The sequence below is a fragment of the Balaenoptera ricei genome, chromosome 1 (assembly GCF_028023285.1).
Source record: "Balaenoptera ricei isolate mBalRic1 chromosome 1, mBalRic1.hap2, whole genome shotgun sequence".
Lineage (NCBI taxonomy): Eukaryota > Metazoa > Chordata > Mammalia > Artiodactyla > Balaenopteridae > Balaenoptera > Balaenoptera ricei.
This window is the reverse complement of record NC_082639.1, coordinates 68,794,601-69,082,958: the sequence shown is the minus strand read 5'-3', so window position 1 is coordinate 69,082,958 and position 288,358 is coordinate 68,794,601. Positions and strand designations below refer to the sequence as shown.

The following is a 288,358-nucleotide window of genomic DNA, read 5'->3' as shown; positions in this document are numbered from 1 at the left end:
CAAATCTTTATATACCAAACAGACCTTTTCTGGGAACCCTTATATAGAGAACAAAGTTGGAATCTGTGTTCTTGATTGTTTCCATGATTGTTTTAAGGGATGGGGGTTTGGTTAGGATATGTTTCACATTTTAAGCGACTTCCAGGAAATTATTATTTTGTTGAATCATAGATGTTAGTGTTGCAAGAGTCCGGAAGAAAGCATCTGCTGCGCTTGATTATTCTCACCCAGATAATAAGTGATAATAGCACTTTATAGAAGAAGAAGTTGAGTCTCTGAGGTCTCAAGTGCTTTGAAAGAAATTACACAGTTCTTTAAACTGGAAACAAGCACTTCTGTTACAGCACTTAGTACACTGTCATAACTGCCTGCTTAGTTCTTATTTATTGGTCCCATTCAAAACATTCTAAGCACGAAAAAAGTACACATAAAGAGATCACATGTATGGCTTTTGACTCACCAGCTCTTAGTACCCTGCTTGGCAAATAATAGAAGTTCAACAAATGTTATTGGAAAAAAAAGTAATAAAGAGTAGAATGACAGTCCCAGGACTTGCCATGAAATAATACCCATTTGTGAGCAGAAAAAGACATTTATTTTAGTTAGAAATTGTGAATGACACATCCTATCTGCATTTAGTAGCATCATAAAATCAGATAATTTTTAGAACAGAAGGGGACCATACCATGCCATACCCCCCAAAAAAGAAATAAAAAACTAAATTTGATTTAAAAAAATTTTCAAACTATAAAATGCAGTATACGAATTGAAACAGAAAATAGGTATCAGTACTTATTCCGTAGCATTTAGTGGAGCCCAGATGAGGCTTTATTTCTTGGGCTTGTTGATACCATTTATGAATACAATCTAAAAAAAAAAAAAAATTTATAACCTCTTCAGGAAATGTTATATTTCCCTTTCTCTCACCAGAGGAGTTTCTTTCTGAGCCAGAGTACTCAATATAATTCACAATGAAAATTAACTTCAAAAGTATCGTGCTTTCCCACCATCATCATTATTAAAGGCCTCCAGGTGCTCAGTCCTCAACCTCTTTTAGGCAGGATATTGTTCAGGTCTTTCTTTTTGACAGATTTAGAAACAGAGAACCAATAAATCCTTCTATAACCTCAAAGACCTATCTGTCAGTTATAGACTGACAGGTCTGTTTTGTTTTGTTTTGTTTTGTTTTGCTCTCCTTTATCCTGAGGGCTGATAATGGCTGCTAATAATTGGGACATAAAGATAATCAAAGAAGAGACACAAACAGCATCATATATTAGATAATACCATCAGATTGCCCTGAGCATCATTTTTCTCATCTCCCATGAACATGCATGGGTTTACATAATATGTTTCTTTCAAATACAACTGTCAGAAAACATCAGACAAAATTGATATTATTTTGCATTCAGGTGGTCACTAATTCTGCCAGAGAAAAATGGAAGCAACGTTTTGAAAGAGTAACTTTCTGATAGAAATTATCTCTTCTTTCAACATACACTTACTTACCAGAGCTCTATTATTATATAAAATATGTCTTGGATTTTGAATAATCATTTATTAGATCAACTTTGTAGTGATTTTATCTTTCAGTCAACTGGAAATTCATTCGTATTCACAAACTCATTGTTCTGTCAGGTATATTCATTCTAAAAAAAAAAAAAAAAAAACCCAGGAAAAGAAGGGGTGGAAAAAAGAAAGAGAGAGATGGCACTTTCTGACATATTCCATTCTGATGCACAGGTGATCCGGTTATTCGTAGGTCTCTTTCTCTGTTGTATAATCCATAAAATGAGCTTCCTCAATTATTCTACTCTTACAATTCAAAAAGTCCCATCTACAGTTAGAGCTAATGTCCTGAAACTTCCAGAGAAAAAACTTGAGTACATTTTAGTTTTGAAGACCATATATAAAGTTTGCATAAATATCTGTACAATTGGTGAAAATTGCTCAGCAATTTAGCTGTCTTCTTGAAAAATCTGAGGAAAAATATTGAAAAATAATAATAGAGGCCTGATTTTTTTTTTAACATCTTTATTGGAGTATAATTGCTTTACAATGGTGTGTTAGTTTCTGCTTTATAACAAAGTGAATCAGTTATACATATACATATGTTCCCATATCTCTTCCCTCTTGCATCTCCCTGATATTTGATTTTACTTTGGTTGGCAGTTTTTACTCTTTTAATTTAAATAAACATGCAAGCCTTGTGGGTCATCTCATCTCTATGGTTCTACTCTGCTACTACAGATTTTAACACAATAGCTGATCTGAGGGTGCATTCCTATGATCAAAGGCAAAATAGACTTTAAAGAAATTTCTCTTTTTCATTCAAGACTATTTTAATAGTCTGAAAGGAATAAGACCATTTTTGATTTGTCTTTTTTTGGGATTTTTCATTTGAGGCTAACCTAGAGCAAATCGACTAAATGAGAAGTAAATCTTAGGATTTCTTGGGTTCTCCTATGAAACATCTTTTCTGGAAAGCCCATAATATCTCAAACAGTCTGTCAGTCCCCATGCCTACCTCCATGAAATACAGCTGCATGCTCGTCCTTTATAGAAGTTATCATGAATAGTAATAAGAATATGTATATCTGGCTATATCTGACAATCCAGGACTCAAATTCTGATGTCAAAGTGGATAAAGAGGCAGTGGCTTATGATGAATCCCATCAAGTACAAAAATTCTGCCTATTAGAGGTACTCTATACCACATAGTGACTAATAACTAAATCATATCTTCTCTCTCAGGGCATTTGATGATGAGACATACAAAGAGAAAAAGTAAGTGGCTTAGAGGACAAAAGACTTTTGGAGTGAGTATTATCAGTTTAGATGCTTTCTGAGAGTAGCTAATAACATACTCTGTCCTAAACTGCATTGAATAATAAGGAAATTAAATTTTCTCACATAAGTAATTCAGAAGCAGGTGTGGTCTAGGCGAGACATGTTAAGAATCCAACTCCACTTCCCAATAAGCCATATTCTATACATGCCTTTGTTCTCAAGCTGGAAGCAAAATACTTGCAACAGCTTAACAAGTAGAATCCAGGGCCAACAATACCTGGAAAAAGAAGATAAACCATTTCTTCTTTAGCTATCCTGGCTTCAATGCAAGAAAACCTTTCCAGAATCTCTCCAGAAGACCTACCCTCCATCTCATTCATCAGTGTTTGGTTAAATACCCCTCATATCCCAGTTATTAGCAAAGGGAATATGATGATTATCATGATTTATCCCATTTAGAAGATCCATTTGGAGACAATAGCCTTAAGAAGAATCAACCTCAAGGAAGAAGGAAATATTCAAAGCAGAGATACTAAGAAAGTAGAAGAAAGGGAAAAAGCTGAGTCAGAATAGCAGCAAATAGTTTTTTTAAATCTTGAAAGCCATCAGATCGTTCTAAAACTTGGCTGAGGGTATATAAATTATTCTATTTTCTGAGCCTACTTCCCTGTACATCTTTGCAACAAAACGTGGTAAGTTGAATTAAATTTTGCATGTTTCTATCAATTTCTAAAGACTAGCATAGCATCGTACTTACTAGTAACACTTCAAACTCCACACCTTTTTTGATTTCTCACTATGTTACAAATTACTTTTCAAACTCTCATTCCTTTAAGCCTTACTCTTTAATATTTAGAGTAAAAATATCATTAATTAATATAGCTCCTTCCCAGAATCAAACTGGCCTTGGTTTAATCAGAACTTTAAAAAAAAGTAGTAAAGGTATTTGCTTTAGGCTTCCCCACTGTATTGCCAAAGATATTCCCTATTCCCCACTCTTCTTCTATTTTCCCACTCCTCAGTTACTGTCTTAATTTGCTATTGCCTTCCTTAACTCAGTCATGGCTGCAAGGAAACCAATCATTATTCTTCTTATGATTCTATTTTTATTGGTTTTTCACCAATAGTTTGCCTGTAACATTGCCATGACCAACAAAGGAGAATGTGTAAAAGGAGAGTCTTCTCCTGTGACTACAATTTTTTTGGCCAACTCAATAAACTACAGCTCTTTTAGCACTGTAACCTTCAAAAAAGGGTATTCTCTACAGCTGTGTAATAAATTGTCACAAACTTAACACATTAAAACAACACAAATGATCTCAGAGTTTCTATGGATCGGAATACAGATACAGTCGGCTAGGTCTTCTGCTCAAGGTCTCACAAACCTTTCATTAAAATGCTTGTCTTGGGCCAAGTTCTCATCAGAAGCTCAGTGTACTCTTCCAAGCTCATGTGATTATTAATAGAATTAATTTCCTTGCAGCTGTAGAACTCATGGAGCTTCTTTCTTCAATGACAGAAAGAGAATTTCTCTGACTTCAGGAAAGCCCAGTTCCTCTTAAGGGTTCACATGATTAAGTAAGTCTCATTCAGGATAATCTCCTTTTTGATTAATTAAAACACAACTGATTTGGGGCCAAATAATAAGAGTAATAATCCATCATATTCATGATTCCATCCAGACTCAATGGGAGAGGCTTATAAATGGTGTATACGGTGGAGGGTGAGAAAACTGGGGGACAAATTAAAATCCTGCCTACCACAAAAGGCATCCTTCATTTTCACTTAATAGTCTTTATGTTTGAAATAAAAAGATGAATTGGGGTTCATTTGGGATAAAAAGATGAATGAGAGTTTATCTCTACTCAGAGAATTTAATCTAGACGACATATGTAAAGATATTAAATAAGGGCAATGGGATAAGTGTTATGATAAAAATAATCATACTGTATGACAATTCAACAGAATTGGAATAGGAATGATAAGGTAGTTTGGGGGAGGAGAAAGAAATATGGGGCATTCCTTAAAGAGATGGAAATCTCTTTAAAATTTGAAGCTCTGAGAGATAAACAAAAGTTGGCCCGGTTAAAAGATAAGGAAAGGATGATACAAGCAGAAGTAAGAAAGAAAAAAGTAAAAGAAAATGGTCATAATCTTTGAAGTATATGTTATTAAATCAATTAAACAAGGAAGCCATTAGGATGAGGTAGTTATAGTACCTTTATAGCCTACTGAGCAGACCAAAACCTAAGCCAATAAAGGCCTCAAGGTTAAGAAATCAAAATCTAAGGACAACGAATCATCAACAGTCAACTAGGCTTTCCCAAACAATGCAAAATCTTAAGCTACAGCCAATCAAATCATTTCCTTGCTTTGCTTCTGCCTCTTCTCTCTAAAAGCCTTTTCCCTGGTTCCTGTTGGTGGAGTGCTTCTAACCACTTCTGGTTTGGTGTTGCTTGATTTGAACCTATTTTTGCTCAAACTCTTTAAACTGTTAACATGCCTCAGTTTATCTTATAATAATATCAACACATAACAGCTCATGAAATACTAGCAGTTTCTCATTTTGCTAGAGATGAAGGTTGGGAATGGAAACAGTTAAAACATACAGTGACATTATATTGAGAATAGTGCATGACATTGTGTAGTATAATAAATTATTATACTAGGAATTAATTAATTCAATAGGGAAATAAAATTAAAATTACAGTGAGGTTCCAAACTTGCTAAAATAGCTAAAATTGAAGAGGTTTGACATTTAGCATAAAGACTGACAACACCAAGAATGGGCAAGATTGTGAAAGTACTGGAATTCTGTTAACTTCCTGTGGAAAGAAAAATGGCACAACCACCTTAGATAACTTTCTGAGATTTTCCAAATCCAGCATGCTGCTACGATACTACTCAGAAATTCTATTCATTGGTATTCATAACAACTTTATTCCCAGTCCCAAACATTTAAAAACCCCAAGTGCCCATCAGGTGAATTGATAAATAAAATGTGATATATCCATCCATATGGAAAAGTATTTAGCAACCAAAAGGAAAGTGCTACTAAATTACTCAACATTATGAATGAATTTAAAAATCATTTTGCTAACAAAGAAACCAGACAGGAGTAATTCCAGTAATATAAAATTCAAGACCATTAAAACTAATTAATATGTAGAGATAGGAATTGATGTTCGCCTGGGGAAAGGGTTGGAAGAAACTATAGTCTGCAAAGGTAAACGAAGAATGTACCAGGAATGATGAAAATGCTCTGTATCTTAATTTTACACTTTTAACGGGTGCAGTTTATTTTGTATAAGTTAGATAAAACAATATTTTCACTAAAAAATTTGAAAGAAAAGGAAATAAAGGTATAAGTATACAACTTAAGTCAACCAATAAAAATATTTTAAAATAATAATAAAGCTTTCAAAAGTGGACTTAAGAAAAGAGGAAATAGGGTATGGAGTGAGTGAGCAAATTTTCATCTTTCATTAAAAAAATGAAAATTAACAGATAAAAAATAAGTAACTTTTTTTAAAGTTATGGAAGAAAATACTCAGGGATTTAAAGACAGAAATATATGTTACTCTGAAGAGCAAGATTGGAGTGAATTTTTAATGGGTCAGTTAATAATACTTATATTATTGCTTGTTTGTTTTTAAGACTCTTCATTACCATTTAACTTTTTTCTCCACGCTAGTCTATTGTATGATTTTTAAAAGGCATTTCTGATTAGTGCTTCCAGACCTAGTGCAAATCTTTTCTTGCTTTCTTTCTTAAGAGTAAGCTCTGGACATTTGCCCACACCCCTTGTGTCTTGTTTTTATTAAGGAATTATTAATTCTGGCTGTTCATAGAACTGAACAACAACCCCCAAATAACCTTCACCATTTTTCCCAAGAGGGCTTATAGGCTATTTTTATGCAAATACAATTCCACGTAACCTTCTTTATGTAACCTTGTGTTTACTCGTAAGAACCTTATCCCTTTCCTCTCCCAACTTATAAAATTAGAGTCACATTCAATATAGTAAACCATGGAAATTCCCAGGTGCCAGACCAAAAAAATAAAACAAGACAGGTTGTTACAGGTCTAAGGCAAAAACAAAGTTTTCGTCTATACAGGTAAAATTACAGTTAGATCATAAGAATTTGATTTAACTCATCGTATGATCATAGGATGTTAGAATGGGAAACATGTTGGGCCCAACCTGATGAAACTGTGTTTCCAAAGTCCTAAATATACTTTGTTTTTTAGTTATTAAACAGATATTAGAAATCTGCTTTTAGGCCTCAATGTATATTATTTTCTGAATTTCACAGTAAGACTCAAGTTTCAAATGTTCAGAAAAGGATAGGTTTAAGTCTTCTTTTGAGCTTCAGAAATAATTATTTTTATATACGTTTTTGACACGTGTGAACCCTTGAGATTGTTCCAAAATCTTTAATAATATTGTCACACATGCCAAAATGCAAATAGTCATTCAGTCTGGAACTAAAAGTATGGGGAAGAAAAATCTAAGAATGTTAGGCTATAGAAAAAAATTTTAAACTCAAAAAACATTGTTTTTAACACAAAATTTTAAATAATTTATCCATTGAAAAAAAACTATTTCTGGACTCATTCTTATATTCTATAGAAACAAAATAGATAAATTGGTCAGACTGTAAATCCACATTAGAAAGAATAACTCCTATGTATAGGTGGTAATGTATATGTATAAATTCCACTGAATGATTAGTTATGTCTAAGAATTAACAAAGGGACATTTAGTGTTCAAATCTGGTTATTGATATACTTTAAAATGATGCTAATAAAACCTCAGAGGAAGATCCCTATATCTTTGTTCTGAATACATAGTTGTTACTGAGAGGAGTATCATCAACTAATATCTAGATTTACTTCTCAGAAGCATGCCAGGTTTTGGTAATTTCATCTCTCTTTAATTAAAAATTGTATTTAATTATTCTTGTTTTAAATCTTTGACCCCAAATATTAGCCAAGTGCCCGACACAAATGTCTAATGTCACAATAAGAGCCTAATGAATTATTGAATGAATAAAGGGAATTAAACACCTTTAATGTTTTAATTGGAAGTTCCTCATGTCTAAATTATTCTCTAAAATAATTTAAGCACCATCAGTAGTTATATTAGCTTTCACAGAACTTAGAACAACATAAAATAAAAAGAACTTAAAAAAAATCCTACTTGCTTGAAAATATCAATGGAGCATAAGTTTCCATTTTCAAAATCCAAGGATGCTGAGTCAACATATTAATCTACACAAATTACATTTTCACCCTCCCTGTGAGATAAATACAGTAATTTTATTGATAATGTTGGGGAGAGGCAAAAGTCCCCTCTACCTTCTTAAGTTCTTTTGGTTAGTGTAATGATTAAATTGACACAATATAGACTAACAGGAGAAAAATCAAATTTAATTTCATATGTACGGAGGTCTCATGGACATGGGACATAAAGAAATGACTAAAGTAGGCAGCTTTTATACTTTTTAAACAAAGAAACAATAAATTTGTGAGAAATAGAGAAAACAAAGAAACTTAAGTTTGGGTGCTTTATTAATTAAGCATCTAAACAGAATTTGGGCTTGGAGTAGTAAATTAGTAAAGAAGTAGCAAGATTTGCTTATACAGCCTTATGGACCCTGAATTCCCTGTCTCTTGTGATAAGAATGTCTCTCTGCTCCCTGATGCTGGGAAGTTACCTTTCACATGGGAGATTTATTTTCTGCTTTCAGAGGGTCAGAGTGTTCTTGCACCGACTGTTTCTTAAGTAACTTGAACTCAAAATAATCAATATACCATTGTGACATATTTTGGAGTGACCCTCACTGAGCCCCAACAATAAAAAAAATGCTGTTAGGCAGTTATACTCTATAATTTGTTTACGTTCCCTAATATTCAGATAATTTGAATGCAAGTAGATGACCATTTTACTTTGCATTTGGAATGATAGGCTTTTTCTAAATACCCACTGAAAGAGATTTAATTTAGTGGGGGTTAAGAAAGGGGAAATTGTTAAATCTTTAGTTTATGAATTGCTAATCCCTTCTATGGAAGAATCAGCACAATTTTTATCAGAAGTTTTTAAAGAATTAAATCATAAGGGGCAAGGTTTTCATTATCTCCTTTTCAATATTCAAAATGAAGAAATGATTTATAAATTTTATTGCAGAAACTTTAACTACATTAAAAAAAATCTTTCTGAAAGGTGAATCAGTTGACTGATAAGAACTTGAGCTTTTTCATAAGGAATATACTTTAAATTAGGGCTTAGATTTATCTACAGTATAGCTTTTATATAGAAATGCAAATTTGTAGATTACTTAAATCTTGTTGAATGAATATGGGTGTAAGATTATTTTTCTCTCTGGGTATATTTAAGTATGTCAATTTCATGTAAATGTCCATCTTGTTTTATTTTCAATAGTAGAATGGAGAAATATAGCATTTTACAAATTAACAAATCTCCAAAATAATCACTATTGGAAAGAAATCTGGCATAATATTAATAAAGTAAGATATCTACATACTAGGTAAAATGACATTGGCTGTGGTTAAATGTCACCTTTATTTTTGTAGGCAACAGAGTCTAAAAAAAGGAGGTAGAGATGTCACATATTCATCTGCTGAATATACAAATATAATTGAGAAAAACGTATTCAGGTACATTCTACAAAAACCTTCTGAGTTTTAGTCATACTTGGATAATGTAAAATTTGCCACAGAGTTTAATAATGTAAGATTGTGATTTAAATTGAAAACATGTAATGAGAGACTTGAATAGGATGGTCATTGATTTATGTCTAAAGATTCATAACCAAACACATACCTCTGCAAGTCTGCCAGGTGTATGCTGAATGCTAAATTAATTCTGTCCCTGGGTGTCTTGCCTAAAGGCATGTACAGTTTTTTCAGTTCCTCTTTCAGCTCCATGAGATACACAATTTTTTTCTAATAAATTACTCCTTTTGTTTAAGTTACCTTAAATTTTAAGTTTGTTTACGATTGCTACCAAATAACCATTTATGGATATCAAATCAGTAGCAAGAGTAGATTATGAGCAACATAACTTTGGAAAGGTGGAGTATCTGGAATTGGTTATTGGGTTGAGATGAACCAAAAGACTGAAATTTTGGTTCATATCCTATTCCTTCCTTTGTTCACCTGAAGCCATATACTAAATATTAAGGTCCTGATGTCAGTTTTTGTATTAGAATCCTTAATTTGCCATTATTAGAGATAAGTTATCTTATTTTAAATCATAGCTAATTGGAAGGAAACGGTAAAATTCATAGAATTAAGGAGGCTGGGGGTAGACCAACTAGACTGGAGAAGGGTCAGGAACCACTATGCTGTCTTCACCAAGTAAACATTCTTTTTGATATGCACCTGTTGGCTTGATATTAGGAATTTTGGGAGACTGAATGTTTGAAAATAAGATGTAGGAGAGGACAAAGTTTTCCTTGACCTTCTTGGGGTCCCTGGTTGGGTCTGAAAGTTAAACTGACAAAGACAGATTAACAGGAGAAAAGCATACAAATTTTATTGAATTTTTATATGTACATAGGAGCCTTCACAAGAGAATGAAGACCAGAACAAGTGACCAGAAGAGGACTCTTTACCTTTTAGACAAAGAAACAATAAATTTGTGAAGAATTGACAGGACAATAGGTTTGTGCTAGAAGTAGTAAATGGTGAAGTAACTAAGAAGATAAGGGTTAGTGTAACAAAATTTGTTTGTACAAATTTCTTGGCCCTCAATTCCCTGTCTCTGGTGAGTCTTCCTGCCTCTTGGTACAGGGAGCGTACTTTATATGACCTGTAGCAGAGAAGAATAGTTGAGGTAGGGATTGGGTATCAGAGAAACCTTCTTACTTCTACTGCTTTTTAAAATTCCTTCAGCTAATGATGGCATATTTAATATGCCATATTTTGGGACTGTGTTCCCTGAACCCCATCAAGGACACCAGAAAATGCCCATCATAAACTGTGTGTACTGTCAGATGAACTCTACACAACAATAAATGGGTTATACCCAAATAACCCTAAAAGCAGAAATGTGAATAAGAAAGCTGCTCACTCTAAATATGAGCTATTATATTCATATTGCCACCCATCTCACAGCCCAAAACTATGGTCTCATAAAGCGTTTCCTATGACTGCATGATTGAGTGATATTCTTCCAGTGGAATTAAATATGTGTTTATTCGTTTTCTACTTTTCCTTAAAGGTTAGATGACCATGCTCAATTAGATGTTAAGAATCTTGGAAGGATCAAGATTAGAGGATTAGTGACAAAGAGATTTGGGAATGGGAAACTGGACCTCTTAGAAAAGGTCTGGAGCTTGAAAATGTCTGTGTTTTTTGTGATTACTCAACAAATTATTTTCACTTCTCCCCCATTCTCATTAAAAAAGGAAGCTCCTAGTAATCAGGTGCCCAGGCAAACCCTCTCTACATATGGTCATCCTCTTCACTCAAGCAGATGACCAACTAATTGTTTAATGGTCATTTCACAAAGCAACAATGCAAAGAAGACAATGTATAGACTAAAAACCATACCAACCTGGTTACTCTAATTGCCAAGCCTTTGATTTTCTAGGAGTAGAGATCAATTTTATGTCCCTTATATATCAAAAATGTTCAGAAAATCTGGTTTTGGGTTGATTAATTGAAGGAGGCAGAAATTTGCCATCACTGGAACAGTCCCTTTGAGTCTCTTAGATTACTCTGAATTTGAATTTGTTTGTGTACTGAGGTGAATATTGTACTCCCCCAAAAACATATCTACCCAGGACTTCAGAATGTGACCTTATTTAAGAGGTCCTATATAAAAGCCATAGAGGCATCTTTTGTTATAATGCTTAGTTTAGTTCCCAGTTCCTGAAATAACTCCAGAGCAATAGAGGTGAAAGGAGTGTCTTTTGTTATTCACATAACAAGTCCCTTTCCACAAACCCCAAGTTTATGTTAATGTCTAACCCTAACTCTAACCCTAACCTAACCCTAACCCTAACCCTTTTTTGGATGGCGGTAATGGATGGGGGCTGGAGGCCAGGGGAACCAAGCTGGTGATTAGAGGGTTGGAACTTTCAGCCCAACCCCTGGAGTTGGGGAGAGGGTCTGGAGGTTGACTTAATCACTAAGGAACATTGATTTAATCAACCATACTTAAGGTAATGAATGAAGCCTCCCTAAAAATCCATTAAGGGCAGGGTTCAAGTAGATTCTGGGTTGGTAAACAAGTGCAGATGCTGGAGAGTGGGGCACCCAGTGAGGGCATGAAAGCTCTGCACCCCTTCCCACATACTTTGCCCTATCCATCTCTTCTGTCTGGCAATTTCTGAGTTATGTCCTTCTATAATAAATCAGTAATCAAGTAAGTAAACTGTTTTCCTGAATTCTGTGAGCTACTCTAGCAAATTAATCAAACCCGAGGAGGGGGTTGTAGGAACCTCTGGATTTATAGCCAATCAGTCAGAAGCACAGGTGACAACCTGGACTTGCACTTGGCATCTGAAATATGTGGGAGAAGGCAGTCTGTGGAACTGAGCCCTTAACTGGGGGATGTGATCTCCAGATAGTATCAGAATTCAGTTCATTGTAAGACATCCAGCTGGTGTTTGGAGAATCTGAGAATTGCTTGGTTTGGGACCCTCTCCCCACAAACCCATACACATTAGGTGGCCAGTAGTGCTGTGAGTGTAGTGTAAGTGTAGAGGACAGATGCAGAGGAGTGTTTTTCCTTTACAGAAACACAGACACAGAGAGAGAACACCATGTGAAGAGGAAGGCAGAGACTGAGTTATTCATCTACAGCCAAGGAATGCCAAGGACTGCTGGCAACAACCAGAGCTAAGAAAAAGGCATGAAACAGATTCTTCCCTAGAAACTAGACAGAGAGGATGGCCCTGCCCAGTACCTTGATTTCAGACTCCTACCCTCAAGAACTGGGAGAGAACAAATTTCTGTTTTAAGTGACCTAGTCTGTGGGACTTTGTTATGGCAGCCCAAAGAAACGTATGCAGATTCCTTCACATGCAAATCTCTGCTACCATTCCCATGTATGGATCAACCAAATCATAACAAAAGTTTCTCTGAGTGAAACATTCATTTCATAGAGAAAGAAGAACAAAAATCATTTGGTTCTCAGAGGATGTATTGTAGTGGCTGGGGTGTCTCTTTCTGGGGAAGGACTGAATGCATTTTCAGTTGTGGTCGGTGAGTATGATAAAGTTCAAGAAACTTGGGGGATGTTCTCTTTTATGAAAATTGTAGAAATAAGCATTAAAGATGGGTGTTCAATGTTTATTGCAGAATACTGTGTATAAAATGGGAAGAGAATTGGTTTAGTTGCTTTCCAGAGATCATTTGATGATTTAGGATTTTAAATTATATTCCCTTTTCTGACAAGAGTTAGATCCCCATGTTCTCAACAGTATTCCATTAGAATTGCAATGTTTTGATGTAGGATGAAGACTTAGCAGAACAAATGAGTCATAAAACAGATGACAAAGAAACACGTAAAACTACAAGAAAGTAAGTTTTAGAAAAATAAAAACTAACCTCAGGGAAGTTGCTGCAACAAATAGTAGTCAAAGCAGAATAGAGGCTGTATTTTACACAACACAATATAGACGTGTGATAAATATGAATATGTTTTCATTATTACTTTTCTCTTGCTATCGTGAATGTTATTAATTTATGAATCACTGCAGTCTTAGAAAATAGATGGTAATTGCAATGCTTAATTAAACTAGGCAAAGTGCTACCAGATGAAATGAATAAGTAAAACTTCCAAGTTCATTTGATAAAAACCTCAGCAGTGTTATGCTGTTAAAATCCATAGTGGTGGGTTCTTTTATTAATAGATAAATTTTCTGATGTTTTCTACATTAACTATGGTACTAGTCTCATATTACATATAACCATAACCTAAATAGCCATAAAAACGTATTTGGCACATTGTTATATATTTGTCCTAGATTCTACAGAAATTAAAGCACATCAAAGACTGTTTGATGAAAATATTTTAAAAGGAAAAAAAAATTGTACTTTAAACTGTATTCAAAGTTTTCTCCATTTTATTAGTAAACTATGTTTTTTAGAAAACACATCTCAAAGAAAACTAGATTACAGGTTTATTTATAATTTAAGATCGCATCCCCCAAAGATACAATTATATTGTAGCAAATTACTTATTATAAAAATACTTCATATCTAATGAGTACTTCCTATGTTCAGGGCACCATTTAAAACTCTGTTCATATATATGTGCACTCACTTATGCTCACAGTTCAATGAAAGAATGATTGATATTATCCTCATTTTGCCAGAGGAGACTGTGGCAGAGAGAGGTTAAAATAACCTCTCCAAAGTCATAGGAAATTGAAATAACATTCCTTAATTGTAACTGGTAAAAACCGTGCAGAAATAAGATTTTCCCCAAAACTTATGATCTGATATGGCATTTTTCCAAGTATATTCTATTTTTCCATTAGAAAATACTAGTAAATGTAAGAGAAAGGACTCCATGAGCACAAAACATCAAGTGATGTTGGTTTAAACAAAGATAGTCATGTTTGTGTGTGTGTGTGTGTTGTATCTGTGTAGGAGTGTGCATATACATATCTATACTTCTATATTTTTCCTTCTAGTTTTGTTAAAATATTGACACACAGCACTGTACAAGTTTAAGGCGTACAGCATAATAATTTGACTTACATACATCATGAAATTATTATCACAATAATTTTAGTGAACATCCATCATCTCATATAGAGACAAAATAAAAGAAAAAGAAAAAAATAATTTTTCCTTGTGATGAGAACCCGTAGGATTTACTCTCTTAACAACTTTCATATAGAACATCCAGCAACATTAATTATATTAATCATGTTGTACATTACATGCCTAGTGCTGATTTAACTTATAACTGGAAGTTTGTACCTTTTGACTACCTTTGTCACTATACAAAGGTATTAGGTTATTTTTGACTACCTTCCACATGCTTTACATGCTTTATATTTCATCCCCATGACTCATTTATTCTGTAACTGGAAGTTTGTAGCTCTTAATTTCCCTCATATATTTCTTTCCTCCCCCCACCCGCCTCCGGTCTGACAACCACCAGTTTGTTTTCTGTATCTATGGCTCTGTTTCTGTTTTTTTATATTTGTTCATTTATTTTGCTTTTTAAATTCCATATATAAGTGAAATCATACAGTATTTGTCTTTCTCTGTCTGACATTTCACGTAGCATAATACGCTCTGGGTCCATCCATGTTTTTGCAAATGGCAAGATTTCATTTTTTTATTGGCTGAGTAATATTCCATTGTGCATGTGTATGTGTATGAGTAATATTCCATGTGTAAACATACACAATGGGATTATATATATATATATCCCATTTTTAAATCCATTTATCTATGGATGGGCACTTAGGTTGCCTCCATGTCTTGACTATTGTAAATAATGCAGCAATGAACATAGGGATGCTTAAATCTTTTCAAATTAGTGTTTTTGTTTTCCTTGGAAAAATATCCAGAGTGGAATTGCTAAATTGAATGTTAGTTCTATTTTTAATTTTGTGAGGAAACTCCATACTGTTTTCCATAGTGGCTGCGTGAATTTACATTCCCACCAACAGTGCTAAAGTGTTCCCTTTTCTCCACATCCTTGCCAACACTTGTTATTTGCTGTCTTTTTAATTATAGCCATTTTGACAGGTGTGAGTTAATATCTCACTGTGGTTTTTTTTTTTTTTTTAACATCTTTATTGAAGTATAATTGCCTTACAATGGTGTGTTAGCTTCTGCTTTATAACAAAGTGAATCAGTTATACATATACAATATGTTCCCATTTCTCTTCCCTCTTGCATCTCCCTCCCTCCCACCCTCCCCATCCCACCCCTCTAGGTGGTCACAAAGCACCGAGCTGATCTCCCTGTGCTATGCGGCTGCTTCCCACTAGTTATCTATTTTACATTTGGTAGTGTATATATGTCCATGACACTCTCTTACCCTGTCACATCTCACCCCACCCCCTCCCCATATCCTCAAGTCCATTCTCTAGTAGGTCTGTGTCTTTATTCCCGTCTTGCCACTAGGTTCTTCATGGCCTTTTTTTTTTTTTTTTTTTTTCCTTAGATTCCGTATATATGTGTTAGCATACTGTATTTGTTTTTCTCTTTCTGACTTACTTCACTCTGTATGACAGACTCTAACTCCATCCACCTCATTACAAATACCTCCATTTCATTTCTTTTTATGGCTGAGTAATATTCCATTGTATATATGTGCCACATCTTCTTTATCCATTCATCTGTCAATGGACATTTAGGTTGCTTCCATGTCCTGGCTATTGTAAATAGAGCTGCAATGAACATTTTGGTACATGACTCTTTTTGACCTATGGTTTTCTCAGGGTATATGCCCAGTAGTGGGATTGCTGGGTCGTATGGTAGTTCTATTTGTAGTTTTTTAAGGAACCTCCATACTGTTCTCCATAGTGGCTGTATCAATTTACATTCCCACCAACAGTGCAAGAGTGTTCCCTTTCCTCCACACCCTCTCCAGCATTTATTGTTTCTAAATTTTTTGATGATGGCCATTCTGACCGGTGTGAGATGATATCTCATTGTAGTTTTGATTTGCATTTCTCTAATGATTAATGATGTTGAGCATTCTTTCATGTGTCTGTAGGCCATCTGTATATCTTCTTTGGAGAAATGTCTGTTTAGGTCTTCTGCCCATTTTTGGATTGGGTTGTTCGTTTTTTTGTTATTGAGCTGCATGAGCTGCTTGTAAATCTTGGAGATTAATCCTTTGTCAGTTGCTTCATTTGCAAATATTTTCTCCCATTCTGATGGTTGTCTTTTGGTCTTGTTTATGGTTTCCTTTGCTGTGCAAAAGCTTTTAAGTTTCATTAGGTCCCATTTGTTTATTTGTGTTCTTATTTCCATTTCTCTGGGAGCTGGGTCAAAAAGGATCTTGCTGTGATGTATGTCACAGAGTGTTCTGCCTATGTTTTCCTCTAAGAGTTTGATAGTGTCTGGCCTTACACTTAGGTCTTTAATCCATTTTGAGTTTATTTTTGTGTATGGTGGCAGGGAGTGTTCTAATTTCATACTTTTACATGTACCTGTCCAATTTTCCCAGCACCATTTATTGAAGAGGCTGTCTTTTCTCCACTGTATATGCTTGCCTCCTTTATCAAAGATAAGGTGACCATATGTGTGTGGGTTTATCTCTGGGCTTTCTATCCTGTTCCATTGATCTATATTTCTGTTTTTGTGCCAGTACCAAACTGTCTTGATTACTGAAGCTTTGCAATATAGTCTGAAGTCAGGGAGCCTGATTCCCCCAGCTCCATTTTTCGTTCTCAAGATTGCTTTGGCTATTCGGGGTCTTTTGTGTTTCCATACAAATTGTGAAATTTTTTGTTCTAGTTCTGTGAAAAATGCCAGTGGTAGTTTGATAGGGATTGCATTGAATCTGTAGATTGCTTTGGGTAGTAGAGTCATTTTCACAATGTTGATTCTTCCAATCCAGGGACATGGTATATCTCTCCATCTATTTGTATCATCTTTAATTTCTTTCATCAGTGTCTTATAATTTTCTGCATACAGGTCTTTTGTCTCCTTAGGTAGGTTTATTCCTAGATATTTTATTCTTTTTGTTGCAATGGTAAATGGGAGTGTTTTCTTAATTTCACTTTCAGATTTTTCATCATTAGTGTATAGAAATGCAAGAGATTTCTGTGCATTAATTTTGTATCCTGCTACTTTACCAAATTCATTGATTAGCTCTAGGAGTTTTCTGGTAGCATCTTTAGGATTCTCTATGTATAGTATCATGTCATCTGCAAATAGTGACAGCTTTACTTCTTCTTTTCCGATTTGGATTCCTTTTATTTCTTTGTCTTCTCTGATTGCTGTGGCTAACACTTCCAAAACTATGTTGAATAATAGTGGTGAGAGTGGGCAACCTTGTCTTGTTCCTGATCTTAGTGGAAATGGTTTCAGTTTTTCACCATTGAGGACAATGTTGGCTGTGGGTTTGTCATATATGGCCTTTATTATGTTGAGGAAAGTTCCCTCTATGCCTACTTTCTGCAGGGCTTTTATCATAAATGGGTGTTGAATTTTGTCGAAAGCTTTCTCTGCATCTATTGAGATGATCATATGGTTTTTCTCCTTCAATTTGTTAATATGGTGTATCACATTGATTGATTTGCGTATGTTGAAGAATCCTTGCATTCCTGGGATAAACCCCACTTGATCATGGTGTATGATACTTTTAATGTGCTGTTGGATTCTGTTTGCTAGTATTTTGTTGAGGATTTTTTCATCTATGTTCATCAGTGATATTGGCCTGTAGTTTTCTTTCTTTGTGACATCTTTGTCTGGTTTTGGTATCAGGGTGATGGTGGCCTCGTAGAATGAGTTTGGGAGTGTTCCTCCCTCTGCAATATTTTGGAAGAGTTTGAGAAGGATAGGTGTTAGCTCTTCTCTAAATGTTTGATAGAATTCACCTGTGAAGCCATCTGGTCCTGGGCTTTTGTTTGTTGGAAGGTTTTTAATCACAGTTTCAATTTCAGTGCTTGTGATTGGTCTGTTCATATTTTCTATTTCTTCCTGGTTCAGTCTCGGCAGTTTGTGCATTTCTAAGAATCTGTCCATTTCTTCCAGGTTGTCCATTTTATTGGCATAGAGTTGCTTGTAGTAATCTCTCATGATCTTCTGTATTTCTGCAGTGTCAGTGGTTACTTCTCCTTTTTCATTTCTAATTCTATTGATCTGAGTCTTCTCCCTTTTTCTCTTGATGAGTCTGGCTAATGGTTTATCAATTTTGTTTATCTTCTCAAAGAACCAGCTTTTAGTTTCATTGATTTTTGCTATTGTTTCCTTCATTTCTTTTTCATTTATTTCTGACCTGATCTTTATAATTTCTTTCCTTCTGCTAGCTTTGGGGTTTTTTTGTTCTTCTTTCTCTAATTGCTTTAGGTGCAAGGTTAGGTTGTTTATTCGAGATGTTTCCTGTTTCTTGAGGTAGGCTTGTATTGCTATAAACTTCCCTCTTAGCACTGCTTTTGCTGCGTCCCATAGGTTTTGGGACGTCGTATCTCTATTGTCATTTGTTTCTAGGTATTTTTTGATTTCCCCTTTGATTTCTTCAGTAATCACTTCGTTATTAAGTAATGTATTGTGTAGCCTCCATGTGTTTGTATTTTTTACAGATCTTTTCCTGTAATTGATATCTAGTCTCATAGCGTTGTGGTCGGAAAAGATACTTGATACGATTTCAATTTTCTTAAATTTACCAAGGCTTGATTTGTGACCCAAGATATGATCTATCCTGGAGAATGTTCCATGAGCACTTGAGAAAAATGTGTATTCTGTTGTTTTTGGATGGAATGTCCTATAAATATCAATTAAGTCCATCTTGTTTAATGTATCATTTAAAGCTTGTGTTTCCTTATTTATTTTCATTTTGGATGATCTGTCTATTGGTGAAAGTGGGGTGTTAAAGTCCCCTACTATGATTGTGTTGCTGTCGATTTCCCCTTTTATGGCTGTTAGTATTTGCCTTATGTATTGAGGTGCTCCTATGTTGGGTGCATAAATATTTACAATTGTTATACCTTCCTCTTGGATCGATCCCTTGATCATTATATAGTGTCCTTCTTTGTCTCTTGTAATAGTCTTTATTTTAAAGTCTACTTTGTCTGATATGAGAATTGCTACTCCAGCTTTCTTTTGATTTCCATTTGTATGGAATATCTTTTTCCATCCCCTCACTTTCAGTCCGTATGTGTCTCTAGGTCTGAAGTGGGTCTCTTGTAGACAGCATATATATGGGTCTTGTTTTTGTATCCATTCAGCCAGCCTGTGTCTTTTGGTGGGAGCATTTAATCCATTTACATTCAAGGTAATTATCGATATGTATGTTCCTATTCCCATTTTCTTAAATGTTTTGGGTTTGTTATTGTAGGTGTTTTCCTTCTCTTGTGTTTCTTGCCTAGAGAAGTTCCTGTAGCATTTGTTGTAAAGCTGGTTTGGTGGTGCTGAACTCTCTCAGCTTTTGCTTGTCTGTAAAGGTTTTAATTTCTCCATCACATATGAATGAGATCCTTGCTGGGTAGAGTAATCTGGGTTGTAGGTTTTTCTCCTTCATCACTTTAAGTATATCCTGCCACTCCCTTCTGGCTTGCAGAGTTTCTGCTGAAAGATCAGATGTTAACCTTATGGGGATTCCCTTGTGTGTTATTTGTTGTTTTTCCCTTGCTGCCTTTAATATGTTTTCCTTATATTTAATTTTTGACAGTTTGATTAAAATGTGTCTTGGCGTGTTTCTCCTTGGGTTTATCCTGTATGGGACTCTCTGTGCTTCCAGGACTTGATTAACTATTTCCTTTCCCATATTAGGGAAGTTTTCAACTATAATCTCTTCAAATATTTTCTCAGTCCCTTTCTTTTTCTCTTCTTCTTCTGGGACCCCTATAATTCGAATGTTGGTGCGTTTAATGTTATCCCAGAAGTCTCTGAGACTGTCCTCAGTTCTTTTCATTCTTTTTTCTTTATCCTGCTCTGTAGTAGTTATTTCCACCATTTTATCTTCCAGGTCACTTATCCTTTCTTCTGCCTCAGTTATTCTGCTATTGAACCCATCTAGAGTATTTTTAATTTCATTTATTGTGTTTTTCATCATTGCTTGGTTCCTCTTTAGTTCTTCTCCGTCCTTGTTAAATGTTTCTTGCATTTTGTCTATTCTATTTCCAAGATTTTGGATCATCCTTACTATCATTATTCTGAATTCTTTTTCAGGTAGACTACCTATTTCCTCTTCATTTGTTAAGTCTGGTGTGTTTTGACCCTGCTCCTTCATCTGCTATGTGTTTTTCTGTCGTCTCATTTTGCTTATCTTACTGTGTTTGGGGTCTCCTTTTCACAGGCTGCAGGTTCGTAGTTCCCGTTGTTTTTGGTATCTGTCCCCAGTGGCTAAGGTTGGTTCAGTGGGTTGTGTAGGCTTCCTGGTGGAGGGAACTAGTGCCTGAGCTCTGGTGGATGAGGCTGGATCTTGTCTTTCTGGTGGGCATGTCCACGTCTGGTGGTGTATTTTGGGGTGTCTGTGGCCTTATTATGATTTTAGGCAGCCTCTCTGCTAATGGATGGGGCTGTGTTCCTGTCTTGCTAGTTGTTTGGCATAGGGTGTCCAGCACTGTAGCTTGCTGGTCGTTGAGTGAAGCTGGGTCTTGATGTTGAGATGGAGATCTGAGAGATTTTTGCCGTTTGGTATTACGTGGAGCTGGGAGGTCTCTTGTGGACCAGTGTCCTGAAGTTGGCTCTCCCACCTCAGAGGCACGGCCCTGATGCCTGGCTGGAGCACCGAGAGCCTTTCGTCCACACGGCTCAGAGTAAAAGGGAGAAAAAATAGAAAGAAAGAAAGAAAAAGGCTATAATATAGTGAAGTAAAATAAAGCTATTGTAAAGCAAAGCTATACAGACAAAATCTCACCCAGAAGCATATACATATACACTCACAAAACAAAAGGAAAAGGGGAAAAATTAATATTTCCTGCTCCCAAAGTCCACCTCCTGAATTTGGGATGATTCGTTGTCTATTCAGGTATTCAACAGATGCAGGCACATCAAGTTGTTTGTGGAGTTTTAATCCGCTGCTTCTGAGGCTGCTGGGACAGATTTCCCCTCCTCTTCTCTGTTCGCACAGCTCCTGGGGATCAGCTTTGGATTTGGCCCCGCCTCTGCGTGTAGGTCGCCTGAGGGTGTCTATTCCCCACCCAGACAGGACGGGGTTAAAGGAGCAGCTGCTTCGGGGGCTCTGGCTCACCCAGGCCGCGGGGAGGGAGGGGTACAGAGGAGGCGGGGCGAGCCTGCGGCGTCAGAGGCCGGCGTGACGTTGCACCAGCCTGAGGTGCGCAGTGCGTTCTCCCGGGGAAGTTGTCCCTGGATCACGGGACCCTGGCCGTGGCGGGCTGCACAGGCTCCCGGGAGGGGCGGTGTGGAGAATGACCTGTGCTCGCACACAGGCTTTTTGGAGGCGGCAGCAGCAGCCCCAGCGTCTCACACCCCTCTCTGGGGTCCGCGCTGATAGCCGCGGCTCGCGCCCTTCTCTGGAGTTCGTTTAGGCGGCGCTCTGAATCCCCTCTCCTTGCGCGCCGCGAAACAAAGAGGGAAGAAAAAGTCTCTTGCCTCTTCGGCAGCTGCAGACTTTTTCCCGGGCTCCCTCCCAACTAGCTGTGGTGCGCTAACCCCTTCAGGCTGTGTTCATGCCGCCAACCCCAGTCCTCTCCCTGCGATCCGACTGAAGCCCGAGCCTCAGCTCCCAGCCCCGCCCGCCCCGGTGGGGGAGCAGACAAGCCTCTCGGGCTGGTGAGTGCTGGTCGGCACTGATCCTCCGTGCGGGAACCTCTCCGCTTTGCCCTCCGCACCCCTGTGGCTGCGCTCTCCTCCGTGGCTCCGAAGCTTCCCCCCTCTGCCACCCGCAGTCTCTGCCCGCGAAGGGGCTTCCTAGTGCGTGGAAATCTTTCCTCCTTCACAGCTCCCTCCCACTGGTGCAGGTGCCGTCCCTATTCTTTTGTCTCTGTTATTTCTTTTTTTTTTTTTTTTCTTTTGCCCTACCCAAGTACGGGGGGAGTTTCTTGCCTTTTTGGAGGTCGGACGTTTTCTGCCAGCGTTCAGTGGGTGTTCTGTAGGAGCAGTTCCACGTGTAGATGTATTTCTACTGTATCTGTGGGAAGGAAGGTGATCTCCGCGTCTTACTCTTCCGCCATCTTCTCTCCTCTCACCTCACTGTGGTTTTGATTTGTATTTCCCTGATGATCAGTGGTGTTGAGCATCTTTTCATGTTTGTTGGCCATCTGTATGTCTTCTTCGAAAAATGTCTATTCGGGTCCTCTGCCCATTTTTTAATCAGGTTGTTTGGTTTTTGTGATGTTGAATTGTATAAGTTCCTTGTGTATTTTGGATATTAGCCCCTTGTCAGGTATATTGTTTGCAAATGCCTTCTCCCACATAATTTTTTTTTTAAAAGAGGCAGGGGCCTCTTTGTTGATAATTTTTTTTAAAAGAGGCAGGGGCCTTATTTGTTGATAATTTCCTGTGCTGTGTAAAAGATTTTAGTTTGATGTAGTCCCAACTGTTTATTTTTGTTCTTGTTTCCATTACCTGAGGAGACATATCCAAAACAATGTTAAGACCAACGTTGATGAGTACACATTTATATTTATATATAGATTATAATATATATGTGTTATATATATATAATCTATAGCCATATATATATATTATATGTATATATATAGTGTGTGTGTATTTATGAAGACTTTAGTCTTTAATATGCAATGTATATTTGGATTGTTCAAAATGAGGATATAGACAGTTATTTAGTCAAAATATTGAATTCACACTACATTCTAGGTATTGGGCTAAGAATCAAAGATGCAGAAAATGGCAGAGACATACACAGCATTGACTGGTGGAGAAGTCATGTGTAATGAGAACCATAATGAAATGCAAGGTTTAATTTAAACCTATAAAAAGCACTCTTAGGGAAGTCTTGGGGGAAATGACATTTAAGGTTTCTAGAGTAAAATTAGGAGATGAATGAGCTACTTAGCTTAAGAGAAGGGAAGATATTTCAGGCAGAAATATATCATGTGCAAAAATGCTGAGGCAATAGAGAGAATGGTAGGGTCAGCCAGATTAGGAAGAGTGAAAAGATGCTACTAGAAGGTGAGCCCAGCAAACTTGACAGGTTCAGAGACAGTGAGATCTGATAAGAATTTTGGATTTTATCCTAAGTGTAATCAACCGATACAGAGTTTTTACAAAATATGTGCCAATATTAATTATCCATTGTAAAAAGATAAAGAGTAGTTGCCACTTAATTCATGGTCTGCTTTAATAATACAGGTCATATTCAGTCTATCTTCAAAGTATAATTTGAATCTATATGCTTTTCTCTGTCTATTGCTACCACCCTGGTCTCCCTTTCTCAACTTGATTATATCAATTACCTGCTAACTGCTCTGCCATCAGTTCCCCCACCCTCAATTCCTAGTCTTAATTATGAACCCAAGGATCATTTCAACACATAAATCAGATTACATCCCTCCCTGCCTAAATACCCACTGCTAATAAAGTACCAATGCCTCACAATGGCCTTCAAGACCCTTAGTGCTTTTGTCTCTATCTAATGTTCTGATCTTGTTTACTCTTATTCTAGAGACTTTGTACTTCCTACTCCCTCTGTTTTCTCTTTAGGTACTCTGTTGTATAGACATTACAAGGGCATCCAGGCAAAGGGAAAAGCAGATCAGAATTTATTTTCCAACAAATAATATAAGATTTGTAAAATTGTTGCTTTGTCTAGTTATATCATCTCTTAGATTTCTACAACTCTGCCAAGAAATACCTAGATAACCTATAATTCCAAATATTTCAGACAATATGAATTGAAAACACAAAGGCTAACACCTGATTTTCTCAGAGGATAAAACAAAGTTTGGAGTTGGAGAATACATAAAATTTATAATTATCTCAAATTTCTATTTTTCTTTTTTATATGTAGATGTATATATGGGAGAAACCTGGCTGTTTCTTTCTAAGTGAGAATTAAGAACCTTAATTCCCTAGTGCATGAGATATTAATACTGAGACATACTTTCCACTGCCCTTGTTAATTATGATGCTTTACTCTTAGGACTTTAAAAAATGCTTCTGTAAAACAATAGATGGATTGCTAATGTCCTTGAATGTGTCTCTCTACAGTGGATGCTGTGATCCAGATGGGGTTCCTGAGTTGATTACTCAGTCTAAGTAAGTAACATATTCTGTAAATAGCAAGCTAACACCATCTGCACAGGCTGTTTTTTGACTGTTCATAAGCTACAGGAAATCAACTCTGCCCTAATTTCCTACATGATTCAGTAGGGTGGAATCCATGGGAATACAAGCTAATGTGACCTTTAACTACATTCCTATGACATTAAGCTTCAGATGAAAAATTTTGGGAAGAGGTAGACTGCCCTTTAATGTTTGGAATATGCGTCTTTGCTGGTATTTGTAAATAAAGCTTAGCAATTTTGGAATTGTTAGTCTTCGCAACAGGAATCACCTCAAATTCACAGCATATATTTATGTAAATCTTGTAAAGCGTAAATCTTATAAAGCTTATAATTGTAAAGACTATTCAAAAGTAATTACAACCTAGTCATCTAGATTGGTGTTCAAATTTAATATGCTTATAGTCTGACTCTTTACAAGATTATTTCTAATTACTCTTTATCTTTTCTTATTTGCCATATTCTTCTTAATAATATTCTTAGGAGCTCTCACATTATAAGATCTCACCATTACATTCTAAATCTGTAAATTTGATACATACATACATTCGTTTGCAAGGACGACTTAATAGGCATGTAAAAATGTCTAAACTGGAGGATGGCTTTTCTAAGGAAATATTGGTAATATTATTACCAATATTGAGGAGAAGCTGAAGGACATTTTGCAGTCTAAGTTGTCTTTGTGACAGCACTCAAATGGGAAATGGTAGCTGCAGACCTCTCAGAGACAGATGGAACTTGAAAGTAGGAAACACCAGAATGTCACTTATATTTCCAGGTAAACATATATGAATAACAGAATACAAAAGAGGCTGCAGGTCTAAGAGGAAAAACTGGGCCATTCTTCTACCTAGATAGACAGATAATAACACATTTGTACCAATTCTAAAGTGAATACATGACAACAACCACATATTTTCCCCTTATTGAAAAATATATATATTACTTTGACTCCAGCAAGTCATTTAATCCAGCAAAAAATTTTAAACAATTTCGCCAAAATGCCATCATTGCACTTGAAAGCCAATTGCCCTTTCTAGCGATCGCAAAAAATACAAACCTGAGAAAGTCTAATTAAGGAATATAAATATTAGTGAATGTTGTACAAGGGAGTTGAATTTCTCTTAATTCGTTTATACAAAAACATTTTGAAAAGTCTATGTCAAGATGGTGCCAGATGGGGAGGTCAGAGATGAAAGATTGTCTCTAGACTATAATAAAACATTCTGCCCAAGCTTTATTCATAAGAGTGGTTACTTAGCAGCCATATTTAAATTTTGACTCTTCTCCCTGACTTCTGCTGTTCGGAGCAGTGATGGGTTCTCAATCCAAGCTGGAATCACCAAATTCTCTCCCCAGCAAATTTGGGAAGGGAGTTCAGAGGCATTCTCTATGTAGCTGGAACTATAATGTGTAAAATTCTTGAGCTACAGGGTGGCCATTTTGTATTTTGCCAAGAGGATAGAATCATGGACAGCTGGTCTACTAAGAGGGAGAATACTGAAGTAGACTGAGACAAAGAAACAAAGATAATGGAGAGAAATTTTCTGTTAGCCTCTGTTAAGAGTTTCAAGTTACCCCTTTTTCCTGGTAACTTGTTATTCTCCAGCCCCTGGGTTTCACTGAACATTTTAAGTCCTTATATTAGAATCCCCCTTTACCCTTGATCCAGCTTGTATTGTTTTCTGTTAATTGCAATTTAAGGACTCTTAACTGCTACAAGGACTTTTAGTCTAGTGTAAATCTAGAAAACTAAGCCCATAATTATAATACAGATGCTAAGTGGTAAAGAAAGCACCTAAAAAGCATTATACTCCAAACTAAGCTAGAAGGGACGAGACATGTTATGTTATGATGAGAGGACAGGATAGAAGGTGGAGGTAAAGATAGAAAAAATGTTCCTGGAGTCAAGGTTGTCATGGATTTGACACTTGACCCATATGCTAAGAAATACAGCACCAAAACAAGCTGGGCACTAGAAAATATAGGCAGGGCCTGAGCGTGCATATTGTTGATATATTCTCTCTAAGTCTTTATAATATATGTCTAGATAAAGCCTTCCAGGTAACAATTACCCTGAATCAGAGGGGCATGTTTTGGCAAGGGTAAAATGAAGGGCAGCATAGAGAAACACACACACACACACACACACACACACACACACACACACACACATACACTCATTCTTGTTTGCCAGGTCAAACCAATTTCCAGAATGGTGGCTGTATCCCTATTCAGTATCCCTATTTCTCTGAGATGCTACAGATATATAAAACAGTTAGGTCAGCATAGGTGTTATCAAGGGAAAATAAAATGCCTACCAATTTCATTAAGATAAACTGTGTCATCGATACAAAAGAAGTAAAATATCTTGTTAATAATATTATCAGCTAATCTCTGTAAGCAATGTGATTTCTGTAACAATTCTATACTTAGGAATTTACCTACTTCTGTTGGCTGTGGATTTCCTTTGCCTTTGGGCTTTCTGATTAGTTGGCCATTGTGATCAAATGTCTCACTGCAATTTCCCTCCAGAACCTTTAAGAAGGATTCAAGATAGCTGCCATCAGGGTTGTTATTATTCAAAGGTATCTATTTTAAATGCCTGGATATAACATGATCAAAATCTACTACTACTTCTCATTTTCATTCATAAAAATGTAATGCCTCAAGAACATCAAAAGCTAAGTGAGTTGGTTTTTATCATTTTATCAAATTTCACCAGGTTTATGTCCTTTCTGATATGAATATATGGTTTGAAGTCCAGAAGTTTCATTCTCAAAAGAAATGTGGATAGTAAAACAAGCAAACCAACAAACAAATAGAAAAACACCACAAAGAAAAAGAAAAAGAAAACAAGGAAAGAATAAGCCTACTAAAATGAATTGAGGGAGTCTACGTCTTCCCCATGATCAATGGAGCAACCAAGTTCTTTGACCTCGGAGTCTCAAAATACTGAAAGCATCCCAGCACTCCTATGCCCTCTCAACCTTCATGTAAAATTAGGCTGATGTGGAGAAATATATGTAGATTCTTTATTTTCAATATTACCAGATCATATATCATAACATTTTAAATCTAAAAATTTCTTCAAAATTATTTTTTAGTCTCCTGATTTTACCAAAAATATAATGGAAGGCTAGAGAGGTTAAGAGACTCTGGCAATAATCTATATGTTTTCTGGTCAGCCAGAAGTCACAACTATGTCATCTCTGGACTTCTATAATAACCTCCCTTAAAATCTGCATTCTTCAATGATCTCTATCTCCACTAAAAACTATGGCTATAGAGTTATTAGAAAAAATTAAAGTTAATGTTTTACTCTCTGTAGAACTTTTCACAGTATATATCCTTTATCACATGCTACCCAGAAGTACCATTACCCTATCTTACATTTGCTTTGATATTGCTTCTTCAGGGGTCTGCAGTATTCACCATCACTTCCAAAATAAAAGTGAACCACTTTTTAAAGGCTGGAGTTACATTGCTCTGTAGATAACCACTCATCTCACTCATCTGCATCTGCCTTCAGTAGTGTCTCTAATCATTGACCACCCCTCCAAAACGTACTTCACCTCCAAACATAACAACATTCTTCTAAACCAATTAACCGAATATTTCCTTCAAATCTCTTCCTCTGAGGCCCTGCTGAAATGTCTCTCTTCTGTTCTTCCCAATTTACATTTGATTTATTTATTCTGGAAAGCCAGCTCATAAAAATCCTTTCTGGGCACTGTTGTTTCTTTAGCCCTTTTCTCTGGTCAGCACGTTATACTTTTTAACAGTGCTGCTCACATCGTTGAATCATCGACAGCCCTTGACTTAGATTTTTTTTCCCCAGCGATGGCAGTGGATTATACTTCTCTATCCATATATGATTGAAACTACTGGTAAAACTGCATCCCTTTGAAACATATTTTTTTCCATGCCAAGAAAAGGGCCAGTAGAATAATATACATCATGATTTTAATATTATTAGCACCAATAACCAAACTCTAGCCAACTAAAGAGTATGTTGATGCATTGCAGTTTTCTTCTGTTTATATTTGTTGTTTTTGTTGCTGTTTGGTTATGTTTGTTTGCTCATGTACAGTGTATGTGTGTCTGTGTTTGTGTGTGTGTATTTGTGTGTTTCAGTTGTAGATATGTGGCACACCTAAGAAGAAATGTGTACTTTTCCATCACCTAGATTCTAGATTATCAGGTAACCATGACAGACATTGCTTCCTTAACTGCCTCTAGCTCCTTTGACAATATCAGACCTGGCAGTTGTTCTTGCCATGTAATGAGTTAAGAAGCAATGAAGAACACCAATCCCACTGCCACCCACACCATCACAAATGTGTGTTTGTGTGCATGAGCCTATGTATATTTGTAACCATCTTATCAGCCTACAACTAGATCTAAATATTCTGCCAGTAGGATTAAAGCCTCCAAAAAAGCAGACTTCATAGTCTTGCCTTGGGATAACACATAGATGTGGATATAATCCTCCTAGGGATCAGTAATGCTGCAGGTCTACTTTGGTTTTTTAATTCTCTCCTTTAATAACTTAGTTTTTTCAAAGTTACTTCCTGCTGTCACAAAGAGAACTTAGACTGCAAAATGTCCTTCAGCTTCTCCTCAACATGGATCATCTTGAAACTTTTGTATTAATAAATGATCTCCTGCAATCTTCTCTTGGAAAAATTTTGAGATTTGATATATTTCAGTCTCACTTTCCTTCAGTCCCATTTTCCTTCAGCATTTAGATTTTATTAGTTGTTAAAAACATTAAATTAACATGCTGAATAATAAAAGAGTCAATAAGATTTTTTTTACAAGCTTTGCATATAAATTTAAGGAAAAGACTATTGAAGAGCTGACAGATTGGAGACAGTAATAGTTAATGGACATACATTGCAGGATAAATTACATTCTTTATGGAAATTTGTAGCAAGTAATCTTTGAAGATCATTTCCTTTTATCAGGGTAAACCATGAGAAAAAAACAAAAGAAATTTCAGTGTTATAATTATATGAAGGGTCCAAATAGGACTTTTAAAAGTAAATCTAGGGGCTTCCCTGGTGGTGCAGTGGTTGAGAATCCGCCTGCCAATGCAGGGGACACGGGTTCGAGCCCTGGTCTGGGAAGATCCCACATGCCGCGGAGCAACTGTGCCCGTGAGCCACAACTACTGAGCCTGCGCGTCTGGAGCCTGTGCTCCTCAACAAGAGGGGCCGCGATAGTGAGAGGCCTGCGCACCGCGATGAAGAGTGGCCCCCGCTCGCCGCAACTAGAGAAAGCCCTTGCACAGAAACGAACATCCAACACAGCCAAAAATAAATAAATAAATAAATAAATTTATTAAAAAAAAAAAAAAAAGTAAATCTATAGTCAAAGTGTGATGCATAAAAACACACTTTGTTAATCTGTGGTTTGAAAAAACCACATGTACTTCACTTGCCCTTGAATTTCTGCACCTCATTTTTAACTGTACTTATTTTACATTTTACTTACAGAGATTAATCTTCTCTTTTGCTAAGTGCATTGGAAATCATGAGCACTAACTATGTAAATGATGCTAGGAAATGTATCCTCCAAGTATGAAATAAATCTCTAACTAGATAATGTTAATAAATATTAATATGTGAAGATAGCAAAGGAATATTGAATGATTAAGCTGCCCAAAATAAGCATAATAAGACACCTAAAGTTCTTTAGGCAGCTATTCAGTATTTCAGGGCTCGACAAATATTAACAAAGCAGAGCCTGCCAAGAGAATTGTACGTCCTAAAGCTTTATGACTTGAATCGCCCTAAGGAGAAGAATGACCAGTAACTACAACTAAACAGGTGAAGAATTGATTCAATAGGTTAGACATGGTAGTTAATTCTGATAGATTCAGTCTACTTTTTCATCTTTCAATTATACAGTTTTTTTTCCTAAAAAAAAAAAAAAAAAACTCCAGTTATTTTCTAAAAAAGAAAAACATATATTTTGTAGGGTTTCAGAGTCTCTGGAGAATTTGCTTCCACCCTGGCCACATTACCCAGTTGAGGGGTCTTCAGATAATTGGATAAAGAATATTGGAGTAAAGGGAATGTACTGGTGTTAAGGAGAATGTAGAAGCCTTTGTCTCCCAAGGCAGAAGTGAAATCCACCAAGAAACATTCCATGGGTGCCTTACATCTTTGCAGGTTCACAGAGCAAAAGATGAAACACGTAGCAAGTTCCCTAATTCCCTAGTGCAAGACAGCATCATAGAACTATCCTTTTATTTATTTTTTATTGGTTCCAGTATTTGAAGTCTGTCATGCCCAAGCCATAACACATAGCTTTAATTCAAGAGGACATTCTATCCACTGCTCTGCATCGGGGTTCTTTCCAATACACTCTCATATTGCTACAAAGTAACCTGACTGACGACTAGATCAGAGGAGTTTTCTAAGGAAGAATTGTCCCAGGCCATAAATGTTTTGTTTCCATACTAAAGAAAGTGAAGAGAGTAGATGATTGTAACCTTGCTTGGATGCCAGATGGATGCTCAGGTGCCTCCTGACACTAACCCCTCCCAAACACTATCTCAGTTACATTGAGGAAAAAAATACACAATGATACTACTGTATATAGTAGGAGTATAATAACAAGCTCTGAGCATTGTTCTAAGATTATTTCTCGCCCCTGCAAGATTTGAGAGGGATGCCTGTGCACCCACCACATTAACAGTTACCCTGCGGTTTTTACTGTAAATAAGAAAACTGAGTTGGAGATATTAGAAGTCAGTGCTCTTAATCACAAAACTCCTGGTGCAGCTTAAATTGCATCCATTGCTTATGGGGATTATGTAAAACCAATAATAGGAAAACGACCTGGAAACAATTGAGTAGTCACGGCACGATTGTTACCCTGCTTGCAAAAATCAAGAGGAACACAAAAAAGGGAAACAGGAATTATTAGAAGAAGCAGTACAAAGCAAACAGCACAAAGCAAAGAGCCTATAGATGTGATTTCAAGTAATTCAGTGAATTTCTATACAGTGCATAGCTTTCAGCCTCTATAAAAAGCCAATTATTAATCCTGCAATTACCCAGGCTTATCACCACTGCCCACACATGCTGACTATGGCTAGAGTTCTAGATGATATTCTTTTTATTAATGTGGCCAAAGGGAAATTTAATTAGAGATACATCCCTTGAAGGGACTAGGGAAATATATAAGGATTAACAAATTAATCCTAACACTTAATTACATTAAAATGTTTACCATTCCATATAGAAAATATTGACACTCTAGCTAACCTCCTTTTTATCTGTTCTCTCTCATATAATAGTGAAAACATTATTTTTAAAGAGGAAAAAAAGGTAGGATTTCTTTCCTGCTAGCTTGTATACTGAACAGGAAGAAATAATCAAGTTCGTTTATTCTGGACCCTATCAGTTCCTGACCACATTCCATAAATGCTGGCATTTGGAAGGAAACAAATTGATACACAGGTAACAGAAACCAAACTCTGTACTGATGGAGAGATAAGAAACTGTAGCTAAATGCATCCAGATAAGTCTAAATAGAGTAATGAAAAGAAACTCTGGTAGAATATTGAAAGAGAGATTCATAATTGCATCACAAACCTCAATTATCCAAGCCAACAACTAAATTCCTATTCCATAAATTGTAACCCCTGCCTATCTGACTCTTCTCAATTTCTTTTTTCCTACCTTCTCCCTGAACTGCATATGTGCACAGGTCAGATAATGTGTGTGCTTTTTGTTGGATTTCTCAGCTGTCTAAAAATAAGTCCCAACTATATGACTTTAGAACACCCACACAAAACTTTACATATGCGTGCTATAACTTTACTATTATTGTTTTGACATTTAAGCAACAGATGCATGTTTTCCACTTTGGAAGGCAGACATCTGTTTTTACGAATTCTCTCCAGAAGCTGGAGTTTTCTTGCAGGAGCTTATTAAATCAAAGAGGCTCTATCATCTCGCCCCCTACTTGTGTCCCTCAATCCAAAATAATTTAAGAAACAGAAAAGAGAAACTTATGAATAAGTTTACAAGCATGAAGACTACCCTAACGTTGATTAAGTAAGTCTATACAACATTCAGTCCAAAGTAATCTATGCTAATGCAATTTACTAGTACGAAGGAAGAAGGAAGTTGAGCTCTGAGCTGTGATGTATGGAGAGTTGCCTAAGGAGACAGGTAGCCCAGAACTTCAGAAAAATTGCATAATTTCCATGAAAAATAAATTCTCTCTGTTTTTATTAAGAAAAATGTAACCTAAAATGCATATAATCGTTTGTGTCTGGTTCTGGAGTATTGAATGCCATGGTTTAAAGGGGGAACATTTTTCATGAAATGTGCATAGGAGGAATTCTTTTTTTGTGAGTTGATTTGTTTCAGTTTTATTTTAGGAGGGGGTTCTGTTTTGGTTTTACTCTGAAAAGTAGACGCTGCCAGCTCCATCAAAGTGTAGTTTGCAAAACATGAGATTGCAAAGCCCTCAGAACATATCTAGTTCATCTGGAATATGTAAATATATTAACTCAGTATTCTCCAAGGGAAAAATGGTATGTTTTAGATGAATTTTGGGTGTAAATTCTGAACAGGTGGACAGAACAGCAGGAGGGCAATATCAGGCTTTCCGCAGGGGGCTCCCACCATATAGTTGTAGAAAATGAATCACAGGGATTGGTGGTAAAGGAAATCAGATTTGCCAAGCCGAATATTTATGTATGAAAAAATCATGAATGCTCAGTAAATTACAGCTCAAGGATTCAAAGCTTTGCATCTGCAGCCATAATCATGCAAGAGTAACCACTAACTGTCCTTCACAAGAACCATGCACATATTTTAATTTACTTTTTCAAATCTTATGCTATAAGCCTAAGTGTTCCAATGGTAAAAAACATTTCTTCCTACATCCATACTACATATATGCCTGGGAGAGAAGTTGGTTTTTAATTACAAACATTTGTGAGCTTCCTGCTGATGACACCACTTGTGACATTGGCAGGAACAGAGATCAAATGAAAAGGTGATGAACTTTATCCCCTTCCCAGTTAAATAATAAAGAAGAGAGCAAAGGAATCCCTGTGTCATATTCTAGCAAGGGACAAATTGTCCTGAGAATAAAAACGGATGTTACTTTTGGTGGCATACTCCCAATGGGGATATAGATATTTTTTGTGGAATTTCCATTTATTGCTGGCATTCTAAAAAATGGCAGGTTTTGTTTTGTTTATCCTAGTTGGCAATTTTCTGGAAGCTTGACAGTTTTCATTTAAAAATGCATTTAAAAATGTTCAAAACCATTGGAAGTTCAATGGTTAAATGGTCTTGGCTTACAAGGCTTCTTTAAGTGTGATTAATTCATCTGTGTCTCTCGGACATAAATGAAGACAGTGTCCTCTGTGACATTTGCCTGGTCTTCTCACAGCTGTACTGATTGTCATGGGTGTTTTCTTTTTTTTTTTTTTTTTAATTAATTAATTTATTTATTTATTTTTGGTTGTGTTGGGTCTTCGTTTCTGTGCGAGGGCTTTCTCTAGTTGCGGCAAGCGGGGGCCACTCTTCATCGCGGTGCGCGGGCCTCTCACTATCGCGGCCTCTCTTGTTGCGGAGCACAGGCTCCAGACGCGCAGGCTCAGTAGTTGTGGCTCACGGGCCCAGTTGCTCCGCGGCATGTGGGATCTTCCCAGACCAGGGCTCGAACCCGTGTCCCCTGCATTAGCAGGCAGATTCTCAACCACTGCGCCACCAGGGAAGCCCGTCATCGGTGTTTTGCTCTGCATTACAGGGAATATAATGATAACAATGTAATTAAGATTTACTGCACATTTACTACTTACAACACCCTGGATTAAATGTTTTACATTCATTGTCTCACTTAATCCTCACTCTAACTCTGGAAGCTAGGTAGCATTATTATCCCCTTTACAAAACGGATGATGAAGCTGTAGTTTGAAGAAGTTAATTAAGTTGTCCGAGATTACTCATTCTAATCTTGGTACAACCAGATTCAAAGTTAGCTTATTGATAAAGCTGACAATAAAGCTATATAAGACCTCTCAATGCAAAGTTTACCAAGTGTTCTCCAAATCAATCATTTTTATTTTCACTAATTGCAGTTGCAGAGTATTAGCCTTCTAAAGTTATCTCAGAAAAAATATTAAGCCCATGTTGCTTGATTTCATGTGAACTTTCTGTCAGGGAACCCAAGAAAGATATTGCTGACTCTTCCTTCTATAAGTTCCCTTGTCCCAGGAAAATTACCAGGGTGATCACTCGGTACTCAGTCTTCAGCCCCTAGGTGTTTAACTTCCTTTTTCTTCTTACTAGAGGCTCTCGTCTGGGCAGCTCAATGAGACAAGACCTGAGAAGATCATGCACATGGTCTAATCCCAATGGCCCTCATCGAGTTGACAGCCTCTAGGGCATCCTGGCTTCACTAAAGTTCAGACTTGTAAGCCCTTCTCAACAGAACAGCACTTGATCAGATCAGCTACCAAGGCAGTGAGTGAGTCAGGCCACATATCCTATATGCTCATAGGTAGGTGGGATTTAGACCATAGTTTGTCCTGCCTTCTAATTGAGGAGGGTCATGTATAACCTCTCTGTGGACCTCCTTAGAAGACCTCCATCAATAGATTTGATGAAAGAGGGCAAAAAATGATCTCACCACTGGGATAAAAGAGACGTTTGGACTCAAAACACAGCCTTTACAAATACTGTGTCCTCATAAGAATTATTCCTCATTCACATGAAGTCTCAAAGTGGCTGAGAAAACTCAAAATTCTTAGAACAGGTTCTATGGAATTTGCATTAAAAACCTGCATATGGTGATTTGGCAAACACATTTAGCATGTTTTACATTAGTGACTGGTAGACATTTCAATCTGTATATCCTGTTATATCTAAATCTATATCATTATCTATTTTTACATAGCTGTGTTTTTTGTTTAGCTTTGTGCCAGTTTCCTCAGCTTATTAATAATCTTTCAAGGATTGCTCTTTTAATTTATTTAATATTACATTTGCTTATGCACTGTAATTAAATTTCCCCTTATTGTTGTTAACATGTTGTTTACACATTTAAAAAATAATATATAAACAATATTAATTTTTAAATAGTTAACCACATCTCTAATTAGAAACTAAGAATAGGCCCTTGGAAGTGTAATGACTGAGTCAACGTGCATGAATTTTAGAATTTTGAGTACATATTGACAAATTTGCCTTCTAGTGAGTGGTATAATAGTGCCTAGTTTTTCTGTACCAATAGGAACATTGGGTTTCATTATTTTTAAATATATTTGATATTTTACTAGATTAAATAAAAATGGGAGGGACTACCATGTTTATATTTAGGATTTTGCCTTCCTTTTTTATAATTTAAGTTTTACAGTACTCAAATTTAATACATAACTTCAAAATAACATGTTTAATGGCATTAAAATATTACTTATTTGTTTGAATATCATTCTCATATTGGATTATTTTGAATGAATATGGTAAAATGATAACAAATACTTATTGTTAAGATAAAATAATCTACAATTACTTATTTCTTACTAAAACAAGTACAGAAAGTAAAAATCTTTGTGCAAAATATAAAATATCTCCTATCCTTTTTAAGAAATTTTCTTTTCCTTAGACTGTCATTGTCCGTTTCATTTCTTTTCTGTATTTTTTTCTTGAAGTATGCAGAGCTCATTCTGCTAGAGTTATTAATGTGTCAGCATTTCTATCCTTTTTGAGAGGTTTATAAATCAGCCATAAAAAAAATGTGATGCTGGTGTAAACTTGGCATATATTCTTAGCCCAGAAACATTATTCTTTTCACAGTTTTTAAATGAAATGGTTTGGCTGCTATGAACCTACAAAGGGGCAAAATCTAAATGTTTTCTGACTCTATATGTGTTATGCCCTTTTCCTAAAAAGATCTGTTCAACAAAAAGGAATGGAAAATTCAGAGACAGTTCAAGATAAGAGCTTCAGGGAAGTCATTACAAGTTCGCCCTGTCAAAGATTCCTGTGTTAATAGCTTCACGTATACATCAATGCATACATAATAATAACTTTAGAACTTGTTCGATTTCTACTTAGGCAGCAATCTAAAGAAAGTATGGACAAACATATTCAAGAGAGAACAGGCAGCAACCAAGCTGAGGTATTTATTTCAACATTATAACTATTGAAATTCTTTCTCATCTACATTTTTGTAACCAAAGCTCTCTCAATATAGCTAATAGAAGACAACATAGCAGAAGTGGCAGCATATTACTGAAAAAGAACAATACACGTAGCTCATTCATACGTCAGCTCAACACCTACAGAGAAGTCTCTGCACCATGCCCTGGTTCCTGGGGCCAGGGTAAGAGGATATGGAGACAAAGGAAAAGAAGGGTTTTCTTATTGTCGTTGTTGAACACCTTTTAAACTTCAGAAAAAGACTGAGGCATGTTTTATTTTATCATCCTAAAATGCAAAAGCATTACTCAAATAAATATTGAGAAAAAATTTCTTATATTCAATTTTTCCATAATAGGCTCATTTATAAAGCTTTCATTGAAGTATTAACCACATAATCATTGAAAGCAATTACAAAGCATTAAAATATGTATTTGTCATTCCCCCTTTTTCCCTACTTGTAAGACAAACATTGCCCAAATAGGAATAACTGAAGAGAAATTTTATAGTCTTATCACATAGCTGATTATCAAAAGTTGGTGATAATAAAGTAAATCTGCAGTATTTGTTTGAAGAAATTCAAATTTGTATCCTCTAAACCTTACAGTTCAAAGGGGAAACTGGGGTGAATGTAATTAATAATCGTGAATGTAATTAATAATCATTCCCTAAGGGAACACTTTCTCAATGAAATATTTAGTGTTATATAAGAGAATCACCAAAGGGTTTCTTGAAACAGTTCATTGACCTCACAGATATTATATTTCACTTCCAAAGAATACCAGTTTAGTTTACCAAGAGTATGCTCCAAGAAATATCTAATTTTATATTCCTGTTCCAGAAAATGTTCTCCCTGTTAAAATATAGGAATGAAAAGGAAATCTTTGATGGAGGGTAATATCATCTAAATGCAGAAGGAAAAAAGTTTCCTAGTATAATAAAATACTGCCCAGTTCTTTGTACCTCAGAGGACAGATAAGATATTTCACATCTTTATACAGATGATTTTTGACTTGTTCTCATTTCATAACGCGTCAATCATTTCCAAATCACAGGATTCTATTCCCTGACCAAAAATTATTCATCATCAAAATCCCATAGTTGATTCTATAATATATAATACACTGCACATAAATCATTTTAGAGGGCTATATGAAAATAATTCTGATATAATATTTAATTCATTGCTGTTATGATCTATAAAATTTCTGACAAATAAAAGAACTTCAACAGCATACTCATCTTATCAGATTTTTTTCCTCTCTCTACTTATTTCTTCATAACAGAAACACTCAGGTCTACACTAAAAGAAATTAACTCATGTTTTATCTATCTTTAGATCTGATATCAAGACTCTTTTGTCTACATACTACTTCAACTTTCTGGGCTTCAAATGAGAAAATTACATTCAATGTCTTCCAACGTCAGTTCATCAGCTATACTTACTTCATGTCACTGGAACTAATTATCTCTATAAGTTTATGAAAGATAAGAGAACTAATATTTATGCCGATAATATACAAAGCTTTATACATAGGATATCTAATTTAAAGGAGAGAGAAGACAAGGTAGCAGGAGTGGTGACGATGGACATTTGGCCTATTTCTTCATGTAACTTGTGCCTTGACCACTTCCATTCAATGGTGGAGTGGTGCTGTGCACGCCCAGCTTTATGGCTTCGTGGGTCAGACAACACTCACTTCATGGGGAATAACTCAGGCTGCACGGTTACTTGGTGCTCCAAGTTTCAATGTTCAGTTTCTAATAAAACCCAATAGCAGGCCGAGGGCTATTTCTCAAAAGGGGAATAGTTTATACAGAGGAGAACAGGCCTTTGTTCGAAAATTCTGAGGGTCTGCACGGTGATTCACCTACAGAGACTTGCCAAAGGCTCCAGACAGCATCCTTATCTGACTCTGACACTCTAAGCACTATTGAATCTGCTGGATCATGTGACCCAAGTGTTAGAGCAGCTGGCTTAGCAGTCTGGACCTGTTGTAGAGCCTTCTCTTGTCCTAGTCCTCACTCAAAGCTAGCAGCTTTTTGGGTCTCTTGGCAAATGAGCTGGAATAATACATGCAAATGAGGAATATATTTCTTCCCAAATCCAAAAGACCCACTAGGGTTTGTGCCTTTTTTTTTTTTTTGTACCTACAATGACACTGCTAAAAAATAGAATCATTCCTTTCTTTAAGAAGAGGAAACTGGTAAATGCCCATCAACAGATGAATGAATAAAGAAGATGTAATATATATATATATATATATATATATATATATAATGGAATATTACTCAGCTTTCAAAAAATGAAATAATGCCATTTGCAGCAACATGGATGGACCTAGAGATTATCATACTATTCAAAGTAAGTCAGAAAGAGAAAGACAAATACCATATGATATCACTTATATGTGGAATCTAAAATATGATACAAATCAACATATCTACAAAACAAAAACAGACTCACAGTTATAGAGAACAGCCATGTGGTTGCCAAGGGGGAAGGAAGGAATGGGAGTTTGGGATTAGCAGAGACAAGCTATTATATATAGGATGGAAAAACAACAAGGTCATACTGTATAGCACAGGGACCTATATTCAACATTCTGTGACAAACCATAATGGAAAAGAATACGAAAAAGAATACATATATGTATATGTTTATGTATAACTGAGTCACTTTGCTGTACAGAAGAAATTAACACAATATTGTAAATCAACTATACTTCAATAAAATTTTAAAAATAATAAAAAAAATTTTTAAAGGAGAGGAAACTGGATTTTAGAGGGTTTAAGTAACATTTCCTGGGTCACATAGATAGGAAAGAACAGAACTAAAGTTTGAACAAACGGTACATTTTCTTTGTTTGAAAGATTGTGTTCTTTAAATTATATCATACTCTTCAAATCAAGAGGCGGGATCTATGTATCCTTTTTAAATCTGAGAAGAGAAGAGATAAAATTGGTAGGCTTATGCAATCATCCAGTCAAGATTATGTGTGAGCCTTATCTAGGACAGTAACCTTAGAAATGGAAAGGAGGTGTTATATCTGAGAAATGTTTATGATATAAAACTCTCAAGAAGCATAGTGTTTGGTGGTGAGCGGCTTGAAGATAGGAATCTACAGTGAAATCAGAGTGTGATAGAGTTATAATACAGTACAAACATTATGCTTTGGAACATATAGCAGAACTTTGGGTGCATTACCTAAATCCCCTTTCCAAACTGCAAATGGTGCCCACGCTGCCTGAGGACTTTCTCATAGCATTCTGCAAAGCAGGCTTGAAATAGCCAAAAGTTAATGCTGCTAAGAGCAGCCCTCGGCCAATAATACATGAGAGTTCCAGGATAAACACTGAAGCATCCTCATGACTTGTGTGTGATAATGCTAAGAAGTCCTCTTTATCAATCTCCCAAAACTCCTAGAGGAGCTGAGCACCAGTTGCCCACAGTGGTGACCGATTCCTTAACATAATCCTTTTCTCCCTTCCCCAGCCCCTGTGAGTGATTTCTGGATCCCCTTCCTATAAATTACTTTCACTCCTTGCCTCAGAATCATCTTTTGAAAATTTGAATAAATGCATAAGAGGAAAAGATTGAATTAGTAATTTTAAGACTTCCCCAAAAAAAAAGTTCAAACACAGATGACTTCCCTGGTAAATTCTACCAGATATTTAAAGAAGAATTGATACCTAATTATATGAACGCTTCCAAAAAATAGAAGGGGAAGGAACCCTTCTCAATTCATTCTATGAGGTCAGTATTACCATGATACCAAAACCAAAGACATCACCAGGAAAAGAAACTATAACGTCCCCTATGACTATTACACAAAAATTCTCAACAAAACACTGCAAACCAAATCCAGCAACATATAAAAAGGAATATAGACCAGAAAAAAGTGAGATTTATCCCAGGAATGCAAGGTTGGCTTAACTTTCAAAAATCAATCAATGTAATACACCGTGTTAAAAGAATGAAGGACAGAAAACCACATGGTCATTTCAATAGATGCGGAAAAAGCATTTGACAAAATCTACTCCGTTCAAGAGAAAATCCTTAACAAACTTGCGATAGAAATGACCTGTGGCAGTCTGTTAAAAGACATCTACCAAAAGACCCACACTACCTTTATATGAAACAGTGAAGACTGGATGCTTTCACCTTGAAATCAGAACAAGATAATGATATCCAGTCTCTTTAACTTACGTTGTACTGGGAGTCCTAGCTGTGGCAAAAAACAAGCCTAGGGAGTGACTTCTAGTGGATGTGGAATTTCTATTGGGGGTGATAAAGTGTTCTAAAATTAGATAGTGATGATGACTGCATAGCACTGTGAACATATTAAACACCACAGAATTGTACTCTTTAAGAGGGTAAGGTTTAGTATATGTAGAATATATCTCCACAAAGCTGTTATTAAAAAGAAAGAAATGCATTTGACAAAATTCAGCATCTCATTTTTTATTTTGAAAATCTCTCAGCAAATTATAAACTTCCTCTACCTGATAAAAGCATTCTTGAAGGAATTTCAGCTAACACCATAATTACATATCTAATATTAAAATATTGAGTATTTTTCCTGTAAGTTTAGGGACAAGCAAGGATGATCTCTGCCACACTTCTATTCAACAATGCACTGGAAGTAAATTCTCCTTATTCATGTAGAATATGATACTATTACATATAAAATTGTAAGAAATCTACAATAAAGCTACCAGAAATAAAAAAGGAATCTGGCAAGGCATTCCAAAAACAATTGTATTTCCATATACATGCAGCATAAATTTTAAAAATGAAATCTGAGAAATACCATTTACAATAGCATCAAAATCATAAAATATTTAGGAACAAATTTAACAAGATATGGAGAAGATGTCTGTACTTAAAACTACAGAATGCTATTTATAGAAATTAAAGATCAAAATAAATGGAAAGATATGCCATACTCACAATTTGGAAAATGCAATATGATTAAAGATGTCAATTCTTCCCAATTTAGTTTATACTTTTAATGCAATTCCAATCAATATCCATGTCTTTGTAGAAATTGACGCACTGATTCTATAATTCATGTGGACATGCCAATGACCAAGAATAGTCAGAATATATTTAAAAAGAAAGACATAGTTGGAGAACTAACCCTGTCTATATTCAAGACTCACTATAATGCTACAATAATATGCCAGTGTGGCATGGACATAAGGACAAGCAAATAGGTCAAAGGAATGATATACAGTCTGTAAAGAGAACTACAAAATTTGTTTTTGGTAAACATGCCAAAATAACTTATTAGAAAAAGAAAAATCTTTTCAACAAATTTTGCTTGAATGAGTAGATAAATATACAGGGGAACTATACACCAAGATACTGTCCATAAACAAAAATCAATTTGAAATCGCTCATAAACTTTAAATTCTAAAACTATAAAATTTCTCTAGAAGAAAATATAGGAGAATAGCTTTGCAACCGGCCAGTCAGTAAATTTTTTTTTTAAAGGACACCAAAAGTAAGAAAGAAAACAGTGATAAAATATTTTCATAAAAATTTTTAAAAATCTTAGCCAAAAATACCAGTAGGGAAAAAGAATAAGCAAGCTACACACTGGGAGACAATATTCACAGTACATATATCTGTAAAGGACTTTTATACAAAATATTTGAGTGAATACTAGAATACAATCAATAGTAAAGACAAGCAACCCAAAAGAATATACAGATAAAATTTTGAGCAGATATTTCACAGAAGAATATAAACAAATGATTAATAATCACATGAGGAAGCTATAAATATTAGGAAAGGGCAACCAAAATCACAAAATACCACTTTACTCCTACTAGAATAGCTAAAATTTAGATTTGCAACAGCAAATGTTGAGAAGAATATACTGAAACTTGGACTTTCCCATATTACTGGTGAGAATGTAAAATAATACAGCTACTTTAGAGAACTGGCAATTCCTTATGAAGTTAACTATATACCTCTTCTGTGGCTTGGCCATTCTACTTCTGAAATAATGAAAATATAAGTCCATAAAACAAGATATTTACTAGAATGTTTAGGGCAGCTTTATTCACAATAGCCAAAACCCACAAACAGCTGCAAGTTCCAAAAGAATGGATAAAGAAATTGTGATGTATTCTTGCAGTGGAACACTGGTCATCAATAAAATCAAATGAACTGTTAATACATCCATTATTACAGGTTAGGTCTGTTAGGAAGCAAATACCGAGCAGGTAGGACTACAGAAAAGTATTAGAATATAATATCGGAAGAAAGAGAGGAGAGAAAGCTTGATTGGTCAGGACCCCTTAGGCCTTTGTAGTCCTGATGTTTCTGCCAGCTCAAGGGAGAGCTTGCAAACAAAGACTTCCCATAAGAGGGGCTCGGCATTGGTATAAATGACATATACCAAGACTTTGCCCTTTGGAGACCGCCTAAATTACAGCATGACTTCACTGACGTCTGCCTTGATTTGCCACTGGATGAGAGCTGCTTTTAAGGAAAATGTAACTTATACTGAGAGTTGAAGTGGCCCTTGACGAAGCCAATAGATAGAGTGTATCAGCCAACCACAAGTCTTGCAGCTGGGCAACGAGCTCTTCCTTGAAGGGGAATCAGAGCAGAACGTTCTACTACACTCAACAATATGGGTGAATCTGAACCTCATAATTTGAATAAACAAAATTAGACCCAAAACAGCATATACTATATAACTCTTTTCATGTGAAATTCAAAATCAGGCTTAGAGAGATCAGAATAGTGCTTGTCTTTGGGAGTGTGAGAATTGACTGGAACAGGGCATGAAAGAACATTCTGAGGTGATGAAAAATTTTTATATCATAATCAAGGTCCTGGATATATCAGTATATTTGTCAAAAGTCATCCAGTTTTATGCTTAGAGCTGTGAATTCCTCATTAATTTTAAAAATCACTGTAGTTAACCACTGTTCCTCCTTCTTTCTATAAATACAAAAGATATAGACACTTAAAACTTTAAAAAAACACCAAAATTTCCTATAATTCTCTACTCATTTATAGTAGCCAACTGCTAATTAGCCATTAGGATGACTATGTTTGAGCACAGACAGTTGAACCTTGTCTGGCGTTTAACTGAGCGTGTGTGTGAGAGTGTGTGTGTGTGTGTGTGTGTGTGTGTGTGTGCACGTGCATGCACGTGTGTGTATTTTCTAGGTGACTACTCTTGTATAGTTGTATGTATATAGACATACCTAAGGTCTACATTACTAATCAGTTACACGTTCAAAATAAGTTCAAGTATGTCTACAGAGAAAATATGAAAAAAAAGCTTATTTTGAGGTCTACATCAGCACACAGTGGGGTGGTCACACACATGTGCATGTACATTCAAATTAACTCCATACTCAAGTCATTTTTATTGAAATAACACAAGCTTAGGGTTCAGTACAAAAAAGCAGCTCTGCTGCATTCTTCCTCACCTTCCTGTTTTTTCCATGAAAGGAAAATATTTCCATCCATTTGTTCTTATTTGTCTTAACATTTGTGAATAATGTGCATATATTACCGTTGATTGATTCTGTATTTTAAATATTACCTAATGACTTGCTATTATGGTAGATACAGATTTAATCCTCTTACACCAGTATTCCCATCCTTTTTTTTCCCCACCTGCCACTCTAATGCAATCTTTATATTAAATAATTATTAATGTTCATACTATCTTGAATATATAAAAATAATACACTGTCAAGTAACTTATATTTATTTTTCTCCTCTATATGATTAGCAGTTTCTCCTGCTATTAAAAATTGCCTTGTTTTTTGGTTTGCATACTTATTTCTGTAGTAATCAATTCATCTATAATTTTCAGCAGCCATTAAATGCAATTTTTCATGTCTTCAGATATTTTATAGAATTTATCACTTTAATTTACTTGAAGACCTCTCATTCCTGAATTCTTACATCTTCCTGCTCCAATATGAATTGATAGTTGTTTTGGTCTACTGCATAGCTCTTGTCCTGGAATTTATCTTCTCAGTCATCATTTGCCTATCTTTTGTGCTGGATCCCAAGATTCTTTGATCTCATGTCTTGTCCTTTCTTATTTAACTTTCTCAATTTGCTAAATTCTTGATTGAGTGTGCAAAAATGGCATTTTTTGGAGAAATGTCTTTTTGTATCGTCACACTGGATTGATAATTTTCCCCAGTATTGAATTCTACGATGAAACTAGGTTTCCCTAGGAATTTGAAATCATTACTCATTTTGTCTTCTAACTGCCAATATTTCGAGTCTCCTGACTTTGTTTGAGAACTTTCTTATTTTTCTTCTCTCTACAAGTTTTGAGCTCTTCCTTTAATCCCTTTGAGTATGAAATTTTAATGATGATTGCTCATTTTAATCATCATTGTTTTAACAAATTTATTGTAATACTAATTTGATAATTTTCTTCAATCTCTTTTCCCTATTTTCTCTTTCTGAAATTTATCAGTCAGACGTTTGACCTCCTAAATCAAATCCCTAATCATTTAAAAAATATTGTTTTCTCCTGTTGTCTGTCTCTTGATCTTTTTGCATTACTCCCTGCAATATTTCCTTAACTTTTATCTCTCATTTTCCCCCCTCGAATTAAATTTTGTATATTTTATTTCAACAATATGATAGAAATTGTCTGATAGGAACATCCATGTGTTTTGATTAAGAGCCCTACTAACTTACATCTACCCCTACATATTTCCTTCTCTTCTGTTATAATGAAAGAATAGTCTGTGCTCGCATCTAAGGCAATATTGTTCCTTCATTTATTTATTCATGTTTTTATTCATTATTCGTGCATATGTTTGTTTAACAAACAGTTATTGTATATCTATTATATGCCTGTTACCCAGATCTATTTTAGGTGGGACAACAAATACGAAAAATGTATTGCCTTCATAGAGTCTTATTTGAAGGGCTAAGACAATAAACAAAAAATTACACTAGATAGCACATTAGAACACTATAACTCCAGTCTTTTTCATCCTTTGAAGGGTTTTGCTCTTGCAACCAATCCCCTCATCTCTCGTATCATCAACCTCAGTAGCTACTGAAAATTTTCTATCAGCAAATAAACACTCTATTATATATCCCATCTTAAAAAATGTTCTTATGCTTCCATGTCCCCTTGACACATTTCTCTGCTCTCCTTTAGAACAACACTCCTAGAATTTGTTGCCTCTACTCACTACCATCACTTTGCCACTTCCTCACTTCTTGTTCACTTCCTCACACTATCAAACTCTATTATCAAGGCTACCCTGTTGCCAAGACTAATGGACAATTCCGAATCCTGCCATCACCTCAACTTGGCATTAGAAACAGTTGATCACTTTTTCCTTTTTTAATACTTTTTTCACTGGACTTTCAGAATACTGTCTTTATTTCCTCCAATCTCATCAGCAGGCCCTTCTTAGTTTCACTTTCTGGCTAAACCTCTAAACACTGGTATGACCATTTATATACAGCCTTAGCTTACTTCTCCTAGCCCACTTCTCCAAACTAGGTGAACCCATCCAGTTGCATATCTAAATGCCATTCGTATAACGATGAACTCCAAACCCACGTAACCAGGTGCCTATTTTTAATACTTTCACTAGGATAACAGTGAATGATAATAGCTAACAATAATTGAGCACTTTTTATGAGCTGGAAACTGCTCTAAGAAAAGTTAGGATATGAGTTAATACATTTGATTTCCCAACAACTAATTTTACAAATGATGAAGTTAAAGCTCAGACTGCTTAATTCAGTTCTTAATATTATATAGATAATAAATGATTTAACCAAATTTAAACCTAAAGAGTTTGACTCCACCTGCCTATGTTCTTACTGACTACACTATATTTCTTCTGGCTAATTAACAGCTGGCATTTCAGACTAAATACAGGAAGTCATTTAGTTTAAATCAGATTTGTTTCTAGCAGGAGCCAGTGCAATATGTATGTGTGTTTATATGTAAATACACAAACCATATGTAAAGATTATACAGATATACACTCAGGACAAAAATGAGGTAGCAGTTGATTTTCAAGAGAGTCAACAAATATATACTTTCCTATATAATATATATATTTTACCTGTTTTCTGCTTTCATTCAGCTATAAATGTGGTCACAATAAGCATTAATGTTAAGGAACTGGGAGGGAAGAAAATCTAGAGCCTGTGGTAGAGGTGGAAGAAATATTTATAAATATGAAGGTAAAAACTTGTTATATGTGTAAATGAATTGATAATCAAACATAGATTAACTATTTCTACCAGCTTATTGCTAAATGGAATTGAAGTCGACAAAAATAGGCTGCAAGTATTTCTACAGGATAAATGAACATGCTTCATTACTTCGTGTGACATTTACTATTGATTTCATAAAATGTGGAATGATATCATAACCGAAATAGTAATAGACTGTATCAATACCTGGAAGCAGCACAAATTGAGTACAAACAACATGAAAAGAGAAAGCCACCAGTTCACTTAGTCAATAAAGATCACAGCTTTCCAGATCATGCTTGAATTGCTGTTATTAATCACACTCCCCACTTACAGCAGACAATATTGTGCAGCTGATGATTGATAATCATCTTGGACATAACGTTAGGTCTTCCATGAACTAGGAAGAGTTGGGCCCTGCAGCTGAGATCTCACAGATTGTCAGAATCCACAATTCAATACCTGCTCAAATAAGTTACTTTTTATTGTTATTATTGAATGTATTGAAAGACAACAACTGAAGAACAATTCTTTAGATTTTTTAGGTAAGGTGAATTTGTGACACATTGATCATGAACATAAATGTTATTAGAAGCAATTGTTCTATAATAAAAATTGAGTGCATATAATGTGGTTATAGCACAAACATCTGCCACTCACACAGACATCATTCTGTAAACCCATCTAACTAACTCTATTTTCCTTTCTGATTGTATCAGAGTAGCTTGCGGTCTCACAGTGATTTGAGTGACAGGCGTCCACCCTGGTGCAGGGTGATACATACTTTCGTTTTGTTTATGGGAATCATGCTTCCTTGAAAAATGTAAATTTTCAAATTGGTTTTTATTGAAAAACTGTATACAAGGAAGCAATGTTTTTATCTTCACTGCTTAAAAAGTCAAAGTTATTATAGTCTCCAGCTTTCATAAAAATTTTACTAACTTTTTAAATTGATTTTTTGGTTTTGTAATGAAAAGGAGCATGAATTATTTAATAGCTCCAGACAGGTTTTCTTTTAAAATATATATATAAAAACCATACAGTACAATGAAAAAGACAATGTACAAGAAAAAGCATAGCACTCACTACATTTATAAGAGGTTAACATCATCACCTCTACCTCCACAAAAACAGCCAAAATCATTTTTAAATTTTAAAGTTATGTTGGTATCAGGTTTATTACATGTCATATACACCTGTAGTAAATATCTGTTATGCAATCCTTATTTGAATGTTAACATGTTAGATTTGGAAGGGACTTTTGAGGATACCTCGTTTGATCCTGGAAGCAACATAGAAATTTCCTCAATGGTACTCCTCGAAGAAGGTCTTCTAGCATTTGTTCAAACACTGACCTTGAGAGGAAACATATCACTTCATAAAGCAGTATTCTGTGTTAGAACTTTTCATTTTGTAGGAAGATTTGCTCATATTAAGCCAACATCTATCTTGCCTTCATTCACAGAAAGGCCCTCCAAAGCTACAGAGCACAACAAAATATCTTACGACAGAGACCCCTAAAATGTGTGTAATTATGTAAAATTTTATTTTGATGCTGAAGTGTAATCAATTGTTTGAATTCTTCATATAAATATCAAATTGAAAACTGTTAACAAACAGGAATTTTAATATCATTTTTTAAAAATAATGGCAGTGTCCTTATATACTGAAATTGTTTTTATCAGAACAAATCAGTTCCCAATTTTGACAAGACAAAAAGAATAAAACACCAATGGGAAGAAAATGCATGAGGATTTGGATTTCTGCACTTTTCTTGGGTCTCATTTGACCATATCTTCATTCCCTAACAATGTAGCAAATGTAATGGGTCACATATCAAACACTAGAAACAGCTTTCCACCACCAGAGCTGCGATGTAGGCAAAATGCTGTCCCTTGCCAATAAACTCATGCTTTCTCTTCAGTTATATCAATTTGTAAGTTGGTTTTAAACATTAAGTGTTTATTTGCCAAGCAGTAAATTAACTTGTGAGTAGGAGAGAGAATTTAAAAAAAGAAAACAATGCATACAGATTCCAATAGGCTTGCATCCCTGCTTCACTGTGCTATGCTAAAAAAAAACAAAGGTCTCTTGCTTTTTTTAAAATTTTTTAATTCAGTGGCCTCAAGGACATCTTGGCCTTCATGACTATATTTTTGTCTTTGAATACCTGGCATTCTCTGAATGTAGTTATTAATCAGGAAAATATTCCAATGGATCACTTGAAAGAGAAGGTAGGAATTTAGAATTTAGCCCAATGGTGTCATTTTAATGTTGATTAAGCTGAGAAGTCCTAGGTAAACTACAGTCCTCCTGATTCAGAATTCTGACTGTTTGAACAATGTAGGCAAAACAACCAGGAGGGTCACTAAAAATTTTGCTGAGTCATGTATTTTGTAACTTTTTGTAACCATGTTACAAATCCATGTTATCTTAAGGAAAAAGGGCAAATATTGACACATTTCTCATATAAAATGTTCTCTCCATTTTATGTTAGGAGGAAGGGGATACTAAGTAGGGAAAAGGTTAAGCCCTACCTATTCCTCTGTCAGGCTTGGATAATGAAAAAATGGTATATTATATATGTTTAAGAGTACTTACATTTTTCTGGCTTTATTGGGTAGCAGAAAGAAGCTAATCCTCTCCAACCCTGTCATTTCTACTCAAAATCTTAAAATATGTATACTTGTTTAATTAAGTGAATTTTGAAGGAAGAGCATAAGTGAAGGAAAAATAGCTCAGTAGAGGTAACAATGAAGGTTTTGCTTTCTTATAGGAAAATGATGCAGTAAAACATGGAGACGATTTATTTTGTTATAGTTGTAGAAATGGATAAAGTATACAGGGCGCCAAGAACATGAGATATGGACGCAAAAGCTGTGGTCTAGAGCCCTGAACAGAAAACGAGTAAATTTGCCATTGACATAGTAGGCAAGAAGGATGAGGCATTTTTTTTGTTTTGGTTTTTGTTTTAATTTCTTATCATGTTGGTGTTTTTCTTATAAAACTCCAAGACTATAAGCTATATAACATTGAGCTCAATTTTGTTTTCCTTTTTGTTATACATCTCAAATTCTATAAAATGTTGAGATATATAAATCACACATCCTAGGCCAGAAAAAGAATGCATTAGATTCATCTTGATAAAAATAAAAACATGATGAAAAGATGCCGTTCATTTTTTGCTTAAAAAAGTAGTTTTGTTTGTTTTTTTCCTGAGAACCCTTTCCTCATAAATGGAAGACATACCAGCTCCATGCCTAATTGTTACTTCGAAGTCATTCTAGTTACCTAAAGGCAAGTTCTACTTCTCTGCATTAGATCTGGGTGCTTTTAAATGATTCAGAAAAGTCTGACATATGGTAGGGTGACTAACAGTTCTGGTTTGTCAGGGACCAAAGGGTTTCATGGGACATAGAATTTACCATGTTAAAATTGAGAGTGTTCTGGACAAACTGGGACAGCTGGTCACTTTGGTGTATCCACAATTACCAGGAAATCTCTAAGTATAACCCATACATATCAGTGGCAGAAAAGAATTAAAGATACTATTCCATTACCTGAAAGTCACCAAACTGATGATTTTCTATCTTATTTCATAGATGAAATAGAATGAGGATTAATTATTAGAAAAACGGGAGCTACCTTAGTGAAAGTGTTTGTTTTATATCGCTTTTAATGGGTGGTGTTCCTGTTAGTACTCCATTTAAAAAATTATTATCCTTTCATAATGATGGTTTTTTTTGAAGGAAAATAAATACTGCTTCCCTCTATGTGGAGAATTAATTAAGGGAATTCTAGAGCCAACCTACCCATTATGATGCAGTTTGTTAGTTCAGAAAACAATAGCTTAAAGGGATAAAGCATAAAAATAGAAGGAATAATAAAAAGTACAAAGGTTGAATTCAGTGAGAGTAGGTAGCTGCAGAAACACTGTGAATTATGCAGAGCACTTAGAATATTTGTCGACTGAGAGAAGAAAGTTTTAACGGTAACAAAGAGAAGGAAAGTGAAATATATATAAGGATGAATGTGAAGGAATATAGTAACTCCCATAAAATTTGAGAGCTAAGGTAAGCGAGAGTGCAGGAAGAAAGGCTGTTTATAATAGTTTATGGGGGAAAAAAGCAAAGAATTAGTAAAAATAGAAATAATTTGGCACTTAGTCACTGTAAATAGAGGTCTGTAGTTCTGAAGTCCCTGAAATATATGAAGTATAGTACAGAAGAGATTTTCTTTTAATGGCAGTGGACCAAGAAAACAGACGTGTTTGTTAGGAAAGTGCAGGTTTTAGGGAATAGACACATGCTCTCTTCATATGTGATCTTATCCAGTCTCTTGGCTTTGAATATCATCTATATGCTGATAATGACCACATTTTCATCTACAGAACAGACCTCTACCTTCAGCTCCATACCTGGCTCAAAATGAATATTTGACCCTAACAACATTGCCCAGTGTCCATTCCCACAAGCCTAGCCTCCTCCCACTGTTTTCCATCTTCTTTAAACCTTCAGGTACTAAGGACTAGAGCAGCACAGAGAATGCCAAAGAATCTCAAACAGTTATCAAAAATTTTATAATCTAGCCATCCTTTTGTTCAAAATTAAGTATCCCTTCCCTGCCATCATGGAAGCTGATTCATTTTTTATGTCTTAACTGTTTAATAATCTCAGCTGATTGATTTATTGATATACAATTAAAATGTTCTTTTATTATTACTGACTATATCAATCTAAGGGAAGGGATTATTTCATACTATAGGTTGTTTGTCAGACAGTTACAGGTATTATTGGGTTTTATTTTCACATTGGTAAAAATAATTATCCCCATTTTGCAAATAACTAATCTTGAAACTTAGAGAAGTAACTGGCCCAAACCCACAGAGCCTGCATGTGATAAAGCTAATACCACCTCAATGAATTTTTTAACGATCTATTGTAAAATATACCTTATTACCTAAAAAGAGTAAAAAAGCATAATATATTAAAAAAAAATCCAGCAAACAAAAATTAATTAAGAAAACACTTGTGTATGTGGACCCATCGCTCAGGCTGATAATTCTCTTGTTATTTACAGTTTATAACAATTATGTATCCATAAAGAATGCATTGTTTAATTTTGAATGTTTTTGAAATATACTTTTATAGAATCATGCTGTGTATATTCCTCTATGACTTGTTTCTCTGCCTCAATATCACATTTTTGGAGAGTCATTAATGTTTATTACTATGGTTGTTAAATTATTAATTTTCACTGTTGTATAATATTCTGTTTTATGATAGTTTACAGTATATCCATTTTGCCATTGATGTGAATTTGGATCTTTTCAACTTTGGGGTTATTAAAAGCAGTTTTGCTGTAAACATTCTGCACATGTCTCCCTGTGAACATGTGAAGTGAAAGAGTTTCTCAGGGTATATACCTAGGAATGAAATGGTTAGGTCTTAGAGTATGTGCATGTTGAACTCCTCTAGGTAATGCCAAATTGTTTTTTCATAATTGTTCTAATTAGCATTCTCCTCAGTGGTAGATGAGTACGGTTTTTAATAATGGCCTCCCAAAGATGTCTATGTCCTAATCACTGGAACCTGTAATAAGTTACCTTACATGACAAAAAGAACTTGCAAATGTAGGTAAGTTAAGAACCTTGAGATAGGGAGATTATTCTGTGTTATCCAAGTGAATCCAGTAAAAAAGGGCCCTTAAAAGTAAAAGAGGGGGCTTCCCTGGTGGTGCAGTGGTTAAGAATCCGTCTGCCAGTGCAGGGGACACGGTTTTGAGCCCTTGTCCGGGAAGATCCCACAAGCCATGGAGCAACTAAGAACATGCGCCACAACTACTGAGCCTGCGCTCTAGAGCCCGTGAACCACAACTACTGAAGCCCACACACCTAGACCCCGTGCTCAGCAACAAAGAGAAGCCACCACAATGAGAAGCCCGCGCACTGTAACAAAGAGTAGCCCCCGCTCGCCGCAACTAGAGAAAGCCCGCGCATAGCAAGGAAGAACCAACGCAGCCAAAAATAAATAAATAAATCTATTTTTTTTTTTTTAAAGTAGAAGAGGGAGACAGAGGAGTCAGAGTGATTCAACATGATAAGGATTCAACCTACTTTTGCTGGTTTTGAAGATGGAGGAGGAGCCATGAGCCAAGGAATTCAGCCTCTAGAAGCTGGGAAAGGAAACAGATTCTGCCCTAGAGCCTCCAGAAAAGAAGGCAGCCCTACCAACACCTAGATTTTAGGCCAGTAAGAGCCAGTTTGGAGTTCTATCCCACAGAACCGTAAGATAATAAAATTATGTCATTTTAAGTGTGTGATAGTTTGCTACAGCTGCAATAGGCGACTAATGCAATGAACAAACCTTTCTGTTTTACTTTATCATCACCAATGCTTTCATTTGTCAGTCTTGACCAGTTTGCTGGGTGTGAAATGGCATCCCATTGTGGTTTGATTGTGCATTTATATGGAGAGAGAGAGAGAGAGAGAGGCTTGGTTGAATTCCTTGGCTCATGGTCCTACCTTTCATCTTCAAAACCAGTGATATACATTCTCCTTATCACTTACTACCATCTAACGTATTTTATATTTTAATTATTTTGTTGTTTATGTTTTTCCTCTTTTCCACTTGAATGTAAGCTCCATAAAGGTAAGGATTTTCTACTGTTTTGTTCACTGCTGAATGCTTGATACATAGCAGGTGCTCAATAACTATTTACTGAATAAATCAGTGAACAAATTTGGACCTTGCTCCATGTGTACATCTTGAGTTCTGACTGAAAGTTGCATATTTTCTGTGAGGCATAGGGTAAACATGAGTTCCTCTAGAGAGGATTTACATTTTCTCCTGCCAGGTGACTCCAGGCACTACCATTCTGAGATCACTTTAGCATCATTGAACAGTTTCTTCAAATATGTTCTTGATATTTCAGATACTGTAAATATAGGTTGTACAAATCTATAAGGTCCTGCTTGTTTTTTATAATTTTTCAGATACTTTCGACGCTCAATACCAAGATTCACGTTGTTCATAGTCCAGCTGAGATGGGGGTGAGGGATGCATATTTCTTATTCACCAGAATATTCAAGAATTGGCATAGTTCTACAGTATCAAGTCTGAGCTTTAGAGTCAAAGATCTTTGGTGGGCAAATAACTTAAATTTTCTAAACACTGGTCTCCTCGTCTGGTAAATGGGTTAGGTAGTATTGTTGTCAAGATTTGAGGTGAGAATTAAGCAGGAAAATATGCAGCAACATGCATATAATTGTCCCCAAAATATTAATTCTTCTCCATTTTTCCTCTTGATTCTGAAGCCATCTTGAAAAAAGATTGAAACTTTGGAATGAAATGTACATCTTTACTTATGGATTTTTTTTTTACATTAAGAATGATATTAAATTTTAAGGATTCTCACAAACATTTTCTTCAGTAAAATACAATATCTTGTTTTCACTAAATGAAAGCTTTAAAAGGTCCCTTTAGTCTTCTTGAATATCCAACTTAACAGTTTTTAAGAATTTAGTATAAATGAATCAGAAGTGAGCATATTAAATTTTCTTTGAAATACACCAAATGTTTAGAGCTAACATTAAATATCAAAGACAAAGGAGTTTTCCAAAATACATGCTAAAACTCCAACGTGATACCAAAAAAAAAAAAAAAAAAAGATGAAGAAAGTTAGCAAATAGCCACCCTTTTAAAAATTATGCCAAGGAATCAGTATATTCATCCTTCAAAGGGAAGACTAACCCAAGACCTATACTGATTTCTAGCCCTTAGTATTACGAAGGATTACCACATTAACTTCCAATTCCAATAATGGAAAAGATGTAGTTGTTTCTTTCTTGCAGTGAAAGGAACAAGTCCATACTTTTCTCACTGGATGACTTCTGAGTCAGAAAGAAAGAGAGAGAGAGAAAGAAAAAAAATAAATAAAGCATCAGCCATATCACACACTCTAGGGGATTTTAATATTACTGGGAGTCTTAGATTTCTCCTGAAGGAAAGCACCCAAAGAACATGACACATTATTTCTTCAAAGAAGCTTTCTTTTTGCCTTCAATTGACATAACAGAGAAATCATCTTTAATTCCTCATAAGTGGATATGTATCCTGACCTGAACTCATATAAAAATGAATATTTTCTGAAAACATATATCTTTTCTGTAATTTGTTTGGAATATTACATTTTTCATTGCAAAAGCCCCTTGACAAGCACTGCATCAGTTGTCAAGTCAAATGTATAAGTAATCAATAATACAATTCTAAGTTTTTCAACCCATATTTGAATTTTTGTAACTAAGGAAAAATACTGATAGGAGAAAAGGGCTCTTCTTTGTTCTCAGAGAAGCTAGGAGTCATTTGCTCTCATGTATTTATAAAGTCTCAATTATTCCTGCAAATAGAAGAGGTAAATTCATACATAATTCAAAAGCATGAATAACAACAAATTGTATTATATTTGGCTTTGCGCTACATAACTTGGGGGGCAGAGACTCTACCTTCTGACATGTAAGCTGCAACCAGAATGATGAGTATGACCTGGACAGGTTAAAGTGGTGGCACATGGAAATGTGCCAGCTGGAAATGAAGTAGTTCAATAAATCTTGTGTAAAGTATAATAGCATAGCTTTCTGTTATGTTGATAGCTAAATGAAATACATTTTATTCCTTCTTCCATGAAAAATTAGAATTATAAACTAGCTGAATTTTCCAGTGGGATATAAATAACCCTGAATTAAGATTAAGAAAATTTCCATTTTGGTACTGGCTCTCTTATTAACTCATAAGCTTTATGTTCTCATGCAACTAGTGTTACCTTTCTAGACCTCCTGTATTTCATGTGTAAAATGATGAAATTTCATTAAGCCATCTCTAAGGTGCTTTCAGATTTTAAAATCAGTATATCTATAATTCTAACACTGAAGCTGACTCTCTCAGGGAGGGAAAATGGGCCAGAGCACTATTTCTTCAACTTGTTTCCACTAGACACACAATAAACAATATGTCTCTATGGTTGTTGCCCATCCCCTTTCTCTCGCTCTATTCTTTCTTGCACCTACCCCACCACTCTACTAAATCTGTCCATTCAAAGTCATGAGTGACTTCCATGTTGACAATGCAACGACCAGTTCTTTTTCCTTATCTTACTATACCTTTCAGCAGCATTGGACACAATGAATTATCTGCTTTTTCTTGAAACACTTTCTTCATCTGGTTCCTGGAAGATCATTCTGTCTAAAATGTCTTCTTATATCAATATGCTACTCCTCATACACTTTTGCTTGATCCTCTTTTTCTTGACCTCAACTGGTTGAAGTACTTCAAGCAACCATTCTCAGATCTTATCACTTCTTCACCTACACTCACTGGATAAGGTAGATGATCTTATCCAGTTCTATGGCTTTAAATATAGAGTAGCAACTATAAGAGCATCGCTGGTCAAGAACTATCCCTTTAACTACAATCTCAAAATCCAACTGCCTACTTGATGTCTTTATTTGGGTATTGATAGGCATTTCAGACTTAACCTGTCCCAAACCAATATCTTGATGCCCACTATCTACCTGCTTTCATATTTTCTTTCCTTTTAATCTCCCCACCTAAGTAAAGTTAAACCACATTTTTCCGGTGGTTTAACCAAAATTTAAGACCTTCCCTAAGTCATCTCTTGAACAGAAACTCTATCCTATAATTAGAAAATCTTATTTCTCTAATATTACTTTATAGGTGAACATAATTTTATTAATCCTACTTATCAATTCATTACACACTCATTTGTTCACAGACTTATTTATTCATATTTTATCCATTTGTGTGTTTCTAAGAAAGTAATAAGCATTCATGAACCCACCATTTAATATAAAAACTGTTATACTCAATGGATAACTTATATATATGTTCCCCACTCTCCACTCCATCCCCTACCACTCCTAACCCAAAGTAACAGCCATTAAGATGCATTGTTCATCATTTCCTTTCTATACTTTTATACATTTTTAAACTCAACTATATGTATCCCTATATATTTTAATTGTTTATTAACTTCATAAAATGACTTCCATGGTGTATGCAAACTTGTTTTTTACTTAATATTATATTGTTGGGATTCATCTTGATTGTTGCATGTAGCTGAGGTTAATTCATTCTGACTGCTGCATAATATTCCATTATGTGACTATCCTGCAGTTGATATATTCACTCCCATGTCAATAAACCCAAAGATTGCTTCTAGGTTTTGGCCACTGTGAACAGTGCATCTATGAACAATCTTGCACATGTGAAAAGTTTCTCTCAGGTTGTAAAAGATGTTGTTAGCTTCTTACCCAGATTCTTGGGGATTCCTTTTACAGGTTACTACTGGTGCTGCTGCTAAAAGCTTAGACCTGTAACATTCTTTGGAGGATTGCTCTTGGGAAATAGGTGCAGTCTCACTTGAGTTGCCTGCACTGTTCCCCTTCCTCCCCACCATTCCCACAGCTGGGAGGCAGCTGGGAGTCAATGAAAGCAGTCAGAAGCCCTGCTCCCTTGCCTCAGGGCAAGGACAATTCTGCAGAGGGATCACCTGAAATCACATCCTTGCTTAGTTCCACTGCTTTCTCTAACCTGCTTCCTACCTCCCTTGTAACCTTCTGCTGCCTGCACTGCCTTTACAAATCATTGCTCAAGAATCCCTGTATCCCTTCTAGGGAATTTGACCCAAAGCAAACCTACAGTTGTAAGGTATAAGAAAATACAATTTTACCGTACAGTGTCTGTTTTTCAAAGAACTGTATTAATTTACATTCCCACCAGTAATACATAAGTGAGTCTGTGGACCTACATCTCCATCACTTAGTATTGTCTTATTTTTAGAAATTTTTCCAATAGAATAAACTAGCGTCTCATTGTAATCTTGATATTGTTTTTATAATCACTAATAGAGTTGAATATTTCTTCATGCTTATTGACCATATGTGTTTTTTATAATATGCTGGTTCATGTCTTTTTCACTCATTTTTAATTAGTTTTTGAGCTTTTTAAATCAAATCATAACAGGTTTTTTTATACATTACTAAAATTAATAATCCTTTGTTATTTGTAGGCATTGTATTTCTCAGTTTTAACTTGTCAGTTTTACTCTCTTTAGTATTTTTAAACAAAAAAAGATAAAAAATAATTTTAAAATAGTAAAATGTAGCATTTCTTTCACAGCTAGATATTTTTGTTCCGATTATTAAAAGCTTTGTCTACCTCAAGATCTAAATTTTATATGTAGTGTGTTATTTACTTCTGGGTAGTTTTGAATTCCAGTTAGAAAATCTTCTTCAATTATGATTTAGTTATGAGAGTATGATTATTTAATTTCTAATTATTTAGGACATTTTCATATATCTCTTGCTATGTTCTTCTAACCTAATCATTTTGCAATTAGGGAATATGATCTGCTTATACCTATTCCATACCTATCCTACTTCAAAGGTTTTTGAAGCTTGTTTTGGGGCCTTTCTACATGATCAATATTTGTAAATATTCCATGTAAGTCTGAGAAACATTTTCTCCTTGTTGGATACAGAATTTTTTTTAATATCTATCAGATAAATTTTGTTGTACTGATATTGTTGGCCTTTTTTTGTGTTTGAAACTATTTTGTGTTGAAATGCCCTCTGATTATGGTAATTTTTCTAATTTCTCCTTGCAGTTTTGCTTCATATACTCCAAGGCCGTTTTATTAATTGCATATATGTTTAGAATTTCTATATCTTCTTGGTGAAGTGAACATTGCATTCTCAAGTAGTGACCCTCCCTGATGCTTATAATGCTCTATCCTTAATAATATCCCCTCAGGTCCATTTACTGCCTAGCAGCCAGAGTGACCCTTTAAAACATAAGTGAGTGTATGTTACTCATCCACTGAAAATTATAAGGTTTGCCCTTTGACTCAGAATGAAGTTCACAATGTTACTCCCCACTTATCCTGACAATAGCTGCCCCATTTATCTCATCTCTTACCAGCATCCCCCCTTCTCACTCCTCCCCAGTTGTGGTAGCTTCTTTGCATTTTTCTGACCAGGCCAAACACGTGCTTAGTCCAAGGCTTTGATTTCCTATTGCCTGTGCTTGGATGACTCCTCCCACACACAACTGCATGGCTTACTCATTTGCTTCACTCATATCCCTTATTGGAAAACTTATATCAAATTAACACTCCCTAACACACACCATGTCTCTGGCCTTTACCCTGCTTTTTGTGTGTATGTGTTTTTTTTTTAATTGAAGTATAGTTGATTTACAATTTTGTGTTAGTTTCTGGTGTACAACAAAGTGATTTAGTCATACATATACATGTATACTATTTTCCATATTCTTTTCCATTATGGTTTGTTATAAGATATTGGATATAGTTCCCTGTGGTATACAGTAGGACCTTGTTATCTATTTTATATGTAGTAGCTTGTATCTGCTGATCCCAAACTCCTAATTTATTTCTGCCCCCCGCCTTTAACCATAAGTTTATTTTCTATGTCTGTGAATCTGTTTCTGTTCTGTAAATAAGTTCATTTGTGTCATATTTTAGATTCCACATATATGCAATACCATATGATATCTGTCTTTCTCTGTCTGACTTACTTCACTTTGTATGATAATCTCTAGGTCCATCCATGTTGCTGCAAATGACAATATTTCATTCTTTTTTATGGCTGAGTAATATTCCATTGTGTGTGTGTGTGTGTGTGTGTGTGTGTGTGTGTGTGTGTATAAATGGATATATAGTGATATATATAAATATATATTATATATATTACATACATTATAACATATATTATATATATATATATATATATATATATATATATATACCCTATCTTCTTTATCCATTCATCTGTCATGTTTTTAAAGAACTTTCATCATCGTTTGTTTTCCTATTAGTTCCATAAAAGTAAAGCTTGCTATTTTGACCTCTGACTCCTAAGCATTACTTCCTCCCCTTCTATCCTTTATTTTTGCTGAGAGGTCTCACTTTTTAACCACTTGTTAAACTGGTATATTCTAAGAGTTTTGGAATTAAGAGTGTGTGATTGAATGTTGAGTTTGCCCTCTGGGAGAAAAGGGAATGAATAGAGAGTATAATAGATACATACAATCTTCAAGACATTGGAGAACAAAATGGATATAAATTGAGGAAATTCAAGGGATCAGGAACCCTCTACTGAGTAATTAAATATTTTGGAGGACACAAATGGTGGCAGTCATGGAGGTGTGTCACTCAGTCTCCCTTCAAGGGGAAAGCAGTTATGAGGAATATAGTCAGCCAACAGCCTCCACCTGCCACATTTTTGGGATCTACCACCATGTCCAGCTTGACATACCTTCTCTCTTAGCTGCCCCCATAAATTGACTGACCACAGTGTGGTACTAGAGCTGAGGTATTCCTGCCAAATGCAGCTAAACTCTAATGAAAGAGTTCAGCTCCTTGCTTGGGCCTCCCCAATAGGTTGGTCAAGATTTTCTCAGAGCTCATTGTAGTTTGGGTCTCCTTATACCCAATCTTGCTTTCTTCCCTCACTCCTTCACAGGTATCAGGCCCACAGTCTGAAGACTCTCTCTGCCTACTCCTGTTTCATCTCCCTTATATCCTTCACAGCCATCCTCTCCCATCCCCCAAATCTCTTTCACTTTCAATTCCATCTTGGCATCTGCTTCTAACCCAAATTTGCAACAAACAACAGCTCTTATTTGAGGCTATTAAAATATAAAGCACCAGGAATTTAATTGGGATAAGTTTGAAATCTGCGGGTTATTCAATTATTTAATAAATATTTGAGAATTACTGTGCACCCATATGGTTGTCTTAAGAACAACCAGGATGTATAATTTCAAGATTAAATTAAAGCATTTGTACTTCCTGTTCACATTCTAGTCTTTGAAATTCAGAGAAAACTTCTCCTGTTCTCCTATTGTCTGGGCCATGATTATAAATTACCAGAATGTTACCTTATCTCTTGTGAAATGAAATAACTTATGTTCTTTATTACTGGACTTCATAGACTAGTCAGGTTTGCCAGATAGTAATAGGTCATAAAAAATAAATAAATAGAATCAAGTATCTAACTGCCCAATTAAAGAGCAAAGCAGTAACAAAATCAAAGCAGATTATATTTCTGAAATACTTAGATTCTCTATAATTGGAATCTGAATAAAAACACAAATCATATCAAACTATTATCAAGGATTGGGAATAGATTCATTAATAAAATAAAGTTTACCTTCCTTTTATGCAATAGATGTGTCCTGGAAGTTATATGCAAATTGAATTTGTCTAATTAAATCATGTACTAATGCTTTTTATTAAGGGAAATTATGAATCTCTTACCAAAAATTGTCCAGAGGTTTATCCTGGCTTTGCTTAAATCAAGGCGAATTCTCAAGATGGCATATTTCAATATACTAAACATGACAAATAATTGGAGAGAAAATATCATAATTAAATTCAACTGCTATAGCTTGGAGTCTGGACTCCTACAAATTAAAGGAGAAATGTCCCTAGTTCAATTTGATTTCAGTAAATTTGTAAAATAATCAGTTATTTTAAACGAATACTTCATTCTTTAACGTATCTTGGCCCTTTTTCAAGTTATCTTTCCTTCCAAGTACCCCGGAAGCCAAGTAAGAACAAATTTTCTTTCTACAATTCATATTAATAGCCTCCTCTTTCCCAAGAATATTTTTATTGCAAATATATACTCATGCAGACAAAAATCAAGATACTTTGTTACCTTAGGTACTATTAATATGATGTTTAACTTATAAAAATTCAAAATTAGAGTTCATCTAAAAGAAATCTAAAATAAAAGATGATTGGGATTTCCCTGGCTGTCCAGTGGTTAATACTCCATGCTGCCAATGCAGGGGGCACAGGTTTTATCCCTGGTCAGGAAATTAAGATCCCACATGCCACACGGCATGGCCAAAGGAAATAAAAAAATAAATAAAATAAAATTAGGAACAACAACAACAAAAAAGAATAAAAGATGGTAGAGTTATCTAGTTTCTATAGAAGAAACCTAATCTGCTAATTAATAACTACAACTTCTAAATGTCAAAATCTATTGTTAAGCAAAATCACCTCAAATGCTTCCATCACCAGAAGAAACTAGCATGTTAAACTACCAAATTCCAAATGTGTTCTCTATGGAATTCATTCTTATTTTCATAACAGAAACTGAACATATTACTATGACAATGAAATATATTCAGTCAATAAAAACGTTTCTATGCTGATTTGATGAAAAGTTTTTTACATGGATGAAGATAAAGATGAGGACAAATTTGTCTCTGATCAGAACTTAGGAACACCAAATGGCAGCCAACAATGTCCAGAGGGTGGTTTTCGAAATTTCAGTTTCTCAGAGGGTTTCCCAAATGGCTCTTTTTGATTTTGCAAGCAGATTTCTTCAAAGGGCCAGCCATTTCTCCGCAGTTCACTTAAATATCTGTGAGCACGATCTTGATGGGTCGGTCACATACTAGATGTATACTGATTATTCAGTTAGGTTCCCCAGGACACTGTAGTTAAGGGGTTATACTGGCTTTCCATTCAAAGGCAGAGGTAATATAGAATGCAGAGCAGAACTAACTTTGAATTCACAGTCACTGTTAGCCTTTTTAGCACGTAATGTCATGTGCTGCGGACTTTGAAGATATAGTGCCTAAATCCACATGCTTTCAGCTTTCAAACCAAAAAAAAAAAAAAAAATGTGGAATTGTACAATATCACATTGCTCTTATCTAGGACTGAAGTTCAGAAGGTATTAAAAAGAAATAATAATTAACACAAACTATTTAACTAAACTCAGCAGTATTTCAGCTGCACAGCAGCAATCTAATGGCAGAGACCTGAGTTTAACTTCATATATATTGCAGAAGTTGTTCCTCATAATCCAGTCTCGACTACTGAAATTATATTAGGAATTGTCTCGATTCCTCTTTGAATATTTAATGTCTCAAATTTGTTATGTATTTATTTTTGCACATTCTATTAGAGGAAAGCATCATCCCAAAGCAACATTAGGAGTTTCAACAATAATATCACAGAGTAGTTATCTAGTTGATATATCCACATTCTGACTAACAGAAGGACAGCCCCTCGTTGCTTCTGTTCAGGATAGAATATTGAAGTTGTTTTACCTTTAGTTTGTTTAACAATAGAATGAAGTTTCCTTTAAAAAAGGGGTTTTTGGTCATGGTAGTCTTAAAACAAGTCCGTCTACTTAAAATAGTGATTCGGAAAACATACATTTGTCTACTGTGACTTTGCTTAGTTAATTAAGATAGAAGATAAAAGCCTATAGGACTTACTTGCAAACAAAACTTATTATGATCCCTGAAGTGCTCTCAGGTAGCCAGCAACCAGTTTATACAGGAACTCAAAAGGATCATCCTGTTGTCTCCTCTATACCCTCTTATTCCCCTTCCCTCCATCTCAGGTAACTCAGGAAACTCAAAATCTTTGCTTATTATTTTTCTCATTTTTCTCTCTTTCTTCAAAATGCCTATGAAGAAATTCCTGCTTTAAGTTATTTTTCTAGCTTTCTATGTGCCCAAATCCTAGCATTCTGGGCTATATACATATGAATAAGATGCTCTCCTAATTTTAACAAAAATATTTAATATTGGGAAGAGAAAAATATGTTCACAGATTAATTTATATAATGATCTCCCCTTTTATTGCAAGCATTGGTACATGTACTCCAAAAACATATATTTTAGGAAGGGCACAAAAACCAATAACTGTGATACCATGTATCAATAATAAGTGCTATAATGGCAGAGATTTGAAATGTTGGTTTTTCCAGGGGAGCACAGAGATGGGAGCAAGTTACTCCTCCTGAGGAATTTGCAAGTGATACCATCCTGAAAGCAGGTATATTTCCTAATCTGAATGGGATTTTGTAACCTGTAAAATACAGGAGTTAGAAGGTGAAAAGTCCAAAGAGTTCAAATGATTTAAAGGGTGATTTTAATTTCGGAGAGGTATGAACAGTTTAATTCCGAAGGACTTTTAATAGGGCATTCTTGCTCGTGGTTATACTGCACATGAAGATTTAATATAATGGAATGTGAATTAGAGTTCTAAATGTGCTAATTTTTATAATCCAGGGATCCTGTGGAGAGTATATACCTAAGGAATTAAGTTTAGCTGAGTTACATTGAAGAAACTTGTAGAATTGAGAGTTTCAGGCCAAAATGGATGTGAAATATAATGCAGTATCTTTTTTTCTTTTTCAAAATGGAAGACACTTTACTCTCTAGGATATGATTCTGTGTTCCTTTATTCTTTCCAAAACATAGAGCTATCCACAAGGATCTGTTGAAGAATTTTATAATTTCCTGGAGTTGGTTTTCTTTTCTTATTTCATCTTTAAACATATATACGGGTTCAAATTGACCCACGCTTTTGCATAATTTGTATTCTGTACCAGTCATTTATTACTTACTTAAAAATCAGCCCCAAATTTAGAAGCTTACAAAAATAACCAATTTTATTATATTTTTGATGGTTCAGCAGTTTGGTCAAGACTCAACTGCATGACTCTTCTACCCCATGATGTGTTGAATGAGGTTACCTGAGGTTATTCAGTTGACAGATGGACTGATCTTGAATTTCCAAGATAGTTTCACTCACATGTCTGGAGCCTTTGCAGGGATGATGGGAAGGTTGAGTTTAGCTAAGACTTTCCACCAAAGAAATTACACATGGCCCCATCTACATATTCTCAGAGTAGTCAAATTTCCCATATGGCGCTTGGCCCCAAAGAAACTGTTCTATGAGAAATGAGTGGAAAATAGTCTTTACAACATAGCCCTGGAAATCACAGATTGTCACTTCTGCCACATTCTATTAGGGAGTTATTCACCTCCTCTCGATGGAAGGAGTAGCAAAAAATTGCAACCATCTTTAGTCTATCACAGTCTGATGTGTGGTCATCAATTATTTACATTTCTCCCATTTGAAAAATATACTCAATGCCTTTTTAAAGCCTCCCAAAGCATCATCTCATTACAACCCTTGGCTCAAATTCAAATTCCAGAGTTTTGACATCTAAATCGGCTCCAGCTTAGAAAATACAACTACATATATTTCTGCACAAAACTATCCCAAAACATAATGGCTTAAAATATATTTATCATTAGTTCTTATGATTCTGTGGATTTACTGAACCCATGTATGTTCTCATTTAGTATCTCTCATGCTGTTACCTTCAGGCAGGATCTGCGACTAGAATTACCTAAAGACTTTTTTACTCCATCTGATGCCTGGGCTGGGAAGCTTTGATAAAAACTGGGATATGGTCACCCATATTCCCCCATGTAACCTCTTCAAATGGCTTAGTTGGGTTTTCTCACAGCAGGATAGCTGGACCTCTGACATCACCTAGAACGAGTGTTCCAAGATACAGGGAGAAGAAGATTCTAGTCGTTAAAGACTCAGAACTGAAGACTGGTACAATGCCACACCCACCATAATTTATTGCCCAGAAACTGCCCAGATTCAATGAAGAGACATATACCCCACATTCATGAGACAAATGCCAAACAACTTGTAGCCACATCTAATCTGCCACAGTTGTAGCCAACCACAAATTATTTACAGTTCTCCAAAAACCAAAACATACTCATGCCCTCCAAAGACCTCCCAAAGTCTTATCCAATTATACTATCAGGCTCAGGCTCACTTTTAGGATCTTGTCACCCAGTGGAGCTTCAAGTGTAGATGAGGCTCCTGGTGGTGGTTCCCCTAGTACATCCCCTGGTAGAATTTCATTAGGTCTGAAGACTTGAGAACTATGAGACAAGTTATCTGACCCTCCCCCCCCACACACACATCCAGCAAACATTGATGAGATGGTCTTAGGGTAACCACAATAGACACTCCTTTTCATGAAGGTCGGGGGAAAACAAGACCCACATAGCAGTCATTACGGTCCATAGAAATTCTTAAACACAGCTGGGCACATGTTGACAACGTATCCATTAGGGACCTCCTCTGATCCTCAGAAATGACTCCTTGGCTCTGCTCTCTGGGGTTTTTTGTTATGCCCTTGAATTCACCTTTCCTTTTTCATAAAAAACTACCAGTATTTGACACTATATAACCTTTTCATTCTGCTTCCTGTTTGTAGAAGTGTGGAGTCCTAAAGCCACTTTTCTTGTGTGTACTCTCTTTATCCCTTTTAGGCTAAGCTGGTGGTACAATTCTCTTAAAAACTTTGTGAGTTTTCTGTAAGCCTTGTAGGAATTCACTCAAATAGAAAACACACTCACAAATTGCCTTGAGACAAGCCCCTCTCCATCGCTGGCCACCTAGAAAACTGTTGTGAAATAACATCTTTAAGTTTATTAGAAATCCTTTTATCTAGAAAAGAGGGTCTACAAGTCATGACCTTAAATCTTCTGAGGACTTAAAAAGAGGCTTTCAGCCATACTCTTGGTTTTTTCTTTACCCAAAATCCACATTTTACTGCCTTAGAGTTGGTCTTTTCCTTGAGACCATGTTTTACCTTGAGAATATTTTACTAGGAGAGATGGAAGATGAGAGACAGTTTTAATTTCAGGTCTAGTATGTCTTGGCTCCTTTATGTTTTCTGTAAGTTATACTGGAAGACTGAAATGTTTTATCTTTAGGTTACCTCTCTTTTCATATTTTATCTTAAGGACCTATAAGAAGTCAGTTGGCACTTTCCATATTCTTCCTGGAAATCTCCCCAGTGAGATCGATGAGTTCATTTGGTAACCTTTTTATTTTCCCTATTACTGCAGATAACTGAGCTGCCAAAATTTTGCCACTATATAAAAAGGGTCCTTTTCTGTAACCTCTAAATATTTTACATCTGGTCTTTTGATCCCTCACCTATAGTCTTTTCAAGGCCCTTACAACTTACAAAAAAATTTCCTCAAATTTTTGTCCAGTTTGTACCTGTCATCTGTGCTCAAAGCCAGTGCCACATGTTTAAAGTTTGGGCAAAGGCAAGTTCCCACTTCCTGCTGTCAATTTCTGTTCTGGTTATCTACTACTGCAAAACAAATGACTCCAATTTAGCATATTAAAACAATAATCATTTTATTATATCTCAGGGCTTTCTGGGTCAAAAATTAGATCAGGACTTAGGGAACTCTTCTGTTACATTGCCTGAGGTTATTCGGTGGTATTCAGCTGGCAGAGGCTCGTAAAAATGGTCAAATATGGCGACTTACGTGTCTGGAGTCTTCCTCAGGGATATCTGGAAGCCTGGTCTCTTCTGGGGCTGTCCACTAGAGTGCCTACAAGTGACCTATTTAGCTTAACAGTCTTAGGATAAAAGGACATCTTATGTAGTATCACAGAGCTCCAAAGAGAGTGTTATATAAGATCTGGGTGGACATTGAAGGATCTAATGACTTGGTCTTGGAAATCCCAGATTGTCACTTCAACTTCATTCAATTGGTCCAGCAAGTCAACACAACCCAGATTTAAGGTGAGGAAAATTATACTCTATCTCTTAATGACAGGAGTAGCAAATAACTTGCAGCCATTTTCAAATGTACTGAATATTTCAACTATATAGAATAATTTTTATAAAAAACATATTTTGATATGGGCTTTTGGGTATCTTCTATGTGAAGGTTGTTTGGAAACTGGTAGTTTATTCTCAGGTAAATAATTTTGTTGTGTTTAAGATTCATATCATTAGTTTTCATGAGGAAATTCTTTGATTAGTGAGGTAACTAGTCTGCAAATGTATGTTTAAAATCCTAACTATTTAAGTGTTACAAGTGTATGCAGTTATGATTCTTTTCTAAAGTACAGATATTTCGTTGGGAAGATAAAATGTTATGTAGGGGTGATGTAATGGTTTTGTTTAAAATTAAATTTGGGAAAGTTTTCCCCATTGCAGAAGCAATTCACATAAGCAATGTATTAGGCCTTGCAAAGGTAAACCTATAAATTAGTTTTGATGAAAATACTGTTATTTGTTGTAGAATAGATAGTAAAACCAGCCCAAATTTTACCTTTCCCAAATCCCTGCCCTTGCCAAGTAACTTCATAGTTACTTTATAATTACTTTATAATTTCCCCTACTCTGATGCTGGGTCTTGGCCAATGCACTTAGAAATGAGTGTGTCAGTTGTGAATCTGGGTTTCGTGAGTCTTTGTATGCTTGTACTTCTGTAACTGCCATTAACAATGCTCTCAGACCAGCTTGTTGTAGAAGAAGTGATAAGGGGATCATAGCTGAGTTGCCCAAGTCACTCCACCGAGAGCCAGCCTAGATTAGCCAATAGTCAGTACCCTCTCAGACACGTGAATGACTCTAAAATCTAAAGAAGCCCAAGCAAAGCCAAGCCTAAATCACCAGCACACACTCATCGGCTGAATAGTGTTAATTGTTTTAAGTCACTTTTGGAATGGTTGCTCATTGGGCGTTATCGTAGCAAGAAGTAACTGATACAGAAATTGATACTAAGAGTAGGGTGTTGTAACAAAAATCTAAGCTATGTGGCACGATTTGGGGACAAGGTTGCAGCAGAAGGCTGGAAGTACGGTGAAGAGGTATTAAAAGGAGGTTGGAAAAATGGCAGGGGAGCTGCCAAAGGAAGCTAAAATATAATGACCTTATTATGTAGTTGCAAAACATTTGGTAAAACTATTACTTGCTTTAACTTTTAAGATAAATATAACTAACAAATATTTTATCTTGAGCACAGAGATTTCCAGGCAAAAAGTTGAAAACAGCAGTTGTTTCTTATTCACTATATATGAAAATGTAATACACTCAAGAGATGAGCTCAGAATAGTGGTTAGGTGCAAATAGAAGGAAAACAGAGGGTCCAGTACCTGCTAAATTGGAAGTTAAAACTCTTTCTCATCTCCAGCTTCTCAAGCTGCTAAGACATGACATAAGGGATAAGGACAAATCAAGGGTGTGGCTATGGGTCACTTTATTATGATCTCAGAAAGAATTAAGCAGTTAATAGTACCCTTCACCTGAACAAAAGGACTTCTGGGAACTGAATGTCATGGCTCTATAGCATTCTGAACAATCTAAGCACCATCACCAAGTCTAGAGAGAGATGAAATTCTCAAAAAGAATAGCGAGTGTGGCTTTGAAACTTGAAGACTGCTAAATCAAATATTTAAAAAACACTTAACGTTTTTAAAAGAGATGCACTGGCAAAAGAACAAACAAGCTGATCAAAAATGGACTGAGACTTTTCAAAATGTAAATAGACCATTAGGACCCCAAATTTATATGATTGGGAAACAAGCTTTGAATGATCTTTATGGAACAAAATTTCCAGTGCTGTTTCTGGATGGGGCAAAAGGCACTCTGGAAAGGGAAAGATATCCTAGAGATATGAGCTAAAAGCTGTAGAGAATAACAAAATGAGAAACCCTTCTTTGGTATCAGAGTTGGACCTAAGAACGTTCTCCATCACCAGAATAGAGGACCTGGCTATAATTGCCAAGTGCAATTTCAGAATTTCTAGATGAATGACTTCTAAAGAGCCTTGGGTTCTTTGTCTTAACAAACAGTAGCACTGATTGTTATTATACTGCTGCAGTTTTGCCACTGTGTGTTGGGTTTGAGTGGGACAGAAAACTTGTCTTCTTTGGTTCATAGGACTTTAGAAGTAGCTACATTCAAATTCATGTATATCACAGGATCCTGGAGTTGGAACTTATGTTTGATTGGATGAGAAATGAGTATATTTCTCATAAGGGAGGAAATGAAAAATTGTGCCCTTACGAGCAGACAGCGGTCTTGCAAAATTGCTCAAATTCTTCATCTCTCTAGATTCACACTTTTTGACATATATTTGTAGTGTTCTTTATCTCTAACTCTTGGCTCATCCATGTGACCTATTTGACTAATAGAATTGTGAACTCAGAACTCAAGAAGATTTACAGGTTTCTATTTTCTTTCTCTTGAACGTCTGCCATCACCCTGATGATATGCCCAGTAGAATCAGAGCCACATGGAGGATAGCTGAATCAGGCCCCCTCAATCTTCCAAACTGAGACCATGCCAAGCTCATCCCCAGACAGCTGAATCAGCCCAGGCAAGATCTGAAAATTACCTACAGGAGTCTAATGAAAATGACCTCCTGCACTTGTCCACTTAGTAAATGCTTACTGTTTGAAGACATTGCAATTTAGGGTTTTTATTTAGTATTTTATGGCAGTGATATTTGATATGTTAACCGTAAAACTTTCTGATTCTAAATTTGCATTGTCTTCCTTTTCTGAAATATTTCCGGTAAACATAAAAGTATTGGTAATCCTAAAATTAAGAACTGTATATCTAGCCAGGATAAGAAATAAACTTTCTAAATATATTTGAAGCTTCTCTGTGCAACTTACCATCAAATTCTCTTTCTTTCCTATATGCCAGAGATAACAACAATTTAAATTTTTTTTTATTATCCTCAAGCATTTTCATAATTCTACTATGTAGGTATTTTTTCTGCAAACAAAATATAGCATTGCTTTTCATTTAAAAAAAATGTTAGTAACATTCTTTATCATCTGCAATGGCTTTTAATACTCAGTACCATATATTTTTAGTTTTTACCATTTTAAAACGTGTTATTCCAGTTCAATCATTTTCACTATTGTGTTGCATTACTTTATATGGCCATGCCACTAATGCTTTTATTAAAGCATTTCCTCTATATGGACATTATGTCACCATGTTATGCCATCAGACACCATTTTGTATATTGGCTGCATATAAGAATTCGGTTTTAAATTTTATATCTTACTGTTCTGAGTTACTAAAAGCAATGAAAAGTCCTTAAACAAGCATATATTTTATTCATGCTTCAGGATTTGTCTCATGTATTCAGCTAAGAAACACCAAATGTAATACTATTCATGTTGACATATTCCATACTTCACAACTCCACAAAACTAGCAAAGTTCACATAAACATAGATTGGCTTAACCGCCAGGAACATTAAGAATTTTTAAAAATAATACATATTTAACTATTTTGTATAGACTTATTCAATATACTATCAATCCTAGAAAACAATTTGCATTACTTGCTCACATTTTAGAAGAGTCAAAACAGACTCCTTAGCAATTCGCTTTTTGGTCTTGACCTGGGGATCACTGCTCTAAGTGTGAATTAGAATACAGAAAAGTATTTTATGTGTGATTGATTAACATTCTGTAGTGAGAAGGCAGTACTGAGAGTTTTAAGTGTACAGCAAACGCCTCTTAAAAGGATAGTAATGAAGAACTGTAAATAAAATTAAATTAAACATTTATTTTATTATTCAGAATATCTCTTAGTGATTTTACATGGGGCTTGCTTCTCCTAAGTAGACACAAAATATTATTTTTCAAAGCAATGCATGGGTACTGAAGAAGCCATTATTTAGATAAGCTCAGAAACATTAAAGGCAATATATTCAAATGAAATTTTGTGACCTCTGCTCCCGCTGATGTCGGTGCTGCAAAATGTTGACCTTATTTCAGTACCGAAATACTTATGTTGAAAATCTCTATGCTCCACTACATTCACTATTAAGAGGAGCTTGATTTTCAAACATGAGGAAATCTAAATGTCTAGACAGATACATATTAAAGAATCATATAGATTGCTTCTTATGTCTCAAATAATACTATTAGAAAAAATTGAGACTCGTAATTATTTTTTAACAAGTGAAAGACTGACCTAATTTAACAGTATTTAAAATAGTAAGAACATTTCCTATTTCTTATCATGGTAATATGATTTATAACACTTCAGGGTCCACAGGACAGAGTAAAGAGTTTACATTAAGTAATTATCAAAAAATTTTCTTAGAAAACACTTCAAAAATAACAATGATCTATTCACTTTTTGCCAAAAAACCTTTATAAACATTTAGATTTTACACTGCTTGAGTAATGTTTAATTGTGCCAACATGCTACACTTTGTCTTTTCAAATTATCACACTTTTAGAGCAATCCATTTCCTTTCACTCATCTAGGTATTAAATATTTTTATAAAGATTTTCCTAGTTTTATCTTGAATTCCTATTTCTATAAACTTTATGTTAAAAATTCTAAATAAGCAACATTAGGAAATAAGGTGTCATCTACAAATTTCAATATAATAATGTGTCTGAATTGTATTAAGTCAGCCATAAATCCTCAAGCTAAAGTCTTTACATATTTTTAAGCAATCTTCTCCATTTAAAAACTAAACTTAAATCACTTTCATAATCAATGAGTTAATAGTCATTAGCAAAACAAAATCTAAGGGTTTAACGCAGTGAACAATAGTCTTCATATTTTAATTCAAATCTATTCTTCTAGAGATATTTCTACTGTATTTGAGGCTCTTTCAGTTATATATTTCTATGCGACAAATCACAGCAAAACATATTGGCTTAACACAAGCTCAATTTTTTATTTCTCACAATCCCATGGGTAGCCTGAGCAATTTTTCTGTTGGCCTCACCTGGACTCACTCATACAGTTGCATTCAACTCTGGGTCAACCACTGGCTAAGCTCAGCCAAGATGGCTGAGACAGTTGGATCTTTTTCCCCAGGTAGTTTTTCATTTCTAAGGAGGCTCCATTGATTTCTTTAGATCCTGGTCATCTCAGGGTATTAAAAAGGGCTAGGCCAGCTCCATAATTTGTGATGTTAACAACAGAGTATTTAACCAACGTAGGTCCGTCGAAGTCTGGGGCTCTGTGAGACTGCACAGGCTGCAAGCCCAGACGCCAGCCCTAAAAAAGGGTACGTGTGGAAGCTACAGAATCTCCTGAAGCCCTGGATCTTCAGTCACACAACTTCACACCTGCCAGATTCTATGGGTTAACACAAGTCTAAGGCCAGTGCATATTCAAAGGGGTGGACCTGGATGGGAAGATTTGTGATCATATTTTTCAATCTATTACAAGAGATGTTTTAATTCTGTCCCTTCTTAAATCATCTAACCACCCTCGGCGTTTTCTCCCTTTCAAAACATAATCTTTGAAAACTTAAATTATTTAACAAAATCACACGGGGAAGGAGAAGGGGAAGCTGGGATGAAGTGAGAGAGTGGCATTGACATATATACACTACCAAATGTAAAATAGATAGCTAATGGGAAGCAGCTGCATAGCACAGGGAGATCAGCTCGGTGATTTGTGTCCACCTAGAGGGGTGGGATAAGGAGGGTGGGAGGGAGACACAAGAGGGAGGGGATATGGGGATATATGTATACGTATAGCTGATTCACTTTGTTATCCAGCAGAAACTAACACAACAATGTAAAGCAATTATACTGCAATAAAGATGTTAAAAAAATAAAATAAAATCAGAGAAAAAAATACATAAAATCAAATACACTTTGCTATATCCAATCTTGTTTACTTAATTTCAGAATTTGATTTTTATAATTTGTGTCTTTTGACCACCTTCATCTAATTTCCCCTCCCCCTACCTGCTCACCTCCGGTAACCACAAATCTGATCTCTTTTTCTATGAGTTTGTTTATTTGGTTGGCTGGTTTTTGAAGTATAATTGACCTCCAATACTATGTCAGTTCCTAGTGTACAATATAGTAATTCAATATTTCTACACATTAGAAAATGATCACCATGATAATTCTAGTTACCATCTGTCATCATAGATGTCACCAGAATTTAAACAGGAGAAAAGATTGAAAATGAATAAATGAAAAGCATTAGTAAAATTCTATAGATTTTTCAATCTAACATATATATTTGGAAAAGTATATTTGGAAAGAAAAGGGATATTACGGGATCTCCAGGTTGTTTATCACATTATATAGAGATCTCTGCCAGGTAATTTACTATGAACAAATGCATCTGGATGGGTGTGTATGGAGCTGTTCCATTTCAAAAAAACAGAACTGTGTATTAATCTCCAGATGCAGTGTAAGCCTTTGTAAAGCACCAAAGTTCTGTATAGCTCAAATGAGAATTAGCCTCCAAGTGTGCAAAATAGATCAGGCTGTGAACACACATTTCTGACCTGTAGTTAAAAGGGACTAGTTTGCTTTAAAGAGGACAAAGAAAGATTTTGTAAACCAAAATCTTTAAATCAAAGAAAGAAAGGGAAAAAATCTGGGGTGCTGTCATTTTCACCGTGGGCCACCCATGTTCTTAGAGCAGCAGTGCTAAGGTCACTGGGCTATGATTAGCAATGAAAGGCTCTTTTATCATGTTGAGAGATTCAGTTCATGTTCCCACCAACACTTGGATGTTTTCGGCATTATTTTAATACTGTCTTCTGATTTTAACTTCTATTTAAATGCAACCTTTCCTTTAAAGGCAATGGGTCCTAATTCTTTCCATCAATTCTGATCTTTCACTGACATTCTGTTACAGCTTCTCTACATTCTGATTCTAAATTTGCATTGTCTTCCTTTTCTGATGTCTAAAATCGTGTAGGAGTGTAGGTGGGTTTGGCCCTTATAATTGCTGCCTTCATCTTATCTGTACAAGATCCAGCCATGTGTTTAGCGGAAAGGAAATTGACATAATATATGTTGTTGTAAACTGTGATAATTGTAGAAACTTTGCTGGACCTATCCATAGGAGGGAGTAAAAAAGTTTAGTAACTGAGAACCGCAGGAGCTTTCCCGGTGTCTTCCAACAAGAGCTGGAGGTCTTTGTTGTTATTGCAGTTTTTCCACTTGAGAAAGACACAGTGAAAGAGGAAAGAAGAGTCGTGATGTCTGTTTCCAACTTCAGGGTAATTGAGGGATTGGATCATTCTGCTGAGAGTGCACCAAAGAGAAGAAAACCCATTACTGGAAAGGGGCGAAGAAACCCGGGAGAGGCCAGATTGCCAGAAGTGTGGATCTCACAGCACTGAACGCAGGCGTGAGACAGGGTCCCCCGCAGCTTCAGACAGAAGGACTCCTTCCTGCCCCTACACTGATCGTGAGTGAGTCTGAGGACATGGAACAAGCTGGGCTTAGTGGGAATTTTCAGCTTTCCATATGCTATTCACTACTGCCAGGCTGCGTTATGTTAATTAAACCTCTTCTTCCAAAGTGGTGATTACAAAAGAGGTCTGCCAACGTCCAGCATAGTGTAGAAGCCCAGGAAGAAAGGATGGAGATTCTGCCATGAGATGAGGAGAAACCCAAACACCCAGACCCAGGCATTTTGGGGAAAGTATAGTCAAAACAAGATTAACTGGTTTTTGGATGTACAAATAAAGCAGTGAGCTCAGACCCCAAAAAGAGCACAGTGAGTGATAGATAACTTGGAGCCAAATTTACTAATTAGAATCATCTCAAATGACCCGGCATCTCCTGCCAAGGACATCAGTAAAAAAGAGTAGATGAGCACTTTCCTCTGCAGAGCCACTGTGCCTTTATACCCACCTGCTCCCCCTTACATGGTGTGGTTTGAAATGGGAGGTTTCACACAGCACTGAGAGAATACGATACTGAAACATTTGTGTAAGGAGACCCCATTTTTGTAAAGTAATGGCAAAATAGCCTTATATGACTGCTGATAAATGACTAATAGATGATAGATAGATAGGTAGAGATTCAGAAGTGATACAGAAAAGGACAGAGGAGAGAAGAAGATATGAAATTTAAAAAAATACAAAAAAGAAACTTCTTTTTAAAAGTCACACGCATGTGTATTATTCAATTTGAATGCTGTATTTTTATAAGATTTTGTGTGTGTACATGTAATGACAAAAATTTGAAGAACCTCAGGTAGTCTGAAATACTGATTCTTGAAAAAAGTAAAAGTTACTTCTATACTCTTTTCATGTTAATTCCCGAACAAATAAATATCTGAACAGCCATTAATTGTTATGATACCTTTATTGGAACCAACAAAATGTCAGGCATTATTCTAATTTGGGGGCCCAACAGTCTCCTTCCTTCTCATTATTCCTCTTTACACTTCGTCAGGACAATAAGGTAGTGTGATGTGCCATGGGCTATGAACAAGAGGCTTTATGGTGGAACCAACTCTACCAAATAATGGCCAAGAGTAGAGGGAGTGGGGGACACTTTCCCAATAGGGATGAAGAATGGAGATGTTCATACATCCATAGTACAAATGTGAAAGATAAAAGTTTCTAACCATGTCCTGGACACACACACACACACCTTTACTCTAGAGATAAAATTGTCTCCAAAAACTTAGTGATTTTTTAAATATAAAATGTTTAAAGTATTACTTGATTCTCCCTTAGCTTTTCATTTTCTTAAGACATTTACTTTTGGGTAATATAAAGGAGGATCGATTCTTTACAGCAATTGAATAATCACATAGAAAATCACCCATCTCAAATAGGTACCCAACTTGGGGTTTTTTTGTTGTTTTTTTTTTTGTTTTTATACCCACCTTGTTTTTATTCTCTCCCTAGTCTACAGTATGTGGCTGAAGATGTAATTTGATTCTTGGCTATCCTGTAAAAAATTAGTTTCATGTCAGGAGCCCAACACTATTGTCCTTTCACTGGCAAAACTCCCACTGTGGTCAATCAGAGCTTTCCTTCTGACCTAAGGAGAGTGCAGTTGGGTCCCAGTGCAGGAGAAAATGTGAGCAAATACAAGGGCTGTTTGGTCACTGTAGATTGCTCAAACACAGGAGCATTTGAGTTCCTCTAACTCCCCCTGGGCTGCTGACCTTAAATTTGAGCAGCAGAGCATCAGGAGGAGAGGCCTGCTTTGGAAAAATCCTGTGTCCCTTTTCTTTAGGTATTTCTGCAGCCATTTAAAAATTTCTTATAAATTCTATCATGGGGATTAAATTCAGATACTTGGCTAGCTGAGTTTGTGAGGGTAGAAGTAGGGATGATGAAGTTGGTAAGAGGAAGAGAAGGGAGGAGAAGGAAGAGGATTGGACCAGATGAGAAATTACATGGGGGGATGAAAAATAACTTTCCATGACTATTTTTTCAGAGGATCCATAATTACAACAATCAATACAACAGAGAAACTACAACAACATAACCTAGTAAATTATGTTTTTAATCCCTAAAGCATTTTTAATATTTTCAAAGTCAGTAAAGTAAGCCTATATGATTTTTCCTTACCTTATGCTATTACAAAACAAAAATATTTACTAGAACACAGAATATAATATCTGAATTATCGCTTGAGTCATTTCACTTTAGTCATGTATAGTCAGGAGCAACTTGACTATGAAGTATTCTAAGACTGAAATCTTTCTTTCTCATTATTATATATTCTTTCTTTTTTTTTTGATTCATTGATTGAAGATACTTTATTCACTATGCATTACAGAAATTATTATTTATTGACAGGATTTTCGGTTGATATTTTCCTCTGAGGTGTCATCTTTCACTAAAAGAGCATGCTTGAATTTACATTTGTAATGAGTTTCTAGTGAAATGTAAATGGTTCATGGAATTTTATTTCTTATTGTGGAAACAACACTTAACATGAGATCTACCCTCTTAACAGACTTTTAAGTGTACAATACAGTATTTTTAACTACAGGTACAATGTTGAAAAACAAATCTCTAAAATTTATTCACCCTGCATAACTGAAATTTTATTCCTGTTGATTAGTAGCTCCATGTCTTGCACTTATCTCAGCCTCTGGCAGCCATTTTTCAATGCTTTGCTTCTATGAGTTTGGCTACTGCAGACATCTCATATAAGTGGACTTGTATGTACTTAAAAGTATTTGTCCTTTTATAAATGGCTCATTTCACTTAACATAATGTCCTCAAGATTCATTCATGTTGTCACATATTGCAGGATTTTCTTCTTTCTTTAAGGCTGAATTCTTTATTTTTTTCAATTCAGCTTTATTGTATTTGACAATAACAATGACATCTTTTTTTTTCTATAAGTATTTACTGAAATATAGTTGATTTACAATGTTTCAGGTGTACAGCAGTGATTCAGTTTTATACATATATTATATATATATATTATTTTTCAGATTCTTTTCCATTATAGGTTATTACAAGATATTAATATAGTTCCCTGTGCTATACAGTAGGTCCTTGCTGTTTATCTATTTTATATGTAGTAGTGTGTATCTGTTAATCCCCAATTCCTAGATTATTCCCCTTGCCCCCTTTCCCCTTTGGTAATCATAAATTTGTTTTCTATGTCTGTGGGTCTATTTCTGTTTTGTAAATAAGTTCATTTGTAACATTTAGCAACCTAAATGTCCATCAATAGATGAATGGATAAAGAAGATGTGGTACGTATATACAATGGAATACTCAAGCAGAAAAAGGAATGAAATAATGCCATTTGCAACAGCATGGATGGACCTGGGGATTATCATACTAAGTGAAGTAAGAGAAACACAGATATCATACGATATCACTTTTATGTGGAATCTAAGGCTGAAATCTTGACAGAGGTTTGAATAAGGATAGAGAAACACTAAAGAAAACAACTGTTGATTAAAACAAGTAAAATACTGTGAGGGCCAAGATTGAAGAGGTCAGAAAATATGGGCACTCTCTCTTAACTTCAGGACTGGTTCAATCAATTTGAATTTTGCTAGATTTTGTGGTTTGCCAGCCCCAAGTCTATGATTCTGAAGCCTGTTGTTTTTGAGACTTGATGCACCTTATGGTAAAAATAAACCAAAATGAGATTCAGTGACTGAAAATCTAATTATAGAATTATTCTTTTCCCTGCATTTTCATATGACTTTCAGTTCCAGTGGACACTCACTATGGAGGCAATTAAGGTACAAAAACCCATACTGAATTTGGAATCAGAAGGCATCAACTTGAAACCTAGTTTGTTCATTTACTAGCTATAGGATTTGGGGAATTCAGGGTTGGAGTGGAGGTTGTTAAAACCATTCTTCTCTTGATACACAGTTAACTATTGATACACAACAAACATGGATAAATGTCAAAAGCATCTATTAAGCAAAACAAGCCAGATGCAAAAAAATGTATACTCCATGACATAATTTTTAGGAACAGACAAAACTAATCAGTAGTGAATCAAAAGGATGGTTGCTGCAGGGTGGGTGGGGAGGGTGAAGACAGAGGTGAAGTCTGACTGGGAAAGAAAATGAGGAAACTTGGTGATGGGTATGTTTAGTATCTGGATCTTGGGGTGTTCACCAGGTTATATATATTCAAAATCACTATGCAATACTTAAGCTTTGTGCTTTTTATTCTAAATAAATTATATCTCAATAAAATACTATAAAAATCCATGGAGAAGGGAGAAAGAAAATGAAAATATAGAAAAGCTTAGAATAACTTGAAGTAAGGCCCAAATATCCAAGAAGGGAAGAGAGGACAGGACACCAAAAACCAATTTGGTTTTTTCCATTTCCTCAGCCTGTGAAAAATGAAGAACTACAACTAGACCCAAGAAATCCAAGAGACAGAATATCCACTTTAAATAGGATTCCTTTCTTGACAACCATGGGTCTGTCCTTCCCCATTGTCTTCATGATTCCCTCAAAACGCAAATTGCTTTCCAATGCATGCTAGGAGTTCATGAAACAAATATAACCTGTTTTGTTTTTTTTTTTTTAATCTCTACCTGAATCTATAAAAGTATCACTTACAAAAAGTTCAAAGTAGAGTTGTTTCAAATTCTATCCCAAGTTCTTGAAATAAGCTGATGTGTGCTGTCCATATATACAATACCATGTACTACCTGGAGTTCTACATTATTTTGCATTGTAATTCCAGAAGACTGCAGCCCCCTCCCCCCATACTCCATAACACACACCACAACCCCCCACCCCAACACACACACACACACACACACACACACACACACACAGTGCAGCGTCGCTGGGAAATACCTTACTGGAGAAAATACCTTATTGGAGATCACACGTGAGTATTTGGGAAGATATGGTCTGAAATGAAATAGAATTATTCATTAATAATCACAGAAAATGAATCTGAGGCATCCAGTTCATCTCCTTGCCATTTCAAGATTTTTCTCTCCATTAAGATACTCATATAGTAATATAAACAAGTGACATTGCATTTTATTAATTCACGTTCTAATATGACTTTTGTATTCCATTTTCTATTTCACTTGTTGTCATGTACATTCTTATTGTTTTCATATTCCTCCTTTTGCCAATAGTGTTTTTTTAATAAGATTTTCCTTATAAAGTCAAATCTAAAATGTTTTGGTGTTCTATATAATCAATTTTCCATAGTTCTATAATGATTGCTTCATAACATTCTATGGCTGGTATTATTTCCTTTGTTTTCATTTATAAAACTAATATAGGAATTGAAAATATAAATACATGTGTGCAGTTTTCCATACCACTGCAAAGATTTAAATTTAGAATTTTTGCAGGGCAGTTTGTAAAAACATAACAATATAATCAGAGAGTTAAAGGATAGTGATTTTCTGAAGCAGTATTGTTTTTGTAAAGCAAACTTATAACTGGATACTGAATGACCTGAGTGATTATATTTCTGGTTAATAAGCAGGTTTCTGACTCTCCCAGTATCATCATTGCCTACTGAGACTAGTCAACAAACCTGAGCATCTAATGGTATTCTTAAATTATCTAAAAAATTAAGGAGATATCAGTCAACAAATTACTCTAGTACTTGGCATTTTTATTAGTTTATTTTTTTCTAAAAGACAAAAAAAACAAAATAAACAGTGTATGCAATAAATTAAATTGCTGAAATCTTTAAGTAATTGCCTCACTGATTTTCCATCATTGGAAACACATACACAAACACACACACAAACAAATGAGATGAGAATTAGTGATAAGAAAAGTCTGGAACATATTATCCTGCAGGAAAAAAAAAAAAATGTTGCAAGCAGAACTATTCCTAGAAACTTTTAGTATCCGGAACTATCCTTTTGGGTACAAGACTCCAGGCCATTGGTTCTCAATCCCATCAGACTCAACACCTCCTTTATGCAACAAATATTTTTATAATGTCACTTTTATTCTCCCAATGCAAAATTCACAGGTAATATCATGTATCAATGAACAATTTTAAAAAGTAATCATTAGGGCTTCCCTGGTGGCACAGTGGTTGAGAATCTGCCTGCCAATGCAGGGGACACGGGTTCGAGCCCTGGTCTGGGAAGATCCCACATGCCGCGGAGCGGCTGGGCCCGTGAGCCACAATTACTGAGCCTGCGTGTCTGGAGCCTGTGCTCCGCAACAAGAGAGGCCGCGATAATGAGAGGCCCGCGCACCGCGATGAAGAGTGGCCCCCACTTGCCGCAACTAGAGAAAGCCCTTGCACAGAAACGAAGACTCAACACAGCCTAAATAAATAAATATTAAAAAAAAAAAAAAAAGTAATCATTAACTGTTCTATGAAGGAGAAAATAAAGAAAGTGATTTATAACAAAATACTCTACATTAATATTTACATTTTAGACATGACTATGCTAGTAACCATAATGAATTGGATAGATGCTCACTCCTATAAATATCATCACTGTGAATGTACAGACAGAAATGCAAATTCGCTGTATTGTTGCCTCAAAAATCAAAGAAATCACAGTGTGATGGTGAGAAATGATGAGTAACTCTTGGTAAAGTTCTTAACAAAAACAAAATACTATCTTTCCTAAATTTGCACAGTAGTTGCATTACCGGAAAAAATCTTCATATACTAAAACTATTCACAAAAATACTTGATTTTACTAGGCTCGGTTATTGATAAACAGGTCATGCAGAGCCATAGAATCAGTCATTGTACAAGACTTTCTACACAGTCAGGGCACCCAGCATCCCTAGCGATTGCCCATTAAATGACAGCAGTGTCTCTCCACTGGTCATGACAGCAAGTGCCCCAACGTATTTCCATTTCCCAAAGAACCTCTAGGGGATTGTACATCCAGTTAAGAACCACTGTTCTAAATAAACTACACTATGTCTGTTTGCTACTACAGGCAAAACATTGGTCTAAACAACTATAACAACAAAGTTAAGTCACTGTAAAAAAGAATCCCTGTACCTTCTTACTTTTCTCTTGCTTTTAGCCTAAGAGCCTTGAATAGAGTGGAGAGAAGCAGCTCCTGCACTCATATTCCACTGTCTCTGACATCGGAGAGGGGAGTGCCTGCTATTACTGGGCCCAAATGTCTTGCCCAGGACAATCATGTTTTTTTAATTCAGTTTTTCCGAGGGCAACTAGCCCTGTTTGAGGTTTATGTGTAATCATAAAGCATGAGCCTAAACTTACCCCATTAAATAGTGCGACTTCAGTAACAAAGGCTAAAACTTCCAGGGGCTGCTGACTCCTGTGCCAGGTCCTGCACTAAGTCGTGTGGTACGTATTAACGCATTTCATTCTCATGACCCTATGAGGAAGGTGTTATCATTCCCATTTATAGATGAGGAAAATGAGAAAACTGAGGCACAGCCTAAAGCCACACAGCCAGAAAGTGGTAGACCAAGGTTGGAAACCTGTCATCTGGTAATCTGGCCAACTGGTGCCAGAGTCCTTGTGCTTAGCTACATATGGTATACTCTTTCTGGTGCACGTGGGTAAAAGAAGGGAAAGGGATAGTTATAAACTAGTCTGTCTAAAAACTTTAGAGCTTGTTGTTGTTATTATTTATTTTTAATGTCAGATGATGTAGTTACTCCCTTCTTCTCTATCAGCTGCTTCCTCAAATTACCACTGTTTTTCTAAGATAATATCTGAAGCCCCTAATGCATAAGTCCTGTGGAAGTTACTCTCAGCTTGCTGGTCTTGGAGATGGCTCTGATTTTAGACTTATGGAGTCTTCCAGAATATGCACTGGCACATTGTGTTTCTACTTATAAATCTTGGTCCTCTGCTTTTGCAGTTTTAATTAAATTGTCCAATGAACATTTTTATTCCTCTGATACACTCTGGCACAGTGAATTTATAGATACTTAGGAAGTCCGGAAATCTCATGGATCAGAAATTATAGTGGTGCAGGTTATAAGTTCTCTGAGGGCAGATAATGTGTTTGTTCTAGTTAGCACTTTATCTCCTAGCACAGTGCCTAAAACCTAGCAGTTGCATGATAATGGTTGTTAAAGAAATAAATTAATAAATGAATTATATATAAGATTTGAGAAAACAGCTTGGCTTGAATTCACTCATCTTGATACTATTGCTATGGCTACTCTCTCTTCTTGATCAAGTTCTTTCACCTTTTATCATAATTGTCCAAACCTGTCAACTTTCTGTGGTTCTCTGTCAGACATGATACAACTCATGATCCATGAGTTATCATGGCCCATAACTCCTGAAATTAAAAACAGCATCAAATTTGTATGGAAATTATCCCTTTAAAACAATCTCCAAAATCTTTTTTTTTATAACATTGAATCGCCATTTACTATATATTTATCATAGAAATCAAACTACATAATAATCTTGTTGTGTTTTAAGCATATTTTTTCTATGACAATGCAAGTTTTTCATTTGGAGAAGTTCCTTTCTAAACATTGAAAGGGAAGAAAAGGAAAGTAATATTTATATACATAAAGGTCAAAAATTGTTAGAAGAGTATTCAAAAATGAGTTCCTTCATTATATAATTTTCCTATGAAATCAGAACAGAAAACATTTAAGAGTCTATAAAACATTCATGGCATCATTAAATTGGCTTGTCTGTAAAGGTTTGCCTTCATTGCAGTGATATGTCGATGTGGGTCGATGTGGCATACAGCTGCAACAGCGACAGTACTCCATGGCATGCATTTTGTTGGAAAGCACAAAGATTCAAAATGACAAAACAATTTGAATATAAAATATGTACATATGGCAGTAAAATGAAGTGAATTAACCTTATATTCATTGTAAAGAACAATTCCTCAAAAAATATAAACCAAGCTTACAAATGCAATATTTAAATACTATCCTGAATTGTATGGACAAATCAGAGTACACCTCTCAATGACACCCCAAAACAATTTTCCCCAGTTCTGATTGCTACTAGGTTTTGTCTTTTTAAAGGGAAATCCAACTTTTACAAGAAAAAGAAATAACTCAAACCAACTTCAAAGATTAATTGAAAGTCCCAACTAGGAACAGACCCTTAATTAATTCTCTAAAAATAGTTAATGGGAGTGGAAATGAGCTACAGTTTCCAATGTAAAAATACATAAAAATATTCCCATCAGAGGAAATAAAGTAGAACCAAAAATTGGCTCTGGTATAGGGAGTCTCAGAATGGCATATGGAACAGGAGATCAGTTGCTTAAAATCTTAGGGGGAAATAAGTATTTATAAATGAAAAAAAAGTAAATGATATGTATGATTTTTAGATATTTGCAAGAATATTTTTTAAAAGTAACAAGAGAAGGAAAATAATCAAAGACTTGTCACTTTAGCATCGCAGACCATGGTTCAATCATAGCTCTCACTGTTGTCAAACTCAAAATTACAACATACAACGTGTAGGAAGACTTGGAGAGAATGTTAACCTTTTGGTAACACTGTCTGGAATTCTCCCATCCCTGCTTTGTCATATTTTAAGTCATTTTCCCTTTATTAGTGTTCTCTGAAAGTATTTGCATCTGCTCTCCTTCCAATTTATTTTCCCTCCTTGCATTCTGAAGTGTACCCTAAGCCAAAACCCCTGTTCATAACCCCCTCTGCCATCAGAATAGAGTAGATAGGTCCTGCTATGTCCACAGAAGTGCTTCCGGTCTGTCATCACACCCTTCAAGGACTGCAGATATATTTTCTATTAATCACCAGTGTATTTTCTTAAAACACTTCTAGGTTAACCAATTCGTACCCATTTGATAAATTTGTTCATGTATATACAGAAAATAAACTGAATCACTATGTGCTGAATACACAGATGCTTCAGTGTCCTAATATTTAATATAAGTGTTTCTTTAACTATTTTAAAGTAATTTAAGGAGGATTTAAAACTTTTGGTAGCCAATCTGCAAACTGCATCTAACCAAAAAGGTGATAATTATAGACTTTGTTTAATGCTCCCCAAATAACAGCAATCTGGTCTTTCAACACTTCCAAAATCAGTTGAATGTATACAGAAGAGACTTCCTGGGTACCACATTCTGACTGTTAAATTAGAGGAGTCCTTCACTTAGCGTTTTTTGGTTTCAATTTTGGAATCAAGTAACTTTTAGAGAAGATGGTTTGAAACAGGAGAGTAATTAAAGACTCAAACCAGCTCAATGACCTTAAAACAGCTACTTCTCTGTGTCTCTGTTGACTCTTCATTCAAAAAATGATGTAACTGATAATATCAATTTCATAGGGTTAGAGAAAGAATTAAATGAATTAATATGTATAAAGTGTATTGTATATTCAGGGTATGGCAGATAGTAAAGGCTATAAAAGCATTTAGTGTCATGAAGATGCTGGTAATGATGCTCCAATCCAGAAACAAATGATGCAATTTCAGAAACTATTCTAACATGACAAATACAATTATATATTTATATTTATATATCTAGTAAAGGCTTTTTAAAAGATTTCTTGTCAAGATTACATGACATGAGGCACATATGTGTACTTTTCCCCAATATAACAAATATCTACTATTATTTTCTTCTTTTGCTCTCTAGACTGTATAATCTGAAGACATATCTCTTCAGCTTTTCAAATAGGGATCATCATTGGGAAAGCCTTGATGGATTATATCTGTAAAGATGGTCCCATACAACTGAGGGCAGAATTCCAATGTCCAGAACTGATTTCCCCAGGGAGGTCTTACTGGATATGAAGTTTCACTGAAATTCACACCCAATAGCAAAGTGCAAGGAGGGTCACCATTAACCACAATGTGTTCAGTTCTTCAGGTGAGCTCTTTATAGAGACAGCTTTATTTAACCTGGATGCTCCTTCTGTAATCCACCAGGGATGTATATTAGTTGAAAATATAAACCAGAAAGCTCTTGGATATGACCTAATAACTAAAAGAATTTTGTAATTCTTTGTGTTATTTGCTTATATAAAAACAGCAACCTTTATTGCTCATGGGAGTGAAGACACAATTCCTGATCACCAAGATACATTTAAAGGTGTGCTTATTCCAGTGAAGAAAAGGAGAGAATAAATGCTATGTTGCTGCTCAAAAGTCCAATCTTGAACAGTTAGAAATGAATAAGAAAGACTGTTTTTCCTTATTTAGTTACTTGGTGGAGTTTTTAAAAGCTATCTCTCCAGAAATAACAATTTTATTTCTCTCAATAGAAAAAAATATTATATTTGGTAAAGATATTTTCTTTTAGTTTGTATATATACTTTTTTCATTTATTGGGGGGTGAGGACTACATTTATTGATCAAGTGCATTTGGTGCTGTGGTAAGTATACTATAGACCTTATTTAGGGCTTATTACAAAGAAGTATATTATATTTTCTAACTTTATAGTTGAGGAAATTGAAAGTCCTTAAGCAACATCCAACATAAGTAGAGCCAGCAGCAAAACAAAATTTAAACCTGATTATGTTCCACTCCAAATTTTATGTTCTTTATACTACACTGTGCAGTTGTTCTACCTTACATGCCTACTACTTTGGGTAAATTATGTGGTTTTTTTTCAACTGGTTGTTTAAAAAGTGTGGAAAATAAGGCTGGGTGTTTTTCTCAGCTTCCCTTTAAGTAGCTCAGCTATTATGTTTTTGATTTTTCTGCTTCTTCCATTTGGTTGAAGTATCCTTTCTGTTTCATCTTCTGGATTAGGGGATGCTATTGCTTAAGCAAAGATACTGATTGAATCATGAGTACAACAGATTTGTATGACCAGATCTGTGGCTACGAAGTGCCAATTACAACATCAAGGTAGCTTCCATGGTGCAGGAAATCTACTATGGAACATTTCTTTCCACATGAAAGCTAACTTATTATAACCTTTGGGAACTTTTAGCAAAATAACCAGCATGCTATTAAGAGCCACTTCAGGAATAATCAGTCCCTGTACCCGAACAGCTGCCTCTTGTCAAGGGAGGAGCACCTCCACAAAGCTGAGGCTGAATATGCTACTTCAAAACCTGCCAACGCCGGCACCAAGACCTCATTCCCATGGGTAGACCCTGAGACACTTATTACCCAAATTAAAGAAAAACAAAGTGTTCTCATTACTAAATTGAGATTTTTAGAAGATTTTTGAATGCTGCAAACTATATTATTGGTTTTCAAAAGCTATTGGATTTAAAACCTGTTAATGGAAAATGAGATGATATGAAACATTCTCCAAAAATCTAAGAATCTCTAACGACATTTGTGAAGTCTAGAGCTAAAGGCCAACACAGCATCTACAGAACCATGAGGCTCAATCATAAAGCAAGAGTCATTAGTTTTCACATTTCTGGATGAATAAAAAGTATAATTACTTTGGAAATAGGAGGGAGACTATCTCAGAGTATTAAAATTAATCTTGTCTTTAGTTAATTAATTAAAATTAATCCTATATCGGAGTCTATGAAGGCGGGGACCTCATCTCATTAATCATTCTACCCATCATACCTACTCTTATATATGAATGATGTGGTGCTTAATAAAATATATTGGAAAAAGGAATTAGTGAAACTATGAATGGATGACTTGATAGTGGCCACAGGCAGGAAAAAAAAAAGAAGAAAAAAAAATGCTACATGACTCCAACATAGGATAAGAAGCTATGTCGGAAACTAAGAAGGAAGGTGAAGAGACTACACAATAAATAGCTTTTTTTTCCAATTTGCCTACTACTGTCTCTGATGATATACAATCCTAAGTGAAGGTGTTAGTGAAAACTTTGTTAGTACTTATTTCCTATGTTCCAACCCCAGAAAAGTTGTATCTCAGCCAGATTGTGGTTTATGTCTTCTGTCTTCCCCCTGTTGGTCACTCTCCCAATTTTCCTAATGTCACCCTGACTGTAGAGCATACACTGCAATATTCCTAAGTTCCCCTGCCCTAACAATCTTGTATTACTTTAAAAAAAAAACAAAAAAACTTAATATTATAAAGGTTATACCAAGGCAAAGCACATCAGTCATCTTAGGATCTCCTCCCTAAATACACACTCAAATTCCTTAATCGATGAATCCAAGTCACCAGTTGTCATTAAGCATTCTTATTCTAGGGTCTGGGTGGGGGGGAGGGCTGTAAAACTGATGGGGTAAGTAACTCATCAACTCCTCCACATGAATGACCCAGAACCCTACCTCAATAACTCACTGTGTCGATTTATTACACATTCTCAGATAAGTGATATTCACACACAATAGCATAGTAAAATCCCCAATAGTTTTTTTTTTCCACATAAATTATGCAACTAAAGTAAGGGAAATTGCAGGACATCCAACCTACACATTGCTAACACAACTTAGTAACCAATGATTATTTCAGGGTGTTCTTTTCCTCAGTTAAACCTATAGAGAAAAAGAAACCTGGAAACGAGAAAGACACACAGCTTCAACAGAACTTAGAAATGTGGCTAGTACTTTGTACAGTGCTAACAATTCTAATATTTTGGGAAATATATTTATAATTCAGTTCAAAGTAGCTTTACAATCCAGTCCTTGCCAATGAATAACCTTTTGTTTTGAGAATTCAAAAGTGGATAAGAAACAGTTTCTTGACCTTACTAATCAAATGAGGGATACTATTAGCATGCAAATAGTATTAATATAAAGCAGAAAATACATTTCAGAAAGGAAGTATTAAATCTTATGGGAGTAAAAGGAGAAAAATCTTATATTTAGTTGGACAGATCGTTAGATGTTTTAGAATGAAGATTAGAGACAGGCATGGATACAGGGGACAGGGGTCTAATTCCATCCTGGTACAAATACTTAGTGTACTTATAAAACAGCAAATAAATGTGTTTGCTGAAATATAAATTATTTTCTACAGTGCTAACTCAATGCTATGCCCTATCCTAATAACTGTACATCTATTACAAAATTTATTATTTTTATTGAGATATAATTGATATATAAACTCATATTACTTTCATGTGTACAACACTGTGACTCAATATATGTATGTATTGTGAAATAATCATCATAATAAGTCTAGTTAACATCTGTCACCATACATACTTATGAACTTTTTCTTTTGATGAGAAATTTTGAGTTATTCTCTTAGCAATAGTTACTCTCTTTCAAATACACAATACAGTATTATTGAAAATTTAATAAAATATAATCCATACAACAACAAAGTGAGGGTAAGGTGTTAAGATGTTTTTATTATTTCAATGACAGAGCTGGGTTGGACCCGGGCAGCTTTACCCCACAAAGCTTGCTCTTTTTTTTTTTTTTTTGACAACAAACATTTATTTCTCACAGTCTGGAGGCTGGGGAGTCCAAGATCAAGGGGGCAGCACTTGTCTGGTGAGAGTTGTTTCCTGGAGAGGTAATCTCTGGGTGAAGACAAAGCTTGCTCTTAAAGACTGAACCACACTTCTCTCACTTCTTCTAACTGTCTCACTGGGAGAATGGCATGAATGGTACAGTCATTAACAAAAGCATAGATGTCAGAAGGAGGAACTTCTCTGGGCAGAGAAGAAGATGAGTTTATATTTCTATATTTCAAACGATACTCATGGAATTGGTTTAGAGAGGTGGAAAAAATTCCAATTTTGATTTGGAAATTAGCTTTATAGTGCTGAGATTGGAATAAATGAGATTACCATAGAAGGGGCAAAGTGTGAGAGAGAAGATGATAAGGAACAGAATCTTGAGGAAAGTCTTCATTTAGAACAGAAAGTAGCCTCAGAGAAGGAGTAGGCACGGTTGCTATTGTTTCCTAAGAGTTGGTTATGCCCTCTTAGGGCAGACTTCTGATTAGGCCAGCTGCTCTAAGTGGACTACATTCAACTTCTGACCCATCTAACACTCTCTGCAAGGCTTTGTATCTGGCACATAGGAGACTTTCAAAAATCTTTTCAAGTTAAATTGGAAAGAACTAACATTTTCTGTATGTATATAGTATGTGTCATAGGTTTTCATAACTCTACCTTATTGACTACGCACAATTTCTTTTTAGAAATGAAGAAACTCATACATTCAGTAAATGGGGAATCTAGGAGTAAACTACAGACTTGTCTAATTCCAAATTGATTTTCAGCTTCTAAACTGTATATTAGAGATGTCTGTCTTTTGTTCATTGAGTTGTTTTTAGTGCAGTTTAGTTTTTATTGTTGTGGTGATAATGATTGTTTGAAGAAATGAGAAGGCTTTATTTAACAGGAAATAGTGAGCTGTCATTTTACAGTCATACTCATACTCTCGTGAAACAAAGTTCATGTGGAAGAAGAAACAAACGTGGTGACTGGAATTTGTGTTTCCACTAATTATTACTCCATCTAAACAAAATGAACCAAGTAGTTAGCAATATATAAGATTTGTGAGGAGATAGTATTGTAATATCACTATAGTTAGCTATAGTAGGCAAATATCATCCATCAGTCAAGAGATAGGAAGGTATCAAGACTAACAAACACACACGCACACACACCCTTGATATTTGGACAAAAGTTCATTCTGTTTATAAGCTTTTGTACTTGGTGTTGTTTTTTGTTTGTATATGAGAATTTTCTTTTTTGTCACTTAAGACTTTGGAATTTATTCTAGACAAAAATCAACTGATTTGAAACTTGAGGGAATGGATTTAAATCTTCCTTTAAGGGTTATCAATGAGAACAAGAAGCACGTTAATAAAACACCATGACCAGGTGGATGAGCTATCTGTTCTCTCCTCCATATTCTCTCCAAATCCCAGGAGGAAAGGAGCAGGTCATGCAATTTCAGAGGAAGGGGAGGGGAACTGGTATTTCCTCTTTTGTAAGAGGAGAAAGGAAACCCATCCATTTAGGGTGTTTGAGTTTGATCTTAATCCTTGTGATCTAGAGTTGTCATTTTTTTGTTAGATAGGAAAGAAAGTTGTGCACTGACCCAAAGAAAAACATAACATCTGAATTATGACCCCTCTCCCCCCACCAGTAGCCACATGAAAGAACCTTCTGCATTACTAACTGTTCAAGGTGACAGGGAAAGTTTGAAAGGGAATGTGACATAATGCCATAATGTAAAAGTTGGAAGGAAGAGACAAAAAGAAAAAAAAGATGGCACTTTATTCTCTATTTAGAGTTCTCATTCATAGGAGGAGAGGTTGAAGAAACAGTAACACTGTAAAAGGCAACATCAAAAGTATACTCAATTCTGACTATATTTTAGCCATTCACCTGTTTGCACTGTTCCTCATCCCTTAAAGTTTTTTTTGTGGTTTTCATAACAAATTTGATGTGTTTTAGAAAGCCAGTGTAAAAAGGGGAGAGAAACTAGAGTTGAAACTTACTCTTTCTTAACATCTATGTGGATGTTAATGCCTCATAAAGGAACTACTTGTATTTCCCCCTTAAGTTTGAGTTGATTTTGATAGTTAATCCTGATGGTCTTCAACATTATTGACCCATTATAATTTCCAGATAATGTTGATATTGTATGATTGGACAACACGAAGGACATTACATGATTTATTTCTTACATTAAAATGTCATTTTCCATAGCATGACCTCTGTCTCTCTGAACTAACCTATGGATTCATGCAACACAGTGAAAATCAGTGGAATATGAAGTACCAGTAATGATACATAATATGTTTGCAACAGATGTGATATTCAATGTGATTGAATGCACTGAGGTTTGCTGCTTCATTTAAGCTTGGTTGACATGGCAGATTCAATGTTACAGAAGAAGATATTTTTTCAAAAGCACCCAGTCCTCCAGCTTCATTATTTCAGTATTCATTGTATAATTTTACATTTCAATTTTAAAACACTCTACTGCGTCTGTTAGCATTTTAGGTCTTTAAAACAAAAATAGCACAACTATTGTTTTGAGAACAGAAGGAAAATTAATCTAATTAATAGAAAGTGCTAACTATTTAAATGAATTCAAATTTTGTCATTTGTTTGAACATACAATCTTTTTTATATATTACTATAACTTACATCAAACGTAATATGAAAATATTATCCTATCAGATTCTGTAAAAACCAGAGCTTAGTGATTAAGTCTAAAGCCCAAAGTAGGTGCTCAATAAACATGTGTTAGATTAACTAAAAGTTCTGATTATTATTTCTATTAACTAGCTATTTTAAGTTTGCAAGTTATAGAAATATAGTCACATAGATTCAAGCAGAAATAAGGGGGTGGAAATTATTGACTTAATAAAACTCCGAAGTCCCAAATTTTACCCTCAGGTATGGTTATATCCAGGGGCTCAAAAAGTCATCAGGACTCTGTTTTGTTTTGTTTTGTTCTTGTTTTGTTTGACCCGCAAGTCCCCCCAAACCCCCACCATCCACCATGACCCTGCTTTTCTCCATATTAGCCTGATTTTAAGGTAAGTCCTTTCTTTCTAATGGTCCTGGCAGCTCCCAAATTCCATCTTACTACGTAAGTAAACAAGGCAGTGGAAAAGCTCTCTTTTCCAATAATTCTCAAATAAAGTCACTGTTTATATTTCACTGGCCAGGCATGAATTCTGTAGCTTCTCCTAGATCTCAGAAGTGACATCATCTGACATTAAAGGTGTGGATTAAGAGTGAAGAAGAAGTGATTTCCCAAAGGAAAAAACAAGCATTATTTACACAACATGCATCTTCTACACAATCTCACCTGAGAATCCAACACTTTCTTTTTTTTTCTTTTTTTTTTGCCATGCCTCGTGGCTTGCAGGATTTCAGTTCCCTGACCAGGGGTTGAACCCGGGCCACGGCAGTGAAAGCACTGAATTCTAACCACTAAACCACCAGGGAACTCCCAACCAACTTTTTAGAATATATTTCAGTCATGGAATGTCACCAGCATTACAGTTCTGCAAGGAGTGTCTAATCTATTTCTAATGGTCACTTGTAGTTTTGAAGGTTATTATTTTAACCTTTTAGTACTTTAATTTTATCTAATTTAAAGGAGTAGTTTATGCGAAGAAAGTATTAGTTATTATCATAATTCTCCCTGAAATTAGGCTCCCAAGCCACTATTTTGAGAACAAGTTTAACAACATGATGTTTTTAAATATTTATTTTATTGAAAATAATAATTCCATCTGAAAAATGACTTTAATTCTCTAAAGAATCTGATCAGATCTACTAATAAATGAAATTGGTGCTAACAAAGTGACGATAATATGGTTGAGTTGTTCTTCTAGGACTGAGAGAAATTTATATATACATATAAATTTCTCTCTATATAAACTACATGTATATATATAGTAACTTGCCCATTCTCTCATGAGTGGTTCATATGTGCAAGACACCTGACTGGCCAGGATTAGCTATGCAGTCTGTGATCATGTGTAAAAAAAAAGCTAATTGGCCCACACAGGGATCAAACCCTGGACCTGTAGATCCGGTGTAGATCCGGATCAACTGTGCTTACCAGCCATAGACAAGCAGGAGTGTCATTAAGTGTCCCAGAGTTCCTGACACAGTCTCCTTCCAGACCACTCCACTACAGAATTTGGTGATGATTCACCCAAGAGGCAGCCATGCATATCTCAGCTTCCTGAGGAAGGAACCAGAAGAACAGGCCAAGCAATCTTTAGAAGCTGATAAGGTTTAAGTCAGCACCCTCTTCATCAACATCTCCCAGGCCCCTCCACTGACCCCTTTCCCTTGGCACGCTGACATGTAATAGTTACATCATTTCTCAGAAAATGAAGCCCAGAGCCCAATGCTCTCCATAGAACTTTTGTTATTTGAAATCTGAGTTATTCTTTTAAAAAATTTTTCTTTTAGAGGATAATAAATACAATTGGATGCATGTCTGGTTTCAAGTAATTAGCATTTAAATCTCAGTGACTAGATTCCAAGTTTACTTAAGGTAATTTGAACACATTCTTAATTGTTCTCTGTTTCGTATTCTACAAATTATTTTGCAAAAGTATGTCAAGTACTTTCTTTCAACATCTAGTGAACATATCCCATCCTCTCATCACCACAGCTTTTGGTTTCTCCCTACATGAGAGATGGTTTCTAGACCTTGACCTATGTGATTAAAAAGACATATTTATATTTTATACATTTGTTAAAATGTATTTTGTAGGATTTCATAATAGAGCAACTGACCAAATGCACTTAAAGTGCTTACTTATATGTAGTTAAAATACTTAAAAAGGTTGTTTTTTTTTTACCACAGCTTTTCCAATGCATGATGCCTATGATTATAACAACATCAGATCATCACTCATTAAATGTTTTTGATAATGAGCACCATGATCAGAATTTATAGGCTAAGCTTATCTTTTTAAAAGGTATATGTTATTTTACAGGCCTTTGCTAAAACTATTCTTCTATCTATTACTTTATGGTGATAGTAGCATTCAAATTTTCTGAAGATTGAATCAGAAAGTTTCTGATTTGATTTCCAGATACATGGATAAATAAACCTTAAGAATATAGGGTCAATTTTATTAACTGTTATTTCAAACCAAGAAGGAAGAAAGAAGGGAATGAAGGAACAAAGAAGAAAGAAGAAAATGAAGAAAGGAGGGAAGAGAGGATGGAAGGGAGGAAAGAAGAAAGGGAGGAAGGGAGAAACAAAGCAAAAATTGCTTAGAGATTTCCCATATATTTTTAGTAGTATGATTACATATGCTGCTTAAATCTACCTCTAAAAAACCAAAATTTAAAAACTGTATAGTACAGAAACTATCCCTAATCGAAAACAATTTCGTTAAAGTCAATCGGATATGAAAACATAGCTTTACATGCAATAGATAGTGAATGAATGTATTAAAAAACAGATTAAATGGCTGAGACATTTCTAAAATAGATTTCTTTTTTTTTCTCTTTCAAGCCAAAATACATGAGATGGAAAGCATTAGTCCATAAAGGAAAGAGAAAGGAAGTGACCATTTTATTTTAAACAATTTGGCAAGTCACTTTGACCATAGTATTTGGAAGGACTCTTTATGTGCGTTCAGAAAACTGTGAAAATATTGTATGTTGTATCACTGAAAACATTACAGACAACCTGAAAAATAACAAAGTAAATACAATGTTATTTCAATCACAGAAAGTTAAATATAAGGATTTAAAATAATGTAACGTATATGGAGAGTTATAAACACATAATTCTAGGCACATATAGGAACAAGTATAAAATACTGTAATGAAAACATCCATTAAAATGCATATGGGGGCTTCCCTGGTGGCGAGGTGGTTGAGAATCTGCCTGCCAATGCAAGGGACACGGGTTCGAGCCCTGGTCTGGGAAGATCCCACATGCCGCGGAGCAACTAGGCCCGTGAGCCACAACTACTGAGCCTGCGCGTCTGGAGCCTGTGCTCCGCAACGAGAGAGGCCGCGACAGTGAGAGGCCCGCGCACCGCGATGAAGAGTGGCCCCCGCTCGCCGCAACTAGAGAAAGCCCTCGCACAGAAACGAAGACCCAACACAGCCAAAAATTAATTAATTAATTAATTAATTAATTAAAAAGAAAACCATATGGACTTAAGAGTCTCACTGAAATTCCACTATTAACTTGTAAAGGGTATTAAAGCTGCTAATTCAGCTGTTTAAATAATAGGAAGACTTGTAATAGGAACATAGGTCATTGTAATAGAAAAGCCTACATTTTATACTTCTTTAATGTTAGTTTTTCTGGGATATTCCTTATGTGTTTTATTAATAGCAGGACCCTTGTCTGGGTGTTATTTCAGGTACAGAAAGTCTATCTAGAACCCGTGTGAATGTATTTGGTTGGGTAAACAGCATAAATGAAAGTATTTTTAAATATCTTATGTCTGGTTAGCAGGAAGTGGGCTTAGGATGGCAATTTTACCTCTTAATAAGAATTCCGTAAGGGGTCAGCATCCCGCAGTGTCAGCGTTTAGAACCCCTCTTAGAAAGGAAAGTTTGGGTTGCAATGAGTTTAGAGAATAGCAGTCAAGTCCTCGTGACTGTTGAGAAGTGGAATCCTAGGAGATTTACTTACATGGTATTAAAATTGGTTTCTCTTGTGAGGTCACTTCTCAAAACTCTCTCAGAAAGTGTTGAAGTGTAGGTAATGAATTATCCATGATAAAGAAGGCACGTCATCTATGGAATCATAGTGGGAGAAATACAGTATATAACATAGCTTACAAGGTAAATATGGATCAAGAGTCTCTACAATGGCTGTACACTTCATTTTTTTCCTTACATTTACATTACACTTATTTCAGGCTGACTCCATTTGCCTCCTGAGTATCCATGTTAACTCCAGTACTCATGCCTTCAGTCTTATTCCTCTCCTCTGCTGGAATGTCCATTGCCTACCCATGTCTGTCCCTCATTCAAAGATTCAACTGAAAGATCACTCTCCCCCCATTACCCTGTTGAAAAGATCTTCCCAGTCCTTCGCTGTCTCTCTGCCTTCCTGTCTGCTTTCCCCTTTCTTTTTCTTCCCCCTTCCTTCTAGTACTGTGCTAGAAGCAGTGTCATAAATCTGTTTTGTTTTTAGGGGGTACACTCTCTTCCTTTATATACTGTGCTCTTGGTAATTGTCTAAAAATTTTAAAATGTTGATTCCAACTTTTGATCAATCAGTTAGCAGCCATTTTCTTATATTCATGTATACATTCAACACAACATTAAACTTACCCTTTAAATAAGCAGCCTCACAGAAATGAGATCAAAATATCACATACAGATCTTCCTTGACTTGTGATGGGGTTACATCCCGATAAACTCATTGTAAATTGAAAATATCATTAAGTAGAAATACATTTAATACACCTTACCTACTGAACATCATAGCTAAGCCCAACCTACCTTAAATGTGCTCAGAACTTACATTAGCCTACATTTGGGCAAAATCATCTGACACAAAGCCAATTTTATAATAAAGTGCTGAATGTCTCATGTAATTTATTGAATACTGTACAGAAAGTGAAAAAACAGAATGATTGTATAGGTACAGAATGGTTGTCAGTGTGTCAGTTGTTTATCCTCGTGACTGCGGGGCTGACTGGGAGTCGGGGTTGCTGCCGGCCCAGCATCACCAGAGTATCCGCATGGCGTATTGCTAGCCCAGGAAAAGATCAAAATTCACAATTTGAAGTGTGGTTTCTACTGACTGCATATGGCTTTTGCATCATTGTAGAGTAGAAAAATCCTAAATTGAACCTTCTTAACTTGGAGACCATCTGTATTCAACTCTTCCTAAAATAAAGACTGCTAGACACGTTTACACATTATCTCATTGAAACTTTCCAACAATCTATTCTCTCCAATTCCAACTGGGTCCACATTATGTAGGAGAGAGAACATCTAGCCAGACAGCAGAAAGCCTGTCTTCTGACTCTTCTCCGTTGCTTACCTGCTATTCAAAGATGGGCATCTCATTCTACTGATTTTAAACCTTGGTATTAAAATCAACTGGAGATAATAATGGCCAAAGTCCACACATGAAGATAGATGTGAAAATTGCCTCTGTGTTTCAAAGTGCTCTTCAAATATCAGGTACTAGAATCTCTTGCAAAGGTACACAAACACGACCTTCAATTTTTCACATAATTAACTTTTTAAAATGTAAATTAGAGCCACTTGAAATTTGTTCCTATAACAAAGTCACTATCACTTTCTAATGCATTCCTATATACAAGATCTCCTATAAGAAGGAGCTGAGGTAGGATGGAAGGATGGAATTATAGATTATTAGGATAGTCAGTATCCTTAAGCTTCTTCCCTGCAGTTTTTTTTTCTTTTTTTAAGTTAATTTTTATTGGAGTATAGTGGATTTGCAATGTTGTGTTAGTTTCAGGTGAACAGCAAAGTGAATCAGTTATACATATACATATATCCTCTCCTTTTTAGATTCTATATCCATATAGGCCATTACAGAGTATTGAGTAGAGTTTCCTGGGCTATACAGTAGGTCCTTATTAGTTATCTATTTTATATACAGTAGTGTGTATATGTCAATCCCAATCTCCCAATTTATTCCTCTCCCCAATCTTTCCCCCTTGATAACCAAAAGTTTGTTTTCTACATCTGTGACTCTATTTCTGTTTTGTATATAGGTTCATTTGTACCATCCCTGCAGTTTTTAAAGCTATCGAGAATCAGGCTCTTACTCTGTGCCAAGGACTAATTTAAATGCTTTATATATGTTTCAAAAAGAAAAAAAGACAAATTCCTTCTGGGAATGAAATTTTTTAAAGCCCCATTGGACATGGCTTCAATATTCTGGAAAAAAAGAAAAAGAAAAATTAGGCTGAATTACCCTGTTGTTAAAGGTTGGGAACTGGGAACCAAGGGAGGTGCTGAAAGGTGAGACTGAAAAACAAGAGGCAGGATCCCAATTAGGTTTTGATTCAAGGCAAGTTAGTGACAAGTTTCTGGTTGGGGAAACGTCTGAGGAACTTTTGAAAATCGTATAATTCTAGCACACTTTATTGAAACACCTGCATATCTTTGAACTTTAGTAAAGCCTTCACCCCCTTCCACACCCCCAAATACATACACGCTCTTATGGTAGTGGTACTATGGGTAGGGATTAAGAATTGAGACAGCATCGGGTATATGATAACATGGAAAAGGAGACTAGACAGGTGGAGACAAGCAGAAATCAGAACTGAAAGGGCCTGGTACACGTGTGCATCACTACGAGGCCTTAGAAACGGATTCAAATCTAGGATCTTGCAGTTATAAGTGGTGTGATCTTGGGAAAGTTCTTCTTCCATTCTGAGACACTGATTCATCAGGAGTAGTTGAGGATGATGTTCACCTCCACCTTGCGAGATTGTTGTCTAGAATGAATACGAAAAAAATATATGTATGACCAATGATGGTTATACGGATATACTCAATGTACTGTAGCCTCCTTATGCCTTTCTGTCCTCTATGAGTTAAATGAATGTTAAAATGCCATCCCTCCCTCTTTGACTCTCTCCAGTATTAATGAGGATATTTCTTGGAATAAAAGTTAAGGACACTGCTATAGAGAACCAGGTGGTGACCTTGACTACCTGCTAAATATACTCCTTCCGTGAGTAAACTCTCCATGCCCGAACTTTGGTGTGGAATTTACTGTAACAGTGAACTGGGTAAAACTACCCCTGCCAGTTCCTGTGACAATGCAGGAAGCAAATCCTGAATATCTCTTCATCTTCTTAGCAAATTTACCTAAGACTCTGCTTCCCATTTTGAAACCATCTTGAAAATGGGAAGTGATCTGATAAACTAGTTTCCTTTAAGGTGATATTAAATGATAGTCTAATGTGTAAACTTCTCTGAAGAATATGTATATGTTAAAAATAATAATAACAGAAGGCATATACTGAGCACTTCCTGTGTTAACAGGCACTTTTCTAAGCCATTTTTATGTACTGTGTATGGTATTTAACTTCACACTACCACATGACAAAGCTACTTTTAATATTCTTATTTTGAAAATAAAAATAACAGTCCATGACTTTAGACTGTTAATTAATACTTCTGAACGCTAGACCTCTATGTCATGTCACTCTCTTTTTATACTCCCCCAGACTTATCTCACAGCTCACAGAATTTAGTCCACGTTTCTATAAGGCTTCAGTGATCATCTTTTCCATCTTCATTTTGTAAACAGGTCAAAGTTTCTTCTGTCTCTGTTCCTCCTCTATTGCATGCAGAGCTATATCCCCACATCCTTCATAACCTTGCCAAACTCCATTCGTCTCCGGGACCAAATGAAACGTAACTGTCACTGTAAAGTGTTTGGAGATGCTGTGGTTAAATCCACCTGTTCAGAACCTCTTATTACATACTCCGCCACCCTGTAAAACATTAACATGGCACTAATTAATATTAATTGTTATAAGTGTTAGCTCTATTTTTTCCCATAGATAAAAACTCCATGAAGGCAAGAATATGCCATCTGTTTTGTTTTTCTTATTTTCACCATTTTATCTCATTTCCTATCATACAGTAAACTGGACCCAGTACCTACCAGATATTTTCTTATATTCACACAGGTACATCAAACTCAAAATGTCCAGATTCAGCTCCTTAATCTCTCCCCAAAACCTTCCTGAGAATCTGTCTCCATTTGAGCAATGAGCATCTATCTCTCTACTTACACTCAGTCACCCAGGGAATCATTCTCCACTTCCTACTCCCTTCCCTCTGCTCATCCACAGTCATTAAGTTGTGTGGATTCTGCTTCTGAAACTTCCTCTTCTCCATTTGCAAAACCCAACATTCAATCTGTCTTGAAATATCCTCAGAACTTGTCTGACCTCTTTGTCTATACTCAACCCCTCAAAAAGATACATTTTTTTCCCCAAAACACACAGCTGGTCAAGTTAATTTTTTGCTGAAAGTCTTTCAATGAACTGTTTAACTATCTTCAAAATATTGTCCCATATTTTTCTGTTGTCCTCCTCCATCCCCACATTCACCCTCCCCTCCAACCATATTGCACATCTCCTATTCTCCACAAATATCTGACCCTTTATGTACATTTTTCCCCTGCTTAGATTACTATTTTTCCTTCGGGAATGTAGCTAACCCTTATTTATTTTTAAGAATTGCCTGTCAATTCCTCTAGGAAGATTCTCCTCACTCATTCTTACCTCTTGCTCAGTTCTCCAGGGTTTGATACTTTCATAGCGCCCTATGATCAAATATAAATGTTTCATATTGTATGTTCATTGTCTTTACTGAAATAAGGAAAATCAGATTTGGTTAGAACAATTCCAAAATTCAAAATGGTTAGAAAGAATACAATTTTTCCATTATTTGTAGTTTTGTTTGCTATTCAATATTTCATTCCTGTTCCAGTTTCAGTGCGAAAGAAAATCCAGACACCACAAGAGCACACTGAGGGTTGTGGTTTTGTTTTAATTTAATAATGAAACGTTTGTAATAAAACCCTTCTAATGGTATCATGAAGCCTACAGGAACTATAAAAACATTCAGCTTCCAGGGCTATTTTTTTTTTTTTTTTGTAGCTCTAATTTATTGGTTTTTGAGATAAAAGCTTTAAAAGCTTCAAAAATGATGTGGGGTGCTTCCTGCTTTTTTAGAACTACAAAGACAATATTCCAACCAGAGTAGCATTTTCCTGCATTAAGGGAACCCAAAGGAATCTCTCCACGGAAGTGGCTGTGGTTTGCGAGAGACACGAGACCTGACCCCTCGTCTTTCACAGAAATCATGTGCTGATTTCAAGGAATTGGTTTCCTCTTCCTGTTTCACTTCCTTATGTTAGAGAGAGAGAGACAGACAGACAGACAGAAGGAGAGAGAGAAAGGGGTTGGGGGAAGGAGGGAGAGAAGGAGGAAGAGAGGGAGAGAGTTTGAAGTTCTTTCCATCTGCATGATTTTCTATTTATCCTTTACAGTTTTGTGATTTATAAAGTTAAATGTTTGAAATGTGAAAGGAAAATGTATGGATTCTTTTTTAGCTCAAGCTTTGTGTCTTTTCAATGTTTTCATGAGCATTACATTCAAAATGAGTACTAAACTTATTATTTTACTTTTTATATGAAAGTTGATTAAGTAAGGTTGAGTATATATTAAATGTAGTTAAATTAAGAAAATTCACAGACATTACAAAATAAGTAAATATTTAAATTGACTATGAAATATATATGTATGTATATATATGTATATGTATATATACAGTGAAATATCAATTTATATGCATAATTCGCATAAAACTATTGACAAGGTAGCAATCTCTTGGCAGGATAAATTCTGAAAAACATTGCTTTAAAAATAAAAAAAAAATCTGTCTTTATTAACTTGGCTGCATTTCTTCATCTGTGTTGTTCTCAGCATTTTGTAGCAAATAATACCTACCTCAGGTTTCTCTGTAGGTCAAATAAAATAATATACATAAAATTTCTGGCACAAATCTAGCATGTGTAAAACCCTCAGTAAACGTAAGTATTCTCTCTTCAGACATTTGAAATTATAATAGTTCTAAACATTTACTACTTGTTTTATGTTTTTGGTCATGGCCAGGTAATATTTTAAATTATCAGAAAAGAGAATGTACTCTTAAACTGAAGTCGTGTCCTTGTTTAGTTACAATGATTTAGATGACCTGAGCATATCTTTTAATCTACCCACTATTTAGCATGGTAACATAGTATAAAATTAATGTCTTTGTTTTTTAATATTATAGATATATGATCTCAGGCACAAGGAGTGAAACTTGTGGTGCACAAGAAGAGGAGGGGGAGTTCTGGTTTCCCATTGTGGGAATATTTCTTGTGCCTTTGACACCTTTACATGATTTTTTTCCCTGCAGAATTCAGTAATCCAATTTCCTAATCTGTACAACAAGGATAATAACATATAATCTTATAATCTGTTCAACTTTCTTTCTCTTTCTTCCTTCCTTCCCTGCCTCTCTCCCTCCCTGCCTCCTCTTTCTTTTTCTTTCTTTCTTTTTCTTTTTCTTTCTTTTCTTTCTTTCTTTTTCTTTCTTTTTCTCTTTCTTTCTTTCTTTCTCTTTCTTTCTTTCCTTCTTTCTTTCTTTCTTTCTTTCTTCTCATAACCCAAAGCAAGGAATTTGCAGGAATGTTTTTGCTTTAAACAGTTTCATTGAGGTAAATTTGAAATAATAAACTAGACATACTTAAAGTTACAATTTAACAAATGTACTTAAAGTTACAATTTAATAAGTTTTGACATATTTATACTCTTGAGAAAACATCACCATAATCAAGGTAGTGAACATATTCATCTATATCTTCACCACCAAGGTTTCTTCATGCTCTTTTGTAATCCCTCCCCTCCTATCCTGCCCCTCCCAGTGCCCATGCAACCACTAATCTGCTTTTTGTCTCAATAGATTACTTTGCATTTTCTAAAGGTTTATATAAATGCAATCATACAGCGTGTAGTCTTCTTTTTTATTCATTCAGTTAATCATCATTTTGATTCATCTATGTTATTGTGAACATCGATAGTTCCTTCTCTTTTACTGCAGAGCAGTATTCTAGTGTGTTATTATTTCCAAATCTGTTTGTCCTTTCACCTGTGGAAGGGCATCTGGGTTGTACTGCTATAAGCATTCTTGAACAAACCATCCTATGGATATACGCTGGAATAAATATCTAGGTATGGAATGGCTAGGTCGTTTGGCAGATGTATGGTTAAACGTTTTCAGGAAATGAGCAAACACTCTTTCCCAAAGTGGCTGCATAATTTTACACTCTGACCAGCAGTATGAGAGTTACAACTACTTCAAATCATTGCCGACACTTGGTATGATCGGTCTTCTTAAAGTTTAGACATTCTAATAGGTATACAGTAGTATCTCACTGTGGTTGTGTACATTTTTAACTAAACTTTTTATTTTGAAATAACTACTAATTCACATGCAGTTGTAAGAAATAATACAAAGAAATGCCATATACCCATTGCCGAGGTTCCCCAATAATGACATCTTGAAAACTATAGGACAATCAAGATATTGACATTGATACAGTCAAGGTACAGAACTCTTCCATCATCACAAGGATCCCTCCTGTTGTCTTTTTACAGTCACATCTACCTCCATTTTATTGTTTTTTATTTGTTTTCTTTGCTTCTTGTTCCTCTGCTTCTCTTTCCTTAGCTTCCTGTGGGTAATGTGAACATTTTTTAGGATTATACCTGGATTTATTTATCGTGTATTGGAGTGTAATAGTGTGTATCACTTTATATGATAAAGTGGGTAGAGTGGTCATTCCAAGTATCACAACATACATACATACTTTATTACAGTAGATAGCAATCACTGTTTTACTGCTTTGAGTGAAGTGTAGAAATCTTACTTCAATTTAGGTCTTTTTACCCTTCTCACCTTTGAAAAATAATTATCTTAAGTATATATTGGGTACCACACGTAACGGTGTTATTTTTGCTTCAACCATAAATTATGATTTAAGAAACTCATAAAAAGCTGGATATTCTGTTACTTATCCTATTTTTATCCACTCTAATGTCTTTCCTTTTAGAAGTTCCAAGCTTTCTTCTGTTACCGTTTGCTTTCTGTTTAGAGAACTTCCTTTATCCATTCTTTAAGGATAGTTTTGCTAGCAACAAATTCTTTTAACTTTTCTTTGCTCAGAATATATTTATTTCCTCTTCATTCCTGAAGGATATTTTTGCAGGATTTAAAATTTGAGGTTAGCAGTTTGCTTCTTTCATTATTTGAAAAATATTGTGTCACTTTCTTCTGGCCTCAGTGATTTCACATGAGAAAACACGCTGATATACATTGATTTTCCTCTTTAAGTAATGTGTCATTTGTCTATGGTTGCTTTATATATATATTTGTTGTTGTTCTTGTTCTTAGTTTTCAGAAGTTTGATTATGTGTATTGGCATGGATCTATTTGAGTTTGTCCATTTGGGGTTTTGCTCAATTTTTTGAAACTGCAGGTTTATGTCTTTCCTCAAATTTGGGAAGATTTTAGTTATTATTCATTCAAATACTTTTTCAAATACTTCAAGTACTCTCTTCTTCTCTCAGACTACAATGATATGGATATTAGCTCTTTGTTATTGTCCTACATGTCATTTTTTTTTAAATATCTTTATTGGAGTATAATTGCTTTACAATGGTGTGTTAGTTTCTGCTTTATAACAAAGTGAATCAGTTATACATATGTTCCCATACCTCTTCCCTCTTGCGTCTCCCTCCCTCCCACCCTCCCTATCCCACCTCTCTAGGTGGTCACAAAGCACTGAGCTGATCTCCCTGTGCTATGCGGCTGCTTCCCACTAGCTATCTATTTTACGTTTGGTAGTGTATATATATATGTCTATGCCACTCTCTCACTTTGTCACAGCTTACCCTTCCCCCTCCCCATATCCTCAAGTCCATTCTCTAGTAAGTCTGTGTCTTTATTTCCATCTTGCCTCTAGGTTCTTCATGACTTTTTTTTTTTTTTTCTTAGATTCCATATATATGTGTTAGCATACGGTATTTGTTTTTCTCTTTCTGACTTACTTCACTCCGTATGACAGACTCTAGGTCCATCCACCTCACTACAAATAACTCAATTTCGTTTCTTTTTATGGCTGAGTAATATTCCATTGTATGTATGTGCCACATCTTCTTTATCCATTCATCTGTCCACATGTCATTTTTTTTTAAGTCTATTTGCTTTTTTTTGTTGAGATTAGGTAAATTCCATTGATCTGTCTTTAAATTCACTGATTCTATCCCTGTCATCTTCATTCTAGTGTTGAAACTATTCAGTGACATTTTTCAGTTATTGGATTTTTCAGTTCTATAATTTCTATTTGGTCCTTTTTTACAACTTCTATTTCTTTGCTGATATTTTTCAATTTTTTCATTTGCTCAGAAGAATTTGTAATTGCTTGTTGAAGCATTTTTGGATGGCTGCTTTAAAAATCTTGTCAGATAAAATCATCATCTGATGCATCTTAATGCTGGCATCTGTTGATTATATTTTCTCATGTTGTGATTTTCCTGGTTCTACATAGAGTTGACATTATATTATGAGACTCTCAATGTTATTAAACTTTTTAAAGGAGGCAGTCCCCTGGGAAGGTGTAACACTAGGCTGTTGGGTGTGTCCACTCACCTTCCCACCGTGCCCCGCTGACACTGCTCCCACACTCATGGGCACTGACTCACACTGCTGAATTGCAGACAGCTGGGGTGGAAGATCAGCTTCTCCTTGACCCTGATGACACCTCCCCATTAAAAATAGGGCACCTATTCACCCCACCTCATTACCTCTGAAGGGGGGGGTGGTGGGTAAGATCAGCTTTCCATTGATCTTGCTGCCCCCAAGAAGGTGGAAAGTGATGGACTCAAGCCCAAACTGCCTTATTGCTGCAGGCTGGAGTCAGAAGCTTGACTCTCCACTGGGGTCCCCAGACACCAGGAGGAGGGAGGTGGGGCGAGCAACATGTCAACCAATCCCGTTCCCATCACCTCCTTGTGCCTCCTGCGGTAGGTGATCAGCAGCCCACTAAATCTGCAACCCATGCTGACAATGGAGGAGCTGTGTGCAGAAACAGGATTGTGGTCGGCCTTGCTCCAAACAGCTTATTCAGTCTCATGGCTGCCGGGTGGATAGGAAGTTCAGCTCCCCACTGGGTTTCTGAGACACCAGGGGTGGGAAGGAAGTGAAATACCCACTAGCATTTACTTGTACCACCTTGTTTTATTTTACTGATGTAAGGTGGGGTAGAAACTCATCTCCCCACCACCATGGAGGAAGGGGATGTGAATTCTAGGGATAATCAGCCATACCTGCACCGCCCCTTTACATCTCTTTGCTTCTGGGTGTGGCATGGAGGCTAGCTGGCCCCTAAACCACACTGATATTATCCTGGTGGAGGAACGGGCGTGGCACGTGCATCTGCTAGACAGGTTGATCACCTCCCTGCTGTGCCTGCCAATACTGGAATTGGCTTCTGTGGGCAGGGATTTGGGGTGGAACAACACTTCTCCTGAAATATAGTATCTTGAAAACCAGTGTTTCATATATTTTATCCAGTTTTGGGGCATTTCATGCAGAAAGGTAAACTTAGTCACTGTTACTCCATCCATTTATTTCAGGCTGGAAGCAGAAGCCTGAAATAAATCTTTTAAAATAATTATCAAACTTTTTGAAAAGATGGCTTTGAGTTGAGCAAAAGTGGTCACAGTATCCAACATTGCTGACGTGCAGTCAAATGTAATAAACTGGAGTACATCAAAGTACAAGATCAAAAAATGAGTCACACTGGTGTCCTCTCCATAATGACCGCTCCCATGAGTGTGGGAGCAGTGTCAGTGGGGCACAGTGGGAAGGTGAGCGGACACACCCAACAGCCTAGTGTTACACCTTGCCAGGAGATTGCCTCCTTTAAAAGGTTAAATAAGATTTCAAAAATGGAGTGTTCCCCCAAAAGATCCAATCATTAGTAAACTGATGGCTTATGTCTAGAGTCTGTTAAGCATTCCATAGTGTTTTATTGAAATGCAAACAAAAATAATGAAATGGGGATGGAGAGATACTTATTCAAATAAGTAAAACTGATGATCACTTATGTACATTTGTGAATAGCATTTATAGTTTAGCTAGTAGTTTTGGAACAATGTAAATTTCTTAATTTTGATAACTTCACTATGGTTAGGTAAGATGTTAACTAGGGGAAGTTAGGTGAAGGGAATACAGAAACTCTTTGTACTAAGTTTGCAACTCCTCTGTAAATTTAAATTCATCTCAAAGTAAAATAGTTCATTAAAAAAAAATTGTTCCCTACATTGTTATTATCACAGCAAATGACTTGAAATGTCAAAGTCATTTTCATTCTACTCCCTGATCCAATCAGTCACCGAAGCTTGATTTTTATCTCTGCACTATCTTTTGTCTTCTGCAACACACTCTTTGCTCAAGTTCCCATTAGTTCTAGTTGGATCATTGCAATGACCTGCACATTAATCTCCCTATTTCTATGTCTGAGAAGGAAAAACTAACTTAATTGGGTCTCCCTCTGTGAATTGGCTAGAAGTGACTCATCTCATGATTTGGTAACCACTTAACTCTTCTGGATCACAATGTCTTCAACTGTAAAATGGGAATAATTACAAAGTAACAGTGAGACACAAATTATATACAATCTTGGAATCAGTGAAGTGTTTGCACTTTTAAATGCTAATGCATAATTACTTGCTAGACACAGCCAATAGCAAACAACTGCTTCCAGGAAAATCATTTTACCCATATGCTTTAGTTTCACAGGCTTCCTGTGATTTGCTTGCATAAAAATAGCCTCCAGTGGTGACACTAAAACCCAAAGCACACTGACATGCTTCAAGCCAAGTCCATCTTGGGGATTGCAATGGCCTCTTATTTCTACTTTGTTCAATTTCAGCCATGTAATATATAGTAATACAGGGCTAAAGCTGTTAACTTTCATTTTGTCACCTTCAGTAACTTCTTAAAGCTATATAGCTCCAGAGCTGCCTGCAAATTAACCTCAAGTAAAATAAGTCACCCTCAAATGATTGAATTGCCTTCCTGGATACATGTAATAACATTCATTGATGAATGCACCTGTGAGTACATGGGTAAAAACAAACAACAAATGTTTCAAAAAGAAATAATTTTTTTTGCAAGTTCAATTGCAGTAAACAATAAGATATGCTTTTAAGATTATTTATAACCTTTAAAAACCATCATCACCTTTATAGTTTTTATAAAATTTTAATATCCTTTATGAGAGGGAACACAAACTTCAGCATGCTTTACAGTCTTTTAAAATTAACAATATTTTGCAGAATTTTCCTTTACAAGTCACTGACTCAACTCAACCAGGACAGAGGTCCAACTCCTCCATTTTTTTCTTTTTTTTTTTTGCCTTCATTACAAAGAAATCATCAGAAATTTCTTAATGACAAATAGCAATAAGATACCTTATATTTTTGATTATGAACTGAGCATATTTTTAAAATTAACATAAATACTTGAAAAAGATGAAAAAGACCAAAGCAAGCCTTGTATTTTAGTAGAATTTTCCAGTTTTCAATAAAAGTAGCACCCAGACAGCACCATATGTTGGCTAGGTAGAGGGAGGAAGGGTGATGAATAATTCAGAATTGCCGCCAGAACCTTAACATCGTAATGGTTTTCATACTGCCTGGTTATTTCTTGCTGGACTCACTTAACTGGCAGAGTCCACGTTTCCTCACAGCTTTATTCAGTGAAGAAAATCTATAAGGAGACCTTAAGCCCTAACAAATTGCCAAGGGATGAGGCTAAAGATGACTGCAGATCTCTGCATATTTAAATATTCAGGAGCCTAACCTGATAAATATGGAGGGTAAAGCAGAAATTTAAGTGAAAAAAAGGTTCCTATTTGCTTCCCAGGTAGTTTGCCAGTTCACTGTGATGTTAAATAAGAACCTTGGCTTTCAATATTGACAGATGAATGATCTGACTCTTGAGGAAGAGTTATTATCCCGTAAGGGCTCTGTGTTATACAAGCAATTCTGTTTTAGTTCTGGGGGCATAAAGACCCTCCACTATTACCTGCAGCTTGAGAATGCACAGCTGGAATGGCAACAGATTTGTTATTTGTAAAACATCCATGAATTTCACCACAGGCCTTCTACCAACATGGAAGCATCTGTGAGTCAAACCGTTCCCCAGCTGTTCATCCACTACCTGCGGGTTCTTACAGCATAACGCCCCTATTAATACTGCCGGTTACCCTGCGCCCCTAATGAGTCCATACAAAATCATTCCTTTTATACTGCAGTTTAATGTATGAAATCCCTCCAGATAAATCCCTTAAGGTTCTTTATAAAAATGTCTTTTGGGTATTACTACCAGAGTTTCTGGGGCAACTCTCCACATTTTCATCTGAACCCCTGTTTGTTTCCTAAATTTTTTGCAAAGGGTCCTCCCTTCCAGGCAGATGCATTCTTGGTGCTTTCTTGCACAGATAGAGAAAATGTCCATGAAAGCAAGATTCAAAGGCTAAATAGAATAAAAACAAAATACCAGACTGGAGTTGTTTGAGGAGTTACCTTCAAAAGCACAATTGCTTCAAGACCCCTTAACAAATAGCTTTTCTTTTTAAGGCTCTTGAAATTGTAATTTCTTTAACAGTGACACACATATTTTAGGCTTTAATTAAAAGATTTAGTGATACTAATTTGTATCATTGCACTACTGTACTTTTATTTCAAGACAAATTGTATGTATAAATTATTTGGTAAAAGGTATTTAACAACTTTACTTCAGGAAATGGAAAAGGAGTAAACTTTCATATTAAAAGCAAAACAATAATATATAATGTTTAAATTTGCAAGGAACATTTATTTAACTTAAACACTGACTAATAATTATGGTAAATGAATGATTACAAGATTTAGTAATTCAACACACTTCTGCAAGTTTGTTGATTATTATATTTTGTTTTATAGCCCCCAAATTTCAATAAGATCATGTTAACTGAGGTAATACACGAACCCTCTCAGCAGCAGCTTGCCATTTCTTCCACATCAGCAGTTCTCCATTACTTGACATCAAATTGAGTATTCTTTCCAATACCTAACATTTGTTTTTCTCTGGATGTATGTTTCTTTGGATCTAAAAAATATAGATTCAGTTTAATAAGAATATAGTGTCAAGTGAAATAGCTTTAATCTGATATATCACTCATTAACAAAGCAATATCAATAGAGTTTCATTTCTGTGTGCATGTCTAGATTCCATTTGGATCTTGGTGTGATTTTTAAATTTCAGATATTGACAATCATTTTTAGATTTTAGCTATTTACTAGATTTGTTTGTACTCATAAATGAACACAAATATGATGTACTTTTTAAAATAAAATTCCTGTTATAGAGGCCACTTTCAAATGGGAAATAATATATTTGGCTCTGTACTCCAAGAAAGGAAATAAGTCAAATACCTTCTGCCTGCTTACATTAAAAGTAACACATTACCAGTTCATAAGTAGAAGAGTGACTGACAGTATGTATTGTGTATGCCAGTGATAGAGGATAGTGGGCTAAGCTCATCAGCCTCTGATGTGTGGCCTGGTTACCCCCACTAAGCAATATTTCTCTAAAGATATAACCATTCTTTTTTCCATTTATTATTCCCATTCACATCATTACTTTATACACCTCTTTCTCAAACCCAGTCTCCTTTGAACGACTTATGGAGTCTTCAATCTCTTAGTCATGGAGAATGTGTGTTATAAATAGTTCCTCAGTGAAAGAATATCGGCTTAACTGAAGTTCAATTAAATAGCAACTTTGACTTATGTAGACCAAACTTATGAAACAAATACTTCTGTTTTAAATTCTCACAGAAAAAGTCTTTACTATTTTCAGTTAATTGTGTCAATGGTTATTTAAATTTTTGTTCTGAAGAATTACCATGTAGCATCAGAGGATTTTCTCAGTTATCACATTGTTTTGATTTGAAAGAATTCTAGTACTTGAAGTCTAACACTTCCTTTTCTGTAGAGGTAATAATTCCTATCACCTCGCCATCCTCTTCCTTCCATGGCCAATCCCCACCAGTAACAGAAATGTAGGGCACAGCATAATTTTGATCAAGCACTACATGCTAAAAACTCCACCAGCTATCACATACATAAATGTTTCAGAGACTAAGAAAGGTATTTTTAATTCAACTTCTGTAATACTATAGATGAATGAAAGATTATTATTACTATTGACTTTATAACGTCTCAATTTAATTTCTAAAATGCAGCATTTCATAAATGGCAATCTGTTATATGTAAATTAAGAAGACTAGCTACTTCCTTATTTAGCTTAAAATGAAATAGGCACGTACATACCTGCTATATATAGTATGCATATAAATAGTTTAGTTGGAAAGTGTTCAAGTAGTACTTTTAAAAAGACTCTATGTTAAATGAGTATAGCTTGGTAATTTAGTAGCTCTTTCAGAATATAAATACCTATGGGCAGAATGGGAAAATTTTTGCCCATAGAGCACCAATCATAAGTTTCATAAGTAGGCATAAGTAGGCTGCCTGGGAAATGGTTAATTTTGTATTCCCTGGTCTTTGATATTGTTGGAAGCATGGGAAAAAATATTAATTGTTCAATTTTTTTTCAGTCCATTTGAGACTAGTATAAGCAGTCAAAGCCATTTACCCAGTTTTCACCACTTGGAACAGAAATTTCAAAATATTAAAGACAGAGCAGTTTCCACTGGTCCACAGGGAATTCTCCAGTAGTGTCTTTAAAGAAAAATCATTTAGAAAAACTGGTGTAATCCTTTTTAGGTTCTCATTATTATACAATAATTATTGAAGGATATTATTTTAAAATATCAAACAGTTGCTTTTCCAGTGAGGGAACTGAGGTACTGAGATACTCTTTCTTAACTGAATTACTCAGTATGACAGATTTGCCTTAGAAATGGTGTTAAAACTATAATCCGAATTTCCTGACTCCTGAGCCTGTGTTTGGACAATTCTTTTGCCAGGGTTCCTAATGTTTTGGTAACTGGAAAGGATCAGTAATTCTTTCAGGGCACAAGGGTATCATTTAAATACTCAGGAAGAAACAATTTGTCAACTGTGACATCAACTCCCTGAAACAGTTAATAGAATGGAGAGTTTACACCCATCAAGTATTTTATAGACCTTGGCTCATTCTAGAATCAGAAGTTGTCTTTAACTTTTTACCTTTTAAAATAAACTTAACTTTAATTGAATTTATGTATTTGTTTGTTGTTTGTTTGGAAGTCCAGGCAAATAATTGTAACCTTGTTTGTTCCATATACTCTCTTGCTTATCCGTATGAATTTTCAAAGAAGGAGTAACATGAAAGTGACAGCAATGACAAACTTGCAATTTCAGAGTTTCAATCTTTTTACTTTAGATTACATTATGTATCTATTAATAAAGACTAACTCTCAATATTCAAATCTTCTCTGTAAATAATAAAATTGGAATGCCTGGTAGTAGAGCTAATAAAAAGTTGGCAGGTAAATATATTCCTATATTGTTACTGTTTCTGAAATCAGAATGAACATCTGAACTCAACTTTAGTACCATTACTTAAATGACTCAGTTGCAACTGTTTAGACTCTTTTTTTTTTTTATAAATTTATTTATTTTTATTTTTGGCTGTGTTGGGTCCTCGTTGCTGGGTTCGGGTTTTCTCTAGTTGCGGTGAGCGGGGGCTACTCTTCGCTGTGGTGCACGGGCTTCTCACTGCAGTAGCTTCTCTTGTTGCAGAGCACAGGCTCTAGGCGCATGGGCTCCAGTAGTTGTGGCATGTGGGCTCAGTAGTTGTGGCTCACAGGCCCTAGAGTGCAGGCTCTGTAGTTGTGGTGCACGGGCTTAGTTGCTCCACAGCATGTGGGATCTTCCCTGACCAGGGCTCGAACCCGTGTCCCCTGCATTGGCAGGCAGATTCTTAACCACTTCGCCACCAGGAAAGTCCCCTGTTTAGACTCTTGAAGCAAATTTTATCCATGTGTTGCTGATATTCTGATAAAGTCAAAAATTTGTTTTGCATACGACAAGATGAAAAATAAAGTAAAATGTCTTGGCTGTTTTTTTAAAGGTTTAGACAAAAACAATTCATAATGGTAATATTACTAAGACCACAGGACCTGTAATCATGGCCAGCTAGTTCCAAATATAACATTTTTTCTAGAGTTTTATTTATAAATTGTACATCTCTGAGTTTGCAGAATATCCCATAGGAAAGATAAGGAGAATGAGGGAATGAGGGAGGGAGGGTGAGGAACGGAATGAGAGAAAGAGAGAGAGAGAGAAGAAGAAGAAAAAGAAGAAGGAGGAGAAAGAGGAGGAGGCAGGGGAGGAGGAAGGGGAGGAGGGGTGGGGAGAGACGATCACTAGAGAGAGCCCAGTGTCTCCTCCTGATATATCCTGTTTTGGCTAAAGGAAGGAAGGCTAAGCAAAGTATGGTTATGTAGTTTTACGGAATGTATTTACAAGGAACTCTGCACATAATACATAAATACCTAACTACTGTTAGATGAAGGCCACAGACCCTTCCTCCTTCCCTCCCTGTCTCATATCACTGTCTTTGTTTCTCTTGGTTTTCTCTTTTCCTTCAACATTTCCCTTTCCTCGCTTTCTAAGTGCAATCTATCCACCTGAAACACAATAGCATGCTGACTTAAGTCTTTCTGCTTCATTATCTTTCAAAAAAAACCACATTCTACAGTTGAAAACCCAAATTACAGTAAGAAATACACAAGGCATTAGTGATTCTGACTTTGATCACCAAGTAATGGACTTTTTTCTTCCTTAAAGTGAAAAGTTTATCTTGCACATAAGAGAACTGATAGTAACGAGGACACTTTATATCAGAACATTTACAGTTAAATTTGGTTCTAGAATTTGTAGGTGACATGGGAAACATTTCTTTCCTATTAAAAGGTTTGTAGTATCTTAAGAACATAAACTTTTTGTATTAATGCAATTCTGATTTGAGAGAACATTAAAGAATATTAATAAACCTAACTTTGGGAACCTGACTTTTTTTTTTCTTTTGAAATGCTTTCAAGACTATGACGCTCTTATATGTCTATTATTTCCCTATTAAATACTTCTGGTATATCTGCAGATTTTTAAGTATATTAAGAGATTTAATATTGCAAAATATTTATGACCTATCCTTGAGTAATTTTATAGTTGCTTCTTTTGACTAAATACTGAAATCTATTATCATTTGTAAGTGTCAGTTCATTTATTCTAAATGTTTTCTGTTCATATGAAACAAATTGGTACTTCCTATATATTTAAATGTTGTATTTCAAATTTTTCTTTATGTAATATATTTTTCCAAACATATTGCACCATTTATGTACAGATCACAACTGAAGTTATCAGTGCTGCTTCCACTGAGAGTAGATAAGTAAAGGGAATAATTGTCACTCAATCTGTCTGATTATTCCATTTTAATTTTGGGAAAAAATTGAAGTTGCTTAAAAACTTGGCTCTTGACATATTGCAGCTAAAGTTCTTTAACTTATGTCTTGAGTTTGCAAACACTGAAGGAAAGTGCCCATAAATATTCAGCTGCCTGAATAAATTAAGATCAAATATACTTGAAAAAGGATGATATGATAATATTCCTTTTGGAAAGAGGTTCTCACCAATTTACATGCGAGAATGAATCTATATCATTTAAACTAATTTTCAAAATGTTTGACAAAGAGCAGCATTATCTTCAGCTCAAAATTTTCTTCCCTAAAAGCACTTATATTGCTCGTGGAAATCAAGCTGCTGGGTTTTCTCTTGATCCTTCTAAGGGTTTTTGATCCTTCTATGGATCCAGACTCTGTTGTGCAGATATTGTTAGACAAAAACCATGAATATTAAGCCATTATTTTTACATTAGCAAGATTTCCCAAGGTGGGTTTTTATCATTTTAAGACATTTTTGTGTGTGTGTTACTCCCTTTTTGTCTAATCACCTCTAAAATTATGAACTCTACAAGAATAATACATGCTGAATAACAAAACAGCTTGAAATATTCATAACTAAGAAAGAAACTGTTAAATGTTCATAAACAAAGTTGTTTGGAGACTCCTTTATTAATTTTTAATTTATTTTCAGTCAATTCCTTATTTCTTCCAAATTCCTGTAGGGGATTTTGTTAATTAGTCATGTGTAAAATATTCATTAAAACCAGCTTCCTATTTTCTTCTTTTATTGCAAATTTACATTTCTAATCTTATAACCAAAATAAATGCCATTGGGTAGAAGAACCACATTAATTTTGATCAACAGCTTAAAATAGAAGCTCATACAACAAAAGATATGGTAATATAAACTAGACTAATATTGAGGTACTATGTTGGTAGATGCTGATATTGAAATAGCAGATGGCTATCAAGTTCATGTTTGAAAAAAAGTCACCACTACATAAAATAGAGTATTATGAAATGTACTCTAATCTAAAATATAATAACACAAATGAAATAATAGTCACTTTGTGCTTTTGTACCTTTGTATGTTAAGAGTGTTTCAGAAACAACATATACTTTAGTTAGGGATTCAAGGTTTATCAACAGTGGCAAAATTGATATTAAATTTAAATCATTGAGTTGCACAAGGTTTGCTAGAGCAGTAAACTTCACATTTTACTTTTCTAATTGGTTTTCTTAGTTGTTATTTATTGCAACTAAAATATTTTTTAAAATTTTGAATATTACAAAATATTTTACTTTTCAGTTACTGTTATTTGGATTCAATGTTACAAATAGCAAATAGCATAGGATATGGCACATTTATGTGAGCTTAGCATTATTAATGTAGCTCCTGACTATTCCTGATAAGAATGTCAGTAAAACATTCATACAAATATCCTTAAAAGTAATATATGCTAGCTTTGTGAGAAATAAAGTTTCCAATGCCAGATATATAGTATTGCAAAAGGGAAATTCTTGGTCTGGTGGAAAACTTTTTTTGTAGTTGGGGGGGATACATCTTATAGTCTCACATTACTCTACTGAAACACTACAAATTGTCTGTTCATACCACCTCTCTGTGGGAAGTCTATATCCCAATTTTAAGTCTTCAGACATGCAAATATGCAAAATACAACTCCATTTGGAAAAGTTGCTAAAATAAAGTAACATTATTATTTAGAAAAAATCAAAAACAGATATTTTGTGAGAAGGAAAAGGAAATTATCCTTAAATAAATGGAATATTTTATTTGTTTGTTTTGGGGAAGGGAGCAGTAATTTTACTACCAAATTAAAGTCATGGTTAGTGACAACATAGTTGTACCATGGAGACATTTAACAACGTTAACCAAAAGTCTCTCAGTTCCTGCTTCATCTTCTGACACTGAGCCGCATGGAGGCAAAGATGTAGGTAGCACAATTTACTGGTTCTTTTAAAGAAGATCTACTGATTTAATAGCAAAAACTACTGATCAGAACGTTAGGATATATAGACCAACATTTTAGGATTTTATTTCTTAAACAGAAAGTCTAACAGAAGTCTGAATTTTTGAAAGACATATGGCACTATTAAAGCAGATCTCTAAGTAATAGATAAAAATATATACAAAAAAAAAAAAGGTTAATCATAGAAGCATATGGCCAATCCTTAGAGACCACTTGCCAGGCTAATTTGAACTATCAGTCAAACTCTTTCGGGTTGTTTATTCTCCTAAAAATCCATCCAACCTGATTTTGATCTAGTCTGCACTGACTTCTTTATCTTGACCACAAAAATATCAAGAACTCATTCTATGGTGACGTACACACATAAGTTTATACCAGTCTAGTATTGTAATAAAAAAGTTAACATGCCTTACTGGGAAAGGATCTATGCTTGCCCAGTCTTAGGCAATGTTATTCTTCAACACTATGTTCCCTAATTTACACAGAGCCCTTTAGGAGATCTTAAGAGTCTTCTCTCTGTCTTGTATGTATAATTCTCCTTGATTATACACGTTGCATACCTTTCAGTTTGAAAATCATTTTCACATTTTAGGATGTAGGGTGGGGAGTAGCTAAAGAAGAATGTGAAGTTCAGTCCTCTCTTTTATAGATGAGGGCCCTGAGGTCAAGCACAGGGTGTTCAGTGAACAGAGGGCTGGGACCTGGGGCCACTCCACTAGCTCATTCTTCCTGAAAAGGAACTGAATCATGTGTGTGAATGAGTATATTATGAGAAAAAAAATAAGTAAAAATACTCAGCTCTGATCTGGGTTTAAATTTCAGTTTAACCCATAGGCTAATTTTTGAACATAGTTTCCTCATCTGAAACAGGCAAAAAATGTCTTGTCTGTTTTACAACACTGGTGTGAGACCCCAAATTGGAAAACAAAGCAAGAAAACCGTAATTGAGTATATAAGCGTAAGTTATTATAATTATATAGTAAATTATACCATCTATCGCTTGTTTTGGCTATAAACTTTTAAAAAATTAATATAGTCAATCCTTGCTGTTTCTCAAAACTGTTTTAAAATCCTCAGAGTGTTCTTATCTTTCTAGGCTGCATTCCACAGAAAAGACCATGAGTTTTTGCATAACTCAACAAAGTCTTTTTCCTAACATACCTTTTGACGATAATCAGTGTTTAAAGTTTTTGAAATTGTGTGTATGTGTGTGTTTTCTACAAGAGTAATTTGACAAATTTAATTCCATGTGATGTTAGGATGGTAGCTCTCCCAAAGAACTAGTAACAACGCTTTCTCAGAACTGTAAGAATGAGATATTTCTGAGAATATTCTCAGCTGTGTCTGAAAACACTTTTAAATGTAAGCTGTGGCTCCTTTTTAGAAACATCTCCTGACAACGAGTTTTTCCCGTTTAAGACACTGCCATATGCAGCATCTTCTTGCTCAGAGACTCTGTTTCATCTCTGCAAAAATATATTGTGTTGTTTTCTTTTGAAACTATTGAAACTTTGAGTAAAATTAGTGTCTTTTTTAATAAAGAATACCTACATTGTACTTTATTCTAAAAATGTGTTCTCTCCGATCCTTCAATAGCTGCTAGTAAGTTGAGTTTTATAAAAACAAACAAAACAAAATTACAGTCTATAACCTAGGCAAATGATCAAAATATATTTTGTTTTTACTACAACACACTGTGAAACTTGACTAAAGAAAACTAATTAATTATTATTGTAAATGTATCTAGTTCCTTCATGGATATACATGAAATAATTTCTCATAAACACTTTATATCCAGTTTTAAAAGTGCCTACTATCTCAAATACATTTTATGAAATAATTAGTGACCAAACTCATGTAAAAAATCATAAAAGAGAAGTTTTTTAAAGAAGATAGTTGATTTTGGTTTTGGTTTTATTTTTTTGAAGAGTTAATTAAGCAATTATCCACAACCCCAAAACTTATTCACAGGAGAGCAAAACAATTAAATATAAAGTAATGTTATTGGTTATACTCCTGGGACTTTGTCATAACAAATATTTTTACTTCACTATGCAATAGAAAAGAGAAATTTATTTTCCACTATCATTTCAAATTCTAATAACAATTTATGCTCAGAAAGTCATGTGTGAAACGTAGTGCCCTGACAAGAAATTTGAACACTTTTTTATTCACATTCAAAAATCTCTTTAAGTTTAAATTCAGGTTGAAAAGGGAGGAATTTAAAAGAGAATCAAAGATTAAGAATTCATCATTTCAGAATGACATTTCTTTTGACAACATAATTTGATTGCTACTCAAAAATAAATAATTTATGATTCAAATGCTGTGAATATTTATTTAGTGTCATAACTGTCATTTGTTTGGCTTTTTTCCCCATGGATAAAGAGGAACAATTGCATATCTCTTATTACAAAGCCAAAATGATTCCTGGTAGCAGAAAACCACAAATGGTGTGTACTTTAAAATGGGCAGCAGATTTTCAGTTGTCCTAGTAAATCACAAAAAGAACCAATAGAATTTTCCTAATACCACTCCACTTGCTCTAAAGCTAACCCTTTATAAAACATGATTCAAAAGCAACATTAGAGAACTCTATCCAGGCTATTTGGTAGATATTATTGATTTAATAAAAGAATAAAAAGATTCAAATTTCGAGGTTTTCCAAAAATTAAGTCTCCGTGGGTTCCAAATAGTATCTTTGTTTCTATATTGTCATTTTCTTTAGGAACTACCCATAATCCTGACTTAAGGGTCCAACATGGCATGCCAGAATGGATCACAGGTTAGGAATTAAGAACAACTTCTAGGAAATTAAGTTAGACAAGTCACTACTGGATTCTGGGCAGGAGTAAGTCATATTTTAATTAGAATACAGTGTTCCTGTTAAATAATGTTCTAACATTTTAAAACAACAATTTAAATTAATTTATGTGGAACCTACAAAGCTTCTAATTTATCATTTTTTTGTAGATCAGTAAATTCAACACCAGAAAACATTTTTCTGGATGAAGGATTTTGGACAAAACATTAACACTGTCTAAAATGCAATGAAATTTCTATCTTGTACTATTTTTGCTATGTACTATTTAGCAAAAGTAGTACAAGATAAAAATTTGTACGCTATCAAATAAATGGATTACTATGCTGATGGTGATGGTTAATATTTTTGGCCAATTTAGCTAGACTCATTTTCATCCACACTTAACGTACTATTGGTAGTTAAACCAGCCTGCATAAACTAGATATATTTTATTAGAGAACTGAACCTTAATGGAAATCTGTTGACAATAATAAGATAATGAATTAATATACAAGTCAACTTGTTATAAAAAAATGATAGTACATTGAAGTAAGTCAGGAATTTTGAGATATAGTCACTCAACAAATCATGGACTGGGTTTCTCTTGGTCTGTAAAATATATGGATTGAATTATACGTTCCCAAATGTCTACCCAGGAATAAAGTTCTATGTTAATGGTCAGAATCAGAAATCAATATTGTTTTATAGATCACTAATAACATGTCAACACTGATACTAAATTGTACTTTTGTGAGTCAAACATTATTTCATATCCATTACTTCAAATGATTCTCACCCCACCTTCAAAAAAATGCTATGAGGGAGCCAGGATAGACATTGCTATTATTACTATCCCCTGACATTGCTATTATTACTATCCCCATTTTACAAACTAATACTAAATGAGATTGTGTAATGTGCCATGGATGGAAACATAAAATATTCAACTGGGGATAGAGTTCAGATTATTTTTCATCCCGGGAGAATGAAAGTATATTAGAATTCTTATGAAATATTGTCTCAAAAATCTTTTGAAAATCTCTGATCACAGAGCATTTTGATTTATATTAAAAATTAAATTTTTCATGGGCTAAGGGATAGATTAAAATATACAAAGATTGAAATGTTCTATTCCACATATGTAATAATATGTAAAAGTAAGAAAACTAACCCTATTTTTTTATTCTTCATTAAATATTTTTAGGAAATAGTGGGAAAATGATCATTTAAGTTTTTAGGTATTAGGTACTTCACCTTAGTAAGTTTTACTTGCATTTCAAACAGTATATCAGAACTGAAAAATACATACAATTATTATGATGTTTAAAAGTACTCATTTTTCTCTGGGTTTAAGTATGAGTAAATAAAGTATATTTAAAACCTCTAGAGCTGATTAGAATCAAGTTTAATCACATTAATTTTAAAGCCAATTAATTCAGTAAATATAAATGTGCACAAACTATTAATACCAATTGCTTTTAGATACCTAATATTAAGATTCCTCTGATTCAAACATGATCATGTTTCTAAAATATTTACTTACATGGTATCTTAAAGCAACCTCAAGAAATGATTATCCTTTAAATAATATGTCATCAGTTTTGTTGCAGTTCAAAAAATTTGAAATGCAGAGATAGAGATGTGTATCATTTATATGTCAAAGATATTTGAATATTAACTCTTGAAAATGTTCTTTCATTTCTAGTACTGATTTCCTGGTGAAGAATAATATATTTGAATGAATTGCAGGTAGATGAATGAATACGACAAATTAAGACACAGTGAAACCTATATACTTCCTTCAGTCAGTTCATTTTGGTAGAAAGTTCATGACAACTTGCAGTTTTTCTTTTTTTAGTTCAGTGACAGTAAGTAAAAGTATATAACTGTCAAAAGGTTATTAGCGTATAGACTAAGGAGAGACTATTTTTGATTTGCTAAAAAAAAAATACATTTTTGTAGTCCAACTTTAAATCTTATTTATGGGTGGATTCCATTCCATATTTCAGTAGACAGAAATTGTCTTTTAACTCAGAACAGAGTGACATATCTATTGAATTTTGATATCTACTTTTTTACAAAATTTATGAAAATAAAATATCATAATAATAGCTTTGGAGAGCATTGTAATTTTTTCGATCATGAAGTGAACTGAAAAATAAGGAAAGGAAGGAGGGAGTCCTGGTAGGAACAGGGAAGGGAAAGAAAATGGGAGTGGAGGGGAGGGGAAGGGAGAAGTGAGGAAAAAAATAATCCTGATTCCCTAATAAACACACTTGCCTTCCATTGCCTCGTATTCCATCACATTTAGCAGTTTGTCAGTGGCAGAATGAAGCAATTCACAGATTCTGCAGATTCCAGTTATACTTACAGGAATGGATTCTGGACTTCCTAAGAACTCACGGAGAAGATGAAATTTGGCAGGACCCAAGTGAAAATTCATTTCATCCGTTTTCATTTTATAGTGTCTAGCATGTATTTTTGATTACTAAATGGAAAAGAAAAAATGAAATTCTACCATATGAATTTCTATTAAATATCATTTTAGCTATCAGTTGTAACACACCTGTTATTTGATGCATTTCAGTCAATTGACATAATTATATATTTTTGCAACCTATATCATTCTATGAAAGAGTATTTTTTGCAATAAACCCAATTTATTAAAAATGTATTCAAACATCTTAACACATACCAAATATTTGTTTCCAATATATTTAAATGTTCTTCAGTCTGAATCCATAAGGGATTGATAACATGTGGTTGTTTTTAAGTTAAAATGAGTCTCCGTTTCCATGATAATGTCATGATAGCCCTGCAAGCTATCTTTAGAAACATACAAGTCAGCACATGGCACTTAGATTTGCATACAATTTCAGGAAGTTTTGAGGCTTCCTGATATCTCTTCACAAAACCCTCCCAGATTCTGCAGCTCCATCAGATCTCTATAGTTTACCAGTTGCCTCCAAAATTTTATCATTAAACTCACATATCCATTACATTTTTAGTATTCCCCATATACATACATATGTATTAACATATTCAAAAGTAGATTTTGAAAGGACGAAATAAAGATGCAATTAATAATATTTTACTGCATCCTTATTGATATGGCTTCAGAGTATCATTACCTATATTCTTGGTTATGATTCATAATTAATGATAATATATTACGTAAAACTTTGCTTCAAAAAATTCTTTAATTTTTTGGCTAAATTTTTGTCAGATTATATATGTCACTGTTTTTACTTCTTAAAATGACTCATAGTACAAGTATCAATATCTCACTTTCAAAACTGGCAGTCTATGTATTACAATATTTATTTATATACATACTGGTTTTATATATATGTGTATATATATATACGCACATATGTACATATATCATATTGGGTTATTATTTTGTATCTCATGAAGATGGTTCATCAACCAATCAAATTTTTAATGGGTAGAATCTTGCCTAAACAGGAATTTCTCAGAGAGATGCTGAAAACAAAAATATCCTTACATGTGTATTTCTATATACATATATTTAAATATCTTTAGTTGTGTCATGGTCAACTTTAAGTAAATGTTTAAATGCTTCCATCTTAACTTATTTAAATCTTCCCTAGCTTAAGTACTCTAAATATGCACTTCACTGAAAATATTTAAGGGGATTTTCTGACTCATATTTCTACACTCACACATCTTGTTTAGATCTTTCCTTTGGCTGTGTCATTTTATAGAAAGAATAAAAGAAAATGCATTTTTCAACAAATATATTCTCTTTTGGATTTTCACTGCCAAATGTGTTTTTACTGTGATGAGAAATGTTATCTTCTGTGAAAAAACACTTTATGTCACCCATTTCTCAAATTCACTCATTAAAAATATATTTGAATACATATTATATTATTTATTCATACAGTATTCTGCAAGGTACTGCAGATTCCTTTTTCAACAGTTGATATGTGTTTCCTTCCTTTATATAATAACTCTCAGTTTTAAATTAATTGAATTAACAGGGTACCACCCAAATTTCCTCTGACAGTTTTTTTTTTTCCTACTCAGATGCACACTTCCTAAACAGTAGAAAATAGGTAGTGCTTATCAACCACAAAGAATAACTTAACTCTGTATAAATGGTCACATAAGAATCAGTCCCCACCCTCGAAATCTGAGTTTAGAATAAATCCTGGAAATAGTTTTATCAGGGAATATGAAAGTTGACTTTTCTAAAGTTAGCATGCTTATTCTTTACTGGTAAAAAAAAAAGAAAAAAAAAAGACTGATCTAATCATTTCAGAATTCCAAATTACATCAGAGATAGTGATTCTTAAAAGAAAACATATTTCATAGACCTACTCGGTAAGGTTTATATTCTGTACCATGACAAGGTATTTTGGGAGTGAAAATGACAGATGTGAGGTACATTAGCAAAATAAATAGTCACTTCTTCCCACCAGATGAAGAGCTTTTATCACAGCAATTTATCATAAACCAGATAGTGATTTAAGAGGAGATGTTTGAACTACAGTATATATTGCAAAGTAAGTTAGCAAATTTGAAATTATGACTATACAACTGGTAAGCACTTTCATTACCTATTTTAATATTTTGAAATTAAATGGCATCATTTCAAAGGTGAAGAAGAGGAAAAAATACACAGTTATCAGAATACTTCAGGTAAGAGTTAGAGAGGAAGGCAGTTTAATGATGATTTAGTCAGTAATTTCTTGCATTTTTCACTCTGCATTTGTCCACTTACGTTTTTGGGGATCACTTGACTGATTTTGTGGGAAGTACTGATTCTTCCCACTGCCTGAGTCACTGGTTAAAACTTCCATGATTTCTGCTCAAGTATCCTAGAAATAAATACAATATCTAAGTTCAAAATTCAAATGTTTAAACAGCAGAGAATTTTGTATTAGTTCTATTTGGTTTTATTTCATTATTCTTATTATATCTGTTGACATTCAGGAAGAATTGTTTGAAGGCCATGTGTATCCAAAAAGACCTCTGCAGATAATTATACATAGTAAATTTTTTTTTTTAATTTTTATTTATTTATTTATTTATGGCTGTGTTGGGTCTTCGTTTCTGTGCGAGGGCTTTCTCTAATTGCGGCAAGTGGGGGCCACTCTTCATCGCGGTGCGCGGGCCTCTCACTGTCGCGGCCTCTCTTGTTGCGGAGCACAGGCTCCAGACGTGCAGGCTCAGCAATTGTGGCTCACGGGCCTAGTTGCTCCGCGGCATGTGGGATCTTCCCAGACCAGGGCTCGAACCCGTGTCCCCTGCATTGGCAGGCAGATTCTCAACCACTGCGCCACCAGGGAAGTCCCCCATAGTAAATTTTAATAAATGACAGAATTCCAGAATGGAAACATACTTTGGTCAGGGAGAAACATTCAATCCCTAAGTTTCTCACTCATTTCATTAGACATTATGAACATATTCTGTCAGGCTCTGGGGGTGCAGAAATGTGAAAGACATAGCCCAAACCCTCAGGAACAACAGTTTATTAAGACAGTTAATATTAAATTCAAATACAGTGTAGGCATGATGTCATAAATTGTGTTTAATATATCATCAGAGAAACATGAACAGAATATTTCAATCTGTGAGAAATCCCCAGAAAATGCTTCCCAAAGCAGGTGATCTGGAGATGAGAGGGTGGCAGGACATAGAAGGTCTCCCATAGTGGAAGTCAGCTTTACCTCTGTCTATCTGGAAGGGTACATCCAGCCAGACAGGATACTTCTAGTCTTCTGAGCAGTCATGGCTTTAGGAACTGCTCTATGAAGTGATAGGAGGCAGCATTAGGGGGGAATCTGTAGGCAGTAGAGTTCTAGAGAAGTTTAGGAGAAACCTAAAAATGGGCACACAAAGACTGATATTTCCTCTTCCAGCCTTTGTGCATACTGTGAGAAGGGATGATGTTAAGAGCTGCCACAGTTTTGTTACCTCTCTAAGGAGAAATAAGAAAGGAAAATTGGGGGAGGTCAATTGAACTGAACACAGTCTGAAACTTATTCAGTTACATTTTGTATCTGAAAGAACAATGACTTAAACAGCTTTCCTAACCCATCAAGAAAATCCAAAAGAGTCAAATATAGGTATAGATATTATAGATATATATACTAGTTACCTCACCATCGGCATATAGGCAGCCAAAAGGGGAGACAGAACAGGCAATTTGAAGAACGTATCCCGTGCTGATTGATCTATTTAGTCCTAAAATTCCATCTTAAGTGATTCACTCCCTTAGGTCTTGATATAAAAGCTTAAACATCCTTGCATAAGCTAAGTTATTATTAGCTAACACAGCAATGCACATTCTGTACATTATTACATGATGCTATAATTACATAATGTAATAATATAATGGGTCAGATTTGGAGAAGGTGGTCAATGTTTGGGAGAGGACTAGAACAGGGGACCTAGTCAAGGGTACAAACCAAAGGAATGGCAAAAGTGGAAGTGAAGTTAGAATAGAGTCCAAATTTGCCTGAGTCATAATTTTGTCTAGCTCTCCTCCTAAACACAGTCTTCGAGATAAATTCTATATATTTCATTCCAGAAGGATGTATTTTACATCTAAAATTGCTTTTCTATTTACTTATTAATCAAGTCTACTGCCAACAGGGGGACAGTTAGAAGAATTTCACAGTAGTATTTGCAGGTCTATTATGAAATAATGATCACAAATTGCTGCTGTTATTAAAAATTACTACATGCAGGAATTGTGCTTGATGTGTATTATCTCATTTAATGCTCATAGCAAAACCTCAAGGCTGCTGCAGTCTTTAAACTCCTAGATAAAAGCAAAACTCAGTTGACCAAAACCACAGAACTTGTCAGTAACACAAGCAAGATTCAAACCCAGGCTTTCTGAACTCAAAGCCAGGGCTCTTAACCACTAGGTTTGATGTGCAGCTCCTAGGAAGAAACATGTCAGTAATTAGCCATGGGGTATGGCACCTCTTTGCTCTAGAGGTAATTATTCCAGTGTTTTATTTTTGAAGGCTGAAGGAATTTATGGCGGTGTTTCTAAAATCTTTATTATACAATCATATCAAATTTCCTTGCCAAAAAATGTTGACACTGCTTTCTAAACTGAATACAGACTAAGTATTTGCAAGGATTAATAATTCATTTTTAAAAACCTGAACACACTCCTATAACACCTGATGACTAATTTTCTTCCAACTATACGCATTTATAAAAATGAATATTTTAAAAGTTATGTTAGGATAGTGATAGATGCTCTTGAAATTTTATAGGAACCAAGAGTTAATATTCATAAAGTACATTGTAATTCCTAGCTTAAAGGTACTTAATTTAAGAAATATATGGACTCTAATAAAAAGGGCAGGTGTGAAATGTATTGAACTGAAAGCCAGTTGTTCTTTGTGTGTAATTAATCCTGGAACTTGTATTGATGTGGACTGAAAAAGTATGGTTCACTGTGAATCAACCTCCCTTGGACAGTTAAATGGAGAAAAAATTTAAAATTGTGTCCAAGTAACATCAGTCTGAAGGACAAAACAGAACTTAACATAAGCATAGATGTATGATTGCCATCATCTGATATTTGCTGGCTGCCTGCTGAGTGGATATAGCTAGGATAAATGCTTTAAGAGCTTTAAAGAGAGGGAGAACATCAAGGGTCAACAGCATAGGAAAAATAAGTTATATGATATGATCTAAATAGTTCTAGAATCTTCTTTAGATCTTCTTTCATTTACATCAAGCATTATTCACTCAGAAGTTTATTCTTTTGCTTATATGTTATTCATTATTTCATATGAACTATTCAATACAGATGAAAGACCACCTATAGGTATATACAAATTATAAAGCAAAATAACAAATCAGATACCACCGTATACATTGTCTACTCCTCCTGTATCTCTTATTTTTGTCTCTCATTGAGAAGTAAACAGTACCCTGAATTTTTTTTTTTAGTATATTCCCTTGCTTTTAATTGTTTTAGCACAAAATAAAAAATAAATTAGTTTACTTCTGTTTGAGATTTATAAAAATGCCATCACACTTTACATCAGCTTCTGTGACTTGTTTTGTTTTGTTTTTTTTTCTCACCTCATTATGTTTCTAAGATATATCCATTTGTTTCATTTTTGGTTTTATTTATTTTCATTAATAAATAATATTCTATTACATGAATATACTTTAGTCATTTATCAGTTTTCTTCCCTATGTTCAGGTAGGTTTTTTCCAGATTTCTGGTTTCTGTTTGTTTGTTTTTGGTATTATAAACAGAGCTGCTATGAACATTTTTGTGTATGTCTCCCAAGCCTCATGTGCAGCAGTTTCTCAGATTATATACCTAGGCATAGAATTGCTCAAGGGTAGATATTAGAATTTTTTCCTGAATAAATACACTAAAATATAAAACTTCACTTGATCTACATCCACACCAACACTTGATATTGTCAGGTAACTTACTTATTGCCAACCTACACTTATCCCAATAAAGTTGGGACAGCAATATTTTGTTTTTTTAAAACTCTATTAAGATTTTCTTCCAATTTAATTCAATCTATAGGTTAGTTTATGGAGAAATGACCGCTTACAGCTCTCAATTCATTTAAATTTCTATAAAGACTTCCACTAAAATTTCATAATATTCTCCACACAGGTCCTCCAAATCAGATTATATATTCCCACATACTTTGTATTTTTTCTTTACAGTGTAAGTGGTATTTTTTAATTGTTTCAAAATGCAGTTAATTTTTATATATTGATCATCTATCTAACCACTTTGTTAATCTTCTTTATTTCTAATAATATATATATTATAAGACAATATGTTATAATAGCAGCTTTGTTTGTTCTTTTCAATCCTAATTCATTGTATTTCTCTTTCTTACTCTGTTCACCAGGCTTTCAGCACAATGTCTCAGAGAAGTGAAAAGTCATTTTGGCCTTTTTTTCCTAATTTTAAAGCAAATATTACTAATGCTTCCCATTAAGAGTGATATTTGCCATAATCTAAACATATTTTATTCCAATATGCATATTTTAAATCAGGAATGAGTATTAAATTGTATTTACTGATTCTTTTCTGTACATGTTGGTGCCATTGTATTACTTCTGTCTTCATTATCCAGTTAATGCGATAAATTCACTTAAAGGTTTTCTAAAGTTGCATTCTTGGGATAAACTTAAACTGGTATTTTCTTACACATCAGTGTATTCGACTGTTATTATTCTTTTTTTTTTTAATATAAATTTATTTATTTATTTTTGGCTGTGTTGGGTCTTCGTTTCTGTGCGAGGGCTTTCTCTAGTTGCGGCAAGTGGGGGCCGCTCTTCATCGCGGTGCGCGGGCCTCTCACTGTCGCGGCCTCTCTTGTTGCGGAGCACTGGCTCCAGACACACAGGCTCAGTAGTTGTGGCTCATGGGCCTAGTTGCTCTGCGGCATGTGGGATCTTCCCAGACCAGGGCTCGAACCCGTGTCCCCTGAATTGGCAGGCAGATTCTCAACCACTGCGCCACCAGGGAAGCCCTATTCTTTTCTGTACTATCCTGGCTTACTTTTGGTTTCAATGTGATACAGGCCTTATAAACGTGTTTGCCTCTTTTTTCTCTATTCTCTAAATAGTTGCATAAGATTTATTAAAATTATATGTTCCTCGAAAATTTGAAAAAACTCATCTGTAAAATTATTTGGATTTGAAGTTTTTTCTATGAAAAGACTTCTAAATACTATGAAAATTGTTATAGGACTATTCCAATTTTATATTTCTTTAATCAGTCAAGAAAAATTATTTTTCTTATGAAATATGTCTTTTTGGGCAAATGTTACAAATCAATTGCAATAAAATTATTTATAATACTGCATTTATCTTTTTCTACTGAAAAATCACCTTTCTTGGCAAAAACAGCAAGAGTTAAACAAGGTGCTTACTATAAGTTCTAATTGCTCTGCATATAACTTGTATAATACTTGCAACAATCTTAGAGGCAATCTATTATCATTATCCCCATTTTAAAGATGAAGAAACAGAGGCACAGAAAAGATTGCTCAGCTCATAAATGGCAAAGTCTTAATCACATCTAGACATTTGCTCCAGGGCCTGTCTCCATGAAAACTGTCCACTGTAGTCCTTTATTTCATATCTTTTGCCTTTCATCACAAAGGTTATGGCTTTAGCTTTTTCCAATTTAAAAATTCTGAGAAAAGTATTCAATTGGATTATGTTACCCTCTACTCAGCAATGGTCAGGATGTCAGAGTCTGTAGAAACATGGCTGCTCCCATACTCACCATATGGTTGAAGTAGAATTAATTTTACTTCCTAAAATAAAGAGAGCTGTATTTATAAAAGATGGTCAAGATTCTGGGCAGACAGAGGAATTGGACTAGGAAAATTATCAGAATAACAGGAACCATGCTATACTCAGAAGGAAACTTTTCCTTTTACAAATGGAGTTTTGTGTGTAGTAAGGAATTTCACCTTGTCCAAAGAGAGGTCTGGTCTTTGCCTTTGGTTCCAGAGTGGTAATCCCTAAGCTCTTGGAATGTCTTGCTTGCTGAAAGTATTCTTGTACCTGGAGGCTTTGGTCCACATCGAATAGACCATACTAATAATATGATTTATTGTGTAGACTCTGGGTCATGCAGTATCAGCTTAACCATCAAAGGGACTGGAGAGTAAATTTAGCCACATAAGTGGCCAACCATCTCTATGTGACCAAAACCTCTGGACACTAAGGCTTGTGTAAACCTCCCTGGTTGGTTATGATCCATCCATATTTTCATACCATTGCTGGAAACAGTTAACACTCTCCATGACCCCACTGGAAGAAGACAACTAGAAGCCTTGTGTTTGGAACTCTCCTGAACTCAGCCTCAGGTCTCTTTTCCTTTGGATGATTTTAATCTGTATCCTTGCATTGTAATAAACTATAACCATGAGTTTAACAGTTTTCAGTGAGTTCTGTGAGTCCTTTTAATGAATTATCAAATTGAGGCTTATCTTGGCAAACCCTGAACTCTATAGGTGATTTCAGAAATAAGAGTGGTCTTGTGGGCTGTTTCATAAGTTTCGTAATGGCACAAATTTGTATGTCTCATGCCCTGTTCTCTTAGGATAGATCCTCTTTCAGAAAGTGCCTTGGTCCCTAATACAAAGATGTTTGTGGCAAGCAGCCTGAACAGGGAAACTAATATCCTCAATTTTTTATAGTGGATCTAATTCATTCTTCCTAATATGTCTATCTGTGTACATATTACGTATATAATATATAACATGAAAATAAAATTGCTTGTTTAATGATCTATCCTTCTAAACTGTGAATTCCAGAAGACAATAAACTTGTCTGCCTTATTCATTCACAGGGTTTTTATTCATTTACTATTCAAATTTGATGAATTTATTGTTTAATTGATTTAATCATTCAATGAATATTTATTGTTTGTTATATGTCAGGTACTGTCCTACATACTGTGGGCCCAACAGTAAAGAGTTCAAATTAGACCAAAGTCTCTACTCTCATGGATCTTACAATCTATCAGGAAAAAAATATATAAACAGAATAAATAATTAAAATATATAGTTTCTCAGATGGTGGTAAATGCTGTGGAGAAAAATAAAGACGAGAAAGTGGAAAAAGCCGTGATAAGTTTAGGGCTGTGGTTTTAGAGTTATTAGGAAGGGTCTCATTTATAAGGTAGCATTTCAGCCAATGCCTGAAGTGCAAAAGCAATGTGACAATGCTAAGCAGGACACTGAGATGGACAAAGCATGGAAAAACTAGGAGGCAAACTTTTCAGATGGGGAACCTGTAAGAATAAATTCCCCAATGAGGACAGTACTAATGGAGTTGAATGAGGGAGTGTGAGAGAGGAATTATAGGAGGTGAAGTTAGAGAAGTAAGAGTACAGATTATGTAAAGTCCTGTGGTCAGTGGAAGAACTTGGGCTTCAATTCTGAATGACCATAAGTTGTCATTAGATGGTTTTGACAGAGGAGTGTCATGGTACAACTTACATTTTAAAAAGATCACTCTGACTGCAGTATTGAGTGCAGATTGCTTTAGGGTCAAAAGTGAGAATATGAAGTCCAGTTAAGGTACTTATGAAGAAATCTAGGAGAGAGAGATAATGGTGGCTAGGACCAGGGTCAAGGTGGTGGTGGCAGTGAAAAGTGAAGTGATTCTAAATAGATTCTGAAGGTAGAGCTCACAGAATTTGCTGATGGGTTAGATTTTAGGTGTGCAAGAGCAGAGTCAAGAGTGATTCCAAGGACTGTGTCTCAAGTAACAATTAGGATGGCATTGTCCTTAACTTAAATGTGGAAGTAAACACAGTTTCAGATATTTTGTTTGGGGAGACGAAGGAGAAGGGGAAAGTTTAATTTTTGAAAATGTTTTAGGCATTCAAGTAAGTAGTTCTAGGTGCTAGGGATATAGTTTAAATATGGCAAGTGTAAACAACAAAGACAATAGTCTCGTCAGGCTTCATTGTGTTCATTTTGTTACATCTTCACTACCATGCATAGTACATTGCTCTTAAGTGCAATATTAACAAATATTTAAGACATGAAGGAACAAATGTTTTATTAAAAACATCTAAAATCCTGCCATGAATTTGCCTTTATGGGAGCTGTGCAGTAAGAGTACTTGAGGATAGGGCCAGGAGTTTCCTCAGAAGGCAAAGCCAGATCTATTTGTTTCTGACCTCTATCCTTCAAGCAACTTGCTTCCTGTAACATGTTTGATTTTGAAGAGAGATATCCACGTGAGTCGACTAGGACGTTAGTCAGAAAATAGACCTCCAGATAAGTGAACGAGTTAATTTGAACACAGTTTAGTTTTATCTATTAGAACACCAGGTCATTTTGTGTAAAGCAATAACTGTGATTTTTCCATAATTGATATTCAGATGTTTTTCTGACAATAATTGGCCAAGGTATTTGGCTACCTCTTGTAGCCACTCCTGAAAAGAGGAAGTTTGTTTTCCTGTTGCTCTGACAGGAAGAGGTGGATCTACATCATCAAAATGCAGAACCAAATTGTTAGGACACAAGCAAAAAAGAATGACTAAGTTAGTATAAGGTACTCTTTAAAAAATTATGTATCTGTATATACAAAGTTATGTGTGTGTTTATGTGTGTTTGCTGAGTTTGCAATGCTATAAACAAATCTCTTATTATGGGTTGCAGGCAGACTGACTTTAAAATGCTTATGTGACAGGTGAAACCATGGGATATGAGATGGGATCCAAATACTGCTACTCACCAGTAGATAACATAGGACACATTTTATTCTTGCTAAGCCTGAGATCTTAACTTCTAAAATGGTAACGCACCTTTAGCTCATGAGGTTATCTCGAATATACATGAACATTTATCCACCAAATGCTTTAAAGTGGCTGGTGCATAACAAACATATACTATTCAGTAGTTATTAGTTATTACTGTTAATACTATTGTGTATGAAAATTTGTAGATTGCATAGAAAGTGTAGAAATTTTCTTTCTGTTCTCTACTTAGACTTATATTATACTAATCTTCCATATCATTGAATAGTCTTCATAAGTAACATTTAAAATAGCATTTGTCATGCTTATTGTGTTCAGTTTTTCCAGTATTCAAGGCTGTTTTTAAGAATCAATACACTAGTATCTTTTGTTACCATTATGTCATCATGTTGGTATTTTAAAAATCTGAAATCTGTATCATTATTTTATCCAAATGAAGATAACTACTATATAGTTAATGTGAAAAGACAAATCAATTGCTAATCTATAAGTCTAGCCAGTTCTGTGCCAGTGAGTCCAAATAAGCAAATGTATTGTGATATTGCAAATCTTCTTTTTCAATAACAATTCTTACTCTACTTCAAAGACATTCCAAATAAATGAAATATGAACATAACAGTATTGTAACTGTTATTTGGTAAGTCTGCATCAACACTTCCATTTACCAATGATAAAATGAAAGAAAAGGACAAACCAGGAAACTACTTTTTGTAACAAAACCAAAATATATACTTTGTCATCAATCTAAAAAGATGATATAAATGAATTTATTTACAAAACAGAAAGACTCACAGACTTAGAAAATAAACTTATGGTTGCCAAAGATGAAAGGTCGGGGGAGGGATAAATTAGGAGTTTGGGATTAACATATACACACTACTACTTATAAAATAGATAATCAACAGGGACCTACAGTATAGCACAGGGAACTCTACTCAATAGTCTGTATTAACCTATATGGGAAAAGAATCTGAAAAAGAATGGATATATGTATATGGATAACTGAATCACTTTGCTGTATACCTGAAACTAAAACGGCATTGTAAATCACCTATATCCCAATATAAAATAAAAATCAAACGTAAAAAATTAAATAAATAAATAAATAACAAGTTTGCAAAGCCAGGAATAAAACACTAAAATCTTATTTTAAGTGATCTCCTCCAAGTTATCTAAAGGATGTATTATTTAAAGACGAAAGATAAAGAATGAAGTATCTGGAGTTATTTTATAGCCTATCTCTGCATCATTCTATTGAATAGTGTAGAGTCCGGAGGAGCTTCTGCAGCAGCAGGCAATAATCTACAAAAAAATATACTTGTGAGTTAACATTGACACTATCGACACTTTTTTAAAGATAGTGCTTTTTAAAAAGAGATCAAATACCATTTTGCTTTAAATATTTCATAATTAAAACTATTTTTTCACTTTATAGTATTTTGGTTCACCAAAAGTACTTTATTATATTAATTTATATTTGAGTGAAAAGTATAAATTTACAATTCTACTCCATGACTTATTATATATTTATAGTTTATTGCATTTGAAGTATATCATATATTTACTCTCATTTCATTTTGTGAATACAAAATTGTGTTGGTTTTAAATAAAAGAATAGCACTGATATCAGCACTTTGAAATTAGCCAAAAACCCCACAAAATATCCTTTTTGCCCTATTATTACTATCACTAATTTTATATGACCATACAACATTGACTAGTTGTGGCACAGTTTCCTTAATTATTTTCTTTTGGTTGAGTTTTTAAATTGTTTCCAATATATGAATGCTATAATAAAGTGGCTGTACATATTTTGGTGCATAAAATTTGTCAAAATGGAGGAGTGTTTGTTTTTGTTTTTTTAGAATATATGTAAAGGACAGGAACAACGGAGTCAAAGGTGAGAATACTCTTAAGGCTGTTGATAAACACTGAGAACTTGCTCTCCAAATCAGTTTAGGTGTTTGTTTTTGTTTTGTTTGTTTGTTTAACTAATTAATTAACTAACAATTGCAGAGAATTTGCAGTAAGAGGTCACTTGTGTAAAGACATTCTTAGGCATTGTTGCTGTAACAATAATCACAGGATGGATTTTACAGGATAGATTTTCACAGTGGGCAGCAATGAGTAAGCATAGTATGTGATTCAAAATTCCATACTTATAGCTGAACAAGACAGGGTTTGTCCCTGAGGGAACTTATGGTCTGATGTGGGGCATTCTACTTATACGTAAGTAGCAGCATTGAAGCAGACCATGGTAAGAGTCAAAGTAAGGAAGTAAAGTCAAACTACATGGAGAATGAAGAAATCAAATTTCATAAACAATCACAAATCACAAAGCGAAGGGTGTCCCTCATCACTAATGTGTACTTATAATGTGAAAAAACTTTAAACTGTTCTTATTTTGTTCCTTAATGGACCATTATATTGAATCTCTATTTTATTTATAACTGAAAAATGTACTTCAAATTTTTCTTCATGTTTTCTCCCAAAACTTATTTTTGATTGAATCTCATCAGTATTAACACATTTCTCAGATAATAGGAATTGTAAAATAAAAAAGTTTATTTATGATCATGCAAAATAAATTTTGATATATAGCAAAAGATTTAGGATACTTGATTAAAACGACTTCTTATCAAGATCTTATCAAGATCAAAATGTTATCCTCTTGCATGAAAATCCACCAGTATCTGCAAGAGAATATTATCTAATAATTGCACTTGAGAGGCAAAGCAGAACTGACAATTTTACTAACAAAGCTATTAGTTCTAAATATGTCGCTTAAGATGTCAAACACTCAGAAACCACAGGACGTTATCAATAAGCCACATTTACTTCACTCTTAAAGCCCAGGATCGTGTTACAGAAACACGTGCTATAGTTATAAATTAATAAAATTTCCCATTATCACTTACAGCACACTGGGATGCTTTTTTCATGTTACTCTGATAAACACTGTCTTATTTTTTAATGACTGTCTTCATAATCTATTAAAGTCACCATGTCGACCCTCTAGAAATGTTTCAGTAACCCTTTGATTGAACAAAATCCTTATGGATTTCTTTGAAATCTTGAAGGTTTGCCATTATTTTTAATAGACTAAGCAAAATACTCAGGGGATGGAGACATGAGCAGTTAAATTACTTGGATTTGGGCTTGCCACACTGAGGTGCTTTTGTGTAGCATTCTTATTTTAATCAGGGACAATCTCTTTAATTTACAACTTAAGGATCAATTATCATAAGCGAATCATGCTCAAAGAATTGGGATAAAGAGAGATCTAACATTGAAAGATATTATCTCATAATAAATATTGAGAAAACATTTATTTTGCCCTAATTTTGTTTTAATCCCTGGACTCAATAAATAAGTGAAAAAATAATAATAATCTGAAAATAAAGATTTTAATTTCGGATATTTTTGTTGTATTGATGTATGAAAGGCAGTCATACTTTTAAAAAGTCACTATATTTGTGTCTATGTAGAAATATACACACATATATGCATAGATACATATATATTTATACACATGTATAAATATACACATACGTAGATATTAATATGGGTATGTGTATGTGTAATTCCCTCAACTGAAGTTCAGGGCCATGTGGTAGCCCTGACTTATCCTAATGTTCTTACTTCTTGCCTGAGTCTCAGTTTCCCTTTGCTGACAGTGTCTGATCAATACCCACTGGGAGTCAAGAACAAATTAGGTGGAGGCCTGGCATTATGTTGGTACAGAGTCCACTTGCAGACCGCCATGGTATCCATGGCTTGGTCCTGGTGTATCAATCACAACTCTGTCCTCATCTCCACCTCTCCCAAATCTAAATCATTACTAGTTCAGAAAAACATTGTCAGTCGAGATTAGGTTTATTTATGCTTAAGAGTAAATCCCCAAATAGCAGTGGCTCAAACAAGATAGCAGGTTATTTTCCTTACATTAAAGAAGACTAGGGCAGCCAAAACTGCCAGCTCCGGGATGCAGCCTGTATCCACGGTCCTCATGGACGATTCTACGTTATTACTCCACCAAAAGAGGCTGCAGCTCTTCCTCCTAGCCTAAGATAATGGCTAAGTTGTGATTTTTACCACTGTGTCAAAAGCAGCAGGATGGAAGAAGCAGTGAGAAAAATTAGTCTATTGAAAGGAGGTTTCTAGAAGTGAAATCCAAACTTGTGCTTATACCTCAATGGCCAGTACTTAGTCTCAGCACTCCCAGCTGTAAAGTAGACTAGAAAAAGAGTAGGCCAAGTTCACAGCCTCAAACACAAGGTACCATTATTAGGAAAGACAGAAAAAAATATTTGTTAAGAAGCCACCAACAATCCCTGCCACACCCCTCATGACAGGCTATGTTCTTTGTACCATTATTGACAATTATTTCTTAGTATAATGTTTTTTTAAATTTATCCTTGCTTAACTATACCATTACTGAAGTCAGGAATATGCCATATCAACTTGTGTGACATGAGGAGCAGGAACTGCCTGAAAGTAACCCTGAGGATTCATTCTAGGTTGCCCGTCAAGATATCTTAGATTAGGAATTCTCTTTTCTGCATTAAGAGGCAGTTTTCTCTCCTACCCCAGTCACTCACAGGAGGAGTTACAACCTCCCAACGGCCTTACAGTCCCCGATGTTAGGCAGCTGGTCCATGAAGCCAGATTTCTTGGTTCTCAGGAGTCTGTTACCCTCTGAAAAAGTCATTTTCTTAGGTTTGCCTTATAATAACGGAGAACAGAGGGACAAGTCCCCTTCACTGGACTCCAAACATACAAGGTGTGTTCAGCAAAGCACCTATGCAGGGAAATTTGCAAGCCCAAGGTCAGAAATAGAAAAGCAAGTACAGGTCCTGTAGTCTTCCCATCATCCCCAGGGGAGGGCTGCTGGTCAAGGCTTTTCTGCTGTACATGAAGTACAGACATGCCTTTAGTGGAGAGAGCCCTGCCTTCCCTTTTGGTAGGGTCAATAGGAGACCAGACCAGTCTTGTCAGTTGTATAGGAAGGAATTATTGGTCAATTTGGGTGCCAAAAAGTCTGAACTTTGATATCAGCTGTTGATGAGAGCTGTCTGGGAAAGTACCTGGGCACCTTGGGTCCCCATGAGAAGTCAGGTTTGGCACAGCCTCTCCTGATAAAGAAAGCAGAGGGGCATCTCTAGTCCCCGCTCAGGAAACCCGGAATTAGCCCCTAGGACCAGCCTGGAATGTCTCTGATTGATACATTGTACTTTCGAATCTCCAGACTATCACACAGAATTTGCTATTCAGTAGATACTCAGTTATGCTGGCTGGAGAATGAATGAATGAATAGAGGATATCTGATGCTACACCTGAAAGCAACATTGAGAAATACACTAATACTTGAATTATTTGTTCCTTTATTTAAATGAAAAAAATAAATAAAGCCACCTTTGTATAGATTTGCTGACCCGTCAGTGTGTGTTTTCTCATGAAAGAGCGAAACTTTCTATGACCCTATCAAGGGAGATACAGAGTGAGCCTGATTGGATTAATGCTAAGAGACTTTATCTTGGGAATTGCTCATAAGAAAGTTCTTTTTAACTTATTATATTTCTTTCAGTCTGATTCCAATCATCTTATTGAATAGTTCCTTTAATCGTAAAAGAAAAAAATATTCATTATAAAACAATTTCTCACTGAGGACAAGAGGGATAAATAGGCCATTGCAACTGGTTTGAAGGCACATGGAAGAGCAGGAAGGCCAGGCATAGTCAGTGCTGAGTTTCCTTTTCTGATAGAGATATCAGGCCAGGTAGGTGAAACAATACCTTTGGCTTCAGATGATTAAAGAAATTTGACATCCCTTGGGTATATGATGTCACTGGAAGCCAATGAGAATGTGGTCTTAGCAGTGATAAATATGATCTGGAGCACAGTTCTCCAGATAAAGCAGAGCACTTCAGAAATGGTTTATATTCTATTGTTCCTAGTGCCTTAGTTAATTATCAGACACACTGTACAGACTACTGCTTTTACTGGGTAATAATATTTGGAGATGATTCAGTGTTAGAGTGATTTGATACTCTAAGTACAGATTATTAGATTGCGACACGTAATACACATTAAAAGCTGCATCTGGGCAAGTTACTTTACCATATACATACTTCTTCAGTGCTCTGTAGCACTCCACATGAACCAGGAAATTTACTTTTAAAGATTTGCTAAGACTAGAATAATTTGTTGGCACATTATCTCTCAGTAAATTTTTTGCACAGTGAAAGTATGAGTTACAATTCAAGGATAATTCTGTCAGGACTGAACATTTTATGATGACAGAAGTACAAAATTAATCCATTTTTGTTGACAGCCTTATAAGTCCTTTAAAAGAAATAAAAACAAAAAGAGAAAGATGATATTTAGCCATTCTGTTGACAAGGGTAGTAGGGAAATGGAACGAAATTAGTATATTTATAGGACAACCCCTAAGACCATAATTATGTGGTTCCTCTCAAATGCTTTGGTAATGGACCACAGGACATTGTAAACAAGACACATCACTTAAAAATTTTACACCTCGACCTTAACAATCTTAGCACTGAAAGTATAAACAATACATAAAGTTAATTTCAGCCTTCAAAAACAAAAAGAAGACAGTCAACAGAGGATTCATGATTTTAAAGTAATATGCATTGTTTAAATGTTTTTAAAAGTACTTTCTTGCAAGTATAAATAAATCTCTTTAATTCTCATAAATATGAGGGTAATGGGGGACATATCACAAAATTCATTGCTAATGAGAGAATACTGAAATTATTAAAAATAAATGAAGAATAATCATTAAAAAGAAATCTGGCCAATAGTATAAAGTAGTATCCTAGAAGTCAAATAAAAACTACTGAAGAGTGTTTAACATGTAGCTCATTTTTTTTTAAGGAGAGGAAGTGCCTAAGTTAACAAAAATGTCAACTGCTTACATAGAAATCTTATTTTTATTTTCTGATTTAAAGAGGCAAAGTGAAAAAAACACCTTGAAATAGGATATCAACCTCAGGATTAAAGGGTCAATTAAGTGATAATAATTTAACTGCAGCTTCTATCTTTCACAGCTAGACAATTTCACACCTAAACAATGTCATTACAATTACAGTTTAGAATTCTTTTAATTTTAAACCTATGTGTTTATATCAGGAAAGTTACTTATAAATACCTGAATACCCACTAATGAAAAGAAATTTTTAAAAAAACAAAAACCTCTTGATCATTCAATGTTCTGGACTCAGCAATCATATTTGTCACAAAAATAAAATAATGTGAGAATTTTTTTTCATATCATTGCTCTTTGCACCATAAATAATTTTGTTTACATTTTACAAACGAGATTCATTTCCAAAAGACATCATTTTAAATACATTTTCCCTCTGTGGAACTCCATTCACAGAAAAAAATGTTCTTGGAATTATCACTAACTGATCATCATTTTAGGTTTCCATCACTTTCTTGTAAGTCATTGAATAAAATAAATGTGTTTATATAATTTCATATGACAAAGAAACCTATTTTTATTCATACATTTTTAAAATATCATTATACTATGTTACTAGAAAAGTAGTAGTATAACTAAAATTTGGAAAAATCAATAAATATTTCAGAATTTTGAAAGAGAAACTAGTGCAACTGGTTTGTGAATAATTTTTGACATATATGAGAACTAAACTCTGTTATCTTAGCCCTCCTTGTTTGACAATGTTAATGTACAAGTTATATGTCGATGATGCCTTTATATTACCATGACTTTGAGAAGAGTAAATGTTACCTTTAAATTTTTTTAATTATTTCTGTATAGGCAAGATTATTTTAGCAATTGGTTGGCTAGAGACAGTACTTTTATATTTATTTATGGTTGTAGATGGAGATGAGGGGACAACTCATGGTCTAATGTCCACCTGTAATAAGATTTTTTAAAATGAGATCAGTTACAAATGACTATAAGCTAATGTATTTTATTTAGACCTCCAAATAGCTTTCTGTTTTTTAAGTCAATCCCTTCTTACAGAAGGCTATTAATAAAACAGATTACAATAGGAAAACTAAATCTTGTCTGAGATTAAAAGTTTGTGACAAAGTAGTAAGTAAAGAGTAAGAATAAAAAGATAATTCTCAAAGTGGTAGGAAGTTAATAATGATGACCCCTGGAGATTTGAACCAGAAGCTTGTGTCTTCAATATGCATGTTAATAATAATGGATGATAGTCAAGAACAAGCAGCTGAAATATGCTGACAGTTTGTAATTACAATATTTAATTTTGCTAAAAAAATTGAGCCATATGGAGAATTGTAAGAAGGTATAATAAACTAGTGATTGAAGAACACAAAGGTAGATGAAATGCAATATAAAGCACAAAGTATTACATACTTAAAGAAATAATTTAAATTACTTGTACATCCTGATGGATTCTGTAACCTCTCAGGATATTATTTTGGACAACTCAATGAAGAAGAGCAATCAACTATAAATGAATCAATGCTACAACATGTTAAAAGCATAGGTAAAAAGTACAACAATATTAAATAGATGGTGATTTTAGCATGGTTTCTATTTTAGAAATACTGCCATTTTTAAAAAGTGAGGTCAGTTTCATATTTTTGTAACATGGAAAGGTTCAAACAAAGGAAAATACATTAATAAAATAGCATAGAAGTCAGTTATAATGAAAACAATTAGCATAATACACATACTTCTCTTTTTTTGGCCAATGCCTGGCTTAAAAACATCATTTCCTAAGTGTGGGTGCTAATTTATAAATCTTTATGAACAGGAACCATAGAACAGAAAAAACATACAAAACAGAGAGATTTGCAAATGTTAAACAGAATAATGGAAATATTTAGTGGGTTTTATGAAGGCCACAAAACAATTGAACAAAGCAGGCTGGGAAGGAACTCGGATCTCCTCTCTGCCAGCCAAGGTTGAAAATTACCAGATGCTTTTTGCATCCCCTTTCACTAAAAACAATTAGTACCATAAAAGTTATTTAAGTGTTTCTGTTTGGAGCTTTGGAAACTCAATTTTTAAATTGTTCTTTTAAATACTAACTTGAGTTTTATAATTAGAAAATTAAGTTGTTAAAAGTGCCTCAATGGAAATGTGTATTAAAACATTAAAATTGTTTGATACAAGATGTCGACAGACATATAGACTCAATATAGATTGAGAGTCACAACTTACCAGGTAACTTGGTTCAGGAATTGCAGCATCTCTACGCTGACTACTTAAGATCATTAGTTTAACAGTAGACAAAAAAATGGTTCCCTACTGTTTGGGAACTATAGATTACTCTACAGTTAACTAAGAGTTTTCCTGGCTTTTTCTTTAAATTGAAATGAAAAAGATTGAGATTGGCTATATCCCAATGACATGAAATGTATCTAGAAACCTAAAAGACATTTGAGGCAAACAGTTAATCTCTAAAATGAAAGATTTTTCATTTCTGATAAACTTGACTACACACTATTCTAGGTATTTATTAATTTATTTATTCCTTCAATCAGCACCTTTAAAATTACATGCCTATTATCCTCGAGACACTGTGTGAGGTGTCATGAAGGAAAAAATAATTAGATTTCTTACCTTCAAGTTCTAAGAGACCAGGTTAAGAACCATTAATAGAGAAGTTCACCTTGCGGAACCTCAATCCTTATCCATTCGTGGAACTTCCTTACAATGAGGAGCTGATGTCCCACTTTGGTAAAACTCTTCTTGGTGTGAACATTGAGTGTGTTGCCATCCAATTACTCTTCCCAACCTTCCACATAACTCAATTTTCTTTTTCTTTTTCTTTTTTTTTTTTTTTTTTAACCTTTTGCCGTCCTTTTGCCAAGTGTACATTGTTAATTCTAGGTTTGACTAAAATTGACTTGTGGTGGGAAAACATGTTTGGTAAACTGTAATCCTTTTGAGGGTCTTATGGGAATAGAGACAATATGAAGAAATCAGGAGCTACCTAAATTAAGAAATTGGTGACAAAGTTTCCATAGTTGAGAAAATTCAAATGATGTGTGAGTAATGATGATATTTAGAGATATAGTCACAGAGCTGGCCAAACACTTAGAATTCAGTCACACTACCAACGCTCAGGTGAGGAATCAGACAGTCTCACAGAGGCCTCATGAAGGGGGTCCAGAAGCTGCATGTGTTTCTCGTGCCAGCCTCTGGGGCACCATAAATACATCCATGGATAAGGTCTTCATTTCAACTGTGTACTAATTTCCTATATTTGATGTTTTAAATATTAAAGGTACTAAATGCCCAATAGTTCTGAAATGTATGTTAATGAGCTTAACAACCCACAATGATCTACTAAGGCAGGCATTGTTATTTCCATGTTACAGTGGGTAAACTGGTCCCCGAAGAGGCTAAAGAATCTATTCATAATAAAAGTTAGAGCTAAACCCAGGTCTTCACAGTAAATACTTTCCATAGCAAACTTCAACCTGACCAAGAACCTTTCAAGGAAACCTGTTTAAATCCTGGCACCTTACAGACAGACCCAACATAGAACTAATCATGGATTTGATAAGATCTCGCATTGCAGGATGAATGTTTATACTAGTGTATTAAAACTGCAATTAGGTAGGCAGCTTAAAAGGATTTTACTTCCATGTGTTATATTTAGGCCAAAATCAAGCTCTAAAGGATTGTTATATCTTCAAAAGACTAGAAATGTCTCAGTGGTACCCAAATGAAGATCGTTGATAACATTTTAAATTTAAAGTTCTATATTTCTTTGAGAATACTTCTTTAACATATACTTTTCTCTCACAAGTAAAATATTTGGAATGAAAATTCAATATATTTTTTTCATTAATGTAAAGACAACATATCCAAAATTATTCAGTTATTATATTTATTTCTCATGAAAATGACTTTGAGTAATAAATTAAGTAATTTTGATTTTTACAAAGAACAATCTTAAAACTATAAGCATCATTAAACACTTCATGCTCACATTTTACTCTCCTGTATTTTCTTGATAAAAATATATGAATATGTGACAAAGTGAGAGAGTGGCATGCACATATATACACTACCAAATGTAAAATAGATAGCTAGTGGGAAGCAACCGCACAGCACAGGGAGATCAAATCTGTGCTTTGTGACCACCTAGAGGGGTGGGATAGGGAGGGTGGGAGGGAGGGAGATGCAAGAGGGAAGAGATATGGGGACATATGTATATGTATAACTGATTCACTTTGTTATAAAGCAGAAACTAACACACCATTGTAAAGCAATTATACTCCAATAAAGATGTTAAAAAAAAAAAAAATATATATATATATATATATATGTGAAGAAACTTACTTTTTAATAAGAACACACATGCAAAAAGAAAGTTTGGAAAATATTTTTAAATTGCATTTTACCTCATTTTTGTTATTTTTAAGCAATGCATGGAGAAAAATAATATTTTTTTAAATTGGTTGTCTTCTATTATCTTTAGTATAAAAATCAAGACTAAGCATGTGTTGCAGATCTATGGTGTAAACTATTTTATGACAGTGATTTTAAACATAGGTACAGTGTTTCAGTTTATAACGTGTCTTAGCAAATAATATATTTCTATATTTATGTCTTTTGAATGATGAGTATACACAGTGACTTCATATGATAAGTACAGTGCAATGACTTTGGAAAAACTAGCTTCCCATAAATGGAGCCAGGTCTTCAGAACACCTCGAATTTTATATTATAAAACTGGGCTTGTTACTTTTTCCCCTTCGAAGCCACTCTTTATCCTATCTTTCCTCTTTTCGTGAATGGTTCCAACCTTCTGCTCACACAACGAGAAAATCTTCACACTCTGTTTTAAACCTATCCCTCAACCTTGGCAAGTCAACCTGATGTCAATTTTCTTTATCTAATCCTTTCTCCAATCTGTCCCTATCTCCCCCATCCCAATACTCCTATCCTGGTTCAGACATTTGTAGTCTTATTTCCTGGACTATTCTGGCTTCCCTGCCTTTGATGTCTCCATAACATCCCTCATTTAGACTGCTGCCAGAGAGTTTTATTCACTGAATCACTGCCTAGCTTATTAAAAAAAAAGGAATTTAGGGCATTTAAATCACCTTTCCAGACTTCCTGGGTAGCAATAACTGATGACTACTCATTTTTGCAATACCCTTCTCAGAGTGGTACCACTATAGAAGGAATATAGCAGGGTGACTGAGAGCACCAACTCAGAAGCAAAATAGCCTGGGTTTGAATCAAACCGGTCAACTAGACTAGCTGTGTGACTCTGGGCAAATCACACAACACCTCTGCTCCTCATTTCCCTCATTTATTGTGGGACCACACTCAGGAGCTTTTTGTAGGAATTAAATTGAGCTAGAAAGGGTCCAGGAAAATGCAATAGAGAGCCAAGGAAATATGTCTATACATAAGTACTTGTATCATTGTGACTTGTGTCATTGTGACTAGTTTTAGCCCACTAAAACTAGTTGCCCCACTATTTAAAATCTTTTTGGAGTCCAAGGGCCATGGCTTGATCATCTTTGTGAGGGTACTCTCTGTACAAAGTAAATTCTTAGCAGATGTTTGTTCAATTAAACAGAATGTATATGAAACGTGACAAAGGTATGCCCAACTGTTTTTAGGTGGAATGACTTGTGTCAGTGACACAAACATCCGTTATTTCTTTTCTTTAAATCAGCTTTATTGAGGTATAATTTCCATGTGATAAAAGGCACAATTTTAAGAGATGAGTTCTGCCAAATGCATGCATTTAGGTAACCAGCCTCCCAATCAAAATGAATAGTATTCCCATTACCCCACATTTCCCTCTGTGTCTCTCTGCAGTGAATCCTCACTCCCCACTCCAACCTCAAGTAACCACTGGTCTGCTTTCTGTCTTATAGATCAGCCTTGCCTGCCAGTCATTTTTAATTTTTACACTAAAAATCTTTCCGTGTTTCAACCTGAACGATCCGTATCTATGTAATCAACTCATATGTAGTAACATGAAAGGAAAGCTATACACGATGCACCAGGTGTTCTGGGGAGGGGGCTGGTGAGGAGAAGGGTAAATTTTAGTTGAAAGTGGAAAACAGCATCTTGTACTTCATAGCCATTTAGTCCTCGACACTTGGCTTTTCTGTTTGCTTGTTTTTTACTCGGTCATTTTAGACTCGATCCTAACCTGTAGGCTCTGTAGGCAAGACAGAGTATCTTTATTCTACACTCTGGAACCCGGAGGCCCCACAAGGTGCAGCCTCAGTGCTGGAAACCAAGGCCCTGTTGTTTGGATCCAAGTTTCCAGCCTACTTCTGGGCCCAGAGTTCCTTAGGGAAACGCGTTAGTGAAGAAAAAAAAAAAAAAGAAAAGCTGTGTCCCGGAATTGAGGTTGTAGGAAGGACCCCTGATAGGCAGTTCGGTAGGTTCTCTCGGGCCGGGGGACGCTCCACGGGACTGCGGAACGCATTGGCTTTGAGGGCGGCACCCTGAACGCTGCCCGCGGGAAGGGGACAACATCCCCCCGAGGGGTGCGCGGAGCGCAGCGGGCTGGCAGCCCCGAGGCCAGGGGTGAGGTCAGGGTGGCCTGGGGGCCGGGCCCGGACGTGGCCTGCAGACTCAGCGCTGGACGCGCGCACTCACACAAAAGAGGCCGGAAAGTGGCGGGAGGAAGCGGGCGCGTCACGGGGGCCGCAGCCGGGAGCCTGGCGCGCCCGCCCCGCCGCGTCCCAGGTACACGGCCCGCTCGCCCCGCCGCTCCGCCACCGACACCGCCACCGCCACGACCGCGGCGCCGCCAATGAGACTCCTCCCGCTCCTAGGTGAGTGCCTGCGCCCCGGTCGCCCGGGCTGCCCCGGGCCAGCACCTGTAGGGGACAGGCTATTTCCAAGGTGGAACTCACATGCCGAGTGCGTTTGGCCAAGACTCCGGGGGGAATTGACACAGTCCTTCTCAGGATGTTTTTCTCCTTGGCCTTTCAACTCTGGAGTTCGATATTCAGTACCCAGGGGCCAAGTCATCTTTTTATTCCTGCTGACAAAGTCCTCAAAGTCCCAGACTTTGACCTTTCTTCTCATCTTCCCCCAAGACATTTGGGAAATCCAAACCATTAACACTTGTGGGAGGTTTCCTGGCCTTTCAAGGGGACTGCTGGCCCAGACTTTGGGTTCCTTTAAAATACCATTTCGATGATACTGTGCAAAAAGATAACAAATCACATCTTTGAAGCCGAATTAATTCTGGTTTAGACGGTATATACAGCCCTATGTGAGGCTGGGATTTAGAAATGAATGTTTAAGAATCTCTTGTTACCAGATAAGGACAACTTATCTCGGATGACTGTTTTCAGAGTAATGACTTGCAGGATTCATAACTGTCCATCCCAAGCGGGTTTGTCTTGAGAAGGCCTAGGACAACAATAAAAAAGGAACGTCCTACCCTTTTCCTTATCTTTTCCTAACAGCTCACAAAATACCATTGCCAACTTTGTTTTCAAAAACTCTGAAATAAAGGCTTGTTCTCGCTTATGCTACATGTTATTGGTCATGTTTGTCTGGTGTTCCATTACTGGAAGATCGATCTTTGACCAGTATGTTGAGTTGATTTTTTTCCCCTCTAATGGGAGAAAATGTAAAAGAAACTTTATTATGGAAAAGGCAGAATTTTAAAAGATAATTAGAACACAGAAAAAAAAAAATTGCATTTGTCCTCCTGAATGGTATGATATGTTGCTCTTCATCTTAAAATAACACAGGTTTGACTTTGAAAAGACACAAATACTCAGTTCACCTTGATTTCTTTCTGCACAGAATCATTCCCAGGGGAGGGATATTACTTTACAATCATGCAGCTACCTTTAAAAGTATCTCACCTCAAGGTGAAGGGTCCAGTGATGTAAGAATGCTGTTTTCTTTATAAAGCCAGGTTGCTTACTACATTTTAGCTTGCTTGAGGTTTACTTGATAAACACTGAGACTGAAGAAAAGCGTTACATTTTTTACTCACTTGCTCATGTCCTGTTATTTACCTAAATTCTCCTTTGGGAAATTCTCATAATGCATTTATCTAAATGGAAAGAAAGAAGGATAGTAATGTATATATCGTCTAACTCAACAGTGGGAGAAGGTTTTTCTTTTTCTTTTTGAAAAGGTGTATTCTCTATTTTCTTTAGTGGGTTTTTCCACTTTGCTGAATTGTTGCTACACTCAGAATTGTACCAGGACACCTTGTCTCCCAAATGCAAAATGTGAAATACGGAATGGAGCTGAAGGCTGCTATTGCAACATTGGGTTTTCAGGAAATGGTGTCACAATTTGTGAAGGTAAACAATCTTTATTACCTCTTTTGGAGTATATTGTAAGATTAAATTCTGATATGATTGCTTTTTTCTTATCGAGAAGTTAAGTTGTCTTACTTTATACTGTTTGGTTTCATGCTATTGATTAAAAAGCTTAATTAATGAAACGATAAGTTTAAACTTCCCAGGTCAAAATTTATACTTGATTATGGACTTTTGATGACTCCATGCATACCTTATTTTGGGTAAAGACTGCCCTTGAACTTAAGCTGGAAAACTAGGTTCTGAGAGCAGAGTCAATACCTTCAGGAACAAAAGAACAGAGAATTCATGAAGTCCAGGCTACACCCGTATGTGTTGCCCTCAGATACCTTCCTTAGTACTTGCCTATCTAAATTTGAGAATACCATTAAGAGATTCGAGGTTTTCTCCTGCATACCCTGGATATATACCCCGGAGAAAGAGAGAGAGAGAGAAAGAAAATTTTGAAATATATTCTTTTCTGAAAAAGTAGATCCCATTTATGGAACTTTAGGCTAGAGCCCAGAGCAAGAATGCCAGGAAAGTTCCTTCTAGGCTACAATTTAGCCCATTGACTTGATGAACAGAACACTATCCCATAATCAAATTTAAGTGATTTCTTGTCTGTGGTCTCCATCACCACCATGCCTCTTCTTTCCTCAAGCTTCACCCAGTCTTTATTCTCTCTTTCATTTTTAGTAGAATCTAGTTTAACTAGGTCAATAGAACAACATTCTGTGTAGGAGAGAGCGAGAAAAAAAAAGTTCCAAGCTATGTAAATTAGTTTTAAAATATGATTAAATGGCAGTTTCAGACTGGAACTGGGTGGTATTACACTCCTAAATGTATTTAAGATAACATGGACTTTTTCTAATTAAGCCAGGATATTGTACATTGTTAATATTGCATGTGTTTGCTTATAGCATAAACAAGTTGCGTCTCGTGATTCAATTTGATAGGCTCTTAAAAAAGATTAAATACGCAGTATATAGTAAGACCAGACCTCATCATAATTAGTTTAATGCTTAAAAATGTGGAGCAAAGCTACAGTTGCTTAATGGTGCATTAGATCAGGCATTTCTGCTTGTACGTGCAGCCGGGATTTGTAATTTACTATTCTACAAGCACTACAAAATTCTTTCCATAAATAATCTTAGATTTTTATTGTGTATTTAATTGAATGGCATTATGGCAAGTTGATAGTTGAGTGACCTTCAAAATATGGCATCAAACATATTAGTGCGCTTTTCCACTAATCATTGCAAATTGTACCAGAGTACTTCATAAGTAGTGTTGCCTTTTTGTTATTTAGATACTTTTCAAGTGTCATGATTACCATCATTAATATCAATAATTTTTCACAATTTGGACCTTCAGCAGCCAAGCAGTTCATAATCATGTTTTTAATGATTTTTTTTAAAAACACATCTTCCATTATCCAATGCAATTGTTTTTCCGCCTGCTATTTAGTGAATAGTCAGCTGAAGGGCAGAAAATATTTTCTGTTGAAAATAAAAATATTTCAAGAGCTTTGGCCCTGCAATTTCTTTTCATACAGAACACAGTTTGTAATGGGAATTTCTTTTCTTTTCAAGTTCTTCTTAAATTCCCTTATTTAAAGAATGGTACATATACACTTGTGTTAATATTCACTATCTGAGGTTTACAATATCCTCTTAAAACTGTTCAAACAGTGGTTTTCATCTTTTTCACATTTTATTAATCCACTGACAAATTTGGGACACTTTTTTCAGTAAATATATTTAATATGATTATTGGAATCAAAACACTGTGTTTTCAACTGCTGACTCGTCTAGGTTATATTTTGGGTTTGAAGAATCTTGTTGGCTTTTTTCATCTCTAAAGAGATTCCCTATCTTTCCTTATCTTTCTCTAAGATTGTTAGTAGGTCTCTAAGAAATCATTGGACAGAATTTTTGTTACAGAAGATGCCTGCTTTTTGAGGAGTGAAAATTGTTGTTTTTTGGCATCATTAACATCATCTTCATCATCTTCATAAAATCTGGCTCCCTCCAAGGCATGCCAAATAAATGTCATGATAATAACCCAACCTTACTAAATGTATTCTGTTCCAAGAGCTAGTTCTGAACAAGTTATTTAGACTTTGGATTACGTGGTCCCACAGAAACAAGTTTTAATAGTAGTGAATTTATTTCACTTAATTATCTTTTTATTGAACAAGTATTTGTTGAGCACTTTCATCATCATCATTATCATTATCACGATCATCATCAGGATAGTTAAGATGTATTGTTCACTTAGTCCAAGATATTAATTAGCATAACATCTTCATCCGTTATTATTCCCATTTTATCTATGAGGAAACAGAGTGTTATAAAGGTTAAGTGAAAATCTCAAGTGACACAAAAAATAAGTAGTGGAGCCAAGAATTGAGCCCAAGTCTGTCTAATTCCAGTGCCTGTATTATTACTCACTGTGTTTGACCATAAGGCCTCTGCTTAACAGATACTGCTATGCCCTTGGGTTAAAATAGTCAATAAGAAATTGACCTTGATTTCTAATATATCTGAGGACAGTTACAGAACTATGTTAATAATTTGATACAATGTTATAAAAGGTATTAAAAGAGGTAAGTTTGAGATGTGCAGTCAACAGCAAGGAAGCTTTCCAAGTGGAGGTGACATTTATGCTCAGAATTGAGAATAAATAGGTTTTATTAAGACCAACAAAGTGACAGAGAGAAGTCAGGCAATAGGAATCAGCAGTAACAAAAGCCTAGAAGTTGAACATGTGTGTTTTTTTTTTTAAGGAGCTCCAAGTATTTCATGCTGGATATATATTACAGGTATCTTAGTTGAGGGGCCAATGGCAATTAAGTCAAGATATCAAAGGTATGGACTTTATTCTGTTAACAAAAGAAAGCCTTTGGCAGGTATTAAGTAGCTAAGTTACATGATAGATTGTATGTATTAGAAAGATGACCCCATTAGGTAGAGTAAGAACGGATTAGCAAGGGTCAACTCACAAAGGCCATTTACCCAACCTGTAAAACCAATAGTACAGTTCATTATACTTTATGCTCCATCTACCCAATGTACTTTAATCTTCATATCAAGCAGTTGAAATAAAAACTACAGATGCTGTATTTTACTTACAAACAGTATTATTGCTGGTTATAACTAGCTTCTGTTGAACTCCACACTACAGCCTTTTGCATATGAGAGAAACAGGACTCTGAAAGCTTAAGTGAGTTCCCCAGTGTCCCAGGCTAAAGTGATAAAGGTAGGACTCAAACCCTGGAATCTCAGCCTTCTCTAAATTACCAAAAATGTCAGCGTATTACCAGTCACCTGACATAATTAGTTTAGTACAGATTTTTAAACCAAAATTGGTATAACAGTATCATTTTAATAGGAATTTATTTATTACCACTTTATTGAGGTATTAATGGGAGTTTATTACACACTTATCTTTATGCTGACATGTAAGTGTATTTTAAGATAGGAGGTGAAAAAGTGTGGAGAAATTTGGGGGTACATTTAAAGGCTTTTGAAATTGTTGATGATGTTTAACTATAAAATGTAGGTTATTTTAGTTCTTTAAACGTATATTACTATTGCCATTCCTTATGGTTCTCAGTACATTTTTGGCTACCTTCTAGTGCACAGTAGTTACAAATATAGGAAGTTAAAGATCCCTCCTCCCCCAGGTAATTATGAAAGTGTTAAAAAAGGGAAGCAAGGTTAGAATGGCTGAAAGAATCTTTGGCTACACCTAAAACACTATATTGCTTGAGTTGGAATAAACTGAGCTGTGAGAAGCAAGAAGCAGGAACCAGGGGAAGGAGGCAGTGCAGTGCATGTTTGGGTGTAAGGACGGGGGGTGGTGAGAAAATAGTCTCCCTACTCTCATCTCAGCTCAGTAAGTGGGGCTGCTTTTTGGGAAGTTTCATGGAACAAGAATGGGTAGGAAGAAAACAACTGCCCCAGGTAAGGAGAGGAAGGGTCAGGAAGGATGTAATTGACTACCAGTACACATGTATAAAAATCTTTTCAGAGATCGAGACATGCCTATTACGAACAACATCACAAGCACTTTACAGAAAATAATGAAGTCTTGGTGCCTGACTCAGGGAGACACACTGTATGATTAAAAAGTAGTTTTTCATTATTATCTAATAATCATATGTATGCTTGTAAAATTCAACTGGAAGGATATCATAATAAACTAGAGAGCAGTATGAGGCTGGTAAAGGTAAAGAGAACAGTGTCACAATAGCTATCTAAAGAGCAGAATGTGGGAGAAGTATTAATTAAAATAGTCCACTAGCATGAATCAGCCCAGGATAAAATAAAAGTGCTGAGGACACGTGATTGCTTCCATAACAATTTTTTCTTTAGTAATAAAGAGGATGCTCATCAAAATGGGCAAATCAATAGTCATCAGAACAGATGCAAAGCATACAAAATGTATATGTCATGAATATACACATCAGTTAACACAATTAGATATACTATCTAAACTATGTCCTACAAATAATAACCGTAGCTGTAAATATTTAACGAAATGATAATATCCGTAATAGAAATGTGAACAGAAAAATAACTCTTACATACTCTTCTTTCCGTCACATCTCAATGATATTTCATATTTAATAATGACATATACATATAGTCAAAGCTATATAACATACATATACCTTTTCACTTTTATGAGGTATAGTCACATTCTGTATGTGAATGATTTTTCAGAACAAACATGCCAGAATAACAAACTAATTGGTGTCACCCATTTCTCACTCAATTAAATATCATTGTCTAAGATGGTTTAATTATGAAAATGATGCTATCAGTGCTTAAAGTTTTATTAGAACTCTTACTTTATAATTTATATGTGTAATATAATAAATTAAATTTAAATAAATTATTTAAGTATATATGTATATTTTTTCCTATCCTCAATGACAGTGAGATTTTGAGAGTGGATTTAATCTTCAGAAACAACTAAGAGAAACTTTTAACCAAATCTGATGGGTGAAGTGGAAGATTAATTGCCAAAATGGTTTTAAGAAAATGGTGTGTGGTTATAAAGTAATATGAGGTGAAATACTTTTCATGAGTAGCATGGAACAGAGACAGTTTTTTAAGTTTTGAAATGTTTTGATATTGCATATAATAGCGAGATCACTAGAATAAATGTACTGACTTTCAAGTTGTTAATTCTCATTGGGATGCTTATGTTATGTTATTTGTTTAAAGATAGTTGTATTATTTTCATGCATTCATTTCATAAGCATTATCTGTTCATCATGAATCCAATTCCAAAGGGCATTGTTAATATCTCTAGCTCTAAAAATAACAAAGATAAACCCAACACATTGTTGAACTAGATTCTAAGTGTATACCAGCTTACTTAGAAATATTTTTGTTAATACAAATATTTTATGAAATAAACCTTACAATGTAGGACAAAAATGTCATAAAATGTATCAGTGCATTTTGGGGAACAGGTCAAGCATTTTCTTATATGATAAACATCATCATTACCTTTTTAAAACATCATCATTACCTTTACTTATTTCAACAATTGGAATATTCATTTTGGCCCTGTCATTTTTGAAACCTATTCTAGCTTTGAAAATTTAAAATATGGTACCCTTAATAATTTAGCATACCAACATTTTATTTCTGTTACCAAAAAAGATGGTCCATCAGTTTAGTTCTGTCATGAACATGGCAAATTAAATAGTCTGGTTACCAAAGTTAGTCTATTTATTGAGTGAGACAGTTGGAACAAAAACAAGGAAAGTTAAAGTTTATAATCATCTTTAAATTGTACTGATATTTAACTTCTGTGGAGTTACATACCCAGAAGATAGAGTGGATCAAAACTTCCTGCATCAGGTCCCTCTAGAAAAGTGATTTTTCACAGCAGCTTCTAAATCTTTTTTGTCTTAAGGCTGCAAATGGGTATCTTTTGAATATTTGTTTTCATTTCTCATCTGGCATCATCAGCTCTCCTAGTAGTTCATCTACAACTTTTCTTATCCTTTTACATTTATTACATTTTGTAGTATTGCAACTTAGGAGTACAGCATTGAGTAGCAGCCAGGGCTAGCATTTTCTTTAATTTTTCCCTTTCTCTCTCTCTTTTTCTCTCTGCCCCCCTCTCTATGTCTTTCTCTCTTTTCTTCTTATTCCAGTCCATAGAAGGAGGTGTCTTCTGGTTTTTAAGTTATATTTAAGGAATATTTGAAGATTTAGAAATCTATGTCTCAATAACATTACATCCACATCTTCCTTCATATGTAATATATTACTAAAAACTCTTGAGGAAGCAAAATTTTTTTTGTAAAACAAGTGTATTTTTACATACTCCAGAGGAATTTCTTAGGAAAATGAATACTAACACAAACTTGAAAAAGTATGAACTCTAACGTGCTTCTAGATAGCTGTGTATCAACTTTTTTTAAAGTGAGGTGCATATTTCCATGGGCATTCTTGTACTGAATGGAAAATGTAACCTGTTTAAAAAATGATAGTCTAAATTAACCCAAGGCTTACATTCCAGGATGCATGATTTCTGTGAACTTCATCCAAATAAATAAAATACCTTTGCCAATTTCAGAAATTCTTTTCCTTGTAACCAGAAATATGACCTCTTTCGTCTGTTGACAAGAAGGGTTGCACAATAGAGAGAACAAACTCAAGCACAATAATTAAGTAGAACCTCCTCAAAAAATACACTCTATAAGATTACAAATTCTTTTACCAGATAAAAAGAGAAAAATAAAAGAATAAACCATTATAGAAACCATCTTTATGCTAGTATTTTATTTATTTATTTATTTTTGATTTCTCAACTTTTTAATCAAAATATTGTTATAAAAAAAGCTTCCATATTTTTTCCTAATAAATTGTTTCCAATCCAAGTTGTCACTATAATGATTCTATGATATTAATAATTTGAGCCCTAATACCCTGCTTAAAATAATCATTTATTTGTCTTATGAATAAGTTCAGGGTTCAAATGCAAAAGTTTTAAAAGGATATACTGTGTAAAACATCTATGTCATCCCTCTGAAGGAAAGAAGGAGGGAAGAAAGGAAGGAAGGAAAGAAGGACAAAACATTGAATTTGCCCTCAGTTTAGCTGCCACTTCCTAAGGGAAGCCCTTCCCAACTCCAGACCCCCAGGCATCACAAATAATTGTCAGTTTGTACATATTGACCATCTTTACCCATTTCACCCACCCTCCACCCCCTGCCTCTGGTAACCACCAGTCTATGTATCTATGAGCTTTTTTAAAAATTCCATATAAAGTGAGATCATACAGGATTTTTCTTTCTCTGTCTGACATATTTTACCTAGCATAACGCCCTCACGGTCCATTCATGCTGTCACAAATGGCAGGATTTGCTTCTTTCTCATGGCTGAATTTTATATATATATATATATATATAAAATTATATATATATAATTTTATATATATATAAATAAATAATTTGGCATATTATGCCAAATGTCCTTTATCCATTTATCCATCGATGAACACAGGGGTTTCCAAGTCTTGGCTGTTGTAAATAATGCTGCAGTGAATACGGGGGTACAGATTTCACTTTGAATTAGAGTTTCTGTTTCCTTCATACAAATACCAAGTAGTGGAATTGCTGGATCATATGATAGTTCTATTTTTAATTTTTTGAGGACCTCCATACTGTTTTCCATAGTGGCTGCACCAATTTACATACCTACCAACAGTGCACAAGGCTTCCCTTTTCTCCACACCCTTGCCAACACTTGTTAGTTCCTGTCTTTTTGATATTAGCCATTCTAACCTGTATGAGGTGATATCTCTTTGTGGTTTGATTTGCATTTCTCTGCTGATTAGTGATTTTAGGTGCCTTTTTAATTACGTGCTGGCCATCTCTGTATCTTCTTTGTAAAAATGTCTATTCAGATCCTCTGCCCATTTTTTAGTTGGATTTTTTTTCTGTTTTTTTGCTATGAGTTCTTCATATAATTTGAATACTAACCCCTTATAAGATATATGATTTGTAAAAATTTTCTCCCATTCGGTACGTTGCCTTTTCATTTTGTTGTTGGTTTCCTTTGTTGTGCTTTTTAGTTGGATGTAGCCCCACTTGTTTATTTTTGCTTTTGTTGCCTTTACTTGGATCAACGTCTTTGCATAAGTTCTGGAAACAACTCTTTCATAGTTTCCATGGATCATTTTTAGGGGAGAGGGTGAGTGAGATGAACTACTGGTGAAAGGAGGGTCAGTGTGTCGAACTGTAGCCTCTGTTACTGTAGGTGGCCTCAAGGCCACAACTGATAGTCATTGTCTATCACCCCAAAAGGAAACACTGTACCCATTGAGAAGATACTACTTCTCTCTCTCTATCAGGCCCTGGAGACCACCAATCTGCTTTCTTTCTCTATGGATTTACTTATTCTGGATATTTCAGATAAATGGAATCATACAATGTGTGACCTTTGTGTCTGGCATCTTTCACTTAGCATGATGTTTGTGAGAATCATCCACACTGTAATATGTATTACTATTTCATTCCTTAAAAAAATGTTTTTGGCCATGTAATTGTTTGATATTTAATTGCTCCATTCCTTTTTATGACTGAATTACTATTCCACTGTAGGTATATACCACAATTTGTTTATTCATTCATCCATTGATGGACTTTTGGGTTATTTCCATGATTTTTCTATTGTGAATAGTGCTGCTATAAACATGTGTGTACGTAGGTTTGTTTGAGTGTTTGTTTTCAATGATTTAGGAGTGGAATTGCTGAGTCATATGGTAATTCTATGTTTATCCCAAAAAACACACCCAAAGAAACTTCCTGAAAGTCTGTCCTTGTCTCAGAACCAACTTTTCAGGGAACATGACCTGCAACAGTATGGACAGTGTCCCATGAGAGCTTATTAGTATTTTATTTTTAAAAAGAAAAGGAAAAAAGAACTTGTGTCATTTGAGTTTTGCTGATCAGCTCCACAGTTTTAAAACTAAAAACTTCTCCATATCTCCTCCCTCTATTTGTATAGCTGATTCACTTTGTTATAAAGCAGAAACTAACACACCATTGTAAAGCAATTATAGTCCAATAACAATGTTAAAAAACTAAAAACTAAAAACTTCTCTTATCTAACTGGACAAGGTCATTTTTTGCAGACTAAGTTTCAGGAATCATTTTTCTAAGTCATCCTGTTTCATGTTTATCTCACTGGACAGTTATGACAATGAATGAGATACAAACTAAGAAGTATCCTGAGATCTTAAAGAAAGGTGTAATATGAATCTATGATTTTGGATTTTCCCAACTAATCTATAATGAAACGTGAAAATGTTTCTTCATGTAGAAGTCTCATTTATTTTTGATTACTTTTTAATCAGTATTATCTACATGGATTCATTGCATATTTAGAATCAGAAAAGTAATATCAGATAACTAATGGCACAGAGCATTAAACAGAAATAGTAAATATCAACACAGAAATTCTGAGTTCTAATATCAATAATCAAAAACACTTATTCAAATTTCTGTGTTAAATCAATTCTAGATAAGACTTACTATCTGATTTGACATTATCAGAGTGCTGGGTTTTTTTTCAAGTGAAGACTATCAATTTGTTTTTACTGCAGGCTAAAATGTTGATTCATCATATATATATATTTATATACGTACGTCATATAATATGTGTTGCTGATGATAAAGCATCAATAGCAATAAAATTGTATATCATTTTTCTAGCATTAGTTTTCATTTTTGGCATGCAAAGTGAACATGGCAGTTGTACCATCTTATATTTTATGTTCAGTCATATCTTTAGGAACTGCTAGGAAATTTAAATTAAGTGAAAATTGTGCTCTAAATGTGGAATTTTCATACATTTTAAACCTCTGTTGCTTTTCAAGAAAATATTGGCATAAAGAAGAACAAAGGAATTTGGAGATAGCACCTTTAACACCATAAAGTGACTCACTGAGTCTCAATTTTTTCGCTTTGCTTATTAAAATTCTATTATTTTGTCAATATTTTAAGATTGCTAACTTCATTTTGCAAAATTGATGATATTTCTTTTGTTGTTGGAATGTCAGTTTTCTACAGTCCCAGTTTTAATAGGGCATTAGCATACTTCATAGCCAACTCCCAGTTATTTTGGAAGCAAATTAACCAGTCTTCTGATTATCCATTTTCGCATTATTTCTCTTCTTCCTTACTTAGTCTCTTTAATGCTTAAATAAGGAACTTCAGATTTACAGCTTATTCCCAAAAAAGAGTAATAATATTGGTATTAATTTGAGTGCTTTCTCTGAGCTACCGTCTATTCTAAGCACTTTACATGAATTTATAAATTTAATCCTCATAACAACTCTGAAGTAAAAGCTAGTATTATTCTCAATTTATAGGTTAAATAATTTTCCCAGAGAAAGTAGCTTCAAACAATCTTCTCATATGATCCTCAAACTACTATGTGAATTGTCTGCAAATAATGAAATTGAATCTCATTAAGAAGAAAATGAATTATTTTGGTTCTACCCCTCCTACCTCGATTCTGCTTTTTTTGTGCTACATTATCAAAACAACTGATAAAAAGAAAAAAAAATGTGTGATGTGTATATTTATGATACCTTAGGAATAAGTGCAGAGAAGTTAAAACTATTTACAAGTTTTAATAGCTTGATGAAAATCATAGGCCAGGAACAATTGTTTAACTCCTGTTTATCTATCTCTTTCAAGCCCAGTGAATTGAAAATAAAATCAATGAAATCAAAGGAGGCTCATGAGAAGTCTACAAATTAAGAGTGAACTTCTCAAAGCAGAATCCAGTGCTACAAATGGGGGTAGTTCAATGTACACAGAGAAGGCTTCAGTGAAGCTGGTGTCTTTTCCCTGTGGTGGTCATATTCTTTACCCTTCCCAGAAAGGGAGTGGAAATCTAGGTGATTGGTTGGGACATTATTTTCCTAAAACTGTACAGATTGATCTCCCTATTTCCCATTGGTGTTTTCTCCCAAATAAAGCCAAGAAAATACTCTCAAAGGAAACTTTGTCATCTGCCTGTCATCACCTAAGGTGCAAATTAATACTACCTTTCTGCCCACTCCCCACCTATGCTACCTGGAATAATGCCTGAAACTTGCCCCACCCACGTATGCAGCAAACCCAGAACTCTTGCGCTAAAGAGGTTGTAATTGTCAGGCAAAACCTGGGTCATGGTACCTGTGATAATCAACATTGTTCTTTAGTTATAAACATAAGGGTCTTTTAAGGATAACCAGTCATTGGAGAAAAGCCAAAAATACAAACACAAAGATGAATAAATAGAACTGGCCTGAAAAAGATACTTTCTAGGGAGAGAAAAGAGGTTGAAGGAAAAACTCCAGTTGATACCCTCAAAGAGATTCTCAAAACTTTTGCATCCTAACAAACAAAACAAATAGAATAGGCTTCTGTGTGTGAAAGAGCTATTATACCAGAAAAAATACTTTCTTCTTTGGTATATCCCATAACCTTTGTGCTACTCAATTCCTTGTACCTCCTTTATCCTTTTATTCATCTCCTTTCTTAGAAATCCATCAAGACAGTAAGCTGGTAAAATTGTCAGTAATGCAAGCAATTCTTAAAAATCACCAGAAGATTGAGACTAAAGTCTCTATTCCTGGGTTTTCTCTCCTATGAAAATGATCACACACCGAACAGGGAAACTACAAATTTCAAATTTTCTTACACATCAGTAGAAGATACCCTTGGACTGCATAAGTCAGGATATTCTTAAGTTCATCAGCTGAGTACAATCCCCCTTTTTATAATAACCCAATTTCACCCCCTTGTGATCTTTTCCATTATCTCTGCCTTCACCTCTCCCAAATTCCTCCACTAGTTTATCTCAAAGGTGAAACAGGATAGTCAATGTGTCTTTTGGCCCTAATTCCATGATTTGCTGGTAATTTTTCACATATAATGTCATTAATATGGGTATAGAGCCCATACTTGGTACCCAGGAATAGTGCATTGTTGTTGAAGAACTTCTGCTCCATTGATTGAACTCAAACTTTGTTTTTGACTTACTTACAAATTCTGTGGTTATAATATTGTAATTATCTGCAATTTCCAACCTATGTTGTTTGTTTTCCCTGAGTAATTTCCTGAATTCACTGGCTAATACTCTTGATAGTTCATACAAAAAGATCTATTTTTCTCCTCCAATAAAATATATTTATCTTCTGATCTATGTTATTCCCAAATTGAGGCAATAATGTGCAATAAAGCAGCAGAAAAATAATACCCAGAGACTGCAGAACTAAAAGGCAAAGATGGAAAAATACGAGAACAACATGGAGAACCTAATATTCATCTAATAGAAGTCTTATTAAAGTAGGATCAGACAAGATTTAGCAAAGGAAATAACAAAAGATATAAGACAATTTCCCAGAGCTTAAGAAAGACATGAATCTTCAGTTAAAAGAGTCCTCTAATATTCAACTGTCTTTTGCATAATATGTTTGTGCCTTGCTTCTCAGCTTATGTTTAAGGAATACCTATTGATATCTTGCAATAAAAGAAGAGTATAGTTTACTCCATAACCTGTCATTTTTATTTATACATTCAAGATGTTTATTACCTTTATGTACCTAAATAATAGAATATATAGGCTGCTTCATTCCTGTAGCATAGGTGAAAACCTACTCAAATCATGGGGACAGAGTGAGGAAAAAGTGCTTTTCAAAACAACAGTTGAGTGACTCTTACCATCAGGAGAGTGAATAGATGCCAAACAGCCAAAAATCAACAATGACCACTACAAGAAGAGTTTCTATCAATCCTTTGGGCCTCCATTTCTACATCCATCTACTTTCATTTAAACCTTCTCTGAGACTAATTCTAGTTTAAGAAAGGAGGGGTATATTTTAGAAATACTGTGATATTACCCCATCATCTAAAAAATAAAATAATTACTACACCAAAGTCTTATCTTCCAGGTTCCCATTATTGGATCCCTTTGTTATATCCTTGTATCTCAGTAACTGAGAGCCAGCCCTGTAATTTGAACCCTCCTAGTATGCCATGCCCGAGTAACTAAATTCTCTGATAATAAATTCTCATATGACTGTGATGAGGTCTCCAAGCTTGTTATATATATTCTAGTCCTGTTCAACTGGGACTGTTATGGTAATGGTTATTAATGTCTCTCTCAGCTTTAAAATTCTTTGATTCTGTTATTGTGAGACTTTTATTTGGACTGTAGTCAATATACAGTTCATCTACTTTTTGGGTAACTAATGGATTTTCGGCTCAATTTAAAACATGAAAGTGAAACAGATATGGATTTTGGTCTCTTGCCTCTAAACTCAGTGCACTTTCCACTCTACTACCCTGCTTTTTACTGCGATCTCTGGAGCTGGCATGACCGATGCAGGTGAGGCTTTCATCTACTGCTTGTTCTCCCTTCTCCCTATTCATGGCCGTAACACCATCATGATACTCTTTTCTGCTGAACCAGGATGTGACCTCAAAGTTCTTCGCCAGGCAGATGTTACAAATCAGTAGAGGCAGGCACATAAATAAAACTTATTTTCCATTATTTCCATGATTGTTTTCTCTGGTGATTTCCTCCTTTGAAAGGAACTTCTGGACGAATCTTCAGTGAACCCCCCTGTATTACAGTGCTAAAAAGTAAGGTATTAAATAGGATATGATCAGCAAGAGGAGTTCTATATCAGAGTCACCTGAATCATAAAAAAAGAAACAAGAAGGCTATAAACCTTGATTTTTATATTTGCTCCCCTCTGGGAAAGGTTTAGTCACTGTTGTATGTGGTTGAGAGAACCCCTTTTGAATAAAATGATACACATATTCATTATGTGGGGAGGAGGGTTATGATTCATGTGATTTTATAAGTACCATTTCATGAACAATCTGGAACCAAGTGCTACAAAATAGAACTTGTCCTTGTGTTGCAATTTCAAAAGAACATTGATGATTGTTTATTTATAACTGTGATGGGCCAGGGATGTTGAGAGTGGACTTGATCAGAGGGGCAGTCTTCTCAGCTGGAAACCTGTAGCTAAATTTCTCCATCCTGAGGATTTCATATAGTTCCAGGCATCAAAATACTTTGTGTCAGACTCAATAAATGGGACAGGATAATCAGCTGTGTGTGTGCTCAGGAAAGAAATCAGGCACTTTCAATGTTGGAAAAATTATAAACTGAGATTCATTGTCTAAAACTCAATACACATGTCACTTTCTTTGCAAGACCTTATTTCTATATGTTAAGAAAAATTGTTTGCTTTTTCATCTTCTCATAATTCCTTTTTTATTTTTGCATCAGTTCATGATATTGGAATAAGTGTTGATGGAGTCTGCCTGCTTTTTTTTTTTTTAACATCTTTATTGGAGTATAATTGCTTTACAATGTTGTGTTAGTTTCCTCTGTATAACAAAGTGAATCCGCTATATGCATACGTCTATCCCCATATCCCTTCCCTCTTGCGTCTCCCTCTCACCCTCCTTATCCCACCCCTCTAGGTGGTCGCAAAGAACTGAGCTAATCTCCCTGTGCTGTGCAGCTGCTTCCCACTAGCTATCGATTTTATATTTGGTAGTGTATATATGTCAATGTTACTCTGTCACTTCATCCCATCTTGCCCTTCCCCCTCCCATGTCCTCAAGGACAGGAATAAAGACGCAGACATAGAGAATGCCTGCTTTTTAATAGTGCCTGGGGAATCCCAACAGTGACTGCTGTTTGAGGAGAGTAACTAATTCTTATTCTTGAGTGGATCCTTGGAAACTACCAAAATTCCTTGGATCCAATCTGTAAAATACTATGGATTGTTTTTGAGTGGTTACTCTGATTGGTTGGTGCCCCATTCTTATTGTTCCTTGCCTATGCTGAATTTATTAAGACACTGTGGGTGGTATTCCTGCTTGCATGGACCAGCACCTAGATTTGCTTGAATTCTATACATTGTAAGAGACCCATATAGCAAGATTACATTAGGTATAATCCCATCACAAATATTTTGCTGTAAATAAAGACTATCCATTATAGCCAGATAGAAAGTGTGCATGAATGATCAGTTTGCTTAATAAACTTCACATTGGTTTTCTCCAAACTGTCTTTCCCTATTTCATTTTGAGTGATCAACTGTGCAAGACTGAATTTCCATTAACTTATCTATTGCTCTTTTGAACATTTTCATGAATTAGGAAGCAGTATGTCCTAAAGCAGGGCCATTTGCGATATTGGCACTAATACCTTGTGATGACCTCCTGTTTTTGAAGCACCCTGGCCCTAATCTTCAGAGTCCCAGGAGTCACATTGACTATGGTATTTTTTTTCTGCATCTGATGTGTCACATATGCTGTTTTCATAGAAATCCTAGTAATTGTGAAATTATTAGCACTTAGAAAAATGATATTTTCACTTCTAAGCATATTAGTACTTTGTTCTTTCTTTAATTTCAAAACAGAATTTTATTCTGTGTTGTTGAAAATATCTGTCTCACATTTATCACTCTTTCCCATGAACTAATCTTTTTAAATACAACATTACATGAAGCTGTATTTATACTTCAGTTACCTACTTAAGGTGAAGTTTTATCTTTTTTTGCATTAGTATGTACAAAGTGAAGGACACATTTTATTTTGTTTTTTATCAAACTCTAAATTTGATTAAATAGAATAAATTATCACATGAATGAATTGGGAAGAAAAAAATATTCTTACTCTCTGTAACTTTAAATTACTTCATTAGAATTTTAATACTTCCAATATATAAAGATTAGGAAGAAAATAGTCTTCATCTATAAAAATGTTGTGTTTAATTTTTTAAAATGTGTTGTAACCCTTCCTAAGAGTTATTCACTTCCTTGCTTTAGGAAACATTCCTTTCATGCTATCTAGCAGTGCTGAAATCAACTAAAAGAGTATATGTTTAGGAGGATCTGGGAAAAATGCTTTGAAAAACTCTAATGTATTATTTCAGATAATTTCTTCTTCTTGTCTTCTTGAGATATGATTTTATATCCCATATTTTACCAACCATCAAACTGGTGCCAAGAATCTGAATTTATTTATTTATTTATTTATTTTATTATTAACTATTTTAATAGCACTAATCTGTGTTTCAAAAGATAGTTTAAAAGTTAAACCTCCTTACATCTTCATCAGTAAAATCAAAATATATATCCCAATACAAACGGGCAAAGGACAATTTATAAATAAATAAATAAAATGGTCAAATTGAGTAAGTTTACAACATCATTAATAACAAAAACCATTGAAATTAAATGAAATCTGAATTTATAATAAATAGATTTTTTAATTTGTTGGTCAGCTGTATGAGATAATACCACTATGTAGTGTACATTATACAGCATCTGTATAAATGTATCAAGCATTTTGAATGTTAAAAAACAGAACAAATCATTTTTGTCTGCCATGAAAGTTGTGATTTTCTGGATATTAAAACATTAAGGCAGTATTATTGATACATTTCAGCTCCTTTAACTATTTTGGTCCATTGCCATTGAGGGAAAAGGTACCAGGACTTAAATTACTGTAGTCTCATGTGTAATTGTGGGTAGAGTGAGAATAAGGATTTTAGGAGAAAAAAACATTCTGTTTAAAGAAATTGGAATATAGAGAAAGAACTCCAGCACCTGAATGTAATAGACGATGGTATTTTATATTCAAGTCAAAGAGTTTTCATTAAGAATGTGATTATTTTGAGTGTCATTGGCCTGAAAAGCTCGATTCCTGCAAAGTCCCTTTAAATGGAATTTACTGCATGGTAATGGTATTTCCCATATTAACGTGATTTTTCCCACAATGTTATGTTCTGATAATTTATATTACCAAGAAATCTGGATTAGTATACAGTATCAGAGATTCTCTTAATAACTGTTTAAAAGTTCCCAAACAAATTGCTAGAAGATAGAATGCCAGACTGTTCAAAGCCTGTACTTATTTTAAGGAGGAAATTAACACTTTGGTCCTTCATTTGCCATGGAAAAAAATAAAGACATTCTCTAGGAAGATTAAAATCCAGCCAAACATTGTAGGCTATATATAGCATACAAAGCCTTGTGCCATTTATGAAAATGCTATCAGGGAGAAAACCCAATGACTGAGTTTCTGTACTGTATATTTTAGGGACACAGATTTAATTTAGAGATTATGGTTTGAAAATAAAATTTACTGTAAGAGTGTTTTTAGCTGATAAGAAATTGATTTTGTGACCTCGTTACACATTAATTGAAATATCTGGCAATATGTCTTGACGAGGTTTAAGGAACCATACACACTTGGAACCATATCATTCCTTCATGTTGAACTTGCTAGTTAATCACTTTGTTACCATTACAGGGAAGGAAACTACTTTTTGTGTGGGGTCTGAATAATCTCCTATGACATAACAAGTGGTTTTTATGTAATTGACATTATATTTAGTTGTTTCACTATATTGAAGGTGGAGTCATTTAAGAGTGTTATCCTTATAGATTAACATGGTATTTTGTATTTTCTAATACTTTAAAGGTTATATTTATAAAATCAAAAATAAGAAAGTGTGTGCACATGAGCATAGACATAAAAATTATTTGTTATTTAAATTATTCAGTGAATTTTAGAATGTAGTTTTTAAGAACTTACAGTAGAATGAAGTTAGTCAGGTTATCAGTGTTCTACATGTCTTACATGCTAGCTTATTTAACAGGTGTTAACTCAGGACATATTTACAGAGGAAAAAATGAATTGCCAAGGAGAGTTCAAACAAATTGTGAAATTTGTAAAGTCTTACCAAAGAACACCAAAATATATATTTTTTCCTTGAGATTCTTTGGGTTGACTAACCAGGTCAGTTATATATGCAATAATTATGCAGGAAAGTGGGCATCGCCACTTTATTTCTCTTTTGTGGATATAACCTCAGAACTAAAATTTGGGTCATGTTTCTTTAGTGATATCATGCTGTTAGCCTTCTGCAGATCAAGAACACATACTGAGTCTTAAAGAATTTGTTATTAAAAATGTCATTGGAGTCATGTTTAACATTTAAGTGGGAAGGAATGTGCTGTTTTTTTTTGTGCATTTTTGATAATTAAAGTTGACATGTGCAGACAACTAAATCAATTTTGACGAGATTGAACAGAAGTTGAGGTGGTTCTAACACTTGCTTGATAGTTTTGTATTTGTGGAAAAATTTTGATATTTTGAAATAAGAGAGTTCTATATCCTTGGTGTCAGAAAGGTTCTTACGCTAGCTAGGTTTCCTGGTGCCATATGGAGGATCTGTTCTGAAGATAATTTCTGAACCTTTATAAACACAGAAACCTATTGAGAATACTAAAAAAAGTACAACAAATCTCTGTTGTATATGCAATGCAGGAAAGCAAGCAGATGCTTGATTATAGTGTTGTGTTTGTTTAACGAATGTGATGTTCCCTGCAGCAGTTTCATAATGGAATACCATGTGGAGAAAAATTTTTTTTAAATATGTTTTGGACTTTGAATTTCAGTTTATTAGTAGACAAATATGTCAGAAAATTTTCAATAGAGGCATTAATTGTTGTTTTATAGTCAATAATCTCTTTATACTTATCCTTTTAAACAATCAGATGGTTGCTTTAAGAATAAAGAAGTATGAAGTTAATATGAATTTAAGCAAGGTTTTAGATTATAACCCATAATACACTTTCATTATTGTGTTTAGAAAAGAAAACTTAAGTCTTACTGATTACTGGAGATAAAGTTTTCAAAAAAAGATTCCAGCGATTCATAAATTATGATCCAAGGACTTACTACTACTAATGCCTTAATATTTACAGATCAATTCCTTTATTAATTGAAAAGAAATTGTCCTTACAACAATATTAAAACCGAATGACACACTTACAAATATGACACACTTAGAGAATAGAATTTAAAATAAAATTTTGACATACGGTAAGTATTCAAATCTGGAATACCAAGTACAAATAATAAATATAGGAGGGAAAAAATGGCTATAGTTTATTTCAAAGTAGATTTCGGCAGATGAAGCATTGTAATGGAGACCCACTTTAAAAATCTGTACCTCAACTTTTTAGATTCAGACACTGTTGACACTTTGAACCAAGATCGATCAAAAGAAGCAGAGCTATAGAAGAAGCAGAGCTTCTGAGGAAGGCATCCCTGGGATCGAATCCTGGTTCCATCATTTGCTAGCTGTCATATTTGGACCAGTTTCTATGTCTTTGGTATATAAATAGTCTTATCAACTTCAAAATATTTGTTGAGGATAAAAGAAGATAATAAAAATATAGCACTTAGTTATGATACTGACCATATAGAAAGGCCTCAGTAAGTGAACTGTTATTAATGTAAATCTGTCAGTCACTTTCTGCCGCATTGTTTTGGGTAGGTTCATTCTTTTTCTACTTTCCCAAACTATCCAGAAAATCAGATGAAGATCATCTAGACAGTTGTGTCATAACAACAAGGTGCTCTTCTGCTTTTCCCAGATTCCACAAACAGCAACACATATGAGCACTTAACCATATACCTAGAATAAGGGTATATTAGTCCCTACTTGCTAATAGTTTATTAATCCTCAACTTACATTTTAGGCTTCCTGTGTCTGAAGGAAAAAAAATTAATCATTTACTTATTAGTAAGCTTTCTTTTTTTTTATACATCTTTATTGGAGTATAATTGCTTCACAATGTGGTGTTAGTTTCTGCCGAGCAACAAAGTGAATCAGCTATATGTATACACATGTCCCCATATACCCACCCTTTTGAGCCTTCCTCCCACACTCCCTATCCCATGCCTCTAGGTGGTCACAAAGCACCGAGCTGATCTCCCTTTGCTATGTAGCAGCTTCCCACTAGCTATCTATTTTACATTTGGTAGTGTATGTATGTCAGTGCTACTCTCTCACTTACGTCCCAGCCTCCCCTTCCCCACTGTGCCCTCAAGTCCATTCTCAATGTCTGCATCTTTATTTCTGCCCTACCACTAGGTTCATCACTACCATTTTTCTAGATTCCATATATATGCATTAGCATACAGTATTTGTTTTTCTCTTTCTGACTTACTTTACTCTGTATGACAGACTCTAGGTCTATCCACCTCATTACAAATAACTCAATTTCGTTCCTTTTTATGGCTGAGTAACATTTCATTGTATGTATGTGCCACATCTTCTTTATCCATTCTGTCGATGGACATTTAGGTTATTTCCATGTCCTAGCTATTGTAAATAGTGCTGCAATGAACATTGCATTACATGTATCTTTTTGAATTATGGTTTTCTCAGGTATATGCCCAGTAGTGGGATTGCTGGGTCATAGGGTAATTCTATTTTTAGTTTTTTAAGTAATCTCCAAACAGTTCTCCATAGTGACTGTATCAATTTACATTCCCACCAACAGTGCATGAGGGTTCCCTTTTCTCCACACCTTCTCCAGCATTTATCCTTTCTAGGTTTTTTGATGATGGCCATTCTGACTGGTGGGAGGTGATACCTCATTGTGGTTTTGATTTGCATTTCTCTAATGATTAGAGATGTTGAACATCTTTTCATGTGTTTGTTGGCCATCTGTATGTCTTCTTTGGAGAAATGTCTATTTAGGTCTTCTGCCGATTTTTGGATTAGGTTGTTGTTTTTGTTTTTGTTTTTTTTGATATTGAGCTGCATGAGCTGCTTGTATATTTTGGAGATTAATCCTTTGTCAGTTGCTTCATTTGTAAATATTTTCTCCCATACTGAAGGTTGTCTTTTTGTCTTGTTTATGGTTTCCTTTGCTGTGCAAAAGCTTTGAAGTTTCACTGGGTCCCATTTGTTTAGTTTTGTTTTTATTTCCATTACTCTAGAAGGTGGGTCAAAAAGGATCTTGCTGTGATTTATGTCATAGAGTGTTCTGCCTATGTTTTCCTCTAAGAGTTTTATACTGTCTGGCCTTACATTTAGGTCTTTAATACAATTTGAGTTTATTTTTGTGCATGGTGTTAGGAAGTGTTCTAATTTCATTCTTTTAATGTAGCTGTCCAGTTTTCCCAGCACCACTTATTGAAGAGGCTGTCTTTTCTCCATTGTATTTTCTTGCCTCCTTTGTCAAAGATAAGGTGGCCATATGTGCGTGGGTTTATCTCTGGGCTTTCTATCCTGTTCCACTGATCCATATTTCTGTTTTTGTGCCAGTACCATACTCTCTTGATTACTGTAGCTTTGTAGTATAGTCTGAAGTCAAGGAGACTGATTCCTCCAGCTCCGGTTTACTTTCTCAAGCTTGCTTTGGCTATTCGGGGTCTTTTGTGTTCCCATACAAATTGTAAAATTTTTTGTTCTAGTTCTGTGAAAACTGCCATTGGTAATTTGATAGGGATTGCATTGAATCTGTAGATTGCTTTGGGGAGTATAGTCATTTTCACAGTGTTGATTCTTCCAATCCAAGAACATGGTATATCTCTCCATCTGTTTGTATGATATTTAATTTCTTTCACCAGTGTCTTATAGTTTTCTGCATATGGATCTTTTGCCTCCTTAGGTAGGTTTATTCCTAGGTATTTGATTCTTTTTGTTGCAATGGTAAATGGAGTGTTTCCTTAATTTCTCTTTCAGATTTTTCATTGTTAGTGTAAAGGAATGCAAGAGATTTCTGTGCATTAATTTTGTATCCTGCTACTTTACCAAATTCATTGATTAGCTCTAGTAGTTTTCTGGTGGCATCTTTAGGATTTTCTATGTATAGTATCATGTCATCTGCAAACAGTGACAGTTTTACTTCTTCTTTCCAATTTGGATTCCTTTTATTTCTTTTTATTCTATGATTGCCATGGCTAAAACATCCAAAACTATGTTGAATAATAGTGGTGAGAGTGGGCAGTCTTGTCTTTTCCTGATCTTAGAGGAAATGCTTTCAGTTTTTCACCATTGAGAATGATGGCAGTGGGTTTGTCATATATGGCCTTTAGTATGTTGAGGTAGGTTCCCTCTATGCCCACTTTCTGGAGGGTTTTTATCATAAATGGGTGTTGAATTTTGTCAGAAGTTTTTCTGCATCTACTGAGATTATCATATGGTTTTTCTCCTTCAATTTATTAATATGGTGTATCACATTGATTGATTTGCGTATATTGAAGAAACCTTGCATTCCTGGGATAAACTCCACTTGATCATGGTGTATGATCCTTTTGATGTGCTGTTGGATTCTGTTTGCTAGTATTTTGCTGAGGATTTTTGCATCTATGTTCATCAGGGATATTGGTCTGTAATTTTCTTTTTTTGTAACATATTTTTCTAGTTTTGGTATCAGGGTAATGGTGGCCTCGTGGAATGAGTTTGGGAGTATTCCTCCCTCTGCTATGTTTTGGAAGAGTTTGAAAAGGATAGGTGTTAGCCCTTTTCTAAATGTTTGATAGAATTCCCCCGTGAAGACATCTGGCCATGGGCTTTTGTTTGTTGGAGGATTCTTAATCACCGTTTCAATTTCAGTGCTTGTGATCGGTCTGTTCATATTTTCTATTTCTTCCTGATTCAGTCTGGAAGGTGGTACTTTTCTAAGAATTTGTCCATTTCTTCCAGGTTGTCCATTTTACTGGCATATAGTTGCTTGTAGTAGTCTCTCAAGGTCTTTTGTATTTCTGCATTGTCAGTTGTTACTTCTCCTTTTTCGTTTCTAATTCTGTTGATTTGAGTCTTCTCCCTTTTTTTCCTGATGAGTCTGGCTAATGGTTTACCAATTTTTCTTATCTTCTCAAGGAACCAGTTTATAGTTTTATTGATGTTTGCTATTGTTTCTTTCATTTCTTTTTCATTTATTTATGGTCTGATCTTTATGATTTCTTTCCTTCTGTTAACTTTGGGGGTTTTTGTTCTTTTTTCTCTAATTGCTTTAGGTGTAAGGTTAGGTTATTTGAGATTTTTTCTTGTTTCTTGAGGTAGGATTGTATTGCTATAAACTTCCCTCTTAGAGCTGTTTTTGCTGCATCCCATAGTTTTTGGGTCGTCATATTTCATTGTCATTTGTTTCTGGGTAGTTTTTGATTTCCTCTTTGATTTCTTCAGTGATCTCTTGGTTATTTAGTAGCATGTTGTTTAGCCTCCATGTGTTTGTATTTTTTACAGTTTTTTTTTCCTGTAATTGATATCTAGTCTCATAGCGTTGTGGTTGGAAAAGATGCTTGATGCAATTTCAGTTTTCTTAAATTTACCTATGCTTAATTTGTGATCCAAGATGTGATCTATCCTGCATAATGTTCCACATGCACTTGAGAAGAAAGTGTATTCTGTTGTTTTTGGATGGAATGTCCTATAAATATCAATTAAGTCCATCTGGTCTAATGTGTCATTTAAACTTTGTGTTTCCTTATTTATTTTCTGTTTGGATAATCTGTCCATTGGTGTAAGTGGGGTGTTAAAGTCCCCTACTATTATTGTGTTACTGTCGATTATCCTTGTGGTAATTTTTCAGACACCTCCTGCTTAAAACCCCAAAGGTCAGAAGAATTTTGAGGCCCCGCCTTCACACTATGTATTCGTACTGAAAATCAAGATCAAGTGAGCTTTTGCCCTTCTGCTCCACAAGAAGTTTCTGTCCTCCCTGAACTCCCCTTAGGACACCTACATTACCATTTGACAGGTGTACCACACCTGTCAAACTCCCCACCTGGCACTGTCCCTGGAGTGGGTCACCCCTGGCCAGAGTGTGACCGGGCACTTGGTTCCAGAAGCAAGAGGCCCTCGGGGCTAGCCACCCCCCCCACCCACCTCACCAGGTCAGTGAAAAAACGATCAGAGTAGTGGTATTTCACTGGCAGCCCACAAGTCCGGTGGACCCCGCCCCACCCTCTCACAGGGAGCGGGGTGTGCCAGGGGCCTCCCACTTATTCTACATCTCTCATTCTCTTCACCATGCCAGACTAGAGTTAAGCTCAACAGGGTCTTCTTTCTCCTCTGATTCTGCCAAGCCTGTTCCCCTGGCTGTGTTTTCACTGGATAGTAGGTAGGGACAGTGGGAATCTCATTCATCCATTCATGTGTGCCACTAATTAGATGACGAGGTATTTGGCTACCTGAAGAGAGTCATAGTTACTCCCGCCATTTACCCAAGCTTCATTGAATTTCTTCACTTTGACATTCAGAGCACTGGGCAGAAATCACATCGCGTCAACACCCACCGCTGGCCTTTGTGAAGTAAGCTTTCTTTAAAGAGCGATTTTCATTAAATTACCTTTGTACCAGTCACCTGGTCAGCTTGGTGGAAGACTGAATTTAAAGTAGAAGCACGTTTAAAAAGAATATTTAGGAACTAATTTCTTTCAAATTTATATATATATATATATATATATATATACATATATATATATATATATATGTATATATATGCCAATAAATTATTTTTAAAAATGTTTAGCATTGAAGACGTGGTACCTAGTGGAGGATGTAAAGTACAGTAGGAAACATTTAAAAAGTGTAAATTCTGAGAAAACAGTTTAGTCCACTTACTGTGAATATTTATCATAATTGAGTAATAAATATATTAATATTGCTTGAAAGCACAGGATTTACATGAAAACTTGAACAAATCTACATATTATGAAACTAAATATTTTTCTTTGGCTTAACAAATCTCCCATTGAAATTAGCTATTTAAAAGTATATGAAGATTGTATAAAAAGTAAAGGATGTTAAAAGACACCCCCCCCAAAAAGAAAGAGTAAAGAGAGAGCTTCTCAACCCTGCTTACATATTAGAATCCACTCTGGAGCTTCTAAATTACCATTCCTGGGCCCCATCCATGGCCAATCAGAATCTCTGGTGACAGTGGCACACAAGCATTGGGAATTGTTTAAACTCCCCAGGTGATTCTAAAGTGCATGAAGAATTGAGAACCTTTGTGGTAGATGAAGCTTTAAACCCCTATGACCCTTAACCTTCTGGAAGTGAAGCTGCTGGTATGGGAAATGAATATAGGATTTTGCCTGATCCTAATGTTAAGCTTTTGCAACTTTCAATTAAAAAAGAAAAATAAAATGGAAACAAAAAAAAACCCCCACAAGCATATAAGAGAACCAGAGAAAATGCTCTGGGGACATTCTCATATCTTATGAAAGAGTGACCTTAAGAATGCTTATATTAAAAAAAAATGCTTATATTAAAAAAAATGTATATGAGGATTGTAAATCAACTATATTTCAATAAAAATTTAAAAAACAAACCAAAAAAATGAAGATTGATAAACAGATACACAGAAAAATAGATATTTCTCTATATGAGGTTTCTTTTTTTATTTAAATATTTATTTATTTATTTTATTTATTTTGGCTGCACCAGGTCTTAGTTGTGGCACACACAGTCTTCATTGCGGCATGCAGACTTCTTAGTTGCAGCATGCGGAATCTTAGTTACGGCATGTGGACTCTTAGTTGAGACATGCATGTGGGACCTAATTCCCTGACCAGGGATTGAACCCGGGCCCCCTGCATTGGGAGCATGGAGTCTTATCCACTGTGCCACCAGGGAAGTCCCAATATGTGAGGTTTCTTTTAATTATTATTATGCAATTTTTAAAAAAGACTTGCAGGATACTTTAGTTTAAAACTTATCTGAATAGAGAAATATATATATGTGTGTATATAAAGAATAAGATCATTATATATAATAACAAGATCACATATATATGTTGCTTATATATAATAATAAGATTCATTTGCCATTGAATAAGATCATTCTGAGAAAAATATAAAGAAAATAATTTTGCAGAATGGAAAGATGAAATATTTGGCACAACTTTGTTTCAAGGATGGGAATTTCAATATAATCTCTAGGTAGAGTCTTAAACTCTGAGACAAATCAAGGATCCATAGAATAACCTCCTAGGACAGCACCTATCAGGATTTTCAGTGTCTTGGAGAAATGACATGTGTTCATTGACAAGAACTCGTTGAGAGGAATGATTGGAATTACTCTATTATGATTCTGCTCTTCCAAGGCTGCTCAAGCTTTCATCAATGTAACATCTCATTCTGAATGAGGATAGATTTGAGTGAAAATGTGTCAAGACACCTTTATTCAGTTCAGCAACATTTCTGAGTTATGGTTTAACTTCTGTCACCCCAAGATGATCAAATATTTACTCACTGCATTTGAACCATCCGTATTTTCTTGGAAACCTTTCCAATAAATGAAAAGTAAGCTAAATACAAGTTCATTTGATTAAGAATGAAAAGTCATCTTTCTGAAGCTAAATCTCAACTTAATATTTTTTAAAAGTCAAAACAAACATCGTAACACTTGGCCAGTGGTGAAAATCCCTATCAGTCTCCCCTAAGTCTAAATTTACTCCTCTCTATTTTTTTTAAACTTGTCATTTCAAAATTATTGTCAAGGAGGGGCTTCCCTAGTGGTGCAGTGGTTGAGAATCTGCCTGCCGATGCAAGGGACACGGGTTCGAGCCCTGGTCTGGGAAGATCCCACATGCCAAGGAGCAACTAGGCCCGTGAGCCACAACTACTGAGCCTGTGCGTCTGGAGCCTGTGCTCCACAACAAGAGAGGCCGCGATAGTGAGAGGCCCGTGCACCGCGATGAAGAGTGGCCCCCGCTTGCCGCAACTAGAGAAAGCCCTCGCACAGAAATGAAGACCCAATGCAGCCACAAATAAATAAATAAATAAATAATATGGGAAGGATTCACTTAAAAAAAAAAATTATTGTCAAGGAGCTGATGATGAATTTAACTTTTGAAAAATGTGATAAAGTGTTTAAACCCTTAATATAATAACATTTATTTGCTTTTCATTACTTTTATTTTGTAACTTGGCAAGAAAGTATCAGGTTATGTCATAATTCTTCACTTTTAAATTTTTAAAAATTTTTAATTCTAATACATTTATAACTTTCATTCTAATTTTTCAATATTCCTAAATTACAGACACACAAAATTACAGACATGCTGCTATTAAAAATATTTTAAAGAATATGATAATACCTTATCATAAATTTAAAAATCCATACGGTAATTAGTGTAGATTACCTTTTTTAATGATAGAGCAATAAGGTTGAATCAAATCAGGTGCTCTTTTGTGTAGTTTGCCATTCATTAATTCATGCATTCATTCACTCAAAAAATACGTGTTGAGCACCTATGATGTGATAGGCACTTTGTAGGGTTAAATATAAAGCAGTGAATAAGTATATGTAGCTGTTATGGATTCTAGAAGGATAGAGAAACATTTAAACCACAATTACACAATGATTACTTAATCATTTGAGTGGTTCCAGTGATCATGGAAGCTTCATAAGGAGATAATGTTTAAACTGAGGGTTGAGCTGGGAATTAGTTTGATGAAGCATGTGCTTGAGGATAGAAATGGCAGGTAGGAATGAGCATTGTATGCACATATGAAAGCTCTAATGAATGATAAAGAAATACAAATTCTAAGAACAAATATAAGTTGCTGAAGTAGTTAGTGAAATGCTGTAGTTGTAGAACATGTATCTAAAATGTAGGTCAGTGGTCATATTATGTAGGGCCCTGATGTTATCCACAGAAAAAAATGGATTCTATTTTCAGACATTCACCTTTTCTTCTACAAAGTAAATGAATTGAAGGCCAGCAAAGTGTGGAAGCAGGCTCAGCAAGTGGAGGATGTCTCATGGGTCGGGGATAGTGAATTTTGGCTTAGTCAAAATTAGTGACCAAAAAGACGGAAGAAAACAGATAGGAGTGATATTTAAAATGTAGAGATCTATAGGTCTTGATGATGAATTGGATGTTCCAGGTGAGAGACAGGGAGATGTGAAGGATATCGCTTAGGTTTGTAGTATGAACAGTTGGGTGGATATTGATGCATTTGATGAGAAAAGGAAATATACATGGAGAAAATTCATTAGTTTTGTTTTGTATGGTATCACTGTCATGCTATTCATACATCTAAGTAGAAACAACAGTACATGTTGGTCTGGAACTTAGAGAAGTCTTGAATAGACAGAAATTTTTTGGAATCATTAGCAGAATGTTGGTGTTAATGGAAGCCATGGAAGTAAATATGATTACCTATAGAGACGACATAAAAGAGATCATCGCATGAAAATAAAGAAGAACTAAGCTCAAATCTTTAATCAGCAGAGAAAGAAAAATTGACGTAAGGAATTTAGAAATGTGGCCTTAAAGGAAGGGAGAACTTGTGTGTTATCATTAAAGCTAAGGGAATGGGTATTACAAGAAAGAAGAAGAGTTCACAGTTTCAAATGCTACCGAAGGCCCAATGAAAATTAAAAAACACTCAATAACTGTTTTAATATAGAGATCAATGGTGGCATTAGCAAGAACTACTTTGGTGAAATTTTGGTGACTGAATCCAATCGAGAATGGGTTGAGTAATGCCTGAGAAGTAAAGAAATTATTTTAAGTAGTATAGCTATGAAAGTAAACAAAAAAACCAGTGTGGAAATTGACCAAATATAAAGGCTGTTGGAAAGAATTGAGCAGAAAAAGAGTAGAAGATGAGAGAAAAGACTAGAAGAAAGAATAGGTTCAATGAAGACAAAAATGGATGGGATTTTGAGCAGAGAAAAAGTGAGGCTGAATGAGGGTTTAGAACAAAAGATTCTGGCTTACTCGTAGACACAGGCACAGGTTTGTCATCTAGAGCATCCTCATTTGCTATTTCAAATCCTTGAGTGGTGGGGGACGGAAGAGGGAATAAATGTGGCTTGTCTAGGAAAATGACAGGAGTCTTGGAATATTGAAAAGGAAATGATAGAAACAAATAAATTATCCACATAAATTAACCAAGCAGTATTATTTGCCAGTGCCTGGAGCAGGATGCCAGATTACATTCCAATGATGCCATGCTTCCTGTCTTCTCCCATAGATAACCATCATGATTTCTGTCTTAATCAATTCTGGCTGCCATAACAAATACCATATACTGAGTGGCTTAAATATCAAACATTTATGCCGGAGGCTGGAAAATTCAAGATCAGTGTGCCAGCAGAGTAGATGTCTGGAGAGAACACTCTTCCTGGTTTACAGATGGCCATTTTTTGTTGATACTCTCACTTGGTAGAGAAGGGACACTCTAGTCCCTTCATCCAATTAAAAGGGTGCTAATCCCATTCATGAGGGCTCCACCCTCATGACTTAATTACCTCCCCAAAGCCACACATTCACATACCATCACATTGGGATTGGGGCTTCAATATATGAATTTTGGGGAGATACAAACATTCAATCCATAGCAGTATCCCTTACCAACACTGACTGAACATTGCCTTGGAATTTTCTCAAAACAGTGTACTGATCAATAACTACCAGATAATTAGAATTGACATGGACATCAATCACATTCTAATTACTGATGGTGATTTTTTTGACTCTATGCTCATGCTATAAATTAGAATTTTTAGACTGCACATCCAATATATATACATTTACTTATAAATTATAGCCTTCTACGTTATGATCAATAACTACTGAACTGTAAGAAGGAAAAGGTATTTACAAGTGAAGAAATGTTAACAGTTTCCCTGTATATCAATGGATTGTTTTGCATGTGCTTTGCGGTGCATTTCCCCCACTGTAATTTGGAAACAACTGGTACTGATGAGGTCCTCTTTGACAAGTATACCATGATAGCCTGTCTTATATATGCCATGTAACTATCTGAAGTCATGCATGGAAATTGTAATTATTGTACTTTCTGTTAGATATTGATTTAGATATTGAGACTTGAAGCTACTTTTAACTCATGTCCTTGGTAGTAAAAAAATGCATCTGAGATTGGAAATTTACTATTAAAAATAGCAGTGACAGCTCCTTCCAAAATATCCCTTTTAAATTACACCATCATGCCACCGTGATTTATCTGTTTTTGTCCTGTGACACATATATTGAGATTAAAGTGCCTTCAAAGCATCTTATTGCTACAGAATACCTCCCTTACGGTAAAATACATTTTTAGATTTTCTATCCAATCTCTTTTGCAAAATACATTTTTTTCTGTTTTGATAACCTTTTGAGGTGTTAAATTGTTAATAGTCATTTTGAAAAGGACACCAGCTGCTTTTATAACTAGGAAAATATTTGAATTTGAGTAGAAACCTAGTTCACATTTGGATTTCAATTGTATTTTATTAGTTGCAAATATTATTTCATATCACATCTTTTGAAATTCTGAATAAGAGAAGAAAAAATGATGAATACTGCTTTTTTTAAAAAATTGATATCTTTGTTGCAGATTTCATTGCCCAAAAGACAGTCATATTTCTGTCATATAAAAACTTAAATATGAACCATATTTTTCACATATTGCTTAAGCTTTGCCACTCATGTCTTCTGCTGTCTGAGGATGTTATTATATGTAATTTTTGTTTTTCATCTTCATTTACATGGGCAATGAGAGATTATATATGATAGCTATTAACCATCTGAAATTACCATTGGAGGAAGCATATTATGTTAGTTGTGCAAAACAACTAAAAAATCAAAAACAAGATACTGCTGTTAAATTTATCAAATCAGGAACAAACTCTAATCTTTTGTTTATAAATATTATTTTTGTTTTATAAAAGTGATATATATATATATATATATATATATATATATATACTCATTATAAAAATTTCAAGCCATTTAAAAAGTACAAAGGAGAAAGCAAAACATCACTAAAATCCCCAGGCCCCCAAGTCAGCTTTTATGTATTTAATGAACACTATTCTGGAGATCTTTCTATAGGTACCTATAAAAGGACATGATAGATAAGGGAAGTGATTGATAAGTGATAGATCGATAGATAGATAGGTAGATAGATAGACGGACAATTATAACAGTTGGATTATTATTTTACTGCAAGGTGTCCACTCTCATTTTACTAGATTTAACAGAAGAAAAAGAATAGACTGTTATAACTGAAAGTATATAATATACTATATACTGAAAGATGCTGACTCATTTTACTAGAAGTTAACAGAAGAAAAAGAAATTGAAATGAAACTGAAGTATTTGCTGATTGCAGATTTCTTTTTTTAACCACAAGAGAAATAAATTTTAAAATAACTGTGTAAATATAAGAAAAAATATAAATAGAATCAGCGTGCTGAGATAATTTTTTAACTGCTTATTTTAATTTCAAACAGTACTGGTTTGCCTTTTGCTATAAAAGATTAATTGATTATCACAGTAACACTTCTCCCTTACTTTCCCTTTTTACCTGGTTTTTGTTGCTTATCCTATCAAGCCTTATACTATTGATATTCTGTTCTACTACGATTCCCATAGAAGTTTAGTCTTGCTTTTATGTTTAAAAGCTTTTAGTGCTTCCCTTGAGGAATTTTCACTATCGATGCTGCATTTCTGGGGATTAAAAAATATCTTCTCTAATTAGCTGAATTTCATCATTGAATATGTTTTTTCAAGAAGGTTTCTGACCGCTGTGTCCTTTATGCTCCTGTATATTTGAAAAGGTTTAATAGCTCCTTTCATACTTGAAAATCTTGTCTGGACATACTATCTTTAAACCAAACAGTCTTTTCTTTAGAACGTTGTACACCATTTTTTATATCTTCTGACACTGACTGCTCTCATGTCAAAGATTCAGGCTAGTGTGACTTTTAACTTCCCATAGATGACATGCCTTTTCTGTCCAGATGGATACATTCAAAATGTATCCAGACTATTTGCTAGAAGACATTTTCCTTTTCTATGTATTTTCCTTTAGTAGTATCCATAATCTTTAGCTTGCATAATTAACAAAACGAGACAAAGATAATCATTATCTCTACGGACATAGAGGACAGACATGTGGACACAGGTGGGAAGGGGAAGGTGGGACAAATTGGGAGATTAGGTTTGACATAAATACACTACCATGTGTAAAATAGATAGCTAGTGGGAACCTGCTGTATAGCACAGGGAGCGCAGTTCAGTGCTCTGTGATGACCTAGATGGGTGGGATGGGGCGGGTGGGAGAGAGGTCCAAGAGGGAAGGGGATATAGGTTTACACACAGGTGATTCACTTCATTGTACAGCAGAAACTAACACAACATTGTAAAGCAATTTTACTCCAATAAAAAAAAAATTATTTTTAAACAACTACATTTAAAAAATATATATATATGACTTAAATATTTCAACACCTGTCACTCACTCTTATCTGAATTATTACTATAGTCTTATGTTTTAGTTTGATATTTTTTGTCCCTTAAATTAAGCACTATTATTTTGAAATAATAGTGGTCATATTCATAGAAATATTAAGAGCTATAACTTGCTTACTTTGTGCCTGGAACTTTTCTAAGATCTTAGCTTATATTAACTCATATAATCCTCATGATACCTATCTTTCAGATGTGGAAACTAATATATTGCCAAGGATGACCTAGCTAACTAATGACTGAATGGAATTCAAAACACAGGCAGGCCAGCTTCTGAAATGTTCTGAACCACTGCTCTGCTGTCTCTTTGAGTGTACTATTGTATTTACATAATAATGTTGTTTTAAATTTACCTGGTTATTTATCCATTTCTTTCTCACCATTCTGTCATGTTTACCATTCTTTCTTTCTGGGTTCAATATTCTTTGCCCTGAGGTTCACCATTGGTGTCACATTTTACAGTGTTTATTTGAAAATCTGAATTTTTTCTTGTACTTTAACGTAACATTCTGAGTTAACATAATTTTCTTTAAGAACTTTGAAGGTATATGGTATAGTATTTGCTTGATGTCACTGTTTTACAAGTCTGTTGTCATTTATCTTTGTAGGTCATCTATCTTTTCTTTATAGTTGTATGTATGAGTCAACTCAGGCTGCCACAACAAAATATCATATACCGGGTGGTTTAAACAACAGAAATTTATTTTCTCACAGCTCTGGAGGCTGAAAATCAGAGATCAGGGTGTCAGTATGGTCACGTTCTGGTGAGAGCTCTGTTGCTGGCTTGCCGATGGTCACCTTCTTGCTTTGTCCTCACATTCACCTGGTAGAAAGAGAGAGAGAGAGAGAGCTCTCTGATGTCCCTTCTTATAGGGGTCTAATTCCATTGGACCAGGGTCCCACTGTCATGACCTCATCCAACCCTAATTACCTCCCAAAACCCCATCTCCAAACATCATCACATTGGGGGTCAGGGCCTCAACATACGAATTTGGGGGGACACAAACATTCAACTTATAACACTGTTTATAAGAGCATCTGTTTATAAGATCACCTCTGGTGTTTCACAGTGATGTGTCCAGGCTTAGATTTCTTTCATTTATCTGCCTTGGAATTTTATTTCCTGTATTTAAACATTCTTATCTTCAATTCTGTAACATTTTATTTACTAACTCTTAAAATAATGACTCTTCCTCATTTAACCTCACTGGAATTCCAGTCGAATATTCTCTTTCTATCCTTCATGTCTCTTAAACTTTTTTTCATTACCCATCTCTTTGTCTATATACATCACCTGTTAGGTAACTTCATCAGATCTAGCTGTACATCAGTATTTTTAACAGCTAGAGCTAATCTGTTGTGTAACAGTCTGCTAAATTATTAACTCCAACTAGTACTTTTTATTCTAGAACTTCTACTTGATTCTTTTAAACTCTCTTGAGTCCTTAATAGAAATATTTTTATTGCTTTCAGATATTTTAAATTTCATCACTTATCACTTTAATGTTTTAAACATAGTTATTTTATATATGTATTCAATAATTCCATTTTGTAAAAGATTCTAAATTTCTTACTTGTTGGTGCTGATCCTCAGAAATGGCGTGTGTGTGTGTGTGGGCGGGGGGGTGTCGGTGTGTTTAGTTTTAGTTGTAGGACTTATTTTAGCCACAGTCATTATGTGTGGGGTCCTGTGATGCCTGTGTCAAGGATCTTTCTATGGAGGAAGAATATTCATTTTTGCTCCTTGCAGCTACCATGCCCCCATCACTGCCACCTCAGAGTCACTTTCTACTACTTTGTCAGCTTGGGGTTCCTGCAGACAAAGGCATGTAGCTACAGATTCTGAAATGTGTTTTTGCCCCCCACATATTGCCTAGGCCAAGACAGATAATTTTTTGTTCCCTCTTTTCCCTGGTGAAGACCTTGGTAAATCCATCCTATCACTGAGTGTGCAGTCCTTTGATGATCCTGACTTTATGCAATGGTCTTAGTCCTGGCTTCCCCTTGCGCAGGCTCAGTCCTTTCCTCCCAGAGAAATCATTGAAAATTATCACCCCTAAAAAGTCTTTTGAGGCTTAATTTTACATCCTAGTTTTTATCTTTCTCTTCATTTTTGTCTCTGAGGATTTCTTGTACTTTCTAGTATTCTCAGTTTTACCTTTAAGAGTACCTTTGTTTTATTTGTCATATTTTATCTAGTATTTCTATTGTTGGAGAAAGATGTTAAGATTATCTAGTCTTTATATAGTTACAATAAAAATTCAAAATTCTTTGTAAGTCATCTTATGACTATGAAGAAATCTAGCCTGAGGGAAAAAGCATCAATTCTGGGAATGACAGAGCAGAAAGGAAATAACCTTGATGACATGGTTGTGCTGGTAAATTAATCAACCTTGTAGTCACTCTACTGCTGCGCTTTTTCTTTTGTGAGAGAATTAATTGCCTCATGGTTTAAGTCACTTCGAAATGGGTTTTCTGTTACTTATAGTCAGAAGCATCTTATACGATCTATAATCAGTTTGTTTGCTTTGATTTCTCAACCTTCCTGACCTTGATTGTAAAGCCGTATTGGTGTGAGCTGTTGCCTTACCTTTCATAGAAGAATGTTAAAGCAAGGTGTTGTCTGGCTCTAACAGAAATGCACACGTATTTTGAAATGTTGCTTGCAAATATGGGAAATATAAGTGAGATTTTCAGGGTAAACTGCTTAAGTTTAGAATTGCAAAATGAATCAGAAAAATATTCAAAAAATAATATTTAATTAAAATATATGAATGCAAAAATTATATAAAGCTTAAAGAAGAAAATTATGCCATCATTTTCTTAGAAGACCCTGAACTCAAGAGAAAGCAAAACAGACAGGTGAGGTAGATTGCAAAGAAGGCTGAAAATAGAGGTGAAAGTTGAAAGTCCAAAATGAATTATAAGATATGTACAACACGAAGTGAAAATAGTGAAATCTTCTGTAATTACATTAAGGACATTAAGGGACATAAAATAATGTTTATGTAATGATTTAAATAATTGAATTTTATTAATTTTTGTTTTACATTAATTATTATATGAACATAATTCATAACACAAGAAAGAGACATTTTAATAATTTTTAACAGCCACTTTTATAAAACCAGGGAAAACTAGGATATCAAATAGACTTTTATTTGTTCTTCTAAGACAATATCCCTAGTCTTTCAGGGCTTTTATGAGAATTAAAATTATATTATATGGTTCATATGTTTAAATAGAGTAAAATATCATCAATAGTACTGTGAATATTACTAATAATAACCGCTAACAATTACTGAGCACCTACTCAATACAGTAAATTTCATTTCACTCATATCATCCTTATCAGTCATGTGAAGTAGGTGTTCTTATTGTAACCATTTTATAAGTGAAAAAATAGTTATAATTTAACTTTTATACCTGAAGCAGCAGTGGAGTAAGCAGACACAAAATAATTTGAAACATCTTGAAGGGAATGGGCATGATATAATCATGGCTTCCATGTAACCAGTCTTTGTCTGTATTAGTCACTTCATATTCACCTTTTTTACTTTCAATAGACATTTTTATACTGCCTTCTTCGAAGTTTGCATGATAATGTGACTGCTTTTGGAGGAAGGGCTTGTTGAGGGGCAGGAGTGAAAATTAGAAGGCTGATGCCTTTGGCAAGAATTCTGAGAGGTGTCACAAGGATCAACACAATTTTGGAAAATGACTATTCAACCAGAGACAAAAGGAGTACTCAGGGCTCCAGTAGTAGGCTACAGTGTATAAGCTGCATACATGGAGGAGATTAACCTACTGTTCTCAGGCTTAAACAGTGATGGTGCAAGAGGAAAGGGGTTTAAACTCTAGCAATAGAAATTTAGGTTACATTAAGGGAGAGGTTGTCAGGGTAAGAGGTGTTATGTACTAGAATGAGTACAAAGAGAAGTTGTCATATCTACTTTTCTGGAGGTTTTTACAAATAGTATAACTCCTCATTTATCTGGGATGATTTAAACATGAGCGATGAAATAAGTGACCCTTCTAGTTCATTTCCAGCTTTGTAATTCTTTAAAGAAATAAAATATTTCTTCAGAACCTCTCATAAATTCCATTAGGCTGCAGTTAGTACTCTCAATGGTAAACTAGTTACTAAAGATTTCATCTAAATTTTCTGACTTTACTATATAAATAAAGCTTTAACTACTCAGTGGCTATAAAATTTTCTGTTTTAAGAATATTAAGTAAAACTTTTTTAATTGTAGAAGTTAGAACTCTTTTTCAGTGGAACACTCAAATGGACTTGATTTATAGGTCTCTATTGGAGACCGTTATATTGTAAAAAGCAGTGTTTTTTAAACTAAATATTTATTGTGTTCTTATCTGAAAAAGTTGGAAAGAAACAAAGATGTCCGTACTCTTCAGAAGAAAGGCCAAGTGAAAAAGTCTACAGTAAATAAAAAAAGGATTGAAACTCACTATGAATAAGTGTTGGGAGAAGATAGAGCACATGGGAGAAGGGAATGCCTTCCAACGGGGGAGTGTGTGCCCATGCGTAGTTGAGAAATTAGAAAGGCTGGAAAAAGATTAAATCTGATTTATGTCCGAAAATATTAGTATTTTTTGTTAAAGTGAGGTTAAGAGAGAATAATATGTCAGAAGTTATATGTTAAATGGTTCTGAAAATGAGAGATATGAGTTTGAAAATCTTCAAGTATTTCGTAGATCTGAAATACTGGCTGCAAGGGTAGGGTGAGACGAGAGACATAGCCAAGGGCTGGATCATGAAGGAACATCAGTATCAAACGATGGGGAATGGACTTAAATATCAAGCTATAGGATTTGAAGTTAGTTTTGAAAACAAGGCTTTTTAAGCAGTGAAAGGCCATGATGACATTTATATTTTGGGTCTGTGGCTCTCACGACTGTGTGAACGATGTTTATTTTTGAGGGTTATGCAACCATTTAAATTATCATAAAATTTTGTTTCTACTTTCTTAGGAAGGCCAGCCACATTTGAGAGATAATTATGTGAGCTATAGATAAGACTATGGTGTTTTCTTGGTTTAAGTTTTAAGTGTATTTGGACCTGTGTTTTTGTTAAATTTTACCCATAACTGACTCTAAAAATTGCTGCTGCTGCTAGTGGTAAATGATAAGTATTGACAGTCCAAAATTTATATTAAAATACTTAAAATATTAAACATTGTAAAATAAATATTAATTTATTCATTTAAAAATATTAATGTTAAAACATTAAAATGTAGAACATCAACATTAGATTATCAATCTAATATATAGAATAGAATATGTTAAGATAGAGATGAAAAAAAAGAATAAGATCTTTGGCATTCGATTAATTTAGTCCTAACTCCAAGCTTTCCAGGTTTGTAAACTTTGAAAAGTCAACCTCTTTGATTCTAATTTTCCAACAGGTAAAATAGAACTAATAAAATCTAACCCACAGGAATTTTTGTGAGGATCAATTGAAACAACACATGTAAAGCACTTACAGATTTCAGTACCTGGAAAGTACTTGATAAATGTTAGTCTGCTCTTGTGCATATTTGTAAAATACTCTAAGGTTTCTTAGGAAATCCTTCTAAAAGGGAAGAATATATCATATATGTTGAAGAGGAAGGTTATAAGAAAAAGATAATAATAAAAACAGAAATATCTGGCAACAATGGCCTGAAGAATTACACGGGAGAGGAATTGAGGCATTGATTATTGCAGGCAATTTTCTACTTGGAAATTGTAGCTTTTCATCTTCCATGTTCTTGTGGGCAAAGATAGTGCCTTTCACTTTTACAGTGTCAGCTGTAGGGTAGGCAATACATTTTTAATACAAAAATAGTTGTGTAGGTAACAGAACCAGTGATGCCAATAGATGGTCTGCACTGATCCTTTGTAGAGGGCAAGAAAATTCCCCAAGAGTACCCCAAGCTCCAAAAATCTAGAACCTGATTAATAGCACAGAGATTAGAGTCAGGAATATAGATCACAATGGGTACTTTTAAACTTGAAGAGAACTGGAATGCTGATGATATGTGATTTAGGGTCCAAGAACCAAGTGGAAGTCTTACTATTTTGGATGGCAAAGAAGCTGATCCCAAACCTTTTTCACATGGCCATTGTAATAGAGGATGTAGAGCAGAGTGGGAATTGGTTATGGAAATTTATATGGTTGCAAAGTTTGGTGGGGGGAATGCTATTAATTTAGAAATGTTAGTTATTCGTTAATGTCTGATTTATTTAATGAGTTTATTTTCTGGTCTAGTGGCTTATACTTCTTAGGTAATATTTTCTACCACAAGTACAAGATAGGGGTGACTGTCTACTATTTTGATTATGTTAGTCTTTGCTAATTAATTCCAAGTAAAGGTTATACCTGTGTTGTAAAATGTAATCACTAGTATAAATAGTCTATAGCCAAATTCTAGTAGTGCCACAGGAAAAATAGTACTTATTCTCCAAACTACTCACCAATCCACACACATAGTATTACTACTATTACTATTACTGCTACTACCCACACATATATTTGTACATGGATCTGTTTCTGGGTTCTCTATTTCTTTGGTCTCTTTGTCTATTCTTGTATTAGCACCACATGGTCTTAATTACTGTAACTTAATTACTGTTAAGTCTCTACTGATAAAGTCATTTTCTTCTCTTCAAGAGTATCTTAGAAGCATTTAGCCTTTTGCATTTTTAAAAATCAACTTTACTGAGGTATAATTTGCATACAGTAGTAGTCACCCATTTTAAATTTATATTTGATAACTTTGATAAATTTATAAAGCCACATAACCAACACCACAATCAGTATATAAAATATTTTATCACCCCCAGAAGTTCCTATATAATCTATCATAGTCAATCTTGTCCCCACCCACAAACCAGACCTGAGGCAACCACTGATTGACTTTCTGTCACTTTAGATCTGATTTATCTCAAATACATACAGTCATAAATACATACTTTTTTGAATATTGACTGCTTTTTTTAGCATAATGATTGAGATTTATTCAAGTATCAGTAGTTTATTTCTTTTTCTTTCTGAGCAATATTTATAATTTATTAATCATTCACTTGATGGACATTTGGGTTGTTTATAGTTTGGGGTATGAATAAAACTGCTATGAAAATCCATATACTAGTCTTAGTATGGACATATGTTTACATTTCTCGTGAGTGCCTAGAAATTGAATTGCTGGTTCATTTGGTAAGTATATGTTTATAAGAAGTTGACAAGATGTTTTGCAAAATGATTGAACCATTTGACTTTCCCATAGATAATGAGAGATTCAGTTGTTCCACATCCTCATCAACATTTGCTGTGGTCCATCACTTTAATATTAGCTTTTCTATTAGGTATGTAATGGTAGCTCATTGTGGTTTTAATTTGCATTTCCCAAGATACTAGCAATGTTGCACATGTTTTTACATGCTTCTCGGCAATCACTATCTTTGCTGAAGTGTCTGTTCAACTCTTTTACCCAATATTATTGGTTTTTCCTTATTATTGCATTTTGAGAGTTTTTAAAATATATTATGGATTGAAGTCTTTTCTGAGATATATTCTTTGCAAATATTTTCTCCCAATTTATGACTTTACATTATCTTAACAGTGTCTTTCAAAAATCAAACATTTAGCTTTTTGGTGAACTTTAGTTTATCAGTTTGATCATTTATTGATTTTGCTTTTTATGCTGTATCTAAAAAATATTCTTATAATTCAAGCCACAAAAATTCATCCTATGTTTTACATTGTGGTCTATTTTGAGTTTTTTTTTATATGGTGTGAAGTAGGGATTAAAGTTCTTTTTTTTTACATATCAGTATCCAACTATTTTGTCACCATTTTCTTAAAAAACTATCCTACAAATAAAAAGTGTAACTTCTTCCCCTTACTTTACTTCCTTTTACTTCTTTTTATTCCAACCTAAATGCCCCTTTTTCTTTTGCCTGCCTTGTTACACTGGCTAAAACCTCTAATTTAACGTTGAATAAAAGTAATGAGAGCAGATATCCTTATTTTGTTATTCACCTTAAAGAAGAAAATTCAGTCTTTCACCATTAAATATAATTTAAGATTTTTTTGTAAAGTCCTTTATGAGACTGAGGAAGTTTCCTTCAATTTCCAGTTTGCTGAAGGTTAGTTTAGTTAAGTTAGGAATAGATTTTGAATTTTGTCAAATGCTTTATCTGCATTAATAGAGATAATCAGATTATTTTTCTTTTTTAGTTGGTTAATATAGTGAATTATATTGATTGTTTTCAAAAGTTAAACCACACTTACATTGCTAGGATAAACCCAGCTGGTCATGATGTGTTACGCTTTTTATGCATTATTGGATTAAATTTGCTACAGTGGTGTTTAGAATTTTTACATCTGTGTTCATGAGGGATATTGACATGTAGTTTTCTTGTAATACCTTTATCTGATTTTGGTATCTGGGTAATGATGACCTCATAGAATTAATTGGAAAGTATTTTCTTTTCTTGGATTTTCTGAAAGAGCTTGTGTAGCATTGGTATTTATTTCTTAAGTTTTTGGAAGATTTTACCATTGAAGCCATTTAGGCCTGGAGTTGTCTTTCTGGGAAAGCTTTTAATTACAAATTCGCCTTTACCAATAGTTATAAGGCTACTCAGGTTATCTTCTTTAGTGAGTTTTGATAGTTTGTGTTTTTTAAGGAATTTTTCCATTTTATCTAGGTCAAGGATTGGCAAAGTTTTTCATAAAGACCAGAAAGTAAATATTTTAAACTACACAGGACAAAATCGAGACTTTTATGTATGAATAGTATTTATGTAATTATTTAACATGTACTCACTTTAGATTATAAAAACCATCCTTAGCTCATGGGCAATACAAACAAAACTAAACTAAATTAAAATGAGAACAGACATGAGTGTATTTTTCACCTCAGATACTGAAGATTTTATTTTGAGAATTTTTAAAATATTCTATATCTGTGTGTAATTTTTGCACATATGAGAGAAACTGCTGAAGCCCAGCACTATTAAACATACTACCTAATGTCCTGTTTTCCATGTGGCTTGTGGGAACAGAACTGTTGCTATGTGAGCAAGGGGTACTGTTCTCTTGCTCTTTCAGATGGTTTGTTCTTCACATGAAGCACTATTCAGTATTTTGCTGAATCCTCAACATGAACTTTGCAGTTCTTTAGGATTCTCTCTCACTCTTTCTCTCTCTTTTTTTTTTTTTTTTTCCTGTTCTGCAAACTCTAGCCACCTTGGTCTTCTGGCACTATTAGCTCCATCTGCTCAATTCAGGGAATTCATGAGGCTGCCTCTGGGTCATGGCCAATAAATTTTCAAGGCAGTAAGCTTGCTTCACTTTTTTTACTCATCTCACAGGGATTACTGTCTTTTGATATCTGTTGTCCAGTGCCTTGAAAACCATTTATTCATATGTTTTTCCTGTTTTGTTGTTGTTGTTGTATTGTTATTAATGTTGGTTATTTCTAGCAGGAGAGTAATATGATCTCTGATATTCATTTTAGCTCTTTGTGTTTTTATGTAGATTGAAAGAACCAGCATAACTAGTTCCACAAAACCTAATTTTCTGTGGTTGGGATTTTGTTTCAAAATGCAGTGAATCTATACATTTTTTGAAATGAATATTTTGGTAATGTTGATGTAACCAATCCATGGACATGGTATATGCCTGCTTTACAATAATTTAACATTTCTCAGTAGTGATTAATGATATTTGTAGTGAGCTTGCAAATTTTTTTAGATTTATTTCTAGATATCTGTTACTTTTCTGTATTTTAAATTATATTTTGATTTTATTGCCTATTTCTGTAAAAAAGAAATGCAAATGATTTTTTACCTTGATGTTTTATCTGATGAGCTTGATACATTTATTTATATTTCTGATAATTTATCAAATCATCTACTATTTTATTTTTTTCTTTTAATACTTATACCTTTCATTTATTTTTATTGCCTCACTGTATCATCAGTACAATGATGAATAGATGTGGTAAAAACAGACATCTTTATCTCATTTCTCTTCTCAAAGGAAAACTTTCTTTTCACCATTAAATTTTGTGTTTACTGTATTATCCCTCTTATTACTTGCTTATAGAAATTTTCATCAGGAATAGATGTTGAATTCAATAAAGTCTTTATGCTTTATCTATTAAGATGACCATGTTATTTTTTCTTTACATTACTAGTGTGGTAAATTACATTGATTTTCAAATGTTAAACCATCTTTGTATTCTTGTAACAAGTCAGAGTTAGCCATCATGTGTTATCCATTTTTGTATTTTACTGGATTAGATTTGCTGCTTTTTTTTTTTTTTAGCATTTTGGCATTATTATTTATGAATGAAGTTGATCTGTAATTTTTCTTTCTCATAATGTCCTTATCAGTTTTTCAGATTTTTATATTTTTCTGGCTTCTTAGAATTAGTTGGATAGTATTCCATCTCTTCTGTTCTCTGAAAAAATTTTTGAAATGGCATTATTTCATTATATTATCCAGATGGTGCACCATACAGGCCTGGTGTTTTGTTTATTTTTAATTACAGATTCAATTTCTTTAATAGTTAATTTTATATTTTTTTACTTATTTTGGTTTACAATAACACAGGTATTACAGAAAATGGAGAAAGAATGGTCTTTTCAGTAAATGGTGATGAAACAATTAAAGATCCATATGGAAAAATGAAAAGCATACCCTCTATTTACATCATATATAATAGTTAGCTCTAGTTGAATTGTAAACCTTTATAAGAAATGAAAATCAGAACAGCTTGTAGAAGATTAAGAGGATGTTAAGAAATGATGTCTTCAACAGGACAAAGTAGTAGTAACCATAAAAGTAAATATAAATGGGATTAGATTAAAATTAAATATATTTTTTTCTTCAAATGACATCATTATGAAAAGGCAAACCATATAGTGGGAGAAAATACATGCAACACATATTATCTGTCAATGACTGTTACATAGGATATGTAAAGAACTTCTACAAAATAATAATAAGGCAAAGAACCCAATAGAAAATGAGCAACAGACTTGAGTAAGCAGTCCATGAAAGAAGATATTCAAATGCATTGTGAGCATAAGAAAATATGATCACACTTATTAATAATCACAGAGATTAAAAGTAAACAAGTCAATACTACACACCTACCAGGATGGGTAAAATGTTTAAAGATTGTCAATATCAAATGTTAGTGAAATTTTTGGACAATGGGAACTCTCATCAGTGCTAGTATGAAAATAAATTGATATAACTACCTTGGAAAACAGTTTGGCATTTTCTAGTACGCTTGAAGATAAGTATGCCCTGTAACTCAACAGTTCTACTACTTATGCACCAAAAGACATAAAAATATTCATAGAGCAATATTTCTAATAGTTAAAACTGCAAACAGTCCATTTGACCATTATCAGTAGAATATATAACTCAATTGAGGAATATTCATATAATGGAATAATTTTCACCATAGTTTCTATATTATAATTGTCATATCATTAATTTATCATGAGATATTTATTCTAAGCAATCATTAGTGTTTCCTTCATCATAGTTACAACTCAGAAACCATTTTGGTCCTATTGATGAGAGATATCCAGAAACATAGTAGTCAAGAGTTAAGATTACTTTATAATCATATAAAGAAACTCCCAATTTCAATTTGGTGCTAGAGAGAAAAGTTGATCTATTTATTCATTTTTTTTCTCTCTGTGATTGTATGATTGTAATAGGATCTGAAAAACAAATGTTTTCACATGCCCACTGCAGTCTATTTTCTAGTCTTGTTAGTGTTTCTTCAACATATTAAATAGGCGACTACTGGTAGGCAGAATAATGGCCTGCAAAGGTATCCATGCCCTAATCCTTGGAACCTGTAAGTATATTATATTACATGGCAAGAAGAAAGTAAGGTTGCAGGTGAAATTAAGGTTGCTGATCATGTGACCTTAAAGTAGGACAATTATCCTGTATTATCTAAGTGGGCCCAATGTAATCTCACAAGTGTCCCAAAATGTGGAAGAGGAAGGCAGAAAGGTCAGTGTCAGAGTAATGAGATGAGAAAGACTCAACTAGCCATTTCTGGCTTTGACAATGGATGGGGGGCATGAGCTAAGAAATGCTGGTAGCCTCCAGAAGTCAGAAAAGGCAAGAAAATAGATTCTCTGCTAAGGCTTCCTAAGGGGAACTCAGCCCTAGCAAATTATTTTAGCCCAGTGAGATCCATTGCCATTTGTGCCATTACCACCAAGTCTGTGGTAATTTGTTATAGCAGCAATAGGAAATTAATACAGTAGCTGAGTATGTTTCCTTGGGTATAATATTACATAAAAGTGAAAAACATAACTGAGTACATTTTTTTCTTTTTTTTAACCTCACAGGATTTTGGAGTCATATTTTTAAAAGAGACACTATAAAATTTTTTTTTAAAACCAAATGGCACAATTGGATTGCCAAAAAATACCTGGAAAAGTAGAAGAAAATAGATCATGGTACTAAAATTCACCTGTATCTACAGGGAGACATAACACAGGGTTGTGATTTTTAGCCCCAATTTTGTAGGTAATTATTAAATAATAATTTAAATCAGAGTACTTACCCCAAGAGTGCACGTGTGTGTGTGTGTGTGTGTGTGTGTGTTCAATATGCTGATTGAGCAAGAAACGAGAGTGTATTTTTCTCTAAAAATTATTGTCAATATACTTCAATAATTAAATAAAGAAATCAAAGTTAAAGCTCATGGATAACTACCTAAAGATTTTGTCCGTTGCCCTAAGCTTAATTTTTAATTAAATTAGTCAAAAGTCTTGGAGTTGTTGAAAAGGAGAATTATAGAATATGAACATATATGAGGAAAACAACATAAAACAAAAACCCTTTAGTAGTAATGGATATTTTAGCACATTTTACAAGTGGAGACGGATAACAAGCAGGTCAATTTATCATAAAGATTTTAGATGGCAAAATTTGTTGAAAAATGTGTTTTATGTGTTTAACATTATATAAATAGACTTCCTTCCTTACTTATTTCTTTTGACATTTAACTATTTTCATATATGATACATCTCACATCACTTAGGAGAAATTGATATATGTTACATTTTATTCAAATTATAGTTTCCATATGTTGTACTTGCTCATAAAATACCCCTTATTTGAAACTTTAAGTATAGTCATAAGAATACCTTTTAAAGCCATATACATTTACATGATAGGTTTTAAAATAATATTTTTAATTATAAGTAGAACAGTCACTCAGAATCTTTCATTTCTTTAGAAATGAAGGCCGTCTCTCTCTATATATAGCTGATATATAATACCTACACATATATGAAAGGAGTTACTAGATATTTGCTCTGTTACATGGAGCAAAAATAAACTCATTTCTTTTTAAAATGAGTTTATAAATTAGGGGATAAAAGGAGTTCTTGGTTTAACTCTAAGATCTGAAACAAAATTAAAGAACCTGTTTTTTAAAATGCTTTGAAACCAGCTCATAAAGAAAGAAAAGAAGACTAAATTTGGAAGTAAATCAAAGGAATGAAGTGGAGCAAACTGGATATATGAAAATGCAAATGCTAACAATCTAAGGATGCGACCTGTCTGGCTTCTTTTAAAACCACAGAAATATGTGCTTTGCAGATGAATTCAGTCTGACATTCAAAGCTGAGAGGCCCACACCTGGTGGCAACAGGGTCCAGGGGCAATCTTAGTCCTCAACCAGACTTCCCACACTTTTGGTGAACAAGTGAGGCGGCAACAACAGATGGAATGTCGTTGTGGAACAAAAAACATTTGGGGGGAAACATGTGCAGATGTATGCTGGCCATGAAACTATGCAAAAGGTCTTACAATTTGAGACATTAATCAGAAAACAGAACCCTTGCAGAGAATTTGAAAAAGATTTGGCACTAAGATTACATTCGTGAAACCAAATAGCTAATACCATCCTCCTCATCTTCAAATAATAAATTTTATTTCCCAGCATGTTCCCTTTCTAATTCAACAAACTCCTATCAGTGTGCTAGTTGTGAATATGTACAGTTCTTACATGATAAAAGGTTTGCTATAGGAACGAAACTATTTTTTATATAAGTTCCTTGTTCTGGATTTTATTCTTTTTAACATATTTATAATTTCCATTTGTTCTAAATATGCTACATTAGAAAACTTATGAGTCAGTAAGATTTACAATGAAATCTACTAATTCTGATCTTAGAATTACGCAGTAATGTGTTTCTGTTTACTGTCTTAATGAAGATTTGGCCATAAATATTAGACCTTAGCATTCATACTGATATAAAATCCAGTCAGACTTGTCATCCTATTGATACAGTATGGTGATAAATACATGCTTTACAGAAACAGAGGTAGGATTCCATAACCTAAGCAGTGGGCTAAAAATAATTATTTACTTTCCTACATATTTACTCAACAGTTAGTATGCTTTGTTATCCATAGTATTTGTACAGAACCTTCAATGTACCGGTTACTCCCTGAGGACATTTGCTGTTTTATTTTTAAAGTCTTTACTTTTAAAGTAGCTTTAGGTTCATAGTAGATTGAGAGAAAGATACAGAGATGTCCTGTCCACCCCCTAAGCCAACACTTGCACAGCCTCCTCCATTATCAACACCCCCCCACCAGAGCGGGATGTTTCTTACAATTGGTGAACCTGCACTGACACATCATTACCACCCAGAGTCCATAGCTTATATTAAGGTTCACTCTTGATGTTGTGCATTTTATGGGTTTGAAAAAATAAGTAATGAAATGTAGCCACCACTATATTATCATATAGACCATTTTAACTGCCCTAAAAATCCTCTGTGCTCTGCCTATTCATCCCTCCCTCCCAACTTCAATGGATTTTTAATGCTTACAGTAACTCTTCAGTGGACATTATTAATTCTGTTTTGCTGATGGGGAATTTAAAATGTGGACAAGTCACATAAGATTCAAACTTTATTCTACATGACTCTTCAGTCTGTGTTTTCTCTCAATCTCTTATGGCTCTTTTCAACCAGGATTCCAAATAAGAGTTTCATGTTTTGTTTTGTTTTTTTGTCATTTTTTGGTTCTGTGCTGTCATCACTGTTAAACTGAAATGAACTTTACTTTCTCATTGGAGAATAGTTTTTTTGGCACTGTGTTCATTGGAGATAATGTAACTCTTGCTTAATATTTTAGAGTGCCAGCTCAGCTGTCAGATTTATAACCCAGCTCTGACCCTCCAGTGCTGTGCCCTTCAGCCTGCTGCTTAACGTCTGTCTCTGTGCTTTCAGTATTTGCATCTGTAAAATGGGGGCAATAGTTTTCAAAGGTGTGTTTTAATATTTAAATGACACAGTTAATGTAACTGCCTAGCACATAGTAAGTGCTCAATCATTATTATAATATCATTATCATTATATATCATTATATATATCATTGTGTAATCATTATTATAAGAGATAGATGGCAATGGGTATAGTAGTTTTAATGCTTACAGTATCTTGTTCTTTCCAGCTATTGGTTTTCAGGGTAGGTTATTTAAAAGAGGATTCTGGTTTTACTTGTTATTGGGAAATCATTTTATTGTTTGCTACAGAAATGTTGGGTTGTGAGATAAGGAAGTGATCCATTTTTTTCCTTAAATGAACACTTTGTGGTTTAGGTATCTCCAAGAATACTATAAAAACTGAAATGTTAGCATGTTGTTCTATATTATTTATTTTTATGTTAGCCTACAAGTTTTGCCGGCTATGAACAAGAAAGTACAAGGAGTTCGTTTCAGTTTCCAAATATCTCCTTTTCTAGCACAGTTAAAATTGAATCATCAGTTAATATTTCACTTACATTTTATTCTTATAACAAAGTAGTCAATATTATTCAGATTATAGGGGTTTTTAGTCATATTTAAGTGTGATTATTTTTAAAAATTTAGAATTTTAGCCTTTACATTAAAAAAGGAACCTCCAAAAATATATATTTGCATTTTATCAGAACTGTGGACTATACTATTATAAGCATCAATTAGATTTCTATACTATGACTTAGGTGAATTTCTGTTTTTAAAGAGTAAAATACTAGGAATAAAATAGCTTCACAGTTTAACTTATTCAAATCCATTACAGTCACTACCTGATTTATTGCTGAAAGCAATTCTACAGAAATTGTAAAAGGAGCAATATTAATATCACCCCTTTGTAGGTGAGAATACAGAGACACAAAGTAGTACTAAGTGACTTGCCTGGAAAAACAGCCACTGGTGGTAAATAAATGTTTATCTTCCTGATTTAAAGTCTTCATACTTTTTAACACACCAACAAGCAGAACTGTATTCTGATTACACATCTTTTCTCTTCCAGAATATCTGGTACAAATCATTTAGCCAGAACCAAGGAGTTCCCATTTTCAATGTCTGTACAACAAAGGCATTAGGCATAACTAACTGCTATCATCACAGGCATCGTTAAATGGGCTTTGAAAGAGACAGTTTTGATACTGTAACAGAAAACATCACAGAAGCAGAAAACAGTATTTTATTTGATGAGTTTAACAATATCTGAACTAATAAATTAGCTGTCATCCTTGCCCTGTGTGGAGATAAGGGGGATGAGGACATATGCAGATGCTTTTTTTGACATGCCAATTTGCAATTATCCCATGACAAAGCACGGTTGTACTGATTGATGAAATATTTTAGAAAGAAAAAAAGGACTTAAATGGAAGAATTTTATTAGGTTTTTGAAATGACATTGCTAACAATAGTGCTAGGGGAAAAATAAACATGAAAACATTTTAAGTAGATAGTAGGGATGCAACCTAATACCAACAACCTAGAATGTCCTTGCTGTTTTCACTCACTTTTGCATCATATATGGGGATGTAAACAACTTAATTCTAAGGTTATTGTTGCAACCTTTTCTGCTTTGTACTTTGATCAGAAATAGTGTCTGAACTAAAAATGAGATACCTCTAAGACTTCAGTGGCTTGTCATAAAAAGATGTTATTAAACATAAAAAAATGCAGCAACTGCATAACTCTGAGCTAGAAAGGCACTAGAGTGATAAATGTACATTATACAGTAATATCAGGATCACTCTGATCTTGAACATTCATTTTCAAGTTGAACAAAGTTTTTGAATCAGTCTCCTTTGCTCTTAAGTATTCACATTTCAAGTTATATAATCAGTTTTACCATCCCATATTTATTTTCCGGACCAGTCAGATCACTGGTCCGGAAAATAAGGCATCATGTCTTTTCCCAGGGTCTGAACTATTAGCTAAATCATCCTCACACAGCTCAGTGTACCTAAACAGTGGTATAAGACTGCAAAACTGATGGTGGAAAGCAATTTCTAACTGACCCTTAAGGCAATTATGTTAGGGCTAGAAGCGTGATGTTTGGTTACACCTAGTATCATTTTCAATTTAAATAGCTATAAATTACTCATACCTTTTTTTGAATAGCAACGATTTTTTAAATCAGTGAACTCTTCTAAGAATTGAAGAAATGTCCATATGTTTATTATATGCCCCATAAAACAGTTTCTTTACATGCTTTAATTATTTCTTGGGGCCTTGATTTTATTATGTGTAAATTTATTTTTATCTTTTTTACTAAGAAATCCTATAAAACAGTCAAGTGACTATGATTTAAGACCAGCCAGACATAAATGATAAAATAATCGTTTTCTGGCATGCTTTAAGATAAAGGTAGAGTTGTCTTAAAATATGAACAAATGTCATATTTAATCCTGCTAATATGAAAACTAGGAGTACCAGGTTCATTTTACACAGTCCCAAAGGAGACCTCAAATATCCAAATCCAATTAGAGCTTTCCGTTTCGCTAGAGACTTCAGAAGGCAGAGAAAGATAATCTTGGCAGCACCCTGGGAGTCCGAATACTCCTAACTAGACAGGGTGTATTAACTTTTTTTCTGGGCGCAGAGGAGTTTGGGATCAGGTAGGAAAGGCAGACAGGTATACAAAGCAGCAGAGAAAGGTTGGAGCAAAGGAAATATGGAGCACGAGTTGCCTGACAAGCAGCATAGCCTCTGTGTTGCAGTGGGAACACTGGTACAATTTATACCTCTTACAAATCCCATACTAAGTTTTCAACAGTTTGTCAATAAAAAGTGCAGGACACACTCTGATCTGGGTGCAAGCAAGAAGATTCAATATCATGGTCTCCTCATTGAGCAAGCATTTCCTATGCATCTGCTATGTGCCAGATATGTACACTTGACTGAAAATACAAATATCAATAACTTGTGGTCTCTTTCCTTGAGAATCTCACAGTTTAAAGTAGGTGGCATATTTGTAGATAGTTCATCAACTTACAATGATAAAATACAGAAACCATATTTTAATAATAATAAAATGTGAAAACAAGCTTTTATGCATCCTATACTTTTGCATATCAAGTATTCCTAAGAAAAGGTAAGCTTCCATGGCCATTTTTCTCAAATAGATTGGCACCATATCTTGTGTTACTTAAAATTTGTTATTTGATTAGTTCTATTAGCCATAGGTTTTATGTATGTCCTCACCATTATTGCACTTTATTTTGTACATAGTGAGATACCTGTCAGATATGAAAGGCTATGTTACCAGAAAGATGGAAACAGTATTGAAATTAAATTACTGTATTCCTTTCTTTTAAAAAATAAAAACTATGTATATTATATATTCACACATACGTATATACATATATATTAGTTATAAAACAAAATACATAAATGACATATTTTTGAAGAAAGATCAATATGATTTATGGGAAATATTTAAAGAAAAAGATGTCATCCTGACATTGTCAAGATAAAGTTTATTCTTGGTTGGAGAAGACAGGGAAGAGAAAGGAATCAAAGATGTCTTCAACATAGGACTGCAGGAGGACTCATGAAATGATGGTGTGGATGCAAAGAACTTGAGAGAGGCAGAATGGCTGTCATCTTTGAAGAAGGAGGTAACATATGAAAACTTCCCGTGTTTAGTATAGGGAAATGCTGAGAGAGATAAGTGGGAGAATCTAGTAGCTGTTGAATTAAAATGCAGAGAGAGATCAAGGATGTAAGGGAAAAAATGTAAATCCCCAGGGGTAATAGTTGAACACAGAGAGTGAATGATGTCTAAGGAGAAGCACAATGGTTATAGTCATTTTAGTGTTCAAATTTACGGAGCAATACTGGCAATCATGTCCAGAGGGAAAATATGTGTAAGAGTGACGCTGCTGTTAAAGTTCTCTGACTTTCAAGTTGTTATAATCAATTTGAGCCCAGCCAATAATATTTCAAGTGCTAGAAAAAGAAGGGAATATTTTCTCTTTTTTAATTATTTTTCCCCATCTGTGGTCAATAGATTGAAAAATGGAATAGAAACTAAAATCTTGTTCAGATTCTGGAATGCCAGTGACCTATAAAGCTAGTAAAATTCTACATTATTATACAGGAAGTAATATAATTATATGCTTTGTTGCCAAAAACATGTCATTACTAGGGTACTTAATATCACTCTTGAATTTGGAGAATTATATACCCACTACTTATGCCTTGTTTAGAAGCACACTTTACAAAATACACCTCACTCTACAATACAAAGATATAACTTGGTCTTTAGAGCCAGGCAGTCTTAAATATAAAAACCACATCCAACAGATTCTCTAAACTAGCATGATGTAATGCATCTGAGCTTTAATTTCCTAATAAATAGAATGGGGATAATATCAATTATTGTGTTATTGTAGTGATTAAATAAACTAAAATGAGCCATCTAGCAGAATGCCTGAAAAATATTTCCTCTCTTCTTCCAGATTATTCGGTATAAATCATGCTGATCTAATTTTTAATGTAAGCCAATAACTAAATATAAGCCAATAACTAAATCAGTAACTAACCATCAACCATAGGAACAAGCTTCCCAAAAACATATTGAGAGAAGATATTTCTGGTATATTCATTTGTGTATTATTTTAAAGCTTTGTGTAGTTTTCCAATAGGCTGGACTGAAGCATGTGGAACCCCAAGGAAGTTTCTGGTCAACACTGAGACCAAACAGGTTAAGGAGCTTCCTTGGTCCTTTTTCTCTACCCTCACATCCTAACCTCTGGACTTTATCACTCAGTTGGCAGGAAGAGGCAAACTCAAGTAAGTAGAAGCATACAAAGAACAAAGAACAACAGCAACAAAAAAAAGGAAAAAAAGAAAAGAAAAAGGAAAAACAAGAGAGTGTGATAATGCCCAAGGCAAAGTTCATTTAAACTACTGAGATCAAAGCAGGAGGAGTCAGGAGAAAGAGTCCATCTAGAGATAAGGGCAAAGGAAGACAGCAGGCTTGTTCCCTGCACTGGAGCCTAGTAAATGCCAGGCTCTTGCTTCTGACTCAGCCTCTGGAAAAGAAGGGAGTCTTGAGCTCCACCTTGTGTTTAAACAAGTTATGGCTTCATGGTTGACTATCCAGCTGTGGATACTCGCATCTCAATGTCCTAAAGGCACCTCAGTCTCTCCATGCTCAAAAGTGAGCTCACTCTCTTAGCCCCAAAGTAAGCTCCTCCTCTGCTTCTCTCTGTCCTCATGAGTCAATGTACCCAACAAATCCCCCCAACTCAGAACCTGGGAGTCATCTTCACTTCCTCTCCAACTAACTCATATCCAGTTAGTCTCCAAGCCACACTAATATTTTAAAATCATTTTATTATGAAAAATTTCAAAGTCACAAAAATAAAAACAAGAATATAAAGACCCAGGGACTTCCCTGGTGGTCCAGTGGTTGAGACTTCGCCTTCCAGTGCAGTGGGTGTGGGTTCAATCCCTGGTCGGGGAACTAAGACCCCACGTGCCGCGCAGCGTGGCCAAAATAAATAAATAAATGTAACTTTGTAAAGGAAAAATACAACCTTAAAAAATATATATAAAGATCCACATGTCAGTCATTACCCAGATGACACAGTTTTCAGTTCATGACTAATCTAATTGAATCCTACCCACTTTCCTTTCTCTCCCCAGATCACTGACTTCTAACATGAAAATATTTCTGATCTAGCCCACCTCCCCTCCTTTCTTGACTTCCTTGACTCTGTTTTGTTAGCTTTTCATGTCTTACACTGTTTTAGCAGGTCTACCTGGATCTTAGCTAATTTTCCTTATATTTCAAAAATTGTTTTGAAATTCAAGTCCAATCAGATTTCTTCACTACATAAAATCTGATGATGGCCATCCTTTACCCACTGAATTTAGTCTGAAATTCTTAGCAAGTGTTTTCCCGGTTTAGACCATATCTGTCTGCATAGATTCTGGCCCTACAACCTCTACCTTCATGCCCGGTGTTCCACAATATAGTTCTCCTCTAAAGTATGATGCTTCTGCAGGCTTCAAGCATTTGGGTGAGTTCTTTCCTTTGTCTGAATGGATCATTGGGGCCCCTTTTGTTCGTCTGAATTCTTCTTATACTTCAGTGCCTGGCTCAAGCATCTCTTCCTCTTCTAAACCTTCTGTGCGAATAAGCTTCTCCCTTTTATCCTGAAAACTTGCTGAGGAAACCATCTCTTCTCTGAGTTACCAGTGTACCGCTAAACACCTCATTTATTTGTTATACACACCACATCCTAATAATTTGGGTTTTTGTCTATCTTCTTCAGCAGCCATGGATCCTGTTATGTTACAGGCTGTGTGTATGCCTTTGTTCCTGTAGTGCTCAACCTGGTGTGTTAGGCTTGAGCCAGTAAGAATTTTTGCTGAAAGAATGCTGAATATTTCTCCTTATTAACATTTTTTGATAATTTTTAAATAATTTACCTTCGCTTTAATGGTGTTATAATGAATTTTTCAAGTGACATCCTAATCTAAATATTTATTTTATAATCCCACAAGAAGTATTAAATATAGAGTCACAGAGAGTGGGTAACATAACTGATAAATTGATTTAAACAATGGAAGTAAGAACACAAAAGAAGCAGACATATATATTCCTATATTGTACCCATTCCAAGAAACTTTCTCCTTGAAACTTAATTATTATGGAGTTAGACACTGGGAAGTTTAAAGCTATTTAAATAATTCAGATTTATATATTACTTCACAAAGATAATTTTTTTGCCTATCTCCACTATCTTGGGGGGAGAGAGGCAGTTACTTTCAGATAAGTGGTATTTCAAGGAACAAGATTGGAGTCAGACCATTTAGGGAATTCGCCTATATTGTATATCCAGTCCAGAAGATTGGGACATAGATAAGAAAATGTTTTTATTTCCAAATTCTTGATAAGGAAGCTAAGAGGTCAAGTGTTCAAAACTACATAGTAGGGAGAAACACAAAAATCAGTGTCAACCTTTGTTTTTTTCTTCCAGTTAATGTATTACCCAAGACTTAAAAATATGTTGGAGTCAAATACCATATTGATACGTTAATTTGTTTTTAGAAACACAATCAGGTGATATAAAGTGGCTCATTTTCTTAGACTTGACCAATAGCTCAGACATAGTGAATTCTTTTCCTCAGTATTTTTGCATATCATTTTTGCAGCTATAGACCACAGGGATACAATCTTCATCATTCTCTGTATTACCAATAACTGATCTGAGAGCACAATTTCTTTTAAAATTAATATAAACTTCTCCCAGTATGCAGTGAAGGGAGTCAGATTTTGAAATAAAAATTGAAACTTTTATTTTAATAAGAACTCAATTACATGCTCCTATGTTAACTTGCTTTAGAATGTGAACTCGGACAGCAGGGCACAGATCCTGACTTTTTGATTAATTTTTACTTATTTCCCAGTGTAGACATACTCACATTTGGGAACTGGGAAACTCCATAAATATTTGAGTAACTGAATGATTGAATCAAACCCAAAGTGTGTGAAATATTTTTCTTTAACTTGATTTAGGTTCTTGTGTGTCAATTTGTGAGATACTCTCAGGTAATTATAATAAACTAGTCTAATTTATTTTGAATGCATATATAGACATATATGTTTGCTTTCTGAGTATATATGTGCATATAGTCATTTAGAGTTGCATAATATCTCTGTATACAGAATAGATCAATTAATAATACACACATGTTAATAAAGTATTAACTCTTCAACATTTTATATAATGGCCATTCATAATTTCTCTTACTTGATTATCATATTTTCAGCAATTTTCCTTAACTCCTCCAGCATTTATACACTTTAACTTAGGGGTGACAAATGCCTAACCAAATGCTAAATGTGAAAAACAGTTTTAAATATGCTTTTCAAATTTTAAAAATTTTAAATCCTCTAAGTGAGGTGTGTACTTCCTTATATCATAAGCCACACCACCTTCTATTGTCTGACACTTGGTGGAGTCAAACTTTACGTTACCCTCCTGCCTGGCCTAAACAAGTTTTTTGAGAGCTCAACCTTTGCACTTACATGTCTCCAAGTCGTTGGCCTCTAAGGGGAGCTCAAAACTCTTCTCTTGCTGCTCTAGCTTTCTACTCACCCAAGAATAAATCAGGTCACATGCTGGGATTTAGAACTTTCAAAGGGACAAGGGATTGAACCCAAAAGAGGTGCCAGTGGGAGTGTGAAAAGAGACCTGATGCCATAACATGAAAAAATATTAGGTGAGAAGCCTGGCCTAGCTTTGCTCTAGACATTGGAGAAAATGATCTTGCTTCTTGTGGACTGACCAGTTTTCTCATGAACTGGTTTTTCCAAGCAATTGAAACGGTCTTGTGCCAAAAGTAGAGTCTGGGTCCCTGAAACATTGTGGGAGAAGCCACACCATCGACCTGAACACTAACCTTGGCCTCTGACTAGAGCAGCAAATAATCTTTTATTGTGCTGAATCATTACATGTTGGGATATATTTGTAGCAGTTGGCCTATTCTAATTAATGTAATAAGTGAAGGTGATAAAACATATAAATATTAAAATAAAATTATGGAATAGAGCTGTATAGGTTGAATATATTGAAAGGATAGGATTTGCAAATCTTACCTGACTGTCCATAGTAATCATTTAAAAAAAAAAGAGAGAGGAATTCACCTCTAGTTGTCTGTCATATATTAACTTCTATACTTATATCTATAATGTTTGAAAATGATTAAGTGGAAATAAATTTTACATTAGAGATAGAATACAAATAAATTTTCTATTTTCCTTCTGAAATCTCTACCTCAATATCTTTTCTTCTCTCAAAATAGACCCATAATCCATTAGATACATTCTTATCTTATATATTTGCTTAAAATGATTCTCACAGAGGCAGCAGGATGCAACAGTTAAGAGAACAGGCTTTGGACCAAACTATTTGGCTCTGTAACTAAATGGCTGTTTGACCTTGACAAGTTACATTTCCTCTCTATGGCTTCTTGTCCTCATCACTTAAGAGAATAATAATGGTACCTGCTTCCTAGAACTTATGTAAGGATTAAGTGAATTAGTATTTATATAACATTTAGGAAAATCTCCAACTCTTAGTTATCAATATACCTCTTCAGTAAGCTGTGTTTAAATTAAATGTTATACAAATCATCCTTTTAAAATAATTTTTTTTTTATTTTAAACCAAATCAAACCAAATTTTTTTAAATTTTTAACCAACTCAAAGCTTAGTTTGATTAAAATGGAGAATAGAAATTCAAGACATTTTCCAAACTCAACTCGTAGCACTATCCCCCTATGATTTCTCCCTGTGTCCCTGATTAGGGTTCCCTCTGCCTCCAGAAACATCTCAATCACCCTTAGGCTTGCATGTTTGCCCAAAATTTTGCTTTCCTCTTAGTGATTTCCTTCTCTTTGTCTAACCAATACTTATCTACCTTAAATTAACCAGTTTGGGTCTGTTAGTTTCCTAGGGCTGCGCTAAGAAACTAGCACAAACTTGGTGGCTGGAAACAACACAGATTTGTTCTCTCACAGTTCTAGAGGCCAGAAGTCTGAAATCCAGGGGTTGGAAGGTCCATGCTCCCTTCGAAGGGTCTAGGAAAGAATCTTTGCTTATGCCTTTCTAGCTTCTAGTGGTTGTTAGCTGTCCTTGGCATTCCTTGGCTTGTAGCTGCATCACTTCAGTTTCTGGCTCTGTCTTCACATCGTCTTCTCCTCTGTGTCTCCATGTCTGAATTTCCTACATAGTATAAGGACACCACTCTTGGGGCCCTGCTAATTTAGAATGACCTCATCTTAACTTGATTATATCTACAAAGGTCCTATTTCCCAATAAGCTCACACTCACAGACACTGGGGATTTGGACTTGAGTATATCTTTTTGGGAGACACAGTTCAGCCCACAGGAGGATCTAATGTCTCCTCCAGCCCCTCATAATCACTTCTGAGAAACACTTGTTTTCTATTTCATTTATTTGACAGATAATATAAATCTGCTTTCTGATTTTTAAAAAGGGTTTATGAACCTATATATATCTTTTCTGATAAATTACAGTATAAGAGTATAAGGGTAAGGATCATGGATCATCATGTAATTTTTTTTGTATTTGTGTACCCTTCCATATACAGTACAATACATATGATAATGAATAAATACATTAATGAATAAATGAAGGGATGTAAACCAGGTAACACAATATTCTTCTGGGGAGTAAGTGACAAAAATAAATGGCACATGATTAGAGTATATCAATGTGTAATCTCTGATTTTTCATTTTTAACTTATGGTATGCTTTTGACTGATTATAAAGAGTATTATAATTTCACAAATAAGATATTCATTGACATTATAATAATTAAAATATATGTAAAAATTTGAAAAATAATCCAGTATAGATTCAATAGCTATGTTTAGTGTTTTTGAAGTAAGAGATTCTATTTTGCTTTGCAACTGCAAAGGTTTCACATTTAAACAAGAATAACCAAGTATGGAATGTGGATTCTTTTTTTTTTTAAATTAATTAATAATTTATTTATTTGGCTGCGTCAGGTCTTAGTTGCAGCACACTGGCTCTTCGTTGCAGCATGCAGGCTTCTCTCTAGTTGTGGCACCCGGGCTCTAGAGTGTGTGGACTTATTTGCCCCGTGGCATGTGGGAGCTTAGTTCCCCAACCAGGGATCAAACCCACGTCCCCTGCATTGGAAGGCGGATTCTTAACCACTGGACCACCAAGGAAGTACCTGGAATGTGGATTCTTATTATTAACTTTTCTTAGAAATAAACATCACATACCTTAAACTATTTAACGGGCAAAATTCCCAAAAACTGATGGAAACTAGGACTTCATCTCAATTGTATAAAAATAATGTTTTAAATTGATATGTCCACAGATGATAATGAGTGTGGAAATTTAACGCAGTCCTGTGGTGAAAATGCTAACTGCACGAACACAGAAGGAAGTTACTACTGTATGTGTGCACCTGGTTTCAGATCCAGCAGTAACCAAGACAAGTTTATTACTAATGATGGAACCATCTGCATAGGTAAATTCAACTATCTAACTTAAAATTTGTACCTATCTCTTATTGCTTATACCTCCAGAGATTAAATAATATTCAAACCAAATTCTGTCAGTCCTTGATTGTACCCCGTTGTTAATACAATCAAAAACTTCATTAATTCCCTTAATTCTGCAGTATGGTGTCAGTTACTATGGTATATTTATCCAAGGGTATAAGAAAAAGAGGTTTTTTTTTGAGAATATCAACCAGTTTCCAAAAAAAAAAAAAAAAAAATTGTGAAGTTATGAGATCTAGCATTGGTGGCAAACAACAGAATAAATGTTTACACTTTAAAGTAATATATTCACTGCAGAAAATTATCATTGGTATCCCAGATATTGATGCTTATATAAATATGAACTCTGAGATGGGCCCTACATTTTCCTAGAAAGTGTTCAAGAAAGCATTACTTGTGAAAAAATTGTCCTAGTGCTTTTACTGCTGCCTGCCGAAAGTTTGTCACACTTAAGATCTGCATTCTGTTTTTTCTAAACACTAGAGTCCTATTTAGAAAATCATCTCAGATTCACTAAAATGTCTTCTGGAGGGATATTAATTTCAATTCAATCCCTAAGTGAAATATTGTGAGTCTGAAGAGAGTATCTAGATTTGTTTTAATGTCCTTCTGTTGTATTTTGGTTACACACTTGATTTATCAGATCCTATAGTCTGAGAAAAATAATTGCATAGAAATTTCAAAAGATGAACAATTTTCAGAGACAAATTCTCTGGAGCCAAAGACTTTAACTTTGAAAATAAATTATGAACCATCTTAATCATGGTTTCTAAGAAATTATCCAGTTTACCAACAGCTAGTATAATTATGATTGATAATAATCTACAGAATTAACAGATGAACCAAGGCCCTGAGAGTTAATTACATAACCAGGGGTAGATATGAGACTTGAACTCAGGACCATACATGCAACATGGGCAGGAGTAAGGTGCTGCTTCTACTTTCCGTAGTTAGATAAACGAGAGATGTCTAAATCAATATAGATCACACTAAAGCCTTTGATGAGCTTCTAGTGAGGTTCTCATCAGTGAGCTAAGGAGAAGTCTGGCAATGTTATTATTAACACACATGATAGTCAGGAGATAATGTTCGAAGAGAATTTATCATTGAAATGTTTGTATCAAAGAAATTATCCTGTCTTGTGTACTTATGGTTCACAGCATTTTCTCTGCTACACAAACCAGGTAGATTTTATTCTCATATTATAGCCAAGGGAAGTGAAGAGCTATTCCAGATTCACACATTTAGGATAAAGGGAAGATTAGAATCACAGTCTTGTATCTAGAAAGCCATTGGTATTTCCACAAGAGTCTTAAATGGGTGGCCATTTAAATCTTACATGAATCTGGATCATGCAAATGCAGTGGATCAACTTTGCAAGGGCATAAATGATTTAAAATATGAGAAAATAATGCTATTTCTGTTGAATTATAATTTTGTCTTTATTGTTTGCAGCAAAAATTTTTATTGGATTGTAACATTACAATATATGTGAGAAATTAGAATTTTCCCAGAAAACATAGTACCCCACTCCTTGTTCTTCTCAAACCTAAACTCTTGTCTCTAGTTTTAGAATGTTATATAATGTGTGCCTATTTTATCTTTAGTAGATAAGTTTGAACTATGTAGCTGTATAAGCTTTACTAGAAAAGTTCTAGTTAATGAAGAAATGCAACTTATAACATCTTAATCACTGGAATTTAATACAATTTTAACTGTGCTCTCCATTCCCTCTTGTCTCTAGAAGACATCTGTCTTTTCATCTGATCATGTTTACTTTTAATACGCCTCAGTTCACAAAGGGATATATATTTCTCTCTCTGTATTCCTTAAAAGTAAAGAATTCCTGTTTAGAAAAAAATTAATCACAGATACAGAGAAAACACACACACAAAGATAATTGAAAGCCAACATTTTACGGGGGTGTAATACATTTGTAATGTAAGACTCTTTCTCCCAGTACTCAATTATTATTGAGATACTGTGGAAGGGCCCTACATTTTTGCTAATTCCCCTTTTAGCTATTTTAAGTAATCAGTAAACAATAACTTAGATTAAAACCCAATACCCAATATTGAGTCCTTCAATTTCTACCTGTTTTGTTTGATGGATTATCTGTGAAAAAAGTCATTCTCTGGAAAATTGTTATTTCTCACCAGTTTTGTTGATCTTAAAGATTAAGCTTTTTTCAGAAGCAGAACAGCTATTTCTTTTCCTTTTTTTTCCCCAGTCCTATAGTAATTTTCCTTGTGCACTGTGATAATCCTCAGGGAATTTGAACAGAGAATCATAATTCTGTTTCCTTTTTACATTAGTGTATCACCTTGTAGTATATTGCTTCTGATTTGAAAGTTTAGCCGATCCTTAAATTCGACATGTCTGGTAATTATAGTCATTAAGAACCTCTATAAAAACATAATGAGGAGGAACCAAGATGGTGGAGTAGAAAGACGTGCTCTCACTCCCTCTTGCGAGAACACCAGAATCACAACTAGCTGCCGGACAATCATCTACAGGAAGACACTGGAACTCACCAAAAAAGATACCCCACATCCAAAGACAAAGGAGAAGCCACAATGAGACGGTAGGAGAGGCGCAATCACAGTAAAATTAAATCCCATAACTGCTGGGGGGGTGACTCACAGACTGGCAAACACTTATACCACAGAAGTCCACCCACTGGAGTGAGGGTTCTGAGCCCCACGTCAGACTTCCCAACCTGGGGGTCTGGCAACAGGAGGAGGAATTCGTAGAGAATCAGACTTTGAAGCCTAGTGAGAATTGATTGCAGGACTTCGACAGGACTGGGGGAAACAGAGACTCCACTCATGGAAGGAACACACAAAGTAGTGTGTGCATCGGGACCCAGGGCAAGGAGCGGTGAACCCCATAGGAGACTGAACCAGACCTACTTGCTAGTGTTGGAGGGTCTCCAGCAGAGGCGGGGGGTGGCTGTGGCTCACCGTGAGGACAAGGACACTGGCAGCAGAAGTTCTGGGAAGTATTCCTTGGCGTGAGCCCTCCCAGAGTCTGTTATTAGCCCCACCAAAGAGCCCAGGTAGGCTCCAGTGTTGGGTTGCCTCAGGCCAAACAACCAACAGGGAGGGAACCCGGCCCCACCCATCAACAGTCAAGTGGATTAAAGTTTTACTGAGCTCTGCCCACCAGAGCAACAGTCAGCTCTACCCACCACCAGTCCCTCCCATCAGGCCTCTTAGATAGCCTCATCCAGCAGAGGGCAGACAGAAGAAGCAAGAAGAACTACAATCCTGCGGCCTGTGGAACAAAAACCACATTCACGGAAAGATAGACAAGATGAAAAGGCAGAGGGCTATATACCAGATAAAGGAACAAGATAAAACCCCAGCAAAACAACTAAATGAAGTGGAGATAGGCAACCTTCCAGAAAAAGAATTCAAAATAATGATAGTGAAGATGATCCAGGACCTCGGAAAAAGAATGGAGGCAAAGATCGAGAAGATGCAAGAAATGTTTAACAAAGACCTAGAAGAATTAAAGAACAAACAAACAGAGATAAACAATACAATAACTGAAATGAAAACTACACTAGAAGGAATCAATAGCAGAATAACTGAGGCAGAAGAACGGATAAGTGACTTGGAAGACAGAATGGTGGAATTCACTGCTGCAGAACAGAATAAAGAAAAAAGAATGAGAAAAAATGAAGACAGCCTAAGATACCTCTGGGACAACATTAAACGCAACAACATTCACATTATAGGGGTCCCAGAAGGAGAAGAGAGAGAGAAAGGACCCGAGAAAATATTTGAAGAGATTATAGTCGAAAACTTTCCTAACATGGGAAAGGAAATAGCCACCCAAGTCCAGGAAGCGCAGCGAGTCCCATACAGGATAAACCCAAGGAGAAACATGCCAAGACACATAGTAATCAAATTGGCAAAAATTAAAGACAAAGAAAAATTATTGAAAGCAGCAAGGCAAAAACGACAAATAACATACAAGGGAACTCCCATAAGGTTAACAGCTGATTTCTCAGCAGACACTCTACAAGCCAGAAGGGAGTGGCATGATATACTTAAAGTGATGAAAGGGAAGAACCTACAACCAAGATTACTCTACCCGGCAAGGATCTCATTCAGATTCGATGGAGAAATCAAAAGCTTTACAGACAAGCAAAGGCTAAGAGAATTCAGCACCACCAAACCAGCTCTACAACAAATGCCAAAGGAACTTCTCTAGTCAAGAAACACAAGAGAAGGAAAACACCTACAATAACAAACCCAAAACAATTAAGAAAATGGTCATAGGAACATACGTATCGATAATTACCTTAAACGTGAATGGATTAAATGCTCCAACCAAAAGACACAGGCTTGCTGAATGGTTACAAAAACAAGACCCATATATATGCTGTCTACAAGAGACCCACTTCAGACCTAGGGACACATACAGATTGAAAGTGAGGGGATGGAAAAAGATATTCCATGCAAATGGAAATCAAAAGAAAGCTGGACTAGCTATACTCATATCAGGTAAAATAGACTTTAAAATAAAGAATGTTACAAGAGACAAGGAAGGACACTACATAATGATCAAGGGATCAATCCAAGAAGAAGATATAACAATTATAAATATATATGCACCCAACATAGGAGCACCTCTATACATAAGGCAACTGCTAACAGCTATAAAAGAGGAAATCGATAGTAACACAATAATAGTGAGGGACTTTAACACCTCACTTACACCAATGGACAGATCATCAAAAATGAAAATAAATAAGGAAACAGAAGCTTTAAATGACACAATAGACCAGATAGATTTAATTGATATTTATAGGACATTCCATCCAAAAACAGCAGATTACACTTTCTTCTCGAGTGCGCACAGAACATTCTCTAGGATAGATCACATCTTGGGTCACAAATCAAGCCTCAGTAAATTTAAGAAAATTGAAATCATATCAAGCATCTTTTCTGACCACAACGCTATGAGATTAGAAATGAATTACAGGGAAAAAAATGTAAAAAACACAAACACATGGAGACTAAACAATACGTTACTAAATAACCAAGAGATCACTGAAGAAATCAAAGAGGAAATCAAAAATTACCTTGAGACAAATGACAATGAAAACACGATGATCCAAAACCTATGGGATGCAGCAAAAGCAGTTAGTTCAAAGAGGGAAGTTTATAGCTATACAAGCCTACCTCAAGAAACAAGAAAAATCTCAAGTAAACAATCTAACCTTACACCTAAAGGAACTAGAGAAAGAAGAACAAAAAAAACCCAAAGTTAGCAGAAGGAAAGAAATCATAAAGATCAGAGCAGAAATAAATGAAATAGAAACAAAGAAAACAATAGCAAAGATCAATAAAACTAAAAGCTGGTTCTTTGAGAAGATAAACAAAATTGATAAGCCATTAGCCAGACTCATCAAGTAAAAGAAGGAGAGGACTCAAATCAATAAAATCAGAAATGAAAAAGGAGAAGTTACAACAGACACCGCAGAAATACAAAGCATCCTAAGAGACTACTACAAGCAACTGTATGCCAACAAAATGGACAACCTGGAAGAAATGGACAAATTCTTAGAAAGGTATAACCTTCCAAAACTGAACCAGGAAGAAACAGACAATATGAACAAAACATAATGAAAAACTCCGGTACAGGGCAAGAAATGACCCTAGCAAAATTCTATATCTTTAGTCTATATTCAAATACTATTTTCCATGGCTGAGGTAATTTCATTGCAGAAGGCTATGAGTGAGATTTAGTATCCTGCCTATTTTTCTTCTCCTTGCAATCAGAGTAAAACAGAACTTCTGGTGCCCAGCTCCCAAGAGCCATTGTTCTAGACTCGCATTTCACAAGTGGAGAAACTGAGGCATCCAATGGTAAAGTGACTCTCCCAAAACCAAATGAGTAGAACCCAAGAACTTCTTCACGTTTTCTGTGTGCTTAAGAGCAGTGTTTACTACTTGTAATTTTTTATGTCCTATTGCCTTAGGTACCCTGATAAGTACAGATTTTTTTTCTGGCTTTGAATAATATTAGCATTCAATTTTGTTTTTGCAAATTGCTTCCACTAATTGAGCATTGTATCTTTTCTTTGCAGTCTATGAGTTAAACAACATTAGAAAATTCAGTTACTGGTGAAAATTATAAGAATCAAAACAATCATATGATCATGTTTTGAAAGAAGATTATGATAAAATACTGCTGGGTTGGCTCATTGTAGACAGGAAAAACAAGCATAACCTTATTAATGAAAAAGTAGCAAATGAATGTTTTGACATGCAAAACAAGGAAATGTGTGTTATGATGTGCTTACATTTAGCAAAATCGAGTTATTAGTGTTGAGTGTTTGGTTGGTAGTGGAAAAAGTGGATCAGTTATTAAATATAGTTTGTCAATTCTAGCCTGACTGAAATAATTATACAGCAGCAATTTAGCTTTCATGAAAATGGGGGAAGGGGTTCTTTTTCTCTTTTACAGCTCTAGGGAGTACCAAAACATGACAATTTAATGAGACACTCATTATCAATGTGTTTTCTCCAAACCTACATACTCACAGGGCTCCTGCTATTAAGAAAACACACAATATGAGTAGAATCACTGGACCTGATTCCCAATTACAATATCAGGTACCTACTATATCTTAGGCACCCCTCCAAACACCTTTACATACATTTCCTTGTTTGTTATGAAAAAGAACTCTTCTGAGTTAAGAGTATTTTTATAATACTACCCAAGGTCACAGAGCTAATGAGTATTAGAATCAAGATTTGAATTAAGGTCTTCTACAGGGCCTTTGCCTGTAGGAAGGAGGATACATAGTGGTTTTATTAGATTCAATTAGGCCCTACAAGAAATTGCAAGAGATGTTAGTATGGATCTCGATGTAAAATGGCAGTCACATTCATTTTGACTAAGCCAGTTTCATCCCTTTTGGGCATGGGATACTCTTTCAGTATTTTATGAATCTCTTTATATTACTAGGTAGCAAGGAGGAATAGAGTGATATGCTAAGGATAGTGGAAGCTCTTTGACTACCCTGACACACAGCCAGTTGTGGTTGTCACACACTCTGTACCTGTTACTAGGTTAAACTCAGTAAGTTCTACTGCTGAGGCCCAGAGTGAGAAGGATATCAAATTCAGCAAACCTCATATCTACATTTTAGTAAAAAGTTAGAGAAACAATAATGTAAACAAGGAAAGTACAAACAATTTAGAAAACATGTCTTTGACGGGATGATTAAGGTTTGAAAAACATTACTTTGGTAGGGTGATTAATATTCTTTTAGAATATTTGGAGTCAGAATATAAAAATTTGCATAGTCTTAATCTCAAATGTTTATCTCCCAGGGTATGACCTCATTATTTTTACAGATTAACGTTCTGTCACTTGGTGAATTCAGAAGCTGAAATACCCTAGTTGGTCCAAAGCTGATGTGCTGGGATAGCAGACAGCTGAGTGGGTGCTGGGAGGGCTGGAACCAGAGAAGAGACCCCAACATAAGGACCTCAGGGTATGGAAGATGCACAGGGGAAAACTGAAACCATCAAGAACACCAAGACTGTGTACACCTGTGTCCAAAGTGCATGAGGAAGAATGCAAATGGAGTTTGTAAAGCTAAGATCGGTATGCTGCTGAGAGATTGGGCTTAGGACAAAGTTCCCGAGAAAAGTTGCACTTTTGAATGATTTTGAAATTGGGAGAAATCAACACTTCATTTTCAGTTAACCATAGAAGGTATCTGAAAATATGACGTGGGGGTATTCAGAGAACATAGCTTTCTTTCCCATGAAATAAGTTGTTCTGTTTATGATACTTCATGGATCTCTTCACACCTTCACTGGGGTATTATCCACATTTGGGTACTGCACAAATGACTTCTTTAGCACTGCTCCAAAAAAGACTAGTCTTTTGCTTTCTCATATTTTTTTCTCACTTCATTGATCTCATGAAAAATAATAATTCTAGTCTGCCCTCCCACCTGACTTCTTTACTTCAGCCCAACCTGGAATGTTTTTGCTCATGATTCTCCAGATCCCAAGAGCCAACCTGCTATCACCCCCTCCTTTATTTCTGTCCTTTTTTTGTGTGGAGTGGCAGTTTATGAACACATATATATAGAAATTCGAGGAAGAGGGTGAGGGTGCTAGGGCAGCATTTGTTTATTTAAAAGTAGAGAACTTGGACTTCTAGGTAGTACAGATCGTGACTATGAAGACTTGGCAGAAGAACAAGGGGTTTTCTACCTCTTTTTCAGGTAGTTAATAGTCTTCCTAAGTCCAGTACCCTCACATTCTTAGCTAATGGAAATTTCTTCAAGAAATGGCAAGAGACTTACTGTCAGTTCCAGTTTCTGGTGTTGTGAGGTTTAATGGGTTTTTTTTTTTTTTGTGCCATTATTGCATTTTTAAAATGAGAAATGAGGATCAGCTACATTTCAGATAACTCGCTAGATGACATCTTAATTGGACTTTGATTACTCCCCCTTATTATGGCAAACAGGATTGTGCCACTCTATGAGTCTTTAAAAAATCAAATTATATGTGCAAGATTACAGATTAATGCATTAATCTAACATAGAGAAGCTCTAAGATGTCAGGGCTAGGCTAGGAGCACAAAAATCTTTACATTAGTTTAAGTTAATGATCTGGACTCTTCAGTTCCTTGGAATCATTCCCTATTGGAACTCTGCCTACTGGCAGAGTATTTATTCTGTATTTATAACTTTCAGACATATTTCACTATTCATTATAGTACGTAAAATTTTAAATTAAGAATATAAATTATGTGAGTTTATAACTTACCATTTTTATTGTAGCTTTGATATATTGCTACTGAAAATCTAAGACTTAATTCTGTACAGTTTCTTTACCTTTGATGACCATGTATTAAGAATCATAGTAAAATATAACCTGAACAAAAGTAAAGTATTAAATTCTGATAAAATTTTAAGGGAGTGGAATCATACATTCTGCTACATCTTAATTTTTAGGTTTATTTATATGGAAAAATGAGGCTTTGGAAAGAAAATGGGCTACTCCTTTTTGCCCTCCAGATTACTCTAAACTGAGTTGTTACAATCAATTTAATTTAATACTAGAAAACAAAGAATTCTAAATGTATTTTTTAAATTAGGTCTTTAATTAGGAATAAATATTACATCATCAATGATTGAAATTACTCTAATGACTTTGTTGATGAATCATGCTATTCAGGAAACAATTCAAGGGTTGGTCTATGAATAACATTTTCAATATATTGTCAAAATGGATTGACCAAATCAAAGTTAAAAATATATATGCAGCTAAGTTTGCTCTGTCATTTTCCAAATGATGGAATTTTTCTTGCTTTCTTGTAAAATTTGATATGAAATCACTAACTGTATGTAATACTATTATCAACAAGGTAGCAACTATATGAGCACTAAATTAAAATTTTAATTTTTCAAATATCCCCAGATATAGATGAATGCAGTGAATCATTTGCCTGTGGTGATCATGCAATGTGTAAAAATGTGGATGGTGGATATAACTGCTCCTGCAAGGAAGGTTATCATACATCCACAGGAAACTCACAGTTCACACCTAATGATGGCACTTATTGCCAAGGTAAATTATATTATTAAATTTTATGTATTATCAAAGCACTATGTAAAATATGTACTACACAGTTGTGAAGTATCAAAGAGCTACATCTTCCAAGAAACGTGCTGGTAGTCCTTTATCTATAAAATGGAATAAGAAAAGTTACAGTTTTATTTAATGAAAGATGTAGACCACATGTTTTATGTAATTACCATACCCTGTTTCCTTAGGGTAACTACAATTTTCTATTTTCCATAAAATATTGCATTTTAATGAATAAAAATAAATGAATTTTTATTATGAATAAAATTTTAAAATAAATAATGAAAAAATTTTTAAATGAATTTTCATGAATAAAATAAACGAAAATGAAACTCAAATGATAAGAATGTTTTTAATGTCTAAATAGGTGAGCGAAATCACTGTAATCAATATAATTATCTTAGGAAAAATATTTTTTAAGACTTAATATATAATCTGTTTTTTTCTACAGAAATTGTGAATCCAGACTGCCATTTAGATGATATCTGTATTGCAGCGAATATTAATAAAACTTTAACAAAAGTGAGTAAAGGTATTGAATTAAAAATACACTCTATTTTGACATTTTGGTTTCAGTTTAAATCTTTCCAAAGTCGCTTTTTTTAAAAGAGTAACAAGCAGTTGATCTTCATGTAGAGTTGAAACTGTTTACTTATAGAGATCTAAGTATTTGATAGGATTAATTTGAAATCCCCTAAGTACTGAAGAAGACTTACATATTTAATTTAAGTTACTTTTTCACTATTCAGTAGACTGGAAAGTTATTTTCAACATGTAAAGAAATTGGATGGATAAAATACTAAAAACACACTTTGACCCTAGGCCATTTTCAAATTCTAAGGAGACATAACTGAATGCAACTAGATTTTGTACACCAAAGTAAATACTATTTCAAAGAGTAAACAAAGTAGGACATTCATAAAATTACTGTCCTGAGATTAGAAGTATGAGTCTCACATGACTCATTAACAATGAGGTAAAAGCAAATTGCCATTTTATCATGTAAAAAAATGTCTCTGGTTAATTAAAATCTAATTCAAATTAAGTTTTAATTAATTTTAAAATGATAAATTCAAACGTATTGCCTTTCTGAAGTAACTTCTATGCTTTTTAAGCTATTTGCTAATCCTTTGTAAATAATTTCAGGTTTCATTGCTTTGTGTTATGGTTTAGGTGTAGTCTGATAACTTAATGTATAAGAGAAAAAACTCAGAACATATTTATCATGCAACATTTATTCTTGAAAAGATCTAGTAGTGCTTTAAACTGGTTTCCTTTCTCTGGACTCATTTTTGTTCAGATTAGGCACATAGAAGAACCTGTGGCTTTGCTACAAGAAGTCTATAGAAATTCTGTGAAAGATCTTTCACCGACGGATATAATTACATATATAGAAATATTAGCTGAATCATCCCCATTACTGGGTTATATGAATAGCACGAATTCGGCCAAGGACACCCTTTCTAATTCAACTCTTACTGTAAGTATGTTGAGCTTTAACTCAATATAATTTAGGCTTAAAATTTTCCTTACATTTGTGATTAATGTAAAAGTCCAACATTTTTAAAAGATATACTTTTTTTTTCAACAGGAATTTGTAAAAACTGTGAATAATTTTGTTCAAAAGGATACATTTATAGTTTGGGACAAGTTATCTACAAACCATAGAAGAACTCATCTTACAAAACTGTTACATGCTGCCGAGCAAGCTACCTTAAGGCTATCTCAGAACTTTCAAAAGACCACTCAGTTTGATACTAATTCAAGTGATATAGGTAAGAAGCCAAGGTCAATTTCAAAGCAATCGAGTTTTCCAAACAAGCCATTCTCAAAAGAGAAGAAAAATCTTTAAAATATTGTTAATTAAACTGGCAGATGTTTGATCAATGTAGACATGAATGGTGATGCATATCACAAGAGTAGTTATGAATGAAGTGTGAATAAAAAGGATGAGTGCCTAAGATTTGCCACCTACTTATAGCCTCCACCTTTTCCTATCTCTGAACTGTTTAGCATTTAAATGCTCAGAGACCATTACTCCCTTGTCATCTTATGACTTGGTAGGATCTGTCTTGACCGATCATAGTACAGACAGATTTTCTGAGTGTAGTATATTTCATTTTTTTAAGTTTAATTTTTATTGAAGTATAACACACAGACAGAAAAGTGCACATATGAAATGAATATAACTTGACAGATTTTCACAAAGTGAACACGTCTGTATAAACAGCACCCCAGAAGACCCCTCATCCCCCCGGCAGCCACTCTCTGCCCTGCAAAGGTTATACCATCCTGACTTCTAAAACCACACCATGAGCATAATTTTTAGTGTCTCTGCAATAGTTATAGATAGATCATATTTTGTGTAACCATTCCCTATTTTTCTAATGTTGAACCTTGAAGATGTTTCTTTTTAACATTGAAATCCTTTGGGCGTATATCTTTGTCCTGAATGTAGTATATTTAAATTTCTCATTAGGAATCCTTTGCCTTTCGATAATATAAAGCAATTAGCATAGCAAATTGGAATGTTTCCTGCTTTATGAAATCTCATATTTAACACATTAAGAATCTGGATCAAACTGAGGCTGCCTGTAAAGTTGTTCTGAGGAAACAAAGTACACTTTCTGCAGTAATCATTGCATATACACCCCTATTATATTTTCTGGTTGTTATCCTGCTGTGCACCTATAGATATACAAAAATCATTATCTCATCGGGATTCACCAGTTACTCAAAATTAAGGTAGCAAACATTGTGACCATATATAGGAGCCTAAATTTCTATGATGTTCCTGCATGAAAAAGGTGAAAGTGCACCAGGTAAGGAAATTATTACTCAAGAATTTAAGTCAATCACTCTGTATATAATAAACTATATTGTAGATATCATCCTCTAATACATTGTAGTTGTCTGCTTTAGTAATTATGATTTATAGCTTCTTTGTGTATATACATATTTTCTTTTATTTTATTCAATAAAGATAGAATTAAACCATGAATGCTATAGTGAAATCAAACAAGTAAACTTGAATCAGATTTTTAAATACAAATTATAATGTCCAAACATCGTGTTCAGAATATGTTCATTCTACCTGCCGTAATTAAGAAGTTGAAATATAACAATGATGGATGAAATTGTCTCTAACTAAAAAAATACATTGATTAAACTAATTTCAGAGAATTTATTATTTTCATGATTTTGTTTCAGCTCTCAAAGCTTTCTTTTTTGATTCATATCACATGAAACATATTCATCCCCATGTGAATATGGACGGAGATAATATAAAGATATTTCCAAATAGAAAAGCTGCATATGATTCAAATGGTAGGACTTTGACAATCTTATATACAATATTTCAATGTTTTGCAATAAATACCATACATTTGATTGTATCATATGTGCATATAACTAGCGTGGTTTTCTATAGAAAAATATTTTATGTTTATACACAGAATTTCCGTATTTATATTTGAGATTTTCATTATGATAAAAATACCTGGGTAGAATTTTAGCGGATGATACCTAGATCCTTCTTGTCCTTGATCCTCCAACTCTGTAATTGTCTAATAATGTTAAGATCCCAGTGGAAATATACAAAGGAACTGTGATTTTATTCCTCATTTTGCAGCAGTCAGGTGCTATAATTTTCATAGAGTTCTTCTAATACCTCTTCTTCAGTAATCCTTCATATTCCTCATTGTGAGACTGAATTTGGGATTGTATGAGGAAGACGAATAGAGGTAGTGTTCAAAAAGGTAGAAAGTTATTGTTTAAGCTTGGATTTCTCTTCCACTCATTTCTTAGTTTTTGTACACTAAACTTCAACTAAACTAAAGGCAGGATTTCTTAAGAAATGGGACCCGAGAATACTAGCAAATTACTTTACGATTATCTAACCTAATGTCCTCATTTTATGGATAATGGAACTAAGGCACAAGAAGCTAACGGGTTTGTCTCTATGTACATCAACAGATAATACAGAACTAAGACTTGAAGAGAAGGAGTTAACAAAGAAATCAGCCCTGACCAGCTTTCCCTTGTCACCTAACCACAGGCAAACTAGCAGCTGCTATTTTAATTTAACCATTTATCTGCTCTCATAGTGCAATGCACTTAGAAAAAAAAAATCTCTGCTGATAATAGAATTGTTGCTGTTCACATATAGGTCAAAATATATTACCTATAAAACATGAATTATAATATTTTCTCAAAGCATTGTGGGTGGTCATACGTACAAACGGAAAATATATACAATAACACACATATGTCACTTTTACAGACATCACCTTATTAAAAAATATGTTGTCTTTATTGTTAAAAAGCATGTTGCACATTCATTCTCAGAAGACCATCTTTTTAAAAAAATTTTTACAGCACTAATGTGGGAATTTTTTTTCTAATCCATTGATATTACCCTTTCCATTTTTTCTTGTCATTTTTTATTCAAAAGTAAGAAACAGATGGCCATAAAAAGCAAAAATAACTAAGCCATACTGCCATTGAACCCATGGCTCTTACCCCATTACATCATATTCTAATTAACCAAGCACACACGTAATATTTAGGAGCAGATCCAAAGAATGTGTTAAACTGTTGTATTTTCAAAGACAATTTGAGTAGTATTTGGAAGTTTAGAATAAAGACATTGAAAATACTTATCATAGTGACAGATGATGAAATTGTCATGGAATTAATATCTCGAAGAGATCCTGTCTTAGTGTATGGTAGTTTTGTTACATTTCATAATCACGCATGCAAACGCTGACATTTGAAAGGGACAGTAATATCAGCTCTCAAGAGATCAGAGGGAGAAAATTTATTTTCCTCATGGTTGAATCTTCAAAATAAGGACAAGTGTAAGAAACTGATCAAACCCACTCAATGATGTCTACATGTGATTATTCATTTATTGACAAAATTCCTTAATAAAAACATTCATTAGTTAAAAGCTGCATAGTGTCATTAGGAGGAAAATAAGGGTGGCACAGATGGATTTTTAATCTTTTTTATATACTGAATTTTAGTGCCTATCATTAGTGAATGAACCCCTAGTTTACTGAAAATAGGTACAGATCTGATATGAGAGTTAAAAGCTAGATCAGACCTAGAATTAGTGAGAAATCATGGGAATTAAAATAGGTTCCAAATGATTTATTAAAAAAAATGAACAAATACTGGATCAATATTCATAAAAAGGGATTTTGGACCCTTCTACGTGGCATGAGTCTCCTTTTACCCAAAGTCAAAAATTGATGTTAAATAAATATTTTCCTTTAGAAAGTATCGGAGTGATTAATAGATTTTTAAATCCATGTTATCTCTTTGGTGCTTCATTTGATTTTGTACCGCCCACTACTACAACCTCTGAGAAGTTGCTGTTGCATGAACTGGTTCATCAGCTGGACTAGGTCAAGTTCCCCTAAGAGGTTTCCAGGTTCTGCTTCCATCCCTGGTCTGTCCATAGCAAATGCTGGGCTAGTCGTCATCTGGAGCCATCACAATTTCACTAGTCCAACCATGTTATACTAACATTATTTTTTTGATGTAAGTTTTCTGGGCTGGCAGTTTAGGAAAATATGTAATGTATCTGAATTTTAGCAAGGCTCTTAGCAGTATCTTGGGGTGCCTTTTTATACTAAGATAGAAAACGTGAATAGTGACACATTTTTGCAACTTCTAGCTCACATAACCATATCCAAAGAATATTAGTTATTAGTGTGATATTGAGATGTGGAGGGTTCCAGCATTATATCACAGACCTTTGTTTTTGATGACATTATCAACATTTGTATTAATGATTCTGATTCATTTATGCTTTTCAAATTATTTGCTGGTGTCACAAACTTGAGGGAAAATGAATATGATAAGAGTTCTTCCTAATTTGTCCAAGTATCTAAAGCAAACATATAACATTTCTAGTTAATAAGTATAACAATAATCATATTAATATAGCATCTTAAATTTTACAGAAGACTCTCTCGTATAATTTCATTTGGTCTCCACCTTATCCTAGTAAATAGCCAGAGGGAATATCACTACCATCATGTTATACATGAGAAAGCTCAAGTTTACCCAGGGACACACAAGTAGGAGAAATGACTGAAACCAGAACTTCTAATTCCAAGAGTAAATTCTGAATATAAATTCCTCAATTTACTGTCCATAATTCTGTACAACAGAGAAGGAATGTGGCCTAAGTGACAACAGGGATTTTAAAAGATAATAGTTGTCGATGTTGAGTTGTTCACACACTTAATATCAGTGATAATGAGCTGCTGATAATGATCTCAAAAACCAAGGCAATTTGAGATCCGTTAAAATAGGTGTAGTGTCCAGGCTAAGGGAAAAATAGTCATGTGATAGTCTGTACTGATCAGGTAACATTTCTAGTATCTGGTTATGTGCTGATGCGCTGCATTTGGGGAGTGTCAGGGGTTCGGATAAATGGCTGCCTCGAAAGGCAATAAATTCCCTATGCTGCGTCGGCATAACTATATGTCATCAATTTTAAAAGGAAGCATTTCAGTGGGCATGAGGTTGAACTCAGTGGCATCTCACAACTCTTTCAATTCTAAACTTTCTTAGTACTGTAAATCTGTGATAATTTTCTCCCAGTATCTTTCTAATTCATATATTTGCCCAGCAAAGTAGTAAGTCAAAATTTTATTTTTCAAGTGAATATACTTACTCCTTGGTTCTTAGTCAGCACTTGGATGTAAATTTATCTAGGACTATTTTTCTCCCAAATATAGTCTGTGCCAAGGGAATGCTACAGTCCACAATCAGTTTCAGAGTCACAGAGGTCAGAGAATATATCTTAATATGGTTCGATGATGTAAGCATAGATATATTATGACCCACATTTCAGTATCTGGGAATTTGTATGACTCCCTTTGTCTGGTCAATTTTTATGTTTATTTTAAGAATTTCACTGAATACACTTATTTGATTGACAGGCAGTGTTGCAGTTGCATTTTTATATTATAAGAGTATTGGTCCTCTATTTTCATTGTCTGACAACATCTTATTGGAACCTCAAAGTTATGATAAAGCTGAAGAGGAGGGAAGAGTCATCTCTTCAGTAATTTCAGTCTCAATTAGCTCAAACCCACCCACATTGTATGAACTTGAAAAAATAACATTTACATTAAATCACATAAAGGTAAGTTGTGTTTCTGTTGACTATTGATTATAATTGTGAAGCATTCAGAGAAATGAGCATTTTTGTGTAGTGTCACTTTAACTGTATGTGAGTTCTTGAGTTTCAAAATTCAAAATTGAAATAAAAGAGTAAAGTGGTTTCAACTAATTTTTCTATAAAATATTTTTGTACTTTCAGTGCTCTTTAAATTTTATAATAAATACCAAAGAGTTTTATGTATTTGATTCTCTGAAATTAAGCTACATTTTAGTTTTATTTTTAAGTACATTGTTCATTTTGGAAGTCTCCGGCCCTTCAAGGAAGAAGTTATAAAAAAAGTATTAAAGAGATAAATGTTACTTGTATAATGAGGGAGGTGTTTGGTTAATTGTAATATAAAATAATACTGATTTGGGTGCTGATTAAAATAAAATCATAGAGAAGTTCATAATATTTCATAAAGAAATCATCTGAGACCACTTTACTCTTTTATTGTTATTCTAAACCTTTTTTCAAACCCATGTATAATTAAAACTATACAATAAAAAAAATGATTAGAAATAACTAAGTATTTAGGGTTTTTATAGATCTAAAAGTGAACAGGGAAACTCAAAATCATATTGTTTGCTGCATTTTTACAGTTAATGGTTTCTTGGGCTTTCAATTGAATTTCAATCCTAATACATGATTAAATTGCCTCAGAAACTCTATTTAGAGAATCTTGAAGCTGGGCAATTGTATTTGCATGTTTATGGGAAACAGGGGATTAAAAGAACATATAGTCAGCCCTCCGTATCCACAGGTTCCACATCCATGAATTCAACCAAACACAAATGGAAAATATTCAAGGGAAAAATTCCAGAAAGTTCCAAAAAGCAAAACTTGAATTTACTGCAGCCCATCAACTATTTACATAGCATTTACATTGTATTGAGTTTTATAAGTAATCTAGAGATGATTTAAAGTATACAGGAGGATGTGCATAGGTTATATGCAAATACTACTCCATTTTACGAAAGTAACTTGAGTATCCGTGGATTTCGGAATGCTCAGGGGTCCTGGAATCAATCCCCTGTGAATATCAAGGGGCCACTCTATATGCTTCCATACAGTACAAATGTGTCACTGTAAAGACAGACATCTGATGTAGAGAGAAACTAAATGTATAGAAAATGCAAGTAAATGGTAGCTCAAACCTAAACAATGGTGGGCATTCTGTTGAGGGAAAAAGAAGGTGTGAAATGTTTTAAGAATGGAAACTAAATTTAGATATTTTCAAATGCTAAATGCAAATGACCTTTTGATACTAGAAAACAAACATTATTCTTTTGCAAGGTCTCATGGTTTTTCTACAGTTTTTATCAGTGGAATGTTTTGGCAGCTGAAGAGTGCCAAGGGCAACCCACTTTGCCCATCTCTGTTTGACACAGCAACAGAACGAAACACACATTTACACAAGAGTTCTTCACCATAGTTAATGAGAAAACTTGATTGTCCTTAATCGTCTTCTCTGTTCAAATTCTTTTCCCATTCAAAGTAATGACCACTCTGAAATTCCATCTCTTTCCTCTGACAATACATTTACCCAATCCATTGCTTCCCTCTGAGAATAAAATTTGGATCCCATTTTATTCTCTAGGAAAATCAAAGTTATTTCATATATAACACCTTCCACTTCCTGATTCCCTGATAATTTACTTGCAACTTCACCAACTAGTATATACTTCATTACTTTAGAGGAATATTAATTATAGTTGTTATAATAATACAGATAATAATAATGATAATAGTTACAGCAACCAATACTTTAATAATGCTTATATGGAAACACGCTTTGTTCTAAATTATTTACTTTAATTCTCACAAGAACCCTATGAGGTATGTACTGTTATCTCCATTTCACAGATGAGGAAACTGAGACTCTGAAAGATTAAATGCCTTGCCCGTGGTCACTCAGCAACAACTGGTAGAACAAAGTTTCATACCCACAGTCTTTCTCCAGAATCCATTCTTCCGCAGCTAAGATACTCTCCTGCCCGATGCTATTCTCTGAATCCCTCCCCCACCTACCTCCCAAGAAATTAAGCTTTGTCCATTACCTCAACTTTCCTGGATCTCTCCACATTGGTCCCAGTGTCTCAGCTAACAAATAGGCTGATGTTTCTGGCTTCCTACAAAATGGGAAAGCATTTTCCATTGATCCTCTATCTCCTTCACCCCAAACTTAATAACTCCTCTTATTTTTGGAAGCTTTTAAAAAATAGGTATGATCTATTGCCTTCATCTATAGAAAATGTGGATTTAATTTTCTTATACATATCTTCCCCTGTGATCCACACATTCTCCCCCAAATATTCATCCTCCCATGCTTCATCAAATTTTGGGTTAAATCAGCTTTCAATGTGTTATACACAGCTGAATCATGAGGCTGAACCATTTTCCAGGTGTTAGTAAATTCCTTTAATTTAGCTTGCTTAGATTTCTATTATCCATTACTAATTAGTCCCCAAACTTTCTGACAGTACTATAAATCTCCTTATAAAACATTCAAATACATAAGATTATCAGCTAAATTAATGTTCTGGAGACATCCTTTTTAGGCCTCTGTGAACTTGATCCTGTCTGGATGGTCTACCCTTGGCCTTCTCTACGGCTATCAGACTGGACATCTCTGTCACCGTCGTCCTGGACATGCAACTCTCCTCTCTCCTGTGTCAGATTCAATGTTTCCTTGAACCAACGATTCCTCTTTCTTGGTTTATCTCTGTATTTTGGTGGCATATTCTCCAGTGACTCTTGAGAAAGGTGCCCAGAAAGTCAAGTTTTTGAGCTCTTGCATTACCTTTTTAGCTAAGTATATACTATATTTCTATCTTATCCCTACACTTAGATAAATTCCATGGTATAGAGTTATAAATTGTGCATAATTTTTTCTTCAGAATTTTCTAGACCTTGCTCATTGTTTTCTAGCTTTCCAGGTTAACCTGGGGAAGCTGCATGCAATTAATATTTTACTTAAAATTTACATTCTTTTGCAAGTGATCTGTCTCTTTCTCTCTCTCAAACTTTTGAGATCTTATCTTTATTCTCAGGATTCAATCAAAGATGAACCTTGGTGTGGATCTTTCTTTATTATTTGTACTAGGCATTTATGTGGTCTTCAGTTTTAGCGAATTTTCTATTATTATTTGTTTGCTAATTTCTTCCTCTCCAGTATCTCTGGTCTCTTCTCTTGTTATTCTTATGTAAATATTGGACTCCCCAGCTGAGCCTCTAAGGTCTTTTTTTTTTTTTTTTCATTTTAAGTTTTCCTATACATTTTTATTTTTTCTTCCTGCTAACATATTTTATTTCTACTTTATACTTAATTATAACTGAACACCCTTATTTTTTGAACTCTACTTTTGTTTCATGGGTGCAGAATTTCTCTGTGGTAGTATTTATATTTTAAAAAAATCTGTGTTCTACTCCTTACATTATGTTGCTCCGGATTTCCTCTGTTTGGCTTGTTGGCTTTTTGTTCTTTGTCTTTCATGGCAGAGTGTGTCCTCGGAGGTCTGGTGGTTCACGGCCATCCATCCATATCTAATAATGAGACATTTGAAAGATGACTGTGTGTTCAGGTGACTTGTGGCAGTGGTGTGCTTCCCTAGAGAGTTATCATCAGGCTAGTTTCTGGCCATTGCACTAGAAGATCCTGAAGATCACTACCTAAAAGTCATTTCTCTTCGGCCTTTAGTTTCTCAGAAACCTTTTAGTCTCATGCCTAAAGACAGAAGCTCACTGAAAGGATTAGGAGAATAAAAAGAAAGTGGTGGGCAATGGTGGGTACTCAGCATGTAGACAGACCCTCACTTAACCCCTGCTTTTTGAGTGATGCACTCTCAGCTGACTCTAGCTCCTCAATTCTAGAGTCCTTCTGGCTCCTCTAGCTTATCTGTTTGTTTGTTTTTTAACAAGAGTGGGATTGGGTATTTTCCTGGCAGTTTTGGGGGAACTGGATGTAGAGTTTCAATTTTCTTCACATAGCTTGACCTCTTTGAAAAATTTCTTGTCATCTCTCCAATTTCAGTTCAATCACTGTCTTCCTAGACTTACTCCAGTCAAATTGGCCAGTGCTCCAACCATTGATCTAAGTGTTGGATTTTGTATATAGGCCATTAAAGCAACTGTCTAATTGTATTAAAATCATCTGGGCTTCCGTCATCCTTGAGGGCAGATGCTTTATCTTTTCAACTAAGAATCCCTGGCTCCTAGCACAGTGCCTATATTTGATACTCAACTAATATTTTCTTTAATGAATATTTGTCTGAAGATTTGCGTTTGGCTCTGTTTTACTCCACTTATCAATGATTAGTCTTGCATATATTTTTTGACATCTCTTGGTCTCCCAACACAATACCCACTCACAGGGCTCTTTTGAGGATCAAATTAAACAAAGTAGGTAAGAAAGCACCTAGTTAACTATAAACTGTTGTATAATTGTAAACAGTTTTTATTTCTACAAGACACAAGCATAGGTATACAGCATTCTATGAATAACTTATTAAAACTTACAGTGCATTAGGTATTGTGTTATGATTAGTTAATATTAATATATGGTAAGGAGAACTCTGCTATTTATTGAACAACCTTCCTGTAGTCTATTTGATCAGCCCCTGTCTATCTCTGATCTACACTCACTACTCTTTACCTCATTCATTGCTTGAACTGCATTGGCTTCTAGATGTTTCTGGAAGACCTTCATTGAGTCTCACTTCAGAGCTTTTCCATTTTCCATTCAAACTGTCCAGAACCCTCTGTTCCCAAGTCTTTAGGGCTCACACTCTCACTTAATTGAAGTATTTGCTTAAATGTCATTTCCTAGCAAAAGCCTCCTCAGATTACTTCTGTTCTCCTTTCCCTGGCTTATTTATTTTGTTTAATAATTTCTTATCTAATCTCCTCATTAGAATGTAAGGTCAATAACACAAACACTTTTTCTGTTTTGTTCAGTGGTGTATTTTTAGCACCTGGATCAGTGACTAATATCTAGTGCATACTCAATAAACATTTATCGAAGATAATGAGATATGTCATGCACCATTCTAAATGACATACATGATCTCAATTGACAATAATTCTCACAAATTCATGACACAGGATTGATAAAATATAGCATGGTTGCAGTATAAACGTCAATTTTTTCACACAACAATAACATTCACTTATTAGCATTGATTTTATGCTTTACTTTTTAGGCATGGTTTTAATTATATTGCTATGCAAAATGGTGTTTTAAATATAACCAAAACGATGTCGTATGTGTAACTTTTTCTCTTTTTCCCATCAGTAAAATGTCTCTTTTTCAGACCACAGGTAAGTATAGGAGTCAATGTGCATTTTGGAACTACTTACCTGACACCATGAATGGCAGCTGGTCTTCGGAGGGCTGTGAACTGACATACTCGAATGAGACCCACACCTCATGTCGCTGTAACCACCTGACACATTTTGCAATTTTGATGTCTTCTGGTTCTTCTATTGTAAGCCAATTTTCCAATTCATATTTATAAATCTGTTTTTTTTTCTTCTTCTTTATGTCATTCAAGAGAATATTTAATTTTTATATGTTTTCTTTGGGTGTAAATAGCATATTTAATTTACTGATATAATGTCAACATTACCTTTTTTTTAGTCTTTCTTTTCTTACCTGCCTTCTATGACATATCTAGTTTGGATCTTTGGTTATTTTTAGTGTAAGACTTACCTAATCTATAATATCTAGTAGATTGTGTATTAAATATCTATCCATTAACTCTTAGTTTTTAATGCTGCTTTTAAGGACCATTTATACATTTTAAAGTATCATGGACTTTAAGGGCTTTTGCCTTTGTATTGAAAGTTTATTTTTACTGATGACAAATTGATTAAAAATATTTGATACCTGGTCAGTAAGTATTAGCACATTCATAACAAATACCATGTTTTAATAATGTAGAACCCTGCAAGATTTTTAAACATGAAAAATCTTTCTAAGGTGAATAGCTTCATAATATGTATTTTACATCAGTAATATCTTGCTTTTACATTATATAGGTTTTTGTTTTATATCCCTGTATTAGAATCTATAGATTACAGGCTCATTTCCCTACAATACTTAAAATCCATCAAATACATATCATGACTAAATAAATCTGCCTAACCCTAATGTCAGTGATAAAGATGATTTTTTTTTCTGAATGTTAAATAAACAAAGATGCCTCTTAAAACCATCTGGTTAGAGTGAAACCAACCTTTCCCATTTCAAAGTCTCGCAACTATACTGTTTTGTTATTCTATATATGCAGCATTTCTGATACCTTTGTTTAATGTGTTTAAATGAATTACTGCATAGAAATGACTTGTTCTTACCACTGATAAAGCTGCTTTAATTAACCATTTTCACATTACAATAATGAATTGCCTTTCTAATATCAAGAAACTAATGGTGATAACATTGTTAAACCATATACTAATATATACTGTGCTTAGGGAAAAAGATCACTAATTACAGAACTGTTAAAGTGCTATGTGATTTATATCAGATTTTCTGAATGTTGAACATTTTCAAAAGTACAAAATTTTCTCATCTAAATGCACATTTGTATTTTTACATTTTATGAACAGTTTAATGTTTCACCAAAAAGGGAAGTTCATTATATGTTGTAGTTCCTTTGACGAGCTACTGAGTTATTCTTTTAACAGTTGTATTATTATTTTCCCTTAGGGTATTAAAGATTATAATATTCTTACAAGGATCACTCAACTAGGAATAATTATTTCACTGATTTGCCTTGCCATATGCATTTTTACCTTCTGGTTCTTCAGTGAAATTCAGAGCACCAGGACAACAATTCACAAAAATCTCTGCTGTAGCCTATTCCTTGCTGAACTTGTTTTTCTTGTTGGTATCAATACAAATACTAATAAGGTATGTAGATCTCCCTTACTCTCTATTTTTATTTTCTAAATTTTTACTTTCCTAAATATATATGTCATAGAAACATATATGAATAGGAATTGAATTGGAATTAAGGGCTTAATGGGGCAAATACACGATGTACTTTGTTCTTAAGGTGTTTCTAAGTTTGAGAATGGTAACATATGTGAGCAACTTGCTTAGTAATTCCATTAACCACAGTGGCCCTCATTATGATGAACTGCAAAAACTTGTCAGCAAACTGAAGAAATAACCTTGTTTTGTTTTTTGTTTTGTTTTGGTTTGTTTTTACATGGGCGTTAAACAAAAACAGAGGGGAGAGAGAGGGGAGAGAGGAGTTGGAAAAAATGTTTATCTCAAGACAGGGACGGAACACAAAAGTGGCTAAGGTTCATAGGTTGAAATATGATGAATTAGCTCAACCTAGTAAATGCACTTTTCTAACCATTTTCCACCATTATTGATCTAGAGCCTTATCAGATAGCTCCCATCTTGAGCTAGTCTGGGTCATCCTAGAAGCAGACACTAAAGTGGGATAAAACAAGCAATAAATTTATTAAGCGAAATGGCTGTGAGAGAAAACAGGAAGAGAGAGACTTGGAGAGCCATCAGACCAAGATGCAGGCCTGAGCCTGAGTGAAGGAAAGAAAGGTGAAAGGATGAGTTAGTAGAATCACTTTACACAGCAGTGCAGTTCTAAGGAAAGCCCAGTTTGCCTGTCAAGGAGTCCTTTGAGCAGACCCTCAGCCAAAGTCACATGGCAGGTCTCTCAAGAACAGGAATGTCTTGCTGTGCTCAGTCAGTGGCTGTCAGCAGCCATCAGGAAACGTGAGCACATCAGTGGCTTTCCTGTATAGCAGCTGCAGCCCGCCCTGCAGCTGGAGACCAGAGAAGTGCATCAACATGGCCACAAAACATTATATTGCCTCCATATTTCCATTCTTATTAGTCATCTTTCAAGTACTGAGAGTAACCATCAGTTATCAAGGTTTTCTTCTGAAGTAGATGCCACAAAGCACCTATTTTAAATAGCCTACACGAGACTGTAAACTCCGTATGTTTTTGTTTGTTTGTTTTGCAGTGGTATTTATAACACCTGTCAATTCTGTGCACCTCCCACTATCCTCCAATGCCCAATTCCTCCTTCAGCTTCACCCCACCGTCATCCTCACCACAAAACTATTCCTTACAGTGTTTATTTTCAATTCTATTTCACCTATCAAATTCTTCCCACTTTAAAGCCGTATTTCAAATCTCACTTCCTCACTGAAGTGGTTCCCAAATTTTAATCACCATCCCCAACCTTATATAGTACTCTCGAATCTATTTTAGTAGGTAATCTCATTATGTTTGAATTATACTCTATTTTATTAAGTGCAATAAGTATGTAAATGTTATTATGTTATCTCACCAGTAATAGATTGTGTTAGTTCTGCTACTACAGAAGTGTATAACTATTTCATTTTCTGTTATTTCTTATAAGCCTAACTCTAGTTCTAAGTGTGAAGTCAATACTAATAAATAATATTGAACTGAAATCCATCTCAAATTTACCTGATAATCTTGTAACTTCAAGTGATCATATAACGGATATTTTTGTAAAATATATCATCATTTGTCTGTTTTGTAAATTCAGTGCCTTCTCTTAATTATTTATGATGTTTTGTTTAACATAGTATTAGCAGTAATTTTCATTCTTTGAGCATGATTAAAATAAAGGAAAGTAAAGGCAGCTCCAAAACAGAAATCAACTCAAATCATAACAGTCACTGTGAGATAATCAGGTGACTAATCCACAATTTATCACATAATATAAGTGTATAAAAAGTATAAATCTCTGGACAAGAATAGCAACTTAGTTCTATTACAGGACTGGTGAATGTTTCACATTGATGAAGCACAGTTCTTTTAAATCAGTTGGGAATGGTACAATTTAAAAAACTGACACTCGACAGGGATATTTTAATGTGACCAAGCATTATATAAAATGGCATAATTTATGGAGAAAGTCAAGATTTTATGTTACAATAATGTTAAAGTAAACACTGCTTATGGTTTCTTTCTTTGCTTTCTAGCTCTTCTGTTCCATCATTGCCGGGCTGCTGCATTACTTCTTTTTAGCTGCCTTTGCATGGATGTGCATTGAAGGCATTCACCTCTATCTCATTGTTGTAGGAGTCATCTACAACAAGGGATTTTTGCACAAGAATTTTTATATCTTTGGCTATCTCAGCCCAGCTGTGGTAGTTGGATTTTCAGCATCATTAGGATATAGGTATTATGGCACCACCAAAGTGTAAGTTAAGATGATCTCATAAATATTTGGAATGCAATTCTGAATAAGCTTTGTATATCATTGAAAATTTTGCTTTGTTGAAGTACATACAAGCATATGTATAGATTTTTATCTCTTATTTACTTTTCAGATGTTGGCTTAGCACAGAAAACAACTTCATTTGGAGTTTTATAGGACCAGCATGTCTAATCATTCTTGTAAGTATATATAAAATTGCGGCTAGAATTCAAAAAAAGTTACAATTTAAGGGTGCTTAAAATTCTCAATAATCAGGCATTACTTTGAGGGGAAAAATAATTTTGAGCACTTTACAACAAAGCATTTATTAATACTAGACATATATTGCATCACTATTGAGAAAAAATATACATTTTAAACTCAAAGCTATTATAATTCATTTGCCTCTCTTGGGAGGATGTATTTTTGCACTACATATAGGAAAAGCATTTTTCACTTATCAGTAGTATCTCAGCATACTTCAATACTGAGAGTGTGCGAACCAGCTGATAATCTGGCATTTCAGATGTTTACGTTATTTAATCTTTTATCAATGATCAGTGATCTTTGAAGATTAGACTGTCATCTTTATAGTTTTATCATCCTTATGTACCCTGTCATCACGAAAGTGATTTTAAACTAAATTGCAACATCAGAGACAAGAACCCACTATTTCCCATGAGCAGGCAAGTCATATATTGATAGCCCTATTTCAGCTGGGAAGAGGGCCTTTTAATTCTTATTGGAAGTGGTTTCAAACCTACAAATTTGGCAGGTGTTATATGTTCCATTCTAAATAAAGACATTTTTATATGTCTCCAGAGCATTTCTAAGTGCCGTAAGTTTTCAAAGCCTCTCTGAATATAATAGTCTGTCAATGAATCTGGGAGGTCTGACAAGGCTGTACAATAGAATGAATTGTCAATGGAGGAGCTGTGACAATATTTTGGACAACTTTGTCCCATATGTTTTGGCCATAGCTAGCTATCTTTTTCGAATTCTTTTCCTCTCATTCTCTCCCCATGTGTTTTTATGGGTGTGAGGAAGCTGCTAAATGGAGAAAGACTTGAAATGCAAAGCAGAGAATTTTCTTCAAAGTTTACTTTTTAATGGTGTGGGTGAAATAAAGTGCATTCAGGAACTATATTTCCTAATCATGACAGAAAATTGTTTATAATTCTCACAGTGAATCTAGTAATATAAAAAGAAAACATTGGCAAGATTTCAGCTAAAACAGTTTCAGAGTTAGTTAATTTAGAATTCCAAAATTTTCAACCCACATGAGAATAGAGGCTGAATGTGTCCCATCCGTATATTTTCATGCGCTGCCCTGATATGAGTATTTTGCGTGAAAGCACTGTCTAAATTTTCTAATTTTACTGATTCCCTCTCTACGGAGTGGGCCATCTCTCATATTGTTTTGTATAAGTGAAAGTTCTTTGGATCAGTGATTCTTAGAGTTTAGAGGAAAGTAGTGGCCTAGAAAGTTCCTGAAAACAGGAAAAATAGGAGCATATTTCTCTAAAGTAAGAAATAGAAAGTGTTCCCTGAAATTATTTTTTTTTACTTTTGCTTCTATAAGGGAAAAGATAACTTTGGATTATCTTATAGTAAGATGGACAGATTTTAGATGGGTTTATCTAAAAATGAGTCCTATAAACTTTCCCAGAAGCCTAAATGAACAATGTCACACTGTCCTAGTCTGAAATTAATGAACCAATATATCTTCCTTACGGTTTCTGTATGATAATCATTCCATTTAACTAGAGGGTCAGGCTATTTAAGAAATGGATAAGGCCTTTCGGTTTAGTCTAAAACTGAATACTGTTTATCTTTTTTATATCTTTGAAAACAGCAGAAATTCTTTAAATAATTATTGAATGGAAGTGAATTCCTTTACTCTAGTGATCTCTGGCTTTCTGTGCTAATGCTGGCATATTATTATTATTACTATTATTATTATTCAGCTGTATGATACAACATTAAGTAAAAGTTCTCCTGTTGTCCCAGAATAGTATTGCATTCAAAGATAAAGTATAAGAAATATTGGGCACCCAGACATTTGAAAAAGAGCCACCAATAATTTGGACCTGACACTTCCCATGGATCTTTCAAAGAGACAGTAGGACCAGGTGTAGCCCAGTAAGGGGACTAAAGAGTGGGGCTGAGAGGGTCGTGTCTCGGAGTTAGGAGTCCTTGGTCTTTGAGGGAGTGCATTGTTCTCTATGAAAAGCTTTTCCTTACCCTGACAGTGAAAAAAAAAAAAAGTACTCCCCCATCTCCATGAAGACAAGTTGTGGAGGAGTACTCCAAAAGGTCTGTAGGGAATGGAATCGGAAAGAGTAAGAGTAAAGCTCTCATCTTGATCCCGGATTGATGTGACTGTGGAATTTTCATGTCTCCTTGATATTCAAGAGCAATATATGAACAATTTTTATGACAGCTTGACATATGTCCCCTGACTTTTGTCAAGTGTGAACATAGAGCCTAGACTTGCTTTTAGTTTCCTGCAGGCTGCATGCTTATTGGACTATCCCCTTGACAGCAGGGAGGAAAAGGATTATTATAGAGTGTGCCTGGGAATAAAATGACGGGGTGAACACACAAAGGCTTCAGCTATCCTATAAGCACAGAAAAGTTAGAGAGGGGAAGAAAAGTTGTAGTGCTGCCCAGAAGGTTGTCAGGTCAAGTGAAGTTATACACAGCAGGAAAACAGGCTGAGTACAGGTGATGTTGAATGGTGGCGTGGCTGGCCCTCTCTGAAAAATGGAAGGGGCCAAGATGGAAATGAAATACTATAAACACTAAAAAAAAATCACATATACCATCTAAGTGTAAGCCATCACATAAGCCAAGATTACCGGCAGTAATAAGAACCAACCTAAACCAAAGTGATGTCGTGAAGCTCTCTCCATCCGCAAGAGCTGATCAGACCCTTCCAGCCCCCAGCAGCAGAGGAGCTGAGCTTTATCAATGAAGGAACATATCCTAGAATCAACCGTGCCACCCCAACAGTCATCTATACAGATTTACTGAATTGAAAATTGTCATCCTATGTTTGGGGATATTCTGGTAGGACAAGATGCCAATCCATATCATTAAGGTCACCGTGTTAATTGGGTGGTCTGGGCATGATGGGAGGACAGAGGAAATATAAGAATTATCCCCTGCCCACTATAGTGTTAATGAGGAGAAAGCAAGATGAAACAAATGACAAAGAATATCATATAATAAAATATAAGTGATACCGGTGAGATGTGGAAGAGGAAGTCATCATGGAGATGAGGAACTCGTTTGTGGATGGGGAGAGAAGCAGAGTATACTTTCCATACAATGGATTCTTATTGTGAACTTAAGTGTCTCCTAAGCAGCCGTATAAGCGTGCCAGATTCCTTTTGAAGGAAAACAAAGGGCACAGACAAAATAGTTGCTATTGTAAATAAGGCAGTACCAGAAATCACAAAATTATCATCATCTGTCTTTTATTAAGAAGATTCAAGAATCATCTTTTCATAGACTCATCACTCCCTAGTCTACATGTCATTAACTATTTACCAAATTTTTACCTCCATAAAACTTATCCATTTCTTCTCTATTTTCACAGTCAGACCTTTGTTATCCCTTTGAGTCATTGTTATTCCTTACTAAGATTATAGTATTAATAACAATAATAGGAATTTTTTTAAATTTACAGTTTGTTGAGCAGCTACTAATTTTAAAAACAGACAGCTAATACTTCAATACTCAATCTCCTTAAATAACCTACATTGTCATCATCCCATTTTATAGTTAATGAAAAATAGAATTTGATTCAAAATATTAAGTGATTTGCCCAAGGCACTGAAATCTACAAATAAATAATGAGGCTAGAACTTTAAACTAGTTCTGTCTTAATCTAAAGCTCACCTTTTCATTTTAACTTGCTACATTTTCAGTTGCCTTCTAATCTGTCTTTTTGCTGCCATTCTGTACCATTTCATTTTAATCTATCCGGAATAAACTGCCCCAAACTCAGCTCACATAATGGGAACAATTAATAAGAAAAATAAGAACATTAATATTAAGCTCTTGTATATTCCTGGTGCTAAGCTAAACATTCTCCATATGTTAGCACATTTAGTTTAATCCTTCAACAACTCAAAAATGTGTGTGTGTGTGTGTGTGTGTGTGTGTGTGTGTGTGGTTTATTTTATTTTGAAGTTGGAGAAATTGGGGCATAGGGTGGTTACACAGTTTGCCGAACAATTACTAAGTACCTGAGCTGGAACTCACATTCGTGAAGTTGAGTCTATGACCTACCTTCTTCATCCCATTGCCGATAAGTTCCCCATTGCCTATAGTCTAAATACCATAGGCTGGTGTATAAGGTTCTCAGTAATTTAGCTGAACCCTGCCTATTTTCAGCCTTTTCTCGCACTGCATATCTCCACAAAACAACTCACCAAAGAACTTTATCCTTTTTAGAATATTTGCCGCGCTTTGGATATTTTCTTGGTTCTTTGCACTCAATAATCCTACAACCTTGTGCAAAACTCTGCTGCCTGAAATCTTATCATTAATTACTGCACAACTTCATGAAAACCTTTCCAGATTTGTAACTAATCTCTTTCTTCAACATGCTCCCATAGAATTTTGAGTCAAACCCGAAATAGTACTTTTAATGCTTTGTTTTGTTTCACATGATAATTTTCTGTCTGCATTACACTACTCATCTCCCACATCCAAATACCCAACATAGAGCTGTGAGTCTCTTGATTCACTGACCATAACTTGTTCAATAATCAGTGCCACTTGTTGCATGACCTTAGGGGCCACAGCCCAATGAGTCCCAAACGAGTTTTCTACACAGCCACATTCACAATGCATTCTCTATGCGTGAGTGGACTCTACACTGTAAAACTACCAGCCTTCTTACTGATCACCCCAGAACACAGAAGGTAGCAAATCCTTAATAATTATCTGTGTATTTTAATTGATCCATTAATAAACACCATGGTAATAAATAAGGCAAGAAGAAACACCCTGTGATCTTTCTTAAGCTATATGACTTCTGTGTTCTGGATTCCTAACATGTAAGATGAAGATAATGATGCCAGTCCAACGCAACAAAGATATAGTAAATACAAAACAATTTTTTTAGAAAAAGCATCTATTCTTTAAAAATTAAAAAAGGAAAATACACAATAATTTGGAGGACAATCTTTGGCTTTCTTAGCTTTACCTTTTGTATTAAAAATTAAGGGGCTTCCCTGGTGGCGCAGTGGTTGAGAGTCTGCCTGCCAATGCGGAGGATACGGGTTCGAGCCCTGGTCTGGGAGGATCCCACATGCCGCGGAGCAACTGGGCCCATGAGCCACAATTGCTGAGCCTGCGCGTCTGGAGCCTGTGCTCCGCAACAAGAGAGGCCACGATAATGAGAGGCCCGCGCACTGCGATGAAGAATGGCCCCCACTTGCCGCAACTAGAGAAAGCCCTCACACAGAAACGAAGACCCAACACAGCCATAAAAATAAATAAATAAATAAACCCAAAGTTTAAAAAAAAAAAATTAAGTTAAAACACTAATTTTAAAACCATAATTTGCACAACAAAATTTTGTATGCAAGGTTCTGTATGTTTGGCCAATATAGTGTGTGTGTGTGTGTGTGTGTGTGTGTGTGTATGTATATATACATATATATAAGCATAGGTCCTAATTTTTTTAAATATTGGTGAAGATATGACAGCATTTGTTTAATTATAGCAAGATATTATTATGATAACCGTGCTTGTACATGGAATTTGTTAAAAGTCTCTAGTACACTCTGCTGGAAAACGTTAACTGAAATGAAACAAAGTGTGAAATGTCTTAAAGAAAAGCAATAGAAATTTAATAGAATAAATAGTATTTATTTTCCAGAATAAAGATAAAAAGTAAGTGAGCCTTCAAGTTTAAATAGATAATTAGTGGTGACTTTGTTATGCCTGGCTTTAAATGAGAGATAAAATTGCTCTCTCAGCTTTCTCTGAATAAATCTGGGAAGACTTGTACTTGGAAAAGAAATTTTTATAGAACAACTGGCAATGGGTTTAATTCTTACATGGAATCCTTGCATTTCTTCTATAGAGTAAGAACCAGTTCCCAGTAAATGATATTTGCTTGTTTTTATGAATGGAGCCCTGGGGCATGTCTGGTTTGGAGTTATAATGGTGATGCCTTTAAGATAATATGTAAATGAATAAGCACAGAATTAGTTCGCACTGGTGGCTTTTTCTACCCCTAGGTATGTTGTTTCAAAGGAAGATTCAAGCTTTCAATTTACTCTGATAAGTGTTAACTACTTAGGTATTTGAGCAGCAACATTTTCAGCATTGATCAAATAAAAGTACTTCCTCAGGTGTTTACCCATTAATATTAAGGATCTCTTAGAATTCTGAAGTGTGAACCACTGACCCCACTGATTCTATCTACGAATCACTACATTTAGAATGTTAAGATTATAACTATACATGAAAAGACCTAGCCATGCTTTTGAAAGATTGAGCTGTACAAGAAAGAGATTTCTAAATCTTTGTAAAGCAAGCTGCAAACTGAAGATAATTTACATAATTTATTTCTTTCTTCAGTATTTTTAATCTTTCATGCTGAATTCTTTCAACTAAAACTGTGCAAATGATTAGATTCAAGTACACAAATATAAAGAAGAGTTTGTGAAAATAATTTAACTTTTAAGTAGAAATTGAAGTTTCTCATAGATATGTTCAGTATTGAAGAATTTAATTTGCTTGATTGAGGCAAATACTAATTAAGCTGTGTCCAAATAAGGCATTTTCTTTAAAAAATGAGAACTTTCATTTCAATTTAAATCACAACTCTTATAATTCAGTGTTTCTATATTGCTCCTTTACCCACGTCTTTTTAGGTTGCCCAGAATTCCACTCAGTTTTTTGTGATGGTCTCCTCTAATTGTTCTAAATTATGTCTACAATCTCTTAATTCCCTTTCACTAGGAAATAACTATTAAAACCTACTCAAAACTGAATTCCTCACATAAGCCTTACAAGACAGACCATGTCTATGTATATTTATTATTATGTGATGTATTCTTATTACATTTTTTTAAATTTCACACATTGCCCAAGCTTGAAAGAAATGCAAATATTACAAGACTATGTAAAGTAAAAAGTGAACATTTCAAAACATACTCATATTCTCCATGACTGACTACTCTTTTGCTCAATACTTACTTTGTATCTTTCCAGACCTTTGCTATGCATACACACACACACACAAATACATATATACCACACATAAATATGCATATACATATGTATAAATGTAAGCAATGTAATTTGATTATAAATTCAAATAACCCAAATTATTTATAACCTGCAATGTATCATATTCATCCTTCCTTGTTAGAACATACAATCCTACCATTTTTTATCATTTCATATTATGAGTATGATCTAATTTATTTAACCACTTCCTTATTGATTTTCTTCTTACAAATAATACTGCAAGAGAATCGTTTCAATACAGTTACATATATCCATTATATAAATTTGTTATGAAGTGCTTTTGAGAAGTATAATGTACAGCACAGGGAATATAGTCAATAATATTGTAATAACTTTGTATGGTACATAATGTATAAAAATATCAAATCACTCTGTTGTACACCTGAAACTAATGTAATATTGTAAGTCAACTAAACTTCAATTTTTAAAAAAGCTACAAATGCAAGTTGAGGCAGATTTTTAAATTTCCAAATTGCCTCCAAAACATTTACTTCAATCGATACTTCCATTGACAATATATAAGAATGTCCGTTTTCTGACATTTTTGCCAACACTAGATAATTTTATCTACTGTGGTTTCTAATGGCTAAATTGGAATATATAAACTGAAAGGAAGAATTATGATAGACCAAGATTCTGCAACAGTGCCATCATTAACACGTAGGACCAAATCTTTGTTGCGGGGCCTATGCTGTATGGAAGTTTAGCCGCATCTCTGGCTTCTACCATCACCACCAGCTCCACCATCACCACCTAGGTATGACAACCAAAACTGTCTCCAGATACAACCAAATGTCCCATGGGGGGCAATACCCCCAAATCTCTTGACTGGTAGCTACTAGTGTAGACTTGGTTTTTAAGTATCTTTTATCGGAGTGCATTTGCAGCTTTCTTTAAATGGCATAAATATAAGGAAGAGAATTAAAATCATAGTTCAGGCAATGTCCTTTAGATGACCCCATTAAAGCTATATTAGAAACACTATTCATTGTAAATTTTAAACTGTGGGTAACAATTTTAATTACATGGATAACATTTTAATTACATGTGTTAATTTAATGGCATCATATTTGTTAGATGCATCTTTAGTGACCTCTGTGGTTCAAGGCACTTCAGTATTCTACCCTTTTCTCCGTATTATGTATTAATAAGAACTTCAGAGCCTATAACATTTAACTACTTTTTCATATGATTCTGACCTTCTTGAAACAGGTAGCTGGAATTTAAAAAAAGGAAAAGTGGTGCTAAAAAAGAACTTAACATAAATAATACATTTGTAGTTTTCAATGTATTCCCATTCATGGGAGTTATATTCTTACCGGAAATACCTTCACAGATAATCTTCTTGGGACTTGTTCTAAAAAATTTCATAAAATTTGAATAACTTCATAAAAATTATCGATCCAAAAAAATATTGAAAAAGAAACCCCTTGGGTCTCTCAAGCCCAATAAGAAATAACCAGCTCAATTAGAATTTCACCAGCCAAGGTGAAATTCATCCCTGGTATTTTTGTATAAATGCAGCTTTACATTGAGGGATGTTACATAATGAAATGGTGAGAGGGAAACACTAGGGATGTTGGAAGAGCAAGACAGTCAATTAGAATTATTATTCACTTTACGTTTGTGTAGTCTTTTAATCTTTACAAAACCCTTTTAGCATCTCAGTTAATCTTCCCAAAAGCTTCGGTAATACATCGAAATTAAGGTAGTAATAGCATGTAATAAGAGATAATATTTTACTAGATTTTCACTAGATCTAGTAACTATAATCTTGACTTATCTATTTATAAATACCTATGGGGGTTCTACTATTCATAGCTTTTTAAAGTGTACCAATTCCTTGAGAACTGGTTAAACTAAAGCAAATTATGTACATTCTTATGTAGCTAACATACGAAATCTTCAAGCTACTACTCAGTAAGAATACATAAAAATCCTTAACCTTAGCCAAGAGCACACTACATATTCTGATCGTTCTTTTACTTCTGCTCATCCTCTTAGTGTAACACAGAGTCCTTACCCAAGCTGGTCTGCAAAAAGAGTGAGCCCTTATTTGAATCAGTCTTTGTTAGCATTTGCTGAGCTCTTGTTCTACACGTCTGAAAATATTTAATCTTCCCTGTAAGTATTTATCATGTCCCTCTGTCCCCTTCAGTACTCTCTGCAAAATATAAAATACTCATTCTGAGAGAATGGACTATCTGCGTGGCTCTGTCTTGATTTCTATTTCTCATATAAAAATGTTGTGTCTAGTTTCAGGGCTTCCCAAGAAAGGAACATTTACAATTCCTTCTGATGAAAAAAACATGCCTCCTGGTGGTTTCTGTTCAAAAAGAGAGCCCAAGTTGTTCAGTGTTAGTGCACAGCCTTTATTCATTAGAGATTCATTCACACTCATTTGGGTAAGAGCCACCATTCTGACTGTATTTTAAATAAGTGGAAACTTATTTTAAGGCTTATAGAGATTAAGCAATTTACTCAGGATCACCCAGCTACTGAGTGGTAGAGGCAAGCTCATGCTTTCCAAGTTTACATTCTGTGCTGTTTCCCTGTCATATATTCTTTCATCTTTCCTTGCCCAGGAGACTGAAGGGAGTAGATCTTTGTTAGATCCACGAAAAACTTGTTCCTATCTCCCAGATTCTACAAATGGTTTCAAGATGAGTTGTCAGAGAACAGCAACTGCATTCCTTCTAAAAATTATTCATGAACTTTCAATTCTTTGTTTTACTTAGTGAAGATGTCAAAATAAATTATTTTTCACTGAAAGTGATGGAGATCTTGTCTACTATAGATGTCTCTTTCCCCATTTTGTATTGCTTTATCTAAATACTTGCCAAGCATATCTAACAACTAATCAAAAAATCCTACCTGAAATCCAGACTATATCAGACTATAGATCAGTATATGGAATACAGATAGTCTGGATGTTTACTGTTCTTTTAATTGATATTCATCAGTAAGCAATTTTCAATGTCCTGTATGACATCTAATTGCTCAAATTCCTTTTTCAGTTTTTCTCCCATCAAGAAAAAGCTGAAAGGTAAATTTGGTGTTTCAGCCATTTTTAATTGTCCTTAATTCCATACTTCTAATTAGCAGATTTATTTTCTTTAGAAAAAATAATTTGTTCTTTTGAATTCTTTGGAAAGTCCATATGATTTTTTTAACTAACACTATCAGTATAGGTAGTATTAAATCAAAATAAAAGTACAGGGAGTATGAAAAGAAAAAATAACCTGGGAAAAAATGAGTACAATACTTTGAATGTTTCAGAATAGGTCAAAATTTTATCAAATATTAAAGCCCCAGTTAAGGCTGTGCTAGAAACTGAGGAGATGTAAGTGGAGAGACCTTGCTCCCAAACAGTGTATCAGGTGGACATGTATACACAGACAACTCTAAGACAACACTTCAGTAAGCTTGAGGTAACATCTTGGAAAAGCAAAGCTGAACATTTCTTCACCCCCTGTTTACATCTTTCATGGCTTTACATTGCTCCTGGGGTCAAGTCTAAAACTTTTAACAAAGCCGAGGATAAGAGTGACCTATTAGGTTATTTATCGTCAAAATCAGGACCTTTCTGAAAGTGAAATGTAGGTAATAAAAAAATACTTGAAATTGGTTTCACTGTATTGGTGGACCTATAAAACAGCTCTATTCAAAAAGCTATTTTCAAAAGTAATTTTTTTTCTACAGAGTAACACTTATTTGGAACAGAGCACCACGTGCCTGATAGACATTCTGAATGATAATAATAGATTCACAATGATAGACGTTTTGAATCCTTCTTCCACTACCCCGATACACGAAGGAGGTGGCTGTCCCTAGCCACTTGTGCCTGAGCGTATTTGGGTGAAAGGTGATGCTTACATCATATCTGGATAAGGTCCAGAAAGAGGTGACATATTGCTGGTTATCTTCCATATTTAGGCACATTTGGAAGTTAGAATGGTCACTACACACGTGATTCTCACACGGTACCCCAGGAGCCATGGCAGAAGCTGGAGGTGGAGCTTGCCCAACATATCCGAGCTTATCTTTTTTTTTTTTTTTTTCTACAGTTTTGTCTTTTATTTTATTTAATTAATTTATTTATTTATTTTTGGCTGCGTTGGGTCTTCGTTTCTGTGCGAGGGCTTTCTCTAGTTGCGGCGAGCAGGGGCCACTCTTCATCGCGGTGCGCGGGCCTCTCACTATCGCGGCCTCTCTTGTTGCGGAGCACAGGCTCCAGACGCGCAGGCTCAGTAGTTGTGGCTCACAGGCCCAGTTGCTCCGCGGCACGTGGGATCTTCCCAGACCAGGGCTCGAACCCGTGTCCCCTGCATTGGCAGGCAGATTCTCAACCACTGCGCCACCAGGGAAGCCCCCGAGCTTATCTTAATAAGATGAAAGCAAAGAAAAAACTCAAGTAAATTCTAAACTGAGCAGAACACTGGGCAACAGAAGTGACAAATCCTGGGCCTCAGCAAACAGGGATAAAGGGGACGCTGCCCCTTGCAGGCACTGCATGCTCTGGCCCCTGTCTGCCGATCAGCCGCATCTCTCATGACCCTCCCACGGGCTTTTGTGTTTCAGTAACATTGGCTGCTTTACAGCTTCTCAGAAGTTCTATGTAGCTGCCCATCTCAGCACCTCCACACTGAAACACTCCTCGTAGCTTTCCTCTGTCTGTCCTTCATCCAGTTAACTCCTTTCAGATATCAATTCAAACAGCGCTTTCTGAGGAAAGTCATCCCTGACTCACTGGTCTCTAATGAATCTTTTTGTTATATGCCTACAAAGAAGCCCTTTTTTTTTTTTTTTTTCTTTTTGAAGACTTTCCGCCATTTATAATTACGCGGGTGTTAGTTTGAATGACTGATCAATAACTGATTCGTATCTGTCTCCCCCAGGAGACTGTAAGCTCTATAAGAGTAAAACCTTATGGATTTTCCTCTCACTATATTATCCTTGAGGTTTGCCGAGTAGTAATCACTCAAGTAATATTGTTGGATGAATAAATAAATGACGCACCAAGTACAGTAGTTAGTCAAAAATGTTAATTCTTTTCCCCAAAGGAAATTTAAAGAAAGAAATCATCATCGTGGAAATGGGGTTATTTTGGGAAGACGTCTCAGAAGAGATAACATGTGAAGCAGTCATTATAACATACCACTTTTTTAATTGAAATATAGTTGATTTTCAATGTCGTGTTTCAGGTGTACAGCACAGTGATTCAGTTATACATATATATGTATATTTGTATATACTCAGATTCTTTTCCTTTATAGGTTGTTACAAAACATTGAGTATAGTTCCCTGTGCTATATAGTAGGTCCTTGTTGATTACCTATTTTATATATAGTAGTGTGTATATGTTAATCCCAACCTCCTAATTTATCCCCCCCCCCATAAATTTGTTTTCTGTGTGTGTGTCTCTTTCTGTTTTGTAAATAAGTTCATTTGTATATTTTATTTTTTTTAGATTCCACATATAATCGATATTGTATATTTGTCTTTCTCTGTCTGGCTTACTTCGCTTAGTATGATAATCTCTAGGTCCATCCATGTTGCTGCAAATGGCATTATTTCATTCTTTTTTTTTACTTTATTTCTTTTCACCTTAGGAATAATGGCTATATCTATCTATCCACCTAGATCTATCTTCATTGGCATTTTAGGTTTAACTGAATAAAATGAGGTCCTAGCCAAATAATGTCAGAGTTTTTAAAAAGTAGTATGATTAGTAAAAAGCACATATTATGGAGTCCTTTCTATGCCCTGGATTTCTAATATGTACATGAGGATAGCAATGCCAACTCTATATACAGAGTTACTGTTTAAGAAAAACAAACAAACAAAATTAAAAACATCCTTTAAAAGTTAAAAAAGGAAAACTTTTAATAATTTGGGGGACAGTCTTATGTCCGTCTTCTATTTTTATCTTTTATATTGCTGATAACTAGATACATCTTTGAATTTAATTGTTAAAGTTCTATCAGATGCTAAGTAACAGCTTAATGATTTATATGTTTGTATAAACTTTTTAACTGTTACTAACCTCTATCCTCATTTTATACAGCAAGCATATACGAGGAACATTTTTCCTTGCATTATTCAGTTTTCATTGTCATATTAAATCGAACAAATGTTGTAAATACTCTTCACATATAGTTTTTCTCCTTCACCTTTGTTTTCTAGTATCTTTCTATGGCTTGTAACCATCTGCAGTTGAAACCAGCCATAAAAACAAGCTCATGAAATTCACTTACACCCATGGAGGCCACTTTACCCTTCGTGTTTATAAATTTCTAGTTCTCTCCACCTTTTAATTCTGTTTGGAGACTAGTAAATTATTCTTTCAAACATTGAAAATATCCAGCTATTAAAATATTCCTAATGGAAACATGTTAAAAATATGAAGTGTGAATATTTTTTTTAATTCATAAGATGATTATATATTGCTATGGAATTTTAGCCATAATAAAACAGACCAATTATTTAACTATTACCTCAGGAGGGATGTGGGAAGATATTTTCCTAATAAGGCAGTTTTCTGCCCACTTGTTGATTAAGACTTTTGTGTGCCCAAGTCTGATTAACGAATATACCTCATAAAGTCCATAGGTCTGTGGTTTCTGTTAGATGCAAAATGTTGCATATATCCCAAGGTATCCATTCATAAAATAAAGGAGATGTAACTTAATTCTTTCCCTTTTCTCAAAATTATTCCTAGAAGGTCATTATACTTTGATAACTATTTCTCTCATTTTCCATTGGTATATCTATCTACAGATTATAGATTTCTAGTGAGATATTGTTTTGTCAAAATCTGCAAGATGCAAGATGTAACAAAATATAATTTTTTAAATGTTTAGTCAGATTAATGGTTGAATGTTCCTTTACATAAGCCATTAAGGATACCTGGATTGGGGTATACCACCCTTCATCCTCTTATTCATTCAACAAATGTTTATTGAGCATCTTTTATATGTCAGACTTTGTGCTATACCTTGGGAATACATCAGTGAATAAAATATTAAAAAGTCCTTACCCTTATGGACCTTGGAATCTAGACCAGGAGTCTACAATAGCCATAGCCTGTTTTAATAAATAAAGTTTCTGGGGGACACAGTCACATTCATTTGTTTCAGTACTGTCTAAGGCTGGTGTTTTTTTTTTTTTAACATCTTTATTGGAGTATAATTGCTTTACAATGGTGTGTTAGTTTCTGCTTTATAACAAAGTGAATCAGTTATACATATACATATATCCCCATATCTCTTCCCTCTTGCATCTCCCTCCCTCCCACCCTCCCTATCCCACCCCTCTAGGTGGTCACAAAGCACCGAGCTGATCTCCCTGTGCTATGCGGCTGCTTCCCACTAGCTATCTATTTTACATTTGGTAGTGTATATATGTCCCTGACACTCTCTCACTTTGTCCCAGCTTACCCTTCCCCCTCCCCATATCCTCAAGTCCGTTCTCTAGTAGGTCTGTGTCTTTATTGTCGTCTTGCCCCTACGTTCTTCATGGCCATTTTTTTGTTTGTTTTTTAGATTCCATATATATGTATTATGGTATTTGGTATTTGTATATGGTACAAATGTGGTATTTGTTTTTCTCTTTCTGACTTACTTCACTCTGTATGACAGACTCTAGGTCCATCCACCTCACTACAATTAACTCACTTTCGTTTCTTTTTATGGCCGAGTAATATTCCATTGTATATATGTGCCACATCTTTATCCATTCATCTGTCAATGGACACTTAGGTTGCTTCCATGTCCTGGCTATTGTAAATAGAGCTGCAATGAACATTGTGATACATGACTCTTTTTGAATTATGGCTTTCTCAGGGTATATGCCCAGTAGTGGGATTGCTGGGTCATATGGTAGTTCTATTTTTAATTTTTGAAGGACCCTCCATACTGTTCTCCGTAGTGTCTGTATCAATTTACATTCCCATCAACAGTGCAAGAGGGTTCCCTTTTCTCCACACCCTCTCCAGCATTTATTGTTTCTAGATTTTTTGATGATGGTCATTCTGACCGGTGTGAGGTGATATCTCACTGTAGTTTTGATTTGCATTTCTCTAATGATTAATGATGTTGAGCATTCTTTCATGTGTTTGTTGGCAATCTGTATATCTTCTTTGGCGAAATGTCTATTTAGGTCTTCTGCCCATTTTTGGATTGGGTTGTTTGTTTTTTTGATATTGAACTGCATGAGCTGCTTGTAAATTTTGGAGGTTAATCCTTTGTCAGTTGCTTCATTTGCAAATATTTTCTCCCATTCTGAGGGTTGTCTTTTTGTCTTGTTTATGGTTTTCTTTGCTGTGCAAAAGCTTTTAAGTTTTATTAGGTCCCATTTGTTTATTTTTGTCTTTATTTTCATTTCTCTAGCAGGTGGGTCAAAAAGGATCTTGCTGTGATGTATGTCATAGAGTGTTCTGCCTATGTTTTCCTCTAAGAGTTTGATAGTGTCTGGCCTTACATTTAGGTCTTTAATCCATTTTGAGTTTATTTTTGTGTATGGTGTTAGGAAGTGTTCTAATTTCATTCTTTTACATGTAGCTCTCCAGTTTTCCCAGCACCATTTATTGAAGAGGCTGTCTTTTCTTCACTGTATATTCTCTTAAGGCTGTTTTAATGGTCGGAAGAATTGAGTAGTTATGATAGAGACCATATGGCCCTCAAAATCTAAACTATTTACTATCTGGCCCTTTACAGAAAAAGTATGCTAATCCCTGTTCTACACTAGAGTGATGTAAGAAGAGATAACTGTCCTCTCCCATAAAATATCCTAGAATATCATATTGATTTATTAAGAATATATTTCTTATATTAAGGTATCTGATAATTTTATATATTGATTGCCCTTTGAAATACAATTACTCCTTCCTTTTCTATAAAATTCTTAAAGATAGCTAGATTTTGACCCTGAAATTTCAATTCTACCCTAGAGGAGTTTTAACAAAAATGAGAAATTGTTTACATGAACAATAAAGAATTGACTTATTGTTGAATTATATCTAAGTATTTATTTTCCTGACATTATTTTAGAGGAAAATCCTGAAAGTGGAAAAAAAGATCTTAAACTTTCTGTTGAAGACATATTGCCTAAAATAAAGACTGACAGATAAAAGTTCTGTTTTTTTAAGGTGCTATTTATAGGTCCAGTGAGACTATGACACAAAATAATGCTTATCCAATTGTTAATAAATATTCACTGTATTTATTGTTACACACTTCAAATATTTGAGACAATTTGGAATAACATCTTTCCATATGAATTAATAACTATTAGTGATAATAATTGATGTTTGTTGGGAATGTATATATTGAACACTATTCTAAGTACTTTACATTAATTATGTAATTTAATACATGCAAAAACCCTGTGAAATAAGTATTAATATTATCCATATTTTACAGACAAGGAACGTGCAATACAAGGAATTAAGTAAATAAATGTCAGAGCTGGAATTTGAATCCATTTGTGGATTTTAACTTGACTGACTTACATGGACTTGCAACTTGTCTGGCAAATAACTCACTCTAGGAGTAGGAAAAAAGTCAGTTGTGTCATTTTCTCCTTCGTGTATACTTTAGCAGTATTCATTTTAATCCAAAGTGCACTTGGAGACATTAGATCTTACTTTTTTCATTTTATTAGGGTTACTTTATTAAACTACATAATGCGATCTGGAAATCCACCTAGCAGGTACACATACCATACACTGCAGGAGGCTGAACGATAACAAAGGGTGGGGCGGGGGAGGGGGGAGACTCCGCTACCTTTGGTAACAAGCACTTATCCCTCCCAATGGCTTCTATCTGACGTGTGACATGTGATGTAGAAAAAGTGAGGGCACCAGTGTCCTCTGTATTTTAAGTAGTAAACCTTAATTTTTCCTTGGAAAAATATCAATAGGAATTCGAATGTGTTTTTCCTGTGCAACAATAGATTATTTTGCATTCCACTTAGACCACTGACATGAACCCAATAACCATATTTGAACTCTAAAGGATATAAAGCTTTGTTATTGACCAGCACAGGAAAAACTGTCACTTTCTTAGATCCTTGACCACAGAGAACAGAAAGCAAGTGTCTCCATTAGGGGATCATTGGCATAAAACACTACATCCTGTTCAGTGTTACTGGTTTCTTGACTAAGTTCAATGAACACTAATGCCTAATAGCTAACCAAGTCACTACTCATTAATGTTTTCCTCTTCTACTTTTAACCGTTTCTAAAATAAAGTTACTATTAGTAGTCAAAATAAATAAATGTCTAAACAAATTCTAAAACTTTTAGATGTCAATTTAACTTCTCTTTACCTATCCTTCATCTGTAGTTTGGTAGTTTTGCAGAGTTCTTAGGAGAATAAACTGTAGAATTTATCTACTAGGTATGAATCTTGGCTCTGCTACATCCTAACTGTTTCACTTTGGGCCAATTATTTAACTTCTCTATCCCTCTGTTGCCATAAGTGTGAAATAAATGTAATGATGCAGATCTTACTCGAATTACAGTGGGGTTATGGCTCAGTAAACCCATCCTAAGTCAAAATGCATCTAATACAGCCAACCCATTGAACATCATAGCTTAGCCTAGCCTACCTTAAACATGCTCAGAACAATTACATTAGCCTACAATTGGGTAAATATTTTAACACAAAGCCTATTTTATAATAAAGTGTTGAATATCTCATGTAATTTATTGAATACTGTACTGAAAGTGAAAAACAGAGTGGTTGTAAGGGTACAGATATTTGTCAGTGTACTGGTTGTTTACCCTGGTGACAGCGGTGCTGACTGGGAGCTGAGGCTCGCTGCTGCTGCCCAACATCAAGAGAATATCATACCATATATCACAAGACCGGGAAAAACCAAAATTCAAAATTTGAAGTACGGTTTCTACTGAATGCATATCACTTTCACACCACCATAAAGTCGAAAAATCCTAAATCAAACCATCGTAAATCAGGGGCCATCTGTAACGATAATATTAAGAAGACTAAGAAAACTTACCCCATAAAGTTCATGTGAGGGTTAAATCAACGAATAAATAAGGAAAACTTGGAATAGTGTCTGGCACATAGAAAACGCTCAATAAATATTAGTTATTATTATTTTTGTTATTGATTTGAGCCTCAATTTTATAGTAGCTATTGAGTACATGAAAAATGCTATTTTATACCAGAACAACTATTCATCCAATTGTATATCTGAGCAGTCAAAGCCTGGTAGGAGAGTATTGCTGTGTTTTAAAGTGTAAACCTCAAGAGATTGAGTAGTCAAGTATCAGGAATACTGTTAATACCCCAGAGTAATCTATGAGGGATACTCTCCTCTCATGATATTTAGAACCTACTTAAATATGTTGTTTTCAGATTGTTTCAGATGTTTCAATATGTTTCAGATTACTTTTTTTTCATATAATTTGTAGACTACATTCCCATTTCTCTGTAGTCTACACCCTCCTGAGCCAGGTGCTAATAATTTCAGGAGAGGAGCATCTCTTAGCTCTGTAGATATTCCCAAGCTGCTCAGTTCTGAGCCTCGGGAATGTTAAACACGATGAGGCTTGTGATGTTAGGAGAGAAATGCTTCCTAGCAGTGTCATGGAGGTATATGTAAGGGAAGAGTTGTTCCACTCCACAATTCTGACAAAAGGTCAACAAACACGGTGGCATCATAATTTCTGTGGGTTTTCCCTAAATTTATATTAAGGCAATTTCGCATCTAAACTTTGGAAATTTAGTTTCTACATATTAATTTATTAGCAAAAGGTTTTTAACAGGTGCCAACCCAATCCATTGCTTCCTGGCACAGCTCACCATGCAGATCTTGGGCTTTCCAGGGGGAGTTCTGCCGAGCCTGGGTGTATCCTTTACTGGGCTCAAACCTTTTATATGTGCTTTCAGCCACTATATACCTTAAGGGTATTTTATCAGTCTTAGCACATACACACATGTTCAGGCTCCACAATGTTTGCAACTTCTGAAAATTTACCCCCTCTTCTTTTGAGATCTCTTTTCAAACAGTTATAGATCAGCCTTCATCGAGAGGATAATGTCCTTGGGGTTTTCTACTAAGAAGTCAGTGTCCTCAGAGTATTAAAAAGATCAGATGTGAAAATAACTTGAAAGCTAAGAAGTCAGAGTTGTCAAACAAACCTCCGAATGCCCACATACTTTGACTTTCAGATAAACAACAAATTATTTTTTAAGCATAAGCATGTCCCCAATATTGTATGGAACATACTTATACTAAAAAATTAATTTGTTATTTATCTGAAATTCAACTTTAACTGGCATCCTATATTTTTATTTACTAATCTGGCAGCACTATGAGAAAGGCCTATAAAGGCAGGTATTATAATGAAGAAAATGTGACAGGTACCTGAAAGTACAAACTGCATTTATGACTTGCTGGAAAGGAAGTCTTTTACAAGTTATAACTTGTCTTGATCTTTTTATTTTAGGAAACACAGAAGCAGAATCCACAAATAATAAGTGCTTTCATATAATTGACTACCCATCAAATATCTGGAACATCCATAATATTTGAGTTATTGATAAATTAATATTTATTTTAAGCTGGATTTAAATTTTTTATTTTAAAAATAAGAAACACTGTAATTATAGGGTGTTTCATATCTATACCTATATAATTAGCAATAGAAACACCCTGTATTAGTGTTCTAATGCTGTCATAACAAACTATTGCAAACTTAGTGGCTTAAAACACCACAACTCTGTGAGTTCACAGTGCGGTAGGTCAGAGGTCTGGGTACAGTGCAGCTCAGCTGATTCCTCCGCTCAGAGTCTCACTGGGCTAAAATCAAGGCATCAGCTCTTCTGGAGGCTTTGGGAGAGAATTTGTGTCTGTGTTTATTCAGATTGTTGGCCAAATTCAGTTTCATGCGATTGATTTCTTTGCTGACTGTTAGACAGAGGTCAGTCTCAATCGGTAAAGCCTCCCACATTTCCTGACACATGGTCCGCTTGGTCTTCTGTCTCTCAGACCTTCACTTATGCCTCATCTCTCCTGCCTTCTGTGGCATCTCTGCTGAATCTTTTCTGCCTTCCTCTTTCGTTTTTAAGGGCTCACATATTTACATTGAGCCCTTATATTATCCAGGATAACTTTCTTATCCTAAAGTCTTTCTATCCTAAGGATAGAATTATAACTTTAATTCTATCTGTAAAATCCCTTTTGCTATATTCACAGGGTCCCAGATGTTAGGGTGTAGACATTTTTTTTTTGGAAGGGGCATATTATTCCACTTACCATGTACCCCAATACTATATGAATATACTGTAACTAAAGCATGTAAAGAAGTGATTCCAACTGGGAAATAATTTTTAAAAAATCAGACAGAAGACAAAACTCTAAGTACTTAATTCCAATCTAGCTAGTAGATAATTTTTTTATTTAATAGATTATATATTTTCACTTTAAAGCTTAAATTAAAAGCTACTCAGCCATCTCTGCAGTGGCCTAGGGATTGAGAATGGGTCTTTTTTTATGGCCTCTTGGTAAGCCAGTAGAAACCCACCTTTTGTCCATGGCAGAAGCAGTTTTGTTCTAGGCCAGTTAATTTAAAGGTAATAAAACTATTTGAAAGGATATAGCAGTTGTGATCATGACACATTCTTAAATGAACCAGATCCTGTTTGACATATATGAAAAATTAAAGCATGAGACTAAAAGTGCTGTAAGAGAAATTTTCTCATTCTTTCTGGTGAGATCTGACATCAGCATATAGATGGCTTCATCAATTATTGAGAAAAAGACTAAGAAAAAAAATGACTGATTGGGATGCTTTATTCTGAAGTCTGAATTTGAAGCCCTTGGGTTGAATGTACCTGTAGGTCTACATCTTTCAGAATTAGCTCTCGCTCTCTCACCAGCCCATCTATTTAAATTTCTAGTTTAAAAAACTAAGGCACTTAAAAATTTTTAATGCACTCTGTCAAGCATGTGGGCCAAACTTTGAAGTAACTGCATGTATCAATGAAGTGAAGAAACAAATCTCTGTGTAGATAAACATCCCTTAAGATGAAGCAAGGGAACTGATTTTAAGCTTCCAGGGCTTTGAACGATTTTTTTTCCACAGCTATTTTCATTCTCTTCTGTAATCTAAAGTACAGCAATGAATTTCAGAGTTCTTATGTTTGCCATGTAATGTCCTTGTCCTGTTTATTCCTAGAAAAGTATTATGGACTCCTGGTTGACAAACTACAACTGTATTTTAAAAATTGAGACAAAAATGATAATGAATGACTTTGTTGATTCACAAGTCATTAATTAGCCCCTGTGCTTTTTTGTGACACTAACGTTAGAGATAAGTAATAAGGGAACCACAGCTTATAAAATCAGCACACATAGGTAAGCACTAATGAGCAAAAGTGTGAATCATTTTAAAGGCAACATTTTCCTAATTAAGGTTAATATTAATGATTTATATTACATTTTAAAGACTTTCTGAAGTATTCAAGTTTTTTATTGTTGCTGTAGCCATTGCTTGTAAACACAGTGTTAATAGTATCTTCCCCGCTATTTAACCTAAAATACAGATATTTCTCTATCAGTTCTCAAAGTCATTACTTCTGGAATAATTGCAAACTATTTCTTATTATTAGAAATACTTTTTAATTCTACATAATCTTGTTCTGAGCTTTTGTTTTTAATCCCATCTCAGACTGTTCATGATTACTTCATAAAACATTTCCTCCCAAAAGATACTTTTCTGTACCATGTAAAATGCATAGTTTCAATTTAATCTCCACCTCTAAGCCAAGTCATGTGCCTTTAGGTGATACTGATTCTTTGTTTAAGTTGTTTTTTTTTTTTTTTTTTACTCTATTAGAAAAAGAATTTAAAGTAACTTATATATTTATGGATAAAGAGAGAATGCAGGCAGTGTAAAAAGAGTAAATTTAGGTTTTTCCAGTTATCCCAAATTTGCTGAATATTATAATATGACCTTGGATTTGACTCTGAGTTTGGTTAAGGAAAAAATTATTCTGACACTTGTTAAAATGGTAAGGAAGACTTTATTCCAGACTATTGTGAGAGGTGTCAAAACTATCAAAATAGGGGAGATTGAGCTCAACTCTGAATACAATAAGGGCAACTGGGGATTTACAGCCAAGGAACAGGTTATGTGTGAGGGAGTGGGTGGGGATGGCAGATGAAAAACTACTAAGAGGAGATATCAAGTGTAGGGAGAATTCTTGCTAAACTTATTTTAAGAGCTTTGTTACTGAATGGCAGGCCAGGGTGATCAGATATCAAGGATGGGAGATGAGGAATTTGAAAGTGATCACATATCAAGAGTGGGAAAAATCCTCTCTAAGCTGATTCAGCAGGATTCTTGCTAAAACTGGGCACTGCAAGGATGTCACTGAAGCTCAGGGTCGAAGCCTAGATGAGAAGAGGGCTCAGAGGAACTTGACTGCAGTTTAATTAAGGAAAGTCTTTGTCAGTTTCCTACTGACTAAAGCAAGGGAAGAACATGTTGACATACAGAATTTGCATTGTCCAAAACAGTAGAGAGTACGATCATGCTCTGCATTTCCATGGAATTGAATTCGGGTCTGATTTTATCATCTGGGTTTCAGTTTTTCACAAAGGTACACCGGGAGGCAGTAGGTAGGTAAAGAGCATTTAAACAGAGGTGGTGAGGGAATGAGCTAAGGGGATATCTAAAGGTCCAGCAAGGGCAATGGCCTGAAGTCATGCTTTGTGTGCTGGAGGAAGAACAGAGAATCCAATGTGAGTGGAGTGAAGTGATCAAAGCACAGAGAAGTAGGACTTGAGGGAAGAAGTATATCATTTCAGACCTTAGAATCTATTGTGAGATCCTCAGGTTTAACTCTGAGATGGGAAGCCATTGGAGGCTTCCGACTAGAGAAGTGGTCTGACTTACATTGTAAAAGGCTCAATCTTTCTGCTGTAATGAGAAAAGATTGTAGGAAGGCAAGGATGCAAGCAGAGAGACCAATTAGGAGGCTTTTGCAATAACCCAGGAGAGGCATGATGGTGGCCTCTTCCAGGATAAGAGCTGTGAAGACAGTAAGTGGTGGTCATATTCTGAATATGTTTTGAAGGTAGAGATGAAAGGTTTGCTGATGAATAAACTTGATCTGCTAGAAAATGAGATAACTTTTTTTTCGTGAGGTGGGATATGTTACAACAAAAATAGGTTCTTTAAGAGAAGAATAGCAGTTTAATTTTTGACATTTTAACTCATGATGCCCATTAGATTTCCAAGCAGAAAAGTTAGATGGAGCCTAAGGATATTATTTGGAGCCACTGAGCCTGAGTCAGTGAGTATATATAGACAGGTCCAGCGACTGAGATCCAGACAAATCACTTATTTTCTTTGTGTTTCACTCCTTTGGCTCTACTGGTCACTCAAGACTGGCTTAGAAATCATACATTAGGGTATCATCACCTGTGTCCTTCTACTCTACTCTGCAAGCAACTGCATGGCACTTCCTAAATAATGTTGTACTTGCCTGTTGACTGGCCATCTCCTCCACTGTACTGTAAGTTCCTTGAGGAAAAGGACTATAGTGCATAAGTGATTCTTGAGTGAAAGAATAAATTTAAAAACCTTTGCATTTAAGATAAAATCTAAGTACTCTTCATCTTTTGTCTACCTTGTCTCCCGCTACCCTTCCCTATGTTTACTACACTTCAGCCACCACTGCTGGTAATTCCTTAAAGGCATACCATATTCTTAAGCCTCATGGCTTTTTTCTATGCCATTTGCTTCACAGAATGCTTTTCTCCCTCATTTTTGATCTGCTAATGCATTATCAGTCGTCACGTCTGGTTTAAAATGCTAAATCTTAAGAGACATACTTCCCAAACCTTCATTCTAGCCCACCTTCATTTTGCATCTCCTAACAGTCTAAATTTGTGACTTAATAGCATTTTTCACAGTTTGTAGAATTGTAAGTATTTGTATGATTTTTTTTTACTATCTATTTTCTCAATAAGTTTATGAGAACAAAGGGCAGCGTCTGTTTTGTTCATTAATACCCAGACCTCACCAATATACCAGACACTTAGTTGACCCTTTATAAAATGTTTTGAATACATGCAAATAAAAAGCTCCATATATTTGTATTATTGTCATTGATAATACAATCAATGTATTTGTGATTGTTTTCATTGCATAAAACCATAATACCTTTTGATAAAAATGCTTTAATCTGTTTTATCTAACAATTGCGAAAATATAAGTTTATGGACTAAGAATTGTCTCCTGTTTGTCTAGCAGCACCTGGTTTTTATAAGTATGTAAACATTTTCCCTTTTATGTAGAAAACATGTACTTTCCACAGCTAGATCACCCATAAAGCATGTTCCATTTTTACTCTTCACTATTTTAGCATATGATGTAAAAGCATATCCAAAATGTATATGCATTTCTGAGAAACCATAACAATATAAGCAACTATTTTTCAAATTTGTTTTATCAATAACAGAAGTTTAAGAAACTTTATTTAATAAATATTATAAATTTAAATCACTAACTTAGAGAATTTATGCATTAGTGAACAATTATTTTAACATTTAAAGTTATTTTATCTAATAACTCTTCTTCTGTTGAGTTAACAAGTTCAATATAAACACCTCATAAAAATTCTTTGAAGATTTTCAAACCAATAATGTTTTGACTATATTATTTATACTAACCAAATTTTAATACTTTTTATTATTTTAAAAAACATATATATGTTTATAAAATTAAATACAAGTGTTGTTACCAAATTTATTTAAAGAAGTTATAGCTATAGAAGCCGAGAAAATGCTATGTATCTCTCTTTCATAAGTAGCAGAGACTATTTATAAAATTAAATATTATTAAATTGTCATTTCAGTTAGTTATTTGAGCATACAATAGGGCGAAACTTGTCAACTGAATCAATTTAAATATATTTTATCTCCCCTCTGAAATTGCTGAAGTCTTTCTTTGTATAGAAACCTTACTGTAATTAGAATTAATTAATCGTATAATTGAAGTAATAACCATTTGGAAGCAGGAAGAAGGGACTAGATCCATATTTCTCTAAGAGTTTCTCTCAAGGACCTCTCCATGGAGATATGACAACATGAAATTATCTGATCCATTATTTTATACTGCTTTTTATAATAGTAACTAGTAAATTTCATTTTTAGACGCTATATAAAATCCTTAGAATATGGAAGAAAAAACAGAATTTTTCTGTAAATTTCTGAAATCCTAGTATAAGAATTAGCTGAAAATTAAAATATTGCACTTTGCTACTGTTGTTACAAAATGGCTTTTGAAAAATTTGTTTGGATTAATAAAATATATTCAATAAAGGATTAACCTACAAATTATTTCTATAATTTTAATATTTTTAATTATTAGTATGCTTATGTTAAAATAGATATACATTTAAAATATACCGCTCAATTAATCCTCTGACACTGCACATATGACTTACAAGTCTCCAAAAGTATAAGAAAAGGAAAGAAAATAAGAGGAAGTTTTTCATAATGCAGTCATTTTAGAAGGGGTAAAAATTCTGTGCATTCTATATAACCGATATTGTGGAATATATATAATAGAATATAAATGTTTATCAAAATGCATATGCCTTTAAACATATATTTCACTGATTAATATTTTGAAAGTTTATGAGATTAAATTTAGGGAAAGGAAATCTCAACATAATATTAGGAGAGATAGCTAGATGAACCATACAAAAGAAAGTACATTCAAACATTTTCTAACAGTAGAAATTACGGGTGTTTTGTTGTTTTCAAATTTCCTTTCAATTTCTCTTTTCCAGTTTAAATTTTCAAAGGATTGACAGAAGTATCACTAAAACTTCTTTTCAAAGAAACAGCACACAATTTCATGAACAAAAATTTGATTTCTCAAGTGTTCATAAAGTTTTTCAACCAAAATTTATCTTAATATGTATATTAACCATATTGTTGGCAGAAGATGATAATTCATCAATCTGTAGACATGATTATAACATCTGAAGAAGTTCTTGAACAGGTGCTTAATACAGTCTGGCAAATTGTACTAACTGTGATTTGTACTGACAATTTTCAGTGATATTGTAAAGATCAACCACATATTTGGTTGCTAACATCTACCGGAGGGTTTGTACTTCTTAATATACATAAAAATGCCATGATTTACTGGTTTCTATTTATTTGATATCTTTGCTATTTGTTTATTTCCTTTATATGTATCTAGTTTACTATGAAAATTATCACTGTTGAAATTAATTTATGTTCTCAGGTTAATCTCTTGGCATTTGGAGTTATCATATACAAAGTTTTTCGTCACACTGCGGGGTTGAAACCAGAAGTTAGTTGCTATGAGAACATAAGGTAAGTATTTCTTCAACTGTATTTTCTTTAGTGATTAAATGCTTTAGTAACTTAAAGTAGAAATAATTTTTGGAAGGACAATTTTTAAATGATTTTTTCACACTTTCCCCCATCATATTTAAAATACTAAATAGTATTGCTAAATAGTATTTAATATGTTTAATAAGCCTATAATCACCACAGATTAAATGGTAAGTAAAGCAATCTTTTTGAACATATTCCCCTTTGAAAGAAAAGATGATGACTGCATTTTAAGACAAAAGTTGGCCTTAGTGATCTTCTTTTGCAAAGCATTTCTCAACGCTTAGCAACTGTGTTTCTGCCTTGTGATTTCTAGTTTGCATTCTGCCATGGTTTTTCCTCAGCTCCCTCCCTTTAAAACTGATTTATTGAGACCTTGAAAATGGTTTGTTCAGGAAAAACTGAAGTGTACTGTAGGGAACATTAGAAACAACTGACGTTTGGATCTCTTGGGAACACTCCTGTAGTTTCAATATCTTGCACAAGATTTATAGTTAGGATTTAGCAAATGTTTGATTGATTACTTTCTTTTACTCCTCACCATTCATAGTTACATGTAGTTTGCTGGCTTTAATAAAGTTGAGAATGACTGATTTTCTGTGGTACACTGCAGAAACATCTTCTACAGTAAAGAATGATTGTACTAAGAATGAATGAGGATAGCTAGTGGGAAGCAGCCGCATAGCACAGGGAGATCAGCTGGTGCTCTGTGACCACCTAGAGGGGTGGGATAGGGAGGGTGGGAGGGAGGGAGACGCAAGAGGGAAGAGATATGGGAACATATGTATATGTATAACTGACTCGCTTTGTTATAAAGCAGAAACTAACACACCATTGTAAAGCAATTATACTCCAATAAAGATGTTTAAAAAAAAAGAATGAATGAGAAAATAAGTATTAGTTGCCTCATTTTCAAGGCAGTGTCCTCAGTGAGCAGGATTGAATATTGTTTTACCCATAGTCACAGGCAATAAGTTGAAAATGTGTAAATGTGAGTATGTGCCTGTATTTGTTAAGAAATCAGCATTCTAACATGAATTTACTTTGAGGTAACTGTATTGCAAAAGCAAAAAAAAAAAAAAAAATCTTGTTTTATATTTTACATGCTCTCTACTAAGCCTGAAAGGAAAGCAGAAGTATCCTTTGATGTCCTGCCCATGTGCTGACCTAAATCCACATGGTATACTCTTCAAGGTTTCTCAGGGAGAATACTTCCTAACAGCTATCTGTCTTACCTTTGGGAGTTCCTGCAACATTAGATTTGAGATCAAAGCCTACACACAGATGAAAATATTTTAAGATTAAGGAAATTCCTTGAAAAATACCAGATTTTAAAAATGCTGCCTTGAATTTGGAAGCACATCCCAGCCACGGTGCACTAGTATACCCTAGCCCGTCCCATGCAACTGTAGCATAATTTGTCAGTTTCAAAATTGTTGGTGGTCTTTACCGAAGATTTCTTGGTTATTCAAAATCTGACTTCCCACCTAATTTGAGGAATTTGAGGATATGTTAAGTATGCATAGCTTTCTTAGCTGGAACGTTGCAAATTTGTTCTAGGTCTTGTGCAAGAGGAGCCCTTGCTCTCCTGTTCCTCCTTGGCACCACCTGGATCTTTGGGGTGCTCCACGTTGTACATGCATCGGTGGTGACAGCTTACCTCTTCACCATCAGCAACGCCTTCCAGGGGATGTTCATCTTCTTATTCCTGTGTGTTTTATCTAGAAAGGTAAGCAATTTGTTACTTTTGTCAACCTTATAGCATATTTATGTAGCATCAGTTACCAAATTGATAAAAATTCTCATTCTCGTAGATTTATGACTTGTGCCTTTATTGCCTAAGTGCAGTACATTTTAGTGTCAAAATAATCAGAAGGCTTAGCTGTTCATAGGGAAATGTGCGTTTAAAAAACTTGCTAGTAGGAGTATAAATACAGCTTATATTCACTTGAGCGTATTCTGACAGATCATCAGAAAGCAACAATAATTTAGAAAACCAAATATAACAGTTTATTGTGATTTGAAAATAATTTGATGTGATTGTTACAATTATGTTTCACATTTCTTACTTTCTTCTTTTTCTTTTTTTTTAGATCCAAGAAGAATATTATAGATTGTTCAAAAATGTCCCTTGTTGCTTCGGATGTTTGAGGTAAACAGAGAGAACTATGGGTCATTATTGCTACACAGAAATAAAAAAGCCAAGCTGTGGATGGCCAGTGTGTAAAAAGGACTCAAACAAATTGTCCAATTATTAATACTAATCAAATATCTTAAGTCCATTTTTCTGTTTACTGTGTAAGAACTGTAGATAATATGAGATAAAATTATGTACCATATAGCTATAGTAAGCTTTCCTACATGACTTAGTTAGCTATGTCAAAAATAGTATTGCAGATATTTGGAAAGTAATTGGTTTCTCAGAGTGATATCACTGCACCCAAGGAAAGATTTTCTTTCTAACTCAAAAAATATATGAATGTCCTGAAGGAAACCACTGGCTTGATATTTTCTTGATTCATGTTGCCTTTGAAACTAGTACCCTATCACCTTGGTAATGAGCTCCGTTACAGAAAGTGGAACATAAGAGAATGAAGAGGTAGAATATGAAACAGTAAAAAGGGAATGACGGTTGTAACAATGAGACATATTTTGAGCAAGTTCGTTGTTTTGTAAACTAGATGGGAAATTAGAGATAAAACAAAGAATTGAATAAACACATCTTACCATTCCGTGAATTGTTCTGGACTTTTAAATTTCTACCGAAACAACTTAGACCTGTATTTGTTGTATCCATTTTCTATTCTAATATTCTATAAAAACACAAAACTTCACAAAAAAAAAAAACTAAACATTTCTGTTCTGTTTTTAGGTTAACATCAGAATGAGGTATATGCTCTTTCTATACTTATTTCACAGATTATGACTTCAAATGCTTATTCAGTAGTACATAAATGTGTCAAAATATAATATTGTTCATGCCTGTAAATGTAAAAATTGTGTATATAAACCTGAAGTACTCTGTTCCATAACCTTTCAGTGTAGTGAAAAATATTGTATCTCATTAGACTAGCATATTTGAGTTCTTTATTTTTTTTTAATTTTAGAAATATTGTAGTTCACATCACAATATTCTCTTTTAACTTACTATTTTTAAAAGGGCATTGTAAATATGAAAGTATTCATAAAGTGAATTGCTATTTTTCTCTGTTCAGAAAAGTACACATTTAAAAATGTTATTTATAACAAAGAAATCACTGAGAACTGTATAAACTTTCACACTGGATCTATTTTCTGACAGTTTTCCTCTATTATGGCATATCTGCTAAAATGTAAGGCTTCTATCTATCTTCAAGTTTTCTCATTAAAAAGTAGAAGCAGTGATTTTACTTCAAAAAATATGTAATTGTTCTACACATACCTGTAAAAGTGTGCCAATACACTAAATGTTGTGATTTTAACTTAATTTCTCCAGCTCTTCAAGTGAAGTCTGTCAAATCTTACTCTAACAAATAAAATGATATCTGAATGAATCTTTCTACTGCTTGGCTGAGGCATTTCTCAAGAAAGATGAGTTGCCTGCCAATGTCTTAAACATTTTTAGAGTATTTGTGATAACTTTTTATTTGATCTTTTGATCTCTTATATGACCTATTATTATCATTATCATTATAGGACAGTGCTATTGGAATAAGATACTAAAAAAGTAATCTGTTCAATCAATGTATACAAATTATGTGTGGTGGGCAGAATAATGGTCTTCCCAAAATGCCCACACCCTAATCCTCAGAACACATGAATATGTTAGGTTACGTGGAGAGGAGAATTAACCAGCTAACAGCTAGTCCGCTAACTTTGACGTGAGGAAATTATCCTGGATTTTTCAGGTTGGTCCCATGTAATCACAAGTTTCCTTATAAACAAAAGATGGAGGCAGAAGAGGGAGCCTGTTAAAGCAGTGCCATACGAGGCATACTCAACCATACATTGCTGGCTTTGAAGATGGAAACAATCCACAAGCCAAGGAACGTGGGCAGCTCCTGTAAGCTGAGAAAAGCAAGGAAATGGATTCTCCCGCAGAGCTCCTAGAAGGAAGTCAGCCCTGCTGTACTTTTGTTTTAGCCCAGGGAGACCCAGTTTGGACTTCTAACCTCTAAAACTGTAAAACAATAAATGTATATTGTTTTAAGCCACCAAGTTTGTTGTTAATTTGTCACAAGATTATTGATATTTTTTGATAATTTGTTACAGCAACTATAGGAACTAATACTATGGAAATATGTACATAATAACATCTTTAGATATAAGCAAGTATTCATATCAGTAGGGAAAACCTTAAATCCTGAATCTTGTTTTCACGAACCCTCCCATAGACATCATTGGGTGAAACCTGTATTCTTTAGTATGAGATTTCAGACCTTCTCATAACTGCTCACTTACCTTTTTACTAGGTAAGGATCTCTCTTTTTTTAAAAAAAGAAAAAAACAGGTGTGTGCACACGTATAAATATATATTTATTGCATAAATGCCTCATAGCACTTGCCCCCTGTTTTTATAATCAACAAGAAAAAGAGCTCAAAAAAGGTTTTCACTGGGCTCAGTTTAAAAAATACAAAAATGAACATTACGATGACAGGAATGTGTTAAGATGCTGAACTGAAAAGTACATACAAAAGTACATACAGCTGCTGGAAACACACTTTCAATGTGCGGGTCCCGAGCCCTCAGGTGGAGGAGTGCAATGAAGCCGTGTCCCCAGAGGCCCTGCAGCTCTGCCTCAGCAGGACCCAGGGTGACCCGCTGTCTGGGGGCTCACCCCATCCCCAAGTGACACTGCCCCACGGTGTGGACATCACCCACGCCTTCAAACACCCACACACCACACACTTAATTAACATTAAAAAAATTTAAAACCACTCAAAGTCTGTGAGATAAAGAGAACCTACTCCCCTGGTTCTCACGTTTGCCCTATGAGTTTCTTCAGTTCTGCTAAACTGTTTATCTTTCCCAAGACTTTCTATGGTTTACCAAATCCCCTATTTCTGAAGCTTCCTCCTTGTTATCACCATTACTATGACAAACATCTGCTTATACCTAATGTATCTTTCTCTATGAAGCCTTTCTGGTTTCACACAAGGAATTAATCAGCTCTACTTTTGTGTCATCATTCCATCCAGTACTTACCTATTTTAACATTTATCACATTGTATTGCAATTATTTATCCCGAGCTCAAAATATATAAACAGCTCATTCAGCTCAATATTAAAGAAACAAACACCCCAATCCAAAAATGGGCAGAAGACCTAAATAGACATTTCTCCAAAGAAGACATACAGACGGCCACGAAGCACATGAAAAGATGCTCAACATCACTAATTATTAGAGAAATGCAAATCAAAACTACAATGAGGTATCACCTCACACCAGTTAGAATGGGCATCATCAGAAAATCTACAAACAACAAATGCTGGAGAGGGTGTGGAGAAAAGGGAACCCTCTTGCACTGTTGGTGGGAATGTAAATTGATACAGCCACTATGGAGAACAATATGGAGGTTCCTTAAAAAACTGAAAATAGAATTACCATATGACCCAGCAATCCCACTACTGGGCATATACCCAGAGAAAGCCGTAATTCAAAAAGACACATGCACCCGAATGTTCATTGCAGCACAATTTACAATAGCCAAGTCATGGAAGCAACCTAAATGCCCATCAACAGACGAATGGATAAAGAAGTTGTGGTACATATATACAATGGAATATTACTCAGCCATAAAAAGGAACGAAATTGAGTCATTTGTTGAGACGTGGATGGATCTAGAGACTGTCATACAGAGTGAAGTAAGTCAGAAAGAGAAAAACAAATATCGTATATTAATGCATGTATGTGGAACCTAGAAAAATGGTACAGATGAGCCAGTTTGCAGGGCAGAGGTTGAGACACAGATGTAGAGAACGGACATATGGACACCAAGGGGGGAAAACTGCGGTGGGGTGGGGATGGTGTTGTGCTGAATTGGGCTATTGGGATTGACATGTATACACTGATGTGTATAAAATTGATGCCTAATAAGAACCTGCAGTATAAAAAAACAAACAAACAAAACAACTAATACTAAACCTTCATTGGGTTATTTGTATGGAAATATGTTAATATAAATGTTTCATACATTACATGAAATTTCTAAAAATCTTATATGTTCTGGTATAATGTTATAAGTCATAATCCTAGTTATTACCTTAAAATGTATATCTCAGAAATAACTAATTTTCTTGTCAACTGCATTATTATGAACTTTCATCAAATTTTTAACTGTGGTCATTTTTAAGTCTTTTGTCATTTACAGACAGTTCTGTGTGTACTCTGATGCTATTGCAAATATGTTCCTATAAAAGGGTTTCATCTTTAAGAAATTCATGGAAAAGACTCTGACAAGTACAGGTTTCTGGTAACTGACTGTACTGCTGAACTGAATGAATAAGCAGAACTGAATTTTCAGAACTCTAATGAAAAACTGATGAACTCATAAAAGTGCTAACAAAAGATCAAGATGAAAAAAAAAAAATTAATTACATGGGACTGAGTGAACTGATGAGGATGAGTATAATTTTTGTGACTTTCTGTCTGAATTAAAAAAAAAAAAATCCAACAAGGACTCAGAGGCAAAGAATATACAAATCAATTTTCACTGCAAAGTAAAGGAGCTGTTACAGTGGAGGATTACTGAACTGAATGTCAATATTATGACATAGTGGGAGTGTGTTTCATGTTTGGTAATTGCAATCATTGTTGCTTTTGTTGTGGTCATCCATGTACAATGCTTGGTGTCAGTCTATTTATCTCTTGTAAAAATAAAATATAGTGTGTGTGTGTGAAAAAAAAAAAAAGATATTCATGGTACCAAGTTACATTCTTCCTTTAAGGCAGATACCTTTTCTTTTTTGCTTCGTGAATCAATGTCACTGCCTTCTTCTGTTTTGTGACCATGTGGTTGATGTGATAAGAGAGTCTGGACCCCCTGAACAGCCTGGCTTTTGCTCTTTTGCTTTAGGTACTCCATACTGGAAGCATATTGGGTGAGCCAGTTTTCTCAGGTAAAGCCCTCCATGCTTATCTCTAACGTCATGCAGTTTAGGTAGAAGAGATGGCCCAGCAATCTCAAATTGATGAAGTGGAGCAGGGAGAGGAATTAGGCTACCAATGTAGCCTTGAGCTCGTAACATGGCTTCAACTCAGTTTTTCCAGGGAAGATCTTTGGGGATTTGTAAGGAAGTTGCCAAAGAAGTAATAAAGTAGTGCTTTATTTTCCATTTGGCTGTTATTCCTCACGTACCACTTCTTCATTTGATAGTGAGAGGAATAAATATTAGGATTTGAGATTCAGTCTCCTCAACCTCTAAAATGTATCACAAATTCATTAATAAATATTAATTTGCAAACTCTTCTTCATGAGCAGCTGGGGTTGGGAGAAGGGTTATAGTATTTCAAGGGATTCAATCAAAGAACTTAATACTTTAAGGTGGGTCTCAAACAATGAGATGAATGGACCCGAAAGAAGTGTAAGATAAATTCCCTTACTGTGTAAAAACTTGTTATTAACTGGAGACACTATAATCCCCTAATTAAAAACTCTGTGAGTTGATTGATTACACTGTGGTTAGGAAAAATATATTTACACACAATATAGCAATTAAAAAACGTACGAGAAAGTCTCTAAGCAAATACTCCACAATCTTCATGCTAGGCATAACCAACAGTCTATATATACTCATTTGATGATGGCATCATTTCTTCAGTCCTTTTTAATTCAATGCCCCCCCCAATTAAATGATAACCCTGCATTTCTTAATTTTCCATATATTTAAAGTTATTGCACCCATCTTCAATGACTTACAAGATATGAGCCTTTTCTATGTACCAAGAGTATCCTCTAATTTTTCCAACATGAAATCTTTGAGGAGAACGTGAATTATTGATTCAGTATGGATCAGAAAGAGTACCTATTGTTCAGATTTTTCTGCTACCTAGAATGTCTTCTCCCGTGCAAATTCTGCCCATGATTCAAGACCCCTAGTATGAAGCCTCTCAGATCAATTTGGTGCATATTAATTTCCCCAGTCACTACAACTATAGCACTTACAAAGTGTACGAAATAACATAGCATTTAATAGGGGTTGTTAAGTCATCGTGCAGTGTTCAAACTTAAAACTTTTAGGTTTTAGACTACAGATATGAGAGAAATAACTGGAAGATGGCATTTAAAGGGAAAAAAAGACTTCTTCCTGAAATTTGATACAGATTTCAATTGTGTGATCTCATTTAATTCTTACAATAATATATGAAATTTTATCCTCATTTTTTAATGTGAAAAGTGCTCAGTGTCACACAGCTAGGAAATTGAAAAATCAGTGTTTAAACTGAAAGTCATAGCCCCTTCTGCTCCCCCATGGAAACTCTGAGGAACTTGCTCAGACTCTCTCAGATAGGAAGTTAAAGCGACTGGATTCATACCCAAAATTTCTGCCTCTCAGTCTAGAGCATACTCCACTGTTCCGTAGCTATAAACTCATATCATATAAGGATAATATTCCTGTTTACAATTATGTTCTTCTGGGTATAGAGGAAGTATGACATTCTTTTTTAACATGTCTCTTCTACACGCATATGCAATTTGAAATGTGTATTTCATATGTTTTAAGGTGAAGTATTTTTCTTCTTTCCTCTTTGCTTTGCTGCCCTTTCTCTGCACATTTATTCCTAACCCCTATGCCCACTTACACCCCCAACCAGGCAATTTATTTTAACTAGTTGGTATATATTCTTCCATTTTTTTCTTCCTGTTCATATCATCATATTCAAATCATTCATATTAGATCACATTTTAAAAGCATCTCTATTATCACGTGGAAAGCTAATGGGTATAGTTCATTCATTCCTTTTAAGTGACTGAATAATATTCCATACTAAGGATGGACCATAAATTGCACAGCTGGTATGCAATCTGGATTAATGCAATAATACATTGGAAGACTTCAGTATCTTTCAGGAGTAATGTTCTCCATGCTATGTGGCTTGGTTTTGTTGTTAAAAATACCCAATGCCAACGGTTATTTTTTTTCTTATGATGGATGTGGACCCATGTTGATAAGCTAAAGCACTGTAAACCTTTCACTGATATAGAAGTTGCTTGTTATTTCTTGTAACTGTTCAGTGAAAATCATGTCATGGATTTGAGATCCACAAAGCTCCTTGAACATTTTCATTTAAGTGAAAAGGATTTGAATTACTTACACTAGATAGAAGGCTTGAGCAAGCATTAAGATCAGTAGGCAATCTGAAAGTACAGAACAGTTTACTTAGTATTTCATTCAGACATTATACATCATAGGTTTGTATGGTAGTTATGATTAGTATAAAATGAGAGGGTTAGTTTAGCTGCAATGGATCTCTTCTGGTGCCAATGTACCACGATTCTAATTTCAACCCGCCACTTTGAGGCATTGTAAATAATAAAATCTATAAAGTATATTACAATTTTATACACTCAAAAATAAGGGGAAAAATAATAGGCTTCTTGCAAAATTGTTCTTAAGAAATGTGGTTTCATTTCCTATTGGGTTGCAATTTGCCATATATCAGCATCCAAGGGCCAGGCTGCTCAACCTGAAAATGATTATTTTCTTTCTTTTCCTTAATGTATCGGAAGTGGATCTAAAAGAACCTCCAGTATGCAGGGGGGTTAATTATCCTGGCAGTCAGTTAAGCTTTGTAAGTTTTAGGTGATATGAGCAGAGCCCTAAAAAAGACCCCACGCTACTGCTGCCTGCTGTGAAGAAAGAGCCTTGCGCTGCCACCACTGCAAATATTGTTCAAATTACCCTAAAATTCCCCTGGTTTTCTGTGCATCTGGCTCCTGGAGAGCGGCACAGCTCCAGTGAGGTCATTTATTCTGTCACTTCAGCCCACTCGGCAATCATGACAACTATATATTCCACTCAATCTAATGCAGGAGGCTTTTGTGAGAGACCTTCTATGACCCGAGTAAGGAAAGTAATTATTCAAAACAACATCACTTCTTGTTTCTCAAGTGCCCCCCACTCCTCTGCAGAACTACCTAAATGCTCCCCAATTTGATCTTCCCACTCAGATCAATCTCTCCAATTCTCCTAAAGGAATGTGTAAATAAACAGCCACCTCTCACATCTTAGAACTTTACTTTCCGAAAGGCAACGCGGTGTGGCGGGTCTCTCTGCAGTCAGAGTGCCTGGGCTAGAATTCCTTTTCTACGTCTAGTGAGATATGGGATCTCAGGTTAGTTATGCCCTGTGACTCAGTTTCTCAGCTAGGAAATGGGGATAACAACAGGACCTACTTCATCACGTTGTTGTGACAATTAAATCAACTAATATATGGAAGATAATTACTACAGTGCTTAGCACATAGCAACTGACATTAAAGGATTAGCTATGATTATTATAACCTGGGTGAACAGATATTGGCTGTGCACCTACTAAGTGCCAGGGACTGTTATAGGTATGTGGTGGAATTCACTAGTAAAAAGCAAATTAATAAAAAATAGACATACATTTCTTGTATAAAGTGAGGATTTCCACATTGTTGATTTATCAGCAAGTTATTTCTGAAAGAGGTGAGGAAACAGTAAAAACAAAAATCAGTCACGATGAAGTCAAATTGTAGGTTCACTTTATTGTCTACCACCTCCCAACTTACCTTTCTATCTCCACCCTGCCCCATTCAAAACCTGAAACCATGCTCCTTTAAAACATAGTCTTGATTTCTTTAAAGACAAAAGCAAATGAGCTATTTTAATACTTGAGAAAAAAATAAAAAGGAATCTTCAGTAGAAAGGAAGAAATATTCTTTAATAAATGCCTCGTAGTCATACGTAAAATGCATTTGTTTTTACCTATTTTTATGCTATTTAAATTTTCTGCATCTGTTACCTGAACAATAAGATGTCTTTGTTATTATATAAAGGCAATTTCTAGTTTCCATATTTAGTAAACTAGATATTGCAAATTTTTGAGATAAATGAACCAGGAATTCTATTAGTTACTAATTTAAGAATTCAGACATTTTACTTTATCTGTCACCGTCACCCGATACCTCATCATTCTGACAAAGAATGCCTCAGAGGTCAGAAACATAGTTCTTTATTCTTTTATGTGCTAAAGTATAAGACCTGTTTAGCATTGTGTGATTTTTTTTTTTCTCAAGTAGATTTGCTTGCATAGCTTGGATAAGCCGAATAACTCTATACAACCAAATTTTTTTTTTTTTTTCTACTAGTTGGGACAAATAGAATAGGAAGCTCACTCTTGCTCACCAAATCTCTATTTCCTTGAGACCAAGAGTATAATGCTGTTTCTTAGTATCCTTCTGTTTTCTTTTTAAATCTCAGAAAAGGTAAGTGGATTAATATATATTTTTGGACTTGGACATGATGTGATTTTATACATGGAACATTACGTACATTCAACCTTTTTACAAAATAACTTTAAGGCAGTTTGCAAACATGGATAAAATACAAACTAGATATTTTAATGCAAAATACATACAAGAATTGAGTCAAAGGGGCAATAAGGGTACAGCCATAAAATGGAGTTAAAACATGAGTGCTTTATACATTCAGGTTCTGTCCTGTTACCTGCTGCAGTGTAACCACACCACTCCAAAACCTAGTGCCTTAGAAAAATAATTTATTATTGTTTCTCACATTGTTGTTGGTTGATTGAACGCAGTAGGGTAGCTTTCACGCAGGGTTTCTCGTGAAACTGCACTCAGGTGTTCACTGGGGCTACAGCCATTTGAGATGACCATCCACTACCATTTTCACAGGGGCTGCCAGCCAAACACCATTCATGGTCTCTTCATGTCATTTGGGTTTCACACAGCATGGATTCTGGGGTCTTTGTGAGAGCATGTCCAAAGCAAACATTCCAAAAGACCCTGGTAGAGGCTGAAAGGCTTCTTACCACCCGGCCCCTGAAGGCATAATGTTTACTTCTACCAAAGTAGTCACAAATCCCACCCAGATTTATAGTGTTGGAGAAATAGATCCACCTTTTAATGGAGTGACAAAGTCACATGCATAAAAGCATATGGAATTGGGAAATATTATTGAGGTAATTTTAGGAAAATATAATCTGCCATAAGTTTTATGCTTTTGCTAATGTCTATGTATCCTTTCATTAGACAAATAGGACAGTCAATAGGACTGTTTCCTGAAGTGTCCTTGAATATAGTCCAACGAAGTCACACCAAAGAACAATTCAGTGAAAATCATAAAAGCCATAAAAGTCCCAAATTATATGATCCAGGTAACTATGTTTTGCTATTATATCTGAATCCAGAGGTAGCTTTAAAAATCCATGTCTATATCAGTATTTCCCATACTGTATCCTAGTATTCCAAACACCAGTATTCTGATTAAAGTTAATAGGGCCTATTTGAAAAAATAAAATAACATAGGTATTCCATAAGTAAAAATTTTTGAGAAATCCTGCATAGTTTACCCATAACCACTGCCCAACTCTGCCACTGACTGAGTCAGCCTGTCAATTCTTTTAGTATATAAAATATTTTAAGAATTACTGCTGTTTTGATCAGCTCTGTGCTTTGTGACCACCTAGAGGGGTGGGATAGGGAGGGTGGGAGAGAGATGCAACAGGGAGGAGATTTGGGGATATATGTATATGTATAGCTGATTCACTTTGTTATAAAGCAGAAACTAACACACCATTGTAAAGCAATTATACGCCAATAAAGATGTTAAAAAAAAAAAAAAGAATTACTGCTGTTTTAAAAAACACACAAACAAAAATGTTGATGCTAGCTTAACGTAGTTTTGCCATACCTTTTAAAACTCAGAACCCTTCTTTCTTCCCCTTGAGTACACTAACCAAGATCTGAGAGACCACACAGCACATAGATTGGGAAGTACTGATCTGATACAGTACAGAGTTTCCACATCCTTCCACTGTCACTCATCCATAATTATTGACTCCATCAGTAGAGTTGGTCAGAAATATTGAGTAGCACTCTGTTTGACCATAAACTCTAAGTCAAGTACCTGTCAGTTGTGAAATGAAACTCCTTTGCATTCAATTAATTCAGGAATGTAGTTAATAATTTTTCTGTGAAAACAACAACAAAAGAGGACACAGTAGCTTTATTAAGTAGCAAACCAAGGGCACACCTCCCTCATATAACATAACAAATGATTGGGTGATGGAGAGCCCAGACAATTCCCAATCTGTGGCATAATGAGAGTAATTTAGTTGAAGTTCTCCCTGGCCAATATACAGGCAAATATCAAGCTAAATGAACTTTACAAATACATTGATCTTAATATTAAATTTCAAGGTTATTAGTGTAAAATCCAAAGTCAGTGTGAAAATCTACTGTTTTTCTTTCATTCACTTGATAACTTTCAAAGCAGCTTCAAGTTTAGAATCTACTTGCAAATATTTAGCTCTCAAAAAAAACTATTATCCTAAAATTTAGATGAACATATTTTCGTTTTGTAAAATGGCACATAAATTCTTTTGTATTACAATTATTATTCTATACTTAATCATTGTGTAACTAGTAAGAATGTAGCATTTTCTAAACAAATGTGAATTCACTAATATTTAGTAAGTGAATGCATAATCAAGTAATTTTTTATTGAAGTATAGTTGATTTACAATGGTGTGTTAATTTCTGCTGTACAGTAAAGTGATTCGGCTACACATATATATGCATTCTTTTCTTATATTCTTTTCCATTATGGTTTATCATAGGATAATGAATATAGTTCCCTGTGCTATACAGTAGGAGCTTGTTGTTTATCCATATCCAAGTATTTTTAAGGTTATATAATGGTATCCAGTTCTGGCTCTGCTCTAGGAAGTTGATACTATTTACAGAATAATATTTCTACATAGTGCTCTGACTAGAAATAAGAGAAGACAAATATTTAATATCAGAAAAATTAGGAAGCAAGTTTACATATACAAGGAATCTATTTCAAAAGTTTGGTATATTTAGTGAGACCAAACTTAAACTATGTCCTATTTTCTCTTTCTGTGACAACCTGAGTCAAAAAGCTATGACCTAAAACATATTGTACACTAAGACTGTATTTCATCTCACCCAGATCTAGTTGTGGAACTTTTGCACAAACAAAATGACAGATTCAAAAATAAAATGGTGCTACCCATAGCATTAAAGAAATTTTGAGTCTCTGATTTACTATGACAGTGTACAAAAGGGAAAGGGAAGTAATGAAGTTGTGTTTAAGGAAAAATGAATTTATGAATTAGTGAGGAAGTTAAAGACATTTTTAAAAGAAAGTAGTTTGCAGGGATACCTCCCCTGAAGCTACACAAAATTAAAAATGCATCTACCGAATCTGAAAACAGCATTCAATGATACCTTCTTGTCTACCCTTTTAATGGATGATTTGTATGCAACACTTCCAAGTGCAATGAGAGTATTACAGACTACTGAATCAGACATAATCACCCGATAGACCCAGCAAGGGAAGCTTGAGATAATAGGGAAAGGGTGAAAAATCCCATGTTCAAAAAGCGTTTTTCTCTGAAACCACGCAAGCAACACAGCCTGTGAACACTGAACACATCATTACGAAGCCTTAGCCGCAGGCTACACCTCTCATTTTTAAAGGGAAAATAACCACGACCAAAAATTAACCTGCTTCCTTTAGCACTCTGTCTCTAATAAGCTAAATCTCAAAGTGGGTGATAATTGCCTTTTGGTGGCACTACAGACACTAATATGCTTGAAATGAAGACAGATATCTTGGTTTTAGTTAAATTTGTTTTCAAGAGGTGACACTACAAAAGTATTGTATGCTAATGGAAACCAATAAGAGGACCTGTATACAGTAACCTGATCACTGAAAAACAAAGACACCAAGAAATAATACCAGTTTATAAGCGAGAAATGATAGCTAAATTTAAAGAATCTCCTCCCTTATTGAAAGAACACATCCATGGGGACTCCCAAAGCCATAATCCCAGTCTAATAATGAGAAAAATATAGTCACATCCCAAGTGAAAGACATTCTACAAAAATTCCTCAAAACTAAGTCATCAAAAACGTGGAAAATCTGAGAAATTATCGTAGTCACTGGAGCCAAGGAGACCATAACTAAATATAGTGTGGGGTCCTCAATGGAATTCTAGAACAGAAAAAGGATATTAGATAAAAACTAAGGAAATCTGAATAAATTAAAAACTTTACTTAATAATAATGCACCAGTGTTTGTTCATTGATTGTGACAAATGTACTAGGCTTGGGTATACAGGAACTCTGTACTAGCTTCACAATTTTTCTGTAAATCTAAAATTTTTCTTCTAAAATAGAAAATATTATTTTAAACATTTAATATTTTTTTTTAAATTCACCTTGAAATATAATTCAATTCTCATGTCAGAAAGTGAAATTATATTTGCAAGTGGAAAAGATTTGTTTTGCATTCTTTATTTATAAGCTGTACCCACCATGCAATCTCTGTTTACTTTCAAATACAGTGTTGCTTGGTACTGATAAAGTTCTGCACCATCACTCAAATAACATATGAAAACAGGAAATAACCTCAATGTTTGACCTGAAATAAAAGTGACCACATTAACACCTACCTAACAGCATATGTAATTGCCCTGGGTGACTAATCTCTTTAAGGTTTTGACCCTGACAACAAACACTGAATTAAAATGCTTGAGTATAGCAAAGGTGGCCTCTGGCTCTGGAGCATGGAATCAAAAAATGCTGGACATTTTCTAAGGTCAGAAAAAGGGTGAAGACCCAAGCTGATAGAATGAACAATCCAAAGAAGAAGGGCAAGGTGGTAGAACAACTTCTGAGGCAATAGGATTTCAAAAGGGAAAAAAGGAAATTATAGTAGCTGCATTTGGGAGTCATGATACAAAATAGAGGCTTTATACAGGGTGCTTTAGTGTCACCTGCCCTCGTATTTGGAGGGCACCATCAATGATGAGGAGTCTGAGCCAACTAGGACAACAGCTTTTATATTCCTTAGCTTTCAGAGTCTAAGCTTGAGACATGAATAAGAATTGTCTAAGTTAAAGTATCAGGTATAGCAATTTTGAGAAATGGAAGAATGAAGCCCTTAATAATTAAGTAATCCTATGTGAGAATGCCCCCATTAAACCCTTGGAAAAGAAGCCCCACACCAAGAGGACCATCAATAAAGGAAACTGTCAATAGAGGAAACTGACATACCAGTGTCTCTGCCCCTCCTACGGATACCCACTGAAATCTTTCTAACTTCCTTCCTTCAGTCTATTCAAATCTGTTTCTCTGATTCACCTCATTGACTTCTCATTTCTCACCTTTGGACTTATCATGGTCTTACCTCCACACCCATTTCTGGCTCCTTGCCCTATAGTATGAGTCTATTCTGATCCAACATCCAGTTGTGTTCCCCAGTCTTCAGTCTGGGCTGAACCATTCCTCTTTGTAGCCCCACATAGAATCCAAGACACCAGCCCAGTATACATACCTCTCGGGGACTTTACCCTATAACATACTCCTTTGATACAGCTGAAACATTTTAATCTACTCTAGTTTCATCTCAAGAATTTTTATGTGTATATGATTTGATAGTGTACAAAAACACTTCCACATATATTTATTCATCTGATTCTTCCACAAACTCAATGAAATAGTCAAATAACAGTTTCCCAATGTTAAAAGTAAATTCTAGGAATGTTACTTGCTCTAAATCCCATAGCTAGTGACTGTGATTTTGAGTACTAAACCAAAAGTACACACATCGGGTACAACACATTCTGTTAGTGTGGTTTACGACCTATGATTGACAAGACTAGTGTGAAAAATCTAAGATCACAAATATGCCAAATGAAAACAAATTTTTTCCAATGCTATTTTTGAAAACTACATCTCTATACTAACCACGAACACTTGAATAATCCCTCAAAATAAGCCTCTTTTCTCAGCTCTCCCTCACTACAAACTATAGTCATGTTCTGGAATTATTTGGGGGATTAATCATTTATAGGAAGCAAGAATTTATAATTAACCCCTAACTATAATTGATCACACAATTATCCTATTTATCTTCCACCATTTCTACATGTTCTTCATGTTTTCTACCAGACCCTCTCGTTACTACATCATGGGATTGTTACTCACTCTAAGTCATCTGAAACACGGTTATGATAACAAGTTTACCATTTTGGGTATGTAATTTTCAAACAGAATATATTTTAACACCCTCCTATTAGTCCTTATCTAAAGCTAAACTTAGCAGAACATTCAAGACCCCAATAAATTACCCAGCTTTGAAATTCATCTGTATTGCCTTCCATACATTTCAGTCATCAATTTCTTATTATCCCAAGTAGGTGCTGATCACTAAACTCTCTATCCCTGGATTTTATTTTACATTTCTCTCCCTTAATTAATATCTTTAAGTGACTTTAAGATCTCAGAATCCACCTCTTTTAAAGAATGTACCTGATCGTCATTATACTATCAGTTAAATCCCTCTCTGATAGTATTATTTTCAGACTATGTTTTTCATCTGGAGTAATGGTGTTTCAGATGTCAGGGGGAAAATATGTTCTCCATCCTCTGCCAAAACCCAGGCTGGGCACTGAAAGCATGGATTATGCTCTAGTTATTTATTACTTCATAACAAACCAACCAAACTTAGTAGTATAAAACAACTGAGGTGTGTTTGTTTGTTTGTTTGTTTGTTTTGTGCCACCTAATTTAGGGTCAGAAATTCTACCAGGACACAGTGGTGTGGCTTATCTTTTCCCCTTTATGTCTAGAGTCTCCTCTGTGAGTGACACAAATGGCTGGGAGCTGAAACCGCTGGGGCTATAGGATACACTTCCAAGACAGTTAATTTGCTTGCATGGCTGGTGCCTGGGCTGGGATGACTCAAAGGCCAAGCTTAGCTAGGACTGCCGATCAGAACATCTACATGCAGCCAAGCCAGTGGGGCTTCTGGGCTCTAAGACAGACCATCCCAAGCAGAAGCATTCCAAGAGACCATAGCAGAAACTGTAATACTGCTTTTAACCTGGCTTCAGAAGCCCTGCAGCATCACTTCTGCCATCTTCTGTTAGCTACAGTCCAGATTTGGGGGCAGAGGGAAGGAGTTAGACTTCACCTCTTGATCAGAAAGTGGTAAGATCATATTGAAGAAAACACATGGGATAGAAGATTTGTTGCAGTCATCTTTGTAGGATACAGTCTTAAAAATGATCATAAGGCAAAAATAAATTTTGTTAGGATGGTGTTTTATGTCAAGATATGTGCTGCTTACCTCATTGTTTCCAATCTAGAAAACATAATCTCCACTATTAGGTCATAATTGTAGTCATATGTTGAATGGCCAACATCACTTTCTTTCTGAGAATTCTCTCTTCAATACCTGTAATCTTGCAGTGCTATTACATGGGGTGCCCAGCACACCCTGGTCACTGAAGGTGAGGGAGTCAGGGAGGGAAGGGATACGACCAAAATCAAACTAATCATAAAACTCAACTTTGCAAATCATTCACGGGAACTACATGCCATGTTGGACCAATCAGTCTTTTCTGAAGACAAACATTAGAGAGAGAATATCTATGTCCTCTAGTTCTATTAAGCTGGAAACATGGAGAATTGGACCCACTAGAAGCCTCCTTACAACCACATGTGAAAAGCTCATCTGGAGTAGAAAAAATACAAACTGATACACAGCAAGAAGCAGAGTCATGGGGTGAAGATAAAGGCCTGATAATGTCATTAGAGCCCTAGATTTTAATGTGCATGAATCTAGATCCACCCTTGACTTCCAGGTTACCCAAGTTTTTTACTCATGGTATTTAAATTGAGTTTCCAGTACCTGTGCTGAAAAAGCCCTGCTGATTTGAGTAAAGTCCACCTACTCTGTCACCTATGTATAAGAATACTTGAAAGAAAATCTTTAACAAGGGATAAAATTCAATCGAAAAAGTTAATGTGAAAAGAAACATATAGAACAAAAGAAATTCTTATATAGATGACCAAGGCACAAATTAACAAAGCAACTTTGAGTACAACAACATGAATTACAATGTCAATTTGCTCACTTAGAAACTGGTAAGAAAAAAAAATTTTTTTTTCAAGAGGAAAGCCAAAATAAAATTTTTGAATTTTTTGAATCAATTAAACCTGGGTTACTTTTTACTTACGCATGTCACAGATCCACTGTTCATTTTCTGTATACCTGGTAGAAATCTCACTCCATAGCATTTGGCGCTAGAAGAACCAATATTTGCTTTAGTGCCTTCATTACTAAGTCTTTTTAATTGCTTGCTCTCAAATGATCAGTTGACTTTCATTACGAGTCAATGGTGGTTATAATATTGAACAATATGTACACATTCCTTTATACTTCTATGTATGTTTTGCATTCACTCAGGATGCTCTGTAGAATACTTTCTCTTCATTTTTTTTAATCCTTCTTCATTCTAACCTGAGTCATCTTTCAACAAATGTTTAGTGAGGACATACCATATGCCAGCTACTGTGTTAAACACTGAAGATGCAAAGTTGTGAAGGATAAATTCCTTACCATCCAGTCTAGAGGTGGGAATTATGCTGAATTTACTGCTTCAGTAAAACTGAACTCCAGATCACATCATGAATGTCCTTGTTTCCATGCTTCTATTTAAGCCATTTTCTCTGCCTTAAATGCCTTTTTCTCCTTATTTCTTTTCCATGAGCTAAGTCCTCTACTTCATTCAAAGAACTCTCTAGTTTCTGGACTTGAATCAGATCGAGATTTTGTTTGTTTGTTTTTGAGGTTATGAAGAAAGATTTTTAAAATCCCCTTTCTTTAGTTAAAAAGAATCACTCAATGATTAATTCATACAGAAAAGAAGTTTCCCGTTTACCAAATACGTGCTATTTTCTGGGTAATATTGCTAATCATCACCCTTGTAGCAATCATTTAGGGAATTTCCTGTTTAATGATTGCTTATTCTGTTTCACATTGTCTTTACAACAATGAGCACTGATTATGTGTCTGGAACTGGGCTGGGCACTATGTCACACAAACACAGTGGTATATGGTCCTACCACACAGAGGACAGCGCTAGCCAATATGACACAAAGAAGCCAATTAGAGAACAAAGTATTGTGTAAAAAACACATGACATAAACAACCTGAATAATAAGTCATAGATAATAGGACAGTACTTATAATGTTCAAAAAGATGACAAAAAGGGAGGATCAACATAGGACAAAAATCCTTGAAGAGGCTGGATAAAGGTGATAGAACATGATTCTTATAGAATGAGTGAGCTGTAGCTAAATAAGTAAGGTGTCAATAGAGGGAAGGTGCATGGCTTTTGCAGAATAAACGTTACGGACTAGGGTGTAGAGGTGGGGACATGCACAGTATGTGGAAACACTTGAAGGAAACTGGTCTCACTATGGCAGTGAGCACACATTAGAGGAGTCAGCAATAAAATTGAAAAGTGAGGGAAGCATCCTGTTATCAGGGAAACTGAAATCCAGAGAGAGAAAGTTTAAACATTTTTATGGTCATAACAGAGAGTCACTTTAGGTTCTTAAGCTGGAAAGTTACAGGTGCCCTCAACCAGAGGCTCTGGCTCAGGAAGCAAAGATGGACAATTCTTGGCACTGAGCTGATAACTAACTGGGTCAGAGTGGGTACGCAGCCCAGGGATAGAGAATCTGCCCACTGTGAATGATGAAAATTATTATTAGTTAAGGCAATCAGACTGACTGCATAAAGGACTGTTCAGGGGAGAGAAAGAGTTAGAAAGACGAAACTTGTAGTCAGAAGCATATCATGAAACCATATAATCCATATGGGAGACCAAGAGAGAAGACAATTGCCTCCAATAACCTCCTTGTATGTAAGGTGAACAGAGCAAAACTCCATTCTTTGGTTCTAGAAGCCTAACTAACACATTGGCATCATGAAAGTGATACTTTAGGAATATTTATCAAGCAGCACTGCTGAATCTTGAAGCTAGGTAACAGAAAAGCAAAGGGAACCACTAGGAATATATTGCAACATGTAAGCAAGCTGGACTCGGGAACACGAGGGCTAGAGACTGAAGCCATGGAGATGAGCATGGGAATGAAGAAACGCAAATGTGTGATGATCTGACCATCATCAGAGCCAATTCTCTAATTGAGTTCCATAGATAAATAATTTGTAGGGGGAATAATAAGTAAGGCTTATGTTCAAAATTTTAACAAGAGAGAGAGTTTTCTTTGGTTTCCTCCTTTGATTTCCTTTCTCCCTCCCTCCCTCCCTCCCTTCCTTCTTTTTTCCCTTTCCTTTCTTTCTGTAATGTAAAGAATGTATTGGTTGAACCACCAGCCCTCAATCAGGCAATCAGATTAACTTGGATAACTGTGTCTATTTGTCCTGAGGAAAACAACAGTCGCTTATCAGCAAAGAATGGCTTTCTCAAAAGCCTAGTGTTTTTTAAAATAAGTAACTCACAATGGACAATAAAAAAAAATAATAATGAAGTGTATCACCCACGGTAATACGTGGGTTCTAAACACAGGCAACCACAGCAATGGCTTAAAATCTGAAGAGTATTTTGGGGGCCTGTGCTTTTCTATTTTCAGTGCTGAATTTTCAGATCTGTGTACCTTGTGGCAGAGTGACTACCATGCAAATTCCCCTGTGACTCTGCTGAGCTGTAAACCAGCTCATTGCAGCTGGGTTTGTGCTTAGCACTGTTACCAGGGAGCATTGGAGGAAAGGAAAAATATATGGCAGTCGCTCTCAAATTTTAGTGTGGGTAAGAATTGTTAGGAGGCTTGTTATAATATAAAAGCAGATTCGTAAACCCTATCCCTAGAGATTCTGATTCAGTAGGTCTGGGGTGGGGCCCAGATACCTGCATTTTAATGAATACTCCCCAGGTGGTTCTGATACAGGCAGTCCTTGGACAATGCTTTGTGAAACTCTGAATTGTGAAAATAATGTGCTAAGCGATCCATCCAGCACGACCCCATAGTAGGCAGTTCATCCTCCGTTATGTCAAGGAACACGTCGTATTATTGAGATTTGTTTATATTTCGTCTCACTAGAGTGTGAGCTTCTTGAGGGCATGTCTTGGTCAATTAATTTTACGTCCCCAGTGCCTGGAACAGCAAGTTTAATGAAAGATAATCTAAAGTTGATGCCACAGGTGCATACAGAATGTTCCCCAATGACTGAAAGAGATAAAAGAGCATTACAAATTAGAATCTACTGTTTGCCAGGTTATTCCCCTACTAAAATTTACTGTCCCAAGCCATATCTGGGATCCCACTCTGACTTTGGGGGGAACTGTTCCCTCTCTTCCAACCAAACTAAATGTTACAAAACTAAATCACCACCTTCTCATATAAACTTACCTTTCTATCCACAGTGATTTTTTTTTAAGTGGGCAACTGAATTTGAGCTAACCTTGTGACCGAGGTTCATGGTCAATGTCATGGGATTTGTTCAGAAATAGACACAAGCCCAAAGCAGAACTGTTCAGTAATGTCAAGGACTTTTTTTTTTTTTAAGTGGAGCTAGTGTAATACATTTTTCCCTTTTTTATAATCACTCATTTATTTATTCATCCAGTAAACTCATGTCACTTCTCTGTTCAAATACCAAATACTGACAGTGAACCTCAAGTCTCTTGGTGACCTGGCCCATTTCCTTCTCTCCTGCCTCTGAGTCCCTTCACCTCAACTGCTCTGACTTCCACCTCACTCCACTCAGCCACAGCAGAGACAACTCTCCAGTCCAACTCCAGCCTCAGGGCCTTTGCACTGACTGTATTCTCTGCCCCAAATACTCTTTCTACCTCCCATATTAACATGGTTCACCCCCTCACCTTCAAGTCTTCATTTGGAACTTGCAACTGCCTATCTTGAGAGCATTCATCTCCTTTTTCCCTGCTCTACTTCCCTCTCATTTCATAGAATTTCTCACCGTCAAACATAGTAAAAAACTTTGCTTTTACAATTTACTTTTATATTATAAAATTTACTTTTATATTATAATTTGCTTTCATACTTTATAGCTTCCTTTTACATTATAATTATTATTTGTTTTCTTCCTCTAAATCCTCATCTAACGTGAATTCCACAAAATCAAGGATCTTTGATGCATTTTAAGTATCTAGAATAACGCTTGGCACACACTAAGCACATAATAATTCAATAATTTAATCTGTCCAACCAATATTGGAATGTTTCTATGTGCCAGGTAGTTAAGCAAACAGATCAAGCCGCTGTTCTCATGGAACACATATGATAGTGATGAATACAGGTAACAACCAATAAATACATAATATAATGTCAAGTGCTGATAAAATGCTTAGAAGAAAATAGAACATAAAAGAGAGAGAATACCAGGGGTACTATATTAGAGAGGGTGGTCAGGTCTTTGAGATGCGCTTTGAGCGGAATCCTGAAGGAAGTGAGAGAATGAAAATGTAAAGACTCTGAAGTCGGGCTTCCCTGGTGGCGCAGTGGTTAAGAATTTGCCTGCCAATGCCAGGGACACGGGTTCAAGCCCTGGCCCGGGAAGATCCCACATGCGTGGAGCAACTAAGCCCGTGCACCACAACTACTGAGCCTGCGCTCTAGAGCCCACAAGCCACAACTGCTGAAACTATGTGCCACAACTACTGAAGCCTGCACGCCTAGAGCCCGTGCTCCACAACAAGAGAAGCCACGACAATGAGAAGCCCGCGCACCGCAACAAAGACTAGCCCCCGCTCACCGCAACTACAGAAAGCCCACGCACAGCAACAAAGACCCAACACAGCCAAAAATAAATAAATAAATAAATAAATTATTTTTAAAAAAGAAAAAAGACTCTGAAGCCAAGTTTCTAGGGCTTGAATTTGGCTGTGCTATTGATTCACTGTGTGACATTGAGTAAGAAACCTTTCCATGAATTAGTTTCCTTCATCTGTATAATGGGGATAAAAATAGTATCTTTCTCAGAGGTTTGACACTGAGTATTAATTTATAGGTAAAGTCCACGGAACCGTACCCTAACACAATAATTACTCTATAATTGGCTATTACTATTGCTATCTTGGGGTGGAGAATTCCAGAAGAGGATTTGCAATGGTAGCATGCTTGGTAGGTCCAAGGAACAGCAAGGAGACTTAGTATGGCTGGTTGGAGGAGCCAGCGGTATACTGGAAGGAAATAAGATTTGAGAAATATCTATGGGCCAAATCATGGGTTTGTACTCATGAAGGTGACAGAGAAGAGCACAAGAAGTCCAAAATACTGTGTTCCCCCACTGAATGGATGGAGGGAGACATTCTTCTGCAGGAGAGGACAAATTTTATATGCTGATGAATGTAGGGATGAGAGACGAGCAGAAAAAGAATTTGATGACACTCGAATTGCTGGGATCCCCAGAGATAGTTGGGTTTCTCTCCTTATCAAGAGGGATGCTCTTTCCATCTGAGAACCACCTCATAACCCTTCCAATAAGTCCACCTTTCTTATTTTAGTGGAATGAGAGAGCAGTTTCCGTTTGTCTGAGTTGGGTTTCTATCATTTGCAACCAATAGTGTCCAGAATAGTACACCTCCTAGTGACCATACAAAATAGGTACAGCTATTATTATGTTTACTTTAAAAACAAGAAAAAGGGCCTTTGATTCAATTCATCACATATGGACCGAGGTGCTACTATGTACCCAGAACTGGGCAAAGAACTGTGGACATATTAATTAATACAACAGATGTGGATCCAGCCCTCTTGGGCTATGCTTTTCCTCTGGGGTCCCTTGCCCATGAGTGTTTGTTGAATTGAATTATTTTCTTACACGAGGCAGACTGGAGAATCTTTACATTATTCCAGACTCCCTCCTCTGGATTCTCTCCAGGTTCGATGTATCTGCTTAAATTGCTTTGGTCAACTCTAAACAGGAGGCTCTTTAAAAAGCTTTACAAATGCTGAAAACTGTGAGAGGCTTAACTCATGTTTCCTACAGTTACACTGCTGTTTATGTCCCAGAATCAAACTTTGCTTCATGAACAGCAGGACTATAAGGTGGCCGTTTTGCTATACATTAAAATATGTGTTGGGGAAGGGCCAGATTCTCAGCCTGTATAGCTATAAACATTTTCTCCAAATTGCCTACAATGTGATCCACCCCACAAAGAATATATACAAAACAAAGCCTCGAAACAAGGCATTTTCCCAACTTGGAATAAAATATAAACTACCTAGCAACTCTCCAACACTTCTTTTTTTTTAATTAGCTAATTCAGTGTGCCAAGAAAATATATCCCCCCAGTCCCAAGAGATGCCTTCTCTGTGAAGTCTTGCCTGCTCACCTGTGTTCCTGGCAGAAAATTTGACTTGATCGTTTGTATTCCCAAGAGATGAAAATAGCAAGGTGGGGAGAAAGGCCTCAGTTTCAGGAGCCTGACGATCCTGGGTTCAAATGATGTCACTTAATATAAGTATACACATTAGCCAGCTAACGTAATCTCCCTGAGCCTTAATTGTCTCCTTGGTAAAATTCAGATAATATATATTTCATAAGGTGGTTGTGAAGATTAGCAAGACGGTGTATATTAGGTGTTTAGCAGGTATGGGATGTTTAGAATCACCTGGTTTATGGCAGTTATTAGCTCCTGTACTTTCCTCTCTATCAGCCTGTGTTGCCAGACCCTGAGTGTCTTGAGAACAGTGACAATTTTTGAGAATGGTGATTATTTCAGCCACTGCACCCATTGCCTTGCACAGTGCTCAGGAAATAATTGTTTAATAGATAATTTATAAACTCTGGCTATTTACAAGTCATGCAGGCTTTCTTTGACATTCATTAGCTACCTGCCATTAAGCCCTCTGATTCACTGCCTTTCACTTCTCACTGAATAGTGACCCAAAGCTTAAAGCTAGTAAGTGGACAGTTATTTGAATTGGTGTTAGAGGATTAGGGATTTAACTACTGTAAATGAGATGTGGACGGAGGATCCTGTGCTAAAGAAATATTGTTATAGTCAACTTGGAAGAACTGACTTCAAATCTAATATTTTTAGCAATGACCTCGGAATGCGCTTTAAAATTAGAGTGCATTTATCTCTTGCTTTGAATTTTTCTTTGCATGTGGGTGTGTGTAAGTATTCCTCAACAGTGAATCTGCTAAGGGGTAGCATTTTTTTCCTGTGAGTAAATGTGTATGCCCTTTCAGAAAACATGAATAGAGTGATAGTAAAAGTAATTGTAATATCAGACTAAATTCAAATTTAAAACGTGCAAGGTCTTCATTTTACAGTCAATACATTTAAAGGGACAAAACCCAGTTTGGGTACTTCTGTCTTTTAATCAATAAAATGCCTCTTTCCCTTATTAAGCAGTAACAGTCAACTATTTTCAACAACCAATTTGCTCTATCAGTGAAGTAAATCATTACTAAACACCCGGTACCCGTGTTACAGTTCTCCATCGTGCCCTGAGCAAGAAAATGGAAACGAAAAAAACGTATTTTCTTTTACATTAGGAATTAAAAACCAACAAGATATAAAGGAGAGTGAGTTTTCAGGCTAACATAAAAGACTCATTTTCATCTTTTCCTAAAACCAGAGGGAATTATCTATCTATAGTATACACTGTCTCTAATGATGCCTTTTAAAACCCACTCATTAAATACAAAAGGCCAGTAGATTTGTGACAGCTATCACCTTGGCAAATACAGCAAGCAGAGCTAGGAATAGTAGACACAGCCAACCTAGAAGAAGGAAAGAAAAGAAAAGGCTATTTTACTTCAAAAACAGGTAGTCAGAAGCAAGAGGGTTGAAAAAATGGAAAAAGGATCTTTTCCCCTGTCCCTCACATAATCAGCATAAAACAGTGCTGGCCACTTCGTCAGTACTCACTAAATATTGGCTAATCAACTCATCCAGTGAGGGAAAACTGAAGTCTTCCACTACTGGAAGTATATTCTCAAGAACAGAAGGGCTTTTTACTAAGACCAGAAAGTCTCTGGGACCACGGGAGGTAGAGAATGCAGCTGCGTGCAGACCACACAGATTCTTCAAGCGATTGGACTTATTATTAGTCATCTAGGCGGGGCAAAGCTCAGAAAAGAAGAGCCGGGAAAGACAGTCAGTTGAGAAAAAGACTGGCTGTCTCTTTGCATTCCTGCATGGAAGGGCTTCTTTCCTGGCACAAGAATCTTCTAGATCTGTAGGGCTGGAGATCTCCCAGCTGTCAAAACCCTCTCCTCAATTTCCTGGTTCAGTGCCAAACCAGAAGTGTCGGTCAGGCAGAGCTTGGTTGCAGCAGTGCAGCTGACATTCCTCCTCGGCTGCCCGGACCTGGAACGTTCTGGAGAGAACCTACTTCTACAGGGTCACTGGGGACCAGCGCAAATCCAGGTGGTGTTCTGAAGATCCTGGGAGACACAGGTGCCAGAGAGACTGAGCAGCCCCCCTGGGTGAGGCAGAAGGGACTGCAGAGATAGGCTTTGGGCGGGACAGGAAAGCGATGCTATTTCTCATGCTCGCGCTGGCATGGAAAGGAAGATATTTCTTCTTGGAAGCCAGACCCAGGAGCAACCTCTGCTACTATGGGAACAGCTGTGGTAGCTCTCTGGGGATGGCTGAGTTCCAGAATTCCGGGTTGGCAATCCGAGAAACCTCTCTAGTTTCTGGCTCTGAATTGAGCATCCCACTAAAACTGAATGTTTAACTGGAATAAACAACATTTCAGTCTGTTGTTTCAGGTGCAACTTATCCCTACTAAGTTTAAAGATATAAGACCAACTTCCACACTTTGAGTTTCTTCACAACCAAAAGCAATACAAATACAGATTTTAAAATCCTTCTGAAGATTTTCATCTCAATGCACTGGGACTTGGGGATTTACACATATAATTCGCATTAATACTAATAGGCATTAGAGTATGCGCACGGATTCCCTTGTGTCGAAATGCAAACATAATCATATGGATACTAATAAATACATTTTTAATCCTGATTTTATGCAGATTTAACATAGTATTTTATACAACATTTAGCAGACTCTTTGGAAACAAAGATTGTCTCAATTAATTCTCCCCAAAAGAGACAAACACATTCATACAAACTCCTATTATTTCTTTATGAATATTGATTTCTTTCATACAGATGAGGAGGCTTGGCTAAATTGTTGGTAGTAGTTTAAATCTATGCAGTGTTAAGATTTTTCAAGTGTAAAATGTTCTTTGTTTGCAACCATACCCTCTTTACATGTACCAACCTCACGACCCATCAGAGATTTTTTTCCAGGTGATATTTTAAAACTGAGTTGTGACAATCTTTTTACAGTGTTTTAGTGCCACCTCCTGGGAAAATCTTTAAAAGCAAGAGATTCCGAAATCAAACGAACCTATGTTTTCCAAGCCAAGAAACAAGGAGCTGAGGGAGTCTACTAATTGTCACAAAGGAAAATAAAACAATTTCTTTTTTTAATGAAGAAGAAGAAGAAGAAAAGAGAGCCGGTCAAAGAAAAAAAGGTTTTTGTTTGTTGTTTGTTTGTAAGGATAAAGGGAGAACAAAATCGGAAGGAACCAACCATAGGAAGAATGAATAGATGTGAGACTGATGCAAATGTGGTTTTGTTGCTGTTGTTGTTGTTACACTTAAAATTTAGCATATTTTTGATGGACACATTTTCACCTCACACCGATCAGAATGGCCATCATCAAAAAATCTACAAACAATAAATGCTGGGGAGGGTGTGGAGGAAAGGGAACCCTCTTGCACTGTTGGTGGGAATGTAAATTGATACAGCCACTATGGAGAACAGGATGGAGGGTCCTTCAAAAACTAAAAATAGAACTACCATATGACCCAGCAATCCCACTACTGGGCATATACCCTGAGAAAACCATAATTCAAAAAGAGTAATGCACTGCAGTGTTCACTGCAGCTCTATTTACAATAGCCAGGACATGGAAGCAACCTAAGTGTCCATCGACAGATGAATGGATAAAGCAGATGTGGCACATATCTACAATGGAATATTGCTCAGCCATAAAAAGGAACAAAACTGAGTTAATTGTAGTGAGGTGGATGGACCTAGAGTCTGTCATACAGAGTGAAGTAAGTCAGAAAGAGAAAAACAAATACCGTATGCTAACACACATATATGGAATCTAAAAAACAAACCAAAAAAATGGTCATGAAGAACCTAGGGGCAAGACGGAAATAAAGACGCAGACCTACTAGAGAATGGACTTGAGGACATGGGGAGGGGGAAGGGTAAGCTGGGACA

At 35.0% G+C, this 288,358-nt stretch overlaps 1 protein-coding gene across 4 annotated transcripts; it reads left to right on the top strand.

Moving 5' to 3' along the window:
• Positions 1–145,822: 145,822 nt before the first annotated feature.
• Positions 145,823–263,226, top strand: ADGRL4 (adhesion G protein-coupled receptor L4). Of its 4 annotated transcripts, XM_059925075.1 has the most exons (18): positions 145,823–146,225; positions 147,576–147,725; positions 206,123–206,275; positions 215,774–215,923; positions 216,393–216,463; positions 217,242–217,421; positions 217,533–217,716; positions 219,152–219,268; positions 222,901–223,106; positions 228,437–228,610; positions 229,834–230,037; positions 232,122–232,342; positions 232,473–232,539; positions 258,921–259,012; positions 260,594–260,762; positions 261,127–261,185; positions 261,906–261,922; positions 262,921–263,005. In XM_059925075.1, exons 1-17 carry the CDS (start codon positions 146,204–146,206, stop codon positions 261,919–261,921), a joined length of 2,235 nt encoding a protein of 744 aa, XP_059781058.1. In that variant the 5' UTR covers positions 145,823–146,203; the 3' UTR covers position 261,922; positions 262,921–263,005. The 4 variants fall into 4 exon arrangements, with proteins under 4 accessions (XP_059781058.1, XP_059781050.1, XP_059781078.1 ...); XM_059925067.1 differs by lacking the exon at positions 261,906–261,922 and having other exon boundaries at positions 262,921–263,226; XM_059925095.1 differs by lacking the exons at positions 206,123–206,275; positions 261,906–261,922 and having other exon boundaries at positions 262,921–263,226.
• Positions 263,227–288,358: the final 25,132 nt, after the last annotated feature.

Coding starts and splice junctions, on each gene's coding strand:
- ADGRL4 (XM_059925067.1), top strand. CDS start 146,204: ATGAGACTCCTCCCGCTCCTAG. Junction 259,013..260,593: donor AGTTGCTATGAGAACATAAG/GTAAGTATTTCT, acceptor AATTTGTTCTAG/GTCTTGTGCAAGAGGAGCCC. Junction 261,186..262,920: donor TGTTGCTTCGGATGTTTGAG/GTAAACAGAGAG, acceptor TGGATTTTTCAG/GTTGGTCCCATGTAATCACA.